Source organism: Phyllobates terribilis, unplaced genomic scaffold (assembly GCF_046119375.1).
Source record: "Phyllobates terribilis strain yellow unplaced genomic scaffold, ASM4611937v1 Scaffold_3__8_contigs__length_932513732, whole genome shotgun sequence".
NCBI classification, from domain to species: Eukaryota; Metazoa; Chordata; class Amphibia; order Anura; family Dendrobatidae; genus Phyllobates; species Phyllobates terribilis.
In genome coordinates this window covers 295,520,700-295,809,057 of record NW_027362763.1, presented here as the reverse complement: position 1 = coordinate 295,809,057, position 288,358 = coordinate 295,520,700, and the positions used below count along the sequence as shown (strand labels likewise).

Here is a 288,358-nt window from a genome sequence, read left to right as displayed (position 1 = left end):
CACGCTTGCTTCTCTCTCCATTCCTCCAAAATGCAGAAAATCTGAGACCAGCAAATCATCTCGCTGCTCTCTCAGCTCATCTGTGCTACAATATTCCCAGTTCTATTTAACATCTCCTAGGACAGACGAAAAATACAGAATTCTTCATTTATCGACGAGCAACCAGAATTAGTATCTAACATTCTATGGGGCAACTTACAATAGGGAAAGATACATTTTCATTTATGGCCACGCATTAGAATCAAGTGAGATTTTCTCAACACTTTCAGCACATCATTTGGTAAAATACCATCTTCAATAATATCCTACAGCCCAGTGGTTAGAGCCAAAGGCAACAGGCCTATAAACAGTAAGGGGTAAACGATGGATTGATGTTCTGTTCTACACAAGGAGATGCCCAGTGAGGAGACATAGTTGACTCCATCAACTTCTTCAAACATGACTGATGTTCACAAATTGGACGTCAAATAAAATAAGGAGAGATGACAAATGAGAAAGCATCAGATTTGGCCTTTCTGAGAGAAGAACGAGGCAACGCTTTCATAAACTGATGTGTGGTGAAGGGAGGAAAGGTCAAACCACAAGCAATCCTAAGGAGTTTTATGACTATGTATCCATTAAAGCATCATCACATTTTATTATCATGTTCATAGTCACTTGATAAATAGTACTGATTAAAAATTATTAGTGATGGGCCATTGCTCTACTTTTGCAACAGTTTGGGGACCAAAATACTTTGATAAATGAGTCTGCAAGCTGCAGGATCAGCTTCCCAAACAGCTGCATCCTGTTGGATGTAAGCAAGAGAATGTGAAAAGATGATCTGTACTGAGAAGGGGAATTCTCCAGGCCCAGTCATAGCGACTCTGCTGTTTTAATTAGTAAAATGAACATTATAAGTAAGTAATACCTTACATCTAATTCTAAAAAACACAAGGATTTTACAGAATTTCAGATAAGGTAAGAGCTTGAAAAGCAGCAGGAGGTTCATAGATTCTTCTACATTCCCCACCTTGATTGGCAAAGCTCCCAACTCACATCTTTTTGGGCAATATTTTTTTTATTTATAACATGTTTGCAATACAGTATCACTGATTCTTCAACAGAACAAGGGAGAGATTATTTTTATGCAATGAGACTTTTTTTATCATTCTCAGAACATGATAGGATACGCTAATAATGGCTTAATGCATGTATGATAACCTTCACACACTGACTAAGGGTATTGTCCAGCCATCTCCCACCTGTCTGTGTCCATTTACACTTTTCTGTAATATTGAATAAGTAATAACATATATGACATTGTAATATTTTATGACAACTATGTTATCAATTTGTACATTTGTATGATAGATAGATAGATAGATAGATAGATAGATAGATAGATAGGTAGATAGAGAAGCTTTGTGTGAACATTTCTGAGCAGTAATGATATAATAATGCAGTAATCTGCAGATTTCTCCTGCGTAAAATTAATATTAAGAAAGGCATTTACATGGTTTAATAGCCACACATAACGGACACCTCTTCCTGGCAGATGGCAGTAATAGGAGTCTTGCAATAATTACAGTTTCATATACTACCCATGGTTGCAGATGCAAAGTCATCATTCAAGCAGACAACATGCCACTTCTAATGGGTAACAGGTTGGAAAATCAAGTGACTAGTCCAATCTAAAAGCAAATCATGTTTGTCCAGTGAGATCTATATTATTGCCCATATGGTAATCCCCACTATTTTGCAATGGCAAAGCAAATGATTGCAACTGTTCCCTGGAAGTTGAAGAATTGGAAATGGAATTGTTTAAAACATGGAATGAAATAAAAAAATAAAAAATCCACACTTCATGGATAATCCCAACCCTCCTTTTTAACCCCTCCATTGCCAGAGTTAAGGATCTCAAGGAAGATTCTGTAGCTGTAGTGTCTTATTTCATATTCCCATGTGCTTGACTGCATTTCTTCATTTGACCTAAAGTATTTGAGTCGCCACGTAACCGAAACACATGACAGTAAGTGTATACAGTCATATCCGCCAGCTTATTAAAGACAATAGCGGACAGTATATACCATGCCATTTGGCTTATGACCATAAACTACATTAGGCTTCTACTCATGCTGGTCACTAGAGAAAAGCTATAGATAAGCTCATCTTTTCACAAGACTTAGCCTTTAATTTAACAAAATATCACATCTGCATGAATGATGGGTATACTGCATCCTCCCTTAGTATAGAGCTCGTGGTTTTTAACCAGACTACTTTATTGTTCAATGTAAAGTGCTGAATGAAAAAAAAGCAAATGGATCTGAATATTAGCAGTTAATATGAGCAAGACAGATACGCATGGACGACTTCTATTTAAGTTCCTTTCATGTATCTCTTTTCTATGCTTTTTAGTGCAAATGGAAGATATAAGTGAATCAGCTCTTGCTTTTAGTTCAGCAAAAAAGGCTTGTCTACCTGTATGTTCAATCATCTACGTAGACTGCTTCATATTAGGTATTGTTAAAATATTCAATATTGTTCTTCCAATGATTCATTAAAGGCAAGTCTCTTGACAGTTGTTAAAATTAATGAAACAAATAGGCAGGGAATAGAGCGAAAAGTTATTTATAGCTTTGTCAATTAGGCTGCATAGGAATTCTGCACAGCACCTTCCATCTCTTACCTTGTACATGTGTCCAGGATCAGCAATCATATATACAGGCGTTAGCCTAATAAAAGGATGGAGGGATGCTGAACTGAAGCATTTTGCAGTACCTTCACTTAATGAATAAATGCTTTGTTGTTAAGGAAGCCTGGGTGGGCAGCAGCTCCGGCAAGACTCCGAATTTACAATCACAGCCAAAAAATAAAGAAGATACATCCAGAAAGCAATCTAAAAAAATCAGAAAACAACTTAACGTGTCAAAAGCCAAAATCCACACATTCCAAGACAGCTTAATAAGACAGAAATCCCAGTGAAAGGAAAGTGGGGAGGGGGCTGATGGGGGAGAAGCTTTGAATAGATGCCTAGAAGGAGCAATCAGAATGAACAGGTCTTCCACTGGCTCTTGTCTGTACATCCAGGAGAAGCCGCTAACACCTCCTGTGCCCATATATGGTTTCTGCAGCAGTTTACTTGGCTTTGTGCGGTACGTGGACCATGTACCAGACAACACTTGCTTTGGTCCAGCAACACAGCATCCTCTGTGATGGATGCTGCTGCTACAAGCAATGACTGAAGCTCCTGCTCTGTGCACTCAGAACAGGACCAATACTGTGTAACATTCCTGTTCTGTATCTAGGAAATGGATAGACGCTCCAAAGCTACTGTGTCGTGCCTTTGTTTCACCCTGAAATATGTCACTTACTCTGCCAAGTGAAAGGGGCGATAACAGTTCCTGCACCCAAACCTTGCAAATTCCTTCTAAATTGCTTATTTTAGCTTCAGGAAGAGGTTAAATACTCCCTCACAGACATAATTTGTCTATGTCACTACTTTAAAAGGATTAACCACATTTTTTTTGGCATGCAGCATTGTAAATCATGGTGTAAGCACCAGTCCCATCACTTATAAGGACTGGAACAGTGCCTCTCATATTTATTCAGGCTGTAAAAACTGTTAAATGTTATTCTTCAAGTCATCTAAAGTAAGTGATTTAAAGAGACTCTCACTTTAGCTAGACCCATCAGCCTAAAATCTGTCTATTGCAGAATCAAGGTACCCACTTTTATCATGACATTGCTAAGTTCCCCTTTTAAGACTCATGTAAATTTACTCAGGTGGGGCACCTTGACAAAATAGATCTATTTGCACAAAACTTCTAAAGTCAGTTGTTAACAAAGTAATTTGCCGGAACATCATGTGCATCTACTTATCTTGGATTTACTCTGCGCAGCAGTAATTTTTAATATGTGAAGAAAGTTTTACTTTCACTAAAAGTTTTGCTTACTGCCCTTATGGATTATAACTGTGTGACAGTTATCGGATCCACTGAGACAAGCTACTGAAATCTATGGGTGCGTCAGTTAAATAAAATCAAGTATTCAAACAAAAGTGCTGATTAGTGTTGAGCGAGCACTAAAATGCTCGGGTGCTCGAAGCTCAGGCCGAGCTCACCGTGATACTCGGGTGCTCGACCCGAGCAACGAGCCCAATGTTAATCTATGGGAGACACAAGCATTTTTGCAGCGGCACCCCCGGCAGTCTGTAGAAAGCCTAAAAAGTGCCCAAAACGATAGTGATATTGCTCAAATGACATGGGGACAGCATTGGGATCGCCCCAGGAAGCATTTCTGACCCCCAAGTCACTGCTGTCAACAACGTTGTCGGAGGTATTAAGCCACTTTTACGAGCTCACAATAAAACATTCAAAAAAGAAACTGAAACAGTTTTCCTGTGAAATATGATAAGGGACTTCCTTTCCAGAGTAAAGACTTGTGTATAAGGTAAAATAAATTACCAAAACAAAAATACTCCTCCACACCTTGGGCTATGTTCACAAGTAGCATTTTTTATGCGCTTTTGCACTTTTGTATTGCTTTCAACCGTGACAAATGCATTCACCAGGAAATGTCATTTTAACATTTTACAAACTTATCTGGCCATGTGCTGTGTGACACATGCATACAGTGCTGAAAAGACAAGGGAACAGCATGGGGAAGACCCCTGGAAGCATCTCTGACACCCAGGTCACTGCCTAAAAGTGTGCCCATCAGAAGTGATCCTTGCCGCATCAGAAGATGCAGACTTGCAACTATCCCCGTGCAAGTCCTTGTCCCAGGGGAGTGTTCAATTGTACCTCCCCCATTCCTTCCTATGCAAGCGCAAGTATGCAGCCTGCCACCCACCCACCCCCAGGAAGCAATACCATAATGCTTGCTTGCTTGCACTTGAAATTGGGCCTTTTAGGCATGTGGAGACGGAATCTGGCCACCAAGTCATGGCTGCGTCGGCATCCTGGTATCCATACTCAGTCCCCAGACGCCCGGCGGCCGGGTGTCCACACTTGGTCCCCAGCCACCAGGGGGCGGCCGGGTGTCCATACTCGGTCCCCAGCCGCCCCGCGGCCGGGTGCCTACCCACGGTCCACAGCCGCCTAGGGGCGTCCGGATGTCCATAAATGGTCCCCAGCCACCCCTATTTGTCCCGGTGCGCCTTATACACAAGCACTCATACCAAAACATTACCTTTGCCCTCCCCAGTGTATTTAGTGGGAAGGACAGCTTAACCACAAACACGTGGACAAGTGAATGTGGCCAGGGATGGTCCATCTCACTGACGCCTTCACACTGGGTTAATATTGTGGAAGCCGGGACACAGTTGGACACTGGGATGCAACACATCCTCTAGACATAGAGGATTGCGGGTCCTGGGTCAATCAGGCCTCAACACAAAGTTCAGAAGTTAGAAAGCAGCAGTGGTTGGCCTCCTACACAATAAGTAAATTATTCATGATCATGAGGCCATCCATCTCCTTAGCTTTCTGTTCCTTGGAATGCAAGCGCATGTATGTAGTAGCGGTTAGGCCTGAGGTGGTCAGCGTTTTGGCGCATATCCTACCTCCTCTGAGGATTGCTGGATGTTTTCCTGCTACTATCCCAGTTCTATGACTCCCATTAAAACAAAGCTTCAGGTGATGAATGGTGGATGAGGTGGTGGCAAAGTAGAAAGAGCAGGGGGAACAGGGACCATTCACATCAATATCAGGCCAGTCAACCACACATGTCTTGTGGGGTATGTTTCTGTACATAAAGGAGCGGTTCGGCTACACAGTTATAGGGCATACAGAGAATGTGATGTCTACCAAAAATTTTGAGCCACTCCAATGCCCCTTGGAAGTGACATGGAGGTCAGAGGGCCTTAAATAAACCATTTTTTCCATTTATAGCAACTAGGTCTCCTGTACACTGTAGGCCTAAGCAATGAATGGAAGGCTATCCAAAAATTATGAGGAACTGCAATGCCGCATGAAATAGACGTGGATAACAGCGTACTAAAAACCTTTTACCCATTATGGGGGAGTGGGTCTGACTTAGTGTTTGCCTATGCATTGAAAAGCAAAAGCTGACTAAAATTAGGAGGAAATGCAATGCCCATTGGAAGAGTCGTGGAGGTTAGAGTAAATTAAAAACAACATTTCAATGCCCCTTGGAAGAGCTGTGGAGTTCAGAGTGGTTTAACAAGATGGTTTAAATGCCCCTTGGAAGAGACGTGGAGGTCAGAGTGGTTTAACAAGATGGTTTTAATGCCTCTTGGAAGAGACATGGAGTTCAGAGTGGTTTAACAAGATGGTTTTAATGTCCCTTGGAACAGACGTGGAGGTCACAGTAGCTTATCAAGATGGTTTTAATGCCCCTTGGAAGAGATGTGGAGGTCACAGTAGCTTAAAAAGACAGTTTTAATGCCCCTTGGAAGAGACATGGAGTTCAGAGTGGTTTAACAAGATGGTTTTAATGCCCCTTGGAAGAGATGTGGAGTGCACAGTAGCTTAACAAGACGGTTTAAATTCCCCTTAGAAGAGACGTGGAGTTCAGAGTGGTTTAACAAGACAGTTTTAGTGCCCTGTGGAAGAGACGTGGAGGTCACAGTAGCTTAACAAGATGGTTTTAATGCCCCTTGGAAGAGACGTGGAGTTCAGAGTGGTGTAACAAGACTGTTTTTATGCCCCTTGGAAGAGACATGGAGTTCAGAGAGGTTTAACAAGACGGTTTTAATGCCCCTTGGAAGAGACGTGGAGGTCACAGTAGCTTAACAAGATGGTTTTAATGCCCCTTGGAAGAGATGTGGAGGTCACAGTAGCTTAATAAGATGGTTTTAATGCCCCTAGGAAAAGACATGGAGTTCAGAGTGGTTTAACAAGATGGTTTTAATGCCCCTTGGAAGAGACGTGGAGGTCACAGTAGCTTAACAAGACGATTTTAATGCCCCTTAGAAGAGACGTGGAGTTCAGAGTGGTTTAACAAGACGGTTTTAGTGCCCAATGGAAGAGACGTGGAGGTCACAGTAGCTTAACAAGACGGTTTTAATGCCCCTTGGAAGAGACGTGGAGTTCAGAGTGGTTTAACAAAATGGTTTTAATGCCCCTTGGAAGAGACATGGAGTTCAGACTGGTTTAAAAAGAGGGTTTTAATGCCCCTTGGAAGAGACTTGGAGGTCACAGTGGTTTAACAAGATGGTTTTTATGCCCCTTGGAGGAGACGTGGAGTTCAGAGTTGTTTAACAAGACGGTTTTAATGCCCCTTGGATGAGACGTGGAGGTCACTGTAGCTTAACGAGACGGTTTTAATGCCCCTTGAAAGAGACATGTAGTTCAGAGTGGTTTACCAAGAAGGTTTTAATGCCCATTGGAAGAGACGTGGAGGTCACAGTAGCTTAACAAGATAGTTTTAATGCCCCTTGGAAGAGAAGTGGAGGGCACAGTAGCTTAACAAGACGGTTTTAATGCTCCTTTGAAGAGACGTGGAGTTCAGAGTGATTTAACAAGACAGTTTTAATGCCCCTTGGAAGAGACATGGAGGTCACAGTAGCTTAACAAGACTGTTTTAATGCCCCTTGGTAGAGACGTGGAGATCAGAGTGGTTTAACAAGCCAGTTTTATTGCCCCGTGGAAGGGACGTGGAGGTCAAAGTAGTTTAATAAGACGGTTTTAATGCCCCTTGAAAGAGATGTGGAGCGCACAGTAGCTTAACAAGATGGTTTTAATGCCCCTTGGAAGAGACGTGGAGTTCAGAGTGGTTTAACAAAACGGTTTTAATGCCCCTAGGAAGAAACGTGGAGTTCAGAGAGGTTTAACAAGACGGTTTTACTGCACCTTGGAAGAAACGTGGAGGTAACAGTAGCTAAACAAGACGGTTTTAATGCCCCTTGGAAGAGACGTGGAAATCAGAGAGGTTTAACAAGACGGTTTTAATGCCCCTTGGAAAAGACGTGGAGTTCAAAGTGGTTTAACAAGACGCTTTTAATGCCCCTTCGAAGAGACGTGGAGGTCACAGTAGCTTGACAAGACGGTTTTAATGCCCTTTGGAAGAGACGTGGATGTCAGAGTGGTTTAACAAGACGGTTTTAATGCCCCTTGGAAGAGACATGGAGTTCAGAGTGGTTTAACAAGATGGTTTTAATGCCCCTTAGAAGAAATGTGGAAGACACAGTAGCTTAACAAGACGATTTTAAAGCCCTTTGGAAGAGACGTGGAGTTCAGAGTGGTTTAACAACATAGTTTTAATGCCCCTTGCAAGAGACGTGGAGGTCACAGTAGCTTAAAAAGACGGTTTTCGTGCCTCTTGGAAAAGACGTGGAGTTCAGAGTGGTTTAACAAAACGGTTTTAATGTCCCTTGGAAGAGACATGGAGGTCCCAGTAGCTTAACAAGACGGTTTTTATGCCCCTTGGAGGAGACGTGGAGTTCAGAGTTGTTTAACAAGACGGTTTTAATGCCCCTTGGATGAGACGTGGAGGTCACTGTAGCTTAACGAGACGGTTTTAATGCCCCTTGAAAGAGACATGTAGTTCAGAGTGGTTTACCAAGAAGGTTTTAATGCCCATTGGAAGAGACGTGGAGGTCACAGTAGCTTAACAAGATAGTTTTAATGCCCCTTGGAAGAGAAGTGGAGGGCACAGTAGCTTAACAAGACGGTTTTAATGCTCCTTTGAAGAGACGTGGAGTTCAGAGTGATTTAACAAGACAGTTTTAATGCCCCTTGGAAGAGACATGGAGGTCACAGTAGCTTAACAAGACTGTTTTAATGCCACTTGGTAGAGACGTGGAGATCAGAGTGGTTTAACAAGCCAGTTTTATTGCCCCGTGGAAGGGACGTGGAGGTCAAAGTAGTTTAATAAGACGGTTTTAATGCCCCTTGAAAGAGATGTGGAGCGCACAGTAGCTTAACAAGATGGTTTTAATGCCCCTTGGAAGAGACGTGGAGTTCAGAGTGGTTTAACAAAACGGTTTTAATGCCCCTAGGAAGAAACGTGGAGTTCAGAGAGGCTTAACAAGACGGTTTTACTGCACCTTGGAAGAAACGTGGAGGTAACAGTAGCTAAACAAGACGGTTTTAATGCCCCTTGGAAGAGACGTGGAAATCAGAGAGGTTTAACAAGACGGTTTTAATGCCCCTTGGAAAAGACGTGGAGTTCAAAGTGGTTTAACAAGACGCTTTTAATGCCCCTTCGAAGAGACGTGGAGGTCACAGTATCTTGACAAGACGGTTTTAATGCCCTTTGGAAGAGACGTGGATGTCAGAGTGGTTTAACAAGATGCTTTTAATGCCCCTTGGAAGAGACATGGAGTTCAGAGTGGTTTAACAAGATGGTTTTAATGCCCCTTAGAAGAAATGTGGAAGACACAGTAGCTTAACAAGACGGTTTTAAAGCCCTTTGGAAGAGACGTGGAGTTCAGAGTGGTTTAACAACATAGTTTTAATGCCCCTTGCAAGAGACGTGGAGGTCACAGTAGCTTAAAAAGACGGTTTTCGTGCCTCTTGGAAAAGACGTGGAGTTCAGAGTGGTTTAACAAAACGGTTTTAATGTCCCTTGGAAGAGACATGGAGGTCCCAGTAGCTTAACAAGACGGTTTTAATGCCCCTTGGAAGAGACGTGGAGTTCAGAGTGGTTTAACAAGACGCTTTTAATGCCCCTTACGGAGCGACGTGGATGTCACAGTAGCTTGACAAGACGGTTTTAATGCCCTTTGGAAGAGACGTGGAGGTCAGAGTGGTTTAACAAGACGGTTTTAATGCCCCTTGGAAGAGACATGGAGTTCAGAGTGGTTTAATAAGATGGTTTTAATGCCCCTTAGAAGAAATGTGGAAGTCACAGTAGCTTAACAGGACGGTTTTAAAGCCCCTTGGAAGAGACGTGGAGTTCAGAGTTGTTTAACAAGATAGTTTTAATGCCCCTTGGAAGAGACGTGGAGGTCACAGTAGCATAACAAGACGATTTTAATGCCCCTTGGAAGAGACGTGGAGTTCAGGGTGTTTTAACAAGATGGTTTTAATGCCCCTTGGAAGAGACGTGGAGGTCAAAGTAGCTTAACAAGACAGTTTTAATGCCCATTGGAAGAGACGTGGAGTTCAGAATGGTTTAACAAAACGGTTTTAATTCCCCTTGGAAGAGACGTGGAGTTCAGAGTGGTATAAAAAGAGGGGTTTTATGCGCCTTGGAAGAGACGTGGTGGTCGCAGTGGTATAACAAGATGGTTTTTAGGCCCCTTGGAAGAGAAGTGGAGGTTAGAGTGGTTTAACAAAATGGTTTTAATGCACCTTGCAAGAGACGTGGAGTTCAGGGTGTTTTAACAAGACGATTTTCATGCCTCTTGGAAAAGACATGGAGTTCAGAGTGGTTTAACAAAACGGTTTTAATGTCCCTTGGAAGAGACATGGATGTCAGAGTGGTTTAACAAGACGGTTTTAATGCCCCTTAGAAGAGACATGGAGTTCAGAGTGGTTTAGCAAGATGGTTTTAATGCCCCTTAGAAGAAATGTGGAAGACACAGTAGCTTTACAAGACGGTTTTAAAGCCCTTTGGAAGAGACGTGGAGTTCAGAGTGGTTTAACAACATAGTTTTAATGAACCTTGCAAGAGACGTGGAGGTCACAGTAGCTTAAAAAGACGGTTTTCGTGCCTCTTGGAAAAGACGTGGAGTTCAGAGTGGTTTAACAAAACGGTTTTAATGTCCCTTGGAAGAGACATGGAGGTCCCAGTAGCTTAACAAGACGGTTTTAATGCCCCTTGGAAGAGACGTGGAGTTCAGAGTGGTTTAACAAGACGCTTTTAATGCCCCTTACGAAGCGACGTGGATGTCACAGTAGCTTGACAAGAATGTTTTAATGCCCTTTGGAAGAGACGTGGAGGTCAGAGTGGTTTAACAAGACGGTTTTAATGCCCCTTGGAAGAGACATGGAGTTCAGAGTGGTTTAATAAGATGGTTTTAATGCCCCTTAGAAGAAATGTGGAAGTCACAGTAGCTTAACAGCACGGTTTTAAAGCCCCTTGGAAGAGACGTGGAGTTCAGAGTTGTTTAACAAGATAGTTTTAATGCCCCTTGGAAGAGACGTGGAGGTCACAGTAGCATAACAAGACGATTTTAATGCCCCTTGGAAGAGTCGTGGAGTTCAGGGTGTTTTTACAAGATGGTTTTAATGCCCCTTGGAAAAGACGTGGAGGTCAAAGTAGCTTAACAAGACAGTTTTAATGCCCATTGGAAGAGACGTGGAGTTCAGAATGGTTTAACAAAACGGTTTTAATTCCCCTTGGAAGAGACGTGGAGTTCAGAGTGGTATAAAAATAGGGGTTTTATGCGCCTTGGAAGAGACGTGGTGGTCGCAGTGGTATAACAAGATGGTTTTTATGCCCCTTGGAAGAGAATTGGAGGTTAGAGTGGTTTAACAAGATGGTTTTAATGCACCTTGCAAGAGACGTGGAGTTCAGGGTGTTTTAACAAGACGATTTTCGTGCCTCTTGGAAAAGACATGGAGTTCAAAGTGGTTTAACAAAACGGTTTTAATGTCCCTTGGAAGAGACATGGAGGTCACAGTAGCTTAACAAGACGGTTTTAATGCCCCTTGGAAGAGACGTGGAGTTCAGAGTGGTTAAACAAAATGGTTTTAATGCCCCTTAGAAGAGATGTGGAGTTCAGAGTGGTTTAAAAAGAGGGTTTTAATGCCCCTTGGAATAGACATGGAGTTCAGAGTGGATTACCAAGACAGTTTTAATGCCCCTTTGAAGAGTCGTGGAGGTCACAGTAGCTTAACAAGACGGTTTTAATGAACCTTGGAAGAAACGTGGACTTCAGAGTGGTTTAACAAGACAGTTTTAATGCCCCTTGGAGGAGACGAGGAGGTCAGAGTGGTTTAATATGACGGTTTTAATGCCTCTTGGAAGAGACGTGGAGGTCAGAATGGTTTAACAAGATGGTTTTAATGCCCATTGGAAGAGACGTGGAGGTCAGAGTGGTTTAACAAGACAATTTTAATGCCACTTGGAAGAGACGTGGAGTTCTGAGTGGTTTAACAACACGGTTTTAATGCCCCTTGGAAGAGTCGTGGAGGTCACAGTAGCTTGACAAGATGGTTTTAATGCCCCTTGGAAGAGACGTGGAGTCCAAAGTGGTTTAGCAAGATGCTTTTAATGCCCCTTGGAAGAGACGTGGAGGTCACAGTAGCTTAACAAGACGGTTTTAATGCCCCTTGGAAGAGAGGTGAAGTTCAGAGTGGTTTAACAAGACGATTTTAATGTTCCTTGGAAGAGACGTGGAGTTCAGGGTGTTTTAACAAGACGGTTTTAATGCCACTTGGAAGAGACATGGAGGTCACAGTAACTTAACAAGACTGTTTTAATGCCCCTTGGAAGAGACTTGGAGTTCAGAGTGGTTTAATAAGACAGTTTTAATGCTTCTTGGAGGAGACGTGGAGGTCAGAGTGGTTTAATACGACGGTTTTAATACCCCTTTGAAGAGACGTGGAGGGCACAGTAGCTTAACAAGACGGTTTTATTGCCCCTTTGAAGAGACTTGGAGGTCAGAGTGGTTTAACAAGATGGTTTTAATGCCCATTGGAAGAGACGTGGAGGTCAGAGTGGTTTAACAAGACGGTTTTAATGCCACTTGGAAGAGACGTGGAGGTCACAGTAGCTTAACAAGACGGTTTTAATGCCCCTTGGAAGAGACGTGGCGTTCAGAGGGGTTTAACAAGATGGTTTTAATGCCCCTTGGAAGAGTCTTGGAGGTCACAGTAGCTTGACAAAATGGATTTAATGCCCCTTAGAAGAGACGTGGAGTTCAGAGTGGTTTAACAAGACGGTTTTAATGCTCCTTGGAAGAGACGTGGAGTTCAGGGTGTTTTAACAAGATGGTTTTAATGCCACTTGGAAGAGACGTGGAGGTCAGAGTGGTTTAATATGACGGTTTTAATGCCCCTTGGAAGACACGTGAAGGGCACAGTAGCTTCACAAGACTGTTTTAGTGTCCCTTGGAAGAGACGTGGAGGTCAGAGTGGTTTAGCAAGTTGGTTTCAATGCCCATTGGAAGAGACGTGGAGGTCAGAGTGGTTTAACAAGACGGTTTTAATGCCCCTTGGAAGAGACGTGGCGGTCACATTAGCTCAACAAGACGGTTTTAATGCCCCTTGGAAGAGACGTGGAGGTCAGAGTGGTTTAATATGACGGTTTTAATGCCCCTTGGAAGAGACGTGGAGGGCACAGTAGCTTAAAAGGATTGTTTTAGTGTCCCTTGGAAGAGACGTGGAGGTCAGAGTGTTTTAGCAAGTTGGTTTCAATGCCCATTGGAAGAGACGTGGAGGTCAGAGTGGTTTAACAAGTCGGTTTTAATGCCCCTTGGAAGAGACATGCAGGTCACAGTAGCTTAACAAGATGGTTTTAATGCTCCTTGGAAGAAACGTGGAGTTCAGAGTGGTTTAACAAGTCGGTTTTAATGCCCCTTGGAAGAGACGTGGAGGTCACAGTAGCTTAACAAGACGGTTTTAATGCCCCTTAGAAGAGACGTGGAGTTCAGCGTAGATTAACAAGACAGTTTTAGTGCCCCTTGGAAGAGATGTGGAAGTCAGAGTAGTTTAACAAGACTTTTTTAATGCCCCTTGGAAGAGACGTGGAGTTCACAGTGGTTTAACAAGATGTTTTTAATGCCCCTCGGAAGGGACGTGGAGGTCCCAGTGGAATAAAAAGACAATATCAATGCCCCTTGGAAGAGACGTGGAGGTCACAGTAGCTTAACAAGATGGTTTTAATGCCCCTGGATTAGACGTGGAGGTCAGAGTGGTCTAACAAGATGGTTTTTATGCCCCTTGGAAGAGACGTGGAGGTCACAGTAGCTTAACAAGACAGTTTTAATGCCCCTTCCAAGAGACGTGGAGGTCACAGTAGCTTAAAAGAATGGTTTAATGCCCTTTGGAATAGACGTGGAGGTCACAGTAGCTTAACAAGACGCTTTTAATGCCCCTAGGAAGAGACTTGGAGTACAGAGTGGTTTAACAAGATGGTTTTAGTGCCCCTTGGAAGAGATGTGGCATTCAGAGTGGTTTAACAAGACGGTTTTAATTCCCCTTTGACGTGACGTAAAGGTCACAGTAGCTTAACAAGACGGTTTTAATGCCCCTTGAAAGAGACATGGAGGTCACAGTAGCTTAACAAGATGGTTTTAATGCCCCTTGGACGAGACGTGGAGTTCAGAGTGGTTTAACAAGATGGTTTTAATGCCCGTTGGAAGAGACGTAGAGGTCACAGTAGCTTAACAAGACGGTTTTAATGCCCCTTGGAAGAGACGTGGAGTACAGAATGATTTAACAAGATGGTTTTAATGCCCCTTGGAAGAGACGTGGAGGTCACAGTAGCTTAACAAGACGGTTTTAATGCCCCTTGGAAGAGAAGTGTAGTTCAGAGTGGTTTAACAATACGGTTTTAATACCCCTTGGAAGAGACGTGGAGGTCAGAATGGTTGTACGAGACGGTTTTAATGTCCCTTGGAAGAGTGGTGGAGGTCTCAGTAGCTTAACAAGACGGTTTTAAAGCCCCTTGGAAAAGACGTGGAGGTCACAGTAGCTTAACATGATGGTTTTAATGCCCCTTGTAAGAGACGTGGTGTTCAGAGTGGTTTAACAATATGGTTTTAATGCCCCTTGGAAGAGACGTGGAGGTCACAGTACCTTAACAAGATGGTTTTAATGCCCATTGGAAGAGACGTGGAGGTCCCAGTGGAATAAAAAGACAATATCAATGACCCTTGGAAGAGATGTGGAGGTCACAGTAGCTTAACAAGACGGTTTTAATGCCCCTTACAAGAGCCATGCATTACAGCATATTAAAAACATTATTCCCTTCATTGGGGAGTCGGTCTCCCATAGTCTTTGCCTATGCCTTCCAAGCAAAAGCTGCCAAAAATGAGGACGGAGGAATTTGAAATGCCCTTTACAAGAGCAATGCAGTACAGCATATTAAAAACATTATTCCCATTATTGGGGAGTGGCTCTCCCATAGTCTATGCTTATGCCTTCCAAGCAAAAGCTGCCTAAAATCAGGATGGAGGAACTTGAAATGCTGACAACACGGACCACATTCACCCTGGTGGTATAGTGGTGGTGGAGGCTGAGGATAAGGAGAAGAGCAAAATACAGCCGAAATGAGGAAGGTATACCCATGTGTGGGTGTGAAGCGGTGCATGGGAATACACCTCCCGAAATAAGACAGTGGATTTGACTCTATGTTACTCTGCTGTCATTTGGTGGTGATGAGTAGTGTTGAGCGATAGCTTCCGAAATCGGGAAATATCGGATTGGATTGGATCGGACCGATACCCAAAATATATCGGATATCGCCGACCAATACAAGTCAATGGAACACAAATATCGGAATGAAAATAAACCCTTTTTTTCCTTGTAGGTTAATTTTACATGAAGGAAAACTACTAAGAATAATGTAGAATGTATTGGGGGAGGTGGGGTAGACAATCAAGGCATAGAGGTTTAGCCCAATCAAATGGAATAGCAGGAATTAATATTTTTTAAGACGTTCTGAGTTACAAAAATATTGACTATGTTAAGTTTTTTTATATTTTGTCAGATATTTCACTACTTCCATGCTCTTCACCTTCTTTTTTACTTCTCCCACACTTTCTCCTTCATCATCCTCAGCATCTTTTTCATCAACTACTTCTTCACCTTCTTCATCTTCTTCTTCTTCACCTTCTTCGTATTAATCTTTTTTTTTACATTCTTCATGTTCTTCTTATTCAACTATTATTCTTCTTCATATTCTACTTCTTCATCTTCTTCATATTCTTCTTCTTCATCATATTCTAATTTGTGTCAGGCATTCCTGTAGTTGTTATCTATAAAAGTTTGAAGATTACACCTTTCGTTCTGCCTGTAACAAAAGATTTACAACAGGATTTGTCCGCGTTCGGTTTGGCCTACAGCAGCAGGTCTTTTCCAGGGGCACCACGAGGAGGAACGGACTCACCCCCATACACTGCTTAGTCTTCTTCTGCTTATAATTTAGATAATATCTTTTGCTCTGATTTTTAGTCTTATGCTTAATGTTCTTCTGCTTTTAGTTCTGCAGCTTCTTGTTCTGTTGCTTCTTGGTTTTCTGTCTCTTGTTCTTCTGTATCTTGGTGGTTGTCTTCTTGTTCTTTGTCCTCTTGGTCATCTTCTTCAGGGTCATCTTCTTGGTCTTTTTCGGGGTGGTCTTCAGGTTCGTCGTCTTCAGGGTCGTCGTCTTCCGGGTCTTCATCTTCTTCGGGGTGGACTTCAGGGTCCTCGTCTTCAGGGTCGTTGTCTTCTTCGGGGTGGTCTTCAGGGTCGTCGTCTTCAGGGTCGTCGTCTTCGGGGTCCTTTCCTTCTTCGGGGTGGTCTTCAGGGTCCTCGTCTTCAGGGTCGTCTTCTTCTGGGTGGTCTTCAGGGTCCTCGTCTTCAGGGTTTTCCTCTTCGGGGTCCTCATCTTCTTCGGGGTGGTCTTCAGGGTCCTCATCTTCAGGGTCGTCGTCTTCGGGGTCCTCGTCTTCTTCGGGGTGGTCTTCAGGGTCCTCATCTTCATGGTCGTCGTCAGGGAGATCCAGAGTGATTACCAAAAACTTTTTCAAAAAGCTTTAACTTGGAAATGTAGCAGAAGGTACAAGAAGGCTGAGGAACTGCCGAGAACCAGCTGATGGTACTGGAACCCGGATGGGTAGCAGAAGGTACAAGAGCCAATGGAACTACCGAGGATCAGCTGACGGTACTGGAAACTGGTTACTAAGCAGGAGATACCTGTGCCAGAAAGCACTACCAAGGACCAGCAGACGTTGGTGGAACTTGGATACCGTGAATGAGGCACCTAAGCTAAAGGCACTGCCGAGAACCAGTTGACGGTACTGGAACCCGGATGGGTAGCAGAAGGTACAAATGAAAAAAAAAGTTGCAAGGCCGTGAGCCGGCCTGAGTTACCAAAACCCACAGTCCTACAGGGGGTGCTTGTCCTATTGGCATTATGGAACCAGCCTTCATTGCCAGATCCCGCAGCCCACATAGGAATCACCTAAACTGCAGGCACCATAGAGTCGGCTAACCCGACGCAACACGACAGGACAACGTATTGGAGGCAAAGTGACGTTAACACTACCCGGAGACAGCTGGCGTGCTGGAACCAAGCTGGGCAGAAGGGAGTACCCATGCCAAAGACACTGCCGAGAACCAGCTGAAGGTACTGGAACCCGGATGGGTAGCAGAAGGTACTAGAGCCAATGGAACTACCGAGGACCAGCTGACTGTACTGGAACCCGGTTACTAAGCAGGAGGTACCAGGGCCAGAAAGCACTACCAAGGACGAGCAGACGTTGGTGGAACTTGGATACCGAGAAGGAGGCACCTAAGCCAAAGGCACTGCTGAGAACCAGCTGACTGTGCTGGAACCCGGATGGGTGGCAGAAGGTACAAGAGCCAATGGAACTACCGAGGATCAGCTGACGGTACTGGAAACCGGTTACTAAGCAGGAGGTACCTGTGCCAGAAAGCACTACCAAGGACCAGCACACGTTGGTGGAACTTGGATATCGAGAAGGAGGCAACTAAGCCAAAGGCACTGCCAAGAACCAGCTGACGGTACTGGAACCCGGATGGGTAGAAGAAGGTACACATGAAAAAAAAAGTTGTAAGGCCGCAAGCTGGCCTGAGTTACCGAAACCCACAGTCCTACAGGGGGTGCTTGTCCTATTGGCACTATGGAATCAGCCTTCATTGCCAGATCCCACAGCTCACATAGGAGTCACCTAAACTGCAAGCACCATAGAGTCGGCTAACCCGACCACAACACGACAGGACAACATATTGGAGGCAAAGTGACGTTGACACTACCCGGAAACAGCTGGCATGCTGGAACCAGGCAGGCAGGAGGGAGTACCCGTGCCAAAGACACTGCCGGGAAACAGCTGGCGGGGCTGTAACCCAGGGTAAATACTGAAAACAGAGAAGAGCCAGAGGTGTAAATGGAGCAAGTTTTAAATTACTAGTAGAGTGGATGTAGACAGAGAAGGAGAATTTGCTGGACACACAGCAGGGGATCAGCTGACGTTACTGAACCCCAATAACACTGAACCAAGTGTTGACTGCAGACAGCACTTCTGAGCAGCAAATGGCGGTGTTGGAGCACAGGGATAATACTGAAAACATAGAGGAGCAAGAGGTGTAATTGGAGCAAGTTTTAAATCTGTAGTAGAGTGGATGTGGACAGAGCAGGAGATATTGCCGGACACACAGCAGGTGATCAGCTGACGTTACTGAACCCCAATAACACTGGACCAAGTGTTCACTGTGCAGACAGCACTTCTGAGCAGCAACTGGCGTTGTTGGAGCTCAGGGATAATAGTGAAAACAGAGCGGAGCCAGAGGTGTAATTGGAGCAAGTTTTAAATTAGTAGTAGAGTGGATGCGGACAGAGCAGGAGATATTGCCGGACACACAGCTGGGGATCAGCTGACGTTACTGAACCCCAATAACACTGGAGCAAGCGTTGACTGTGCAGATGGCACTTCTGAGCGGCAAATGGTGGTGTTGTAGCTCAGGGATAAAACTGAAAACAGAGAGGAGCCAGAGGTGTAATTGGAGCAAGTTTTAAATCTGTAGTAGAGTGGATGTGGACAGAGCAAGAGAATTTGCCGGACACACAGCTGGGGATCATCTGACGTTACTGAACCCCAATAACACTGGAGCAAGCGTTGACAGTGCAGACAGCAGTTCTGAGCAGCAACTGGCGGTGTTGGAGCTCAGGGATAATACTGAAAACAGAGAAGAACCAGAGGTGTAATTGGAGCAAGTTTTAAATTAGTAGTAGAGTGGATGTGGACAGAGCTGGAGAATTTGCCGGACACACAGCTGGGGATAAGCTGACGTTACTGAACCCCAATAACACTGGACCAAGTGTTGACTGTGCAGACAGCACTTCTGAGCAGCAACTGGCGGTGTTGGAGCTCAGGGATAATACTGAAAACAGAGAAGAGCCAGAGGGGTAATTGTAGCAAGTTTTAAATTAGTAGTAGAGTGGATGTGGACAGAGCAGTTAGATTTGCCGGATACACAGCAGAGGATCAGCTGATGTTACTGAACCCCAATAACACTGAACCAAGTGTTGACTGTGCAGATGGCATTTCTGAGCAGCAACTGGTGGTGTTGGAGCTCAGGGATAATTCTGAAAACAGAGAGGAGCCAGAGGTGTAATTGGAGCAAGTTTTAAATCTGTAGTAGAGTGGATGCGGACAGAGCAGGAGCTATTGCCGGACACACAGCTGGGGATCAGCTGACGTTACTGAACCCCAATAACACTGGAGCAAGCATTGACTGTGCAGACGGCACTTCTGAGCGGCAACTGGCGATGTTGTAGCTCAGGGATAATACTGAAAACAGAGAGGAGCCAGAGGTGTAATTGGACAAGTTTTAAATTAGTAGTAGAGTGGATGTGGACAGAGCAGGAGAATTTGCCGGACACAAAGCTGGGGATCAGCTGACGTTACTGAACCCCAATAACACGGAAGCAAGTGTTGCCCGAGCAGACAGCACTTCTGAGCAGCAACTGGCGGTGTTGGAGCTCAGGGATAATACTGAAAACAGAGAGGAGCCAGAGGTGTAATTGGAGCAAGTTTTAAATCTGTAGTAGAGTGGATGTGGACAGAGCAGGAGATAATGCCGAACACACAGCTGGGGATCAGCTGACGTTACTGAACCCCAATAACACTGGACCAAGCATTGACTGTGCAGACGGCACTTCTGAGCAGCAACTGGCAGTGTTGGAGCCCAGGGATTACAGTTCAGGTGGTAGAAACATGAACACAACAGGAGACCTGGATACTCTTGCCAACCAATTATTTATTCTGGAAGAGGACTGGCAAATTCATGCGAGATCCAGGCCTTGCTCATTTTCAGAAAAGTAAGCTGGTCAATGTTATAGGAGGATAGTCGCATGCGACGGTCTGTTAGTACACCACCTACGGCACTAAAGAAGCGTTCCGATAATACACTAGCAGCAGGGCAAGCCAGCATCTCCAATGCATACTGGCTAAGCTCTGGCCATGTATCCAGCTTAGAGACCCAAAACTTGAAAGGGGAAGAGCCGTCTGGGAGTACACTGAGAGGACAAGACATGTAGTCTGTCACCATCTGACGGAAACATTGCCTCCTGCTGACTGGAGCCATCTGTGATGGTGTAGACATTTGTGGTGGGGACACAAAACTTTGCCACATTTGGGCCATACTGGTCTTGCCTTGTGCTGAGGCCATGCTTCTGCTCCCTCTTTGTGCAGAGCTTCCTCCACGGCCTCAATGCACTGAGATGCTTTTTAAAGCACTAGCAGCACTGCTCTCGGGTGGAATGGAGAACATGATGGAATGCTCCAGTGCGTCTTGGTACTCCCACATTTTACGCTCCCGGTTCAACGGTGTTATGAGGCTTTGAAAGTTGTCCCGGTAGCAAGGATCTAGGAGGGTGGACACCCAATAATCAGCCATGTTGAGAATGTGGGCGATGCGGCGGTCATTTCTCAGGCACTGCAACATGAAATCAACCATGTGCTGCAGACTGCCAACTGGCAAAGGAACGCTGTCCCCTGCTTGAGGCTTGATCTCTGCCTGCTCTGCATCACCCCACCCTCACTCTAGATACTGACTACTAGAGCATTGTGTACCTCCCTCCTCTGGACAGATGTCTTCCTCCTCCATTGACTCCTCCTCATACTCCTCACAAAGTGTCCCCTGCCTAGGCCTTTATGAGGAACCATGTTGCGCAGACTGTACAGAAGCAGATGGCATTTGTGACTCCTCATCCTCCACCTCTTCCAAAACCTCCTCCCTTAGTGCTTGCAGTGTTTTTTCAAGCAGGCAGATAAGGGGGATAGTCATGCTGACTGGTGCATCATCTGCACTCGCCATCCACGTGGAATAATCGAAGGCAAGCAAAACATGGCAAATGTCCTTTAGAGAGGCCCACTCAGTGGTGGTGAAGTGTGAACGGCGCGCACTGCGACTTGTTTGCGCCTGCTGCAGCTGGTACTCCATTACTGCTGCCTACTGCTCACACAACCTCTCCAACATATGTAACTTTGAATTCCACCTGGTGGGTAGGACACATATGATGCGATATTCCGGAAGATGTAATCAGCGCTGCAGAGCTGCAATGCGCAATCTTGCGTTGCTGGAACACCGCAAGTGAGTGCACTCTATGCGGACCTTGTGCAGCAGTGCATCAAGATCCGGATAGTCCCTCAAAAAACTCTGCACAACCAAGTTGAGCACATGTGCCAGACATGGGATGTGAGTGAGGTTGCCTAGGCCCAGAGCTGCCACCAGATTTCGGCTATTGTCACACACTACCATGCCTGGCTGGAGATTCGCTGGCACAAACCACACGTCGCTCTACTGCTTGATGGCATTCCTGATCTCCTGCGCTGTGTGGCTTCGATTCCCCAAAGAAATTAATTTTAATACGGCCTGTTGACGTTTGGCCACGGCTGTGCTCATATCGGTCGTAACAGGTAACCGTTCATGGGTCGATGTGAAGGTAGACCGTGACTGCTCCTGCAGCGCTGATTCAGAGGAACTGGAGTATGAGGAGGAGTCAATGTGTACAGAGTGGATTCCTGCAATCCTTTGAGTTGGCAAAACACGTACAGCGCCACTCTCAAGATCTGTACCCGGCTCCACAACATTTACCCAATGGGCAGTGAGGGAAAGGTATCGTCCCTGTCCATGCTTACTGGTCCATGCATCGGTGGTCAGGTGGACCTTGCTACTGACGGCGTTTTGTAGCGCATGTTTAATTTTTCCCTCCACATACTGTTGCAGGGCAGGGACGGCTTGCCTGCTGAAATAAAAGCGGCTGGGCACGTTGTATTGTGGGACTGCCAATGCCATCAAGTTACGGAAGGTGTCAGTCTCCACCAGCCTGAATGATAGCATTTCAAGGGCCAGTAGTTTTGCAAAGCCAGCATTCAGAGCCTGTGCTCGGGGGTGGTTTGCCGAGTATGGGCACCTTTTCTCCCATGCCTGTGCTAACGATGGCTGTAGACTGGCCTGGGAGTATGAGGATGACAGGGAACGTGGTGCTGTGGGTGGAATGACACTGTGTCTCTGTACAACAGTGCCAGAGGTTCTTCCATGGCGATCCTGTGAGGAAGCCGAACCAGCTGTGTGTGAGCTGGAGGAAGAGGCTACAACACGACCTGAAGAGGTGGTAGGTGGTGCTCTTGGTTGGCCTAGGTCTTCATTGTGTTTTTGTAACTCCACCACGTGCTTGGTCCACACATGTTTCCACATATTTGTGGTATTGAGGTTGCTGACACTTTTCCCTCTTTTCACTTTCTGATTACACAGCTTGCATTTGACAAAGCAAATGTCATCTGCAACTGTGTCAAAAAGGACCAGGCACTGCAAGTCTTGGAAGCGCCCGCTTTGGGTTTTGGAAGAGCCATGCTCCTAATGGGTGCCGAAGTGGAGGCTACAGGCAACCAAGTCTGCCCTCTCCCTCCTTTTTGGGCCATTCGGGGAATCTCTTCCTCAGAGCTGCACCCACCACCTTCCTGTCCCTCACGCCATGATGGGTCAAGGACCTCATCATTTACACCACCCTCTTCAAACAACTGGGTAGTCTCGACAGCACAGTACGCACCAGAAAGTGGCACCTGAGTCTCATCATCAAATGCGTACTGAGGTGTGCTGCTGACCATAGGCACTGTCCTCCCGCCTCTTCAGATTCAGAGAGACAAAACGGTTGCGCATCACTGCATACTACCTCTTCTTCAAATTCTAGAATTCTGCTTGGCTGGCCCCCTCTTTCCAAGCCAAGAGATTCAGAGAACAGAAGTAGAGATGGCTCCTGTCCAGGGCTCTCTGACTGCCTGGGCAATTTGGCAGGTTTTGAAGAGACAGATGGGTGCTCTTCAGTGCTCAGGACCTGAGAGGATCTGGAACTAATTGAAGTCGATGAGTTAGCTGCCATCCATCCGACAACAGCTTCAATTTGGTCCTCCCGCAGCAGTGGGGTACGGCTAGCTCCTACAAAGCTGCGCATAAAGGACTGTTCCCTGGTAAAACTGGGGGATGCTGAGTCACTGGTACCCGCAGCAGGCACAGAATCCCCATGTCCTCTCCCTGCAGAAACTCGATGCCCACGACCACGACCACATGCCTTACTCCCTGCCTTCTTCATCTTGGTAGACTGATAAAGATAGGCAGAAAAGTACTAAGGGCTTAGAGTGCTTATTCCTGAACAGCTGCTAACAGGTATAAGAAACACTAATTTTATAAAGTGTGGACTAGACTTTAATATGAGCTAATGTGGCCTACACAACTGTAAAGTGGAGTGTTAGGTGAACTTTAGTAAGGTTTTTTTTGTCACAAAAAGACACTGGATGTGCCCAAAGATGTAATACCGATAGTATCACAAACTTTTTGTAGCTATTACAATGCAGGAAGGTAACCTTCAATGCAATAGATGAGGCTACAAAAAATAGGCTAATACTAATCTGGCTGGGGCTGCAGGGCACAAGGCTGCAGAAAGGCTCCTCTGTCTACTCCTATATAGTGTGTTTGGAACCAATGTAGCTGAGTACGGATGGAACCACCACACTAATAGGAGAAATGAGGAAAAATGATCAATTAGCAAAAAAGGACAATGTATGAGGCAGTGACGCACGCTGAGCGCACTACAACCAGACATGGCTGAAGCACACACTACAGCGTGAGCTGCACTCACACACAGAGACCTTGCAGACAGGCGTGAACAGTGCAGATGCAGAGCACTGTGCACTAGCGCTGCAAGGCAAAATAAAGCTTCTCTATCTACTCCTATATAGTGTGTTTGGAACCAATCTAGCTGGATACGGATGGAACCACCACACTAATAGGAGAAATCAGGAAAAATGATCAATTAGCAAAAAAGGACAATGCATGAGGCAGTGACGCACGCTGAGCGCACTACAACCAGACGTGGCTGAAGCACACACTACAGCATGAGCTGCACTCACACACAGAGACCTTGCAGACAGCCGTGAACAGCACAGAGAAGTGTGCACTAGCGCTGCAAGGCACAGCGGTTTATAAAGTAGCTTGGGTAAAGCAGAATAGAGCAAATAGGTAGCTAAAACTGTCCCTCAGAACACAAGCGTCCTATCCCTAACTGAATTCACAGCAGAGTGAGCTCAAAATGGCGGCGGCGGCTTTTATAGTGCATCATGACATCATTTCAGCCGCCAATCACATCCATGCCATTAGTTAACATGCCTACATGCCTAACAGGATGTGCCAATACTTCTTAGGATCCTCATTGGCTGAATAAAATGAAACTGGCTCATTGCATTATGGGAACTTCCGATTCCGGTATCCGATATTCTAAAAGTATCGGAACTAAGAATCGGAATTCCGATACCGCGAAAATCGGCCGATACCCTATATTTCAGTATCGGAATGCTCAACACTAGTGATGAGAAGTCTGGCCCAATCCAGCCCTTGTTCATTTTATAAGGGTCAGCTTGTCAGCATTGTCAGCTGACAGGTGAGTGCACTTATCAATTATAATTCCCCCACCGGCACTAAAAACACGATCCGATAACATGCTAGCGGCAGGGCAGGCCAGGACCTCCAAGGCAAACAGAGCAAGTTCATTGCAAGTGTCCTGCTTGGATACCCAATAATTAAAAGGCACAGAGTAATCACGGAGGATGCTGGTACGGTCGGCAAGATACTCCCTCACCATCTTTTGAAACTTTCCACTCCTTGTGAGAGTACCCTGCGCATCAGGGCCTGTAAGCTGGGTGAGTACAAGAAAACTGTCCCAGAATGTTGACAGTGTTCCCCTGCCTCTGCTGGATTGGAGTTGCGTCTCTCTCGCCTGTACGCCTTGGTTGTACAACGAACTGTGACCTCTTCTGCTAGCGTGTTCAGATGGGAATTTTTTTAACAGTTCTGCAGCAAGGGCCTTCTGGTACTGCCCCATTTTTGTAGACCTCTCCACCTCAGGAATAAGAGAGTGAAAGTTCTCCTTGTAGCGGGAGTCTAAAAGTGTCATCAACCAGTAATGACTGTCACCGAACATTTTGACAAGGCGAGGGTCACGGTTAAGGCAGCGTAACATAAAGTCAGCCATGCGTGCCAAACTGGTAACGGGCAAGACGTCCGTGTCCTCACCACCAGTCGGTGTGTCGGAAGCTGCAAACGCTGCTGTAACACAGCAAGGGCGGCGGAAGCTGTAGCCAACTTCCGAAAATGAGCTGATAGGCGGCGTACTTTGACGAGCAGATCTGGCAACTCGGGGTACGATTTAAGAAACTACTGAACCACGAGGTTAAGCACATGAGCCAGGCATGGTACGTGTGTGATCTCGCCTCGCCTCAGAGCCACCACCAGGTTACGGCCATTGTCACACATGACAATGCCTGGATGTAGGTTCAGCGGTCTCAGCCACAGATTTGCCTGCTCTTACACAGCTGTCCACAACTCACAAGCAGTGTGAGGTTTATCACTAGGGTTGAGCGAGTATGTTCTGTTCGAGTATGCTCGGGCCGAGCTTCGAGTATTTACAGCTGCTCCGTGATATGTTTGAATCGCTCCCGTGTGCATGATTTACAACTGTTTGACAGCTTTATTACATGTGAGGAATGTGCAAGAAAAAGACATTCCTCACATGTAATAAAACTGTCAAACAGTCGCAAATCATGCACACGGGAGCGATTCAAACACATTACCGAGCAGCTATAAATACTCGGAGCTCGGGCCATGCATACTCGTCGAAAGGGTTAATAGAACATACTCGCTCAACACTATTTATCACCTAACCTTATGAGTTTCAGCACAGCCTGTTGACGCTTGGCTAACGCAGTACTTCAGTGCTTCCAGCTTGTAACTGATGTTGTGATATCTGAGATGGAGGCTGAATATGAGGAGGAGGAGGAGGATGATGCGCAGGAGCTGTGTTCCGTCCCAAGGTCCGACTGGATACCGGCTTCCACTATGTTTACCCAGTGTGCCGTCAGGGAGATGTACCGTCCCTGGCCACAAGCACTTGTCTACGTGTCCGTTGTCAGGTGGACTCTCCCAGTAACTGCGTTGTTGAGGGCACGGCAGATGCTTTGGGACACGTGCTTGTGTAGTGCGGGGATGGCCCACTGGGCAAAATAGTGTCGGCTGGGGACCGAGTACCAAGGGATGGCCACCGCCATAAGGTTGCGGAAGGATTCCGCCTCCACGAGCCTAAAAGGCAGCATTTCCAACGCAAGCAGTCGTGAAATGTGCGAATTTAGGATTGTGGCCTGTGGGGCATTGGCTGCGAATTTGTGCTTTCGTTCAAAGGTCTGGGATATGGACAATTGAACGCTGCAGTGGGACGTGGATGTGGACGTTGATGCTGTTTCTTGAGAAACTGCCATAACAAGTGAAGACTGAAAGGAGGGGCCATCTTTGCATGCAATATGGACAGGGGATTGTCTTGCACGCACAACAGGGGGTTCTCCTACATGCACAACACGGGAAGAAGCAGTGGTGACACCCGTTGACACTGGTCGTGGACCCTGGTGTTCGCCCCACAAAGTCGGATGCTTTGCTGACATGTGCCTGATCATGCAGGTGGTGGTCAGGCTGGTAATTTTGTCACCCCTTCTGATGCTGGCCTGGCAGGTGGTACAAATGGCCTTTTTGGGGTTATCAGCAGAGTCTTTAATAAAATTCCAGACTCTGGAAGACCTACCGGTGGTACTGGCAACGTCCCTCGTGTTGGTGTCACGGGGAACCGTTGCCCTCTTTCTGTCTGCGGCCACCACACTGCTTCTTACTGCCTGTTGTGGTACTCTGCCTCCCTCCCCCTGTGTGCTGCTGGCCTCGCTCTGCGTGTCCTCCTGCCACGTTGGGTCAGTTACTAGATCATCCACCACCTCTTCCTCTTCCACTTCTGCACCACGGTCCTCCTCCTCACTTTGTGGCAATTGTGTCTCGTCATTGTCCACCTCTTGTGACAAATTGCCAGTGTCGCTTTCCTGTGACCGTGGCTGTTAGAATATTTGGCCATCGCTAGATGGGATCTCCTCTTCCACCACTTCAAGCGGAGCAGGCGAGGGGCCCAAATATGGAAATGGACCAGTGAACAGCTCTTCAGAGTGTCCAACTGTGGGATCAGTTGCTGTCTGACGACACTCAGAATGGTGGGAGGAAGGAGCATCAGGGTGAGGAGGAGTATGAAGTCGAGACTCACGGCTACTAACACTTGACCGTGTGGAAGACAGACCGGAGGTGGTGGTGCCCAGGTGAGTGGAAGTATTATCTGCTATACAATTAATAACCTGCTCACACTGATCAGTTCGCAATAGTGGTGCTGTTGTGTGCTTCCAAAGTAATTCGGTCAAGAACTGGGAGCGAGAAGATGTGTCTGTTGGTTGTGCCACATTTTCACCTTGGCCACGGCCCCATCCTCTGCACGCACCATAACGTCCAGTTCCACGTCCTTGCCACGCGCCTTGCCCATTGTAAATGAAGTAAAATAGCTTACACTCGCACAATCAATGGCAAAAGGGTAATAAAAAGGAGATTTGAACCGTGGAAGAGGAAAACCACAGTTCTAGTTATCTCGCCTACACCAGAATCTTTTAAAAAGATATATTTGTGTCTGAAAATTCAGCGAGACACTCAAACTGTTTTTTTTTATGTAAAAAAGGCAAAAAAGAGGATAATACAGAGATCTGAACCATGGAACTGCAAAACCACAGTCCTAGTAATCTGGCCTACACCAGAATCTTTTAAACAGATATATTTGTGTCTGAACAGTCAACGAGACAGTGAAACTGTTTTTTTAATGCAAAAAGGTGGATTACAACCTGATTTGAACCGTGGAAGAGGAAAACCACAGTTCTTATTTCTCTGGCCAACACTAGAATCTTTTAAACAGATATATTTGTGTCTGAACAGTCAGCGAGACACTCAAACTTTTTTTTTTATGCAAAATGGTGGTTACGCCCAGACTTAGACCGTGGAAGAGGAAAACCACAGGTCTATTTCTCTGGCCTACACCAGAATCTTTTAAACAGATATATTTGTGTCTGAACAGTCAGCGAGACACTCAAACTGTTTATTTTTATGTAAAAAAGGCAAAAAGGTGGATTACACCCAGATTTGAACCATGGAAGAGGAAAACCACAGTTCTAGTTCTCCGGCCTACACCAGAATCTTTTAACAGATATATTTGTGTCTGAACAGTCAGCGAGATACTCAAACTGTTTTTTTTTTATGCAAAAACGTGGATTACACCCAGATTTGAACTGTGGAAGGGGAAAACCACAGTTCTATTTTCCTGTCGTATACCATACTTTTTTAAATAGATATATTTGTGTCTGAACAGTCAGTGAGACACTCAAACTGTTTTTTTTTTATGGAAAAAAGGCAGAAAAGTGGATAATACAGAGATTTGAACCGTGGAACTGCAAAACCACAGTTCTAGTTATCTGGCCGAAACCAGACTCTTTTAAACAGATATATTTGTGTCTGAACACTCACAGACACACTCAATTTTTTTTTGGGGGGGAGGAAATACCAAAAGGTTAATAAGACGGGTATTTGTACAGTCTGACTGAGGAAAAAAAAAAAAAAAGGATTTAGATTTAGCCCCTGAGACGTGGGGCTAAGTCTAGCAATTTGAGCAGTGGCAGCACACAGGATTGTAACGCAGTGTTTGTTGGTATAACCACTGCGTCTCCTATGCAGCCTGCCTGCCTGATATCTGGGATGGAAATTAGTCCTGAGAAGGACTGTTTGTTTGATTTTGCAGGCTTACACTACCTATTTTGCAGTATAAATCTCTCCCTAGCTCAGCAGCACTCTCCCTACATTGTTTGATCCGTAGCGACTGTGTCCAAGATGGCAGCGCCCGGTTTTAAATACTCAAGGTGACGCTGTGCGGCCAGCCAATCACTGTAATGCCCACAACCAACATGGCTGCGGCATTACAGTGACTGGCTGGCAATCCTTGCATGTTCATTGACTCTGTAAAACGTGCCAAACTTGCAGGGCGGAGACCTGAGCTCCCGCCCAAGTAACCCGGAAATGCTCGGAGCTCGCCGAACATCTCAAGTAGTGAGATGCTCGGGTGAGTACCGAGCAGTTTCGAGCATGCTCGCTCTACACTAGTGATTAATCTTTCACGTATTGTGGAAGTATGATGCCCTAGAGCTGGTGGTGCACGGCTGAGAGTAAGATAGCGGTTGGATTTCTTTTGTGTTATAATAGCCAGACCTATTAGCTCCAAGAACCCTCCCCTCTTAATTTATCTGGTATTATTATTATTGTTAATATGTTAATGTGTGTTTGTTAATAAAATGGCCGCTGTGACCAAATTTATCCAAAGAATCCTGTATTGAAGTGTTTTTATTCGTGGGGTGGTAAGGTTTAGCGTTGGAGAAGGTGGAAACAGGTAAATACGGTAAGAAAGCCATTCTGGCCTTACCCGGTCACATGTTTTCAGTCAAAATGTGTTTTAAAGTAAGCATAAAAGAGCAATAAGTGGTTTCATTTAGTTACACATGATTAATTCTCTAGCATTTCTCCAAAGGTCCCCTTAGGACTCAACCGCTCAAATAAAATACTCTGAGCAATTTTACCAAAAATCTGAACCCAATAAAAGGATATCTTTTAACATCAAAACAATAAAACTGTAAGTGCTTTGCAAGTGTCTCATTGCATTTCTTCTTACCTTATATAATTTGTGATCTTTACTACTATTTAAAGAGAAGTTGCTGCAAGAAAAGTTCTTTGCAATATTAAAAAGGTGTAACATGCATTCAAAGAGTTCCCAAACCTAGAACTAATGCTTTATAGTCTAGCATAGGTTTTAGAAAACTGTATAGAAAATAATGCTAGTCTGGAAGGTAATAAAATTGATCAGCATTCTGGGTATCATTTTTGTATTGTGCTTCTGCACAGATTCAGCTCGCCACCAGTTTGCTGAACCTTATGGGGCCATCAAAAGATTTAAAAATAATACTTATACTCACGTTACTGTTAACCTTTCCAGCACCTCAACTCCTCACTCAAAGCCATCGTTGTGGCATATTCCGAGCACTGACTCCCTGAACCCTTCACACATCCCTGGTTCTGTACATGCACTTAAAAAGTTTATTCCAGATGTCATGATGTCACCTTATGCACACTTACACATAACCTTCCTGGGTCTCATCAAAGCTGAAAGTCATTGCCTAGTATGAGAGGCCTGAGGATTCAGCTGATACAATGAGGACCGGAGAGGTGTCGGTAAGGAAACAAGGGCGCAGAGTGATGAGTGGTAAGGTGACTATGAATATATATTTATTTTTTTAATCTTATGTTTATTATTCACTGGGGGCTGTAGAGACTTCAAAACATAATAAGGAACTTTCAATTCGAGGAGAATATCTTTTCTTTTCTACTAATCGAATTTCCAAGGAAAATCTGTATGAACAGACTAATTCGAATTTTGCCTGATCCGCTCATCTCTATGCTTAAGATTTTGTTGTGTTTTAGAATTTGTACACAATAATACATTTTATGGAAAAAAAGGTAATTTTTTTGGTAGCCGTATCCCAAGAGCATTAACCTTGTATTGATTTTTTGAGTTTTATCTTTTGTTGTTTACCATCCTGTAAAAATGAAAAGAATTATATGACATTTCAAAGTGTTTTCATCTGTCAGTCAGGCAAACTATTAGGCCATGTGTCAGGTGCTTTCAAGAGGTCTCAGCCGTCATAGTAAAGCATCCTCAGTTTCACCGATGCTTGAAGAGGGGAGGTAAATCGATGAGTTGAAAGAGGAAGACCATTACTACACTTTAAATATTGTGGTTGCTGTGGACAGTGCCATCTAAAAAGGTTGAAAATGATTGATATCTGATCAGAGCTATGTCCAAAGGTATTCATAATAGGAATTGTTCAGTACATTATGCTGTAATTTTTTGTGGTAAGCCACACCATAAAATTCAGTACATCAGCACTGCCTGAGTACTATACACTATACACTATACAGCAATCATTAAGGAGATAATAAAGTAAAATATTAAAATGTATACTTTTTATGGACATAATATATATGGAACTTAACACATTTTTTCAATTTTAGCTTTGGTATGGATATGTTTGTATATTTTTAACTTACTACTTGCTTTATATATTTCACACTTTTTTGCAAACAATTTATAATATTTATTATACTACATCATATGCCATAACACTCTGTTTACTATATTCAGTGCAGAGGATTGTTTAATTTGGCTTCTACAACCCCCATTCCAAAAAAGTTGTATAAAATGTAAAGAAAGCAAGAATTCAATGAATCGGAAATACAAGAGTTTTTTGTAACTGAAGGTCATTTTGCACGAGGTCCATATACTATGTATTCTGCTAAACAGCGAGGGCATCTCATCTGAAGATCTTATCAGACTGAGATTATGGAGCTTTTATCAACTAGTGAAAATTGGCATTTTCTCCTGGAAATGAAGGGATAATTGGACTTCCATACCCTCTAAGTTGCTCTGAATATTGGAAAGTTTGTTTTCATTAAAAAAAAAGAATTAACAAACAATAAAAGACTTTTTCCAGTTGTCTCAACAATGAACATATTTACATTACAACATGTTCATATGACTCATACGACCTTATTTACCTGATTTTTATCTTACCAGTATGTTTTTTTTTCTGAAAGCTTAAGTTCTGTAGAACATATAATTTAACAAGTCATAGACTTTAACCATATTTTTCTATAAAATCCCTATTCAAATTATTCTGCATAAAAAAGAAAGAAGTGGAAAATATTACCGTCAATAAGAATTGAATGGAACTTGTCAGTGAGAATCTAAGAAAGGCATTCATTCTGTTTTTTGAAATCTTTAGTACTTCATATTATTCACAGGCTATGAGTCCTCTGGAGACATCCAGTCAGCTAACAATATAAAGCCTCTGAATCAGTTTGTCCAAACAAAAATATTTAGGATGGACAGATTCAAAGGAACCTAAAGGTCACTTTACACAAGGGATACTATCACGTACAGATTTGAAAAGCCACCGCTTAGCAAACTACATGGTATTTTTAACTTTTCTCTGTGAGCCATCCATGAGTTTTTGGTTATTTTATTGGAGAAATATATAGAGATAAGCAAAATGGATAAATGTATAGCTATATGCATTTCCACAATATTATGATACCACAATCAAAAAATTAAATTTTCATCTGACTGGTATAGATACATCTTTTTTAAAAAATATATTTGAATTTGTTTTTTCCCCAACATATTAGTACATAAAAGCAGGGGTGGGATTCAGACAGTTCTCGTCCATTTGGTGCCACCGATTGTTCAAATTGCAGCCCGTTCTCCGAAGAGGCGCCCCGATCCGGTTCCGTGTGCCTGTTGTTGTAAACTAAATGTGCATCTTCATACGGACATTCAGTTGAACTGTATTGCAAGAAGGAGGTAACACAGGTGCAGAATGCTGATGAACAATCACTCTCATCCCCTCTCACTGGAGGAGCGACTGCCTAGCACTAAAACTGCACACAGATGAAACTTGCAATAGGGTGCAATTCACACACTCGCGGCACCGTGCCTAGCCAGCATCCTATTAAACACCCCTACTATTCGATTAGGCGGGATGCCCTGCACCCTATCCGTGCATCGTAGAGGTGCAAAGCTCCTAATTCACAAGGTCTCCATTAATGGGCCTGGCTGCACCTTGGAAGATAAACAAGTGCAAAAAAATCATATGAGGTATTAGTTAATATTTTGGCCAAAATACGTAAGCTCGCAGCCCAAACGTCAAGGGTCCTCACGATTTTGCGAGTCCCTACTCTATCATTAAAAACAAACAGCATAGCCAGAACAATAAATAGAATTTTTAAAAAAAAATCCAAAGTCAAATTAGAAAACAGCAAACAGGCTATGGTACTCACCAGCCAAGATGTCAAGAAAAATGCACACCAGGACGCAGCCGGCCCCCTTTTGTAAGAAGGAGGTAACACAGGTGCAGAATGCTGATGAACAATCACTCTCATCCCCTCTCACTGGAGGAGCGACTGCCTAGCACTAAAACTGCACACAGATGAAACATGCAATAGGGTGCAATTCACACACTCGCGGCACTGTGCCTAGCCAGCATCTTACTAAACGCCCCTACTATTCGATTAGGCGGGATGCCCGGCACCTAATCTGTGCATCATAGAGGTGCAAAGCCCCTAATTCACAAGGTCACCATTAATGGGCCTGGCTGCGCCCTGGCAGATAAACAAGTACAAAAAAATCATATGAGATATTAGTTAATATTTTGGCCAAAATACGTAAGCTCGCAACCCAAGCGTCAAGGGTCCTCACGATTTTGCGAGTCCCTTCTCTATCATTAAAAACAAACAGCATAGCCAGAACAATAAACAGAATTTTTTTTAAAAAATACCAAAGTCAAATTAGAAAACAGCAAATGTTTTTGAGGTTCGCCTGCACAAGTTATAGCACACCCTTCAGCTCCCCCTGAGCATAAGCTTTCCAGTCTGGAGACTTGCCTCTCCAGACACACAACCACATAAAAAAAATAGTGACTGAGCATTTAACCTTGCTCAGCCACACCCTGAGGTGGAGGTAGGGTGAATGACTTCCCATCCATCTCTATGTCATTCTCACAAAACTACTCCCTTTAGGTGATTTATCCCCCCAACATATAACATGCTGGAGGAAAGTTGTAGGTTCAGTTAGGTAAGGCAAGCAGCCATGGCGAAACATACCTCCCCTCACCTATAACACCAGTGACTCTGTCACACTATATACAGAGCTCCTGCGTATAGTGCACAGTGGAAATACATAAACAATTTTTCCAGGAAGCTGCACTTTTTTGCAGCGATATGCATAGGGTTCCCCCATTTGTCCCTCTCTAGCACCATGGATCCTGGAATCTGTATACTTTTTATTGATTATCCGCTATGGGACTTAGGCACAAATTCTTATTTGTGTCATCCCTTGTTTATGTATTTCCATGGTTGCACACATGTATACTTACTGATTGATACTATTACTAGCACTTTTCTGGTGCTCTTTTTATCTGTCTAAAGCTGCATGCTGGATCAGTGCTGTTTAAATTGCATGTGGTATTATTTGGTCACTATGTGGTGGCAATATGTGGTCTAGTCATGGTGTGGCAGTATTTATCCCCTGTATGTGATATTATTTGTTCAGTAGGGGGTGATAATACTGTATGTGGTCCGGTCGTGGTGTGGTGATATTTTTCCTTTGTATAGGGTATTATTCTGTCACTATGTGGTGGTAACATGTGATGTGATCACGGTACGGTGGTATTTTTCACTTGTATGTGATATTGTTCAGTCAGTGTATAGTGGCAATATGTCATCTGGTCATGTTGTGATCGTATTTGTCCCTTGTATGTGGTATTATTTGGTCACTATGTGGTGGTAATATGTGGTTTGATCATGGTGTGACAGTATTTTATGCATATTTGGCCTGTGGCTGCTGAGGCCAGAGATTAGGTGCAGCAGACAATTTTGGTAACAGATGGACAAGAGATCGTACTTTCCAATTTGAGCAGGGTTCCTTTAGTACTAATTTTCAAAACTTGTAGAAAACCCCTTTAATACCTTATATTATACTAAAAATTGACGGACAGTGTGACTGGAACAATGTGGATTGGACATCGAACAGCAAATATTCTAGAATGTTAGGCTCACTCAAATTATCATTAATATAGCAAGTACATGAGAATTTATAAAAATCTAATTTTATTAGTAATCTATGAAAATATCACAGACAGACAAAAAGACAAGGGGTAGGTACTAAAAACAACCTGCACCATCCGTTATAGGTCAACATTATATGGTACCATTAACCTATATGTACAGTAAAAAGACACCAATGGGGTATATACTCTGTATATCAGAATGAAATTATAATTTCTAAATACCCTCAATTTTTTGTCAAACACGTATATTCAAATTTTGTGGAGTTCTATCAGTAACAAACCAAAGGTAAGTATCAAAAAAGTGTGCATATGTCAACAGCTGTTTACCTGTGTTAGCTCATTGTCTTTAAATGACGTTACCAGTCAGAATGAGGTTGGCCCTGGGTTCCTCCTAATGCAGGACAACGCCAGACCTCATGTGGCTGGAGTGTGTCAGCAGTTCCTGCAAGATGAAGGCATTGAAGCTATGGACTGGCCCGCCCATTCCCCAGACCTGAATCCGATTGAGCACATCTTGGACATCATGTCTCGCTTCATCCACCAACGTCACATTGCACCACAGACTGTCCAGGAGTTGGCGGATGCTTTAGTCCAGGTCTGGGAGGAGATCCCACAGGAGACCATCCGCAACCTCATCAGGAGCATGCCCAGGCATTGTAGGGAGGTCAAACAGGCATGTGGAGGCCACGCACAATACTGAGCCTCATTTTGACTTGTTTTAAGGACATTACATCAAAGATGGATCAGCCTGTAGTGTGTTTTTCCACTTTAATTTTGGGGGTGACTCCAAATCCAGGCCTCCATTGGTTAATAAATTTGATTTCCATTGATGATTTTTGTTTGATTTTGTTGTCAGCACATTCAACTCCGTACTGAACAAAGTATTCAATAAGAATATTTAATTCATTCAGATCTAGGATGTGTTATTTGAGTGTTCCCTTTATTTTTTTGAGCAGTATATATATATATATATATATATATATATATATATATATATATATATATATATATACACATATACATATGTATTTCTCATAACATACATATTATACCGTGAGATCAAAAATAATGTTTTAGCTTCAACCAATTTTTCATTATAAACATAAATCAAAAGGAACTTGGAACGATCTCACCTTATTTTTGTGGTACTCTTATAGCTGTAGTGGCTGGGAGTTGCTTGCATCTGGCATCAGACAGGAAATACTTGCATACTTCTGACCGTAGATACCCCAAACTCCAGCCCTTATAAGCATGGGCATACCCAGGATCAAAACTAGAGGGGGGCAAGCCATGGTCGTTCAGGTTGTAAAATTTTAAAACGAAAAAGGTGAATGAAATGAAAATTTTAAGAAATTTATATGTAATTATAGAAGTGCTTTAGTAGTTATTACAATTATTTGCTTGCAAAAAAATTAGATTTTTATTCTAATTACATGTCTTATACTAATATCATTTTTCTTGGGTTTGAAGAAAACTTGTTCAAAACTTTAGTTTCAATCCAGTCCTGATTTTCCTTGAAGAATTTCCGATGGACGCCCATCAAACACAATCCAGTCAGTCTGTCCTCTCCCATTGTACTTCTGAGCCAGGTCTTTACCCTTCGAAGTGTACTGAAAGATCATTCAACAGTAGCTGTGGTGGACGGGAAAGCACTTAAAATGAAGAGTGCGTGCCTTGCTGCAGGGAAAAAAATATTAGCCCCCTCAAAAAGTGCAGCCACTTCAACGTCTTTAACCACCTGTCCTTTCTCCAGGTCCAGACCGGTTCCTACTCCCAAGGCCCAGGCCCTTCCAAATTTCAATAATTACACAGTGAGTGAGTGTATTGTGTAATTTACACTGCCTGGCTGCCACAGTCACTGGCAGCTGGCCCACAGTAACAGGACAAGCGCTCCGCTCCGGCGGGATTCTCAGAGACAGGAAACAGGAGAGGCAGGCAGCATGCTACGTCTGCACGCCTCAGGAGTCCGGACCCTGATCAGGTGACATGTGGTGTGCTGTGTCACTCAGCATGCGTTAAAGGTAATCCCAGCCGGACCCCTTGCAGTGACACTGCGCAGTTCCGGCTGCTGGGTGCAGAGCAGAGCAGTCACCTGCAGCCGGCCGCAGAGGGATCTAAGTGTGTGTGCGGCAGGGCCGGCTCCAGGTTTTTGTGGGCCCCGGGCGAAAGAGTCTCAGTGGGCCCCTTTAACACATACCACGATTCATGATGCACAGATACCGAAGAGAAATATATATATAGTACAATGCAAAGATTTCACTTCTTACATTACATGAGTGATATCTATTGGAAATTCCACAATAGCTCAGAAACCAGCGAATCGCTCCACACAGTATACTGGCCCCCATAAAATGCTCCATACAGGAGACTGGCCCCCATAAAATGCTCCATACAGAATACTGGCCCCCATATAACGCTCCATGCAGGCTGTTCCCCACACATAATGCCCCATGCAGGCTGTTCCCCCCACATAATGCCCCACGCAGGCTGTTCCCCCCACATAATGCCCCATATAGGCTGTTTCCCCCCATATAGGATGTCACCCCTCTTATAATGACCCATGCAGGATGACACCCCCCCTTCTTTATAATGCCCCATGCAGGATGTCACCCCCCTCCCTTTTAATGCCCCATGCAGGATGTCACACACACCGCCCTCCCTTATAATGCCCCATGCAGGATGTCACACACACCCCCTCTCTTATAATGCCCCATGCAGGATGTCACACACTCACCCCTCCTTTATAATGCCCCATGCAGGATGTCACACACTCACACCTCCTTTATAATGCCCCATGCAGGATGTCAAACACACCCCCCTCCCTTATAATGCCCCATGCAGGATGTCACACACACCCCCCTCCCTTATAATGCCCCATACAGAATGTCACACATCCCCCTCCCTTATACTGCCCCATGCAGGATGTCACCCCCCCTTATAATGCCCCATGCAGGATGTCACACACCCCGACCTCAGACCCCTCCCTTATACTGCCACAGGGCTCCATACAATAAAAAAAATCAAATACTCACCTCACGTCTCACCTGCTGCTGCTGCTCCGGACTCCAGCGTCACCGGCCTCATCCCGCTCTGCGCTGTGACTGCTCAGGAGAGAGCACGGTGTAAAGACTTCATCGCACCCTCTGACCTGAGACGTCACAGTGCAGCAGCCGCGGAGGATGCAGGAGCTGCTGCGGAGGCATGGGGAGGGGTAAGTATTGTGCCGGGTGCCGGGGTCCTGAGCAAGCGGGGGGGAGCGGGTGCTGACACCGCTCTCCTCCGCTCACGGGTCCCATAGCGCATGGGGTGCCCGACGGTGAGGGCCCACCCGCCTGCTGAGGGCCCCGGCATTGGCCCGGGTGCACCGGGTGCTGGTGTGCGGCGTGCATCCCTGCTTCTAGGGGGGGGCAGCTGCCCCCTACTGCCCCACGGTGGGTACGCTCATGCTTACAAGGGCAGTCCACAGCTGTCCCTATAGTACTGCTTCAATTCTTTAGATTCCCTATGTGCCTCCTAAGGTGTTTCATCCATCATAGATACCATAAGGGGAATAGCTTGTATGACTAGATTAGTCCATAGGGGATAACGAGACGAAGTCTCTCTTTCAGCAGTCCAAACTCTGTATCAATAGCTCTGTAAAAAAAACTCTGAATGAAGCTCTTAAATGCCTATTAATCACCTTACCCCCAGGTGCATTCAATGTTTATTGATCAAGGTTCTGACAGGAGAGAGAGAGATGTGCCACGATTACAGAGGATGCACAGCATTAGGCCACGGCCCCACTATCAGTATTTAGTCAATATTCGATCAGTATTTTATCTCAGGAGTGGGATCCAAAACCATGTGAGGAACAATCAGAGAAAACGTATAATAGAAACAAGTCACCAATTCTGCATTTATCACCCACTCCTGGTTTTGGCTCCTAATCCTGAGAAAAATTACAGTTTTTTTGCCATGGCCTTACACACTGTAAGTAATGCTGTACACCTCTGTGCACTTCATGGGTGGGGGGGTTGTAGAAGCAGGGGACACCTTTTGTGAATGGGGGAACTGGGCAATTGCCCAAAAGTTTTCCCGCTAACTTCACCTTGCCCTGCCTAAATATGCTGCAACATAACACATTATAGCTAGGTTGTGTACTGTTGCCAAAATGGAATATGGAAATAGTAGGGCACAGAGTATCCATGTTTTTTTATTATTATTTTTTGATCATTTTTATTTTTTTTAATGACTCTTTCAACCAAACTGAAATGTAATTTAAAGAAACCAAAAATGCTAGGTTATGAAGTTTCAACACATAGGTTTGTGGTTGAAAGAAAACATGTGGCAACAGGGAGCATTATGGTATTATGGTTGGAATCACATTTTCAGTGAAGCACAAGCTTTGAATTCAAAATTTGGTTTTAGTTCCACAATTAGCAATGAAAAGTTTAATAGTGACCATCCTTGCACTGTGTGAAAAAAAATAATGCTATTATGGTGCTGTGACTGCAGTATATCACAGATCAATCAATTCACAGTAACACTGAGTGACTATACTGCTACAGCAGTTCCCTGCACATCATTTGAATCTTTAGATTATTATTTACAGATTGAGACTTTCACTCCTAGTTCCAATCTGATGCATCAGCACTGAAGTAGTACACCACAATCAAATTAGACCTTTATCTACCCATATCCTGGGTGCTCTGAGCTCCTATCTGTTACGGATCCAGGTGGTGGATACTCTGAGCTGTGATACAAGGAGGGACCAGAAGGGCATAACTAAGTGCCTACTCGGACCGACCATGGCCACACGGCGGCTTAGTCGACTCTGTGAACCAAGGAGGGACCGGAAGGTGAACCAGGTGCCACTCTTGGACCGACCTTGTGTGAGAGCAGGCGACTCCCATGGGACTGATGGCCGAGGCCGACAGGCACAGCCGATGAGCACGGCTGGTAGACTGGCAGGTGATGCGGGTAGGCAAGCAGGCGGGCACTGCAGATAACCAGGCTGGCGGACACGACTGCTAGACAGGCAGGTCGACACAACTGCTAGACAGGCAGGTGGACACGGCTGCTAGACAGGCAGGTGGGCACGGCTGATAGACAAGCTGGCGGGCACGGCTGATAGACAAGCTGGTGGGCACTGGAACATGAGGGCTGAGGAGAGTGTTAGCACACAAACAACAACCTTGCACAGGTACCTCCATTTTGGAGGAGGTGCCTTATATAAGGGTAGTCCTGCTGCCATTGGCCGGGGACTCTTTAGGACGGTGCACACGGCCCCTTTAAGAGAGAGGGAGCGCACATGCGTGCGCACCCTAAGTACAGTGCCCGGGGAACTGCGCGCGGTGCGCGCACCCCGGGCAGGCGCAGCAGGGGAGCCAGAGGTCGCCGGACCGGGACCGCGGTGGTGAGGGGATCGGAGTCTCTGTCTGGCAGGAGGCAGAGACGCCGACGCTACAGTACCACCCCTTTACGCCCCCTCTTCTTTAGGCCCACAAGAAATTTTTCTAAAAGACGAGGAGCATGAATGTTCTCCCTGGGCTCTCAAGACCTCTCCTCAGGACCAAACCCCTTCCAATCCACAAGAAAGAAAGTCTTTCCTCTTACCCTCTTGATGGCGAAAATATTCTCTACCTCAAAGATGTCCTCAGCGGAGACTGGAGCTGGAGTGGTACATGGATGGTCAGAGAAAGAATTAAGGACAACAGGCTTGAGGAGAGACACATGAAAGGAATTGGGAATCCATAAGGAGGCAGGGAGTTTCAGCTTATACGCCGCTGGATTTATTTGGTTCCGAATCTTGAAAGGACCAATGAACCGTGTGCCCAACTTGTATGATGGAATCTTGAGACAAACATATTTGGAGGAAAGCCAGACCTTGTCACCTGGATAAAAGATAGGCGGATCCAGATTTGTCTTACCAGCATGCTTCTTCATCCGCCCGGAGGACTGAAGAAGCGCAGATCTAGTGTCTTCCCAAATCACCGAAAAGTCACTGACGAGAGACTCCGCGGCAGGATTGTCCACTGAAGAAGAGTCAGGAAACGGAATTCGGGGGTATCGACCGTAAACCACAAAAAATGGAGACTTAGCAGAGGACTCACTGACATGACTGTTGTAAGAAAACTTGGCCCAAGGCAGAAGTTCTACCCAATCGCTATGGTGAGCATTGACAAAGTGCTGAAGAAAACTGGTAAGGATCTGATTAATACTTTCCACCTGACCATTGGACTGAGGATGATAGGCTGAAAAAAAGTCCAAAGTGACATCCAGCAGCTTTCATGTGGCTCTCCAGAAGCCAGAAGTGAACTGAACTCCTCTATCAGTGACAATGTGGAGGGGTAAGCCGTGGAGAAGAAAGATGTGACGGATGAAGTCCTTAGCCAGCACAGGTGCGGACGGAAGACGAGGCAAAGGAATGAAATGAGCCATCTTGGAGAAGCGGTCAGCGACCACCCATATGACGGTAGAACTGGCAGATACCGGAAGATCAGTGACGAAGTCCATAGCAATGTATTGCCAAGGAGCAGAAGGCACGGGGAGAGGAAGAAGACGACCAGCTGGGAGGTGCCTAGGTATCTTGTTACGGGCACAGGAGGAACAAGCCGCAACAAAATCCGCAACATCCTTGCGCAGGGTGGGTCACCAATAATGTCGAGCAATGAGCAGAAGCGTCTTCCTCTTGCAGGCATGACCAGCCAGTTTGGACGAATGACCACAGAGTAAGACCCTCTTCCGATCCTGAGGCACTACAAAGGTCTTACCCGGAGGTAGATGAAACAGGTCAAGTGGAGCAACAGTCATTATTCTGGAAGGGTCAATGATGTGTAGAGACTCCTCCTCTTGGTCGGTAGACAGGAAAGAGTGAGATAGAGCATCAGATTTAATATTCTTGTCTGCTGGGTGGTAATGGAGAGTGAAACTGAAACGAGCAAAGAACAAAGACCATATGGCCTGACGCGGATTTAGTCTTTAGGCGGTCTGCAGGTAAGTGAGGTTTTTATTGTCAGTGTAGATGACCACCGAGTGCAGAGCTCCCTCAAGCAAGTAGCACCACTCCTCCAGCGCTAATTTGATGGCCTTCAGTTCTCAATCTCCTATGGAGTAATTGTGCTCGGACGGAGAAAAGTGTTTGGAGAAGAAGCCGCAGGTCACCATTCGCCCGGACGAGGATTTCTGGGTGAGCATTGCTCCGGCCCCGGAGGAAGAGGCATCAACCTCCAGGAAGAACTGTTTATTGCAATCAGGACGATGTAGCACTGGAGCGGAGGAGAAGGCTTGTTTAAGAGAGACAAAGGCACTTTCTGCCTCGGAAGTCCATTCCCTGGGATTTGCTCCTTTACGGGTGAGAGCAGAGATGGGAGCAGTCCAGGAGGAGAAATGAGGAATGAAGAGGCGGTAATAGTTAGCGAATCCCAGAAACCGCTGTATAGCCTTCAACCCCTCAGGTCGGGGCCACTTTAAGAAGGCAGACATCTTCTCGGGATTCATCCGCAGTCCGGTCTCAGAGATGATATACCCCAAAAATGGTAGGGAGGTCTGCTCAAGGAGGCATTTCTCATACTTTGCATACAGGCAATTCTTCCGGAGCCTCAGCAGAACCGGACGAACATCCCTCCGGTGAGAGGGCAGATCAGGGGAGAACATCAAGGTATCGTCCAGGTACACCACCACACAGGAATACAGGAAATCTCGGAAGATGTCGATCACTAACTCCTGGAAGACTGCTGGAGCATTACAGAGACCGAAGGGCATCATGCGGTACTCATAGTGACCATCCCGAGTTTTGAATGCCGTCTTCCACTCGTCTCCCTGGCGAATCCAGACCAGATTGCATGCCCCACGAAGATCGAGCTTAGTGAAGATCTTCGAGCCTTTTAGGCGCTCAAACTGTTCCGAGATGAGAGGCAGGGGGTACTTATTTTTGATGGCAATCTGGTTTAGGCCCCTATAGTCGATACATGGACGAAGAGAGCCATCTTTCTTTTTGACAAAGAAGAATCCAGCTCCAGCAGGAGAGGTGGATTTCTGGATAAATCCCCTAGCAAGATTCTCTTCAATGCACTCTGACATAGCACGGGTCTCAGCCAGCGACAAGGGGTAGATTCACCCACGAGGAGGTGAAGCACCAGGTATTAGGTCGATGGGGCAATCATACGGCCTATGAGGTGGTAGTGTCTCTGCCTCATTTTTATCAAAGACGTCTGCAAATGACCAATAGGGTGCTGACAGGCCAGGTAGGTTAGCTGGAGTAGACGGAGGTCAAGCAGGATGAACCGGAACCAGACAGGACTTATGACATTCCTGACCCCAACGGAGCACCTCACCCGAGCTCCAATTCAGGACTGGCTCATGTCTCTGTAACCAAGGCAGGCCAAGCAAAAGGGGATGAGAGAGACCAGACAGCACGAAAAACGAGATCCTCTCCGAATGCAGCATTCCCACCTGAAGAGTTACAGGCTCAGTGACAAACAAGATGGTCTCAGAGAGAAGCTTTACATGCACAGAGGAAACCGCTAAAGGATCAGCCAGACGTATGGTAGGAATCTGATATCGCTCCACAACGGCCTGTTGAATGAGGTTCCGGAATCCAGATAGGCAGTCTCGAAGAAGCAGGTCTCAATACTGGTAACCAAAACGGACAGAGTCAAGGGCGGAGAGGAAGAACTTTTGCCTAGGACGACCTCTCCGAGCGGTCCTAGACACTGGAGTTTCCTGGTCTCACCGGACAGGAGTGGATAAGATGCTCTATACTGCCACAGTAGAAGCAACTCCCCTCGGCGGACCTACTGGCGAGACTTGACCACCTTAACTTTGTCTATTTGCATAGACTCTGGAGAAGACACCGGAGGGGATGCTGGTTGTGAGACTGGCCTTTGGAAGGTTGGTGTGAGATGCAGGTATCTCCTCTCACGGGTCGCTTCCTTAGAACGCTCCTGAAAATTGATGTCGATCCTTGTAGCTAATGACACCAGGTCGTCCAGAGAGGGAGATATGTCATGACCGGCTAGCTCATCATTGATCCGTCCGGAAAGGCCCTCCCAAAAGGTGGACACCAGAGACTCATTGTTCCAGGCAAGTTCAGATGCGAGGGTGCGGAAACGCATGGCATACTGTCCCACAGAGAGACTCCCTTGGTGGAGTCGGAGAAGAGAGGAGGCAGTCGAAGATTTTCATCCGGGCTCATCGAACAGCCACAAGGAAGGCCTGGAGGTCGGACACCAGAGGATCCCCTCCCTCCCACAGAGGGTTAAGCTACGCCAACGCCTCTCTGGTGAGGTGAGACATGATGAATGCCACCTTGGCCCAGTCGGAGGCGAACTGGTGTGCCAGGAAGCTCAAAGTGCTGCGTGCACTGATTTATGAAGCTCCAACATAGGGCAGGGTCACCACCAAAATGTGGAGGCGCAGATAGCCGGGGTCCTAAGCCGGATTCCACAGTGCCACTGGGTTGAGGTGCCGCCAGCGCAGGTACCCCTTGGTTAGAGGCAGACACAGTCGGGGTGGACAGCGCGTCCAAGCGGGAGTTGACTGTCCGCAGATAGGACAGAATAGTATCCTGTTGGGATCTCTGGCGAGAGACCTCTTGGTACAAGTCTGAGAGCAAAGGAGCCTGGGAGCCACCAGATTCCATGGCCTGTGCAAACTGTTACGGATCCGGGTGGTGGAACCTCTGTGCTGTGATACACGGAGGGACCAGAGGGGCGTACCTAAGTGCCTACCCGGTCCGACTCTGGCAACACGGTGGCTTAGTCAACTCCGTGAAGCAAGGAGGGACTGGAAGGTGTACCATATGCCACTCTGGGACCGACCTTGTGTGAGAGCAGGCGGCTCCCACGGGACTGATGGCCAAGGCCAACAGGCACAACAGATGAGCATGGCTGGTAGACTGGCAGGAAATGCGGGTAAACAAGCAGGCGGGCACGGCAGAAAGACAGGCAGGTGGGAATGGCAGATAGGCAGGCGGGCACGGCTGATAGACAGGCAGGTGGACACGGTTGATAGACAGGCAGGCGGACACGGCTGATAGACATGCAAGCGGGCACGGCTGATAGACAGGTTGGTAGGCATGGCTGATAGACAAGCTGGCAGGCACTGGAACCTGAGGGCTGAGGAGAGTGTTAGCACACAAACAACAACCTTGCACAGGCACCTACATGCCAATGCTACAGTATCCATACACAGCACAAGAACAAAATGGTTTGTTGTTTCTTGACTAACACTTAGATTTTATACTGGCTATGGTAGCCCCCCTGATTGCCTATGTTAGATCATTTGAACTGATTGCTGCAGGGTATTATGGCTAAGCCTGCAAGGCCATGCCTGGAGGCATTAGTATACTCACTGAGTCTTCAGCCATGTGTGAAATGGCACCAGACATACTGTATATAATTTTTTTTTTACGATCTTCGCAAATCAAATCACAAAGTGAATTGCGTGGGAGAATTTGAGAATTTACATGGAACTGCAAATTTCAGGTAATTTGACTTGAACTCCACAGATCAATCCGCTCATCTCTAGTGTTTACGATAATTAACTTTATTTTGATAGATCTGACTTTTACAGACGCGGTAATGCCAAATATGTTTATATTTTTTTCCTTTTTTATAATTAACAGGTGACTTGTATTTTTTTTAAACATTTATACATTATTTTTTAGCCACTTAGGGGATTTGAACCTGCTTTTGTTTGATCACTTGAACTATAAAGTGCAATCATGGTCTCATGTGAGGCGCTGTGTTTGGAGGACCTTCAGCTGCCATGATAATCCACCGCTCCATTTAAAGTAAATTGAGAAAATATACTGTATTTTGTTATTAGTGTTTTACTCAGTGTGCTCCAATATTTGTATGTACGTACGTTTATATGCTGTTGCTATTGTTTCTGTATTCATTAGCTAGAATGGCTGCCACGATGGTGAGAAGCTAATCCTTGTTGTTGGACTTTTTCATTTCTTCTAAGCTTGTCCCTGGGCCATTATATCAGCCATATTTTGGACACATAAATACCATTATACTTAGGTGTGGGTTTCTCTAAATTTATTTTCTACTTGACGCAGTTACAATTAATATTGTGGAATCACAGGTAGATGAATCAATCCTTGCAAAAAGCAAGTCAGGCATGGTGTGGTTATTAGTATTAGAATTTATAGCAGCTTCTTTGTTGTCAATATTTCTGCCACAATTTATTATTATTATTTATTTATATAGCGCCATTAATTCCATGGTGCTGTACAAAAGGAGGGGTTACATACCAGATACAGACGTCACTTACAGTAAACAAAAATAACAATGACAGACTAATACAGGGGGAAGAGGACCCTGCCCTTGAAGGAGACAGTAGGTTGGGGGGTTGCAGTAGCTCCGGTGTTGAGGTGGCAGCAAGCAAGGTTATGGCAGGCTGTAGGCTTGTTTGAAGAGATGGGTTTTCAGGTTCCGTCTGAAGGATCCAAATGTGGCGGATAATCGGATGTGTTGAGGCACAGAATTCCATAGGATGGGGGATATTCGGGAGAAGTCTTGGAGGCGATTGGGTGAGGAGCGAATAAGTGTAGAGGAGGGAAGGAGGTCTTGGGAGGACCGGAGATTACCTGAGGGAATATATCAGGAGATTAGTTCAGAAATGTACGGAGGAGAAAGGTTATGGATGGCTTTGTAGGTCAGAGTTAGTAGTTTGAACTGGATATGCTGGGCAATTGGGAGCCAGTGAAGGGATTTGCAAAGGGGGGTAGCGGAGGAGTAGCGAGGCGAGAGATGAACCAGTCATGCAGCAGAGTTAAGGATCGACTGGAGGGGTGTGAGAGTGTTAGCAGGTAGGCCACAAAGGAGGATGTTGCAGTAGTCGAGGTGGGAGATGATGAGGGCATGCACAAGCAGTTAAGTAGATTGAGGGTTGAGGAAAGGACGGATTCTGGAAATATTTTTGAATTGGAGGTGACAGGAGGTAGCGAAAGCTTGGATGTGGGGTTTAAACGACAGGGCAGAGTCAAGGGTTACTCCAACGCAGCGGATTTCCACTACTGGGGAAAGTGTGGTGTCATTTATTGTGATAGATGTAATGCACACGCCCGGACTGACTGGCGTGTGCGTGTTTATGTAGTGATTCCACTGTGCAATGAACCGGAGAGTGCCTGGAGGGGCGTAACTAAGTATCTGCCCGATCCGACCAAGGTCGCACGACGGCATACGACGCCAGTGCACCAGGGAGGAACCGAGCAGAGGAACCAGGGTCTACTCCAGGTCAGACTCCGGACACGGCTGTTGACCCACACCGGGGAATACAGGAACAGGCAGACTTGAGCGCAGGCTGGGTAGGGTCCAGTACAGACTGGGAGACAAATTCGAAACCGCAGACGCGGTGGACAGGGCAGAGCAAAGCAAAAACCGCAGACGCGGTGGACAGAGCTGAGCAAAGCGAAAACCGCAGACGCGGTGGACAGAGCTGAGCTAAGCGAAAACCGCAGACGCGGTGGACAGAGCTGAGCAAAGCGAAAACCGCAGACGCGGTGGACAGAGCTGAGCAAAGCGAAAACCGCAGACTCGGTGGGGACAGGGCTCTGTACACACGGAACAGACTAGAAGGGAAAGGCAGAACCAGATACCCACAGGGTACTTGCAGAGAAGTAGCGAGTGGACCACAAACTCAGAAACGGAAGTACAGTGACAACGAGCAGGAGTTAGGTACGAGTTCAGACTCTGCAGAAAAAGGGAAAGTACGAACATAGAGAAAAACAAAACAGGCTAGGAGAGTATTCAGACAAGAACAGACACAGCAGCAAGATACAGAAGCGGGTTCACACAGGCCTGGAAATACAGCCTCCTGGATAGGCAGAAGACAACAGGCTAGAAGATAATACAGACAGGACACAGTTCAGACAGGGGAACTGATACCGAAGGCAGGAAACATAAACGGGACCTGGCATATCAGTGACCAAAGGCCAACTGACAGAACACAATGCTCAGGCAGGGATTCATTGGAGCAGCTTCGTTAAAGACCAGATGCCAGACAGCAATAGGCTGAGGACGAACAAGGGGTGTGTCTGCAGCAGGTACAAAAAGCAGGAAGTGATCGGGCGCCGCCCTTAAGCAGCAGACACAGAGGCAAACAGACAGCATGGAGGGAAGCCAGGCTAGCAAACTGGACTGGAGATCAAGTACGCGCTCTTGCACAGTGGGAGATGGACCACTATGCAAGGACGCCGCCATGTATGTTACAGTACCCCCCCCTTACGCCCCCTCTTCTTCAGGCCTGCCAGAATGTTCCGCAGGGAATTCGAGGGCCAATCCTTTACTTCAAGGAGATCACTTCCACTGTCCACCGGAAAAACTGGTCTCCTCTGGGTAGCTAGGATGCTACCTCCTATCCAGCCATCCTCAGCAACAGACGAAACGGGTGGAGTACCAGGAATAGCACACATCGAAGTCTCTCTCCACTTATTATCAGGTAGCACCCCAGAGGGTTCAGGAGACAACTGGAAGCCCTCCGACGGGTTGGAGGGCTGCAGAGACTCGGGGGTAACCTCTGCTTCGGGGTACATCTTGTCAAGCTCACAGGATGAAATGGGCGAGGTATCTGGTACAAGGTGTAGAAAAGTCACTGTCTCTTTGTTATCAGGTGGTACCCCGGAGGATACAGGAAACAATTGGGGGTCCTCCGCCGGGTCGGAAGAGTGCAGAGACTCGGGGGTAACCTCTGCTTCGGAGTACACTAGGTCGGACTCACTGGAAGAAGCAGGCGAGGTATCAGGTACCGAGTATAGGAGAGTCTCTGTCCATTCGCTATCAGGCAGCATCCCGAAGGGTTCAGGAGACAACTGGAGGTCCTCCGCCTGGTCGGAGGGGTGTAGAGACTCGGGGATAATCTCTGCTTCAGAGTACACTTGTTCAGACTCACTGGATGAAGCAGCCGAGGTATTAGGTACCGAGTATAGGAGAGTCTCTGTCCATTCGCTATCAGGTAGCACCCCGAAGGGTTCAGGAGACAACTGGAGGTCCTCTGCCTGGTCGGAAGGGTGTAGAGACTCGGGGGTAACCTCTGCTTTGGAGTACACTAGGTCGGACTCACTGGACGAAGCAGGCGAGGTATCAGGTACCGAGTATAGGAGAGTCTCTGTCCATTCGCTATCAGTTAGCACCCCGAAGGGTTCAGGAGACAACTGGAGGTCCTCCGCCTGGTCGGAGGGGTGTAGAGACTCGGGGATAACCTCTGCTTCGGAGTACACTAGGTCGGACTCACTGGAAGAAGCGGGCGAGGTATCAGGTACCGAGTATAGGAGAGTCTCTGTCCATTCGCTCTCAGGTAGCACCCCGAAGGGTTCAGGAGACAACTGGAGGTCCTCCGCCTGGTCGGAGGGGTGTAGAGACTCGGGGATGACCTCTGCTTCGGAGTACACTTGTTCAGACTCACTGGATGAAGCAGCCGAGGTATTAGGTACCGAGTATAGGAGAGTCTCTGTCCATTCGCTATCAGGTAGCACCCCGAAGGGTTCAGGAGACAACTGGAGGTCCTCCGCCTGGTCGGAGGGGTGTAGAGACTCGGGGATAATCTCTGCTTCAGAGTACACTTGTTCAGACTCACTGGATGAAGCAGCCGAGGTATTAGGTACCGAGTATAGGAGAGTCTCTGTCCATTCGCTATCAGGTAGCACCCCGAAGGGTTCAGGAGACAACTGGAGGTCCTCTGCCTGGTCGGAAGGGTGTAGAGACTCGGGGGTAACCTCTGCTTTGGAGTACACTAGGTCGGACTCACTGGACGAAGCAGGCGAGGTATCAGGTACCGAGTATAGGAGAGTCTCTGTCCATTCGCTATCAGTTAGCACCCCGAAGGGTTCAGGAGACAACTGGAGGTCCTCCGCCTGGTCGGAGGGGTGTAGAGACTCGGGGATAACCTCTGCTTCGGAGTACACTAGGTCGGACTCACTGGAAGAAGCGGGCGAGGTATCAGGTACCGAGTATAGGAGAGTCTCTGTCCATTCGCTATCAGGTAGCACCCCGAAGGGTTCAGGAGACAACTGGAGGTCCTCTGCCTGGTCGGAGGGGTGTAGAGACTCGGGGATGACCTCTGCTTCGGAGTACACTTGTTCAGACTCACTGGATGAAGCAGCCGAGGTATTAGGTACCGAGTATAGGAGAGTCTCTGTCCATTCGCTATCAGGTAGCACCCCGAAGGGTTCAGGAGACAACTGGAGGTCCTCCGCCTGGTCGGAGGGGTGTAGAGACTCGGGGGTAACCTCTGCTTCGGAGTACACTAGGTCGGACTCACTGAATGAAGCGGGCGAGGTATCAGATCCAGGAAAGTCTCTGTCCAATAGTCATCAAGTGATATCCCGGGGGATTCAGGAGGCAACAGGGGGTCCTCCGGTGTGGATACTGGGTGGGCAGCAGTCTCTTCGGGCAGGAGAACTGGTGCACTACCCACGCACATTACCCGTTGGGGTTTCTCCGCGATACAGGGAGATGAAGCTTCAGTAGGGACTTCAAGGTTAGGATCAGGAGGTCTCAGGGAGGACAGACCCTGGCGTGACGGCTTGCCTCTACGTCTAGCACGTCTGGACTGCCTCTTGAGGTTGGGAGAAGTATTCCGGAGAGTGTAGTCACCCTGTGAGGATTCTGGGTGGGCAGTAGTCTCATTGGGCTGGAGGACTATGGCGCTACCCATACACATTACCCATCGGGGCTGCTCCGGGATATTGGGAAGTGAAGCTTCAACAGGAGACTCCGGGTTAGGATCATCGAAGACCATTAGAAAGGCCACCAGGAAGGCCATTATGTTCAGGACGATAGGATCCTGTGCGTCCCATAGGGGGGTGATCCAATTCAAGGCATCACCCGCTAGGTAAGACATCATGAATCCCACCTTAGCCGATCTGTGGGAAAACATAGAGGGTAGAACTTGAAGTGTAGCATGCATTGCTCCACAAATGCACGACTCTGTCTTGGATCCCCATAGTAACATGGTGGATCCACAGGAACGAGTGCAGAAAGATCCATCTGGACGGGTGTGTAATTCGCCTGGAACTCAGCTAAGGAAAAAAAAAAATATATATTTATTTATTTTTAATGCACGTATTCGCTGGAAAACGTCTCAGAGAATGAAGGCCGTGGGGCTCAACGGGAACCATGGCCTGAGCATGCTGTAATGCACACGCCCGGACTGACTGGCGTGTGCGTGTTTATGTAGTGATTCCACTGTGCAATGAACCGGAGAGAGCCTGGAGGGGCGTAACTAAGTATCTGCCCGATCCGACCAAGGTCGCACGACGGCATACGATGCCAGTGCACCAGGGAGGAACCGAGCAGAGGAACCAGGGTCTACTCCAGGTCAGACTCCGGACACGGCTGTTGACCCACACCGGGGAATACAGGAACAGGCAGACTAGAGCGCAGGCTGGGTAGGGTCCAGTACAGACTGGGAGACAAATTCGAAACCGCAGACGCGGTGGACAGAGCTGAGCAAAGCGAAAACCGCAGACACGGTGGACAGAGCTGAGGAAAGAGAAAACTGCAGACGCGGTGGACAGAGCAGAGCAAAGCGAAAACCGCAGATGCGGTGGACAGAGCTGAGCAAAGCAAAAACTGCAGACGCGGTGGACAGAGCTGAGCAAAGCGAAAACCGCAGACGCGGTGGACAGAGCTGAGCAAAGCGAAAACCGCAGACGCAGTGGACAGAGCTGAGCAAAGCGAAAACCGCAGACGCGGTGGACAGAGCTGAGCAAAGCGAAAACCGCAGACGCGGTGGGGACAGGGCTCTGTACACACGGAACAGACTAGAAGGGAAAGGCAGAACCAGATACCCTCAGGGTACTTGCAGAGAAGTAGCGAGTGGACCACAAACTCAGAAACGGAAGTACAGTGACAACGAGCAGGAGTTAGGTACGAGTTCAGACTCTGCAGAAAAAGGGAAAGTACAAACATAGAGAAAAACAAAACAGGCTAGGAGAGTATTCAGACAAGAACAGACACAGCAGCAAGATACAGAATCGGGTTCACACAGGCCTGGAAATACAGCCTCCAGGATAGGCAGAAGACAACAGGCTAGAAGATAATACAGACAGGACACAGTTCAGTCACGGGAACTGATACCGAAGGCAGGAAACATAAACGGGACCTGGCATATCAGTGACCAAAGGCCAACTGACAGAACACAATGCTCAGGCAGGGATTCATTGGAGCAGCTGGGTTAAATACCAGATGGCAGACAGCAATAGGCTGAGGACGAACAAGGGGTGTGTCTGCAGCAGGTACAAAAAGCAGGAAGTGATCGGGCGCCGCCCTTAAGCAGCAGACACAGAGGCAAACAGACAGCATGGAGGGAAGCCAGGCTAGCAAACTGGACTGGAGATCAAGTGCGCGCTCTTGCACAGTGGGAGATGGACCACTATGCAAGGACGCCGCCAGGTATGTTACAATAGAAATATTAGGTGGGGAAGATACGAGAGATGGGAGAAAGATGATGAGTTCAGTTTTGTCCACATCGAGCTTGAGGAAGCGAGAGGAGAAGAAGGAGGATATGGCTGATAGACATGCTGGAATTTTGGACAGCAGAGAGGTGACATCTAGGCCAGAGAGGTAGATCTGGGTGTCATCATCGCACAGATGGTATTGGAAGCCATGGGATTTTATGAGCTGTCTCAGGCCAAGGGTATAGATTGAGAAGAGTAGGGGTCCTAGGACAGAACCTTGAATGACTCCAACAGAGAATGAGGAGGTAGCATGGGAGTAGGAGATGCTAAATGTGCTGTTGGAAAGGTATGAGGAGATCCAAGATAAGGCAAGGTCTTTGATGCCAAAGGAAGAGAGGATCTGTAGTAGGAGGCAGTGGTCAACTGTGTCAAAGGCAGAGGACAGATCATGAAGAAGGAGTACAGAGAATTGTCTGTTAGCTTTCGCTATAAGTGAGTCATTAGTAATTTTGGTAAGGGCAGTCTCGGTGGAATGGTGGGGGCGGAAGCCAGATTGTCAGTTGTCAAAGAGAGAGTTAGATGAGAAGTGAGAGGAAATTTCAGCATGAACATGTTGCTCAAGGAGTTTGGAGGCAAATGGGAGCAGCGATATGGGGCGGTAGCTGGACATGGCAGTTGGGTCGAGGGATGGCTTTTTGAGGATGGGAGTGATTGTAGCATGTTTGAAGGCAGCGGGGAAGGTACCAGAAGTTAGTGATAAGTTGAATGGATGGGTTAGGGATGGGATGAGTGTGGGGGTGAGGTTGGGGAGCAGGTGGGATGGGATGGGATCGAGTACACAAGTGGTGAGGTGTGGTTTGGAGAGGAGATGAGTGAGGTCTCCTTCCGTGGTGTTGGAAAGGGAGGTTATGGGGGAAGGGCAATGGTCTGGGAAACAAAGGGGTTGTGGTGGACGGACAGTAAAGACTTGCCGTGTTTGGTCTGTCTTGTTTTTGAAGTGTGTGGCAAACTCCTCAGCAGAGATGACGGAGGTTGGAGGGTGCAGTGGAGGGTGGAGGAGAGAGTTGAAAGTGTTGAATAACGGTTTGGGGTTGTAGGATAAGGAAGATATGAGGGTTGTGAAGTAGGCCTTTTTAACAGAGGTGAGGGTTGATTTGAATGCGACTGTTGCTTGTTTGAATGCAGTAAAGTCATCTTGGGAATGTGTTTTCTTCCAACACTGCTCCGCAACTTTGGTCGCTTTCCAAAGCTTATTGAACATTAAAAACACTTTATGTGCTGCTGTCATCTGGTGGTGTGAAAAAGTCGGGTCTAATCCAAGCTTTGTTCATTCCTGTCAGAGTGAGCCTGACAGCATTTTCTATTGACAGATGAAAGTGCCTGTCTGTTATGATCCCCACCGGTGGCACTAAAAACCCACTAATGCTAATGGCAGGGCAGCACAATACCTCCAAGGCATAGAGGGACAGCTCATGCCAGGTGTCCAGCTTTGAGACCCAATAGCTGAAGGTCGCAGACTAATTAGGGAGAATGCTGGTTTTATCGGCCAGGTATTGCTTGACCAACTTAAAAAACTTTTCCCTTTTTGTCAAAAATACCCGGTCATCATGGCATGGATGCTGGGAGAGTGTCATGAAATTGGCCCAGGCCTTTGACAGTGTACCCCTGCCTCTGATGTGTGTCTCCAATGCCTCTCCTCTTTAATTGGGCAAGGAAGCTTTGTCTGATGGAAATTTTTTCCACATATTTTCCACAATAACCTTCTAGTATTGCACCATTTTAGAAAACCTCTTCCTCAGGAAGAAAAGATGTAAAATTCTGCTTGTAGCATGGGTCTAGCAGGGTGAACAACCAGTACTCTTTTTTTTATTTGAGATGAATGTAACATGAGGGTCACGGGAAAGGCAGCGATACATAAAGTCTGCCATATGTGCCAAGTTCCCTACAGCCAACACTTCCCAGTCTCCATCATGATGACTACTCTCCATCTCCTCCTCCTCCATCTCTTCCTCCTCATTCCCCTTCTCAGCCCATACACGTAGGAAAGACAGGATGAAGGTTGTGTGGGTACTAGCGCAAAAGAGGCTGTCAGCCAGCTCCTGTTCCTCTTCCTCAGCATCCATCTCTTCATTGTTATCCAATCTGCGCTGAACACACGAGATGAGGCTGGGCTGGGTAGTATCTCCCAGTCTTATGTCTTCCTCTGTCTATACCTGATCCACATGCAAAGCTTCATGTTTCATTTTCAGCAGTGACTGTTTTAGTAGGGACAGAAGTGGGATCGTTGCCCTGATGATGGCGTCATTGCCACTCACCATCTTTGTGGAGTCCTCAAAGTCTGGGAGAACCACACAAATGTCAGACATACATGACCACTTTTCAGTTGTTATGTGCGGAGGCTGACCAGAATACTGATGGGCATTTTGGAACTGGTACTCATTCACTGGCCTCTGCTGCTCACAAAGCACTGCCACCATGTGCAGTGTGGAGTTACAGCACGTGGTCACGTTGCACACCAACAGGAGAGCTGCCTTTTGCATGCGCTGCTGCAGTACTGCCAGAGCGGTGGCAGCTGTAGCCGACATGCGGAAATGGGTGCTGACACGGCGTACCTTGACCAGAAGCTCAAAAAATCTGGATATATTTTCAGAAACCGCTCAACTACCAAGTTGGTTGCCAAGCATGGTACGTGTGTGAGCGTGCCAAGCTTCACAGACACCACCAGGTTATGCCCACTATCACACGCCACCATGCCTGGTTGTAGGTTCAGCAGCAAAAACCACAGATCTTACAGCAAGGAAAATGAAAAACCTGCACCAACAGCAAGCAGCTGCAAAAGTCAGTGCAAAGCTGAACATGTACAATGCAGACACTTAAATAGGACTTGGTAACATTTCAGGTGCAAAAGCTCATAGAAAAGTTTAAACAGTCCAAAATAACCATAAGAAAGAAAAATGAGCTGCACTCACCAGTCCTTAAAAACAGTATCTTTATTCCATGAGGATAAAAAGTCCAGCAAGCAGGGAGAGCGAGGAAGAAAAAAGCAGACAACAGCTGTTTCGCGTGAAGACGCTTCTACAGGTCTGTGTTACACACAAAACACGACATCACATCCTTTATATGCAAATTAAACAAGAACACATGATCACAAAAATAAAAAAACACAAATCAGAACAGAATCAAAATACATAGAAAAATCCAGACGATCATTTAAGCCCAATGGACCATTAGCATTCAGGCGAATGATCCATTTAGTTTCGATTTGAAGCAGCAGCTTATTCAGATTGCCGCCTCTACTGGGAAAATGAAGCTGTTCTAAGCCAGCAAATCGCAATGATTTAGGATTAGCATTATGAAATTCAGTAACATGCTTAATAACATTTTTGGAGCCCTTTTGGGTTTCTAGGGAATGTAAATGCTCCCTGATCCTAATAAATAAAGAACTTATAATCTTCCCTATGTAAAAAAAATTACAAGGACAAAAAATTACATAAACAATATTCTTGGACCTACAGGTAATGAAATCCTTAACAAAATGTGTAATCGGGCCCATACGCAAGGGATTAGTCGTGAGGTGCAGATTACAAAAAGAACAAGAACCGCATCTAAAATTCCCAGAGGGAATGTTTTTCTGCAACCAATTTTTAGATTCCATTGGAAGTCTGTGTTTACTGACTAAGTCTCCTATATTCTGACTACGCATGTAGGATACTAAAGGTTTGTATTTGGCCACTGATAATAAATCAGGATCAGTCTCCAAAAGATGCCAATTGTTCAAAATGGCTTTTTTAATCGTGTCATTAATGGGACTATGTTTGAAATGAAAAACAAACCTTTTAGTAGCCGTTTGTGCATGATGGGAGGGTGACTTATAGCGTTTTAATAAAAGACTATCTCGTGTAAATTTTTGTGCTTTCTCAAGTGCGGTATTTAGTTCATGTCTAGGATAACCACGAGCAAGAAAGTTGTTTTTCAACTCTGAAGCCTGATCAAGAAAGGTTTGATCAGAAGTATTCAATTTGCACAGACGGAGAAATTGGCTATATGGAACCCCAGATTTAGTATGCACTGGATGAGCCCTATTATAATGTAACAAAGTGTTACCAGCTGAAGGTTTTTTAAATAATTTTGTGTGAATGGTATTATTTTCAATAGAAATGGAAACGTCCAGAAAATCAAGAAAAAGTCCTCCAAAATTTTCAGTAAAATTCATTTTAGCTGTATTTGTGGTGTTCAAAAACTGAACAAAAGCCGTAAAATCTTCTGCGTTACCCGACCAAACGATGAAAATATCATCAATATATCTTAAAAAAGATCTAATATACATAAACAGATTTTTGCTGGAAATGATAAAATTGCGTTTCAAAAAAAGATAAAAAATTATTTGCATAGACACACACTGCGGGTGTGCCCATCGCAGTCCCAATATTCAGGCGGTACCATTGGTTCTGGTACTGAAAACAGTTATTTGAGAGCACAAAATCAAGGCTTTCTAAAATAAAGGAGGAAAATTCCTCACTTTTATTAAACTGCATCAGGAATTTTTTTACTGCCTCCAACCCTAGTGCTTTGGGGATGCGAGTGTATAAACTGGTAACATCTATAGAACATAGAGAAAAATCAGGTTGTCAGTTTACCTCCTTTAGAGCAACCAGAAAACTATCAGTGTCCATTATGAACGAAGGTATTTTTTGTAGAAACGGTTTTAAAAGCCAATCTATATATCTTGAGAGAGGCTCCAAAAGGGAGCCCACCCCGACTCAATAGGGCGGCCTGGGGGCATTTTGGTACACTTATGAATTTTTGGTATAGTATACCAATAAGTTCTCAATGGGAATTCTGGCAGAAGCTTTTCAGCAGTAGATTTAGATAGAACACCTTTCTCTACGTATTTTCTTAATAAATGTAACGGGTCTGGGAGGCGGAACCTCTGAGCTACTATACAAGGGGGCGGTCCTTGTAAGGGAGCGGGTGGCGACCAGGGAAGACGGGCAGGCAGTCACAGCAGGTGACCGGGACAGTCTCTGAGTGAACAGGCTGGAGGTCACGGCAAGTGACCGGGGCAGTCTCTGGATGAACGGGCAGGAGATCACGGCAAGTGACCGGGGCAGTCTCTGGATGAACGGGCAGGAGGTCACGGCAAGTGACCGGGGCAGTCTCTGGATGAACGGGCAGGAGGTCACGGCAAGTGACCGGGGCAGTCTCTGGGTAAAGGGTAGGTACGACCTGTGATGGCAGAGCCTCCAGGTAGGCTAGCAGGCAGATGGTTGATGTGTGCTCCCAGGTGAGCAAGCGAGAGTCTCGGGAATGGCAGGTGGTCACAGCACGTGACGGCGGAGCCTCCAGGTAGGCTAGCAGGCAGGTAACAGGTGTGCGCTCCCAGGTGAGCGGGCAGGCTGGTCCATAGACAGACTGACAGGAGTTGGAGGGCAGACCGTCAGACCTCAGGCTAGCAGGCAGGTAGCAGAGGAGCGCTCCCAGGTGAGCGGGCAAGCTGGTCCTTAGACAGACTGACAGGAGTCGGTAGGCAGACCATCGGACCTCAGGCTATCAGGCAGGTAAGCAGAATATCAGGCAGGAATCAGACAGCAAACTGGCAGGAATCTGGCAGGTAACTGGCAACGGGACCTGAGGGCTGAAGCAGAGTAGTGAACAGTGCAACAACATTGCTCATGCACCACCATTTTGGAGGAGGTGCCTTATATATGGTGAAGTCCTCCGGCCATTGGCCGGGGACTCCTTAGGACGGCGCGCGCGGCCCCTTTAAGAGGGAGGGAGCGCGCGCGCGCCCTAAGCACAGTGGCCGGGAAGGACCGCGCGCTGCCAGCAGAGCGGGAGGAGGACGCCGGGCTCGGAGCAGAGGGGTGAGGGGAACAGCGTCCCTGCCTAGCAGAGGGCAGGGACGCCGGCGCTACAGTACCCCCCCCTTTAGGCCCCCCCTTTTTTAGGCCAGAGAGAAATTTAGCTAGGATGAGAGGGGCATGGATGTTCTCCCGGGGCTCCCACGTTCTCTCTTCAGGACCAAACCCCTTCCAATCTACTAGAAAAAAGGTCTTTCCTCTTACCCTTTTGGTGGCCAGAATGTTCTCTACCTCAAATTTGTTTTCAGCGGAAACCGGAGCAGGAGGCGTACCTGTAGACTTGGAAAAAGAGTTAAGTGCTACAGGTTTGAGGAGAGATACATGGAAGGAGTTAGGGATCCGCAAGTTGGCCGGGAGTTTCAATTTATAGGCCACCGGGTTGATCTGACTGATGACCTCCAGAGGACCGATGAACCGAGGCCCTAACTTATAGGAAGGAACCTTGAGCCGGACATACTTGGACGAGAGCCAGACCTTATCCCCTGGACGGAATTGAGGAGGATCCAGACATTTTTTGTCAGCATGTCTTTTCATACGCTCGGATGACAGAAGGAGTGCGGACCGGGTGCTCTCCCATATGGAGGAAAATTTGTTAACAAGAGATTCCGCAGCCGGATTGTCCACCGAGGTGGAGACGGGAAATGGGATCCGAGGATGCTGACCGAAGACAACAAAAAACGGAGATTTGGAGGAAGATTCGCTCTCGTGACTGTTGTAAGAAAATTCGGCCCATGGCAGGAGATCCACCCAGTCTGAATGGTGGGCATTAACGAAGTGCCGGAGGTAACTGGTCAGGTTCTGATTGATCCGCTCCACTTGACCATTAGACTGTGGGTGGTAAGCGGAGGAGAAGTCCAGGGTGACGTCTAGCAATTTACAAGTGGCTCTCCAGAAGCGTGAGGTGAACTGTACCCCACGATCAGACACTATGTGGAGGGGCAGTCCATGAAGACGGAACATGTGGCGGATAAAGTCTTTAGCCAGCTCGGGTGCAGACGGGAGGCCTGGCAGGGGAACGAAATGAGCCATCTTGGAAAAGCGGTCAGCGACCACCCAAATGACCGTACAACCAGCAGAGACGTGGAGATCAGTTATAAAGTCCATTGCTATATGCTGCCAGGGGGCAGCAGGTACTGGGAGCGGAAGGAGGCGACCGGCTGGCAGATGTCTCGGAACCTTGTTGCGGGCGCAGGACACACAGGCAGAAACAAAGTCTATTACGTCCTTGTGCAGGGTAGGCCACCAGTAGTGCCGGGTAATAAGCTGGAGGGTCTTTTTCTGACCGGCGTGGCCAGCTAGTTTAGACGAGTGACCCCAGTGTAGGATCTTCTCCCGATCAGGTACTGATATGAACGTCTTACCGGGAGGGAGACGATTTAGACTCACGGGAGCCACCTGCATTACTCTGGCGGGATCGATGATGTGTTTCGGTTCCTCCTCGAGATCAGACACCAGAAAGGATCGGGACAAGGCGTCCGCCTTGATGTTTTTGTCAGCCGGGCGAAAATGAAGAATAAATTCAAAGCGAGCAGAAAACAAGGACCACCGAGCTTGGCGCGGGTTAAGTCTCTGGGCATGCTGGAGGTAAGCCAAGTTCTTGTGGTCAATGTAAATTATTACCGGGTGAAGAGCCCCTTCGAGCAGGTAACGCCACTCCTCCAATGCCAGCTTGATGGCCAATAACTCTCGATCTCCTATGGAATAGTTGCGCTCAGAAGAGGAGAAGAGTTTAGAGAAGAACCCACAAGTTACCATTCTCCCGGAAGATGATTTTTGGTTAAGTACCGCTCCGGCTCCAGAGGAGGAGGCGTCAACCTCCAGAAAGAACTGCTTGTTGCCATCTGGGCGATGCAGCACCGGGGCGGAAGAGAAGGCCTGTTTTAAGGAAAGAAAGGCCTCCTCTGCTTCGGGCGGCCACTCTCTGGGATTAGTGCCCTTACGGGTGAGCGCGGAAATTGGGGCAGTCCGGGAAGAGAAGTGCGGTATGAAGAGGCGGTAGTAGTTGGCGAAGCCCACGAACCGCTGAATGGCCTTTAACCCCTCCGGTCGGGGCCATTTCTAGATGGCAGACAGTTTCTCTGGGTCCATTCGTAGGCCGGTCTGAGAAATAATGTAGCCCAAAAATGGAAGCGAGGTCTGCTTAAAGAGGCACTTCTCATATTTAGCGAAGAGGTGATTCTGCCTGAGCCTGAGCAGGACCTGACGAACATCCCTCAGGTGAGTCTGGAGATCCGGAGAGAAGACCAAGATGTCGTCCAGGTACACCACTACGCAGGAGTAGAGAAGGTCCCGGAAGATGTCATTGACCAACTCTTGAAATACGGCAGGAGCGTTACAGAGACCAAAGGGCATTACCAGATATTCATAGTGGCCGTCCCGGGTGTTGAATGCAGTCTTCCATTCATCCCCTTGACGGATACGGACCATTTTGTACGCCCCACGGAGGTCCAGTTTGGTGAAGATTCTAGCCCCCCTCAGACGATCAAATAATTCTGTAATGAGCGGAAGGGGGTACTTATTCTTCACCGTGATCTGGTTAAGGCCTCTATAGTCTATACAGGGACGGAGAGAGCCGTCCTTCTTTTTTACGAAAAAGAAGCCTGCTCCCGCCGGGGAGGTAGATTTCCGGATGAATCCCCTGGCCAAATTCTCCTCAATATATTCGGACATCGAACGGGTCTCAGCAGCGGACAATGGGTAAATACGCCCACGGGGAGGCGTAGTACCAGGTAACAGGTCGATAGGACAGTCGTATGGTCTATGAGGGGTTAATGTCTCTGCCTCCTTTTTATTAAAGACATCAGCAAATGACCAATAGGGAATCGGAAGTCCAGGTAGATTAGTTGGGATAGGAGAAGGACGGGCGGGATGAACAGAAATCAAACAAGTCTTATGACAGTCCTGTCCCCAACGAAGGACTTCTCCGGTCTGCCAGTAAAGCACGGGTGCATGTCTCTGGAGCCAAGGTAGACCTAGTAAACGGGCGTGAGAGAGTCCAGGCAGAACATGAAAAGAGATCCTCTCAGAATGCAGCATTCCCACCTGCAGAGTTACGGATTCGGTGATGAGTTGGATGGGACGTGGTAAGAGGCCCCCATCCACAGCAGTGACAGATAATGGTATAGCCAGAGGTTTGGTGGGAATGGGGTATTTTTCTACCAGGGCCTGTGAAATAAGATTCCCAGCCGCTACAGAGTCAAGTTGGGCTAGTTCGAAATAACGATTCTCCCCGCAGATAATTGAGACTGACAGCAGCAGAGATGGAGAGGATTTATTCTTGTCTAGGTCGACCTCTCTGAGCGAACCTAGACACAGGCGTTTCCCGACCTCTCCGGGCAGGTACGGATCCGGTGCTCCTTACTGCCACAGTAGAAGCAGCTCCCCTCGGCACGGCGTAAGTCCTGCCGGGTTTTGACCATCTTGGTCTGGTCGACCTGCATAGGCTCAGGAGAGTGTACCTGGGGAGAAACGGAGGGAGTGACGGGTTTCTGAAAAGTAGGAGCTAGACGTGGAAACCTCCTCTCACGGGTGACTTCTTTGGCACGCTCCTGGAACCGTAGGTCAATCCGGGTGGCAAGAGTTATTAGGTCATCGAGAATGGTAGGAATGTCTCGACCGGCGAGTTCATCTTTAATACGGCCGGACAGACCCTCCCAGAAGACAGACACCAGAGCGTCGTTATCCCAGGCCAGCTCCGAGGCAAGGGTACGGAACCGTATGGCATATTGGCCCACGGTGAGACTTCCCTGACGGAGGCGTAGCAGAGATGATGCGGATGAGGTCTTCCGTCCGGGTTCGTCGAAGACTTTCCGGAAAGCCGTGAGAAAGGCAGGCAAGTCGGACACCAGGGGGTCTCCTCTCTCCCATAGAGGATTTAGCCAGGCCAGGGCCTCCCCGGTGAGATGGGACATGATGAAGGCAATTTTGGCCCGGTCGGAGTTAAACTGGTGGGACAGGAGTTCAAAGTGCAGGGTGCACTGATTTATAAAGCCCCGAGCCGAGCGGAGTCGCCTCCGAAGCGAGGAGGTGCAGAAAGCCGGGGTCCGGGGTAGGATACCATAGTATTGGTGGGCAGCGGAGCTGCCGGATTGCGAGTCATGGCACGGGCGGTGGTTGCTGGTGGAGCAGTCAGAGTGTCCAGGCGAGAATTGACATTCCGCAGGTGACCCAGGATGGACTCCTGTTGGGACCTCTGACGGGACAGTTCATGACACAGGTCCGAGAGTGAGGGAGCTTGGGTGCCACCGGAAACCATGGCCCGAGCAAACTGTAACGGGTTTGGGAGGCGGAACCTCTGAGCTACTATACAAGGGGGCGGTCCTTGTAAGGGAGCGGGTGGTGACCAGGGAAGACGGGCAGGCAGTCACAGCAGGTGACCGGGACAGTCTCTGAGTGAACGGGCTGGAGGTCACGGCAAGTGACCGGGGCAGTCTCTGGATGAACGGGCAGGAGATCATGGCAAGTGACCGGGGCAGTCTCTGGATGAACGGGCAGGAGGTCACGGCAAGTGACCGGGGCAGTCTCTGGATGAACGGGCAGGAGGTCACGGCAAGTGACCGGGGCAGTCTCTGGGTAAAGAGTAGGTACGACCTGTGATGGCAGAGCCTCCAGGTAGGCTAGCAGGCAGATGGTTGATGTGTGCTCCCAGGTGAGCAAGCGAGAGTCTCGGGAATGGCAGGTGGTCACAGCACGTGACGGCGGAGCCTCCAGGTAGGCTAGCAGGCAGGTAACAGGTGTGCGCTCCCAGGTGAGCGGGCAGGAGTCTCTGGAATGGCAGGTGGTCACAGCACGTGATGGCGGAGCCTCTAGGTAGGCTAGCAGGCAGGTAACAGGTGTGCGCTCCCAGGTGAGCGGGCAGGAGTCTCTGGAATGGCAGGTGGTCACAGCACGTGACGGCGGAGCCTCCAGGTAGGCTAGCAGGCAGGTAGCAGATGTGCGCTCCCAGGTGAGCGGGCAGGCTGGTCCATAGACAGACTGACAGGAGTTGGAGGGCAGACCGTCGGACCACAGGCTAGCAGGCAGGTAGCAGAGGAGCGCTCCCAGGTGAGCGGGCAAGCTGGTCCTTAGACAGACTGACAGGAGTCGGTAGGCAGACCGTCGGACCTCAGGCTAGCAGGCAGGTAAGCAGAATATCAGGCAGGAATCAGACAGCAAACTGGCAGGAATCTGGCAGGTAACTGGCAACGGGACCTGAGGGCTGAAGCAGAGTAGTGAACAGTGCAACAACATTGCTCAGGCACCTCCATTTTGGAGGAGGTGCCTTATATATGGTGAAGTCCTCCGGCCATTGGCCGGGGACTCCTTAGGACGGCGCGCGCGGCCCCTTTAAGAGGGAGGGAGCGCGCGCGCGCCCTAAGCACAGTGGCCGGGAAGGAGCGCGCGCTGCCAGCAGAGCGGGAGGAGGACGCCGGGCTCGGAGCAGAGGGGTGAGGGGAACAGCGTCCCTGCCTAGCAGAGGGCAGGGACGCCGGCGCTACAATAAAGATCTCAATAAATTTTTATTTTTAAATGTGGGGTCACTAGTAGTGTTGAGCATTCCGATACTGAAATATCGGGTATCGGCCGATATTCACTGTATCGGAATTCCGATACTTAATTCCGATACTTTTATAATATCGAATACCGGAATCGGAAGTTCCCATAATGCCTGCGCTCTGCAGTGTCTCTGAAGGATGACAAGCTGGATGGCAGCGCTCAGCTGCGATCCAGCTTGTCATCAGAATGCCATCCCAGCGTGGGAGAATTCTCCTGATTGTTTAAAAGCCGGCGCGCGGTAAAAAGCCGCCGGCTTTTAAACAATCACACAGCCCCATACTGCTTCCCCGCAGCCTCCCACCCCGATCCTCCGCTCCCCTCGCCACCTCCAATCCCAATCGTAAATTAGGACCGGGCGGGGAGCGCAGCACCAAGGAGCGAAGGACCCGGGCGGGGAAGCCGGCAGTGAAAAGACTTCACCGCCGGCTTTCCCGTTCTGTGCTGCGCTTTCCCGCCGGTTATTTCAAATGAACAGCTGAGGTATCAGGTGATGCCGATCAGCTGTTCATTTGAAGTAGCCGCGGTGCCCTCAGAGGGTTCATGTGAGTTCATGCTTGACTGCATGAACTCACATGAACTTTCCCACGGCCGCACAGGTCAGCCTCACCTCCCAGACCCGTCATGATTAGTGTGTGCGGGGTGTGTGTGTGTGCGGGGTGTGTGTGCGGGTGTGTGTGTGCGGGTGTGTGTGTGCGGGTGTGTGTGTGCGGGTGTGTGTGTGCGGGTGTGTGTGCGGGTGTGTGTGCGGGCAGACATAGGCCGATGTGACACTACTACTCCCATCGGCCTATGTCTGTCCCCCGTCCACTCCTGCCAGCAGGATCAGCTCGATGGGAGCAGTAGTTCCCATCAGCCTGATCCTGCTATTTAAATTGCCCTACTGTGTCCCCAATAAATTTTAAATACATGTCATTGGTGGCCAGTGGTTACCTAAAAGAAATTAGTTCATACATTACCTGTCCCCGCCGATCGCCACCTAAAATAAAGTAAAAAATAAAAAACTACACCTATACTCACCAAGACACCTAATTCCCCGAAGCCATCGATCTCCTGTAATAAAATATAAAATAATAAACCACAACCTTATCCTTACCCCTCCGTAGTAGTCCACGAGTGTCCCACGAAGATCTCCAGTTCAGAGCAGCCACATAGAATGTGACCGCTCTGAACCGCTGCCGCCGCTAGAATGACGGGGCCGTAAGGGTTCACCGGAGTTCAGGCAGCGCTGCTCCGGTTAGCTCCTTTACGGCACTGCTGTATCGTGAGAAATTCCCACGGTACAGCACTGCCGTAAAGGAGGTCTCCGGAGCTGCGCTGCCTGAATGCACTCCGGTGACCTCAGTCAGTGGCTCCCGCTGCCGGGAGCGGACGTGTTCCCGGCAGCGTGAGCTTACAGCAGCCATGCACAGCTGTCACCATCTCCAGATGTGACAGCTGTGCATGGGAGATCAGCGCAGGAACGTGGACAGGTAACTATTTTTTTTTTAGTAAACTAAGAATTAAATAAAATGGTGTTTTATTTCAAATAAATTATTTTTTTCTGGGTGTAGTGTGTTTTTTCTTTTTAACACTTTGTAGGTTAGTAATGGGGGTGTCATATAGACGGCCATCATTACTAACCTGGGCTTCATGGCAGCTGGCGCTGACATGAACCCCACCACTATTACCCCCTGCCACCGCACCAGGGCAGCGTGGAAGAGCGAGGCTAAGTGCCAGAATTGGCGCATCCTATGGATGCGCCATTTCTGGGGCGGCTGACGGCTGGTGTTTCTAGCCTGGGAGGGGGCCAATATTCATGGCACCCTTCCTGAGCTATTAATATCAGCCCCCAGCTGTCTGCCTAGCCTTTGCTAGCTATTAAAATAGAGGGGACCCCACGTCATTTTTTTTTGGGGGGTCCCCCATTTTAATAGCTAGTAAAGGCTAGGTATTCAGCTGGGGGCTGATATTAGTAGCCTGGGAAGCTCCGTGGGTTTTACCCCCTTCCCAGGCTTCAAACATCTGCCCCAGCCGTCTGCTTAACCTCCGCTAGAGACTAAAATTATGGGGGATCCCACGCCATTTTTTTTTTAAATAAATCCTTTATTTTAACACTAAATGACATTTGAGGACTTAATAAAGATGCAGTCCCTAAATTATTATTTATTTTTTAATAAATTTTTCCCAAAACTTTTGACGTGGGCTTCGCCATATTTTTGTATGCCAGCCAGGTACAGCATCCAGCTTCTATGAACGCGCCATTTTCCGGGGCGGCCGCGGACTGCAATTTTCAGCGGGGGGGGGGAGGGCAAAAAGCTTGGGCCTCCCTGCGCTGCAGATTCCATCCCCCAGCTGCCTAGTTGTACCTGGCTGGACACAAAAATAGGGAGAAGCTCCACGTTTTTTTTTTTTTAATTATTTCATGAAATTCATGGAATAATTAAGAAAAAAAGGGCTTCCCTATATTGTTGTGTCCGGCTAGGTACAAATAGGCAGCTGGTGGTTGGGGGCAGCCCGTTCCTGCCTGCTGTACCTGGCTGGACACAAATATAGTGTGAAGCCCCACGTCAATTTTTTTTTAATTATTTCAGGAAATTCATGAAATAATTAAAAAAAAATTATGTGGGGCTTCGCCCTATAATTGTGTCCAGCCAGGTACAGCAGGCAGGAACGGGCTGCCCCCAACCACCAGCTGCCTATTTGTACCTAGCCGGACACAACAATATAGGGAAGCCCTTTTTTTCTTAATTATTCCATGAATTTCATGAAATAATTAAAAAAAAAAATGTGTGGCGCTTCGCCCTATTTTTGTGTCCAGCCAGGTACAACTAGGCAGCTGGGGGCTGGAATCTGCAGCGCAGGGAGACCCAAGCTTTCTGGGTCCCACCCGCTGCAAATTGCAGTCCGCAGCCGCCCCGGAAAATGGCGCGTTCATAGAAGCGCCATCTTCTGGCGCTGTACCCAACTCATCCAGGGCCCTGGTGCGGTGGCTCACTGGGTAATAAAGGGGTTAAGGCCAGCTTGGCATTATCCGCTGGCCCTAAGTCCGAAATTCATGGGGTCACGCCAATATTAGACATGACCGCCATGAATTTCTAGTAAAGTATTTAAAAAAAACACAAACACCCAGAAAAAAGTCCTTTAATTGAAATAAAGACACAATTCTTTATTGTTCTAAATTAAACCATACTTACCGCCACACCCATTCCAGCTGAAGCCAACGATCTCCTGCAATAAAAGTAAAATAATAAAGCAACCTCATCCTTACCTTTCCATGGTTCCCAGGACAGCTTCAGCTCTGCTACATCGAGATGACAGGCTGGACCGCAGCAGAACGCTGCCATCCAGCCTGTCATCCCGCGGACACTGAGAAGCGCAGGCATGCTTGCGCTCCTCAGTGTCTTTCTGTGACGTCATCCAGATGAGCCGAGGTCATGTCCAATGAACTCAGCTCACCTCATGCACGTCACTGACAGCGTGGGAAAATTCTCCTGCACTCAGCGCTTCAGCGTGAGAATTCTCCCACGCTGTCAGTGACGTGCATGAGGTGCGCCGAGTTCATGGGACATGACCTCACCTCATGCACGTCACTGACAGCGTGGGAAAATTCTCACGCTGAAGCGCTGAGTGCAGGAGAATTCTCCCACGCTGTCAGTGACGTACATGAGGTGAGCCGAGTTCATTGTCGGCTCATCTGGATGCCGTCACAGCCAGACACTGAGGAGTGGAAGTATGCCTGCGCTTCTCAGTGTCTGCGGGATGACAGGCTGGATGGCAGCGTTCTGCTGCGGTCCAGCCTGTCATCTCGATGTAGCAGAGCTGGAGCCGTCGTGGGAGCCATGGAAAGGTAAGGATGAGGTTGCTTTATTATTTTTCTTTTATTGCAGGAGATCGTTGGCTTCAGCTGGAATGGGCGTGATGGTAAGTATGGTTTAATTTAGAACAATAAAGAATTGTGTGTTTATTTCAATTAAAGGACTTTTTTCTGGGTGTTTGTGTTTTTTTTAAATACTTTACTAGAAATTCATGGTGGTCATGTCTAATATTGGCGTGACCCCATGAATTTCGGGCTTAGGGCCAGCTGATAATGCCAAGCTGGCCTTAACCCCTTTATTACCCAGTGAGCCACCGCATCAGGGCCCTGGATGAGTTGGGTACAGCGCCAGAAGATGGCGCTTCTATGAACGCGCCATTTTCCGGGGCGGCTGCGGACTGCAATTTGCAGCGGGTGGGGCCCAGAAAGCTTGGGCCTCCCTGCGCTGCAGATTCCAGCCCCCAGCTGCCTAGTTGTACCTGGCTGGACACAAAAATAGGGCGAAGCTCCACGTTTTTTTTTTTTTAAATTCATGAAATTCATGGAATAATTCAGAAAAAAAGGGCTTCCCTATATTGTTGTGTCCGGCTAGGTACAAATAGGCTGCTGGTGGTTGGGGGCAGCCCGTTCCTGCCTGCTGTACCTGACTGGACACAAATATAGGGCGAAGCCCCACATCAATTTTTTTAAATTATTTCATGAATTTCCTGAAATGATTTAAAAAAAATTGACGTGGGGCTTCGCACTATATTTGTGTCCAGCCAGGTACAGCAGGCAGGAACGGGCTGCCCCCAACCACCAGCTGCCTATTTGTACCTGGTTGGACACAACAATATAGGGAAGCCCTTTTTTTCTTAATTATTTCATGAATTTCATGAAATAATTAAAAAAAAAAAATACGTGAAGCTTCTCCCTATTTTTGTGTCCAGCCAGGTACAACTAGGCAGCTGGGGGATGGAATCTGCAGCGCAGGGAGGCCCAAGCTTTCTGCCCCCCCCCCTCCCCCCGCTGAAAATTGCAGTGCGCAGCCACCCCGGAAAATGGCGCGTTCATAGAAGCTGGATGCTGTACCTGGCTGGCATACAAAAATATGGCGAAGCCCACGTCAAAAGTTTTGGGAAAAATTAATTAAAAAATAAATAATAATTTAGGGACTGCATCTTTATTAACTCCTCAAATGTCATTTAGTGTTAAAATAAAGGACTTATTTTAAAAAAAATTGACGTGGGGCTTCGCCCTATATTTGTGTCCAGCCAGGTACAGCAGGCAGGAACAGGCTGCCCCCAACCACCAGCTGCCTATTTGTACCTGGCCGGACACAACAATATAGGGAAGCCCTTTTTTAAAAAAATTATTTCATGAAATAATTAAAAAAAAATTGACGTGGGGCTTCGCACTATATTTGTGTCCAGCCAGGTACAGCAGGCAGGAATGGGCTGCCCCCAACCACCAGCTGCCTATTTGTACCTGGTTGGACACAACAATATAGGGAAGCCCTTTTTTTCTTAATTATTCCATGAATTTCATGAAATAATTTTAAAAAAAAATGCGTGGGGCTTCGCCCTATTTTTGTGCCCAGCCAGATACAACTAGGCAGCTGGGGGCTGGAATCCGCAGCGCAGGGAGACCCAAGCTTTCTGGGCCACCCCCGCTGCAAATTGCAGTCCGCAGCCGCCCCAGAAAATGGCGCGTTCATAGAAGCGCCATCTTCTGGCGCTGTACCCAACTCATCCAGGGCCCTGGTGCGGTGGCTCACTGGGTAATAAAGGGGTTAAGGCCAGCTTGGCATTATCAGCTGGCCCTAAGCCCAAAATTCATGGGGTCACGCCAATATTAGACATGACCACCATGAATTTCTAGTAAAGTATTTAAAAAAACACAACACCCAGAAAAAAGTCCTTTAATTGAAATAAACACACAATTCTTTATTGTTCTAAATTAAACCATACTTACCACCACGCCCATTCCAGCTGAAGCCAACGATCTCCTGCAATAAAAGTAAAATAATAAAGCAACCTCATCCTTACCTTTCCATGGCTCCCACGACAGCTTCAGCTCTGCTACATCGAGATGACAGGCTGGACCGCAGCAGAACGCTGCCATCCATCCTGTCATCCCGCAGACACTGAGAAGCGCAGGCATACTTCCACTCCTCAGTGTCTGGCTGTGACGGCATCCAGATGAGCCGAGGTCATGTCCAATGAACTCCGCTCACTTCATGTACGTCACTGACAGCGTGGGAAAATTCTCCTGCACTCAGCACTTCAGCGTGAGAATTTTCCCACGCTGTCAGTGACGTGCATGAGGTGAGCTGAGTTCATTGGACATGACCTCACCTCATGTATGTCACTGACAGCGTGGGAGAATTCTCACGCTGAAGCGCTGAGTGCAGGAGAATTTTCCCACGCTGTCAGTGACGTGCATGAGGTGAGCTGAGTTCATTGGACATGAACTCGGCTCATCTGGATGACGTCACAGAGAGACACTGAGGAGCGCAAGCATGCCTGCGCTTCTCAGTGTCTGCGGGATGACAGGCTGGATGGCAGCTTTCTGCTGCGGTCCAGCCTGTCATCTCGATGTAGCAGAGCTGGAGCTGTCCTGGGAACCATCGAAAGGTAAGGATGAGGTTGCTTTATTATTTTTCTTTTATTGCAGGAGATCGTTGGCTTCAGCTGGAATGGGCGTGATGGTAAGTATGGTTTAATTTAGAACAATAAAGAATTGTGTCTTTATTTCAATTAAAGGACTTTACTCTGGGTGTTTGTGTTTTCTTTTAACTTTGACTATGGGGTTAGTAATGGGGGTGTCTTATAGACGCCTCTCCATTACTAACCTGGGCTTGATGTCAGCTGGCATTATAAGCTGACATCAACCCCAACCCTATTACCCCCTGCCACCGCACCAGGGCAGCGTGGAAGAGCGAGGCTAAGTGCCAGAATTGGCGCATCCTATGGATGCGCCATTTCTGGGGCGGCTGACGGCTGGTGTTTCTAGCCTGGGAGGGGGCCAATATTCATGGCTCCCTTCCTGGGCTATTAATATCAGCCCCCAGCTGTCTGCCTAGCCTGTGCTAGCTATTAAATTAGGGGGGACCCCACGTCATTTTTTTGGGGGGGTCCCCCATTTTAATAGCTAGTAAAGGCTAGGTATTCAGCTGGGGGCTGATATTAGTAGCCTGGGAAGCTCCGTGGGTATTACCCCCTTCCCAGGCTTCAAACATTTGCCCCAGCTGTCTGCTTAACCTCCGCTAGAGCCTAAAATTAAGGGGAACCCCACGCCAATTTTTTTTTAAATAAATCCTTTATTTTAACACTAAATGACAAGTACAGTAATCAACACTGTCACTGTACTTCATATATATGTGACTGACATGTTTCTATCTATCTAATCTATGTGTGATTCTCTATTCCTTCTATTCTAAATTGTCGGGTACAGATGCTGAATTGCCGGCCGGCTTTCTTAAAGAGACGGTGCATGAAAACACTATTATTTTTTTAAATAAATCCTTTACACTAAATGACAAGTTCTGTAAGCAACACGGTCACTGTACTTCATATATATGTGGCTGACATGTTTCTATCTATCTAATCTATGTGTGAAGCTCTATTCTGTCTGTTATAAATTGTCGGGTACAGATGCTGAATTGCCGGCCGGCTTTTTTAAAGAGACGGTGCACGAAAACACTAATATTTTTTTTAATAAATCCTTTACACTAAATGACAAGTACAGTAAGCAACACTGTCACTGTACTTCATATATATGTGACTGACATGTTTCTATCTATCTAATCTATGTGTGAAGCTCTATTCTTTCTGTTGTAAATTGTCGGGTACCGGTGAATGCCGCTGATGAATTGCCGGCTTTTCATGTCATTCTACATTATTCTTAGTTGTTTTACTTCATGTAGAATTAACCTACAAGGAAAGAAAGGGTTTATTTTCATTCCGATATTTGTGTCCCATTGACTTGCATTGGTTTCCGGTATCGGAATCGGCGATATCCGATACTTTTTGGGTATCGGCCCGATCCAATCCGATACGATATTTCCTGATATCGGAAGGTATCGCTCAACACTAGTCACTAGGTAAAGGTGTATAAGTATTGGAATCTGCCAATTGGCGACAATGACTCTGCCACATAGAAATCTCTATTAAGTAATACTATTTTACCACCTTTATCTGCTTTACGTACAACAACATCCTTCCAATATTTAATTTCATTCAAAGTGATTTCTCATTTTGTGACAAATTAGAAAGCGGGGGTACATAAATCAATAATTCAACCTCCCGGATAACATGACCCTGAAAGGTGTCAATAATATTACCAGGACTAATGGGAGGTAGAAAAGAAAACAAGATGCCACCAGTGAAGGCTGCATTCTCATTACCGGCAGGTAAGTCAGACAAAACATCATAATCAGCATCAAAATCAGCATCGAAATCAGCAGGTGGAATGGTATTCAAATTAGCCAAAACAAGCGCATCATCCATAATATGCTGGTCTGCAGGATCATTGACATAAAAGCCAAGGATGTCAGAACTGCAAGGAGTCTGTAATGCACACGCCCGGACTGACTGGCGTGTGCGTGTTTAGTGGTTCCACTGTGCCATGAACCGGAGAGTGCCTGGAGGGGCGTAACTATGTATCTGCCCGATCCGACCAAGGTCGCATGATGGCATACGATGCCAGTGCACCAGGGAGGAACCGAGCAGAGGGACCAGGGTCTACTCCAGGTCAGACTCCGGACACGGCTGTTGACCCACACCGGGGAATACAGGAACAGGCAGACTAGAGCGCAGGCTGGGTAGGGTCCAGTACAGACTGGGAGACAAATTCAGAGCCGCAGATGCGGTAAACAGAGTAAAGCGAAACCGCAGGTGCGGTAGACAAGGTTGAGCAGAGCAGAACCGCAGACGCGGTGGACAGGGCTGAGCAAAGCGAAACCGCAGACGCGGGGGACAGGGCTGAGCAAAGCGAAACCGCCGACGCGGTGGACAGGGCTGAGCAAAGCGAAACCGCAGACGCGGTGGACAGGGCTGAGCAAAGCGAAACCGCAGACGCGGTGGACAGGGCTGAGCAAAGCGAAACCGCAGACGCGGTGGACAGGGCTGAGCAAAGCGAAACCGCAGACGTGGTGGACAGGGCTGAGCAAAGCGAAACCGCAGACGCGGTGGACAGGGCTGAGCAAAGCGAAACCGCGGACGCGGTGGACAGAGCTGAGCAAAGCGAAACCGCAGATGCGGTGGACAGGGCTGAGCAAAGCGAAACCGCAGACGAGGTGGACAGGGCTGAGCAAAGCGAAACCACAAACGCGGTGGACAGGACTGAGCAAAGCGAAACCGCAGACGCGGTGGACAGGGCAGAGCGGGCAAGAACCGCCGGAGCGGTAAGCAAGGCAGAGCAGAGGGGACAGGGCTCTGTTCACATGGAACAGACTGGAAGGGAAAGGCAGAACCAGGTACACACAGGATACTTGCAATGAAGTAGCGAGTGGACTCTAAACTCACAAACGGGAGTACAGAGACAATGAGCAGGAGATAGGTACGGGATCAGATTCTGCAGGAATAGGGAAGGTACGGACATAGAGAAAAACAGGAAAAAGGCTAAGAGAGTATTCAGACAAGAACAGACACAGCAGCAAGATACAGGAGCGGGTCTAGGTATGCGGCCCCTGGAAGGCGGAATGAACAGGCTAGGAGCGTGTATACACAGGCCTAGAAATACAGCCTCCAGGATAGGCAGAAGACAACAGGCTAGAAGATAATACAGACAGGACACAGTTCAGACACGGGAACTGATACCGAAGGCAGGAAACATAAACGGACCTGGCATATCAGTGACCAGAAGCCAACTGACAGAACACAATGCTCAGGCAGGGTTTCTTAGGAGGAGCTGGGTTAAATACCAGGTGACAGACAGCAATAGGCTGAGGACACGCAAGGGGTGTGTCTGCAGCAGGTACAAGAAACAGGAAGTGATCGGGCGCCGCTCTTAAGCAGCAAAAACAGAGGCAAGCAGACAGCATGGAGGGAAGCCAGGCTAGCAGACTGGACTGGAGATCAAGTGCGCGCTCTTGCACAGTGGGAGATGGACCACTATGCAAGGACGCCGCCATGTATGTTACAGAGTCTCACACTCAAGAGGTGCATAAACACGGGTATCACTTTTTCTGTTATAAAAAAATGTGTGCAGATGTATCTTTCTGATGGCTTTAAACAAATTGACTCTGAAATCCACTGGATCAAAAGCTTCAGGTAAACAAAAATTTAGTCCCTTGGACAGCACAGACAGATGAATCTGAGGTAGCGCATGATCCGTAAGATTAAGGACACAGTCAGTGGGAACTAGTTCTTCCAGGAAACTTGCTTTCTCTTGCGGTTTGGATATCTTTTTCTTTTTCTTTCCACCCCTCCTGATCTTTCTTCTAAAGGGAGGGAGCACAAAGCAGTTTGAGAAGCCACAATTTCAGACTCAGAAAGATCATTAGATTCATTGTTGATACTAGAGTCTGAATCCGTGGTCCAGAACTCTTGTGGTGTTCTTTTGCTGTTATAAAACTGATTCCTCTTATTGGCAGCGTGTCTGTTATTGAAACGGGACTGTTTATGACCCAAATTTTTATTTTTATTCCATGAAAACACATTGATTGTTTCAAAGTCGACTTTGTCTCGGATAAATTTGTCCTTCTTTCTGGACTTAATATCCACTTGGATCGGCAACAATTTCTTATTCAATCGACTAAAAAAAGAAGACACCTGTATTGTTGAGAGCCTGGAATGAATTTGTGTTTCGGCAGCTTCCAACTCATTTTTAATAGCCGCATGTGCTCCGTTTAAGAACTAGATGCATCAAGTCCATGGAGCATTTCAAATGAATGGCTTCCCATTCCTTCTGGAAATTAGGGTCCTCTCGAAATTAAGATATTTCTTTAAACACTCATAGACCTCTTGGTAGCCGACCACAGTCACTGTACGATTTCAGAGAGTGAGTGGTCCAAAACAGCCTTATTTCTCTTTCACACAGGGAAGACACCTTCCATTCAAGTGTTTTAAGACCCAGGGCCTGAATTTCGTTTTGAGAATTACAAGCAGAAAAAAATTCCTTCGCATTTTCTCGACCTGCACTAAGACCGGTTTGTAGAGTCAAAATATTACATAAACAATATTATTGGACCTACAGGTAATGAAATCCTTAACAAAATGTGTAATCGTGCCAATACGCAACGGATTAGTCGTGAGGTGCATATTACAAAAAGAACAAGAACCGCATCTAAAATTCCCAGAGGGAATGTTTTTCTGCAACACTTTGTTACATTATAATAGTGCTCATCCAATGCATACTAAATCTGGGGTTCCATACAGCCAATTTCTCCATCTGCGCAAATTGAATGCTTCTGATCAAACCTTTCTTGATCAGGCTTCAGAGTTGAAAAACATCTTTCTTGCTCGTGGTTATCCTAGACATGAACTAAATACCGCACTTGAGAAAGCACAAAAATTTACGCGAGATAGTCTTTTATTAAAACGCTATAAGTCACCCTCCCATCATGCACAAACGGCTACTAAAAGGTTTTTTTTCATTTTAAACATAGTCCCATTAATGACACGATTAAAAAAGCCATTTTGAACAATTGGCATCTTTTGGAGTCTGATCCAGATTTATTATCAGTGGCCAAAAACAAACCTATAGTATCCTACATGCGTAGTCAGAATATAGGAGACTTAGTCAGTAAACACAGACTCCCAGTGGAATCTAAAAATTGGTTGCAGAAAAGCATTCCCTCTGGGAATTTTAGATGTGGTTCTTGTTCTTTTTGTAATCTGCACCTCACGACTAATCCCTTGCGTATTTGCCCGATTACGCATTTTGTTAAGGATTTCATTACCTGTAGGTCCAATATTGTTTATGTAATTTTTTGTCCTTGTAATTTTTTTTAGATAGGGAAGACTATACGTTCTTTATTTATTAGAATCAGGGAGCATTTACATTCCCTAGAAACCCAAAAGGGCTCCAAAAGATTTATTAAGCATGTTACTGAATTTCATAATGCTAACCCTAAATCATTGAGATTTGCTGGCTTAGAACAGCTTCATTTTCCCAGTAGAGGCTGCAATCTGAATATGCTGCTGCTTCAAATCGAAACTAAATGGATCATTCGCCTGAATGCTAATGGTCCATTGGGCTTAAATGATCGTCTGGATTTTTCTATGATTTTATGATTCTGTTCTGATTTGTGTTTTTTTATTTTTGTGATCATGTGTTTTTGTTTAATTTGCATATAAAGGATGTGATGTCATGTTTTGTGTGTAACACAGACCTGTAGAAGCGTCTTCACCCGAAACAGCTGTTGTCTGCTTTTTTCTTCCCCGCTCTCTCTGCTTGCCGGACTTTTTATCCTCATGGAATAAGGGTATGTGCCCACGTAGCGTTTTTCAAGCGGATATGCTGCGGAATTTCCGCAGCGTAAACGCTTGTGAAACGCTATGTTATCCGCCCCCCATGGTCCCCAATGTGATTACGCAAGTTCAATGCCGATGCTGTGGATTTTTCCGCAGCGTTTTTGCTGCGGGGAAAAATCCGCAGCATGTTCATTAATTCTGCGTTTCCACAAGCGGAATTGCCTATGCCGTGCAATAAAAAACGCAAGGCAATTCCGCATGTGGAAATCGCGCGATAAACGCACGACAAACGCGTGCGGAATTCCGCATGCGTTATCCGGGAGAGGACATGCAGAAAATTTCTGCCTCATTTCCGCAGCGTGGGCACATAGCCTAAAGATACTGCTTTTAAGGACTGGTGAGTGCAGGATGATGTAGTCTGAGAAAGCACATCGGAGATGGAGGATGACGAGGAGCAGGAGGATGTACAGGAATTGATGTAGGAGGTGGAGGAAACCCTGATAGATCTAGGGCCAGCAATCCTTGGCGTCGGGAGCATATGTTCCATGTCAGGATTAGACTCGGTCCCAGCCTCCACAATGTTCACCCAGTGTGCCATCAGGGAAGTGTATCATCACTGCCCACAAGCGCTTCTCCACGTGTCAGTCGTTATGTGGACAATCTCAGCAAGTGCATTGGTAAAGGCACTGGTGATGTTCCTGGAAACGTGCTGGTACTAGGCGGGGATGCCACATCGGGAGAAAAAGTGCCAGCTTGGGACCCAGTACCCAGCTTCCATGTCAACAATCCTAAACATCAACATTCCGTGGGAAGCAGCCTGGAAATGTGCCCATTTAACATTTGAGCCTGTGGGTGTGTGGTTGGAATCTTTCTCTTTCGGTCCAAGGCCTGGGGTGAGGACAGCTGAATGATGTGCTGGGAAAATGATTTGAACGTGCCTGATAATGGTGCGTCAGAATGTGCAAGGACAGGTCAGGGTGGGAGGCATCTGCTCCAGTGTCATGGTCAGGGGATTTGGAGGCACCTAGCACAGTGGAAGAGGCAGTGCTGTCACCCACTGGCACCAATCTTGGACCCAGGCATTTGGCCCACCAAGTCAGGTTCTTAGATGATATGTGCCTGATCATGCTGGTGGTGTTTACGCTCTTAGTGGTCAAGCCCCTGCTGATCTTGACATGGCATAGTTTGCAAATCACCATTTTGTTTGTCTCAGAACTCTCTTTAAAAAAGTCCCAGACTGGGGAACAGCTAACTCTTTGACAGAGAAATTCACGAGTGTCGGTACTGTGTGGAACAGTTGCCTGCTTTCTCCCTCTGGTCACCCCACTGCCTCTTCCTGCTTGTTTCAGTGCTTCTGATCCCTCCCCCTCAGTGCTGCTGGCCTTCCTCTGCATGTCAGATTCCCAGGTTGGGAAGGTGACTATGTCATCCATCACCTTGTTTTCCACCTTCACACCCTGGTCCACCTGACTTTATGACTTAACAACAATAAGACGTAATGGCAACTGTGTCTCATCATCATCTTCCTCCTTAGACAAAATTTGCCGTTCCCCATCATCATCTTCTTTTATTTGTGGCTGCTCTAAGTTTTGTGCATCACTAAACAGCATGTCTTCCTGTACCTCTTGGAGCATGCAGGCTGAGAGGCCACCATCAAGAAATGGTGTTGTATAAAGCTTCTTGGAGTGTCCTAGTGTGGGATTACTAGTCTCCTGTGAGTCAACATGGTGGGAGAAAGGAGGATCAGGGTGAGGATTAAGTGATCCAGACTGTAGGTGTCACAATACTGTTGTCTGATAACCCAGGACCAGGGGTTCCTACCCTATCCCTAACGCTAGGGGTTCCCCAGCTATCCCTGAGACCCACTTAATTTCTGATGGTGAAGATGCTGTGGCCACCTACCCTGCTGTTCTCATAAATCAACCCTTATCTGTCCCCTCTCCCACCCATGGAAGTGGGGAGGAATAGTGTATGTAAATACACAAACCAGACAAAGAAGGAAAGGAAGTACAGGGATGAATGAAAATACCAAACATTCAAATTATACACTCACAGACAACAGAAGAAAAATAACAAAGGGATTAGGAAGATAAACAAAAATAGAAGAGGAAAGGACTATGCACACAGCCAAAACACCAAGCAACAGTCACAGAACAACTCTTCTTCAACGCCTCTACCAAACATCAAATTCTCCACTCCTCACCAGGCAGTGCAAGACTTATCACTGGCAATCCAAATTGCCAAAGCAGAGACTATATAGAGAGGGGAGTTGTTGATACTGCACAGCTGAGAACTTCCAAGAAGGAAGCTACAGAGACTCAAGGCTGAGCATTTTAACTCCTGCACTGCTAAAAGAAACAAGTACCATTTAATAAGAGGGAGAAGTGCTTCTATTCAATGCAAGAGAATGTGAAATCTGATGCTGTGACCCTTAACCTGTGACAGTAGGCTGGTGAGACTGGACCATGTGGAAGAATGGGTGGTGCTGCCAAGCATGATGGAAACATTATCTGCTACCGACCACCACACTGCTCTGGCTTCATAAGTAGTGTACCGTACCTCCCTGCAAAGTGGGACAGGAACTTATGTGTCATGGATGGGCGTGCTTCTTGTGCTCCAGCAGGAGGCGTAGTCATACCTGCTCCACGTCAGCATGCACCAATATCAGCCCTTCCACTTACCCATCCCTAACTGCACGCCTTACTTATTTTTTAATTGTTAGGTCTCTTGAAACCAAGTATATTCTTAATAAGATAAAAAAATTGGTCAAAGAGTTTTTTTGAGATTAATACCACTGTAATGTAACAGAAAGCATGCAAAAGTGTATGGATAACAAATTTAATCCAGTAAAATGTTTCAATGCATTTTTGGAGTGTTTTATATCACAGAAATGTACACAGATCACAGAATACTGTATGGCTGAGTAATTTAATCCAGAAAAATTTTTAGCACTTTTTTGGAGTGTGATATAACACCAAAATGTACCACCAAGCATGTAATGCTTGATGGATCACAATATATTAAACTTTTTCACAAAAAAAAAGCAACTGCCGCAGCTGTATATTTAGCAAAAGACTGTATTCAGCCATTCTCCCTGCTCCTGCACCTCTCTCTGCCTCCCTAGACTAAATGTAGAATGTATGTGATACAAACAGCAAAGCAAAACGATGGTTTAGCGTCAACACCAGTATCAACACTACAGGACTTTGATTCGTTATACTGTACATACACATACTTGGACAAACATATTCTCTCTCCAATAACAACTGTCACAGAGCTGTGCAATGGCGTCAGTGTGCGGAGCCTGGCGGTGCCAGTCCTTTAATAATCCCTGATGATGTAATTAGGCCAGCCAATCATAGTAATGCCACTACCAATATGGCTATGGCATTACTGTGACTCGCAGGCAATCCCCACATGCTTATTGGCTGTGTAACAGGCGCTAAACATGCGGGTGGGGATTCGAGTTTGAAATCAAGCATCACCCAAAGCTCACCGAAGAATGAGAATTTCTCAGCACCAAGATATTGGAGTCATATCCGAGTATCACTGAGCACATTCACTTATCCCTAGTTATGAGTAAATATGTGAACTTCAAAATCAGGGTATATGATCTAACCAAGAAAGATTATAGTCAAGATTATTTTTCTGGAGTGCAGTAGTTTACAATTTGCATCAAGAAATTGAAACGTTACATCTGAAGCAGATAAATAAAAAAATCTGTTAAAACTAAGTTTACGTTTAGTGCATTTTATGCCAATACAATAATCTTCTTAAAACAAATCTGTCCTATCATCTCATGTAAAATAGAATTATGTTTGGATTTCTTTGCCTAAAAATCCCCAAAGTGTAGTAAAGACTAAGATTGCCTCTTGTCTATTGATCTATTATTGCTGGTTAATAGGATTTGTTTTGGGCTGCTTCCCAGATGAATATTCTTACACTGATAATTGGAGGCTGTTTTGTTGATACAAAGTTTCAATTTAGCCTTTATGAACTGTGTTACAATATTCTACCTTAAGTTACATTAAGTGTGATGTCAGTTTTTTTCTTGGACAGCAAACTGACAAAAAGAGACTCACTGATCCAAACACAAATCCATTTTACAAATCCATATGTGTATCCCGTCTGTGAAATTCAGAACATGTCCTATTCTCATCCATTTTGTGATTCGGCAAAAAAAGACTATGGGAATTTGTTAAATACAGATGAAGAATGAAAGATACTCTTTGTACATCAGAGTTCTATCTGTGTTACATCCATATTTCATTGATTTATTGCTAAGAATCAATAAATAAGTTCAGACTATATATTTTTCAATTTTTAAAAACAGATAAAGGATGGAACATGGATGTAAAATGGAGCTAACACAGAAGACACTGAGAAAAAAAGTAAGATTTACATGAAAGTAAAAATAGACATGGATGTGTGATTATAACCTTAAAGAGAAGCTATGACATATTGCTTAAAGGGGTTGTCCGGTCAAAAGTCTATGTGACTTCAGACTTATAAATCCCCCCAGAGCATGCACTGCGATCTGCAGGGATTCACCAATTTCATATTCGGGACCGGAGGGTATGTACAAGTTATACATACCCCCAGCCAGTGGGCGAGGCCTCTCCATACTCTTGTATTGAGTGAGGCAGCGCCTTCTAGCTGGCCAGGCTCACTGGCCATCCATGACACTAGATGGGGCGTGTCCTCTCTCAATACAAGTGTTTGGAGCGAGGCGGTGCCGACTGGCTGGAGGTATGTATGACTTATACATACCCTCCGTTACAGTCTGAAACCGTCAAACCCCTGCAGCTCAGTGCGTGCGCTGGGGTGATTCATAAGTCTGAAGAGTGACTGCAGATTTATCACTTTTGACTGGACAACCCCTTTAAATCAGGTTTTGTGTTACATGTATTTAAAATTAATGGCAATGCTTTTTTCATCTCATGATCTTTATTAAAAAAATTTAAAAATAACAATAATAGTAATCTTGCTGTTTTTACACTGGCCACTTGGGCATTTTTAGACTCATACTTTCTGTCGTTTCAAGAAGATTTTACATAAGTTTTTTTTATCAGAAGGTAACTTTTCTAAACACAGTTTATAGTACAGGTTGCACCATTCAGAAAAAAATATTTTAATAGGACATTTTCTGATGACAGATTCCATTCAATGTATCCACACACATAGGACGAACATCAGTCAAATTCGCTAATATCGACAGGTTCGGCTGGCAGTCTAACTTACACGGGGGCCACCGATCAATGATTGCTCTGGGAGATAAGGATCCCACATGTCCAAGTTTTGACTGCCAATCCATTTTTTTCTCGAAGGCATGAGCTGCCGGCATCATTCTTGCACAGCTATCTAAAGAGTAATGGGGGTGTTAGTCATACTCTTTATGCATATCTATTAGATGCAAAGTGTAAAACAATAATAAAATGAGTTGGCAAAAATGTTTAGTGATGTTGTGCATTTGAAAACATTAATTATTTTATAGATTGCATCTGCAAAAAAAATAGAATCCCTAACGGGGAAAATGCATATCTCTCTCTGGGCAGATACAGTAGGCTAACATGCCTTTACTTTGTGCACTAACGCATATAAACACAAGGAACACAGGGACTCAGGACTGACTATCAATGAGACACTGTTAGAAATGTATGGAAAAATGGAAACCTTTTTTCCATTTAATGATCCACTTATTGTGCTATTTCTGTACTAACATCTGTGAGGACTATAGTAATGTTTTTCCACTACTAAAACAGGGCAATATGTGCTAATTGATAGACTGAGCGTTGGTAATTCACATTAAAGAAGGGAAAGATCGCAAGCATCTAGTAAAGAGGGTAGGATGTAATAATAGTTAAGATCCAGGAGCTTAAAGGGAATCTGTCACCAGATTTTATGCTATTCTCAGATGTGGTAGCAAATGTAGGGGAAGAGACCATGATTCCAGTAATGTGTCATTTACTGAGATGCTTACTGTAAGTTTGATTAAATCAGTTTTCTCTGCCGCAGTTCTAGCATTTCTCTGAATGTTGAGCTTTTTATAACTCCACCCACACCACTGATTGGCAGCTTTCTGAACATGAACAGTTTACACAGAAAACTGTCAATCAGTGGAGCGAAGCTATGCAGAGCTCATAACGCTTGACTACCTGGCAATAGGCTTACTAGTCCTCTAGTGATAATCTCCTGCTGATAAAACTACACTAAGCTGCCCAGTAAGTGATGCACAACTGAAATCAGGGTCTCTTTACCCTAAATTATGCTGTTCTCAGATTAGGTAGCAAAAACCTGGTAACAGATTTCCCATTAAAGTGAAACTCTTTTAAGCCCTGTCACCTATTTACCATTAAACAAAAAAAAACACTTTAGAAATGTCACCTATCAGACAAATTTTGTACATTGAATCCTTTTGGTGCAATAATTCCACAATCTCACTCTCTGCCACTATGGATCCTTGAAGTGTTTGGCCTCATCATAACTATTTAGACTTTTTTAAAGACAAGCATTCAATCTAGTTACTAATATAATGTTATTACCAGATCTGTGCTAATATCCTCTTTTGTAAAGTGCATTACCATTGTTTACTACAGTCCATTTTACTGTACAGTGCTCAAGACTAAAATATGGCTAGAACTGTCCATTTGAACCTTCCAATAACACAGAAAAACAGTAGTACCACAATTATAAATAAATATACTACTTAAATCTTTAAAGGGAATCTGACAGGAGGATATTACTACTGAAACTAGTAGTACGACTGTATAGGTCCAAGTACAGCAATATAAATAATTCCCATTTGTAGAAGTCAAATATGCCACTGCTGATAAATCAAGCTTGAAGGCAATTGCAAATTAGTCTGGAAGTACATTCTGGTCATGTCATTGCTTGCATGTGGACAATTTGCATGTGGCTTCAAAGTTTGATTTTTCAGGACTGCCACTAGATTACTATAAAACACGTAGTATTTTTATTGGTGGACCATGATATATACAGCTATATCACTAGTTTCAGAGAAAAATTATCCCAACAGGTTTCCTCTAAAGCTTTCAAGTGTATAAGGTATAACAAATGCAGATTTTTGAAATGAAGACACTTTAAACCGTAGTTTGGTCCCTAAGGGCTGACTGAGAACTGCGGTTACAGTGACTACTATTTTGTGTAAATGAGTTTGGCATTGTGTATGCATTTGTCTATTAAATATGCTCTTTAATTAGAGAAGCACTCCCTTCAAAGTTTTTATATATTGCAATCATCATATTATATAGCACTGTGCACTTACAGTTGCTTATTTTGCCCTTCTACCCAGTTAATGCTTCCCTTTTCTCTTCTCTCTGTAGAAGCAGAGAATCTATTTTCCCTACATAAGTCATCCCCTTCTTCAACCCCTGACTCGGCTATTCCACTCCTCTCCCCTTACAATGACTTTTGCAGTGATGACTCATGCAGGGAAAATGGACCTCCTGTTTCTACATACACTCTGTGCAGAATTATTAGGCAAAAGAGTATTTTGATCACATGATACTTTTTATACATGTTGTCCTACTCCAAGCTGCATAGACTTGAGAGCCAACTACCAATTAAGTAAATCTGGTCATGTGCATCTCTGTAATGAGGAGGGGTGTTGACTAATGACATCAACACCCTTTATAAGGTGTGCATAATTATTAGGCAACTTCCTTTCCTTTGGCAAAATGGGTCAGAAGAGAGATTTGACGGGCTCTGAAAAGTCCAAAATTGTGAGATGTCTTGCAGAGGGATGCAGCAGTCTTGAAATTTCCAAACTTTTGAAGCATGATCACCAAACACTCGAGCGTTTCATTGCAAATAGCCAACAGGGTCGCAAGAAGCATGTTGGCCAAAAAAGGCGCAAAATAGCTGCCCATGAATTGAGGAAAATCAAGCGTGAAGCTGCCAAGATGCCATTCGCCACCAGTTTTGCCATATTTCAGAGCTGCAACATTACTGGAGTATCAAAAAGCACGAGGTGTGCGATACTCAGGGACATGGCTAAGGTAAGGAAGGCTGAAAAATGACCACCTTTGAACAAGAAGAATAAGATATGGTCAAGAATGGGCCCAGAAATATCTTAAGACTGATTTTTCAAAGGTTTTATTGACTGATGAAATGAGAGTGACTCTTGATGGGCCAGACGGATGGGCCAGAGGCTGGATCAGTAAAGGGCAGAGAGCTCCACTCCGACTCAGACGCCAGCAAGGTGGAGGTGGGGTACTGATATGGGCTGGTATCATCAAAGATGAACTTGTGGGACCTTTTCGGATTGAGGATGGAGTGAAGCTCAACTCCCAGACCTACTGCCAGTTTCTGGAAGACAACTTCTTCAAGTAGTGGTAAAGGAAGAAGTTGGTATCGTTCAAGAAAAACATGATTTTCATGCAGGACAATGCTCCATCACATGCATCCAACTACTCCACAGCGTGGCTGGCCAGTAAAGGTCTAAAGAAGAAAAAATAATGACATGGCCCCCTTGTTCACCTGATCTGAACCCCATAGAGAACCTGTGGTCCATCATAAAATGTGAGATCTACAGGGAGGAAAAACAGTACACCTCTCGGAACAGTGTCTGGGAGGCTGTGGTGGCTGCTGCACGCAATGTTGATCGAAAACAGATCAAGCAACTGATAGAATCTATAGATGGAAGGCTGTTGATTGTCATCATAAAGAAACGTGGCTATATTCATCACTAATTTTTTGGGATTTTGTTTTTGCATGTCAGAAATGTTTATTTCTAAATTTTGTGCACTGATATTGGTTTACCTGGGATTATATTTGGTTTTTATTAAGTTGCCTAATAATTCTGCACAGTAATAGTTACCTGCACAAACAGATAGCCTACTAAGATAGCCAAATCTAAAAAAAAACACTCCAACTTCCAAAAATATTATGCTTAGATATTTATGAGTCTTTTGGGTTCATTGAGAACATAGTTGTTGATTAATAATAAAAATAATCCTTTAAAATACAACTTGCCTAATAATTCTGCACACAGTGTAGAGCTTAAAATGATTCAGCTAGTCTGTTTTTACTTACATGATGTCACAGACCTAATGGAAAAGAGAAGAATTAACTGGGTAGAAGGGCAAAATGAGCAATTGTAAGTGCACAGTGTCATATTATATGATCACTGCAATATATTAAGAGGTTAAAAATTTTGATTAAGGTGCTTCTGTAACTCATTAACTCAGTGGATCCTTTTCAGTTTTGTGCTTTTAATTTTTTCTCCCCTTCTTCTAAGAGTCATGAATTTTTTTTTATTTTTCTGTCAATGTAGTTTTAATAAATATGCGTTGCAAAGTATATATAGCACAGATTCATAACTGTTTCAGACAGGATGAGGTCATGCAAATTTGTTGATTTGACGTAGCCACATGTCATTGATGTGAGTTGTGCCGTATGCGGTAAAATAGAGAGTAGGACTCATCATTGATGCGAGTCATGCTCCAAATGACAGGCAGGGTTGTACTGAAAATAAAATGTCCCAAAGAAGAAAAAAGAAAGATCGGATGACCAGTGGCAGCACAACAGGTACGATGAGGGTTGAGAAGTGAAGAGTATAAAATTGTACATTTTAATCCCCTTCCTCTATAATTCAACCATATGGTGGCAAAGAAAGAAAATAAGATTCTGATTAATCAAAATTTTTTTAAAAAAAAAATTCAAGGTGAATTCAATTTGCTTTAAATTGATTTGTTAAGTACTATTCTATGGGCGTATTATGATTAATTTAGTTTTTTATGAAATTTGTTTTACAGTTATTACATTTTAATGCAAATTGTAAACATTTGCCAACCAGGGGTTAATCTCTTATGAAACGGTAAGTTTTTTGTAACTTAATTGCACAAAGCCCAAACAATAGTTGAATGAATTAGAACATAATTAATGAGTGGCTATGTGACATAATCCATCTAGATACATTTTAGAGGCACTTAAAAAATAAAATGCCTTAGGAATGTAAACAACCCATATGTCTGTCAAGCTTGTCATTTTGTTAAAGCGTGTAATAGAAAGGAAACTTAATTTACCAAGAAGCCTCTCCAGCCTCAGAGCAGAATTCTCCCAATGTTCTTTATCACGCAGATATCTAAATTACACAATTTGATGCCTAAAGGTTTGCTCACAATTTCCCCTAAAACATGCTCAATATTCAATCTACATAATAGAAACATTTGTCACTACAAATTATGATGTCATACTTCCAAACTTAATTGTCTAATGTCTTACTATTGTATTATAAATACAAACCTACTTTGTCTTAAATGGTTTCATTTCATCCCCTATTTAGCCCACAATTTAGCTCTCATTGTTTTAAGAAAAACATTGCCTTTATACTGAACCTGTGTAAACAGCTTTAATTAGATATGTGCTTTAGCTTCAGATAAAACAAAGGAAAAGTGAGTTTGCTACTTCAAAACAAAGTAAATTGAATTCAAATTGCTTAGTGTGGTGGCACATACAATTAGATTGTGTATGTTAATTGTTACATGCAGATGCAAATTAAGCATCTTATTCCATGCAATGCATTCTAAACAAATTAGCCAAATGTATCATACTTTAATTGAAGTCTATGTATTAGTTGATTTTAGGTGAGATCACATATGCATCGTTTCTGGAGCTTTTATTTCTTGCATTAACATGAAAAAAATACACAGGAAAATTGCTTACAATAAGAACAACACAGCAAAAGCAGCTCATTCAATTGTTATTATTAAAGTGGTTTTCCAGTACATTTTTAAAATGGGTCAATAGCGGTACTAGAATAAAAAAAAACATCTACTCATATAGGGGATCACTTTTTCTCCTCAGTAGTGATGAGCGAGTATGTTCTGTTAAGCCTTTCAGCGAGCATGCTCGGGTGCTCATTGAGTATCTTCAGAGTGCTCGAGTGTTTTGTTTTAGTCGAGCTGTGTGAATGATTTGCGACTGTTTGACAGCTTTAATACATGTGAGGAATGCCTAAGAAACAGCCATTCCTCACACGTATTAAAGCTGTCTAACCGTTGCAAATCATGCAAACAGTCCAACTCAAACAAAACACTCGAGCACGCTGAAGATACTCGGGAAACACCCGAGCATGCTCGTAAATCTCGATTAACGAGCATGCTCGCTCATCACTACTCCTCAGTACTGCTGTAGGTTTCCCACACCATTCTCTAGGTTTCCACTTCTAGCAAGGGGCAACAGGTGACGGCTTCAGCAAATCAGCATCCACTTACTGGCCACTGTGGTTACCTAATGCACCGAGTTGCAGTGAGAGTCTGAGATCAGAGGACTCACTCAGTTTGAAGAGAATTACCAAATTGGAAGCAAGTACATGTGGGTTAGAAACTAAAGCATGGTATCTGAGTGATTATGTTACAATGTAAGCTGCACGTAAGTTGTCAGATGAGCTAATGCAGAGTATTGATGCAAGAGAGGTGACTGGCTTGAGGCTGTGGTCACAACAAAATAGATGTATGCTACACTGCATTTCGAAGAAGACAAAAATATTACATCCCTTTGAAGGAAGTGCTGCTGAGATGATTGCCAGCGGACCGTTGTAATTCCAATAGGCATCAGTTTTAGCTTATTGTTTCACACAGAATCTATTGTATCTCTGTTCAAGTCTATTACCTCTTAACAAGATTTTGAAACCAGCAATCCAGTGTGAGAAATGCACTTGAGCTGTTTTGCCTTCATTAATTTTACCATCCACTCTCCATTAAGGTTCAGTGTGCACATACTAATTCAAGGGGCATACCCCACCACCCAGTGCAATCCTTACATGCTAGACACTCTCATTCACATTTTTTGTTCAGAAATAACCACTAGTTCTCATTTTGGCAGCCAGGTTCACTATTTGTTACTGTTGATAAATGATATGTATGTTTTTAGCAGGGATCTACCCATTTGTTTTTAGAAATGTGCACTAGATGACTTTGTATATAGTAATTATAAGACGGTTCTGCAAATGGTGATAGTGAAAAAAAAACAAAGTTAAGAACTCTTTAAGTACAGTGGTTTAAAAAGTTCGTAAACCCTTCAGAATTTTCCATATTTCTGCATAAATGGGTCCTAAAACTCCAACAGATTTTCAAATAAGACCTACAAGTAGATAAAGAGAACCAATAAAGCAAATGGATTAAAAATATTTCCCTTTGTAATTTTTTTTCTGAGGGAAATGAACTTTAGAATTAGAAGGTAATTTGAAGGTGAAAGTAGAATCTGCAGCTTTCTATCAATGGGATGGCACAACAAATTGATTTCTTGTGTTCTGGCACAAGCAAATTTAATTCTGAGGACCTTATGATAAAAGTTGTTGATGTTCATCATGAAGGAAAAGGTTACAAAATCAGCTATAAAGAGGTTGGACTCCACCTATCCACAGTCAAACTAATTGTATACAAATGGATGAATTCAAGACTATTATTACCAGAGCCCAAGGTGACCATTATTACCCAAACCCAACTAAAGGCCTCTGTCACATTAGATAATGTAAAATGTTCATAATCATAAGTTAACCAACAGGACAATAAAAATCAATAGTGCAGAATTTAAAGGAGAATACCAATGCTATAAAAATGAACATTGCGGCACATCTGAAGTTTTCTAAAGATAATAGGGACATGCCACAAAGCTATTGGAACAATGTTTTGTGGAGATTTTTGGTTTAAATATAAAGTATTACTTTAGGATAAAAAAAACTGCTTTCCAGCATAAAAAAGTTATAACATCTGCGAAATACTGTGGCGGTAGTATAATGGTTTTGGCCTCATGTGCTACATCTGATCTAGGACTGCTTACAATCATTGATGGCACAATGAATTCTGAATTTTATCAGCTGTGCAATGCTCCTCTGGGAAATTTAATATGCAAATTGCCTCTTCAGAGAAAAAGAGGACTTGGACTCTATAGCGCCACCTATTGGAAGCAGCAATCTTACTAAAGAGTGGGTTTCCTATACTGTTATTGCGTATGCAGTGAGTGGCAGGGCTGCCCAAAATTTGGACGCACCCCAATACCCTTTTTGAAAATTTGGACACACTCCAATACCCCTTTGAAGAGACTCAGAGGAGGGACTCCTGAAAACAATTTTCCCATTATTAGGAAGTGGGTCTCCCATGCTGTTTGCCTATGCAAGAGACGTAGAAGTCAGAGGGCCTCCTGAAAGCAATGCTCCCATTATTAGGAAGTGGGTCTCCCATACTGTTAGCCTAAGCAGCTGCCAAAAATTTGGAGGAACTCCAATGTGCCGTGCAAGAGACGTAGATATGTTGACATGGTAGATATGATGGTGATATGGTGATGGAGGATGAGAAGGAGGAGGACAAGATCAAATAGACAAAATCAGAAAGTGTATATCCATGTCTGAGTGTGAAGACAGAGGTGCATGGGAGCAGAGTTAGACCTCCCAAAAAAGAGACACTGCATATGAGTTTATGTTACACTGCTAACATTCGGTGGTGTTGAGAAGTCTGGCACAATCCAGTCCTTGTTCATTTTTTTAAGAGTCAGCCTGTCAGAATTTCTAGTTGACATGGGGTTATAATGCCTATCGGTTATAATTCCACCAGAGGCACTAAAAACCTGCTCTGACAAAATGCTAGCGGCAGGACAGGCCAGGACCTCCAAGGCGTTGGGAGCCAGTTCATGCCACGCACCCAGCTTGGATACCCAATAATTATAAGGCACAGAGGAATCATGGAGGATGTTGGTAGGCAAGGTACTCCATCACCATCTACCGAAACTTTTCCCTCCTTGGGAGAATACCCCGCGCATCAGGGCTTGTGCGATGGGAGAGGCTGAGAGAGCTCTCCCAGAACTTTGACAGTGTTCCCCTGCCTCTCCTGGATTGCATTTGTGTCTCTCTTGCCTGTACTCCTTGGCTATCCAACGAGCTGTGACCTCTGCCGCCAGCGTTTTCAGATGGGAGTTTTTTTAAATAATTCTGCAACAAGGGCCTTCTCGTACTGCCCCATTTTATTAGGCCTGTCCTGCACAGGAATAAGAGACAAAAGTTCTAGAATGGGTCTAAAAATGTCACCAACTAGTAATGACTGTCTCTCAAAATTGGAACAACGCGAGGATCACGGGAAAGGCAGCGTAACATAAACTCAGCCGTGTGTGCCAGACTGCAAAGTGGCAAGACTTCTGGGTCCTCACCAAGAGGACAACTGGCCATGCTCTCCTCCCTGTCCTCAGCCCATCCACGCTGAACAGACGGTATGACAGTTGTGCAGGAAGTACCTTCTATAGTGCTGGAAACTAGCTCCGTTCTTTTCTCCTCTTCCTCATTGTCACCCAATCCACGTTGGAATGAGATGAGGCTGGGCCGTGTGTAATCACCCTGTATGGTTCCTTGATCCATCTCATCGTGCTCCGCCTGCAATGCATCCTCTTAAATTGTAAGCAGAGAGCATTTCAGAAGACAGAGAAGCGGGATGGTGATGCTAATTATGGCGACATCGCCGCTCACCATCTTGGTGGCGTCCTCAAAGTTTTGGAGGATGGTACATATGTCTGAAATCCATGTCCACTCCTGAGGTCTTATGTGTGGAGTCTGAACTGAATATGGATGGCCTTTATGATGCTGGTACTCAAAAACTGCCCTCTTCTGCTCACAAATCCTTCCCAACATGTGCAATGTAGAGTTCCAATGCCTGGGGACATCACACACCATTCGGTGAGCTGTAAGCTGCAAACGCTGCTGAAGCATGGCAAGGGAGACGGAAGATGTAGCTGACTTTCTAAAATGGGCACACATGCAAAGTACTTTGACAAGCAGATCCGGAAAATCCGGGTAGGTTTTGAGAAACTGCTGAACCACGAGGTTAAGCACATGGTCCAGACATGGTACGTGTGTGAGCTCACCTCACTTCTGAGCCGCCACCAGGTTCCTGCCATTGTCACACACGACCATGCTTGGCTGTAGGGTTAGCGGTGTCAGCCACAGATCTGTCTCTGTTTCAGAGCTGTCCACAACTCTTCAGCATTGTGCAGTTTGTCACCTATGCATATTAGCTTCAGCACAGCCTGTTGCCGCTTGTTCGAGGCAGTGCTGCAGTGCTTTCAACTTGTGACTGATGTGGTTATTTCGGAGATGAATTCTGAAGACGAAGAGGAGGAGGAAGAGGTGCAGGAGCTGTAGAATGTGGGGGCAACCCTGATTGACCCAGGGCCCGCAATCCTCGGTGTCAGGAGGATGTATTCTGTACCAAAGTCTGACTGAGTCCCGGCTTCCACTATATTAACCCCGTGTGCCATCAGCGAGATGTACCATCCCTGCCCACAAGCACTTGTCCACGTGTCCGTGGTTAGGTGGACATTCCCAGTAACTGTGTTGTTGAGGGCACGACTAATGTTGTGGGACACGTGCTCATGTAATGTGGGGATGGCACACAGGGAGAAATAGTGGCAGCGGGAGACCGAGTACTGAGGGACGGCCTCCGCCATCAGGTTGCGGAAAGCTTCCGTCTCCACGAGCCTAAAAAGCAACACTTCGAGCACAAGCATTCGAGAAAAGTGTGAATTTAGTACTGTGGCTTGTGGGGCGTTGGCTGCGTATTTGTGCTTGCATTCCAAGGACTGGGGTAAGGACAATTGAATGCTGCCCTGGGACAAGGACGTAGACGTGCTTGCTGATGGGGCTAGTTGAGAGCGTGCAACGACACGTGCAGGGTGAGAGGCATCTTCGCATGCAACATGGACAGGGGCTTGGCATGCAAGCACAACAGCGGAAGAAGCAGTGGTGTCACCCACAGACACTGTTTCTGGACTCTGGGGTTCAGCCCACTTAGTCAGGTGCTTTGCTGCCATGTGCCTGACCATGGTGGTGGTGATTAGGCTGCTAGTTTTGCTACCCCTGCTGATGCTGGCCTGGCAGGTGGTGCAAATGGCCTTTTTGGGTTATCTGCAGAGTCTTTAGAAAACAATCAGACTCGGGAAGACCTAACAGTTGTACTAGCAACTTCCGTCATGTTGGCGTTACGGGGAACGCTTTCCCGCCTTGTCTGTGCGGCCACCACACTGCTTCTTCCTGCCTGTTGTGGTGCTGTGCCTCCCTGCCTCTGCATGTCCCCCTGCCAGGTTTGGTCAGTTACTATATCATCCACCACCTCGTCTTCCACTTCCGCACTCTGGTTCTCCTCCTGACTTTCAGGCAATTGTGTCTCATCATCATCATCCACCTCTTGCGGCAGTAATTTCACTTTCCCTCTGTTGCCTTTGTGTGACCGTGGCTGCTCAAATATTTGGGCATCGCTACATGTGTTCTTGCCTCGCTTGAAGCTGGCCGGGCGAGAGGCCCGGATCTACAAATGGAAAAGTGAGGACTTCTGAGTGTCCAAGTGTAGGATCAGTTGTCTCGGGGCACTCAGCTTGGTTGGAGGAAGGAGGATCAGGGTGTGAAATATGCAGTCAAGACTCATGGCTACTGAGACTTGACTGTGTGGAAGACAGGGTGGTAGCAAAGTGACTGGAAGCATTATCTGCTATCCAAATAACAACCTTTTGACACTGCTCTGGGTTCAATAGTGGTGTGCTGCGGTACCCTATTAATTAGGACAGGATGGTCGAGCGACAAGATGTGGGTGTTTGTTGTGGCACAATTTCAGCTTGCCCACGGCCACGTCCTCCGTTTCTGTATGCACCATCACAATCAGGTCCCTTGCCACGCACCTTTTCTATTTTAAATGAAGGACAATATTTTCCACGTTCATGAGAAATGGCTGATTTTTGAACGCTGTTAAATATGATACGTCTGATAGAGAACCACGGTTTTAAATAGCAGGCCTGTAGTTTACTAATACTATTCTTCACAGAGACCCAATGTGAATAGCTTGACTGACACACTGCAACAAAATGGAAGGCAGAAATGGCTGATTTTGGAACACTGTTATATTTGATAAGTCCGATAGAGAACCACAATATTAAATAGCAGGCCTGTAGTTTACTAATACTATTCTTCACGGAAATCTAGTGTGAATAGCTTGACCGACACACTGCAATGAAATGGAAGACAGAAATGGCTGATTTTGGAACGCTGTTATATGTGATACGTCTGACACAGAACCACGGTTTTAAATAGCAGGCCTGTAGTTTATTAATACTATTCTTCACAGACACCTAGTGTGAAGGCTTGTTAAAGGATTCACTATTGACTTTTAGGATTGCTACTTCCTGTAGGTGGCACTAGAGTTCTAGTCCTCTTCCTTTCTGAAAAGACAATTTGCATATTTCCAGAGGAGCATTGCGGCTTTAAAAGTCTCCTCACCTGACATGCTTAACATGTCACTCTCCACAAGGAGAATTATTATCCCTAGATACCGATCTGACTCCTCTCACCCAGCCAAACCAGAACTCACACTTTGCACTGATGAGGGGCAGTACCCCAAAACACAGTGTCTGCAAATTGAGTTTCTGGTTCTGGCTTATATCCTTAGTCATGTGAAAAGGCTTGCTTAAGGGTCACTATTGTCTTTTAGGATTGCTATTTCCTGTAGGTGGAACTCGAGTTCTAGTCCTCTTCCTTTCTGAAGAGACAATTTGCATAGCTTGACCGACACACTGCAATGAAATGGAAGGCAGAAATGGCTGATTTTGGTACATTGTTATGTGATACATCTGACAGAGAATCACGGTTTTAAATAGCAGGCCAGTAGTTTACTAATACTATTCTTCAGACACCTAGTGTGAATAACTTGACCGACACACTTCGATGAAATAGAAGGCAGAAATGGCAGATTTTTCAACACTGTTATATGTGATACGTCTGAAAGAGAACCATGGTTTTAAATATCAGGCCTGGAGTTTACTAATACTATTCTTCACAGAGACCAAGTGTGAAAAGCTTGACCAACACATGGCAATGAAATGGAAGGCAGAAATGGCTGATTTTTCAACGCTGGTATATGTGATACATCTGAAAGAGAACCACGGTTTTAAATAACAGGCCTGCAGTTTACTAATCCTATTCTTCAAAGAAACCTAGTGTGAATAGCTTGACTGACACACTGCAAGAAAATGAAAAAGGAGGCCAATATTTTCCACATTCAGTTAAAATTTCTGGATTTTGATCGCTGTAATATGGAAAAGATCTGGCTGTATTCTGCAGTGCTAGCAAGGAAATGGAACAGAAAATGGTGTACTCTGGATTGTTTTTTTAACAAATAACCAGGATTAAAAAAAAAAAAAATTGCCCTGTCCCCTGATACCTGGGGCTATTTCTACAAATATCTGTAAGAACAGCAGCAGCAGACAGAGCGTTCAATGGACCCTCTTTTGCTGTATCATGCACTGCAGTCTGCCACATATATTGCCTGCCTGCCTAACTTCTGCTATCACCACTGAATATATGCAGCTGGATTAGTCCTCAGAAGGACTGTTAACTCAGATGAATATGTATGTTGTGGATACCTATACTAACTATAAGCAAGTAAATCTCTCCCTGACTCAAAAGCGACTCTCCCTACTCTGCCTGTTTCCGGTGTAGACTGTGATGAGCATATCGGCATCAAGTTTTATATATACCAGATGACGCTGTGTGGCCAGCCAATCACTGTATTGCCCACAACAAACATGGCTATGGCATTACAGTGCATGGCAAGCAATCACTGCATGCTCATTGGCTTTCTAAAGAGCGTCAATCATGGAGGATGGGGACCTGATTTCCCACCCGAGCAACTCGGAAATAGTCACCGAGCGCCGAGCTTGTCAAGCACCGTGATGCTCGGGTGAGTACCGAGCAGTGGCGAGCTTGTTCGCTCATCACTAATCGTTATCCATTTTTAGAAGTCATCCTCCCTTCAACTTCAGCTTTTATACAGATATTGTTATGTTTGCATCAAGAATTTGCTGAAACTTCATTGATTCCATTCTTTCCTCTACCCAAGAAATGTTCCCCGTACCATTGACTGCAACAAAACCATAAAGCATGATTGATCCAACCCCATGCTTAATGCTTGGCGAGATGTTATTTTCCTAAAATTCTGTGCCCTTTTTTCTTCACACATACCTTTGATCATTGTGGCCAAAGAGTTCTATTTTAACCTCATCAGTCCACAGGACTTGTTTCCAAAATGCATCAGGCTTGTTTAGATTTTTTTTGCACATCTCGGACGCTGAATTTTATGGTGAGGATGCAGGAGAGGTTTAGAGGTTTTCTTCTGATGACTCTTTCATGAAGGCCATATTTGTGCAGGTGTCTGTGAACAGTAGAACAATATACCACAACTCCAGAGTCTGAAGAACTTTCTGAAGGTCTTTTGCAGCCAAGCTGGGGTAATTATTTGCCTCTCTAGCAACCCTACAAGCAGCTCTCACTGAAATTTTGCTTGGTCTTCGAGACCTTATCTTGACCTCTACTGTTCCTGTTCACTGCCATTTCTTAATTACATTTCGAACTGAGGAAAGGGCAACTTGAAAACGCTTTGCTATCTTCTTTAGCCTGCTCATGATTTGTGGGTTCTCTACCATTATCATTTTCAAAGTGCCAGGCAGCTGCTCAGAAGATCCCATGGCTGCTGTTTTTTGGCACAAGGTTAGAGGAGACTGGGCTTTTATAAAGCTGGGAAATTTGCATCTCCTGGACTTTCCTAATGCTGATAGTGAAGAAGCCATAACCCTAACAGGATAATAAAGGTCTGAAACCTTGGTCAAAGTTATATGAGAGCACAAATCTTCAAGAGTGCCCAATCTTTTACATTGGCCCATTTTCAATTTTTTCCATTTTTGAAATGTAAAAAATGACAATAATATATATATATACATTCACACTGAAGGCATCAAAACTATGAATTAACACATGTGGAATTATATACTTAACAAAAAAGTGTGAAGCAACTGAAAATATGTCTTATATTCTAGGTTCTTCAAAGTAGCCACCTTTTTTGCTTTGATGACTGCTTTGCACACTCTTGGCATTCTTTTGATGAGCTTCAAGAGGTAGTCACCGGAAATGGTTTTCTCTTCACAGGTGTGCCCTGTCAGGTTTAATAAGTGGGGTTTCTTTCCTTATAAATGGGGTTGGGACCATCAGTTGTGGTGTGCAGATGTCAGGTGGATACACAGCTGATAGTCCTACTGAATAGACTGTTAAAATTTGTATTATGGCTAGAAAAAAGCAGCTAAGTAAAGAAAAACAAGTGGCCATCATTACTTTAAGAAATTAAGGTCAGTCAGTGCGAAAAATTGGGTAAACTTTGAATGTGTCCCCAAGTGCAGTTGCAAAAACCATCAAGCTATACAAAGAAACTGGCTCACATGAGGACCGCCCCAGGAAAGGAAGACCAAGAGTCACCTCTGCTTCTGAGGATAAGTTTATCTGAGTCACCAGCCTCAGAAATCGCAGGTTAACAGCAGCTCAGATTAAAGACCAGGTCAATGCCACACAGAGTTCTAGCAGCAGTCACCAGTGTTAATCTGTGCTTTGGTCTGATGAGTCCAAATTTGAGATCTTTGGTTCCAACCACCGTGTCTTTGTGCGACGCAGAAAAGGTGAACGGATGGACTCTACATGCCTGGTTCCCACCGTGAAGCATGGAAGAGGAGGTGTGATGGTGTGGGGGTGCTTTGCTGGTTTCACTGTTGGAGATTTCTTCAAAATTGAAGGCATACTGAGCCAGCATGGCTACCACAGCATCTTGCAGCGGCATGCTATTCCATCCGGTTTGCGTTTAGTTGGACCATCATTTATTTGCTAAAATACAAAGGAAATGTGTCATCTTTAACTTGAGGCGTTTTATAGATCATTTCATCTTCAACTTGCTTAACTGTTCAAAATAACAATAAGTTTGATCAAGGGTGTCCAAACTTTTACATGCCACTTTAAAGCAAAGAATACTTTTTCACTCACAGATTTGTCATGTTGGAACATTTTGCCTCAATAAAAATGATACAGTTTCATGTTTTTGACTCATTTGTTTGCTTTGTTTTTCATTACCCACATTTAGGTCTTGTGAGAAAAGTTGATGTAGTTTTAGGTCAAATCTAATATATAAAGCTGAATGTGTGTATGTGTATGTATGTATGTATGTATGTGTGCATGTCCGGGATTGGCATCTGCAACGTCGCAGCTACAGCCACAAAATTTTGATCAGTCACACGTCTGGACCCCAAGAGCGTCATAGGCTGTGTTGTGAGGCAAAATTTTAACCCTGCGTGTTTCAATTCACCAAACAATTTTGCCCCTATCTACATAATGGGGAAAAAGTGAAAGGAAAAGTGTTGGAGGCAAATTGACAGCTGCCACATGTGAACAAGGGAAAATTAAAGAATGAGAGCGATGGTGCCAAAGATTATATACCGTACAGTTGCTACGGTGTGGCCCCGACATGGGATACTCATATTCACCACACACAGGGATATGAACACACACACAAAATGCGCCACACACTACCATTTGCTTGAACACATATACCATCCTCAGCACACACAAAACTCATCTCACAAAGATTTATCAGGCTGCCAATAGCAACCAATCACAGCTCAGCTTCTATTTTGCTACAGTTAATTAATCTGAGCTGTGATTGGTTAATATAGGCAACAAAGGAAATTCTCAGTATAACAAAGCTTGTGTAAGGTAATAAGATGTCAGTTAGGGTGTTTTTGTGGAAAGGTTGATGTCAGTCACATTACTTCTATGTGAGAGGATAGAGAAACTGCCAGTTACAGGCTATTTTTACCACAATAATGCCTCATAAGAAAAGGAATTTCATTGCCCGAATGTCAGCTGATGCGAAAAGAAAAGCTGCATTATGGGCCAATGAAAAATGTGAAGACCGAGAAACAAGGCTGACACACATGAGAACAGCAGCTGCTTCCTCAAGAACCAATGAACTTTCTGAGGAGAGGGAAGCAAGGCTTGCAGACATGAAAACAAGAGCTGCTTCCTCAAGAGCAAATGAACTTTCTGAGGAGAGGGAAGCGAGGCTTGCAGACATGAAAACAAGAGCTGCTTCCTCAAGAGCCAATGAACTTTCTGAGGAGGGGGAAGCGAGGCTTGCAGACATGAAAACAAGAGCTGCTTCCTCAAGAGCCAATGAACTTTCTGAGGAGAGGGAAGCGAGGCTTGCAGACATGAAAACAAGAGCTGCTTCCTCAAGAGCCAATGAACTTTCTGAGGAGAGGGAAGCGAGGCTTGCAGACATGAAAACAAGAGCTGCTTCCTCAAGAGCCAATGAACTTTCTGAGGAGAGGGAAGCGAGGCTTGCAGACATGAAAACAAGAGCTGCTTCCTCAAGAGCCAATGAACTTTCTGAGGAGAGGGAAGCGAGGCTTGCAGACATTAAAAGAAGAGCTGCTTCCTCAAGAGCAAATTAACTTTCTGAGGAGAGGGAAGCGAGGCTTGCAGACATGAAAACAAGAGCTGCTTCCTCAAGAGCCAATGAACTTTCTGAGGAGAGGGAAGCGAGGCTTGCAGACATGAAAACAAGAGCTGCTTCCTCAAGAGCCAATGAACTTTCTGAGGAGAGGGAAGCGAGGCTTGCAGACATGAAAACAAGAGCTGCTTCCTCAAGAGCCAATGAACTTTCTGAGGAGAGGGAAGCGAGGCTTGCAGACATTAAAACAAGAGCTGCTTCCTCAAGAGCAAATGAACTTTCTGAGGAGAGGGAAGCGAGGCTTGCAGACATGAAAACAAGAGCTGCTTCCTCAAGAGCCAATGAACTTTCTGAGGAGAGGGAAGCGAGGCTTGCAGACATGAAAACAAGAGCTGCTTCCTCAAGAGCCAATGAACTTTCTGAGAAGAGGGAAGCGAGGCTTGCAGACATGAAAACAAGAGCTGCTTCCTCAAGGGCCAGTGAACTTTCTGAGGAGAGGGAAGCGAGGCTTGCAGACATTAAAACAAGAGCTGCTTCCTCAAGAGCCAATGAACTTTCTGAGGAGAGGGAAGCGAGGCTTGCAGACAAGAGAAGAAGAGCTGCTTCCTCAAGGGCCAATGAGTCATCTCAGCAGAGAGAAGGCCGACTTGCCACTAAGAGAATTGATATTTCTTCCACCAGGGCACAGGAAATGGTTGGAGATTTGAAACATGCTGCCTTTTGTTATCAGTCAGACATAAACTATCAGGATAATCCTAAAGTTCAGATAGGAAAAATGGATGTGGTCTGTATGTACTGCCGTGCCCTAAAATGGAAAGATGAACCACCAGGTTTATGCTGTGCAAATGGCAAGATAAAACTTCCACCTCTCCTGTCACCACTAAATCCCCTAAAGTCTCTGATGACAGGTACCAGTACAATATCAAAGCATTTCTTGGACAACATTAGGAAGTACAACTCCTGTTTCCAAATGACATCATTTGGTGCAACAAAAGAAATGTTTACAACAGGATTTATGCCGACATTTAAAGTTCAAGGACTTGTTTACCACTCAATTGGCTCACTGCTTCCATTACAAGGAGAAGAACCACAATTTCTTCAACTCTTCTTTATGGGAAATGCAGAAGCAGAGGCTCAGCGGAGATGCTCTTTAATTCCTAACACTCGCCTTGATATTGTCACTATTTTGCAGCAGTTCCTTCACTCCAACAATCTATATGTTCAACTTTTCAAGACTGCACTTGAATGCATGCCAAATGACGATTACAAGGTTGTCATTCGAGCTGACAAAGCACCACAAGGTGAACATCAGCGATGTTTCAATGGTCCCGCATTTGATGAGGTAGCCATCTTGATTGTAGGTAATGATTTTCAAAGCCGTGACATTGTGCTTCAGAAAAGGAACAGTAGTTTGCAATGAGTAGCAGAAACTCACAGGTCTTATGATGCTCTGCAATATCCAATCAGATTTTGGCAGGGACACTTTGGCTATCACTTTGGAATACCTCAGACAGATTCTACAACAGGCAACCCTTCAGGAAAAAAAGTGTCTGCCATGGACTTCTATGCATATAGGATCATGACAAGATTTGCAGAGGAAAATCGCATTTTGAAATGCAAACACCTCTTCCACCAATTTATTGTTTACATGTACTGTATGCAAAAATTGAGAGTGAACGTCTTTTATATATCCGACTAAATCAAAAGAAGCTCAGGGAAGAGGAATATATTTACCTTAGAGATGCTGTTGCAAATGATGCTGATCCAAAAGAGTTGGGGAAAATGGTTATTCTTCCATCAACTGTCACTGGAAGCCCACGACACATGCATGAATACACACAGGATGTAATGACTTATGTGAGAAAGTATGGCCGTCCAGATCTTTTCATCACCTTCACTTGCAATCTTGCCTGGGAGGAAATTGGAGGGCACCTGTTGTCGGGCCAAAAAACAGTGAATCGCCATGACCTTATTGATCGGGTTTTCATACAGAAACTTTCAAAAATGACTAATCTCATCACAAAATCACATATTTATTGTGAGACACAGTGCTGGATGTATTCAGTTGAATGGCAAAAAGAGGCCCTCCTCACGCCCACATCTTGATTTGGCTAAAGAAAAAAATACCGAAAATGACAATATCATCAGTGCCGAATTGCCAGACATGATCCATGGTCCGTCTGGGAGTCTGAGCAAAAATTCTCCCTGTATGATTGATGGCAGGTGTTCAAAGCATTACCCACGATCCCTGGTCAAAGAAACCCAAACGGGACAAGATGGATATCCAGTCTACCGAAGAAGAAAGCCAGGGGATGGTGGTTTTATAGCAAAGCTCAAAATGCGTGTTGGATCATCACTCCAAGAGATAGAAATTGACAACAGGTGGGTAATGCCTTACAACCCTTTGCTCTCAAAAATCTTCCAGGCCTACATAAATGTCGAATCTTGCCACTCTGTGAAATCAATCAAGTATATCTGCAAATATGTCCACAAAGGAAGTGATCAAGCAGTTTTTGAACTCCAGAAAAATGGACCTATTATTGATGAAGTGGAGGCATTCCATATGGGCAGGTACATAAGTAGCAATGAAGCTGTTTGGAGAATACTAGGATTCTCCATTCATGAGCGCTACCCACCAGTTGTGCATCTGAGTGTGCACTTGGAAAATGGACAGAGAATTTACTTTAACCCAGCAAACTTGCAGCAGCAGCTCCTAACACCACCTAAGACCACCCTCTTGGCATTTCTTGAGCTGTGTCAAAAGACCCTTTTGCAAAAACAATTCTCTACTGTGATTTACCAAAGTACTACACTTGGAATGCCTCCAGAAAAACACTAGAACGGAGGAAATAGGGGCTTGATATTGAAGGCTATCCAGGGGTGAAAGCAACTGATACTCTTGGTCGCGTCTACACTGTTCATCTGTCAAATGCAGAGTGCTTCTACCTGCGCATGTTACTTCATGTTCTCAAAGGCCCTACATCATTTTCTGACCTGAAGACCGTTGGAGGCCATGTGTGTGAAACATTCTGGGAAGCTTTCCAAAGAAAAGGACTTTTGGAAAATGATGGACACTGAGACATGACCCTCAGTGAAGCAGCAGCCACACAAACCCCAAAGCGACTAAGACACCTCTTTGCTATTATTCTAACAACCTGTAGCATTTCAAATTCTCTTGAGATTTAGACAAAGTACAAAACTGATCTCAGTGAGGACATCCTCATGCAAATTAGAAGCGAAAATCCTCAGCAACTCATCAACTTCACTGAGGAAATGTTCAATGAAACTTTAATACTCCTTGAAGATCAGTGCATAGCAATGTCAGGAAAAGCCTTACAGTTGCTTGGTTTGCCTGCTCCAATAAGAAATCCTGAAGGCATCCAAATGTGTAGGGAGATTTTCCTAGAAACAAACTACAATATTAATGAACTGACAGCATTTGTGTCTCAGAACGAGCCAATATTGGTACCAGATCAAAGGGACACCTACAACTACATTTTAAGTTTCAGTGAAACCAACAAAGGTGGTATTGTCTTCCTTAATTGTCCAGTTGGAACAGGAAAGACATTTGTAATCAACTTGCTCCTGGCAAAATTTCGACAGCAAAAAAAAATTGCACTTGCAGTGGCATCTTCTGGAATTGCAGCTATGCTTTTAAAAGGTGGCAGGACAGCACATTCGATATTCAAACTACCACTTAACCTGTCTCATAGTGACAGCCCCATGTGAAATATTGTCGAGGGATCAGGACTGGCCAAATTGCTTCAAAAATGCAGTGCCATCATTTGGGATGAATGCACCATGTCACACAAAAGGGCTCTGGAAGCAGTGGACAGACTGCTGCAAGACCTGCGTAGCAACAAATATAACATGGAAGGAGTAGTTGTTGTTTTGGCAGGTGACTTCCGTCAAACACTACCTGTTATTCCAAGATCAACCCCTGCAGACGAACTGAATGCCTGTCTCAAAGCATCGTACCTTTGGAGAAAAGTAAAGAAAATGTCACTGAACACAAACATGAGGGTCTACATGACAGGCGATGTTTTTGCTGGACTGTTTTTGAGCCAGCTGTTGACTATTGGAGATGGCAAGGAACCAGTAAACTCAACCACTGGACAGATCACCTTCCGAAGCAACTTTTGTTGCATTGTGACTTCCATTGAGGAGTTGAAAGCAAAGGTTTTTCCAAACATTCAACTCCACTTCAAAAATTATGGCTGGCTGTGTGAAAGGGCTATTCTAGCTCCCAAAAATTACAGTGTCAACAAGATCAATCTTCAAATTCTAAATCTCCTTCCAGGTGTGTGCACCACCTAAAAGTCAGTGGATACAGTAATAGACCCTGCTCAAGCATTATTTTATCCAACTGAGTTCCTCAATTCCTTGGAGACACAAGGACTTCCTCCTCACAACCTCTTTCTAAAACCTGGAGCACCTATTCTGCTATTGAGAAATTTGAATCCACCAAAGATGTGTAATGGAACAAGACTCTTGATTAAGAACCTGTTTCCACATGTAATTGAGGCAACCATTTTGACAGGATGTGCCACAGGAGAAGATGTTTTCATTCCAACAATTTCTCTCATTCCATCTGATTTGCCTTTTTGATTTTAAACGCCTCCAGTTTCCTGTTCGACTGGCATTTGCTATGTCCATCAACAAGGCTCAGGGACAGTCCTTGAAAGTAGTTGGAATCGATTTACAATCTCCATGCTTTTCTCATGGTCAAATTTACGTGGCTTGTTCAAGAGTTGGAACAGCCAAAAATCTGTTCGTGTTTGCACCTGAAGGAAGAACTAAGAATGTCGTTTATCAAAAGGCCCTCGAATAAGGAGTAGAAGATTACTTCATGTTACTTGGCCAATTTAGTTAAATCTGTGTGGAATATCTCTGTTGTTGAAATATATGTTGTGAAATGCTTCTATTAGCTTAGTTTTTGCCTTTTAATAATTACATTTCTATCTATTTGTTTTGTGCTTTTGTGTGGAGAATACATTTTTGTTAACACATTCTATTTTGCTAACAGCATTTATTAACCCGGGCGAAGCCGGGTAGTACAGCTAGTTTATATATAAATGCGAAAACTTTCAATCACCAATGTACATTCATTTTTTCCAATTACAGCATTATTTTTACTCAAACTGGGAATTACTTCATAAAAAAGAGAAGAAAGCTTTCTTTTATACTTTCTCACTTTGAGATATCCGCCAAACTTTAGTTATCAAATATGCACAAAATAAGTTTACCAAGTTTTCTTTGTTTGACCCAAGGCTAAACAGAAATAACAAAAGCCTTGTAAATGTATTGTATTTAAATTATGTTATACTCATTACAATTAATGTAGAAATATTTTATAACATCTTCTTTATTGTTCCCTTTATACATTATAAAGTAGGCCAATGTTCTAAACCAACCTTTAAATACTTTATATATCTTTCATGAAGAGTGATATATTCACGGCATTCATTCTTCCATACTGATACGCTCTATTTTCATTTAGTGAGCTCAGACCCAAAATAGAAGCTAGAACAAAAATCTTGGATGAAGATTTATGTAGTGAGTGCCATGAATATACCTCTCTTTATGTAGGATTTTGTTGTATCTTTCTGATTTACACAGAGTACCACCCATTTTTAATGCGGAGACCTGTGGATTTTGCCATTTATATCCGACATAGTAGTGCCACTCTCTTGTGGTGGACAATCTTTAAATTTAATTTCCCAGTATGGACTCGTGCATTTTGATGCTAAAGCTAGTACTACACTCGTGTATTTAAAATAGTAGAAGCATCAGTTACTAAGCTTTGCATTGATACAAGTCTAGTGCTGAAATCAATTAGTTTGGTTGTGAAACTAAATATATGATTTGAAACCAAACAGCCATAGCAACTATAAGAACATTGAATTCTTTATTCCAAGAAAAATACAATAAAGTAACAAAACAAACAGTAGATGGTAAAAAAGCATCTCACACTGTGAGGGGCATCAAGTCAAAATATTTAACCATCTAGATAGTGTATAATCTGTATCCTCTGACAAAAAAGTCTGACAACTTATATCAATATGTAGTCTGTTTAGTAATATGTATTAGCTTGCATATGCAAACAGATAGCAGTTGAATAGGGGGCACATAGTAAAACAAAAAATAATAAACACAAAGCATATACCTCTTACTATATAAAGGGCAATGTGCATAAGGTCTGTGTCAATAAGATAGTCTTGTATACAAGTGTGTCCTAATTCACTGTAGCTTAGAAAAAACTGCCAACTTGCACATGCGGCCAGAGTCAGATGTCCCTCCACCCCAACGAATATTTTGTGTGTAACTTGCTCACGGGGCGGGAAGGAAGTTGCTGTGGCTGTTTGGTTTCGAATAATATATTTAGTTTCACAACAAAACTAATTGATTTTCGCATGTTCATATACACAGCAATAACTAGTATGTTATATAAGGACAATTGATTATAAGGCTAGTGCTGGAAAGAAAATTTGAATATTTGCCTGGTTATACCATCAATGATACAATATCATACCTTACTGGGGGCATCTAATGTAACTAGGTAGAGGTGAATTTATTCAAGTGTAATCAAATTTTACAAAAATCTGTATGCTTCAGTACATGGCTTTTTGTAATTCAATCGGCATGAATTAAGTAAAATGTCAGTAAGAGGTCTGCCATTTTGCAGTACCGTAAAGGGACAGAAAAGGGGTTAAAAATCAAAAAAAAAATATTCACCTCAGCGCTCACCTTTACGGTTGCCCCCGGTGCTCACTGTCCCCCGTCTTGTCCTCAGTGGCTCTACTTACCACCGCTGCACACAGAATCTCTAAGCCTCATCATGTTAGACCTTGTTGACACCTGAGATATTCATGTGCAGGATTGTTCTGGATCTGGTCCCGACTGTAAGTCCTGGGCTACCATAAAAAGGCCTAGGATTTCAGTGCCTGTTAAGAAGAGATGCCAAGAATTAGATGGGGGATTGTGAGAAAAGAGGGTGGGCAGAAAGCAGGGTTGTCAAATTTACTTCTTATTTTTTCTGGACAGCTTATCAAAAAATCACAAACAATATTTTTTATGGACACATTTGTAAAACCATAAAAAATCATTATGATTATAAGTGCTACATGTCTACAGCTCATAACTCTGATAAGAAGACATCAGCTGCATTCACCGTAAATTGTAAAATGATGATAATTACAGTCAAAATAATTTGTAGAAGTTTCTTCAGCTACAGAAAAATCACAGATCATAATATGGGACATTCAATTCGTGGAGAATAAATTTGAATTGTATTTCTAGGTAAAATCCTCACAATTTAGCAAATTCGAATCTTGACAGAGGTGGCAGGCATTATTTTACCCTAATGTTCTATCATGTACAAATTCTTTGCAATTGCATATTTTAATGACATGTGTAGACTGATGTTGTGTAGGGCACTCTTTAAACATCTGTATAAGCACAGTATAATATACAGTATAAGCACAGTATAATATATGTAGAAATAATTCACTTAATGAGTTCCAGAAGGAGATTTTCTATCTGTCTCTCATAACGAGTAAAGGCTTTCAAGAGGAACCAAAAATTAGCTGTCAGTAAGCATCACATTTCTCTAAGTTAAAGACAACAGTCTAATTACAGAGGCTGCAAGCTGCAAATGACCCTCAACATCCTTATAAAAACAACAGTATTCCTGCCAAATTCTACCCAAGGCCCTAATACTATTCTAAGTCTAGACTAAAATGTCTTATTATGTGTAAACTAAATGTATCAAGGGGGCAAATAAGCCCCAAAATATATGAGCTAATTTCAAAATCAGTGACCCCTAATTTCAAGCTCAAGTAATAAAAACTTTTTTCTTCTTAGAAATACTTTCACAAAAACATTGGGGAATTGCTTGAATAGCAAACTATTTAATATGCGATTATTAATATGCTATTATTTCCTATTTGGTGGTATTGTAAACTAACACTAATATTACATTTAACTTAAAAAATCTAATTGACTCCTTAGGGAGCTGTAGATATCTACTAGACTACAGTCACACATATGCATGAGTATTAACATCGGAAAGAAACTGAACAATTTTTTCTCAGATATCATCCTTGTGGCATTATAGGTGCTTCAGTTTTTTACTCATCCCTTTTTTTTCACTGATGCAGCTAAACTAAACTAAAAAATAAAGTTGCACTCTGTAACGCTATAGCATGCAAACATGAAATATATGAAATTGTTATTGCATTACTGCTTTAGAAAATAGGAAAAAACGAAGATACTTGGTTCATAAATTGGCCAATTAATGTATGCCTAGGTGATCTTCTTTGCTCGGAACCTAATCTAATGTGACTCCTCTCATGCGCTGATAGCCTACATTTTACATGGGTATATAGGATCCTGCTGTGATTAAAACTGCCATAGGCTGAAGGTTGGAGTGCTCGGTCAGTGGGTCTATGTATAGGTATCAAAGACGGACTGTCACTTTGAAACAGAATTCTGTTCTGAACAGGCGCTGTTACTGGTATACATAGGCCATCTAACTGAGCACTCTTTATAGAAACCATGGAAGCTGTGTCCTGCAGACTAGAGATGAGCGTTGTTCTACTCGAACTGTTCGCCAATCTCAAATTCGAGCTGTTTTGGGCGGTGTTCGAGCCGTTCGGCGAACACGAACAATTTGAGAAAAATTCGGCTGTTCGAGGTTATGTTCGATAACTGTTCGTGCACCAAAATCATAACTGGATTTTTTCTCAGTAATGATGAAAAATAATGTTAATACGCAGTTTGAGTGTACAGCGGGGTGGGGGGAGGGGCAGGGGATGGATCTCTGCAGGAACAATGAAGATCTCCATTTTTTTTTCTCTTTCCCGCATTTGCAGTGGGGAGGTGCAATCTGTCAGCCTATCAGCAGCGCACACACGGAGCGAAGTGCTTTTTTTCACACAAGCAAGGGCATGTGTCATTGGCAGTGTATGTCACATGTCCTTGCCCTATAAGACCAAGCCATTTTCCCCGTCGCCACCATTTTCTCACTGCTGCAGCTGCGTGTTAGACGGCACCACTGTTGCTGTGTGCGCTATACCTTGTTAATTTCAAGCCAATTTTCGCACAAATCTACAGATAGCTTGGGAGTAGGGAATAGTTGTGATTGCAGTCCTTTTAAGGACTAGGTTAGAGCATTTCCTACGACTTTTATCAGGCAGGTCTGTGCTCTTAAATAGATAGATTGTGGGAGTAAAGACTAATTGTAATTGGAGTCCTTTTCAGGACTAGGTTACATCAGTTCCTATCAGTTTTTGCCAGGCAGGTCTGTGCCAGTGCTGTGCAAGTTTTTTTCACAGCATTTGGCTGAATCTAGCAAAGCTAATCCTTTTTGGCCTATTGCAGAGTGTGTTAGTCAGTGGAGTAGCCTATCTGTGTTGCAAGATATACCACCTGTGTATAGAATACCAATTTTTTTACTGCACCTAGTGAAGTAAAATCTTTTGGGCATAGCATCATTCTATTAGTCCATCTATACTGACCTCCATCAGGTTGCAAATTGAATATATTTTTTTCTGCATCTACCTCTGAAAAATATTGGGCTTCTAGCTGTGTGTGGGACTTGTTCTATTAATCCATCTATACAGACCTCCATCAGGTTGCAAACTGAATATATTTTTTTCTGCATCTACCTCTGAAAAAATATTGGGCTTCTAGCTGTGTGTGGGACTTGTTCTATTAATCCATCTATACAGACCTCCATCAGGTTGCAAACTGAATATATTTTTTTCTGCATCTACCTCTGAAAAAATATTGGGCTTCTAGCTGTGTGTGGGACTTGTTCTATTAATCCATCTATACAGACCTCCATCAGGTTGCAAACTGAATATATTTTTTTCTGCATCTACCTCTGAAAAAATATTGGGCTTCTAGCTGTGTGTGGGACTTGTTCTATTAATCCATCTATACAGACCTCCATCAGGTTGCAAACTGAATATATTTTTTTCTGCATCTACCTCTGAAAAAATATTGGGCTTCTAGCTGTGTGTGGGACTTGTTCTATTAATCCATCTATACAGACCTCCATCAGGTTGCAAACTGAATATATTTTTTTCTGCATCTACCTCTGAAAAAATATTGGGCTTCTAGCTGTGTGTGGGACTTGTTCTATTAATCCATCTATACAGACCTCCATCAGGTTGCAAACTGAATATAATTTTTTTCTGCATCTACCTCTGAAAAAATATTTGGGCTTCTAGCTGTGTGTGGGACTTGTTCTATTAGTCCATCTATACTGACCTCCATAAGGTTGCAAACTGATTATAATTTTTTTCTGCATCTACCTCTGAAAAAATATTTGGGCTTCTAGCTGTGTGTGGGACTTGTTCTATTAATCCATCTATACAGACCTCCATCAGGTTGCAAACTGAATATAATTTTTTTCTGCATCTACCTCTGAAAAAATATTGGGCTTCTAGCTGTGTGTGGGACTTGTTCCATTAATCCATCTATACAGACCTCCATCAGGTTGCAAACTGAATATAATTTTTTTCTGCATCTACCTCTGAAAAAATATTTGGCCTTCTAGCAGTGTGTGGGACTTGTTCTATTGGTCATCTATACTGACCTCCATCAGGTTGCAAATTCAAAATAATTTTTTGTCTGCATCTACCTCTGAAAAAATATTTGGCCTTCTAGCAGTGTGTGGGACTTGTTCTATTAGGCCATCTATACTGACCTCCATCAGGTTGCAAACTGAATATAATTTTTTTCTGCATCTAACTCTGAAAAAATATTTGGCCTTCTAGCAGTGTGTGGGTCTCATTGTATTAGGCCATCTATACCAAGCTCCACCAGCTTTTCAATTAATAATAATTTTTCGCTGCATCTAGCCCTGAAAATAATTTTTCTTCCCAATAGTGGTAGCAATAGAAATATGGGGCGCGCTCCTGGCTTACAAAAATATACGCTTCATAACAAAAAACACCAGCTTAGCGCACTGCATTAATAAGATGGCATCATCGTCTCTCCCAGTGCTAGGCCTACTACCCAGGCTAGCATTCCTGTGCCTAAAACACAATGTATGGGTCCGCGCTAGCCACTATGCTGAGGGGTCTAAAGCTGCTGCTAACGCTTTATAACAATTCAATTGGCAGATTTTCACAGAGCTCTTCCACAATGCCCACCCATCGGGACAACAGTTGCCCACCTTCCCTATGGGATCTAGTGGCGAATAGTTGATGCCATTAATCAGAGCGTCAGTTGCCCCATCGACGTGGCAAGCATACGGTAAGGCATGGGAAGAGTGGACACGACTAGTAGCAGGCAGACGGGTTGACCAATGTGAACAAGCCAGATCACAAGTCACCATAGAATTTCTCCACCAGCTAATGATGAGGGGCATATCAGGGGCGTCAGCGCAGCGGTGTCTGACCGGAGTAGCATTTCACTTCCAACTACTGAATTGGGGAGATGTGACAAAGATTCATCATCAGACAATCCATAAAAGGGTGGAAAAGGGGTCAGCCAAGTCAAGAGTGTAGACGTCCCGTCCCGTGTCACTAAAACTGATTTCTCACATCATATCCCTAACACCATTAACATGACACTCACAATTTGAAGCCACGCTACTGTCTACTGCATTTGTGATCGCCTTCTTCGGGGCGCTATGCATAAGCGAATTAGTCCCTCAATCCAAAATTAGCACCAGTGGAGGCTTATTACACCAGGACGTAGTCATAGGCAATAATGCAATACGTCTACGCATACACAAATCGAAAATGGTTCCAGCGGGCAGGGGCACTTGGGTACTTCTACAACCCACAAACGGTACACTGAGTCGGGTAACAATAGTAAAACCATATCTAACCATCAGATCACAAAGTAATTTGTTCCTATCACACATTGATGGGACGCCATTATCAAGATACCAGTTCCAAGCTATATTTAATAAATGCATAACATCGGCAGGGAACCACCCCAAAGATTACGGGACACACTCATTCCGCATAGGCGCAGCCACAGAAGCAGCAAGAGCAGGACTGTCAGAAACGGAAGTTCAGAGGATAGAGAGATGGTGATCCACGTGTTTGGCAAGATACATAAGACCGGACTTGTTATCCTAACGTGGTTTGTTTCTTTTACAGGTGACGCTAAGCCAACAGTGTGGGTGATAGGCCACTCGTATATATATTGGGCAGATTAAAGGGCGAAAGTCCGCCCAGGCGGGAGGAAATTAGAGTTTCATAACACATATTTCAACTGGAGAGGTATTAGAGGCCTGCTATGGCCACAGGTACTAATGGAGGTAATCAAGGTAGGGAGAGAGGCAAGATGTCTGGTCATCTTAGTTATACAGGCCGGGGGAAACAACCTAGGTCATCATAAGAGCGCATAACTAATGGCAATAATGAAACTAGACACTGAGCGCTTCAGAGAATTTTTCACAAAACTAGCTATAGTATGGTCAGAGATTGTGCCGATAGCGGTATGGCAAGGTGCGCGAGACATCACGGCCATCGAACGGACAAGGCGGGTAATAAATATTCGGATGGCAAAATTTAGAAGAGACAGAGGCGGTGTAGTGGTACGACACCGACAACTGGAAGGAGATAAAGCAGGCCTCATACGGCCCGACGGTGTTCACTTAATGGATATTGGACTGGACATATTCCTGTCAGGACTCCAGGACGGAGTGGAACAAGCGTTAAGAGTGATTGGTGGGGGTCAGAGTCCTGCATACGAGTACGCAGGATCCTCCGTGGCCTGGAAATAGAAAGGACATGTTGGAGAGTTACACTTGTTGGCCTAGTTGCCGGAGTGGAGACCCAGGGCATGCTGCAACAAGCTGAATTATTTTAGAAATAAAATGTCTTTCTAATGGAATGAGTATAAAGAGTTAATAAAGCTGTGACCGATCCTCACCCATCCAGTTGTAAGAGTTACCTTATTGTATTGTCAAGGAAAGGGGGGCGGTAGGGGGGCTGAGCGTCTGGGTTTGGTTGGGGGTCCCCACAGTCTGCCTAGGCTAGATGCATTTAAAAATTCTTATTAGATACACAGGCGGTGCAGCTTGCTTCGCAGCTGGGCTACTACGCCCAAAGTATTGCCTAGGCTAGATGCAGTTAAAAATTCTACGCTGACTAGCAGACACTGAAGATTTGGAGCAGACCTCTGAGTAAACAGCTCTTCAGACTCAATCATCTGTGTTACCCCAAGCCATAGTGTATGTAGTTTCTTACAGTTAACACTAGGACTACTGGACTCGTGACCCCGCCTAGAACTACTGAAAGGAGTCATTTTGACTCCTTGCTTGTTTTCGTTTATTTTTAGAGTTTCATTTGTGGTTATTTATTAATAATTATATTTTTTGTAATGTATTATTATTGTGAGATCCAACAGTAATGCTTTTGATTGTTTTTTTTCTGCTTTTCTTATTTTTCTACAGAAAATAACAATAATTATAATAGACGTTTTTCAAACATTTTTTTTTATTCAAGTGCACACATATAAACAACAACTGAAGAACAAAAAGCAGAGAAAATGTAGGTGGAGGAGCATAAAAATGAAAATATGGCGCAGAATTCACCTTCTAAACATTTGGTGTTTCGCATTTTAGGCATTGCCTTTGATTTATGGCAGTACATTGCCCACACAAAGACTTACCACAAGTCTTACAATTTCCGACAGATCTATTTTTCTTGCACTTTTCTTTGATCTGGCAAAATTTTGTTTGAACCATCACTTCTGAGCATGTAGAAACTTGGGACGTGGAACCCTTTTCCCTTTCTGTGACATAAGGACCACTCAACTCTCTCACAAGCGTTTGCAAAAATGCCTTGCGTGACATTTTTTGGTGGGTCATCTCCTTGAATATTATCCATGCATTTATACCCGCAAAGTCTAAGGCATTTTCAAATGCATGAACAGGCCATCTCCTTGTGCATGTTCGTGTGGTATATTTTCGTGCCATCTGATCCACTACATCTACTCCATATTTTGTTTCATTGTAAAACTTTACCGTTTCTGGAGTTTTTTTAGCGGAATCAGACGCAACAACAACATCTGGATGGACGGAACTCAAAATGACAACATTTTTGTTGGGCTTTCCTTGATATACTGTAAGTGTAAAATTGTCTTCATTTCTAAACACTTTAGTGTTGTACAATTCCTCTTTCATGGATTTTATTTCTTTAGGCACTTCTCGCCTTATCTTGTTCAGTGTTCCCACGATGGTTGTTCCTTTGCTTTTTAGCTGTTTAGCTAATTTTACTGAAGTAAAATAATTATCGGTTGTAACATTGCGACCTTTTTTCAAAAACGGGTCCAATAACTTCATTACCACATGGTCAGCTAAACGGTCCTCAGCACGGCGTGTGTCATCTTTGCCTAGATAAGGGAAGCCATTTGCCAGATATTTGCTCCTCTTATCAACAGCTAGCCAATATTTGTGGCCATATTTATCTGGTTTGGAAGGCATGTACTGCGTGAATGGACACCTAGTTTTGCTTGGGAAAAGTTGCTCAACCACCGTTATGTATGGGCCAGGTTTGTAACACGCAATACAATTTTCAATAAACCTGTCCCACACAGTAGAAAATAGAGCAAACTTGTCCGTTTGCAGTCTCTCCGATCGAGTAGATTTCTCATCAAATCTGAGAAACCTCATAATTTCAACAAAGCGGTCCCTAGATATTGTCGCTTTGCAAAACGGTATTCCCCAGTCATTGCACCAAATACTGCTAATCGAGTGACGGTTTGTGCCAGATATTCCACGAGCATAGAATATCGCAATGAATGCATCTAGCTCCTCATCAGATAGAGTAAACTGTAAATTATTGTTCCTGCATGCTTCTGCAAGCGTACAGTTCTTTATATGTGTCAATATATATGAATCAAAAAATAAACGCCATGCGCTCAAAGGACTATCGATAGTGATATTTCTTCTGGCGTATCCTGTAGGGCCAGGTGCTTCTCGAAGAATATTTTTCCTGTCACGCCTACCAGGCAAGTGTTCTCCAATTTCAACAGGTTTCCATTGAATACCATCCGCTGAAACTAGTATTCCTTCCGATTCGCCTTCTCTGGTGTTTGTTGTTGCATTACCTTCGCCGCCATCGTTATCTGTTGTTCTTTCATTTCTGGAACGTTTTGCTGATTTTTTCTGTCCACGACCAGGAGGATGGTCACGAGGCAACATAACTGCATGAGCCCGATCCCGAGTTGATGTGCTTGGAATATCTGTAAAAAAGTTGATGAATATTTAGAATTTTTGTTTTGTAAGGGTCCGTGCACACTGGCTGGATTAGCGGCGGAATAACCGACCGGATATTCTCACCACAATCCGGCCCGTACCTGCCCGCTCAGGTACAGAGCGGAGTTTCATACCTGAAGCTCCGCTCCGAACCCCGGGCTGGAGCCGCTGTCTGGGACGGAGCCGTGCTCGTGCGTAAGCAAGCGCTGCTCTGTCCCTGACAGCGGCTCCAGCCCGGGGTTCGGAGCGGAGCTTCAGGCATGAGCGGGCAGGTACGGCCTGTATTGCAGCAAGAATATCCAGATGGCTATTCAGCCAGAATTCTGCTAGTGTGCACAGGCCCTAACTCAGTGTGTGGCAGAACAAATAAATACACATAACTACTTACCTTCTGGATTTGTTCCTTCTGAGTCTTCAGATTCACTTGATATGTTCTGAGGAATGAAATCTTCATCACTGTCAGAATCAAATACATGTTCCTGCAATTCGGATTCCGATTCATCCTCCGGTATGGATTGCAAAGTCGCCAGAATATCCTGAGGCTTTATCAAACGTCTTCTCTCCATATTCCTCACAAATTCCATAATTCTATATAGTTCCCTGCTGAAAAATAGAAATGAAATGAAAACTAAAAGAAATAATAACTGTTCTGCCACCTTCAAAAGTAGGTGGGCTGAATCAGTTGACAGACAGCTAAACTATTTCATAACAATTCATACCTGTATGAGTCTTCAGAGCTCGTATGTCTGCGTCTGTTCTCTTTGTCTCTTCAGCTGAACTGAAAGTAAAGTTACTATCCAGAATACTGTCTCCTGCTAGGACCTTAGAAAAACACCACCCTTCATTAGCATAAGATAAGAGCCTAGAGTAAACAAGCTATTTTGTTCAGCATTACACAGTAATACAAGCAGGTAAAACACAAGGAAAATGTGAAAAGTTGACATGTAAATTGAACTACATCTATATGAACATCAGGGTAAATAAGACAGAGTGAAAAAATTATGCACAAAACTTTATAGCAACATTTAGTGACAAAAGGACCTCCAAATATAGTAGGGAGTCAAAATGACTCCCTTCAGTAGTTCTTGGTAAATTTTGAAAAAAACGCGCAAATTTTTCACCAAAATTATTTATTCTCACAAAATCTTTTTTCACATCATATTTGAGGAAAAGTCACCGAGTTTCAAGCCGGAATTCTGAAAAATGTAGTCACAGAAGAGAAATAAAAACGAAAGGAGTCAAAATGACTCCATCAGTAGTTCTAGTGTTAAAAGGGGGGGGGGAGCGACCCAACCCACCTGGAATTGACGATGCCAACGTCACGTAAGACACAGCAAGGGGACTCCAAAAAGAGTTTCCATTTTTTCCCAAAATTGTGGCACAGACACCACTTAACCCTAGAACGCATACCTGGGGCCTCGCAGTCCCGCCCTGTTAATTGTTTTCTATTTTCTGCAAGATTACTTTAGTTAGAATTTTGAAACTCTAGGTATTCTTCATGTATATAGTTGTTTGTCATTTGAGTTTGAGTTATTCAATGTTATTTGCACACGGGCCTAAAAGGCCAAAGGTATATGAAAGTGTAGATTTTTATGGTCATGCGTTCTAGGGTTAAGTGGCATCAATTGCCCCACAGTTGCTTAAAACGGTTGGTGAGGTGATATTACCAAATCCTCAAGCTTTTAGCCTCCCAAGGATAACACAGGATTAGAAAAGTCCTTGCGAATCCATGATTTGTTCATCTTTATGAACGTGAGTCTGTCTACATTCTCAGTGGACAGCCGCGTGCGCTTATCTGTCAGCACACCATCAGCAGCGCTGAACACACGTTCAGAGAGAACACTGGCTGCAGGGCATGACAAGATCTCCAAGGCGTGAGTGGCGAGCTCCGGCCATTTTTCCAGATTGGAATACCAAAATGAGCAAGGGTCCAGTGACACAGTCATGGCTTCGATGTTCACTTGGAGATACTCCTGCACCATCCTCTCTAGGCATTGACTATGTGTCAGACTTCTTGTCTCCTGTGGCCTTGCAAAGGATGGTCTAAAAAAGTGGTGAAACGATTTCACAAAATTGCTGTTACCAGCAGATACTGTGTTACTGTTACGGTTTGAGTGATGAAGACTCGACAGTCCCGCGGTTGGCAAGTTAGAACTGTGAGATTCACTTCGTGCACCACTGGTGTTTTGTGGAAAAGCACATGTAAGATTCTGCAACAGCGTCTGCAGATACTCCTGCATGCGTCAATCCCTTTCTATGGCAGGAATTATTTCGGCAAATTTACTTTTGTACCGGGGATCTAAGAGTGTGGCAACCCAGTAGTCGAGATTACTTCGAATTCTGCAATCTGAGGGTCATGTTGCAGGTAGTACAGCAAGAAGGCACTCATGTGTCTTGCGCATCCAGGAGGACCAAGTCCTTGTTGTGTTGGTAGCGAGGTAAGAATCATGCTTCTTTCCTCTGCCCTCTCCCCCCAACCTCGCACAACAGAAATGTGATCAAGGTCTCCCTCATCTGATGAGTCTTCCATGCCCATCGCCAGTTCATCCTCCACTTCTTCCTCGGCTCCTGCACCTTCCTCAACAGTTTGGCTGCTACCATGCGCCCTGTTTAATCCCTCTCCCCCACCCTCCCATGCCTGCCTCCTTGGTGCTGCCAACCGTCTGGACCTTGGAGATGTTATCCCTTCCGCATATGACTCCTCCTCTACTTCCTCCACCTCCTCTTGTCCGACCACCTGACTCTGAATTCTGTTTAATGTGTGCTCTAGCATGTAAATCACCGGAATAGTTATGCTGATAATGGCATCGTCGTCAGCACTAAACATCTTCGTCGCAATTTCAAAACTGTGCAGAAAGGTGTGTGGCGCCCCTGAGGGTGCAGTCACCACAGAGTTACTGCATCTCACCCAGAGTTGTGGTATCTCACCCTCAGGTAAGGAAGGCATATGGCTCGGGACCCTAACACCTGCATCCAACACATACCCGCAGTGGGGTTAGGGCGAGATTGCTCCTAAGGGAGAGCACAGTCCCAGGTCCATAGCTGGTGGGAGGATCCTATGTAGTGGGTGCTTAGGGGAGCAGCTTAGGGGAGCACATGACAGGGAGAGTATAAATAGGAAGCCATCTTAGAAAGAGCAAGCCAGTCAGAGGAGGAAAAGTGACAGGAGCAGAGGCTCGGCATGAGCTCTGCTCCGGAGGCGGGCCTAGCCTGGGAGGCCCAGGACTGAAGGAGAGAAGAGAGGAGTGGGAGCAGGAAGGCTCCAGGAACCGAAGGGACCCTAGGGCTACGGGCCGTGCAGAAGGCCACCTGTACTCCCGCTGCTACCAGGAGGTAGAGGGGTCAGGCCAGATAAGGGGAACCGGTCCCTAAACTAGAGGAGAAACAGCAAGGCTCAACTAGAAACCGGAGGCTGCAGCATTTCATGTACTGCAGGCAAAAGTCCACACCAGTCTCACTAAGAAGGTAGCCACATAGGACCCAGGGGACGGAACACAAGTCGCCCGCCAAGGCCCGAGGATACCTGATAGAAGTGTCACTGGGTGTGAGGTGCAGGGAGAAGACCAGAGAAAGGACACACAGAAGGGGGTCCTGCTAAGTACTCCGGAGCTATCTGGGGGTGGACTGAGCCCCTCACTGAGTACGCACAGCACGACGGGTGAGATAGCTCTGGTACCTGTAATCTGGACTGCAACAACTGTGAGTAAAGATCTTGGGACTGCATCACACGGACTCTGTGTTCATTAATGACTCCCTGCACTACAACCACCATCATCCACCCACACTGCCCTGAAGCTACACTCTTCCTGTGGTGAGTAATAATACCATTGCAGCAAAACAACCAGCTTCAGAGGACTGTTCCGCAGCGGCGGCCCCTTTGGCCGCACTCCACAGGTGGCGTAGTCGGACATTATAAATCCATATATACAAATTACCGTTGGATTGACCGCCCTGGGTCACGGACCGGGTCACCGCCACAGTGACTACAACCCCCAGCGTCTACCGGCCCGGCTCCGGGTACCCCACGGCCCAGGGGGCGCGTCAACTTCATAGGTCCCTGATCTGAGACCAATCCTGCTGTGTGATTTGCCCCACCTCTGGATCTCGTTGGCCCAGGCTATACGTCAGAAACTATTGCACCAGGGCTTGTCGGTGCTGCCACAGTCGCTGCAACATGTGCAGAGTTGAATTCCACCGTGTCGGCACATCGCATTTCAGCCGGTGAACTGGCAGGCCCAACAACTTCTGTAGAGATGTAAGTCGTTGAGCTGCGGGATGCGAACGGCGGAAGTGAGCACACAGCGACCGTGCCCTCTGCAGAAGGCCATCTAGTCCGGGATAGTGGGCTAAAAATTTATGGACAACCAGGTTCAACACGTGAGCCATACAAGGCACGTGTGTAACATTGCCCCGGCGAAGGGCCGCACCCAGGTTTGCAGCATTGTCGCACACGGCCTTCCCTGGTTGCAGGTCCAGTGGAGACAACCATTCATGAAACTGGGTCTCCAGAGCTGACCACAAGTCCTCAGCTGTGTGACTCACATTTCCCAGACATTTCAAAGTAAATACTGATGCCGTTGAGCCCTGCTGCCAGCATAGTAAGGAGGTGCGCAGTTAGAAAGCAGGTGGCATTACCAGACAGGCTTTGGGTGCAGGTGGAGGACCGAGAGGAGGTTGAGGAGGCAGAAGCAGTGGAGGAACCTCTAGATAAAGAGGATTGACGTACAACTCGCGGGGACGGCAAGACTTGGACAGCAGCCCCTTGTCCTGCTGTCACCATAGTTACCCAGTGCCCTGTCAGCGACATGTAACGCCCCTGTCCATGCCTACTCGTCCAAGTGTCTGTGGTGAAATGCACCCTGTCACACACAGAGTTTCTCAAAGAAGCGGTGATGTTGTGTGCGACATGCTGGTGGAGCGCAGGCACACCTTTCTTTGAGAAGTAGTGCCGACTGGGCATCTGGTACTGGGGCACTGCGACGGACATAAGGTCTCAAAAATCCACTGTGTCCTCCAGGCGGAAAGTCAGCATTTCTGTAGCCAACAGCTTGCAGATGGTGTGACGCGCCCCCTGGGCCATATTCTTTAGGGGAATACCCGGAGCCGGATCAGATGGGGGTTGTAGTCTTCCGAGTGGCTGTGACCCGGTCCGTGCCCAGGGTGTCAAGCTCAGTTGTATGTGGCAGTCCTACAGATGTTATTAAGTTCTTAATGTCGACTACGCCACCCGTTGTATTGCGGTCACTACGGCCGCCGCTGCAGCAGGGTCCGCTGAGGCTGATGGTGTTGGTGCAGCTTTTGGTAGTATAACCCCCAACGGGTGGGGTATAGCCTCAGGGGGTCAGGTGCAGAGGATGGGGGTTGTGGTGGTGCAGCGTAGATGTTAAATGATGACAGAGTCGGGTTGTGCAGTTTAGGGTATTTACTCACTGCTGATGTTCCGGTCACTCCAGCTTCAAGTGACCACCCGAGCCGTGCTGCGTCCACCAGGTCCTGGATCCAGCCAACCCCCAAGCAAGTCCGGAGCGTGGCCCTGAGCTCTCCTTCTGTCCTTTCCTCTGGCCGTCCCCACTAGTGATCCACCTAGGTCCAGCTCCCTCGGGCCTTCTGTTGGGAAACCCTTGGCCTTGGGTTCCCTGACCCTCCACGTGGTCTGCCTTCGGGGTGGATGTGGTGGGTGGCCGTGGCAGACGCTGCCCACGGCCTCCGGTCTCTGGCTAGGGTGTGCTTTTGCCCCCACCAGTTTGGGCTCCGGTACCCTATTGCCGACTCTTCACCCGGGGATTGAATTTGGGTTCTTAGAGTCCTTTCTTTTTACCCCCTCTGGGTCTCTCTTTCTTCTCCTCTCTCACTCTGGCTCAGGCCGCTCTGCTCCTCTGCTCTCTTTCACTCCTCTGCAAAGGCTGACTGACTCCACTCAGACAGACTGACTGACTGACCCTGATCTTTGATGGTGCCCACCTTAAATACTCCCTCTATGTGTGAGCTCAGGTGACCAGCACCCAATGAGCTCCTAACTTTACCCAGGCTGCTCCCCCTATCTGCCCCTACACTACTTGGGATGTACCACCCCCCTCCCACTCCAGCCAGGAACAGACTCGGTCGTACCTGCACATTTCTAAGTGGGAGTACCGTTGGTCTGTTCCCCGGAAATGGGATGTGTGTAGTGCATGCAGCCTACCGAGCTCAGTTCCACTCTCCATCCTTATCCGGGAGTGGAATATCACACCTCTGGGTTGAGGTGCAATACCCCTGCAGCAGCCGAATCCTCAGGGTGCTACAGGTGCAATTCAACCTCTTAGCTTTCTCATGGCTAGGAGGAAATGGTCTTTTACTTGTCCACATCTGAGGGACCGAGGGCTGGCTGTTGTGCTTTGACGGGGTTGAGTAGGGTGTCCCTGGCAAACTGCCGGTCTGTGAGGAAGATGCAGGCGGACATGTTAGGTTGCCTTGATCCAAAGGTGGTGCTCTCGATGTCAGAGAGCTCTCAACACCAGCAGGTGTTTCCACTTCCCAATGAACTGACGACTTGCCAATCACACTGGCTGTTGCAGGTAAAGAGGTGGCAGGTCTGCATCCAAAAACATGTGTGACTGCTGTCCCCCCAGTCACAGAGGATGAAGAGGCCGCGGATGCACAAGATGGGGCAGACGGTGGTTGGCCCAGCCTGCTAGGCCGCATTGTAGCACAGTGAGCTTCCCACTGCAACTTATGCTTCATATCCATGTGACGGTACATGCATGTTCCTATCTTCAAAAAGGGGAAGAAGGTGGACCCAGGGAACTATAGGCCGGTGAGTCTGACTTCTATACCAGGAAAGATCTTTGAACAAATTATTAAACAACATGTATGTAAGTACATGGATAAGAATGAAGTGATTAACCAGAGTCAGCATGGGTTTGTAACTAACAAGTCATGTCAGACTAACTTAATTTCCTTCTATGACAGAATCACTGACTGGGTGGATCAGGGAAATGCTGTAGATATAGTATATCTTGACTTCAGCAAAGCATTTGACAGAGTATCTCACACCATCCTTATTGAAAAAATGACCAAGTATGCAATGGACCAGGCAACTGTTAGGTGGATTCATAACTAGCTTAGTGATCGGACTCAAAGGGTGGTTGTAAATGGCTTCACATCCAGCTGGATGAATGTCTCAAGTGGGGTACCACAGGGCTCCGTCCTGGGACCTGTATTGTTCAACATCTTTATCAATGATTTAGATGAAGGAATTGAGGGTAAACTGATTAAATTTGCTGATGACACAAAGCTAGGAGGGATAGCTAATACTAGAGAAGAGAGAGAGAGGATTCAAAAAGACCTAAATAAACTGGAGCAGTGGGCAGCAACCAACAGAATGGTTTTTAACAGGGAAAAATGCAAAGTACTACATCTGGGCAATAAAAATGAAAAAAGCATATACAGAATGGGAGGAATAGAGCTAAGCAACAGTACATGTGAAAAAGACTTAGGTATACTAATAGATCATAGACTGAAGATGAGTCAACAGTGTGATGCAGCAGCAAAAAAGGCAAATACAATTCTGGGATGTATTAACAGAAGCATACAGTCTAGATCACGTGAAGTCATTATCGGTCTTTACTCCTCTTTGGTCAGACCTCATCTGGAATACTGTGTACAGTTTTGGGCACCACATTTTAAAAAAGACATAGACAAACTGGAGCAAGTTCAGAGAAGAGCGACCAGAATGGTGACTGGTCTGCAAACCATGTCCTATGAGGAACGGTTGCACGATTTGGGAATGTTTAGCTTGCAAAAAAGAAGACTGAGAGGAGACTTAATAGCTGTCTACAAATATGTCAAGGGCTGTCACATTGTAGAAGGATCATCTTTATTCTCATTTGCACAAGGAAAGACTAGAAGCAATGGGATGAAACTAAATGGGAGGAGACACAGATTAGATATTAGAAAAAGCTTTTTGACAGTTAGGGTGATTAATGAGTGGAACAGACTGCCACGAGAGGTGGTGAGTTCCCCTTCAATGGACGTCTTCAAACAGAGGCTGGACAGACATCTGTCTGAGATGATCTAGTGAATCCTGCTTTGAGCAGGGGGTTGGACCAGATGACCCAGGAGGTCCCTTCCAACTCTACCATTCTATGATTCTATGATTCTATGATTCTATGAAGTACTCAAACTATGGATTTTTTGGCCTCTACTTAGCTTTAGGTGACAAATATTACAGATAACACGAGTTGGGTCATCCTTATGGATCTGTATAAATGCCCAGGCTATGCAAGGCTTAGAGCCCATGCGACCTGAAGAGCCACTACGACTTGTGGTCAGAGGCGGAGTTGTGGTTGAGGATGCAGTTGTTGACGTGCTTCCAGTACTCCGTCTCTGTCCAGGAAGGCGCAACCTAACCTCGTCGTCAATAGCATCTGTGACGCCCCGCTGCGCTTGGTATCACAGATCCTAGAAGAGTGTATTGATGGAATCCTCCACAAGAGGCCCCCATAAACATTCACACATCTCCACCTTCCACCTCAGACCAGCAGAGGGAGCCCGTTAGGGATATAAATAGGGAAGGTGGAGCTAGGCAGTTCAGTTCCTCTGAAGAGTTCCTGCAGTAGAGAAGCCTAAGAGAGGTCAGTCTGCAGTGTAGCTCAATCTAGTCTAGAGAACTCAGTTAATAGTTCAGCAGTGGAGCACGAGGCTCCTGCTAGCTAGATTCAGGGAGCCCAGATAGAGCTTAAGGTGTGCCGGCGTCATAAGATCGGTGAAGCGCGGCAAGCTGCCGTTAGTGTGTATAGCCTATTGAGGGCCCGAGTAGGCCGAAGGCGAGTGGCGAGTTAGTACATAAGGGGCAGAGGAGCTTAACCAGCTCACCCCGAAGCATTTACCGGACACCGGATCCGAGCTTACCGGGATCTCTATGACCCAGTAAGGCATAACCGGAATCCCTGGAGAACTACAAGTCCCAGGATCGCTAAGGTGCTGATACGTAACAGAGCCAGGAGACGCTTAGGCCCCGCATACTGGGAGCGTGAACTTCAAGAGAAGGCCCTACCACAAGGTCAGCCAGCGCAGGACAGAGACAAAGTTAGGCCTAGCTCCAGGCAGGTCAGAAACTTACTGCGCAGAGGCAAGAAACAGGAGGCCCTACACCCGCTCATTGGGGAGGATCCTGATATGCACCCTTCACCCTACAGTGCTCCAGGATGTGCCTGAATTTCCTCCAGTAAAAGGTACTGAAGTGACTACCGTGTCCGTTTCCGTTCTTGCTCTGACCCAGCTGGGTCTCTCCTGTCCTGCATTCCCCCTGCATACGCTGCCCTGAGACCTAGCTCCACCTGTGGGGAGCTATACCATCGAGCTGCCTTATCACGGGCCTCAGTGGACTGCTGCAGCGCTGGTGCTTCTCACCAGATACCACAGGTGGTGTCACAAACTCTTATAAAATTAACAATTATCCACCCTTTTAAAGAGTGACCCCAGGGTACGGGCCAGGGAGCCGACCACCGCGACATCCCAAAGGCCAGGCAAAGGCCCGGGTGACCTCATCGACTGGCTGACTGTGGGTTGACAGTAAGTGGGATCTCCAACCTTGTCATCATCACCCTGTGTGTTATCACACCCGTCGTCCTCAAAGCCAACCTCTTCCTGCCCTGACCGAAAAGTCAAGTTGTCGCTCCAATCAGGTATTTGAGTCTCATCATCGTCTTCATCATTGTCTCCACCAACAGGAGTTACAGTTTGGGAACGAGGGTCTACATTATGCTCAGAACCTTCTTCATCTGGTCCTGGATCCGACTTATAAAGATTCTGGGCATCAGTGCAGATCATTTCCTCGTCTGGATTAACAGAAGCTCTGGAGCAGACCTCCGTTTCCCAGGCTATAGTATGAGTAAACAGCTGTGCAGACTCAACCATCTGTGTTACCCCATACTCAGACGAGCAGCTGGAGACTTGGGAGCTGTGAGGAAGCAAGTGCGATTGGGGTGACACCTCTGAGGACTGGAGTATTTGTGATGTTGAAGTTGAGGTGGAGGAGAGCCCACTTGAAGGAGCACTTGATATCCGCTGAAGCACCTGCTGTTTTTGTGCCTCATCTGGAATTTGTAACGATGGGCGTGTCCGTAACAAAGGGATCGTATCACATTGTCCACGAAAAGAAGTCGACATGTTAGTTTGGCTGGAAGATGGTCTTTCTTCTGAAGATGTTACCCCCCCCACCGCGGGGGGCTCGACCCACCAGCGGACAGGCACCAGTATTAGGAGAGGGGGGCTGGCCGTCAGGGTCCACCGCGGCTCTGGCACAAACCCGGCGACACGGAGGTGGCACGGGCAGGAACGGACTGGCCGTGTCGGCTTCTCACTTTTTGGATTTTAGAAGGGCATGACATGCCTATATCTGTGTCTCCCCCTCCTTTTACTCCTCCACCTCTTTTATTTTCGCATGACTATATGTACTTGTCACTTTTCCATGTGTTAGTTATGTCTTCTGAGCAGTTTGTCAGCTTTTGGACACATTTGAAGGTGTTTTCTATGTGTTTCTATGTGTTTTTGTTTGCCTGCCATTGGTTTTAACGGTGTTCGAAGGTGTTCGACGAACAGTTCGACGAACAGTTCGGCGAACACACGGGTGTTCGACGAACCGAACCGAACTCGAACACTACGGGGGTGGCTCAACACTACTGCAGACTCAAGAGGAGAGGGACCATCTAGTTTATCATCCGCGCACAGTTCATAAGCCTGCATTTCTGATGGTATGGAGCTGTATTAGTGCCTATGGCATGGGTAGCTTACATATCCTGAAATGCACTATCAATGCTGGGCATTATATAGAGGTTTAGAGCAACATCCAGACAATTTGTATTTCTGGGAAGGACTTGCAATTTTTTAGCAAGACCATGCTAAACCACATAATGCATCCATCACTACAGCATGGTTTACAGAAGAAGAAATCGGTTGGTGAACCAGCTGCCTGCAGTCCAAACCTTTCACCAACAGAAAACATTTGGCTCATTATGAAACACAAAATCTGCCAAAGAAGACCGATTACTATTAAACAGCTAGAATCCCACATCAGACAAGAATGGCACAACATTCCTCTCCCAAAACCCCAGCAATTGGTCTCCTCTCTTCGCAGACATTTCAAGACTGTTGTAAAAGGAAGAGGGGATGTTAAAATGTTAATTAATGTCTAACTTTCACCTTATGATATGTGTGATATGTTCTGTTATAAATAAAATATGACTTTTTTTTAAATCAATGCTGTGTGTATGTATATATATATATATATATATATATATATATATATATATATATAATATAATATATATATATTATATAGTACAGACCAAAAGTTTGGACACACCTTCTCATTTAAAGATTTTTTGTGTTGCGCAGAAGTCTGGTGTATACACAGCTGATAGTCCTACTGAATAGACTGTTAGAATTTGTATTATGGCAAGAAAAAAGCAGCTAAGTAAAGAAAAACGAATGGCCGTCATTACTTTAAGAAATGAAGGTCAGTCAGTGCGAAAAATTGGGAAAACTTTGAAAGTGTCCCCAAGTGCAGTTGCAAAAACCATCAAGCGCTACAAAGAAACTGGCTCACATGAGGACCGCCCCAGGAAAGGAAGACCAAGAGTCACCTCTGCTTCTGAGGATAAGTTTATCCGAGTCACCAGCCTCAGAAATTGCAGGTTAACAGCAGCTCAGATTAGAGACCAGGTCAATGCCACACAGAGTTCTAGCAGCAGACACATCTCTTCAACAACTGTTAAGAGGAGACTTTGTGCAGCAGGCCTTCATGATAAAATAGCTGCTAGGAAACCACTGCTAAGGACAGGCAACAAGCAGAAGAGACTTGTTTGGGCTAAAAAACACAAGGAATGGACATTAGACCAGTGTTAATCTGTGTTTTGGTCTGATGAGTCCAAATTTGAGATCTTTGGTTCCAACCACCGCGTCTTTGTGCGACGCAGAAAAGGTGAACGGATGTACTCTACATGCCTGGTTCCCACCGTGAAGCATGGAGGAGGAGGTGTGATGGTGTGGGAGTGCTTTGCTGGTGACACTGTTGGAGATTTATTTAAAATTGAAGGCATACTGAACCAGCATGGCTACCACAGCATCTTGCAGCGGCATGCTATTTCATTCAGTTTGCGTTTAGTTGGACCATCATTTATTTTTCAATAGAACTATGACCCCAAACACACCTCCAGGCTGTGTAAGGGCTGTTTGACCAAGAAGGAGAGTGATGTGGTGCTGCGCCAGATGACTTGGCCTCCACAGTCACCAGACCTGATCCCAATCGAGATGGTTTGAAGTGATCTGGACCGCAGAGTGAAGGCAAAAGGGCCAACAAGTGCTAAGCATCTCTGGGAACTCCTTCAAGATTGTTGGAAGACCATTTCCGGTGACTACCTCTTGAAGCTCATCAAGAGAATGCCAAGAGTGTGCAAAGCAGTCATCGAAGCAAAAGGTGGCTACTTTGAAGAACCTAAAATATAAGATATATTTTCAGTTGTTTCACACTTTTTTGTTAAGTATATAATTCCACATGTGTTAATTCATAGTTTTGATGCCTTCAGTGTGAATGTACAATTTTCATAGTCATGAAAATACAGAAAAATCTTTAAATGAGAAGGTGTGTCCAAACTTTTGGTTTGTACTGTATATATATATATGGATTTACATGTTTGTGTGTATACAGTCACACATTTCCCACCTATCATCTTATGCACAATACAAAGAACATGTGCAGCATTTTTTTTTCTTTTTCCTTTTTGAACATACCAACAATGATAAATAATGATTAAGGCAATACATCATTTAAACTGACCAGATGAACCTTCTGAGAATATGTTATTACCTTTTTGTTCTTGATTTAATATGCAGAAATGATCTTGCATGAAAAGATATCTTTGTACTCAAATGACCATATCTCTTTTAGGAGACTTTGCATTTGTCCTATTTGTCTGCACTAGAGAGCATTGAGTAATTACCCTTCATTGTGAGTATGTGAGAAATCTGACTTATATCAGTGGAACAGCTGCAAAATTATGTGATTATTTATTCAATATAAGCAGTTACAAAGTTTCCTTCCAGTTATATATGTCGAGGGTTATGCTATTCTTATTTTCTCATTTTCCAGATCCCAAATATATGCCCAATCAAAGTATGTAATCAGCAGCATTTAATATTGTAAAATATGCAGAGGATGCCCTATATATGAATGAATCACTCAATAAAATATGCCCATTTAAATGTAACTAGTAGTATTGATTAAATGAACTATGACAGGTACTAGAGGTGTTTATTTGTATGTGTAATATACAATGTTATTTAATATTTTCGTAGGGTATAGCTGTCATTTTTTTATTTTTTTTCATAACTAACTTGTTTTACATTTATGTTTCTGTTAGAGTTTCACTCCCCAAAAAGCTAGATACTCCAAATGGAGCACAGGGGAATCTATAACAATATAGGAATCATATACACTAGAGATGAGCAGATCTTTCAAGATTCTAATTAATTGGCTTCTCCAAATTTTCACCAAAAATGTGTTTTGTGCCAGATAAATTTGCATGGACCTCAATATTGGAGAGCAGGGGAGGAGTGGGGGAAAGCAAAGAGAGAAAGCAATAGAAAGAGAGAGAGAAAGAGATTCCAACAATAATACATTTAATTTCAGTATGAACTGTCTAATTCACTTACCCAGTAAATCTGGAGATGGTATCCAATCCACTAGTCTTGTGCCTGACCATGCTCCACTGGGAACTACTGATCTCTGATGACCCAGTGATGTACCGGCACCACTATACAAGGTATATGCAAAACAAGATTAGCCCACTCTCTGATGCTGCACCAGTGTGGGAAATGGAGCCAGGTAAGTTTATTTTTTGAAAATTATAAATAAATCTCACATTGTTCATTATAAAGCAGTACTTATCAATATTGCTGTAAATCCAACTCTGGAGTCAAAGTAAAACACTTACTAGAAAGCAGTGGCACCGTGTAGCATCGGCGTCTCTGCCTCCTGCCGGGCAAAGACGCCGTTCCCTTCACCGACGCGGTCCAGGTCCGGCGTCTTCCTGCTCCCCTGCTGCTGTGGCGCACACTGGGCGCTGCTTCCTGTGCACTGTGCTTAGGGCGCAGGTGGGCACGCTCCCTCCCTCTTAAAGGGGCGGCATGCGCTGTCCTAAAAAGTCCCCGGCCAATGGCCGGAGGACTTCTCCTATATAAGGCACCTCCTCCAAAGTGGAGGTGCCTGTGCAATGTTGTTGTTCCGTGTGTTAACATTTGCTTCAGCGCTCAGGTCCCGCTGCCTGCTAGTTCTGCCTGCCAGTCTGCCAGTTACCTGCCGTGCATGCCAGCCTGCCTACCTGGAGTACCTGCCAGTTACCTGCAGTGCCCGCCTGCCTGTCTACCTGGAGTACCTGCCAGTTACCTGCCGTGCCCGCCAGCCTGCCAACCCAGAGCACCTGCCAGTTACCTGCCGTGCCCACAGGCCTGCCAACCCAGAGCACCTGCCAAGTAACCTGTCCTGCCTGCCTGCTTGCCTACCCAGAGCGCCTGTCGGGCTATTTGCCATACCTGCTTGCTTATCTACCTGGACCACCCACCAGCCTGCCTGCCGTGCTCATCCGCGCTCATCCGCTGTACCGGTCAGCTTCTGTCATCTAACCCGTATGAGTCGCCTGCTCTCACACAAGGTCGGTCCCAGAGTGGCACCTGGTTCACCTGCCCAGTCCCTCCCTGGTTCACGGAGTCGGCTAAGCCGCCGTGTGACCTGGGTCGGGCCGAGTAGGCACTTAGTCACGCCCCTCTGGTCCCTCCTTGCACCGAAGCACAGATTTTCCACCACTCGGACCCGTAATAGTTTGCTCAGGCCATAAAACCCAGTGGCCCCCAGGCTCCTTTGCTCTCTGACCTGTACCAGGAGGTCTCACGTCAGAGATCCCAACAGAAAACTATCCTGTCCTATCTGCGGACTGTCAACTCCCGCCTGGACACGCTGTCTACCCCGTCTGTGTCTGTCTCTAGCCGAGCGGCACCTTCTCTGGCGGCACCTCCATCCACTAACGCTGTGGCACCCGGCTTTGGACCCCGGCCCTCTGCGCCTCCACGTTTTGGTGGTGACCCCGCCTTATGACAGGACTTCATAAATCGGTGCACGCTGAACTTTGAACTCCTGGCACACCAGTTCACCTCCGACCAGGCCAAAGTGGCGATCATCATGTCTCACCTCACCGGGGAAGCATTGGCATGGCTAAACCCTCTGTGGGAAAGAGGGGATCCCCTGGTGTCCGATCTTCTGGCTTTCCACGCTGCCTTCCGGAAGGTCTTCGATGAAAATATTCTACATCCTCCTCACTTCTCCGTCTCCATCAAGGGAGTCTCAATGTGGGCCAGTATGCCATACTTTTCCGAACCCTCGCATCTGAACTTGCCTGGAACAATGAGGTCCTGGTGTCCGCCTTTTGGGAGGGTCTTTCCAGATGGATCAAGGATGAGCTAGCCGGTCGTGACATCCCTTCCATTTTGAACAACCTGGTGTCATTAGCTACCCGGATTGACATCCGTTTTCTGGAACGTGCTAAGGAGACTACCCGGGAGAGAAGATTTTCGCGTCTCGCTCCACCATTCCAAAGGCCAGCCTCGCGACCAGCAATTCCCCGGGCATGTTCGCCTGATCTAATGCAAATTGACCAAACCAAGATGGTCAAGTCTCGCCTGGAGACGCACCGAGCCGAGGGGAGTTGCTTCTACTGTGGCAGTATATAGCATCTGATCCTTTCCTGCCCAGTGAGGTCGGGCAACTCCAGTGTCTAGGACCGCTTGGAGAGGTCGTCCTAGGCAAGAGTAAATCCTCTCCATCCTTGACTCTGTCTGTTTCTATTTCCAGTGGTGAGATCCGCTTCTTCGAGACTGCCATCTGGATTCCGGAGCCACTGGGAATCTCATTCAACAGGCTGTTGTGGAGCGGTATCAGATTCCTACCATACGTCTGGCTGAACCATTGGCAGTTACCTCCGTGGATGGGAGGCTTCTTCCGGAGACCATCTTGCTTGTCACTGAGCCTGTAAGCCTTCAGGTTAGAATGCTGCACTCGGAGAAGATCTCCTTTCATGTGCTGTCCAGTCTCTCTCACCCCCTCTTGCTTGGTCTACCCTGGTTACAAAGACATGAGCCCATACTAAATTTGAGATCTGGTGAAGTGCTCCATTGGAGTCAGGAAAGCCATGAGTACTGCCTGGTTCCGGTTAGTCCTGCTCGACCTCCGTCTACTCCGGCTAATCTACCTGGTTTGCCGGCACCCTACTGGTCCTATGCGGACGTCTTTGACAAAAAGGAAGCGAAGACACTACCACTTCATAGGCCTTTTGATTGCCCTATCGACCTGGTACCTGGTGCCTCCCTGCTGGTGAATCTACCCCTTGTCGCTGACTGAGACCCGGGCCATGAGTACATAGAAGAAAATCTCGCTAGGGGATTTATCCAGAAATCCACCTCTCCGGCTGGAGCAGGATTCTTCTTCGTCAAGAAGAAAGACGGCTCTCTTAATTAGATTACCATCAAAATAAGTACCCCCTGCCTCTCAACTCGGAGCTGTTTGACCACCTTAAAGGTGCGAAGATCTTCACCAAGCTTGATCTTCATGGGGCATACAATGTGGTCCAGATCCGCCAGGGAAACGAGTGGAAGACGGCATTCAACACCCGGGAAGGTCACTACTAGTGTTGAGCGAGCACTAAAATGCTCGGGTGCTCGAAGCTCTGGCTGAGCTCACCGTGATACTCAGATGTTCGACCCGAGCAACGAGCCCAATGTTAGTCTATGGGAGACGCGAGCATTTTTGCGGCGGCACCCCCAGCAGTCTGTAGAAAGCCTAAAAAGTGCCCAAAACGATAGTGACAGTGTTCAAATGATATGGGGACAGCATGGGGATCGCCACAGGAAGCATTTCTGACCCCCAGGTCACTGCTGTCAACAACGTGGTCAGAGGTATTAAGCCACTTTTACGGGTTCACAATAAAACGTTCAAAAACGAAACTGAAACTGTTTTCCTGTGAACTATGTTAAGGAACATCCTTTCCAGGTTAAATACTTTTAAATAAGGTAAAATAAATAACCAAAAACAAAATTACTCATCCACACCTGGGGCTATGTTCACAAGTAGCATTTTTTATGCATTTTTGGCACTTTTGTATTGCTTTCAACCGTAACAAATGCATTCACCGGGAAATGTCATTTTAACATTTTACAACCTTATCTGGCCATGTGCTGTGTGACACATGCATACAGTGCTGAAAAGACATGGGAACAGCATGAGGAAGACCCCTGAGAGCATCTCTGACTCCCAGGTCACTGCCTAAAAGTGTACCCATCAGAAGTGATCCTTGCCGCATCAGAATATGCAGACTTGCAACTATCCCCGTGCAAGTCCTTGTCCCAGGGCAGTGTTCAATTGTACCTCCCCAATTCCTTGCAATGCAAGCGCAAGTATACAGCCTGCCACTCACCCACCCCGAGGCTGCAATACCATACTGCTTGCTTGCTTGCATTTGAAATTGGGCCTTTTAGGCATGTGGAGGCGGAATCTGGCCACCACTTCATGGCTGCGTCGGCGGCCTGGTATCCATACTCATTCCCCAGGCGCCCGGCGGCCGGGTGTCCACGCTTGGTCCCCAACCGCCAGGGGGCGGTCGGGTGACCATAAACGGTCCCCAGCCGCCACTATTTCTCCTGGGAACTTCCTACACACTTTTCTTAGCCTGGCCTGCTTTAGGACAGCATTGGAAGAGCCCACTAGAGAACCAGATGATGATAGAAGTTAGCATCTGCTTTGTTTCCTTGGAATGCAAGCGTAAGTGTGCAACCTGCCACCCACCCACCCCCAGGCTGCAATACTTTACTGTTAGCTTGCTTGCACTTGAAATTGGGCCTTTTAGGCATGTGGAGGCAGACGCCGGCACCATGTCATGGCTGCGTCTGCGGCCTGGCATCCATAATCAGTCCCCAGCCGCCCGGCGGCCGGGTGTCCACGCTCGGTCCCCAGCCGCCAGGGGGCAGCTGGGTGTCCATACTCGGTCCCCAGCCGCCCTGTGGCCGGGTGCCCACACATGGTCCCCAGCCTCCTGGGGGCGGCCAGGTGTCCATAAACGGTCCCTAGCCGCCCCTATATGAAGGAATGCCTAACCAAAAACATGTGGACAAGTGAATGTGGCCAGGGATAGTCCATCTGACTGACGCCTTCACACTGGGTTAATATTGTGGAAGCCGGGACACAGTTGGACACTGAGATGCAACACGTCCTCAAGACATACAGGATTGCGGGTCTTGGGTCAATCAGGCTTCAACATAAAGTTCAGAAGGTAGACAGGAGCAGTGGTCGGCCTCCTACACAACGAGTAAATTATTCATGATCATGAGGCCATCCATCTCCTTAGCTTTCTCTTCATTGGAATGCAAGCGCATATATGTAGTAGCGGCTAGGCCTGAGGTGGTCAGCTTTTTGGTGCATATCCTACCTCCTCCGAGGATTGCTGGATGATTTCCTGCTACTATCCCAGTTCTATGACTCCCGTTAAAACAAAGCTTCAGGTGATGAATGATGGATGAGGTGGTGGCAAAGGAGAAAGAGCAGGAGGAACAAGGACCATTCACATCAATATCAGGCCAGTCAACCACACATGTCTTGTAGGATATGTTTCTGTACCAAAAGGAGTGGTTCGGCTACACAGTTATAGGGCATACAGTGAGTGCAATGCCTACCAAACATTTCGAGGCACTCCAATGCCCCTTGGCAGTGACATGGAGGTCAGAGGGCCTTAACTAAACTGTTTTTTCCCTTTATAGCAACTGGGTCTCCTGTATACTGTTGGCCTAAGCAGTGAATGGAAGGCTTTCCAAAAGTTAAGAGGAACTGCATTTCCCCTTGAAACAGACGTGGATTACAGCGTACGAAAAACCTTCTACCCATTATTGGAGAGTTGTTCTACCTTAGTGTTCACCAATGCATTGAAAAGCAAAAGCTGACTAAAATTACGAGAAATGCAATGCCCGTTGGAAGAGTCATGGAGGTTAGAGGTAATTAAAAACAACATTTCAATACCCCTTGGAAGAGCTGTGGAGTTCAGCGTGGCTTAACAAGACGGTTTTAATGCCCCTTGGAAGAGAAGTGGAGGTCACAGTGGAATAAAAAGACAATATCAATGCCCCTTGGAAGAGCTGTGGAGTTCAGAGTGGTTTAACAAAATGGTTTTAATGCCCCTTGGAAAAGCGGTGGAGGTTGCAGTAGCTTAACAAGATGGTTTTAATGCCCCTTGGAAAAGTGGTGGAGGTCGCAGTAGCTTAACAAGATGGTTTTAATGTCCCTTGGAAGAGGGGTGGAGGTCGCAGTAGCTTAACAAGATGGTTTTAATGCCCCTTGGAAAAGCGGTGGAGGTCGCAGTAGCTTAACAAGATGGTTTTAATGCCCCTTGGAAGAATGGTGGAGGTCGCAGTGGAATAAAAAGACAATATCAAATCCCCTTGGAAAAGTGGTGGAGGTCGCAGTAGCTTAACAAGACTGTTTAAATGCCCCTAGGAAGAGACGTGGAGGTTGCAGTAGCTTAACAAGATGGTTTTAATGCCCCTAGGAAGAGACGTGGAGGTTGCAGTAGCTTAACAAGATGGTTTTAATGCCTCTTGGAAAAGTGGTGAAGGTCGCAGTAGCTTAACAAGACAGTTTTAATGCCCCTTGTAAGAATGGTGGAGGTTGCAGTGGAATAAAAAGACAATATCAATGGCCCTTGGAAGAGTGGTTGAGGTCACAATAGCTTAACAAGATAGTTTTAATGCCCCTTGGAAGAGTGGTGGAGGTCGCAGTAGCTCAATAAGACGGTTTTAATGCCCCTAGGTAGAGACGTGGAGGTCGCAGTAGCTTAACAAGACGGTTTCAATGCCCCTTGGAAGAATGGTGGAGGTTGCAGTGGAATAAAAAGACAATATCAATGGCCCTTGGAAGAGTGGTTGAGGTCACAATAGCTTAACAAGTTTGTTTTAATGCTCCTTGGAAGAGTGGTGGAGGTCGCAGTAGCTTAACAACACGGTGTTAATGCCCCTTGCAAGAGACGTGGAGGTCGCAGTAGCTTAACAAGACGGTTTTAATGCCCCTTGGAAGAGACTTGGAGGTCGCAGTAGCTAAAAAGGACTCTTTGAATGCCCCTTGGAAAAGTGGTGGAGGTCGCAGTAGCTTAACAAGACTGTTTGAATGCCCCTTGGAAAAGTATTGGAGGTCGCATTAGCTTAACAAGACGGTTTTAATCCCCCTTGGAAGAGACGTTGAGGTCACAGCAGCTTAACAAGACTGTTTTAATGCCCCTTGGAAAAGTGGTGGAGGTCGCAGTAGCTTAACAAGACAGCTTTCATGCCCCTTGGAAGAGACGTGGAGGTCGCAGTAGCTTAACAAGACGATTTTAATGCCCCTTGGAAGAGCCATGCAATACAGCATATTAAAAACATTATTCCCATTATTAGGGAGTGGGTCTCCCATAGTCTTTGCCTATGCCTTCCAAGCAAAAAGTGCCAAATATTAGGACGGAGGAACTTGCAATGCTGGCAACACGGACCATGGTCACCCTGGTGGTATAGTGGTGGTGGAGGCTCAGGATAAGGAGAAGAGAAAAAAACAGCCGAAATGAGGAAGCGTATACACATGTGTTGGTGTGAAGCGGTGCATGGGAACACACCTCCCGAAATAACACAGTGGATTTGAATTAATGTTACTCTGCTGTCATTTGGTGGTGATGAGAAGTCTGGCCAAATCCAGCCCTGGTTCATTTTGATAAGGGTCAGCTTGTCAGCATTGTCAGTTGACAGGCGAGTGCGCTTATCCATTATAATTCCCCCAGCGGCACTAAAAACACGCTCCAATAACATGCTAGCGGCACGGCAGGCCAGGACCTCCATGGTGTACAGAGTGAGTTCATTCCAAGTGTCCAGCTTGGATACCCAATAATTAAAAGGCACAGAGGAATCTGCAGCAAGGGCCTTCTGGTACTGCCACATTTTTGTAGACCTCTCCACCTCAGGAATAAGAGAGTGAAAGTTCTCCTTGTAGCAGGGGTCTAAAAGTGTCACCAAACAGTAATGACTGTCACCCAACATTTTGACAACGCGAGAGTCACGGTTAAGGCAGCGTAACATAAAGTCAGCCATGCGTGCAAGACTGGTAATGGGCAAGACTTCCGTGTCCTCACCAAGATGACAACTGACCATGCTCTCCTCCTCCTCCTCCTCCTCCCCCCCTGTCTTCAGGCCACCCACACTGAACCGACTGTATAAGAGTTGTACAGGTACTACCGTCTACAGCGCATGATACCAGCTCCTGTTCTTCCTCCTCCTTCTCCTCATCTCCCTCATTTTCCCCCAATGCATGTTGGGATGAGATGAGTCTGGGCTCTGTGTAATCGCCCATTAGTACGGCTTCTTGATCCATCTCATCATACTCTGGCTGCAATGCCTCCTCTTTAATTCTCTGCAGAGAGCGTTGCAAAAGACAGACAAGTGGGATGCTGACGCTAATGATGGCGTCATCACCACTCACCATCTTGGTGGACTCCTCAAAGTTTGTCAGGATGGTACATATGTCAGATATCCAGGACCACTCCTGACGTCTTTTGTGTGGAGTCTGACCTGAATATCGACGGCCTTGTTGCAGCTGGTACTCCACAACTGCTCTCTTCTGCTCACAAATCCTTTGCAACATGTGGAGCGTAGAGTTCCAACGTGTGGGGACATCACACACCAGTCGGTGTGCCGGAAGCTGCAAACGCTGCTGCAACACAGCAAGGGCGGCGGAAGCTGTAGCCGACTTGCGAAATTGAGCTGACAGACGGCGAACTTTGATGAGCAGATCTGGCAACTCGGGGTATGATTTAAGAAACTGCTGAATCACGAGGTTTAGCACATGAGCCAGGCATGGTACGTGTGTGATCTCGCCTCGCCTTAGAGCCGCCACCAGGTTACGGCCATTATCACACAATACCATGCCTGGATGTAGGTTCAGCGGTCTCAGCCACAGATCTGCCTGCTATTTCACAGCTGTCCACAACTCACAAGCAGTGTGAGGTTTATCACCTAAGCTTATGAGTTTCAGCACAGCCTGATGCCTGTTGGCTGAGGCAGTACTGCAGTGCTTCCAGCTTGTAACCGATGTGGTGATATCCGAGAAGGAGGCTGAACATGAGGAGGAGGAGGAGGAGGAGGATGCGCAGCAGCTGTACACTGTGGGGGTAACTCTGGCTGACATAGGGCCCGCAATCCTCGGTGTGGGGAGGATATGTTCTGTCCCAATGTCCGACTGGGTCCCGGCTTCCACTATGTTTACCCAGTGTGCCGTCAGGGAGATGTACCGTCCCTTGCCACAAGCACTTGTCCACGTGTCCATTGTCAGGTGGACTCTCCCAGTAACTGCGTTGTTGAGGGCACGGCAGATGTTTTGGGACATGTGCTTGTGTAGTGCAGGGATGGCACACCAGGCAAAATAGTGTCGGATGGGGACCTAGAACCGAGGGATGGTCACCGCCATAAGGTTGCGGAAGAATTCCGTCTCCACCAGTCTAAAAGGCAGCATTTCCAATGCAAGCAGTCGTGAAATGTGCGAATTTTGGACTGTGGCCTGTGGGGCGTTGGCTGCGAATTTGCGTTTTCGTTCAAAGCTCTAGGATATGGACAATTGAACGCTGCCATGGGACGTGGATGTGGACATTGATGCTGTTTCTTGAGAAACTGCCATAACAAGTGAAGAATGAGAGGAGGGGCCATCTTTGCATGCAGTATGGACAGGGGATTGCCTTGCACGCACAACAGGGGGTTCTCTTACACGCATAACAGTGGAAGAAGCAGTGGTGACACCCGCTGACACTGGTCGTGGACCCTAAGGTTCGCCCCACAAAGTCAGGTGCTTTGCTGCCTTGTGCCTGTTCATGCTGGTGGTGGTCAGGCTGTTAGTTTTGGCAGCCCTGCTGATGCTGGCTTGGCAGGTGGTACAAATGGCCTTTTTGGGGTTATCAGCAGAGTCTTTAAAAAAATTCCAGACTCTGGAAGACCTACCGGTTGTACTGGCAACGTCCCTCGTGTTGGTGTTACTGGGAACGGTTGCCCTCCTTCTGTCTGCGGCCACCACACTGCTTCTTCCTGCCTGTTGGGGTACTCTGCCTCCCTCCCCCTGTGTGCTGCTGGCCTTGCTCTGCGTGTCCTATTTCCACGTTGGGTCAGTTACTAGATCATCCACCACCTCCTCCTCTTCCACTTCCGCACCATGGTCCTCCTCCTCACTTCGTGGCAATTGTGTCTCGTCATTATTGTGGCCGTGGCTTTTCAAATATTTGGCCATCTCTACATGGGATCTCCTCTTCCACAACTTCAAGTGGAGCAGGTGAGGGGCCCAAATATTGAAATGGACCAGTAAACAGGTCTTCACAGTGTCCAACTGTGGGATCAGTTGCTGTCTGACGACACTCGGCATGGTGGGAGGAAGGAGCATCAGGGTGAGGAGGAGTATACGGTCAAGACTCACGGCTACAAACACTTGACCGTGTGGAAGCCCAGGTGACTGGAAGTATTTTCTGCTATCCAATTAATAACCTGTTCACACTGATCAGTTCGCAATACTGGTGTTGTTGTGTGCTTCCATAGTAATTCGGTCAAGTACTGGGAGCGAGAAGATGTGGCTGTTGGTTGTGGCATATTTTCACCTAAATCGTACCCTGAGTTGCCAGATCTGCTCGTCAAAGTACGCCTCCTGTCAGCTCACTTTTGGAAGTCTGCTACAGCTTCCACTGCCCTTGCTGTGTTGCAGCAGCGTTTGCAGCTTCCGGCACTCCAACTGGTGTGTGATGTCCCCACACATTGGAACTCTACTTTCCACATGTTGCAAAGGATTTGTGAGCAGAAGAGAGCAGTTGTGGAGTACCAGCTGCAACAAGGCCATCGCTATTCAGGTCAGACTCCACACAAAAGACCTCAGGAGTGGACCTGGATGTCTGACATATGTACCATCCTGACAAACTTTGAGGAGTCCACCAAGATGGTGAGTGGCGATGACGCCATTATTAGCATCAGCATCCCACTTGTCTGTCTTTTGCAATGCTCTCTGCAGAGAATTAAAGAGGAGGCATTGCAGCCAGAGTATGATGAGATGGATCAAGAAGCCATAGCGGGCCATTACACACAGCCCAGCCTCATCTCATCCCAACATGCATTGGGGGACAATGAGGGAGAGGAGGAGGAGGAGGAGGAAGAACAGGAGCTGGTATCATGCGCTGTAGATGGTAGTACCTGTACAACTGTCATACCGTCTGATCAGTGTGGGTGGCCTGAGGACAGGGGGGAGGAGGAGGAGAGCATGGTCAGTCGTCATCTTGGTGAGGACACGGAAGTCTTGCCCGTTACCAATCTGGCACGCATGGCTGGCTGACTTTATGTTACGCTGCATTAACCGTGACCCTTGCGTTGTCAAAATGTTGGGTGACAGTCATTACTGGTTGGTGACACTTTTAGACCCCCGCTACAAGGAGAACTTTCACTCTCTTATTCCTGAGGTGGAGAGGTGTATAAAAATTGGGCTGTAACAGAAGGCCCTTGCTGCAGAACTGTTAAAAAAATTGCTATCTGAACATGCTAGCGGCAGAGGTCACAGTTCGTTGCCCAACCAAGGCGTACAGGCGAGAGAGACGCAACTCCAATCCAGCAGAGGCAGGGGATCACTGTCAACGTTCTGGGACAGTTTTCTGAGACCCGCCCAGCTTACAGGCCCTGAGGCGCGGGGTACTCTCACTAGCAGTGGAAAGTTTCAAAATAAGGTGAGGGAGTACCTTGCTGACCGTACCAGCGTCCTCCGTGATTCCTCTATGCCTTTTAATTATTGGGTATCCAAGCTGGACACTTGGAATGAACTCGCTCTGAATGCGTTGGAGGTCCTGGCCTGCCCTGCCGCTAGCGTGTTATCGGAGCGTGTTTTTAGTGCCCCTGAGGGAATTATAACTGATAAGCGCACTCGCCTGTCAATTATTTCGGGAGGTGTATTCTCATGCACCGCTTCACACCCACACGTACGCTTCCTCATTTCGGCTGTTTTTTGCTCTTCTCCTTCTCCTCAGCCTCCACCACCACTATGCCACCAGGGTGACCGTGGTCCGTTTTGCCAGCATTGCAAGTTCCTCCATCCTAATTTTTGGCAGCTTTTGCTTGGAAGGCACAGGTAAAGACTATGGGAGACCCACTCCCCAATAATGGGAATATTGTTTTCAACCCTAGAACGCATACCTGGAGCCTCACAGGCCTGCTAGGTTACTTGTTTTCTATTTTCTGCCAGATTACTTTTGTTAGAATTTTTAAACTCTAGGTATTCCTCAGGTATATAGTTGTTAGTAATTTCCAGTTGTTCATATATTTTTATGTTCTAGGCATTTCGGTAAAACAACTCTTTTTTGGGACTACCCCATATTCACATACCTGGGGCCTTTTAGGCCTGTACTTGGTTTACATGTGATCCTCCGTCTTTTTGTCTGTACTATAACTTAGAAGGAAAACATATCTCTTCAGGAAGAAAAAAAACATGGAAAAATATAACAAAAGAGGAACTATATGGTTATATTGCCCTTACTCTTCAGGCAGGGTGTACAAAATCGTATGATGTTCCAATCAGAGAATTATTTCTGAACCCTTTTTCAGATCCACACTACAAAGCTACAATGTCAGTCAATAGATAAGGGAATATTCGGAGAAGCCTTTGTTTTGATGATAAGAGAACTCATCCTGTGAGGTTGGAAACAGATAAATTAGCCCCTATTAGCTACATCTGGAATCTTTTCATCAAAAACTGTACAAAGCTTTACCATTCTAATGACAATGTGACAGTGGATGAGCAACTTCTTGCCTTTAGGGGACATTGCAAATTCATTCAGTATATGCCCAGTAAACCTGCCAAGTATGGCATAAAAAAATTTTGGATGTGTGATTCTACAAGCTATTATAACTTGAATGGTCTGATTTATTGTGGCAAAGAAGCTGATGCTCCAGTCCAGAAAGACTTATGTTCTGACATAATAAAAAAACTTGCAGTGCCAATTTTCAATTCTGGAAAAAATATAACAATGGACAACTACTTTACCAATCTGGAACTGGGCAATTTTTTGCTTCAGAAAAAACTCACATTTGTTGGTGCTATGAGGCCAAACCGCCGCGAAATTCCTTCAATCATGAAGCACAATCCCAAGCGACCACTTTATGAGAGTGTCTTTGGTTTCTGCAATCAAGCGACAATGGTATCTTATAAAGCAAAGAAAGAAAAATCCTTGATATTACTGAGTACAATGCATCATGATGGAAGTATTGACACCGATGACAGGAAACAGAAACCTGAAATCATACTGCATTATAATAAAACAAAAGGAGGTGTGGACAAGATGGATGAAATGATTGTAGAGTATTCATGCAAGAGGCAGGCAAAACGTTGGCCTGTAGTCATTTTTTATAATATCCTAGATGTATCAGCCCTCAATAGCTATATTGTTTATAGTGAAACTCATCCAGAATTCCATACCAACAGGAAAGACAAGAGACGTCTATTCTTGACGGAACTTTGCTATGAACTTTTGATGCCTACCATGATGGAGCGAAGCAACACAAAATGCTTGCCAAGGCAAATTACGCAAGCTATGATCCGATGTGGTATACATTTTCAGGAACATCCAGAGCCAAGAGGAAAAAAAAGAAAGCGCTGTTATATTTGTCCAGCAAAGAAGGAAAGGAAATCTAAGCGTTTCTGTACTACTTGTGGACAAAATGTCTGCAAGGAACATTCTTCCGAAAAAATAATATGTGAAAATTGTTGGGGTAATCAGTAAAGTTGAAAAGGAAAGTTTTTGAAAATAAATATTCCTGCACCATGTTTACTACAACTTTTATAAAAAAAACTTTTAGACAAAAAAATCGTTATATATATATATATGCATAAAGAATTATATAGAATGCATATATTGGGCGTTTTAAACCGGTGTAATTACTGTTTTTTGTTTTATGCACATAATTATAATGTTTTAAAATATTCACATCTCAAATAAACTTTGAAAAGTATTTCTATTTGAGTTACTCCATGTTATTTGCACACAGGCCTAAAAGGCCCCAGGTTTGTGAAAGTGTAGATTTCTATGGTTGCGCGTTCTAGGGTTAATATGCTGTACTGCATGGCTCTTGTAAGGGGCATTGCAAGTTCCTCCATCCTAATTTTTGGCAGCTTTTGCTTGGAAGGCATAGGCAAAGACTATGGGAGACCCACTCCCCAATAATGGGAATAAAGTTTTTAATATGCTGTACTGCATTGCTCTAGTAAGGGGCATTGCAAGTTCCTCCGTCCTAATTTTTGGCAGCTTTTGCTTGGAAGGCATAGGCAAAGACTATGGGAGACCCAATCCCCAATAGTGGGAATAATTTTTTTAATGTTTTTAGGCATTAAAACCATCTTGTTAAACCACTCTGAACTCCACGACTCTTCCAACGGGCATTGCATTTCCTCCTAACTTTAGTCAGCTTTTGCTTTTCAATGCATAGGCGAACACTAAGCGAGACCCACTCCCCAATAATGGGTAGAAAGTTTTTAGTACGCTGTAATCCACGTCTGTTTCAAGGGGCATTGCAGTTCCTCATAATTTTTGGAAAGTTTTCCATTCACTGCTTAGTCCAACAGTGTACAGGTGACCTAGTTGCTATAAATGGAAAATACAGTTTAGTTAAGGCCCTCTGATCTCCTTGTCACTTCCAAGGGGCATTGGAGTGCCACAAAATTTTTGGTAGGCATTTCACTCACTGTATGCCCTATAACTGTGTAGCCGAACCACTCCTTTTGGTTCAGAAACATATCCTACAAGACATGTGTGGTTGACTGGCCTGATATTGATGTGAATGGTCCCTGTTCCTCCTGCTCTTACTCCTTTGCCACCACTTCATACATCATTCATCACCTGAAGCTTTGTTTTAACGGGAGTCATAGAACTGGGATAGTAGCAGGAAAACATCCAGCAATCCTCGGAGGAGGTAGGATATGCGCCAAAACGCTGACCACTTCAGGCCTAGTCGCTACTACATACAAGCACTTGCAGTCCAAGGAACAGAAAGCTAAGGAGATGGATGGCCTCATGATCATGGATAATTTACTCGTTGTGTAGGAGGCCAACCGCTGCTGCTGTCTACCTTCTGAACTTTGTGTTGAAGCCTGATTGACCCAAGACCCGCAATCCTCTAGGTCTGGAGGACGTGTTGCATCCCAGTGTCCAACTGTGTCCCGGCTTCCACAATATTAACCCAGTGTGAAGGCATCAGTGAGATGGACCATCCCTGGCCACATTCACTTGTCCACGTGTTTGTGGTTAGGCTGTCCTTCCCACTACATGCACTGGGGAGGGCAGAGGTAATGTTTTGGTATGTGCCCTTGTGTATAAGGCACACCAGGACAAATAGGAGCGGCTGGGGACTGTTTATGGACATCCGGCCGTCCCCAGCCGGCTGGGGACCGTGAGTGGGCACCCGACCGGGGGGCGGCTGGGGACCGAGTATGGACACCCCTCCGCCCCCTGGTGGCTGGGGACCAAGCGTGGGCACCCGGCCGCCAGGCGACTGGGGACTGAGTATGGATACCAGGCCGCCGACGCAGCCATGACGTGGTGGCTAGATTCCGCCTCCACATGCCTAAAAGGCCCAATTTAAAGTGCAAGCAAGCAGTATAGTATTGCAGCCTCGGGGTGGGTTGGTGGTAGGCTGCATACTTGCGCTTGCATTGCAAGGAATGGGGGAGGTACAATTGAACACTTCCCTGGTACAAGGACTTGAACGGGGATAAGTCTGCAACGACAGATGCAGAGCGGGAGGAATCATCGCATGTGCCATGAACAGGGGGTTGGCGTGCACACACTACAACGGAATATGCTGTCCTTCCCACTAAATGCACTTGGGAGGGCACAGGTAATGTTTTGGTATACGCGTTTGTGTATAAGGCGCATGGGACAAATAGGGGCGGCTGGGGACCGAGTTTGGACACCCGGCCGCCCCCTGGCGGCTGGGGACCGAGTGTGGACATACGGCCGCCGGGCGGCTGTGGACTGAGATTGGATACCAGGCCGCCGACTCAGCCATGACATGGTGGCCGGCGTCTGCCTCCATAAGCCTAAAAGGCCTCAATTCAAGTGCAAGCAAGCTAGCAGTATGTTATTGCAGCCTGGGGGTGGGTGGGTTGCAGGCTGCACACTTACGCTTGCATTCCAAGAAAACAAAGCAGATGCTAACTTCTATCATCATCATCATGCTCCTCACATTGGCACTCTCAACTCCCCTGATGGAGAAGCCAGGGCCCACCAGAGGAGTCTGGTTGACTGGTGGGCTTGTCCAATGCTGCCCTAAAGCAGGCCAGGCTAAGAAAAGTATGGGGAAAGTTACCGGGACAAATAGTGGCAGCTGGGGACTGAGTATGGAGACCTCGCTGCCGAAGCAGCCATGAGTTAGTGGCCAGCTTCGGCCTCTTCCAAACTAAAAGGCCCCATTTCAAGTGCAAGCTAGCAGTATAGTATTGCAGCCTGCGGGTGGGTGGGTGGTTGGCTGCATATTTACGCTTGCATTGCAAGAAATGGGGAAGGTACAATTGAACACTGCCCTGGGACAAGGACTTGCATGGGGATAGTTGCAAGTCTGCATCTAGGGGTCTTCCCCATGCTGTCCCCATGTCTTTTCAGCACTGTATGCATGTGCCACACAGCTCATTGCCAGATAAGGTTGTAAAATGTTAAAGTGACATTTCCCGGTAAATGCATTTGTCACGGTTGAAAGCAATGCAAAAGTGCAAAAATGCATAAAAAATGTTACTTGTGAACATAGCCCAAGGTGTGGAGGTGTATTTTTGTTTTTGGTTATTTATTTTACCTTATACACAAGTCTTTACCCTGGAAAGGATGCTCTTTAACATATTTCACAGTTTCAGTTTCATTTTTGAACTTTTTATTGTGAGCCCGTAAAAGTGGCTTAATATCTCTGACCATGTTGTTGACAGCAGTGACCTGGGGGTCAGAAATGCTTCCTGGGGCGATCCCCATGCTGTCTCCATGTCATTTAAGCACTGTCACTATCGTTTTGAGCACTTGTTAGGCTTTCTACAGACTGCCGGGGGTTCCACCTCAAAAATGCTTGGGTCTCCCATAGACTATCATTGGGCTCGTTGCTCAGGTCGAGCACCCGAGTATCACGGCGAGCTCGGCCCGAGCTTCAAGCACCCGAACATTTTAGTGCTCGCTCAACACTAGAAGACACTAGATCTGCACTTCTTCAGTCCTCCAAGCGGATGAAGAGACATGCTGATAAGAGACGTCTGGATCCGCCGTCCGGGAGACAAGGTCTGGCTTTTCTCCAAATATGTTAATGTCAAGATACCTTCTTATAAGTTGGGTCCATGGTTCATTGGTCCGTTCGAGGTGCTGAACCAAATTAATCCGGTGGCTTACAAGCTGAAACTCCCGGTCACCTTACGGATTCAAAACTCCTTTCATGTATCTCTCCTCAAACCAGTTGTACTTAATTCTTTCTCTGATGATCCAGGTACCACCCCAGCTCCAGTCTCCGCTGAGGATGTCTTTGAGGTAGAGAACATTTTGGCCACCAAGAGGGTAAGACGAAAGACTTTCTTGTGGATTGGAAGGGGTTTGGCCTGGAGGAGAGGTCTTGGGAACCCAGGAAGAACATTCATGCCCCTCATCTTCTTAAAAAATTTCATACGGCCTAAAGAAGAGGAGGGCGTAAAGGGGGGGTACTGTAGCATTCCCCTCACCTCACCACCGCGATCCAGATCCAGCGTCTTCCTGCTCCCATGCTGCTGTGGCGCGCACCGGGCGCAGCTTCTCGGGTACTGTGCTTAGCGCGGGCGCGCTCTCCCTCCCTCTTAAATGGGCCGCGCGCGCCATCCTAAAACGTCCCAGGCCAATGGCCGGAGAACTTCTGCTATATAAGGCACCTCCTCCAAAATGGAGGTGCCTGTGCAACGTTGTTGTTCCGTGTGTTAACACTTGCTTCAGCCCTCAGGTCCCGCTGCCTGTTAGTTCTGCCTGCCAGTCTGCCAGTTACCTGCAGTGCCTGTCTACCTGGAGCACCTGCTAGTTACCTGCCGTGCCCGCCTGCCTGCCAACCCGGAGCACCTGCCAGTTACCCGCCGTGCTCGCCAGCCCGCCAACCCAGAGCACCTGCCAAGTAACCTGTCGTACCTGCCTGCTTGCATACCCGGAGCGCCTGTCTGGCTATTTTCCGTACCTGCCTGCTTATCTATCTGGAAAACCAGCCTGCCTGCCGTGCTCATCTGCTGTACTGGTCAGCTCCTGTCATCTGACCCGTGGGAGTCGCATGCTCTCACACAAGGTCGGTCCCAGAGTGGCACCTGATTCACCTGCCCGGTCCCTCCCTGGTTCACCGAGTTAACTAAGCTGCCGTGTGACCTGGGTCGGGCCGAGTTGGCACTTAGTCACGCCCCTCTGGTCCCTCCTTGCTCCGAAGCACAGAGGTTCCACCACCCGGACCCGTAACACACCGCATTGTTTGTTTTTGTCTCCATTTTCTTTTTCTCTTCTCTCCATAGGCTTCAAAAGGTAGCTGTATTCTGATACCTCAGTGGCTGTTCATCTTATTATGACCAGATAGATTTTTGCTGTTTTTCAGAGTGAATGATGAGTTCAAAAGGTGGAAAGGGGAGAAGAAATGACTCATTACTTGAGAAAGCATCATACTTAACTGTTAAGATTTATTATTATTTTTATTATTATTATCATTTATTATTATAGCACCATTTATTCCATGGTGCTTTACATGTGAAAAGGGGTATACATAATAAAAAACAAGTACAATTATCTTGAACAAAACAAGTCACTGACTGGTACAGAAGGAGAAAGGACCGTGCCCATGAGGGCTCACAGTTTACAAGGGATGAGTGATGAAACAGTAGGTCAGTGTACAGCTGGTCATGCAGAGGTATGGTAGAACAAGGGTTGCTGCAAGTTGTAGGCTTATCGGAAGAGGTGAGTCTTCAGGTTCCTTTTGAAGGTTTCCACGGTGAAAGTCTGATATGTTGAGGTAAAGAGTTCCAGAGTAGGGGGATGCATGGGAGAAATGTATGCAACTGTGGGAACAGGAGATAAGAGGCGAGTATAGAAGGAGATCTTGTGAGGATCAGAGGTTGCATGCAGGTAAGTAACAGGAGACTAGGTCACAGATGTATGGAGGAGACAGGTTGCTGATGCCTTTGTATGCCATGGTTAGAGTTTTGAACTGGAGTCTCTGTGCAATGGGGTGCCAATGAAGGGATTTACAGAGGGGGGGGACAGGTGAATTAGTCGGGAAGGATAGATTTCAGGGGTGCAAGAGTGTTAGAAGGGAGACCACAGAGAAGAAGGTTGCAGTAGTCAAGACAGGAGATGATGAGCGCATGCACTATTGTTTTTGCAGGTTCTTGATTAAGAAATGCTCGAATCCAGGAAATATTTTTAAGTTTGAGGCTGCAGGAAGTGGAAAGGGCTTGGATATGTGGTTTGAAGGAGAGATCAGAGTCCAGGGTTACCACGAGGCAGTGCGCTTGCAGGACCGGGGAGAGTGAGCAGCCATTAAATTTGATTGATAGGTCTGTTGAGAGGGTTGAGTGAGATGGGGGAAAGATGATGAATTCTGTTTTATCCATGTTAAGTTTTAGAGATCTAGCAGAGAAGAAAAATGAAATAGCATCCAGACATTGTGGGATTCTGGTTAGTAAAGAGGTGATATCTGGTTCAGAGAGGTTGATCTGTGTATCATCAGAATAGAGATGACACTGAAAGCCGTGGGACTCTATGAGCTGTCCCAGGGTGAAGGTGTCGATGAAGAAGAGCAGGGGTCCTAGAACTGAACTTTGGGGAACATCGACTTGTAGGGGGCGAGATGTGGCGCTGGAGTATGAGTGGGAGACGCTGACTGTTCGGTCTTTTAGGTATGAAGCAATTCAAGATAGAGCCAAAACAACAACGCAGTTACTGGGAGAGTCCACCTGACAGCGGACACGTGGACAAGTGCTTGTGGCCAGGGATGGTACATCTCCCTGACGGCACACTGGGTAAACATAGTGAAAGCCTGGACCCAGTTGGACCTTGGGACAGAACACATCCTCCCTACACCGAGGACTGCGGGCCCTATGTCAGTCTGAGTTGCCCTCACAGTGTACAGTTCCTGCGAATCATCCTCCTCCTCCTCATGTTCAGCCTCCATCTCAGATATCACCACATCAGTTACAAGCTGGAAGCATTGCAGTACTGCCTCAGCCAAGAGGCAACAGGCTGTGCTGAAACTCATAAGCTTAGGTGATAAACCTCACACTGCTTGTGAGTTGTGGACAGCTGTGAAAGAGCAGGCAGATCTGTGGCTGAGACCGCTGAACCTACATCCAGGCATGGTCATGTGTGACAATGGCCATAACCTGGTGGCGGCTCTGAGGCAAGGCAAGATCACACACGTACCATGCCTGGCTCATGTGCTTAACCTCGTGGTTCAGCGGTTTCTTAAATCGTACCCCGAGTTGCCAGATCTGCTCGTCAAAGTACGCCACCTGTCAGCTCATTTTTGGAAGTCTGCTACAGCTTCCACTGCCCTTTCTGTGTTGCAGCAGCGTTTGCAGCTTCCGGCACTCCGACTGGTGTGTGATGTCCCCACACATTGGAACTCTACTTTCCACATGTTGCAAAGGATTTGTGAGCAGAAGAGAGCAGTTGTGGAGTACCAGCTGCAACAAGGCCATCGCTATTCAGGTCAGACTCCACACAAAAGACCTCAGGAGTGGACCTGGATGTCTGACATATGTACCATCCTGACAAACTTTGAGGAGTCCACCAAGATGGTGAGTGGCGATGACGCCATTATTAGCGTCAGCATCCCACTTGTCTGTCTTTTGCAATGCTCTCTGCAGAGAATTAAAGAGGAGGTATTGCAGCCAGAGTATGATGAGATGGATCAAGAAGCCGTAGGGGGCCATTACACACAGCCCAGCCTCATCTCATCCCAACATGCATTGGGGGACAATGAGGGAGAGGAGGAGGAGGAGGAGGAAGAACAGGAGCTGGTATCATGCGCTGTAGACGGTAGTACCTGTACAACTGTCATACCGTCTGATCAGCGTGGGTGGCCTGAGGACAGGGGGGAGGAGGAGGAGGAGAGCATGGTCAGTCGTCATCTTGGTGAGGACACGGAAGTCTTGCCCATTACCAATCTGGCACGCATGGCTGACTTTATGTTACGCTGCATTAACCGTGACCCTTGCGTTGTCAAAATGTTGGGTGACAGTCATTACTGGTTGGTGACACTTTTAGACCCCCGCTACAAGGAGAACTTTCACTCTCTTATTCCTGAGGTGGAGAGGTCTATAAAAATTGGGCTGTAACAGAAGGCCCTTGCTGCAGAACTGTTAAAAAAATTGCTATCTGAACATGCTAGCGGCAGAGGTCACAGTTCGTTGCCCAGCCAAGGCGTACAGGTGAGAGAGATGCAACTCCAATCCAGCAGAGGCAGGGGATCACTGTCAACGTTCTGGGACAGTTTTCTGAGACCCGCCCAGCTTACAGGCCCTGAGGCGCGGGGTACTCTCACTAGCAGTGGAAAGTTTCAAAAGAAGGTGAGGGAGTACCTTGCCGACCGTACCAGCGTCCTCCATGATTCCTCTATGCCTTTTAATTATTGGGTATCCAAGCTGGACACTTGGAATGAACTCGCTCTGAATGCGTTGGAGGTCCTGGCCTGCCCTGCCGCTAGCGTGTTATCGGAGCGTGTTTTTAGTGCCGCTGAGGGAATTATAACTGATAATCGCACTCGCCTGTCAATTATTTCGGGAGGTGTGTTCTCATGCACCGCTTCACACCCACACATACGCTTCCTCATTTCGGCTGTTTTTTACTCTTCTCCTTCTCCTCAGCCTCCACCACCACTATACCACCAGGGTGACCGTGGTCCGTTTTGCCAGCATTGCAAGTTCCTCCGTTCTAATTTTTGGCAGGTTTTGCTTGGAAGGCACAGGTAAAGACTATGGGAGACCCACTCCCCAATAATGGGAATATTGTTTTCAACCCTAGAACGCATACCTGGGGCCTCGCAGGCCTGCTAGGTTACTTGTTTTCTATTTTCTGCCAGATTACTTTAGTTAGAATTTTTAAACTCTAGGTATTCCTCAGGTATATAGTTGTTAGTAATTTCCAGTTGTTCATATATTTTTATGTTCTAGGCATTTCGGTAAAACAACTCTTTTTTGGGACTACCCCATATTCACATACCTGGGGCCTTTTAGGCCTGTACTTGGTTTACATGTGATCCTCAGTCTTTTTGTCTGTACTATAACTTAGAAGGAAAACATATCTCTTCAGGAAGAAAAAAAACATGGAAAAATATAACAAAAGAGGAACTATATGGTTATATTGCCCTTACTCTTCAGGCAGGGTGTACAAAATCGTACGATGTTCCAATCAGAGAATTATTTCTGAACCCTTTTTCACATCCAAACTACTAAGCTACAATGTCAGTCAATAGATAAGGGAATATTCGGAGAAGCCTTTGTTTTGATGATAAGAGAACTCATCCTGGTTGGAAACAGATAAATTAGCCCCTATTAGCTACATCTGGAATCTTTTCATCAAAAACTGTACAAAGCTTTACCATTCTAATGACAATGTGACAGTGGATGAGCAACTTCTTGCCTTTAGGGGACATTGCAAATTCATTCAGTATATGCCCAGTAAACCTGCCAAGTATGGCATAAAAAAATTCTGGATGTGTGATTCTAAAAGCTATTATAACTTGAATGGTCTGATTTATTGTGGCAAAGAAGCTGATGCTCCAGTCCAGAAAGACGTATGTTCTGACATAATAAACAAACTTGCAGTGCCAATTTTCAATTCTGGAAAAAATATAACAATGGACAACTACTTTACCAATCTGGAACTGGGCAATTTTTTGCTTCAGAAAAAACTCACACTTGTTGGTGCTATGAGGCCAAACCGCCGCGAAATTCCTCCAATCATGAAGCACAATCCCAAGCGACCACTTTATGAGAGTGTCTTTGGTTTCTGCAATCAAGCGACAATGGTATCTTATAAAGCAAAGAAAGAAAAATCCATGATATTACTGAGTACAATGCATCATGATGGAAGTATTGACACCGATGACAGGAAACAGAAACCTGAAATCATACTGCATTATAATAAAACAAAAGGAGGTGTGGACAAGATGGATGAAATGATTGTAGAGTGTTCGTGCAAGAGGCAGACAAAATGTTGGCCTGTAGTCATTTTTTATAATATCCTAGATGTATCAGCCCTCAATAGCTATATTGTTTATAGTGAAACTCATCCAGAATTCCATACCAACAGGAAAGACAAGAGACGTCTATTCTTGACGGAACTTTGCTATGAACTTTTGATGCCTACCATGATGGAGCGAAGCAACACGAAATGCTTGCCAAGGCAAATTACGCAAGCTATGATCCGATGTGGTATACATTTTCAGGAACATCCAGAGCCAAGAGGAAAAAAAAGAAAGCGCTGTTATATTTGTCCAGCAAAGAAGGAAAGGAAATCTGAGCGTTTCTGTACTACTTGTGGACAAAATGTCTGCAAGGAACATTCTTCCGAAAAAATAATATGTGAAAATTGTTGGGGTAATCAGTAAAGTTGAAAAGGAAAGTTTTTGAAAATAAATATTCCTGCACCATGTTTACTACAACTTTTATATAAAAAACTTTTAGACAAAAAAATCGTTATATATATGCATAAAGAATTATATAGAATGCATATATTGGTCGTTTTAAACCGGTGTAATTACTTTTTTTTGTTTTATGCACATAATTATAATGTTTTAAATTATTCACATCTCAAATAAACTTTGAAAAGTATTTCTATTTGAGTTACTCCATGTTATTTGCACACAGGCCTAAAAGGCCCCAGGTTTGTGAAAGTGTAGATTTCTATGGTTGAGCGTTCTTGGGTTAATATGCTGTACTGCATGGCTCTTGTAAGGGGCATTGCAAGTTCCTCCATCCTAATTTTTGGCAGCTTTTGCTTGGAAGGCATAGGCAAAGACTATGGGAGACCCACTCCCCAATAATGGGAATAAAGTTTTTAATATGCTGTACTGCATTGCTCTAGTAAGGGGCATTGCAAGTTCCTCCGTCCTAATTTTTGGCAGCTTTTGCTTGGAAGGCATAGGCAAAGACTATGGGAGACCCAATCCCCAATAGTGGGAATAATGTTTTTAATGTTTTTAGGCATTAAAACCATCTTGTTAAACCACTCTGAACTCCACGACTCTTCCAACGGGCGTTGCATTTCCTCCTAATTTTAGTCAGCTTTTGCTTTTCAATGCATAGGTGAACACTAAGCGAGACCCACTCCCTAATAATGGGTAGAAGGTTTTTAGTACGCTGTAATCCACGTCTGTTTCAAGGGGCATTGCAGTTCCTCATAATTTTTGGAAAGTTTTCCATTCACTGCTTAGTCCAACAGTGTACAGGCGACCCAGTTGCTATAAATGGAAAAAACGGTTTATTTAAGGCCCTCTGATCTCCTTGTCACTTCCAAGGGGCATTGGAGTGCCACAAAATTTTTGGTAGGCATTTCACTCACTCTATGCCCTATAACTGTGTAGCCGAACCACTCCTTTTGGTTCAGAAACATATCCTACAAGACATGTGTGGTTGACTGGCCTGATATTGATGTGAATGGTCCCTGTTCCTCCTGCTCTTACTCCTTTGCCACCACTTCATCCATCATTCATCACCTGAAGCTTTGTTTTAATGGGAGTCATAGAACTGGGATAGTAGCAGGAAAACATCCAGCAATCCTCGGAGGAGGTAGGATATGCGCCAAAACGCTGACCACTTCAGGCCTAGTCGCTACTACATACAAGCACTTGCATTCCAAGGAACAGAAAGCTAAGGAGATGGATGGCCTCATGATCATGGATAATTTGCTCGTTGTGTAGGAGGCCAACCGCTGCTGCTGTCTACCTTCTGAACTTTGTGTTGAAGCCTGATTGACCCAGGACCCGCAATCCTCTAGGTCTGGAGGACGTGTTGCATCCCAGTGTCCAACTGTGTCCCGGCTTCCACAATATTAACCCAGTGTGAAGGCATCAGTGAGATGGACCATCCCTGGCCACATTCACTTGTCCACGTGTTTGTGGTTAGGCTGTCCTTCTCACTAAATGCACTGGGGAGGGCAGAGGTAATGTTTTGGTATGTGCCTTTGTGTATAAGGCGCACCAGGACAAATAGAAGCGGCTGGGGACTGTTTATGGACACCCGGCCGCCCCCAGGTGGCTGGGGACTGTGAGTGGGCACCTGACCGGGGGGCAGCTGGGGACCGAGTATGGACACCCGGCCGCCCCCTGGTGGCTGGGGACCAAGCGTGGGCACCCGGCCGCCAGGCGACTGGGGACTAAGTATGGATACCAGGCCGCCGACGCAGCCATGAAGTGGTGGCTAGATTCCGCCTCCACATGCCTAAAAGGCCCAATTTAAAGTGCAAGCAAGCAGTATAGTATTGCAGCCTCGGGGTGGGTGGGTGGTAGGCTGCATACTTGCGCTTGCATTGCAAGGAATGGGGGAGGTACAATTGAACACTTCCCTGGTACAAGGACTTGAACGGGGATAAGTCTGCAACGACAGGTGTAGGGCAGGAGGCATCTTCGTATGTGCCATGAACAGGGGGTTGGCGTGCACACACTATAGCGGAGTATGCTGTCCTTCCCACTAAATGCACTTGGGAGGGCACAGGTAATGTTTTGGTATACGCGCTTGTGTATAAGGCGCATCGGGACAAACAGGGGCGGCTGGGGACCGAGTTTGGACACCCGGCCGCCCCCTGGTGGCTGGGACCGAGTGTGGACACACGGCCGCCGGGTGGCTGTGGACTGAGATTGGATAACAGGCCGCCGACTCAGCCATGACATGGTGGCCAGCGTCTGCCTCCATAAGCCTAAAAGGACTCAATTCAAGTGCAAGCAAGCTAGCAGTATGTTATTGCAGCCTGGGGGTGGGTGGGTGGCAGGCTGCACACTTACGCTTGCATTCCAAGAAAACAAAGCAGATGCTAACTTCTATCATCATCATCATGCTCCTCACCTTGGCACTCTCAACTCCCCTGATGGAGAAGCCGGGGCCCACCAGAGGAGTCTGGTTGTCTGGTGGGCTCGTCCAAAGCTGCCCTAAAGCAGGCCAGACTAAGAAAAGTGTGGGGAAAGTTACCGGGACAAATAGTGGCGGCTGGGGACTGAGTATGGAGACCTCGCTGCAGAAGCAGCCATGAGCTAGTGGCCAGCTTCGGCCTCCTCCAAACTAAAAGGCCCCATTTCAAGTGCAAGCTAGCAGTATAGTATTGCAGCCTGCGGGTGGGTGGGTGGTTGGCTGCATATTTACGCTTGCATTGCAAGGAATGGGGAAGGTACAATTGAACACTGCCCTGGAACAAGGACTTGCATGGGGATAGTTGCAAGTCTGCATCTAGGGGTCTTCCCCATGCTGTCCCCATGTCTTTTCAGCACTGTATGCATGTGTCACACAGCCCATTGCCAGATAAGGTTGTAAAATGTTAAAATGACATTTCCCGGTGAATGCATTTGTCACGGTTGAAAGCAATGCAAAAGTGCAAAAACGCATAAAAAATGTTACTTGTGAACATAGCCCAAGGTGTGTTTTGGTTATTTATTTTACCTTATACACAAGTCTTTACCCTGGAAAGGATGTTCCTTAACATATTTCACAGTTTCAGTTTCATTTTTGAACGTTTTATTGTGAGCCCGTAAAAGTGGCTTAATACCTCTGACCATGTTGTTGACAGCAGTGACCTGGGGGTCAGAAATGCTTCCTGGGGCGATCCCCATGCTGTCCCCATGTCATTTAAGCACTGTCACTATCGCTTTGGGCACTTGTTAGGCTTTCTACAGACTGCCGGGGGTGCCACCTCAAAAATGCTTGGGTCTCCCATAGACTATCATTGGGCTCGTTGCTCGGGTCGAGCACCCGAGTATCACGGCGAGCTCGGCCCGAGCTTCAAGCACCCGAACATTTTAGTGCTCGCTCAACACTAGAAGACACTAGATCTGCACTTCTTCAGTCCTCCGAGCGGATGAAGAGACATGCTGATAAGAGACGTCTGGATCCGCCGTCCGGGAGACAAGGTCTGGCTTTTCTCCAAATATGTCCGTCTCAAGATACCTTCTTATAAGTTGGGTTCGCGGTTCATTGGTCCGTTCAAGGTGCTGAACCAAATTAATCCGGTGGCTTACAAGCTGAAACTCCGGGTCACCTTACGGATTCCCAACTCCTTTCATGTATCTCTCCTCAAACCATTTGTACTTAATTCTTTCTCTGATGATCCAGGTACCACCCCAGCTCCAGTCTCTGCTGAGGACGTCTTTGAGGTAGAGAACATTTTGGCCACCAAGAGGGTAAGAGGAAAGACTTTCTTGTGGATTGGAAGGGGTTTGGCCTGGAGGAGAGGTCTTGGGAACCCAGGAAGAACATTCATGCCCCTCATCTTCTTAAAAAATTTCATACGGCCTAAAGAAGAGGAGGGCGTAAAGGGGGGGGTACTGTAGCATTCCCCTCACCTCACCACCGCGGTCCAGATCCGGCGTCTTCCTGCTCCCATGCTGCTGTGGCGCGCACCGGGCGCAGCTTCTCGGGTACTGTGCTTAGCGCGGGCGCGCTCTCCCTCCCTCTTAAATGGGCCGAGCGCGCCATCCTAAAACGTCCCAGGCCAATGGCCGGAGAACTTCTGCTATATAAGGCACCGCCTCCAAAATGGAGGTGCCTGTGCAACGTTGTTGTTCCGTGTGTTAACACTTGCTTCAGCCCTCAGGTCCCGCTGCCTGTTAGTTCTGCCTGCCAGTCTGCCAGTTACCTGCAGTGCCTGTCTACCTGGAGCACCTGCTAGTTACCTGCCGTGCCCGCCTGCCAGCCAACCCGGAGCACCTGCCAGTTACCCGCCGTGCTCGCCAGCCCGCCAACCCGGAGCACCTGCCAAGTAACCTGTCGTGCCTGCCTGTTTGCCTACCCGGAGCGCCTGTCTGGCTATTTTCCGTACCTGCCTCCTTATCTATCTGGAAAACCAGCCTTCCTGCTGTGCTCATCTGCTGTACTGGTCAGCTCCTGTCATCTGACCCGTGGGAGTCGCCTGCTCTCACACAAGGTCGGTCCCAGAGTGGCACCTGATTCACCTGCCCGGTACCTCCCTGGTTCACGGAGTCAACTAAGCTGCTGTGTGACCTGGGTCGGGCCGAGTAGGCACTTAGTCACGCCCCTCTGGTCCCTCCTTGCTCCGAAGCACAGAGGTTCCACCACCCGGACCCGTAACACACCGCATTGTTTGTTTTTGTCTCCATTTTCTTTTTCTCTTCTCTCCATAGGCTTCAAAAGGTAGCTGTATTCTGATACCTCAGTGGCTGTTCATCTTATTATGACCAGATAGATTTTTGCTGTTTTTCAGAGTGAATGATGAGTTCAAAAGGTGGAAAGGGGAGAAGAAATGACTCATTACTTGAGAAAGCATCATACTTAACTGTTAAGATTTATTATTATTTTTATTATTATTATCATTTATTATTATAGCACCATTTATTCCATGGTGCTTTACATGTGAAAAGGGGTATACATAATAAAAAACAAGTACAATTATCTTGAACAAAACAAGTCACTGACTGGTACGGAAGGAGAAAGGACCGTGCCCATGAGGGCTCACAGTTTACAAGGGATGAGTGATGAAACAGTAGGTCAGTGTACAGCTGGTCATGCAGAGGTATGGTGGAACAAGGGTTGCTGCAAGTTGTAGGCTTATCGGAAGAGGTGAGTCTTCAGGTTCCTTTTGAAGGTTTCCACGGTGAAAGTCTGATATGTTGAGGTAAAGAGTTCCAGAGTAGGGGGATGCATGGGAGAAATGTATGCAACTGTGGGAACAGGAGATAAGAGGCGAGTATAGAAGGAGATCTTGTGAGGATCAGAGGTTGCATGCAGGTAAGTACCAGGATACTAGGTCACAGATGTATGGAGGAGACAGGTTGCTGATGCCTTTGTATGCCATGGTTAGAGTTTTGAACTGGAGTCTCTGTGCAATGGGGTGCCAATGAAGGGATTTACAGAGTGGGGGGACAGGTGAATTAGTCGGGAAGGATAAATTTCAGGGGTGCAAGAGTGTTAGAAGGGAGACCACAGAGTAGAAGGTTGCAGTAGTCAAGACAGGAGATGATGAGCGCATGCACTAGTGTTTTTGCAGGTTCTTGATTAAGAAATGCTCGAATCCAGGAAATATTTTTAAGTTTGAGGCTGCAGGAAGTGGAAAGGGCTTGGATATGTGGTTTGAAGGAGAGATCAGAGTCCAGGGTTACCACGAGGCAGTGCGCTTGCAGGACCGGGGAGAGTGAGCAGCCATTAAATTTGATTGATAGGTCTGTAGAGAGGGTTGAGTGAGATGGGGGAAAGATGATGAATTCTGTTTTATCCATGTTAAGTTTTAGAGATCTAGCAGAGAAGAAAGATGAAATAGCATCCAGACATTGTGGGATTCTGGTTAGTAAAGAGGTGATATCTGGTTCAGAGAGGTTGATCTGTGTATCATCAGAATAGAGATGACACTGAAAGCCGTGGGACTCTATGAGCTGTCCCAGGGTGAAGGTGTCGATGGAGAAGAGCAGGGGTCCTAGAACTGAACTTTGGGGAACACCGACATGTAGGAGGCAAGATGTGGCGCTGGAGTATGAGTGGGAGACGCTGACTGTTCGGTCTTTTAGGTATGAAGCAATTCAAGATAGGGCCAAGGTTGTGATGCCAAGAGATGAGAGAATCTGTAGTAAGAGGGAATGGTCTACTGTGTTTAAGGCAAAGGAGAGTTCCTGGAGGAGGAGAACAGAGTAATATCGCTTGGATTTGGCTCTTAGTAGGTTATTGGTTTCTTAACTACTTACGGACCGCCCATAGACAATGAACATTCGGTCAGTCTGCATTGACATTACAAAACATCTGTTAATAGTAGAGAAGCTGCATGTAGTCAGTCAGCTGTAGGCATGGGGAGGCAGTCAGACATAGCTGGATTCCCCATAGAGAAATTATGGCTTATTTCCATTTCTGCCTTCCTTATGAAACTAGACAAGTGCTGTGTAAACACCACATAGGAAGCCCCGACAGTGCTTCCACCTCCAAGCATTCTTGTGATCATTGGAAGTAAAGCAGGAGCTGATGAGTCCTAGGAGACACAGTCAACTGTGCTATGCAGTCTGGAGGCTGAATATCTCCTGAAACTAGGGCTAACATACTAGACCACGTTACACGGAAAATGATGTAAAAATAAAATGATTTAAATGTTACAGCGCCCCCAAAGATCTTTAATGGGGGGTACACTATGTGAAATAAATGAAAAATAAATAAATAAATAGGCAGGAAAAATACTGCTGCCAATCCAAATCACTGTTGCTAGCCGTACCCCCATGAAAATGTCATGATATAAAAAAAGAATTGCTATGTACAGGTTAACAGTGGTCCTTTTAATTGATACATTATTTTTTAAATGTGAAAAACATTTCCTGTACGTTCTCCTTTTTTTTAAATGGCCTTTGGCTTGATCTTGAGCTGTTACAACTTGATGGGTGAACAATCTGCAGGAAGATCGATCTTGTGCAAGCCTAGATAGGTCCACCTGTGTCTTCTCCGCCATTACCTTGATAGTATATCAATCCATCGGGTTGCTAGTCTTCTTCTTCTCCTTGTTCCTTCTATTCTTCCAACCTTGATGTCCTTCTTCAGTGATTGCTGTCTTCATGTGATGTGTCCAAAGTAGGCTCTTATATCACAATATTTTCTCACGGTGACTTAAGGAAATGGCCAGATTTGACATTTTTCAGGCGCTGTGATGAGGGCATTACATGACCAAGAACCACAGTGACCCAGTACCACAAGTGTTTTCAAATTGCTTATTAGACATTTCTTTGATTTTTGAGTGGAAAATAGTTGTTTCTCCAACAAAACTATATCAATTGTTGTTGCCTTGTTTTTTTCAATTTTAAATGTCTTTAGAATAAAAATAAAAAATCCTGTTGCTGTTTTGTTTGTACATATATTTGCACAAATACTAATTTATGTCATCACTTTAGTATATTCATGCAGATAAGTCTAACCATCCCTAACTCTGACCAAATGCTTAATGTCTCCTTGCTGCCTAATATTATGCTAATATGCCATGGATTTATGTATTTTGTAATGATATCATTTTATTGATTACAACCATTCTGAAACAGGAGCAGAACAGAACTGGATGACTTACATTTTGTTTTTCTTGATTACCACAATTTAAATGTATTACCACAGACACACATCTTTATCATTGTCCAGTTACACATAATAACGCTGCTGAAATTCAATCTTCTCTTGGTTGTTCATAATCTTGTTGCTTACCTTAACATTGTTGGGTTTTTCAGTAAAATATCATTATGATGACATCTGGAGGTTACTGGAAATGATGTGCTAAGGATTAATTATTCTTTGACACGTATCTATATGGAAAGATGTTGCTCACTACAAGAGATGAGATTCTTTTCTCCTGAATGTCCTTTGTTAAACTTATAGTTTTATCTCATGGAAAGAGCAAGATTGTTTCTATGATTTTCTTAATAAATGTTCCCTGTTTTTCTACTAAATCTATTAACATAACACAATTTTTATAATTTTATTTTTTGAAATATTAATTTTGAATAAACTAAAGGGCACAGTTTTAGGCCCCCGTCACACGTCCGTTTTTTGTGTCCATTTTCTAAGGACCGCAAATACGGACACACACACACCCAACATGTCAGTTTTTTACAAGCACAACAGAAAAAATGCTTGTTGCACAAGTGTACACTGATGACACACGGATGACATCCGTGTGTCTTCAGTGTGACATACAGTGGGGAAAAAAAGTATTTAGTCAGTCACCAATTGTGCAAGTTCTCCCACTTAAAACGATGAGAGAGGCCTGTAATTGACATCATAGGTAGACCTCAACTATGAGATACAAAAGGAGAAAACAAACCTTGAAAATCACATTTGGAAAAAAAAAATTTTTAAATTTTGGTGTAAAATAAGTATTTGGTCAAACATTTTCTGTAACTCTTCACAAGGTTGGCACACACTGTTGCTGATATGTTGGCCCATTTCTCCATGCAGATCTCTTCTAGAGAAGTGATGCTTTGGGGCTGTCGCTGGGCAACACAGACTTGATCTGGAGACTGGCTAGGTCACTCCAGGACCTTGAAATGCACTCCTTTGTTGCCCTGGCTGTGTGCTTGGGATCATTGTCATGCTGAAAGACCCAGCCATGTTTCATCTTTAATGCCCTTGCTGATGGAAGGAGGTTTGCACTCAAAATCTCACGATACATGGCCCCATTCATTCTTTCATGTATAACAGATCAATCGTCCTGGTCCCTTGGTAGAGAAACAGACCTAAACCATGATGTTGCCACCCCCATGCTTCACAGTAGGTATGGTGTTCTTTGGATGCAACTCAGCATTCTTTCTCCTCCAAACATGCCGAGTTGTGTTTCTACAAACAGTTCTACTTTGGTTTCATCTGACCATATGACATTCTCCCAATACTCTTCTGGATAATCCAAATGCTCTTTAGCAAACTTCAGATGGGCCTGAACATGTAATGGCTTAAGCAGGGGGACACGTCTGGCACTGCAGGATCTGAGTCCCTGGCGGCGTGGTGCATTACTGATGTTAGCCTGTTTAACGTTGGTCTCAGCTCTCTGCAGGTCATTCACTAGGCCCCCCCGTGTGGTTCTGGTATTTTTTCTCACCTTTCTTGAGATCATTTTGACCCCACAGGGTGAGATCTTGTGTGGAGCCCCAGATCCAGGGAGATTATCAGTGGTCTTGTATGTCTTCCATTTTCTAATTATTGCTCCCACGGTTGATTTCTTCACACCAAGCTGCTTGCCTATTGTAGATTCAGTCTTCCCAGCCTGGTGCAGGGCTTCAATTTTGTTTATGGTTTCCTTCGACAGCTCTTTGGTCTTTATCATAGTGGAGTTTGGAGTGTGACTTTTTGAGGTTGCGGGCAGGTGTCTTTTATGCTGATAACAAGTTCTAAAAGCTGCCAGTAATACAGGTGGAGGACAAAGGAGACTCTTAAAGAAGAAGTTACAGGTCTGTGAGAGCCATAAATCTTGTTTGTTTGTTTTTGATCAAATACTTATTTTCCACCAAAATTTGAAAAAAAATTCTTTCCAAATCAGACAATGTGATTTTCAGGATTTGTTTTCTCATTTTGTATCTCTTAGTTGAGGTCTACCTATGATGCCAATTAGAAGCCTCTCTCATCTTTTTAAGTGGGAGAACTTGCACAATTGGTGACTGACTAAATACTTTTTTTCCCCACTCTATACCGGTGCCTGAGTAAAGCCATAGAGTTCCCAGGCGTTGGGTGCTGAAGGCAGCTCTCATCATTGTTGCCTGGTCTCCCAGAAATCAACGTGACCAGGCGACAATAATGGGAAGTTTGATTATGTCCTGAAGACGAAGTTAGTTAATTTCGAAACATGTCGACTGTACAACCATTTAATAAAAATCCTTTTCTGGATTTCTTCATCTCGTGAGTTAATCCTTGGATGTGGGTTTGCCAGCAGCGCAGAGAAAACCACTTTGAATCCACACAGCTATATACAATGGCAATGATAGCACAGAGGAATTATTTATTGCTTTGCTGATTGTTTTTAACTGTGTATGATTCTCATATGTTGACAAGAAATCTTTCCATTAATGAAAATATGTGTATTAAGTAATACAAAGTAAGGAAGGATGCATTATAAAACAAGTCTGGGAAAATAGTGACGATCTTGAACTAAAGTACTATTAGAAAGGTAGCAAGGTATATGCTAATCCACCTATATAATAAAGTGAAATTTTTTTTTTATACATAATTGTGTGACCTATTTTATGTATGTGCCTTTTCTCTTTCAATTATCGCTGTGTTATTATTCATAAACATTGACATGCACTCCAAATGGTATAATGTGGTGCTCTCTCATTTGAAGCTATAGTTAGCTTATTGTTCTCATAACTTGTCAGAAGATATCCATGAACATATACTGTATGCTAGATCCTTCACATGGATGCAATCATTTTATTGAATTCAATTAAAATGAATAAATTGGAAAAATTAATGAAATGGCTAGCATAATAAAAATCTGGTTGATTAAGGAATATTATTGGATAATAATGTATCATGCACTGGCTGTATAATTTCAGCCAGGTATGTTAATTGCTGCAGCATGTCAGAGTCAAAGAGAAACACATAGGTTAAAAGCCACCGGAAACCAAGCAGCACGGGAGAATAGGGGAAAATTTGAGTCCCGGTGGCTTCCCACTGCCCTGGAGTAAAGGGAATCTCCCTATACGCACATGTAAGGAAAGATCTGTCAATCTAGGGCAGCGGGTGGGGAGAAGACAACTAGTCTCCAGTGGAACTTGGTCCCCGGCTGCATGTAAAGTATGTTTTTCTCTGAAACGCTGCTTTGTTTCATAGTTAAACATTAGTGATGAGCGAGAACTAAAATGCTCGGGTACTCGATGTTCGAGTCGAGCAAATTGGAATGCTTGAGTGCTCGAACTGAGTAAAGAGTAGTGATGAGCGAGCATGCTCGCCACTGCTCGGTACTTGCCCGAGCATCTCAGCACCCGAGATGCTCGGAGCTCGCCGAGTATTTGCGCGATGCTCGGGCGGGAGCTCGGGTCCCCTTCTGCATGTTTGGCGCTATTTAGAGCACCAATTATGCAGGGATTGTCTGCACTCACTGTAATGCCACAGCCATGGTGGTTGTGGCATTACAGTGATTGCCCAAATGGATGGGAACAGTGCTCACAGTGAAACATGAAAAGCCGGCAATTCATTAGCGGCATACATAGGTACCCGACAATTTAGAACAGAAAGAATAGAGCATCAAACATTAATTAGATAGATAGAAACATGTCAGTCACATATATAATAAGAACAGTGACAGTGTTGCTACTGTACTTGTCATTTAGTAAAATAAAGGATTTATTAAAATAAAATAATAGTGTTTTCATGCCCCTGTCTCTTTAAAAAAGCCAGCCGGCAATTCATCAGCGGCATACATCGGTACCTGACAATTTAGAACAGAAAGAATAGAGCATCACACATAGATTAGATAGATAGAAACATGTCATTCACATATATAATAAGTACAGTGACAGTGTTGGTTACTGTACTTGTCATTTAGTGTTAAAATAAAGGATTTATTTAAAAAAAATTGGCGTGCGGTTCCCCGTAATTTTAGTCTCTAGCGGAGGTTAAGCAGATGGCTGGGGCAGATGTTTGAAGCCTGGGAAGGGGGTAATACCCACGAAGGTTCCCAGGCTACTAATATCAGCCCCCAGCTGAATACCTAGCATTTACTAGCTATTAAAATTGGGAACCCCCCAAAAAAATGACGTGGGGCCCCCCTATTTTAATAGCTAGCTAAGGCTAGGCAGACAGCTGGGGGCTGATATTAATAGCCAAGGAAGGGTGCATGAATATTGGCCCCCTCCCAGGCTAGAAACACCAGCTGTCAGCCACCCCAGAAATGGCGCATCCATAGGATGCGCCAATTCTGGCACTTAATCTCGCTCTTCCCACTGCTCTGTAGCGGTGGCAGTGGGGTAATAGGGTTGGGGTTGATGTCAGCTTATAATGCCAGCTGACATCAAGCCCAGGTTAGTAATGGAGAGGCGTCTATAAGACGCCCCCATTACTAAACCCATAGTGAAAGTTAAAAAAAACACCAACACCTAGAATAAAATCCTTTAATTGAAATAAAGACACAACACTTTAATGTTCTAAATTAAACTCTACTTACCGTATTACCCATTCCAGCTGAAGCGAATGATGTCCTGCAGTAAAAGTAAAATAATTAACCAACCTCATCCTTACCTTTCCATGGTTCCCAATATGGCTCCAGCACTGCTACATTGACATGACAGGCTGGATCGCAGCAGAACGCTGCCATCCAGCTTGTCATGCCGCAGACACTGAGAAGTTCCTCAGTGAAGCTCCTCAGTGTCTGGCTGTGACGGCATCCAGATGAGCCGAGTTCATGTCCCACTGATTCTTTGTAATGTTCATATTCTTCAAATTAGCCACCTTTTGCTTTGATGACTGCTTTGCACACTCTTGGCATTCTCTTGATGAGCTTCAAGAGGTAGTTACCCGAAATGGTCTTCCAACAATCTTGAAGGAGTTCCCAGAGATGCTTAGCACTTGTTGGCCCTTTTGCCTTCACTCTGCGTTCCAGCTCACCCCAAACCATATCGATTGGGTTCTGGCTGGTGATTGTGGAGGTCAGGTCATCTGGCGTAGCACCCCATCACTCTCCTTCTTGGTCATATAGCCCTTACACATCAAGGAGGTGTGTTTGGGGTCATTGTCCTGTTGAAAAATAAATGATGGTCCAACTAAGCGCAAAAAGGATGGAATAGCATGCCGCTGCAAGATGCTGTGGTAGCCATGCTGGTTCAGTATGCCTTCAATTTTGAATAAATTCCCAACAGTGTCAACAGCAAAGCACCCCCACACCATCACACCTCCTCCTTTATGCTTCACGGTGGGAACCAGGCATGTAGAGTCCATCCGTTCATCTTTTCTGCGTCACACAAAGACACGGTGGTTGGAACCAAAGATCTCAAATTTGGACTCATCAGACCAAAGCACAGATTTACACTGGTCTAATGTCCATTCCTTGTGTTCTTTAGCCCAAACAAGTCTCTTATGCTTGTTGCCTGTCCTTAGCAGTGGTTTCCCAGCAGCTATTTTACCATGAAGACCTGCTGCACAAAGTCTCCTCTTAACAGTTGTTGTAGAGATGTGTCTGCTGCTAGAACTCTGTCTGGCATTGACCTGGTCTCTAATCTTAGCAGCTGTTAACCTGCGATTTCTGAGGCTGGTGACTTGGATAAACTTATCCTCAGAAACAGAGGTGACTCTTGGTCTTCCTTTCCTTGGGCAGTCCTCATGTGAGCCAGTTTCTTTGTAGTGCTTAATGGTTTTTGCAACTGCACTTGGGGACACTTTCAATGTTTTCCCAATTTTTCACACTGACTGACCTTCATTTCTTAAAGTAATGATGGCCACTCGTTTTTCTTTACTTAGCTGCTTTTTTCTTGCCTTAATACAAATTCTAACAGTCTATTCAGTAGGACTATCAGCTGTGTATCCACCAGACTTCTGCACAACACAACTGATGGTCCCAAACCCATTTATAAGGCAAGAAATCCCACTTATTAAACCTGACAGGGCACACCTATGAAGTGAAAACCATTTCCAGTGACTACCTTTTGAAGCTCATCAAGAGAATGCCAAGAGTGTGCAAAGCAGTCATCAAAGCAAAAGGTGGCTACTTTGAATAACCTAGAATATAAGACATATTTTCAGTTGCTTCACACTTTTTTGTTAAGTATATAATTCCACATGTGTTAATTCATAGTTTTGATGCCTTCAGTGTGAATGTACAAATTTCATAGTCATGAAAATACAGAAAATCTTTAAATGAGAAGGTGTGTCCAAACTTTTGTTCTGTACTGTATGTGAGGTCAAATTTAGAGGACAAAGTGAGAGCTGATATTAAGTTGATATTAAATATATCTCACCCAATGACATGCTATAACCTCCTAAAATAAATTTACATAATACTTATAATTGTGATGGAGCCACTACAGGAGCTTTTCCAGTGCCATCACTTGTGTTGCAAAATACCGCTGACTCACAACTCCAGTGGTCACAATTAGAGATGAGCGTTGTTCTACTCGAACTGTTCGCCAATCTCAAATTCGAGCTGTTTTGGGCGGTGTTCGAGCCGGTCGGCGAACACGAACAATTTGAGAAAAATTCGGCTGTTCGAGGTTATGTTCGATAACTGTTCGTGCACCAAAATCATAACTGGATTTTTTCTCAGTAATGATGAAAATTAATGTTAATACGCAGTTTGAGTGTACAGCGGGGCGGGGGGAGGGGCAGGGGATGGATCTCTGCAGGAACAATGAAGATCTCCATTTTTTTTTCTCTTTCCCGCATTTGCAGTGGGGAGGTGCAATCTGTCAGCCTATCAGCAGCGCACACACGGAGCGAAGTGCTTTTTTTCACACAAGCAAGGGCATGTGTGATTGGCAGTGTATGTCACATGTCCTTGCCCTATAAGACCAAGCCATTTTCCCCGTCGCCACCATTTTCTCACTACTGCAGCTGCGTGTTAGACGGCACCGCTGTTGCTGTGTGCGCTATACCTTGTTAATTTCAAGCCAATTTTCGCAAAAATCTACAGATAGCTTGGGAGTAGGGAATAGTTGTGATTGCAGTCCTTTTAAGGACTAGGTTACAGCATTTCCTACGACTTTTAGAAAGCAGGTCTGTGTTCTTAAATAGATAGATTGTGGGAGTAAAGACTAATTGTAATTGGAGTCCTTTTCAGGACTAGGTTACATCAGTTCCTATCAGTTTTTGCCAGGCAGGTCTGTGCCAGTGCTGTGCAAGTTTTTTTCACAGCATTTGGCTGAATCTAGCAAAGCTAATCCTTTTTGGCCTATTGCAGAGTGTGTTAGTCAGTGGAGTAGCCTATCTGTGTTGCAAGATATACCACCTGTGTATAGAATACCAATTTTTTTACTGCACCTAGTGAAGTAAATTTTTTTGGGCATAGCATCATTCTATTAGTCCATCTATACTGACCTCCATCAGGTTGCAAACTGAATATAATTTTTTTCTGCATCTAGCTCTGAAAAAATATTTGGGCTTCTAGCAGTGTGTGGGACTTGGTCTATTAGTCCATCTATACTGACCTCCATCAGGTTGCAAATTAAAAATAATTTTTTTCTTCATTTAGCTCTGAAAAAATATTTGGGCTTCTAGCAGTGTGTGGGACTTGTTCTATTAGTCCTTCTATACTGACCTCCAGCAGGTTGCAAATTGAATATAATTTTTTTCTGCATCTAGCTCTGAAAAAATATTTGGGCTTCTAGCGGTGTGTGGGACATGGTCTAGTAGTCCATCTATACTGACCTCCATCAGGTTGCAAATTAAAAATAATTTTTTTCTGCATCTAGCTCTGAAAAAATATTTGGGCTTCTAGCAGTGTGTGGGACTTGGTCTATTAGTCCATCTATACTGACCTCCATCAGGTTGCAAATTAAAAATAATTTTTTTCTTCATTTATCTCTGAAAAAATATTTGGGCTTCTAGCAGCGTGTGGGACTTGTTCTATTAGTCCATCTATACTGACCTCCATCAGGTTGCAAATAAAAATAATTTTTTCCTGCATCTAGCTCTGAAAAAATATTTGGGCTTCTAGCAGTGTGTGGGACTTGGTCTATTAGTCCATCTATACTGACCTCCATCAGGTTGCAAATTAAAAATAATTTTTTTCTGCATCTAGCTCTGAAAAAATATTTGGGCTTCTAGCAGTGTGTGGGACTTGGTCTATTAGTCCATCTATACTGACCTCCATCAGGTTGCAAATTGAATAAAAATTTTTTTTTCATTTAGCTCTGAAAAAATATTTGGGCTTCTAGCAGTGTGTGGGACTTGTTCTATTAGTCCTTCTATACTGACCTCCAGCAGGTTGCAAATTGAATATAATTTTTTTCTGCATCTAGCTCTGAAAAAATATTTGGGCTTCTAGCGGTGTGTGGGACTTGGTCTATTAGTCCATCTATACTGACCTCCATCAGGTTGCAAATTAAAAATAATTTTTTTCTGCATCTAGCTCTGAAAAAATATTTGGGCTTCTAGCAGTGTGTGGGACTTGGTCTATTAGTCCATCTATACTGACCTCCATCAGGTTGCAAATTAAAAATAATTTTTTTCTGCATCTAGCTCTGAAAAAATATTTGGGCTTCTAGCAGTGTGTGGGACTTGGTCTATTAGTCCATCTATACTGACCTCCATCAGGTTGCAAATTGAATAAAAAAATTTTCTGCATCTAGCTCTGAAAAAATATTTGGGCTTCTAGCGGTGTGTGGGACTTGGTCTATTAGTCCATCTATACTGACCTCCATCAGGTTGCAAATTAAAAATAATTTTTTTCTGCATCTAGCTCTGAAAAAATATTTGGGCTTCTAGCAGTGTGTGGGACTTGGTCTATTAGTCCATCTATACTGACCTCCATCAGGTTGCAAATTAAAAATAATTTTTTTCTTCATTTAGCTCTGAAAAAATATTTGGGCTTCTAGCAGTGTGTGGGACTTGTTCTATTAGTCCTTCTATACTGACCTCCAGCAGGTTGCAAATTGAATATAATTTTTTTCTGCATCTAGCTCTGAAAAAATATTTGGGCTTCTAGCGGTGTGTGGGACTTGGTCTATTAGTCCATCTATACTGACCTCCATCAGGTTGCAAATTAAAAATAATTTTTTTCTGCATCTAGCTCTGAAAAAATATTTGGGCTTCTAGCAGTGTGTGGGACTTGGTCTATTAGTCCATCTATACTGACCTCCATCAGGTTGCAAATTAAAAATAATTTTTTTCTGCATCTAGCTCTGAAAAAATATTTGGGCTTCTAGCAGTGTGTGGGACTTGGTCTATTAGTCCATCTATACTGACCTCCATCAGGTTGCAAATTGAATAAAAAAAATTTCTGCATCTAGCTCTGAAAAAATATTTGGGCTTCTAGCGGTGTGTGGGACTTGGTCTATTAGTCCATCTATACTAACCTCCATCAGGTTGCAAATTAAAAATAATTTTTTTCTGCATCTAGCTCTGATAAAATATTTGGGCATCTAGCAGTGTGTGGGACTTGGTCTATTAGTCCATCTATACTGACCTCCATCAGGTTGCAAATTAAAAATAATTTTTTTCTTCATTTAGCTCTGAAAAAATATTTGGGCTTCTAGCAGTGTGTGGGACTTGTTCTATTAGTCCTTCTATACTGACCTCCAGCAGGTTGCAAATTGAATATAATTTTTTTCTGCATCTAGCTCTGAAAAAATATTTGGGCTTCTAGCGGTGTGTGGGACTTGGTCTATTAGTCCATCTATACTGACCTTCATCAGGTTGCAAATTAAAAATAATTTTTTTCTGCATCTAGCTCTGAAAAAATATTTGGGCTTCTAGCAGTGTGTGGGACTTGGTCTATTAGTCCATCTATACTGACCTCCATCAGGTTGCAAATTAAAAATAATTTTTTTCTTCATTTATCTCTGAAAAAATATTTGGGCTTCTAGCAGCGTGTGGGACTTGTTCTATTAGTCCATCTATACTGACCTCCATCAGGTTGCAAATTAAAAATAATTTTTTTCTGCATCTAGCTCTGAAAAAATATTTGGGCTTCTAGCAGTGTGTGGGACTTGGTCTATTAGTCCATCTATACTGACCTCCATCAGGTTGCAAATTAAAAATAATTTTTTTCTTCATTTAGCTCTGAAAAAATATTTGGGCTTCTAGCAGTGTGTGGGACTTGTTCTATTAGTCCTTCTATACTGACCTCCAGCAGGTTGCAAATTGAATATAATTTTTTTCTGCATCTAGCTCTGAAAAAATATTTGGGCTTCTAGCGGTGTGTGGGACTTGGTCTATTAGTCCATCTATACTGACCTCCATCAGGTTGCAAATTAAAAATAATTTTTTTCTGCATCTAGCTCTGAAAAAATATTTGGGCTTCTAGCAGTGTGTGGGACTTGGTCTATTAGTCCATCTATACTGACCTCCATCAGGTTGCAAATTGAATAAAAAAAATTTCTGCATCTAGCTCTGAAAAAATATTTGGGCTTCTAGCGGTGTGTGGGACTTGGTCTATTAGTCCATCTATACTGACCTCCATCAGGTTGCAAATTAAAAATAATTTTTTTCTGCATCTAACCCAGCCAATAGTTTTGGCCTAATACCACAGTTTGGCCACTCAGCTCTGCTCGGTTACCATCCATTGTTTTTTTGTGCAAACAACTCCAGAGTTGTGAATTAGTTAACCACCAAAATGAGTGGAAAAAGGCCTGCTGCTGGTGGAAAGGGGAATAGGCGTGTTGGGAAGGGGAAAAAAGGTTGTGTCCGTGGGGTAGGTGCAGAAGAAAGACCATCTTCCAGCCAAACTAAAATGTCTACTTCTTTTAGCGGACAATGTGATAAGATCCCTTTCTTACGGCCACGCCAATCGCTACAAATTCCAGATGAGGCACAAAAACAGCAGGTGCTTCAACGGATATCAAGTGCTCCTTTAAGTGGGCTCTCCTCCACATCAACTTCAACATCACAAATACTCCAGTCCTCAAAGGTGTCACCCAAATCGCACTTGCTTCCTCACAGCTCCCAAATCTCCAGCTGCCCGTCTGAGTATGAGGTAGAACAGATGGTTGAGTCTGCAGAGCTGTTTACTCATACTATAGCCTGGGAATCAGAGGTCGACTCCAGCGCTTCTGTGAATCCAGACGAGGAAATGATCTGCACTGATGCCCAGAATCTTTATGAGTCGGATCCAGGACCAGACGCAGAAGGTTCTGACCATAATGTAGACCCTCATTCCCAAACTGTAACTCCTGTTGGTGGAGACAATGAGGAAGACGATGATAAGACTCAAATACCTGATTGGAGCGACAACTTTAGTTTTTTGTCAGGGCAGGAACAGGTTGGCTCTGAGGACGACGGGTGTGATAACGCACAGGGTGATGATGATGAGGTCGGAGATCCCACTTACTGTCAACCCACAGTCAGCCAAGAGATGAGGTCAGCAGAGGAGGTGGAGGAAGATGCTAGTGACGATGAGGTCAGGTTGCGCCTTCCTGGACAGAGACGTAGTACTGGAAGCACGTCAACAACTGCATCCTCAAACACAACTCTGCCTCTCACCACAAGTCGTGGTGGCTCTTCAGGTCGCATGGGTGCTAAGCCTTGCATAGCCTGGGCATTTTTTCAGATCGATAAAGATGACCCAACTCGTGTTATCTGTAACATTTGTCAGCAAAAGCTAAGTAGAGGCCAAAAAATACATAGTTTGAGTACTTCATGCATGAACCGGCACATGGACATGAAGCATAAGTTGCAGTGGGAAGCTCAGTGTGCTACAATGCGGCCTAGCCGGCCAGGCCAACCACCGTCTGCCATATCTTGTGCATCCGCGGCCTCTTCATCCTCTGTGACTGGGGGGACAGCAGTCACACCTGTTTTGGGGCGCAGACCTGCCACCTCTTTACCCGCAACAGCCAGCGTGATTGGCAGGTCATCATTTTCTTTGGAGGTGGTAACACCAGCTGGTCTTGAGCGCTGTCCGACATCGATAGCACCACCTTTGGATCAAGGCAACCTAACATGTCCGCCTGCATCTTCCTCACAGACCGGCAGTTTGCCGGGGACACCTTTATCAACCCCGTCTAAGCACAATAGCCAGCCCTCGGTCCCTCAGATGTGGACAAGTAAAAGACCATTTCCTCCTAGCCATGAGAAAGCTAAGAGGTTGAATTTCACCATCTGCAAGCTCTTGGCTACAGAAATGCTGCCTTTCCGCCTGGTGGACACAGAGGATTTTCGAGACCTTATGTCCGTCGCAGTGCCCCAGTACCAGATGCCCAGTCGGCACTACTTCTCAAAGAAAGGTGTGCCTGCGCTCCACCAGCATGTCGCACACAACATCACCGCTTCTTTGAGAAACTCTGTGTGTGACAGGGTGCATTTCACCACAGACACTTGGACGAGTAGGCATGGACAGGGGCGTTACATGTCGCTGATTAGGCACTGGGTAACTATGGTAACAGCAGGACAAGGGGCTGCTGTCCAAGTCTTGCCGTCCCCACGAGTTGTGCGTCAATCCTCTTTATGTCAAAGTTCCTCCACTGCTTCTGCCTCCTCAACCTCCTCTCGGTCTTCCACCTGCACCCAAAGCCTGTCTGGTCATGCCACAAGCTTTCTAACTGCGCAGAAGGGATCCTGCACACCTCCTTACTATGCTGGCAGTAGGGCTCAACGTCATCAGGCGGTTTTTACATTGAAATGTCTGGGAAATGTGAGTCACACAGCTGAGGAGTTGTGGTCAGCTCTGGAGAACCAATTTCATGAATGGTTGTCTCCACTGGACCTGAAACCAGGGAAGGCCATGTGCGACAATGCTGCAAACCTGGGTGCGGCCCTTCGCCGGGGCAATGTCACACACGTGCCTTGTATGGCTCACGTGTTGAACCTGGTTGTCCAGCAATTTTTAGCCCACTATCCCAGACTAGATGGCCTTCTGCAGAGGGCACGGTCGCTGTGTGCTCACTTCCGCCGTTCGCATCCCGCAGCTCAGCGACTTACATCTCTACAGAAGTCGTTGGGCCTGCCACTTCACCGGCTAAAATGCGATGTGCCTACCCGGTGGAATTCAACTCTGCACATGTTGCAGCGATTGTGGCAGCACCGACAAGCCCTGGTGCAATACGTTCTGACGTATAGCTTGGGCCAACGAGATTCAGAGGTGGGGCAAATCACGCTGGAGGAGTGGTCTCAGATCAGGGACCTATGCACCCTTCTGCACAGTTTTGAAATGGCGACGAAGATGTTTAGTGCTGACGATGCCATTATCAGCATGACTATTCCGGTGATTTACATGCTGGAGCACATGTTAAACAGAATTCGGAGTCAGGTGGTGGCACAAGAGGAGGTGGAGGAAGTAGAGGAGGAGGAGTTGTATGCGGAAGGGCTAACATCTGCAAGGTCCAGACGGTCGGCAGCACCAAGGCGGCAGGCATGTGAGGGTGGGGGAGATGATTTTGCCAGGGCGCATGGTAGCAGCCAAACTAGTGAGGAAGCTGCAGGAGCCCAGGAAGAAGTGGAGGACGAACTGATGGAAGACTCATCAGATGAGGGAGACCTTGATCACATTTCTGTTGTGCGAGGTTGGGGGGAGAGGACAGAGGAAGGAAGCATGATTGTTACCTCGCCACCAACACAACAGGGACTTGGTGCTCCTGGATGCGCAACACACATGAGTGCCTTCTTGCTGCACTACCTGCAACATGACCCTCGAATTGTGAGAATTAGAAATAATCCTGACTACTGGGTTGCCACACTGTTAGATCCCCGGTACAAAAGTAAATTTGCAGAAATTATTCCTGCCATAGAAATGGATGCACGCATGCAGGAGTATCAGCAGAGACTGTTGCAGAATCTTACATGTGCTTTTCCACAAAATACCAGTGGTGCACGTAGTGAATCTCACAGTTCCAACTTGCCAACCGTGGGACCGTCAAGTGTTCAGCACTCAAACCGTAACAGAACCACAGTATCTGCTGGTAACATCAATTTTGCGGAATCATTTCACCACTTTTTTAGCCCATCCTTTGCAAGGCCACAGGAGACAAGAAGTCTGACACATAGTCAACGCCTAGAGACGATGGTACAGGAGTATCTCCAAGTAAACATTGAAGCCACGACTGTGTCACTGGACCCTTGCTCTTTTTGGGCTTCCAATCTGGATAAATGGCCGGAGCTAGCCACTTACGCCTTGGAGATCTTGTCATGCCCCGCAGCCAGCGTTCTGTCTGAACGTGTGTTCAGCGCTGCTGGTGGTGTGCTGACAGATAAGCGCACGCGGCTCTCCACTGATAATGTAGACAGACTCACGTTCATAAAGATGAACAAATCATGGATCCGAAACGACTTTTCTACCCCTGTGTCATCCTGGGGAGAGTAAAAGCTTGATGATTGGTTAAAATCACCCTACCAACCGTTTTAAGCTTTCAAATTACTAATCATGTTTATCTGTATCTTGACTGGAAAATAATTTGGGCTTTGTAGCAGTGTGCAGCACTGATCCTATTAGGCCATCTATAATAAGCTTCACCAGATTTAAAATTAAAAATAATTTTTAGCTGCATCTAGCCCGGAAAATAATTTTGGGGCTCCGAGATGCGCAAGACACATAAGTGCCTTCTTGCTGCACTACCTGCAGCATGACCCTCATATTGTCAGAATTCGAAGTAATCATGACTACTGGGTTGCCACACTCTTAGATCCCCCAAACTTTTCGATCAACCTTTTCATTTTAATAAAGACCAAAAAAATGGTCATTTTTGAAATTATAAGCATTAGCAGGTTGTTAGAAACTGAAATCAAACAGTTTTCAACTCAAAACTTTATTCTAGGTGATGTTACATTTTCACATAGGACCCCTTGTTCGAAAGGAGCTTCTGAACTCTCTCGTCCATTGAATTTGTCAGGTTTTGGATGGTTTCTGCTTCAATTGTTTTGCATGAGGACAGAATACCCTCCCAGAGCTGTTGCTTAGATGTGAACTGCCTCCCGCCATCATAGACACTCCTTTTAATGATGCTCCAAAGGTTCTGAATGGGGTAGAGGTCAGGGGAGCATGGGGGTCACACCATAAGTTTGTCCCCTTTTATGCCCATATCAGCCAGAGATGCAGATGTTTTATGTGCAGCATGAGATGGTGCATTATCATGCAGAAAAATGATCTTGCTGTGAAATACACGGTTCTTCTTCTTGAACCATGGCAGGAAGTGCTGTTTGAGAAAATCCACATACATTATGGAGTTCATCTTTAGCGCCTTCAGGGATCCTAAAGGGGCCGACAATCTCTCTCCCCATGATTCCAGCCCAAAACATTACTCCACCTCCTCCTTGTTGGCGCTGTAGCCGTGTTTGCGTGGGGTGTCCATCAACCAGCCATCCTCCACTCCATTCATCTGGACCATCGAGCGCTGCACGGCACTCATCCGTGAACAAAACAGTTTTGAAATCAGTCTTCATGTAATGTTTGGCCCACTGGAGCCGTTTCTGCTTGTGTGAAGTGGATAGAGGAGGTCGACAGGATGGCGTATGCACAGCTGCAAACCTCTGAAGGACCCTGCATCTTTATGTTCGGGGGACGTTGGAGGCACAAGCAGCTTCAAAAACTTGTCTGCTGCTATGACAAGGCTTTTTTGCCGCTGCTCTTTCAACCTGACGTAATTGCCTGTAGGAAAGAGTCCTCAATTTGCCCTTATCAGCACGCACACGTGTGTACTGTGAATCAGCTACATACTTCTTGATTGCCAAGACACTTCATCCTGATCATCGCACAATGTTGATTGTAGTCATGCCTTGACCTAAACACTCCACAATTTGTTGCTACTCAGCAGCCGACACATCCTTTTTCTTTCCCATTTTGGCAGAAAATGTAGGCTGCTTAATAATGTGAGAGAGCCTTCTTAAGTAGTCTTGCCTTTCATTGGACACACCTGCCAAACTAATTAGCACAGGTGTCTGCAATTGCTTACAGTGATATAAAGAGCCCTGACACACATCACCATCAATGAGTTTAACTGACAAACAAACAAATTCTTCCCTTATCACTCCTAAACACTTTTTGCATAATAATTTGGAACGCGGTGTACATGTGCTTTTCCACAAAACACCAGTGGTTCACGTAGTGAATCTTACAGTTCTAACTTGCCAACCGTGGTCTGTATGGAATTGTTCAATAAAGGGCCCAAAATTAAGATAACATAGATGGGAGAGGTCTCTATGAATAGGAATTCCTAAGTATTTGATACCCTGTGAGGGCCAGGCAAAGGGAAAGTTGGACTGGATGGAATCCTATATGGATTTAGGGAGGGAGACATCGAGGGCCTCAGACTTCGCTGCATTGATTTTAAAATTTTACCATGTAACAAAGTGATCTATTTCAGCCATAACAGCAGGGATGGATATATGTGATTGAGTGATATATACTAGGACATCATCAGCAAATAGAGAGCACTTGTACTCGGTGCCTCCCACCTCAATCCACCTAATATTGGGGTTATGGCGAATTGATGAGAGCAGGTGCTCCGTCACTAGGATGTATAAGAGAGGGGACAGAGGACATCCCTGCCTTGTCCCATTGGTGATTGTGAAAGGTGATGAAAATGTTCTGACGCACCCCCTGGGCCTTGGGACACCCGGAGCCGGACCCTTTTTGGTGGATGCTGGTGGTTGTAGTCTTCGTGGCGGCGATCCGGTTCCGTGGCTCAGGGCGGTCAAACCAGTGGCGGAACTATTTATGTGGTTTTGATGTTTAAATGTCCGACTACGCCACCCGTGGATTGCGGTCAGAGTGAACCGCCGCTACAGGGCAGACCGCTAAGGCTGGTGTTGTGGGTGCAGCAGAGCGTAGCATAACTCCCCACGGGAGGAGTATAGCCTCAGGGCAGTGTATGCGGAGGATGGGGGTGATGGTGCAGGGCAGCAGCAGTAACGACACGGAGTCAGTGATGCAGTTCAGGGCCTTTACTCACAGTTCTTATTATGCAGACCACGTCTGCAGGTAACGGCTGCCCACGTCGTACTGTGCTCACCAGGTGAGGGGCTCAGACAACTCCCAGATAACTTTGGAGCGCTTCACAGGACCCCCTTTGTGTGTCCTTTGTCTGGCCTTTCTTACCAACACTTCTGTCCGGCTGCCTCGGGCCTCCTCTTGGTAAACTTGGCGCCAGTTTCCCTGACCCTATGTGGTGCCTTCCTAGCGGGTGGAGCAAGGGGCTGCGCCACATAAAATGTCAGAGCCTCCGGTTTCTAGCTGAGGGTCGTTTCCTGCCTCCACTAGTTCGGGGACCGGTCTCCCCCTTTGGCCTGACCCCTCCACGCAGGTGGATTCGGGCGTGCGGTGGCGACTCGCCCGTCCGCACCCCTGGGATCCCTTCATTCCTCGTTCCTGGAGCCTTCTCCGCTCCTCTTCCTTCCTTCTCCCTCTTGCAGGCCTGGGCCTCTGTTACTAGGCCCGCCTCCGGAGCAGAGCTCATGCAGAGCCCCTGCTCCCTGCCACTTCTGCTCAGACTTCTCTGCACTGAACTAAGATGGTGCCCACCTTTTATACTCCCTTCTCAATGCACCCAGGAACTGCTTCCTCCCTGCTCCTGCACTGCAGGGTTCCCCTTCCTCAGTGTTCCCTCCCCCCACTCCAGCCAGGGACAGGGACTGTCGTGCCCATCTCAGGGGCATATTGGTCGCCCTGCCCCACGGCAATGTGGTGTAATGCATGCAGGTGTCGGGTCCTGATCCACACTCCATCCTTATCTGAGAGTGAGATATCACACCTCTGGGTGAGGTGCAATACGTCTGTAGCAACCGAGCCCTCGGTGCTACAGTTCCATTTATCTTCAGCCTAGGTGACGTATTGTGATACAGGGCCGTGATTTTGGCTATAAAAGGGTCCCCTAGACCCCTACCCCAAGCTTTTTAAGAGAATCATATATGGCGTGCCAGGAGACTCTATGGAATGCTTTCTCAGCATCCAACGAGAGTATCTACTTACAAATTTTTAACTGCATCTAGCCCAGGAAATACTTTGTGCCTAGTAGCAGTGTCTGCTAGTCAGCGGATTATCCCGGCTGTTAAGCAAGCTACACCACCTGTAGTTTGGACACTTAATTTTTTCAAAGGAAATGCTTCGGGACCACGGGATACTCAGTGAAGAGCATCAGGAGGCACCCCAAGGCATAGGGGCTGGGACTGGCACTAGGATGCCTTGCGGTGGACAGCCGAGCTCGATCCTTATAAAAGCTTTTTAACTGCAGCAGCTTTAGTGGACGCTACTGGAGCTGGAATTACGCGGCTGCTGGCATGAGACTTGCCCTCCAATAGATCCTTGTAAATGGATTTAAAGTGTATTCATTCAAATTAGAGGGACAATTTAAATTAAAAAGCTTAGAGCTGCCTCCACCACAGGGGGGCTCTCTCGACCCACCAGCGGACAGGCACCAGTATTGGGAGAGGGGGGCTGGCCGTCAGGGTTCACCGCGGCTCTGGCACAAACCCGGCGACACGGAGGTGGCACGGGCAGGAGCGGACTGGCCGTCTCGGCTTCTCACTTTTTGGATTTTAGAAGGGCATGACATGCCTATATCTGTGTCTCCCCCTCCTTTTACTCCTCCACCTCTTTTCTTTTCGCATCACTATATGTACTTGTCACTTTTCCATGTGTTAGTTGTGTCTTCTGAGCAGTTTGTCAGCTTTTGGACACCTTTGAGGGTGTTTTCTATGTGTTTCTATGTGTTTTTGTTTGCCTGCCATTGGTTTTAACGGTGTTCGAAGGTGTTCGACGAACAGTTCGACGAACAGTTCGGCGAACACACGGGTGTTCGACGAACCGAACCGAACTCGAACACTACGGGGGTGGCTCAACACTAGTCACAATCAGAAATTACTCTGATTGACATTTAAATCCTTAGATGTTGCATTGAATACTATCCATGGCATCTAAGTGATTTCGCAGAGGGAGAGGCTCCATCAATCACCTTAGTGGCTTCTTCACTCAATCATTTTTATCTATCTGTCGTTCTTTTCTTTTTTTTTCAATAGAGTCAGATATATGCTGAGTAGTGATGGGCGAACCCGTAGACGTTCGGGTCCGGTGGGTCCGGCCGAACATTTAAAAATGTTTGATTTGGGTACCAAAATGATACCCAAACTCAAACCTGAACCCGGACCCCATTTAGATGAGTCGGAGACCTGAAAATCCTGTACTGTAATCTGCGTGACAGAGCGGGAAACACGGGCTCTGATAGGCAGTTAGATCCCCACACTGGCAGATGGCAGCAAAGGCATTTGCTGATGGGAGTACTACTCTCATTATCCTATATCTGCTCTTTCTGATAGCAGCGAGAGCAGGTGTGGCTGATGGGAGTATTCATCAGCCTGCGCCTGTGCAATAAATAAATGAAAAAAAAAAAATGTTCCCCTCTATTTTTGATAACCAGCGCAGGTAAAGCTGACAGCTGCGGGCTCCAACCCCCTGCTGGCAGCTTTATATTGTCTGATTATCAAAAATAGAGGGGTCCCATGCCGTATTTTTTAATTATTTAAATAAATAATTTTAAAAACAACATGGGGTCTCTCTTATTTTTGACAACCAGTCATGCTAAGTGTTAGAACCTTGCTGTTAGGTTTTTTTTCCTTTGCTGGTCACATGACCTTGTTGGCCTATTTAATCCTGCTCCGCCCTTCTGGCTTTGCTGGACTTCATTGTATATCTACTTTCTAGCTAGCCTGTGCTCTGTATCTAGCTCTGTTAGTTTGCTTGGTCTACGGACCTCTATGTTCTATCTATTTTGTTTGTTCGTCTGTCTGCTACTATTTCTGTTAGGAGGTGTCCCATATTCCTCCCAGTCCTTAGTACTTGTAGGGATTCCCTCCCCACATCTATAGGTCTCCGTACAGACCAGATTAGGACTTTAGCAGGTCTGATCGCAGGATCAGGTTCCCTGTTACATCGTAGGGATTCAGCTGAGTCCTATAGTAGGGACAGATCTCCTCTCTTTCCTTAGCTCTGGTAGCAGAACATAACAGTAAGTCCAGCCCGCAAATTCTCTAAGGAAAGATTTTTTTTTTTTTTTTGTTCCATCATGGTGTCGGTTCAGGATTTGGCTAAACACCTGCAGGGACTCTCTCTGGAAGTGGCCGAGCTCCGTCAGCACGTGAGTAACTGTCCTGAAGCATATTTCTTGGAGCCTAAGGTATGTTTGCCGGATTTATTTTTTGGTGAACATCGAGAATTTTTTTCATTTAAAAATGCTTGCTTATTGTATTTTTGTTTGAGACCCAAGTCCTCTGGGGATGAATCCCAGCGCGTAGGGTTCATAATGTCACTTTTGCGCAAAGAGCCTCAGGAGTGGGCCTTTTCTTTGCAACCTAGTGATACATGCTTCAGATCAGTGGATAGTTTTTTTTCTGCTTTAGGACTATTATATGATGATCCTGACCGTGTGGCATCAGCTGAGACTGAGTTGAGACGTTTAAAACAAGGATCAGGTAATGTAGAAAAATATTGTACTCATTTTCGTCGTTGGTCCACTCAAACAGGGTGGAACGATTCTGCTCTGAAAAGTCTATTTCTTGCTGGGCTCAGTGAAAGGGTTAAAGACCTGCTAATTGCTTATCCTACACCTGAGGATTTGCAACAGGCTATGCAATTAGCTATACGGGTGGATAGAAGACTGCGTGCTAGGGTTAATGAGAGCAAATCCTCTGCTATGTCAGTTTCTGGTTATGATAATGTGTGTACTAACAGTGGTGAACCGATGGAGATTGGATCGGTGGCACCTCGCTCTCAAGAAAAAGACTGTCGTTTTTCGGAAGGCTTGTGTTTCTATTGCGGAAAATCTGATCATTTGATTAAAGGCTGTGAGCTTCGTATGAAGAAAGAAAAAAAAATGGTCAGTCACGCCCGTATTGCCTGTTTAAATTCCAAGGGTATATTTTTAGCTGCTTCCACGATTGCTCAGGAAAAATTAATGGAATTTCGGGTGTTTGTTGATTGCGGGTCTACACTGAATGTAATTGATGGGGGATTCGTGGAAAAACTCAATTTAAAACCTGAACCTTTATCATCCCCCATTGCTGTGGTTTCTGTGGATGGCTCCCCTTTGAAGAATATTACTCTCAAGGTCAGTGAATTTCCTCTCACTATTAATGGTGTTCACCATGAGAAATTGGATTTGGTAGTGTTGAATAACTTGCCTTCTCCAGTAATATTGGGTTTGCCCTGGTTAAAATTTCACAATCCTGTACTGGATTGGTCTACCAGTGAAATTAAATCCTGGAGCCATAAATGTTATGACAAGTGTTGTAACGGGCGTATTGCAGCTTTGGATAGGGGAGAATTGCCTGTTCCTATTCAGGATTTTTGGAGAGTTTGTTCTGAGAAGGAATCGCAGGTTTTGCCTCCCCATAGAGACTATGATTGTTCTATTGAATTTTTCCCTGGAGCGACTCTTCCTAAAAGTCGTTTATTTAACCTTACTATTCCTGAGAGGAAGGCTTTGGAGGAATACATACAGACAAGTTTGGCCGCCGGTCACATTAGGCCCTCTAAGTCTCCTGTGGCGGTTGGATTTTTTTTTGTAAAAAAAAAGGACGGCGGTTTACGTCCTTGTCTGGATTTTCGTGAGATTAACAAAATTACGGTACGCAATCCTTACCCACTGCCATTGATTCCTGATCTATGGCAGTTAAGGAAGTTAAGGTCTTTTAATGTGTGTGGCAAAATGCTTGAGGTGTTCTACCAATCCATTGTGGCTAGTGCCACCTTTGCGGCAATAATTTGCTGGGGTAACAGTGTGCGTGTTGCTGACGCCAACAAGCTCAACAAACTTATAAAGAAGGCTAGCGCGACGGTGGGCCTACAGCTTGGGACTTTTGAAGAGGTGGTAGAGGATAGGATTAAGAAGAAGTGCAGAGCTATAATGGGCAACAACACACACCCGCTTTATGAACTGTTTGTGAAACAGAAGAGCACATTCAGCAATCGCCTAATACAACTAAGGTGTAAAAAGGAAAAATACAGGAGATCGTTTGTTCCAACAGCTATGGGGGTGTTTAACAAATGTCTGAAAAGCAATGTCTAAAGCATTCCAAATGTTTTGTTATCATATGTGTCATGTTCGAGATCTGTGTTCTGCTGCTGTGATACCGCAATTTCCTCCGGGATAAATAAAGTATATCTTATCTTATCTTATCTTATCTTATCTGTTTAACCAGTTATTGGGGGCCAAGTGGTTCTCTAAAATTGACCTTAAGGGGGCATACAATCTGTTGCGCATGAAGGAGGGTGATGAATGGAAGACTGCTTTTAACACTCCTGTGGGTCATTTTGAGAATCTGGTTATGCCTTTTGGTCTTACTAATGCTCCTGCATTTTTTCAGAATCTGATTAATGACATCCTTAGACCTTTGATTGGTAAAAATGTGGTTGTGTATTTGGATGACATTTTGATTTATTCGCCAGATCTGGAGTCTCATTGGCGGAGCGTGCGTGAGGTATTACAGTTATTAATGGACAATTCGCTTTTTGCTAAGCTGGAGAAATGTGAGTTCGCTGTACAGAGAATTAGTTTTTTGGGCTACATTATCTCCAGCAAAGGTTTTGAGATGGATCCGGCTAAGGTTCAGGCTGTGCAGGAATGGCCTAGGCCTATTGGTTTGAAATCGATACAGAGGTTTTTGGGTTTCGCCAATTACTATAGAAAATTCATAAAAAATTTTTCTAGTATTGTCAAACCTCTGACTGATCTCACCAGGAAAGGTGCTGATGCGGTTCAGTGGTCTTCTGAGGCCATTGAAGCTTTTGTGTATCTCAAGGAGAGGTTCACCTCTGCTCCCATCCTTATGCAGCCTGATGTTACTAGGCCGTTTTTGGTTGAGGTTGATGCTTCCTCTGTGGGGGTTGGCGCAGTATTGTCTCAGGATAACGGGGATGGATTACATCCCTGTGCCTTTTTTTCAAAAAATTTTTCGGAGACTGAATTGAATTACGATATTGGTAATCGGGAATTATTGGCTATTAAACTCGCATTTGAACACTGGCGCCACTTCTTGGAAGGTGCGGAATTTCCCGTTCAGGTTCTTACGGATCATAAAAATCTGATATATCTTGATGCTGCCAAGCGCCTGAATTCCCATCAGGCTAGGTGGGCACTGTTTTTCTCGCGGTTTAATTTCTCCGTTACTTACATCCCTGGTACTAAGAATGTTAAGGCGGATGCCTTGTCTCGCAGTTTTTCTCCCATAGTCGGTGCTGAGAAAGAGGAAAACATTTTACAAGAAGGTGTTGTGATAGCTGCTTTAGACTCCGTTTTGGAAGATGAGATTCTTAAAGCTCAGGAGAATGCCCCATCTAACACTCCTCATGGGAGGTTGTTTGTGCCTGGGACCTTTAGGAGAGATTTGTTTGTTGAGTGTCACGAATCTCGGTTGGCAGGTCATCCCGGAATCTCTGAGACCAAGAGACTGGTGGGTCGCAGTTTTTGGTGGCCTGGATGGCAGAAGGAAGTCATTAAGTGGGTGCGCCAATGTACTATATGTGCTAGATCTAAGTCCTCACATACTCCTGCTGCGGGGTTGCTTTGTCCTTTGGAGGTCCCCAGTGCTCCTTGGACACATTTGGCTATGGACTTTATAACTGACCTTCCCCCCTCTGAGGGTTTTACTGTCATCTGGGTGGTCGTGGACCGTTTTAGCAAGATGTGTCACTTGGTTCCCTTCGTCAAACTGCCCTGCGCTAAAACTCTCGCTAAGGCCTTTGTCAAGGAAATTGTCAGACTTCATGGCGTTCCTACTGACATTGTTTCTGATAGGGGTCCTCAGTTCGTGGCTCGTTTTTGGCGTGCCTTTTGTGACAGGTTGGGAATTCATTTGTTGTTTTCGTCCGGATATCATCCTGAATCTAATGGCCAGACAGAAAGGAAAAACCAGGATGTTGAGCAGTTCTTGCGTTGTTTTGTGGCAGACAATCAAGAGGGGTGGTCTGAGTTTCTGCCACTTGCCGAATTTGCTCTGAACAATCATACATCTTCTTCTGCTGGTTGTTCGCCTTTTTTTTGTTGTTCTGGGAGACATCCGTCGTTTGGGTCGTTCTCCATGTTGGGATCTGCCGTGCCTGAGGAGGAGAATTTTTCCGGTGATTTGGAAAGAGTTTGGACGGATGTGCGTGGTAATCTTCAGGAGGCCAACAGAAAATCTAAAGACTACTTTGATAGGAAACGACAGGAGGTTTTGTTCGCTGTTGGTGACATGGTTTGGTTGTCCTCTAGGAATCTGCAGTTGAGGATTCCTTCTAAGAAATTGGGTCCCAAGTTTGTAGGGCCCTTTAAGGTGCTTCAGGTTGTCAACCAATCTGCTGTTAGGTTGGAGGTTCCTACCTCCTGGAGAATTAATCCGGTCTTTCATGTCTCTCTGTTAAAAAAAGCTGTTGTGTCGGATGGTGACGCCTCTGCCTCTGTTCCTCCGGTGGTGGAGGACGGGGAATATGAAATTTCTCGCATCCTTGACTCTAGACGGTATAGAGGTAGTTTGCAGTATCTTGTGGCCTGGAAAGGTTTCGGACCCGAGGATAACTCTTGGGTGAGGTCAGATGATGTTTCCGCGTCCAGACTTATCAGAGCGTTTCACAGGAGATTTCCTGATAAGCCTGGTCCTAGGGGATCCGGAGGATCCTCTTAGAAGGGGGGGTACTGTTAGAACCTTGCTGTTAGGTTTTTTTTCCTTTGCTGGTCACATGACCTTGTTGGCCTATTTAATCCTGCTCCGCCCTTCTGGCTTTGCTGGACTTCATTGTATATCTACTTTCTAGCTAGCCTGTGCTCTGTATCTAGCTCTGTTAGTTTGCTTGGTCTACGGACCTCTATGTTCTATCTATTTTGTTTGTTCGTCTGTCTGCTACTATTTCTGTTAGGAGGTGTCCCATATTCCTCCCAGTCCTTAGTACTTGTAGGGATTCCCTCCCCACATCTATAGGTCTCCGTACAGACTAGATTAGGACTTTAGCAGGTCTGATCGCAGGATCAGGTTCCCTGTTACATCGTAGGGATTCAGCTGAGTCCTATAGTAGGGACAGATTTCCTCTCTTTACTTAGCTCTGGTAGCAGAACATAACACTAAGGCAGACAGCTTAAGCCTGGTATTCTAAGACTGGGAAGAAGCGATGGATATTGACCTTCCCTATCCTAAAAAGAGTAGCCTGCAGCCGCACGAGAAAATGCGTATTTATTAGATATTTATTGATATTCACCACTTATCACTTTTATTATATTACAACCATATAGTTGTGTGCACTACCAATACAGTGCTTGAGCAGTGACTGTCCTATATATGCTGCATACTATTTTTTTTTACTATTTTTAAAGTATACTATTTGTTTACATAGTACTTTCTTTTCCAGTACACATTTGACAGGTTTCTGCATACCCACATTTTACTTTTATTTCTTGAGGCTTTTTACAATCGTTTCCTGTTGTTTTTTGCTATAGGTGTGGGTGTTAACCATTATATACCTCTACCCATAAGTTAACCTGTCTGTTGCAACTAACAGAACCTCAGGGAATCGTTTATAAATTAATCAGTATTGAGTATCATTTGGAACTTTTTGAAAATAACTGTCATAGATGTTGTGGCAGTGTTATGAATCATAGCCTCCCAGGGTATCTACTTTAAATGGCAAAGTGATTGAGCATGCACACTTTGATGGCGCAGTGGTCAAGCATGCTGAGCATAGTACTCAGTTATTCACAATAGTCCATGTAATAGTCCATGTGACGTGAACAGGGTGACAAGGTCCAACAACTGCTCTATGCAAAAGAGTAACTTGGGACCAGAATTCTTCTGTGAAATTATTACAATATTACTCAACTTAAATAATTCTTAGTTACAATTTCTAATGGATAAGTGTGAAGACCCGGGGTCTTCTGTGGGTGTAATACTACTCAGACAACAAAGGCTGATGGTAAAACAGTGTGGCAATACTTTTTTCAACCACAAAATGGACAATAAACACATATAACAGTCCCTACAAATACTCAAGATGGTACAACATTACACAGTCCTCACTCTTCTGCTGGGCCGCCTGGGGTAAAACAGCTGCGACTTTGGGACTTCCAGGGCCAACTACCTCAACCAGTGGCCCCCTTCTTCTGGCGGGCCCTCACAGAGAGGAGGTAGTGGCAAGCTTAGGAAGCTAGCATTCCATCGAGGTACAAGGCAAGGAGACCCGATGGTCCCACCCTGGCCTCTCCGAGAGTTTCCATGGGGCCAGATGACTGGCTGGTCCAAATCTGGCTACTCCGAAAGTATCCACAGGCTCTCTCATGGCCTATGGAGCAGATCCGTATCTTTCCAGTCAGGGCCATATACCCTTAGGCTAGAATCATGTAGAATCCAAATCTGTGTCTCTTTGGATGGAGCCACCATGCTATCCATTTACTGTCCTGAAGGATGTCTCATTCTTCTTGTAAAGTCTTTCTGATTCTCTTTGATTCTGCTTTTCAGCAGGATAGAAAAATCCTTTTTATATTTACATATGTGGCTAAGGTCATCAGTCACAGGTTGGGGGAAAGTGCAGCGCTCAGGTCTCATTGTTTGAGCATTTAATGATTTTGCATAGTTTGTCCTCCTGCCTTGTGATTCAACAAGCCACAGGGTCCACACAAAGGTAAATCAACATAATTAGCAAACATTCATTGTTCCACAGACCAATAAAAGTCAACATTCAGGGTTATACAAATACTGGTCTGTCCTTCCTGACCAGCCACAGAAATACACATACATTTACAAGTCAACATGAACACAATAGTGTATTTGTATAGGCTTAACTAATGTAATTGTCTGGCTGATTGAGATTATAACCTGTATCGTCACAATAAGCTTGACTAAAATACCATTATAAATCTATTATGAAGTTCATATGGAATACTGAATTATCTAATTATTCATATGTGCACGAGAACCATAACTAATCCCAACTTCCTATCATATGCTTTTAACACCAATGTTCTCTCATTTTGCTAAAGGCTACAAGAATGGATGTTGTCATGACCACTGCAGCTCTTATTACTACATGTTGGCTTGGAACAAATAATGGTTCACAAAAAAACAAAACTAAAATGATGGCATATTTATTTTTAAATAAACAAATAGGTAAAACTGGCAAAGTTGCTAAAAAATATTATAATTTTAATGCACTTTACAAAGGTAGTAATTTAAAAAATCACAACCTTTTCTAACTACTGCACTCAAGATTAAGAAAATTGCTGAAATGCAAAAAGTTTTTGAAACATTTATTTGCCACACATATTAAACTAATGTGTGGAGAAGCTTGGGTGTAATTTACTAGAAAAGCCATAGTTATTATAATAACAACTTTATTTGTATGTACTTTTTCACCAAAATAATTTAAAGTGTTTTCTCAATGGTTTTATTTGATAAGGCTAAAGACCAGAAAACAAAACATTATTATACATTCTTTTATTCATTTCTAACCAGCTTATTTTAGAATATTTTAAGTTTAGTTGTTTGGAATATGGAGAACACAATGTATCGGAAATTTAACGTGCTTATTCACAAATCCAGGATGTGCAGTTAATTTATTTTGTGATTCGCTTAAAGTGAAATTCTCATGTTATAAAATTGGTATAGTTAATTAGCATGAAAATAGGAAAGTTTGCAATTGACTAACTATTTCTGTTTGCTGTCATTCTCCTGCTATAAGAGCTTTTATCTTACAAACTTACTTTCCAGGCTGAGGAGTTAACTCCTGAGATACTAGCCAACTCTCTTCAGTCCATTGATTTCTATACAGCAGTTAACTACTCACCTTCTACCCTATATCCACCCCCGCCCCTCTCTTTCAGTTCCTGAATTGTTATCAGCCCTGCTAAATCACAATCTCTCAGCTCCCACCATTGGCAGGTTGTTCAAAGGCACTTATATCTCTAAGTGTAAATACAGTGATAACAGTTTATATTTCAGAATAAGCATTGACAAACTGTGTTACAGTAGCATACGCTCAGGAGTAGGGTGAAGCTACTGAACCAAAACTGTCACTCAATGAGAGTGCTGGCTCACCCAGCAACAAGGAAGTAAGGAGATTGAAACATGGGCAGCAAAAGCCATGCAGCAGATGAGTAGCTGCTATCCATCAAACAGCAAATCTCATGCTGGCTCCCTGTCAAATGCAGCTGGGAAGTGTCTGAAAATTCCCAGAACTCTCTGGCTGCTTCCCAGTTAGGCAAAACAACTCACATGTCCTGGCATTTAATTGATTAACATTTCTTTCAGAAATATAGCCACAAACTTCCTCAATTGGCTGAGGCCAGGAAAGTGTTTGCTCATTTCAACCCTTTTTACGTGGCTAAGTTTGCCTGTATTGGCTTATAATTGCCATCTCTGGGCATACATCCTTTTAAAGTGATCCCACCAACAGTTCACAAAAGAAAGTAGAATATAGTTGTGCTCAAAAGTTTACATATCCCGGCAGAATTTTTGCTTTCTTGCCCTTGTTTCAGAGAATATGAATGATAACAAAAACACTTTTTCTCCACTTATGGCTATTGGTTGGGTGAAGCCATTTATTGTCAAACCACTGTGTTTTTTCTTTTTAAATCTTAATGACAACCAAAACATCCAAATGACTCTGATCAAAAGTTCACATACCCTGATGATTTTGGCCTGATAACATGCACAGAATTTTACACAAATGGGTTTAAATTGCTACTAAAGGTAACATCCTCACCTGTGACCTGTTTGCTTGTAATCAGTGTGTGTGCATAAAAGCTGAGTGAGATTCTGGGATGCAGACAGACTCTTGCATCTTTCATCCAGCCACTGGTGTTTCTGGATTGTGATTAATGGGGAAAGCAAAAGAATTGTCAACTGATCTATGGGAAAAGGTAGTTGAACTGTCTAACACAGGAAAGGGATACTAAAAGATATCCAAGGAATTGATAATGCCAGTAAGCAGCATTCAAACTGTGATTAACAAATGGAAAATCTGGAGCTCTGTAAAATCCAAATCACGGTCAGGTAGACCAACAAAAATTTCGGCAACAACTGCCAGGAAAATTGTTTGGAATGCAAAGAAAAACACACAAATAACATCAGCTGAAATTCAGGACTCTCTGAAAGCTAGCAATGTGTCTGTTTCAAGATGCACAATAAGGAGGCACTTGAATAAAAATGGACTGCATGGTCGAGTCGCCAGAAGAAAGTCATTACTGCACAAATGCCACAAAGTATCTCGCCTACAATATGCCAAACAGCACAGAGACAAGCCTCAAAACTTTTGGAACAAGGTAATTTGGAGTTTTGGAGTGATGAGACCAAATTTGAACTTTTTGGCCACAACCATAAATGTTACACTTGGAGAGAGGTCAACAAGGCCTATGATGAAAGGAACACCATTCCTATTGTAACGCACAGAGGTGGATCGTTGATGTTTTGGGTATGTGTGAGCTACAAAGGCACAGGAAACTGGGTAAAAGTTGAAGGAAAGATGAATGCAGCACGTTATCAGCAAATACTGGAGGCAAATTTGCACTCATCATCCCGGAAGTTGCGCATGGGACATACTTGGATGTTCCAACATGACAATGATCCAAAACACAAGGCCAAGTCGACCTGTCATTGACTACAGCAGAACAAAGTGAAGGTTCTGGAGAGGCCATCTCAGTCTCCTGACCTCAATTTATACCACTCAGGGGAATTCTCAAGAGCGCAATTCATTCTAGACAGCCCAGGAATCTACAGGAACTGGAGGCTTTTTGCGAAGAAGAATGGGCAGCTTTACCATCTGAAAAAATAAAAAACTTCATCCACAACTACCACAAAAGACTTCAAGCTGTCATTGATGTTAAAGGGGGCAATACAGGGTATTAAGAACTAAGGTATGTGAACTTTTGATCAGGGTCATTTGGATGCCATGGGTTGTCATTAAGATTTAAAAAGAGAAAACACAGTAGTTTGACAATAAATGGCTTTACCCAACCAATAATCATAAGTGGAGAAAAAGTTTTTGTTATCTTTCATATTCCCTGAAACAAGGCCAAGTAAACAAAAATTCTGCTAGGGTATGTAAACTTTTGAGCACAACTGTAGATCAAATTGCATGGTAAGACTATATCCCTACAGAATAACTTGGTCTAGAAAAATATTTTTATCTGAACAACTTACCAAACATCAATTGTCTTGACCTCTAGAATAATCACATGGCATTTATATCAGCAGATTACAAAATACTGCAAAAAAACATATTTAGATCTCTCTACAGAATTAAAGAAGTTAGAAATATACCAAAAGCAATCAACAGAAACTACACACCAAAAACTGAATGAAGTTAAATTTACCTTTGCAAACAACTCAAACAAACATAAACAATACCTGCAGAAATTGAAAAGGAAGTCGTACCACCTTAGTAAGAAAGTCTCCAAATTAATGGTAAACATGTAAAACTCAAAATAATCAAATAACTTATCAATAAGCAAAAAGTCGCTGATCTTTGAGCTATTATTACTCTCACATAAAATAGACACGCTGCAGTCTTTCCAAGAAGAAATAAATACATTTCTACTTGGGTAAACTCTTCCAACTTTAAACCTTAATCAGCTTATTTAAAAAAAATAAAAGTCTTACAGATAAAAGAAGCCATTAATATAATGACTATACATTAAACACTGGCTTTCTGGTGAATATTGCCAGTGAAAGATATATGCATCCACAATGATTGTAATAACTTCAATGTAGCAATGTTAGCCTCCTGTACTTACTATAGATGAGTGGATTAAACAAAATTCTAATTTGATTGTTTCTGTGGATTTTCACTGGAAATTTGATTTGTGGAGGAGATATTTTCCGCAAATGTATTGTCCCTTTTTATGCTTTGGGGTTTCTCCAGACCCCAGAACATGGTAAATGTAACATGTAAAAAATAAAGGAATCCACATACTTACCTAACACTCACCTTTTTGCCCCCTCCGCTACTCACCACCACCCATATGGTCCCATTCACCAGCCATCTGATCCTCCACAGCTTACATTGGAAGCTGACACTGTGCTGGACTTCTCACTGTCATGGTGCCTGGAAGGGTTCTACTAAAGAACACTGGAGTTCAAAGGTGACATGATCTCACGGCATGCACGATCACCTTCCGTAAGCACATGCAAAACTCTGCTGGGAACCATGACTGCCAGAAGTCTGGCACAATGCGGGAGGCCCAAAAATTTAAACATTAACTGTGGTGGATCAGAAAATGTGGCAAAGACCGGAAGGGTGGCGATAAGTAGTGGGATGGGCTGTAAGTATAAGGATTTTTTTATTTTTTAAACTTTTTAATAACCAGTTATGGTTCAGAAAAATATCGACCAGTGGCTGACATTTTGATGAATCTGCATGGAAGACAATTACAAAAAAAATCTGTATTCTGATTAATGCACATTTTTGTAAAAAATTAAATAAGATTCAATTCCACATTAATTTATTCGCTTATCTCTAGCACTTACCCTCTTAGATGATCAGATGGGTTTATTAGGGCAACAGGATGGCACCAGATTGTTACTTAACCTTATTAAAATTATAGAGATATGACCTTTTTTGCTTCTATTTGAGATATAGAGAAGACTTTTGATAGCGTCCATTGGCAATATGCATTTGTAATTAGAAAAAATAGTGTTTTGAAGTGTCCTAAACACAACAAAGGTCCTGTGTGCCTCCGTTTAAGCCTTGGTATTTACCAATAGCTTTTTATCTGTCCATTTTCCTTAACTAACTAGAACAGGCAGGGATTTTCACTTATATAGTAACATAGGTTTAATAAATACCTAGGTCCATCAAGTTCAACCTTCCTCCCCCAATTGTACTCCCTATACTAACACTCCACTAACTTATAAATTAACTCAGACTAGGCCTCACCAATGTATTATTATTACCATTTTTATTATTGCTTCTATTTTACAATTAAAAATGAACCCGTTTATAATTTTTTAATTAGTTTATATTTTGTATTACTCTAGTGATTCTAACAAAGGTATTACTAAAATCCCTATGCCTAAATCTATTGATCCAGAAGAAGCCAAAAACCCCAGGACACTTTCAGCCAATTTGCGTTACAGGGAAAAATTCCTTCTTGACCCTGAGAAAAGGCAATCAGTCCTAGAACCCTGGATCAAACCTAATTATGATACCAGTTATGTAATTACTATTACCATACAAAATGTAATACTATAGGTATAATATTTTGTCTAACTTAACTGTAACCCACTCCAAAGACATACTGATAGGGAATTTAGATTGTGAGCCTCAATGGGGACAGTGCCCAGAATGTCTGTAAAGCGCTGTGGAATTAATGGCGCTATATAAGTGAGTAAAATAAATAAATAAATTAACCCACTATGTTATGTTTATCGAGCAAATTGTCTAGCCCTTTTTTGAAAGCTGTTATAGTGTCTGCCATCACTACCTCTTGTGGTAGGGCATTGCACAGTCTGACTGCTTTGACTGTAAAGAACCTTTTCCTATTTCGGTGACGGAATCGTCTTTATTCTACCCATAATGAGTGTCCACTGGTCTTTAGTATGGTCTTTGGAAGGAATAAGTCATGTGCCAGTCCTTTGTACTGACTGTACATATATTTATATATGTAAATAAGATCCCCTCTGAGGCGTCGTTTTTCTAAGCTAAAAAAAATCAACTTTTTCAACCTCTCATAATGTGAGTGGCCTCCCATCCCTTTTAATAATCTAGTTGCCCACCTTTGAACTGACTCTAACTTCTGAATATCCCTTTTAAAATGTGGAGCCCAAAACTGGATCCCATATTCCTGATGTGGCCTCACCAGTGTTTAATAAAGGAGCAACAGTACGTCGGGATCGCAGGATTTTATTTCTCTTCTTATACATCCTAAAATTTTGTTTGCTCTTGTGGCTGCTGCTTGACATTGAGTACTGATGCTCAGCTTACTTGAAACCAGAATACCCAAGTCCTTCTCCTGTTCTGTTGTCTCAAGTATACTCCCATTTAATGTACAAGTTCATCTCACTAAATGAGAATATCATCAAAAAGTTAATTTATTTCAGTTCTTCAATACAAAAAGTGAAAGTCATATATTATATAGAGTCATTACAATCAGAGTGATCTATTTCAAGTGTTTATTTCTGTTAATGTTGATGATTATGGCTTACAGCCAATGAAAACACAAAAGTCATTATCTCAGTAAATTGAAATAATTAACAAAAAACACCTGCAAAGGCTTCCAAAGCATTTAAAAAAAGTTCCCTTAGTCTGTTTCAGTAGGCTCCACAATCATGGGGAAGACTGCTGACTTGACAGATGTCCAGAAGGCAGTCATAGACACATTTCACAAGTCTCTCATTTTCATTTGGAAATCAAGGTCCCAGAGTCTGGAGGAAGAGTGGAGAGGCACACAATCCAAGCTGCTTGAGGTCTAGTGTGAAGTTTCCACAATCAGTGATGGTTTGGGGAGCCATGTCATCTGCTGGTGTAGGTCCACTGTGTTTTATCAAGACCAAAGTCAGCGCAACCATCTACCAGGAAATTTTAGACCACTTCATGCTTCCCTCTGCCACCAAGGTTTTTGGAGATGGAAATTTCATTCTCCAGCAGGTCTTGGCACCTGTCCACACTGCCAAAAGTACCAATAACTGGTTTAAAAACAACAGTATCACTGTGCTTGATTGGCCAGCAAACTCGTCTGACCTTAACCCCATAGAGAATCTATTATAGAGAATCTATGGGGTATTGTCAAGAGGAAGATGAGAGACCCCAGACCCAACAATGCAGACGAGCTGAAGGCGGCTATCAAAGCAAACTGGGCTTCCATAACACCTCAGCAGTGCCACAGGTTGATCACATTCATGCCACGCCATATTGTTGCAATAATTGATGCAAAAGGAGCCCCGACCAAGTATTGAGTGCATTTACTGAACATACAAATCAGTAGGCCAACATTTCATATTTTAAAAACATTTTTCAAGCTGTTGTTATAAAGTATTCTAATTTACTGAGATAATGACTTTTGAGTTTTCATTGGCTGCAAGCCATAATCATCAAGATTAATAGAAATAAACACTTGAAATAGATCACTCTGTTTGTAATGACTCTATATAACATGAGTTTCACATTTTGTATTGAAGAAAATAAATTAACTTTTTGATGATATTCTAATTTAGTGAAATGCACCTTTATATGCAGAAATAGGATTACTTCGTCCTAGGTTCATTACTCTACATTTATATACATTAAACCTCATCTGCCAAGTGTTTGCCCATTCAGTCATCTTATCCAGATCATTCTGCAATATCGTAATGTCAAGATCAGATTTCAACCCCTTTAGCCCGAGGGTGGTTAATGACCAATTTTTACAATTCTGACCACTGTCACTTTATGAGGTAATTATTCTGGAACGCATCAGCAGATCCCTCTGATTCTGAGATTGTTTTTTCGCGACATATTGTACTTCATGATAGTGGTAAAATTTCTTCAATATCACTTGTGTTTATTTGTAAAAAAAAAATGAAATTTGGTGAAAATTTTTAAGCTTTCGCAATTTTCAAACTTTGAATTTCCATTCCCTTAAATCAGAGAGATATGTCACACAAAATAGTTAATAAATAACATTTCCCACATGTCCACTTCACATCAGCACAATTTTGGAACAAAATTTTTTTTTGTTAAGAAGTTATAAGGGTTAAAAGTTGACCAGCGATTTCTCATTTTTCCAACAAAATTTACAAAACCATTTTTTAGGGACCACATCATATTTGAAGCGACTTTGAGGGGCCTTTATGGCAGAAAATACCCAAAAGTGACACCATTCTGAAAACTGCACCCCTCAAGGTGCTCAAAACTATATTCAAGAAGTTTACACTGTGTTCCAAATTATTATGCAAATAATATTTTCTCAGATTTTCCCAAATTACCTATATGAATTGCAGTCATTGTAATTTTCCAGTCAAATAAATATTAGAGTACAATTGAAAGGTTTTTGTACAAACTGCCTATGATAACAGTATATTTTTAAAAAAATAAAACACTCAAACTGCACTCAAAATGCATGTTCCAAATTATTATGCACAGCAGAGTTTTCAACCTTTTAATTTTAATAAAGAACAAAAAAATGGTTATTTTTGAAATTATAAGCATTAGCAGGTTATTACAATCTGAAATCAAACAGTTTTCAACACAAAACTTTATTTGAGGTGATGTAACATTTGCACATAGGACCCCTTGTTCAAAAGGAGCTTCTGAACTCTCTCATTCATTGAATTTGTCAGGTTTTGGATGGTTTCTGCTTCAATTGTTTTGCATGAGGACAGAATACCCTCCCAGAGCTGTTGCTTAGATTTGAACTGCCTCCCGCCATCATAGACACTCCTTTTGATGATGCTCCAGAGGTTCTCAATGGGGTTGAGGTCAGGGGAGCATGGGGGCCACACCATAAGTTTGTCCCCTTTTATGCTCACAGCAGCCAGAGATGCAGATGTGTTATGTGCAGCATGATATGAGGCATTATCATGCATGAAAGGATCTCGATGGTCCAGATGGATGGAGTGGAGGATGGCTGGTTGATGGACACCCCATGCAAACACGGCTACGGTGCCAACAAGGAGGAGGTGGAGTAATGTTTTGGGCTGGAATCATGGGAGAGAGATTGTCGGCCCTTTTAGGATCCCTGAAGGGGTAAAGATGAACTCCATAATTTATGTTGAGTTTCTCAAACAGCACTTCCTTCCATGATTCAAGAAGAAGAACCATGCATTCCGCAGCAAGATCATTTTCATGCATGATAATGCCCCGTATCATGTTGCACATAACACATCTGAATCTCTGGCTGCTGTGGGCATAAAAGGGGACAAACTTATGGTGTGGCCCCCATGCTCCCCTGACCTCAACCCCATTGAGAACCTCTGGAACATCATCAAAAGGAGTGTCTATGATGGCGGGAGGCAGTTCACATCTAAGCAACAGCTCTGGGAGGGTATTCTGTCCTCATGCAAAACAATTGAAGCAGAAACCATCCAAAACCTGACAAATTCAATGAATGAGAGAGTTCGGAAGCTCCTTTCAAACAAGGGGTCCTATGTGCAAATGTTACATCACCTAGAATAAAGTTTTGAGTTGAAAACTGTTTGATTTCAGTTTGTAATAACCTGCTAATGCTTATAATTTCAAAAATGACCATTTTTTTGTTCTTTATTAAAATGAAAAGGTTGAAAACTCTGCTGTGCATAATAATTTGGAACATGCATTTTGAGTGCAGTTTGAGTGTTTTATTTTTTAAAAAATATACAGTTATCATAGGCAGTTTGTACAAAAACCTTTCAATTGTACTCTAATTGTTATTTGACTGGAAAATTACAATTACTGCAATTCATATAGGTAATTTGGGAAAATCTGAGAAAATATTATTTGCATAATAATTTGGAACACAGTGTGTTAACCCTTTAGGTGCTTCACAGGAATTTTTGGAATGTGTTAGAAAAAATGTACATTTAAATTTTTTCACAAAAATTTTACTTTAGTCCCCAATTTTTTTTTTTTTCAAGGATAGCAAGAAAAAATGAACCACAAAATTTGTTGTGCAATTCCTCATGAGCACACTGATACCCTATATGTTGGGAAAAAACCCTCTTTGGGTGCACAGCAGGGTTCGGAAGGGAAGGTGCGCCATTTGACTTTTTGAATGTAAAATTTGCTTGAATTATTAGAGGACGCCATGTTGCATTTGAAGAGCACCTGATGTGCCTAAGCAGTGGAAACCCCCCACAATTTACACCATTTTGGAAACTAGACCCCTAGGGAACTTATCTAGATGTGTGATGAACACCTTGAACCCCCAGGTACTTCACAGAAGTTTATAACATTGAGCCGTAAAAATAGAATTTTCAAATTTTTCCCACAAAAATGTTTTTCAGCCCCCAATTTTGCATTTTCATAAGGGTAACAGGAGAAATTGCCCCATGCCATTTATTGTACAAGTATTCCTGAGTAAGCTGATATCCCATATGTGGGGGAAAACCACTGTTTGGGAGCACAGCAGGGTTCAGAAGGAAAGGTGCGCCATTTGAATGTAAAATTTGCTTGAATAATTAGCGAACGCCATGTTGCATTTGGAGAGCCCCTGATATGCCTAACCAGTGGAAACCCACACAAGTGAAACTATTTTGAAAACTAAACCCCTCAGGGAACTTATCTAGATGTGTGTTGAGCACCCTGAACCCCTAGGTGCTTCACAGAAGTTTATAACATGGAGCTGTGAAAATAAAAAATCCAACTTTCTCCATAAAAATTATATTTTAGCCCCAATTTTTTTATTTTCACAACAGTAAGGTGAGAAAATGGACCCCAAAAACTTTTGTGCAATTTCTTCTGAGTACGCCGATATCCCATATGTTGGGAAAATACACTGTTTGGGCGAACGGCAGGGTTCAGAAAGGAAGGAGCACTGTGTAACTTTTTGAACGCAAAATCGTCTGAAATTGAGAGCAAACGCCATGTCGCATTTGGAGAGCCCCCTGATGTGCTTAAATATTGGAAACCCCCCACAAGTGACCCCATTTTGGAAACTAGACTCTTCAAGGATTTTATCAAGGGGAATAGTGAACATTTTGAACCCTGAGGTACGACACAGAAATTTATAACATTAAGTCATCATATTGAATAAGTTGTCATTAGTCTTGAGCGCAAGTGCTAACTACTTGAGTTTGCATCGGGTACTCGGATATGCACCATGTATCGCGGGTGCTCGAGTGACATGCTCGAGTCCCCACCCTGCATGTTTCACGTTAGTTAGACACCCAAAATAAAACATGCTGGGATCACTCGTGCATAGCAGGCAATCACCGCAAGTTTTTTTTGGCCATGTAGCTTATGGGGCGGAGACTTGAGCATGTCACTCCAGCACTCGCGATACTCGGTGCATACCTGAGCACCCAATGCAAACTCGAGTAGTGAGCACTTCTGATCAACACTAGTCCCCATATTGTCATCATTTTTTTTTTTTAAGTTTTGAAAAAATCCCAACCCCAACACAACCCTAACCCTAACACAACCTTAGTACAACCCTAACACATCCCTAATCCTAGCACAACTTTAACCCTAGTACAACCCTAACCCTAACCCTAGCACAACTCTAGCCCTAACCCTAGCACAACCTTAACCGTAGCACAACCCTAACTCTAACACCACTCTAGCACAACCCTAATCCTAGCACAACCCTAACCCTAGCATAAACCTAACCCTAGAGGGTTTTTTTTACGCTTTTCCTCATGCGGTATAAGTGATTAGATGACTTTATTCTTCGGGTCAGTGCAATTACAGAGATACCAGATTCATATTGGGTTTTTGGTTGACAACTGTCACACACTAAAAGTCGCTTTTATTGCAAAGACTAGTTGTTGCATCACCATATTTTGGAAGCTATACTTTTTCCATATTTCGGCTGACAGAGCAATGTGACAGCTTGTTTTTTGCGGGACGAGTTGATGTTTTTATTGGTACCATTTTCAGGCATGTGACATTTTTTGATTGCTTTCTTTTCCGATTTTTGGGAGGCAGAATAAACAAAAACCAACAATTCAGGAATTGTTTTTTGGGGTTTTTTTTATGCCATTTTGCGTGAGGTGAAATTGATAAGGCAGCTTTATTCTTTGGGTAAGTTTACAGCGGTGCCACATTTATATATATTTTTTATGTTTTGGCGCTTTTACACAATAAAAACTATTTTATGGAAAAACTTATTTTTTTGCATCGCTTTATTCTGAGAGCTATAGCTTTTTTATTTTTTGGCTGATGGAGCTGTATGGCAGCTTGTTTATTGCAGGACAAGATGACGTTTTCAGAGGTATCATTTTAATTTACTTTTGTCTTCTTTGTCGCGTTTTATTCCATTTTCTGTTGGGTGGTATGATGATAAAGCATAGTTTTTTGCTTCGTTTTTTTTTTTTTTTTTTACCGTGTTCACTAAAGGGGTTAACTAGTGGGATAATTTTATAGGTCAGGTCGGTCCAGACGTGACGATACCAAATATGGTACTTTTTTTTATGGCTACATTATATTTTTAATTTTTGGGATTATTTTTTTTATTTATTTTTTTATATTTTTTCAATTTTTTTTCCACTTTTTGACAGTTTTCCTACTTTTAAACTTTGTCCCACTATGTGACTTTCATTTTTTACAGTCTGATCGGCTGTATACCATAGGAATGCAGCAGCATCCCTATGCTGTATGCAGCCTGTCTGCGCTGCAAGCAGAAGATACTTTGATCGTGCACTGAGCATGATCAAAGTATCTTCCTGCTGTCTGGTGACCTGGATGTTGTCATGATGACTTCCGGGTCACCATGACAATCACGAGACCTGGCCTCAGACAACACAGGACTAGTGTTGAGCGAGCATGCTCGACACTGCTCGGTACTCGCCCGAGCATCTCACTACTCGGGATGTTTGGCAAGCACCGATCATTTCGCGATTACTTGGGCGGGAGCTCGGGTCTCTGCCCTGCATGTTTGGCGCTTTTTACAGAGCCAATGAACATGCAGGGATTGCCAGCCAGTCACTGTAATGCCGCAGCCATGTTGGTTGTGGGCATTACAGTGATTGGCTGGCCGCACAGCGTCACCTCGAGTATTTAAAATTGGGCACCCCCATCTTGGACACAGTCGCTCCAGATCAGAAAGTGTAGGGAGAGTGCTGCTGAGCTTAGGAGAGATTTATACTTCAAAATAGGTAGTGTAGGGTCTCTAAAGCCTGCAAAATCAAACAAACAGTCCTTCTTAGGACTAATATCCATTCCAGATATCAGGCAGGCAGGCAGGCTGTATAGGAGATGCAGTGGTTATACCAACAAACACTGCATTACAGTCCTGTGTGCTACCGCTGCTCAAATTGCTAGACTTAGCCCCAGGTCTCAGGGGCCAGGAAAAATCCTTTTTTTCCATCTAAATCCACCTTTTTGCATAAAAAAACAGTTTCAGTGTCTTGCTGACTGTTCAGACACAAATATATCTGTTTAAAATATTCTGGTGTAGGCTAGAAAACAAGAACTGTTGTTTTCCTCTTCCACGGTTCAAATCTGGGTGTAATCCACCTTCTTGACTTTTTTACATAAAAAAAATAAACGTTTCTGTGTCTTGCTGACTGTTCAGACACAAATATATCTGTTTACAAGATTCTAATGTAGGTCAGAGATCTAAAACTGTGGTTTTCCTCTTCCACGGTTCAAATCTGGGTGTAATCCACCTTTTTGCCTTTTTACATAAAAAAAACAGTTTGAGTGTCTCGCTGACTGTTAAGACACAAATATATCTGTTTAAAAGATTCTGGTGTAGGCCAGAGAAATAGAACTGTGGTTTTCCTCTTCCACGGTTCAAATCTGGGTGTAATCCACCTTTTTGCCTTTTTTACATAAAAAAAACAGTTTGAGTGTCTTGCTGACTGTTCAGACACAAATATATCCAGGGGAGGAGTCCTGAGGAGACAATTTGCATATTCTCACAGCATTTTGGGATAAGTGAAGAGTCTCCGCAAGCTCAAAGAACACTGGATTTTGGCCGTTGAAGCTGAAAGGAGGACATCGGTGAACCAGGGGAGTTGTCCTGAGAAGACAATTTGCCTGTTCTCACTGCATTTTAGGATAAGTGAAGAGTCTCCGCAAGCTCAAAGAACACTGGATTTTGGCCGTTGGAGCTGAAAGGAGGACATCGGTGAACCAGGAGAGGAGTCCTGAGGAGACAATTTGCATATTCTCACTGCATTTTAGGATAAGTGAAGAGTCTCCGCAAGCTCAAAGAACACTGGATTTTGGCCGTTGGAGCTGAAAGGAGGACATCTGTGAACCAGGGGAGGAGTCCTGAGGAGACAATTTGCATATTCTCACTGCATTTTAGGATAAGTGAAGAGTCTCCGCAAGCTCAAAGAACACTGGATTTTGGCCGTTGGAGCTGAAAGGAGGACATCTGTGAACCAGGGGAGGAGTCCTGAGGTGACAATTTGCATGTTCTCACTGCATTTTAGGATAACTGAAGAGTCTCCGCAAGCTCAAAGAACACTGGATTTTGGCCGTTGGAGCTGAAAGGAGGACATCGGTGAAGCAGGGGAGGAGTCCTGAGGAGACAATTTGCATATTCTCACTGCATTTTGGGATAAGTGAAGAGTCTCCGCAAGCTCAAAGAACACTCCAAATAATATGACATAGTGGTAATGGGAGATTTCAACTATCCAGATATTTGTTGGGAATTTCTCTCAAGTAAAGCTAACAGGTCAAGCAAATTCTTATCCTCTCTTGCTGGCAACTTTATCTTCCAAAAGGTAGGGGAGAAAACAAGGGGATCTGCTACTTTGTATCTAATCCTTATAATAGCAATCATGCTATTATAGAATTTTGGATAACTAGAGGAGGAAGACATGTGAAGACTCAAACTTCAAGGTTAGATTTCAGAAAGGCAGATTTTAAGCGACTCAAAAAGAGAATAGGAGGGATCCAATGGCTTGATGTCCTTAAGGACAAAAATGTCCAGGATTGATGGGAAATTATTAAAAATGAGATTCTCAAAGCACAATTGTTAACAATCCCGAAAAGTAGGAAGAATGGGAAGCATTTAAGGAAACCAGGATGGATGAACACAGAACTTAAAGACATGCTAAAAAGAAAGAAAGAAATGTTTATCAAATGGAAAGAGGGAGGCATATCTAAAGAAGATTATAATGCAATCTGCAGAACCTGTAGGGCACGTATCAGGTTAGCTACAGCTGACAATGAATTAAGGCTTGCAAGAGATGTCAAAAGCAATAAAAAAAGATTTTGCAGGTATGTGAAAAGTGAAAGAAAAGCCAAAGATGCTATAGGATTTTTACAGGATGAAAATGGTGAAATGGTAAGAAAGGATGTTGAGAAGGCCGAACTTTTTAATTCCTATTTTGCATTTGTTTTCTCTCAGAAAGAAAATGTAACATCAACTGATCTTCACTGTCCCATTAAAGCAATAGAAGAATCCAAGTTATCTGTAAACAGAGAGATTCTGAGGGAATATTTAGCTAACATAAATGAGTTCAAGTCTTCAGGTCCAGATGAATTACACCCCAGAGTACTGAAGGAGATCGTAGAAGAAATTTTAGAACCACTCTCCATAATCTTTGAAAATTCTTGGAGAACAGGAGAAGTCCCAGAAGACTGGAGAAGAGCAAATGTTGTTCCTATCTTCAAAAAGGGGAAGAAGGTAACCCAGGGAACTATAGGCCGGTGAGTCTGACTTCTATACCAGGAAAGATCTTTGAACAAATTATTAAACAACATGTATGTAAGTACCTGGATAAGAATGAAGTGATTAACCAGAGTCAGCATGGGTTTGTAACTAACAAGTCATGTCAGACTAACTTAATTTCCTTCTATGACAGAATCACTGACTGGGTGGATCAGGGAAATGCCGTAGATACAGTATACCTTGACTTCAGCAAAGAATTTGACAAAGTATCTCACACCATCCTTATTGAAAAAATTACCAAGTTAGGAATGGACAAGGCAACTGTAAGGTGGATTCATAACTGGCTTAGTGATCGGACTCAAAGAGTTGTAAATGGCTTCACATCCAGTTGGATGAATGTTTCAAGTGGGGTACCACAGGGCTCTGTCCTGGGACCTGTATTGTTCAACAACTTTATCAATGATTTAGATGAATGAATTGAGGGTAAACTGATTAAACTTGCTGATGACACAAAGCTAGGAGGGATAGCTAATACTAGAGAAGAGAGAGAGAGGATTCAAAAAGACATAAATAAACTGGAGCAGTGAGCAGTAACTAACAGAATAGTTTTTAACAGGGAAAAATGCAAAGTACTACATTTGGGCAATAAAAATGAAAAAAGCATATACAAAATGGGAGGAATAGAGCTAAGCAACAGTACATGTGAAAAAGACTTAGGTATACTAATAGATCATAGACTAAACATGAGTCAACAGTGTGATGCAGCAGCAAAAAAGGCAAATAAAATTCTGGGATGTATTAATAGTGTTGAGCCACCCCCGTAGTGTTCGAGTTCAGTTCGGTTCGTCGAACACCCGTGTGTTCGCCGAACTGTTCGTCGAACTGTTCGTCGAACACCTTCGAACACCGTTAAAACCAATGGCAGGCAAACAAAAACACATAGAAACACATAGAAAACACCTTCAAAGGTGTCCAAAAGCTGACAAACTGCTCAGAAGACACAACTAACACATGGAAAAGTGACAAGTACATATAGTCATGCGAAAAGAAAAGAGGTGGAGGAGTAAAAGGAGGGGGAGACACAGATATAGGCATGTCATGCCCTTCTAAAATCCAAAAAGTGAGAAGCCGACACGTTCAGTCCGCTCCTGCCCGTGCCACCTCCGTGTCGCCGGGTTTGTGCCAGAGCCGCGGTGAACCCTGACGGCCAGCCCCCCTCTCCCAATACTGGTGCCTGTCCGCTGGTGGGTCGAGCGAGCCCCCCTGTGGTGGAGGCAGCTCTAAGCTTTTTAATTTAAATTGTCTCTCTAATAGTGTTGAGCCACCCCCGTAGTGTTCGGGTTCGGTTCGGTTCGTCGAACACCGGGATGTTCGAGGAACTGTTGTTATGTTCTGCTACCAGAGCTAAGGAAAGAGAGGAGATCTGTCCCTACTATAGGACTCAGCTGAAGCCCTACGATGTAACAGGGAACCTGATCCTGCGATCAGACCTGCTAAAGTCCTAATCTAGTCTGTACGGAGACCTATAGATGTGGGGAGGGAATCCCTACAAGTACTAAGGACTGGGAGGAATATGGGACACCTCCTAACAGAAATAGTAGCAGACAGACGAACAAACAAAATAGATAGAACATAGAGGTCCGTAGACCAAGCAAACTAACAGAGCTAGATACAGAGCACAGGCTAGCTAGAAAGTAGATATACAATGAAGTCCAGCAAAGCCAGAAGGGTGGAGCAGGATTAAATAGGCCAACAAGGTCATGTGACCAGCAAAGGAAAAAAAAGCCTAACAGCAAGGTTCTAACAGTACCCCCCCTTCTAAGAGGATCCTCCGGATCCCCTAGGACCAGGCTTATCAGGAAATCTCCTGTGAAACGCTCTGATAAGTCTGGACGCGGAAACATCATCTGACCTCACCCAAGAGTTATCCTCGGGTCCGAAACCTTTCCAGGCCACAAGATACTGCAAACTACCTCTATACCGTCTAGAGTCAAGGATGCGAGAAATTTCATATTCCCCGTCCTCCACCACCGGAGGAACAGAGGCAGAGGCGTCACCATCCGACACAACAGCTTTTTTTAACAGAGAGACATGAAAGACCGGATTAATTCTCCAGGAGGTAGGAACCTCCAACCTAACAGCAGATTGGTTGACAACCTGAAGCACCTTAAAGGGCCCTACAAACTTGGGACCCAATTTCTTAGAAGGAATCCTCAACCGCAGATTCCTAGAGGACAACCAAACCATGTCACCAACAGCGAACAAAACCTCCTGTCGTTTCCTATCAAAGTAGTCTTTAGATTTTCTGTTGGCCTCCTGAAGATTACCACGCACATCCGTCCAAACTCTTTCCAAATCACCGGAAAAATTCTCCTCCTCAGGCACGGCAGATCCCAACTTGGAGAACGACCCAAACGACGGATGTCTCCCAGAACAACAAAAAAAAGGCGAACAACCAGCAGAAGAAGATGTATGATTGTTCAGAGCAAATTCGGCAAGTGGCAGAAACTCAGACCACCCCTCTTGATTGTCTGCCACAAAACAACGCAAGAACTGCTCAACATCCTGGTTTTTCCTTTCTGTCTGGCCATTAGATTCAGGATGATATCCGGACGAAAACGACAAATGAATTCCCAACCTGTCACAAAAGGCACGCCAAAAACGAGCCACGAACTGAGGACCCCTATCAGAAACAATGTCAGTAGGAACGCCATGAAGTCTGACAATTTCCTTGACAAAGGCCTTAGCGAGAGTTTTAGCGCAGGGCAGTTTGACGAAGGGAACCAAGTGACACATCTTGCTAAAACGGTCCACGACCACCCAGATGACAGTAAAACCCTCAGAGGGGGGAAGGTCAGTTATAAAGTCCATAGACAAATGTGTCCAAGGAGCACTGGGGACCTCCAAAGGACAAAGCAACCCCGCAGCAGGAGTATGTGAGGACTTAGATCTAGCACATATAGTACATTGGCGCACCCACTTAATGACTTCCTTCTGCCATCCAGGCCACCAAAAACTGCGACCCACCAGTCTCTTGGTCTCAGAGATTCCGGGATGACCTGCCAACCGAGATTCGTGACACTCAACAAACAAATCTCTCCTAAAGGTCCCAGGCACAAACAACCTCCCATGAGGAGTGTTAGATGGGGCATTCTCCTGAGCTTTAAGAATCTCATCTTCCAAAATGGAGTCTAAAGCAGCTATCACAACACCTTCTTGTAAAATGTTTTCCTCTTTCTCAGCACCGACTATGGGAGAAAAACTGCGAGACAAGGCATCCGCCTTAACATTCTTAGTACCAGGGATGTAAGTAACGGAGAAATTAAACCGCGAGAAAAACAGTGCCCACCTAGCCTGACGGGAATTCAGGCGCTTGGCAGCATCAAGATATATCAGATTTTTATGATCCGTAAGAACCTGAACGGGAAATTCCGCACCTTCCAAGAAGTGGCGCCAGTGTTCAAATGCGAGTTTAATAGCCAATAATTCCCGATTACCAATATCGTAATTCAATTCAGTCTCCGAAAATTTTTTTGAAAAAAAGGCACAGGGATGTAATTCATCCCCGTTATCCTGAGACAATACTGCGCCAACCCCCACAGAGGAAGCATCAACCTCAACCAAAAACTGCCTAGTAACATCAGGCTGCATAAGGATGGGAGCAGAGGTGAACCTCTCCTTGAGATACACAAAAGCTTCAATGGCCTCAGAAGACCACTGAACCGCATCAGCACCTTTCCTGGTGAGATCAGTCAGAGGTTTGACAATACTAGAAAAATTTTTTATGAATTTTCTATAGTAATTGGCGAAACCCAAAAACCTCTGTATCGATTTCAAACCAATAGGCCTAGGCCATTCCTGCACAGCCTGAACCTTAACCGGATCCATCTCAAAACCTTTGCTGGAGATAATGTAGCCCAAAAAACTAATTCTCTGTACAGCGAACTCACATTTCTCCAGCTTAGCAAAAAGCGAATTGTCCATTAATAACTGTAATACCTCACGCACGCTCCGCCAATGAGACTCCAGATCTGGCGAATAAATCAAAATGTCATCCAAATACACAACCACATTTTTACCAATCAAAGGTCTAAGGATGTCATTAATCAGATTCTGAAAAAATGCAGGAGCATTATTAAGACCAAAAGGCATAACCAGATTCTCAAAATGACCCACAGGAGTGTTAAAAGCAGTCTTCCATTCATCACCCTCCTTCATGCGCAACAGATTGTATGCCCCCTTAAGGTCAATTTTAGAGAACCACTTGGCCCCCAATAACTGGTTAAACAGATCAGGAATCAATGGCAGTGGGTAAGGATTGCGTACCGTAATTTTGTTAATCTCACGAAAATCCAGACAAGGACGTAAACCGCCGTCCTTTTTTTTTACAAAAAAAAATCCAACCGCCACAGGAGACTTAGAGGGCCTAATGTGACCGGCGGCCAAACTTGTCTGTATGTATTCCTCCAAAGCCTTCCTCTCAGGAATAGTAAGGTTAAATAAACGACTTTTAGGAAGAGTCGCTCCAGGGACAAATTCAATAGAACAATCATAGTCTCTATGGGGAGGCAAAACCTGCGATTCCTTCTCAGAAAAAACTCTCCAAAAATCCTGAATAGGAACAGGCAATTCTCCCCTATCCAAAGCTGCAATACGCCCGTTACAACACTTGTCATAACATTTATGGCTCCAGGATTTAATTTCACTGGTAGACCAATCCAGTACAGGATTGTGAAATTTTAACCAGGGCAAACCCAATATTACTGGAGAAGGCAAGTTATTCAACACTACCAAATCCAATTTCTCATGGTGAACACCATTAATAGTGAGAGGAAATTCACTGACCTTGAGAGTAATATTCTTCAAAGGGGAGCCATCCACAGAAACCACAGCAATGGGGGATGATAAAGGTTCAGTTTTTAAATTGAGTTTTTCCACGAATCCCCCATCAATTACATTCAGTGTAGACCCGCAATCAACAAACACCCGAAATTCCATTAATTTTTCCTGAGCAATCGTGGAAGCAGCTAAAAATATACCCTTGGAATTTAAACAGGCAATACGGGCGTGACTGACCATTTTTTTTTCTTTCTTCATACGAAGCTCACAGCCTTTAATCAAATGACCAGATTTTCCGCAATAGAAACACAAGCCTTCCGAAAAACGACGGTCTTTTTCTTGAGAGCGAGGTGCCACCGATCCAATTTCCATCGGTTCACCACTGTTAGTACACACATTATCATAACCAGAAACTGACATAGCAGAGGATTTGCTCTCATTAACCCTAGCACGCAGTCTTCTATCCACCCGTATAGCTAATTGCATAGCCTGTTGCAAATCCTCAGGTGTAGGATAAGCAATTAGCAGGTCTTTAACCCTTTCACTGAGCCCAGCAAGAAATAGACTTTTCAGAGCAGAATCGTTCCACCCTGTTTGAGTGGACCAACGACGAAAATGAGTACAATATTTTTCTACATTACCTGATCGTTGTTTTAAACGTCTCAACTCAGTCTCAGCTGATGCCACACGGTCAGGATCATCATATAATAGTCCTAAAGCAGAAAAAAAACTATCCACTGATCTGAAGCATGTATCACTAGGTTGCAAAGAAAAGGCCCACTCCTGAGGCTCTTTGCGCAAAAGTGACATTATGAACCCTACGCGCTGGGATTCATCCCCAGAGGACTTGGGTCTCAAACGAAAATACAATAAGCAAGCATTTTTAAATGAAAAAAATTCTCGATGTTCACCAAAAAATAAATCCGGCAAACATACCTTAGGCTCCAAGAAATATGCTCCAGGACAGTTACTCACGTGCTGACGGAGCTCGGCCACTTCCAGAGAGAGTCCCTGCAGGTGTTTAGCCAAATCCTGAACCGACACCATGATGGAACAAAAAAAAAAAAAATCTTTCCTTAGAGAATTTGCAGGCTGGACTTACTGTTATGTTCTGCTACCAGAGCTAAGGAAAGAGAGGAGATCTGTCCCTACTATAGGACTCAGCTGAATCCCTACGATGTAACAGGGAACCTGATCCTGCGATCAGACCTGCTAAAGTCCTAATCTAGTCTGTACGGAGACCTATAGATGTGGGGAGGGAATCCCTACAAGTACTAAGGACTGGGAGGAATATGGGACACCTCCTAACAGAAATAGTAGCAGACAGACGAACAAACAAAATAGATAGAACATAGAGGTCCGTAGACCAAGCAAACTAACAGAGCTAGATACAGAGCACAGGCTAGCTAGAAAGTAGATATACAATGAAGTCCAGCAAAGCCAGAAGGGCGGAGCAGGATTAAATAGGCCAACAAGGTCATGTGACCAACAAAGGAAAAAAAAAACCTAACAGCAAGGTTCTAACAACTGTTCGTCGAACACCTTAGAACACCGTTGAACACCGTTAAAACCAATGGCAGGCAAACAAAAACACATAGAAACACATAGAAAACACCTGCAAAGGTGTCCAAAAGCTGACAAACTGCTCAGAAGACACTCTCTTTAAAAAAGCCGGCCGGCAAATTCAGCAGCGGCATACACCGGTACCCGACAATTTAGACAAGAAGGAATAGAGCATCACACATAGATTAGATAGATAGAAACATGTCAGTCACACATATAAGAAGCACAGTGACAGTGTTGGTTACTGCACTTGTCATTTAGTGTAAAGGATTTATTAAAAAAAATATTAGTGTTTTCATGCACCGTCTCTTTAAAAAAGCCGGCCGGCAATTCAGCATCTGTACCCGACAATTTATAACAGAAAGAATAGAGCTTCACACATAGATTAGATAGATAGAAACATGTCAGTCACATATATAATAAGTACAGTGATAGTGTTGCTTACTGTACTTGTCATTTAGTGTAAAGGATTTATTTAAAAAAATAATAGTGTTTTCATGCACTGTCTCTTTAAAAAAGCCGGCCGGCAATTCAGCAGCGGTACCCGACAATTTAGAACAGAAAGATAGAGCATCACACACAGATTAGATAGATAGAAACATGTCAGTCACATATATATGAAGTACAGTGATAGTGTTGGTTACTGTACTTGTCATTTAGTATTAAAATAAAGGATTTATTATTAAAAAAAATTGGCGTAGGGCTCCCCTTAATTTTAGGCTCTAGCAGAGGTTAAGCAGACGGCTGGGGCAGATGTTTGAAGCCTGGGAAGGGGGTAATACCCACGGAGCTTCCCAGGCTACGAATATCAACCCCCAGCTGAATACATAGCCTTTACTAGCTATTAAAATGGGGGACCCCCCAAAAAAAATGACGTGGGGTCCCCCCTAATTTAATAGCTAGCAAAGGCTAGGCAGACAGCTGGGGGCTGATATTAATAGCCCAGGAAGGGAGCCATGAATATTGGCCCCCTCCCAGGCTAGAAACACCAGCCGTCAGCCGCCCCAGAAATGGCGCATTCATAGGATGCGCCAATTCTGGCACTTAGCCTCGCTCTTCCACGCTGCCCTGGTGCGGTGGCAGGGGGTAATAGGGTTGGGGTTGATGTCAGCTTATAATGCCAGCTGACATCAAGCACAGGTTAGTAATGGAGAGGCGTCTATAAGACACCCCCATTACTAACCCCATAGTCAAAGTTAAAAAAAACACAAACACCCAGAATAAAGTCCTTTAATTGAAATAAAGACACAATCCTTTATTGTTCTAAATTAAACCATACTTACCATCACGCCCATTCCAGCTGAAGCCAACGATCTCCTGCAATAAAAGAAAAATAATAAAGCAACCTCATCCTTACCTTTCCATGGTTCCCACGACAGCTTCAGCTCTGCTACATCGAGATGACAGGCTGGACCGCAGCAGAACGCTGCCATCCAGCCTGTCATCCCGCAGACACTGAGAAGCGCAGGCTTGCTTGCGCTGCTCAGCGACTCTCTGTGACGACATCCAGATGAGCCGAGTTCATGTCCAATGAACTCGGCTCACCTCATGCACGTCACTGACAGCGTGGGAAAATTCTCACGCTGAAGCGCTGATTGCAGGAGAATTTTCCCACGCTGTCAGTGACGTGCAGGAGGTGAGCTGAGTTCATTGGACATGAGCTCACCTCATGCACATCACTGACAGCGTGGGAGAATTCTCCTGCACTCAGCACTTCAGCGTGAGAATTTTCCCGCGCTGTCAGTGACGTGCATGAGGTGAGCCGAGTTCATTGGACATGACCTCGGCTCATCTGGATGCCGTCACAGCGAGACAGTGAGGAGCGCAAGCATGCCTGCGCTTCTCAGTGTCTGCGGGATGACAGACTGGATGGCAGCGTTCTGCTGCGGTCCAGCCAGTCATCTCGATGTAGCAGAGCTGAAGCTGTCGTGGGAACCATGGAAAGGTAAGTATGAGGTTGGTTTATTATTTTTCTTTTATTGCAGGAGATCGTTGGCTTCAGCTGGAATGGGTGTGATGGTAAGTATGGTTTAATTTAGAACAATAAAGAATTGTGTCTTTATTTCAATTAAAGGACTTTATTCTGGGTGTTGTGTTTTTTTTAAATACTTTACTAGAAATTCATGGCGGTCATGTCTAATACTGGCGTGACCCCATGAATTTTGGGCTTGGGGCCAGCTGATAATACCAAGCTGGCCCTAACCCCTTTATTACCCAGTAAGCCAACGCACCAGGGCCCTGGATGAGTTGGGTACAGCGCCAGAAGATGGCGCTTCTATGAACGCGCCATTTTCCGGGGTGGCTGCGGACTGCAATTTGTAGCGGGGGGGGGGCCCAGAAAGCTTGGGCCTCCCTGCGCTGCAGATTCCAGCCCCAGCTGCCTAGTTGTACCTGGCTGGACACAAAAATAGGGCGAAGCCCCACGTACTTTTTTTTTAATTATTTCATGAAATTCATGAAATAATTAAGAAAAAAAGGCCTTCCCTATATTGTTGTGTCCGGCCAGGTACAAATAGGCAGCTGGTGGATGGGGGCAGCCCGTTCCTGCCTGCTGTACCTGGCTGGACACAAATATAGTGCGAAGCCCCACTTCAATTTTTTTAAATTATTTCAGGAAATTCATGAAATAATTTAAAAAAAATTGACGTGGGGCTTCGCACTATATTTGTGTCCAGCCAGGTACAGCAGGCAGGAACGGGCTGCCGCCAACCACCAGCTGCCTATTTGTACCTGGCCGGACACAACAATATAGGGAAGCCCTTTTTTCCTTAATTATTTCATGAAATAATTTAAAGAAAATTGACGTGGGGCTTCGCCCTGTTTTTGTGTCCAGCCAGGTACAACTAGGCAGCTGGGGGCTGGAATCCGCAGCGCAGGGAGGCCCAAGCTTTCTGGGCCACCCCCGCTGCAAATTGCAGTCCGCAGCCACCCCGGAAAATGGCGCGTTCATAGAAGCGCCATCTTCTGGCGCTGTACCCAACTCATCCAGGGCCCTGATGCGGTGGCTCACTGGGTAATAAAGGGGTTAGGGCCAGCTTGGCATTATCAGCTGGCCCTAAGCCCGAAATTCATGGGGTCACGCCAATATTAGACATGACCACCATGAATTTCTAGTAAAGTATTTAAAAAAAACACAACACCCAGAAAAAAGTCCTTTAATTGAAATAAACACACAATTCTTTATTGTTCTAAATTAAACCATACTTACCATCACGCCCATTCCAGCTGAAGCCAACGATCTCCTGAAATAAAAGAAAAATAATAAAGCAACATCATCCTTACCTTTCCATGGTTCCCATGACAGCTTCAGCTCTGCTACATCGAGATGACAGGCTGGACCGCAGCAGAACGCTGCCATCCAGCCTGTCATCCCGCAGACACTGAGAAGCGCAGGCTTGCTTGCGCTCCACAGTGTCTCTCTGTGAGGGCATCCAGATGAGCCGAGTTAATGTCCAATGAACTCGGCTCACCTCATGCACGTCACTGACAGCGTGGGAAAATTCTCCTGCACTCAGCGCTTCAGCGTGGGAGAATTCTCACACTGAAGCGCTGAGTGCAGGAGAATTCTCCCACGCTGTCAGTGACGTGCAGGAGGTGAGCTGAGTTCATTGGACATGAGCTCACCTTATGCACGTCACTGACAGCGTGGGAGAATTCTCCTGCACTCACCGCTTCAGCGTGAGAATTTTCCCACGCTGTCAGTGACGTGCATGAGGTGAGCCGAGTTCATTGGACATGAACTCGGCTCATCTGGATGTCGTCACAGAGAGACGCTGAGCAGCGCAAGCAAGCCTGCGCTTCTCAGTGTCTGCGGGATGAGAGGCTGGATGGCAGCGTTCTGCTGCGGTCCAGCCTGTCATCTCGATGTAGCAGAGCTGAAGCTGTCGTGGGAACCATGGAAAGGTAAGGATGAGGTTGCTTTATTATTTTTCTTTTATTGCAGGAGATCGTTGGCTTCAGCTGGAATGGGCGTGACGGTAAGTATGGTTTAATTTAGAACAATAAAGGATTGTGTCTTTATTTCAATTAAAGGACTTTATTCTGGGTGTTTGTGTTTTTTTTAACTTTGACTATGGGGTTAGTAATGGGGGTGTCTTATAGACGCCTCTCCATTACTAACCTGGGCTTGATGTCAGCTGGCATTATAAGCTGACATCAACCCCAACCCTATTACCCCCTGCCACCGCACCAGGGCAGCGTGGAAGAGCGAGGCTAAGTGCCAGAATTGGCGCATCCTATGAATGCGCCATTTCTGGGGCGGCTGACGGCTGGTGTTTCTAGCCTGGGAGGGGGCCAATATTCATGGCTCCCTTCCTGGGCTATTAATATCAGCCCCCAGCTGTCTGCCTAGCCTTTGCTAGCTATTAAATTTGGGGGGACCCCACGTCATTTTTTTGGGGGGGTCCCCCATTTTAATAGCTAGTAAAGGCTATGTATTCAGCTGGGGGCTGATATTAGTAGCCTGGGAAGCTCCGTGGGTATTACCCCCTTCCCAGGCTTCAAACATCTGCCCCAGCTGTCTGCTTAACCTCCGCTAGAGCCTAAAATTAAGGGGAACCCCACGCCAATTTTTTTAATAATAAATCCTTTATTTTAATACTAAATGACAAGTACAGTAACCAACACTATCACTGTACTTCATATATATGTGACTGACATGTTTCTATCTATCTAATCTATGTGTGAAGCTCTATTCTGTCTGTTATAAATTGTCGGGTACCGCTGCTGAATTGCCGGCCGGCTTTTTTAAAGAGACGGTGCATGAAAACACTATTATTTTTTTTGATAAATCCTTTACGCTAAATGACAAGTACAGTAAGCAGCACTTTCACTGTACTTCGTATATATGTGGCTGACATGTTTATATCTATCTAATCTATGTGTGAAGCTCTATTCTTCGGTTCTAAATTGTCGGGTACAGGTGTATGCCGCTGCTGAATTGCCGGCTTTTCATGTTTCACTGTTGGCACTGTTCCCATCGATTTGGGCAATCACTGTAATGCCACAACCACCATGGCTGTGGCATTACAGTGAGTGGCAGACAATCCCTGCATGATTGGTGCTCTAAATAGCGCCAGACATGCAGGACACGCTTTTGGTGCACGAACAGTTATCGAACATAACCTCGAACAGCCGAATTTTTTGCAAATCGTTCGGGTTCATCGAACAACTCGAACACCGCCCAAAACAGCTCGAATTTGAGATTGGCGAACAGTTCTAGTCGAACACCGCTCATCTCTACTCTCTAATTTGAATGAATACACTTTAAATCTATTTACAAGGATCTATTGGAGGGCAAGTCTCATGCCAGCAGCCACGTAATTCCAGCTCCAGTAGCGTCCACTAAAGCTGCTGCAGTTAAAAAGCTTTTATAAGGATCGAGCTCGGCTGTCCACTGCAAGGCATCCTACTGCCAGTCCCAGCCCCTATGCCTTGGGGTGCCTCCTTATGCTCTTCACTGAGTATCCCGTGGTCCCGAAGCATTTCCTTTGAAAAAATTAAGTGTCCAAACTACAGGTGGTGTAGCTTGCTTAACAGCCGGGATAATCCGCTGACTAGCAGACACTGCTACTAGGCACAAAGTATTTCCTGGGCTAGATGCAGTTAAAAATTTGTAATTAGATACTCTTGTTGGATGCTGAGAAAGCATTCCATAGAGTCTCCTGGCACGCCATATATGATTCTCTTAAAAAGCTTGGGGTAGGGGTCTAGGGGACCCTTTTATAGCCAAAATCACAGCCCTGTATCACAATACGTCACCTAGGCTGAAGATAAATGGAACTGTAGCACCCTGAGGGCTCGGTTGCTACAGAGGTATTGCACCTCACCCAGAGGTGTGATATCTCACTCTCAGGTAAGGATGGAGTGTGGATCAGGACCCGACACCTGCATGCATTACACCACATTGCCGTGGGGCAGGGCGACCAATACGCCTCTGAGATGGGCACGACAGTCCCTGTCCCTGGCTGGAGTGGGGGGAGGGAACACTGAGGAAGGGGAACCCTGTAGTGCAGGAGCAGGGAGGAAGCAGTTCCTGGGTGCATTGAGAAGGGAGTATAAAAGGTGGGCACCATCTTAGTTCAGTGCAGAGAAGTCTGAGCAGAAGTGGCAGGGAGCAGGGGCTCTGCATGAGCTCTGCTCCGGAGGCGGGCCTAGTAACAGATGCCCAGGCCTGGAAGAGGGAGAAGGAAGGAAGAGGAGCGGAAAAGGCTCCAGGAACGAGGAATGAAGGGATCCCAGGGGTGCGGACGGGCGAGTCGCCACCGCACGACCGAATCCACCTGCGTGGAGGGGTCAGGCCAAAGGGGGAGACCGGTCCCCGAAACTAGTGGAGGCAGGAAACGACCCTCAGCTAGAAACTGGAGGCTGTGACATTTTATGTGGCGCAGCCCCTCGCTACACCTGCTAGGAAGGCACCACATAGGGTCAGGGAAACTGGCGCCAAGTTTACCAAGAGGAGGCCCGAGGCAGCCGGACAGAACGGTTGGTAAGAAAGGCCAGACAAAGGACACACAAAGGGGGTCCTGTGAAGCGCTCCAAAGTTATCTGGGAGTTGTCTGAGCCCCTCACCTGGTGAGCACAGTACGACGTGGGCAGCCGTTGCCTGCAGACGTGGTCTGGATAATAAGAGCTGTGAGTAAAGGCCCTGGACTGCATCACTGACTCCGTGTCGTTACTGCTGCTGCCCTGCACCATCACCCCCATCCTCCGCATACACTGCCCTGAGGCTATACTCCTCCCGTGGGGAGTTATGCTACGCTCTGCTGCACCCACAACACCAGCCTCAGCGGTCTGCCCTGCAGCGGCGGTTCACTCTGACCGCAATCCACGGGTGGCGTAGTCGGACATTTAAACATCAAAACCACATAAATAGTTCCGCCACTGGTTTGACCGCCCTGAGCCACGGAACCGGGTCGCCGCCACGAAGACTACAACCACCAGCATCCACCAAAAAGGGTCCGGCTCCGGGTGTCCCAAGGCCCAGGGGGTGCATCAGAACATTTTCATCACCTTTCACAATAACCAATGGGACAAGGCAGGGATGTCCTCTGTCCCCTCTCTTATACATCCTAGTGACGGAGCACCTGCTCTCATCAATTCGCCATAACCCCAATATTAGGTGGATTGAGGTGGGAGGTACCGAGTACAAGTGCTCTCTATTTGCTGATGATGTCCTAGTATATATCACTCAATCACATATATCCATCCATGCTGTTATGGCTGAAATAGATCACTTTGTTACATGGTCAAATTTTAAAATCAATGCAGCGAAGTCTGAGGCCCTCGATGTCTCCCTCCCTAAATCCATATAGGATTCCATCCAGTCCAACTTTCCCTTTGCCTGGCCCTCACAGGGTATCAAATACTTAGGAATTCCTATTCATAGAGACCTCTCCCATCTATGTTATCTTAATTTTGGGCCCTTTATTGAACAACTCCATACAGACAACGGTTGGCAAGTTAGAACTGTAAGATTCACTACGTGAACCACTGGTGTTTTGTGGAAAAGCACATGTACACTGTGTTCCAAATTATTATGCAAAAAGTGTTTAGGAGTGATAAGGGAAGAATTTGTTTGTTTGTCAGTTAAACTCATTGATGGTGATGTGTGTCAGGGCTCTTTATATCACTGTAAGCAATTGCAGACACCTGTGCTAATTAGTTTGGCAGGTGTGTCCAATGAAAGGCAAGACTACTTAAGAAGGCTGTCTCACATTATTAAGCAGCCTACATTTTCTGCCAAAATGGGAAAGAAAAAGGATGTGTCGGCTGCTGAGAAGCAACAAATTGTGGAGTGTTTAGGTCAAGGCATGACTACAATCAACATTGTTCGATGATCAGGATGAAGTGTCTTGGCAATCAAGAAGTATGTAGCTGATTCACAGTACACACGTGTGCGTGCTGATAAGGGCAAATTGAGGACTCTTTCCTACAGGCAATTACGTCAGGTTAAAAGAGCAGCGGCAAAAAAGCCTTGTCATAGCAGCAGACAAGTTTTTGAAGCTGCTGGTGCCTCCAATGTCCCCCGAACAACAAGATACAGGGTCCTTCAGAGGTTTGCAGCTGTGCATACGCCATCCTGTCGACCTCCTCTATCCACTTCACACAAGCAGAAACGGCTCCAGTGGGCCAAACATTACATGAAGACTGATTTCAAATCTGTTTTGTTCACGGATCAGTGCCGTGCAGCGCTCGATGGTCCAGATGGATGGAGTGGAGGATGGCTGGTTGATGGACACCCCAAGCAAACACGGCTACAGCGCCAACAAGGAGGAGGTGGGGTAATGTTTTGGGCTGGAATCATGGGGAGAGAGATTGTCGGCCCCTTTAGAATCCCTGAAGGCGCTAAAGATGAACTCCATAATGTATGTGGATTTTCTCAAACAGCACTTCCTGCCATGGTTCAAGAAGAAGAACCGTGTATTTCACAGCAAGATCATTTTTTTGCATGATAATGCACCATCTCATGCTGCACATAAAACATCTGCATCTCTGGCTGATATGGGCATAAAAGGGGACAAACTTATGGTGTGACCCTCATGCTCCCCTGACCTCTACCCTATTCAGAACCTCTGGAGCATCATCAAAAGGAGTGTCTATGATGGCGGGAGGCAGTTCACATCTAAGCAACAGCTCTGGGAGGGTATTCTGTCCTCATGCAAAACAATTGAAGCAGAAACCATCCAAAACCTGACAAATTCAATGGACGAGAGAGTTCAGAAGCTCCTTTTGAACAAGGGGTCCTATGTGAAAATGTAACATCACCTAGAATAAAGTTTTGAGTTGAAAACTGTTTGATTTCAGTTTCTAATAACCTGCTAATGCTTATAATTTCAAAAATGACCATTTTTTTGGTCTTTATTAAAATGAAAAGGTTGATCGAAAAGTTTGGGGGATCTAAGAGTGTGGCAACCCAGTAGTCATGATTACTTCGAATTCTGACAATATGAGGGTCATGTTGCAGGTAGTGCAGCAAGAAGGCACTTATGTGTCTTGCGCATCTCGGAGCCCCAAAATTATTTTCCGGGCTAGATGCAGCTAAAAATTATTATTAATTTTAAATCTGGTGGAGCTTAGTATAGATGGCCTAATAGGATCAGTGCTGCACACTGCTACAAAGCCCAAATTATTTTCCAGTCAAGATACAGATAAACATGATTAGTAATTTTAAATCTGGTGGAGCTTATTATAGATGGCCTAATAGAATCAGAGCTGCACACTGCTACAAAGCCCAAATTATTTTCCAGCCAAGATACAGATAAACATGATTAGTAATTTGAAAGCTTAAAACGGTTGGTAGGGTGATTATAACCAATCAACAAGCTTTTACTCTCCCCAGGATGACACAGGGGTAGAAAAGTCGTTTTGGATCCATGATTTGTTCATCTTTATGAACGTGAGTCTGTCTACATTATCAGAGGAGAGCCGCGTGCGCTTATCTGTCAGCACACCACCAGCAGCGCTGAACACACGTTCAGACAGAACGCTGGCTGCGGGGCATGACAAGATCTCCAAGGCGTAAGTGGCTAGCTCCGGCCATTTATCCAGATTGGAAGCCCAAAAAGAGCAAGGGTCCAGTGACACAGTCATGGCTTCAATGTTTACTTGGAGATACTCCTGTACCATCGTCTCTAGGCGTTGACTATGTGTCAGACTTCTTGTCTCCTGTGGCCTTGTAAAGGATGGGCTAAAAAAGTGGTGAAATGATTCCACAAAATTGATGTTACCAGCAGATACTGTGGTTCTGTTACGGTTTGAGTGCTGAACACATGACGGTCCCACGGTTGGCAAGTTGGAACTGTGAGATTCACTACGTGCACCACTGGTGTTTTGTGGAAAAGCACATGTAAGATTCTGCAACAGTCTCTGCTGATACTCCTGCATGCGTGCATCTCTTTCTATGGCAGGAATAATTTCGGCAAATTTACTTTTGTACCTGGGATCTAACAGTGTGGCAACCCAGTAGTCAGGATTATTTCTAATTCTCACAATTCGAGGGTCATGTTGCAGGTAGTGCAGCAAGAAGGCACTCATGTGTGTTGCGCATCCAGGAGCACCAAGTCCCTGTTGTGTTGGTGGCGAGGTAACAATCATGCTTCCTTCCTCTGTCCTCTCCCCCCAACCTCCCCCCAACCTTGCACAACAGAAATGTGATCAAGGTCTCCCTCATCTGATGAGTCTTCCATCAGTTCGTCCTCCACTTCTTCCTGGGCTCCTGCACCTTCCTCACTAGTTTGGCTGCTACCATGCGCCCTGGTAAAACCATCTTCCCCACCCTCACATGCCTGCCGCCTTGGTGCTGCCGACCGTCTGGACCTTGCAGATGTTAGCCCTTCCGCATACAACTCCTCCTCCTCTACTTCCTCCACCTCCTCTTGTGCCACCACCTGACTCCGAATTCTGTTTAACATGTGCTCCAGCATGTAATCACCGGAATAGTCATGCTGATAATGGCATCGTCAGCACTAAACATCTTCGTCGCCATTTCAAAACTGTGCAGAAGGGTGCATAGGTCCCTGATCTGAGACCACTCCTCCAGCGTGATTTGCCCCACCTCTGGATCTCGTTGGCCCAGGCTATACGTCAGAACGTATTGCACCAGGGCTTGTCGGTGCTGCCACAGTCGCTGCAACATGTGCAGAGTTGAATTCCACCGGGTAGGCACATCGCATTTTAGCCGTTGAAGTGGCAGGCCCAACGACTTCTGTAGAGATGTAAGTCGCTGAGCTGTGCGAACGGTGGAAGTGAGCACACAGCGACCGTGCCCTCTGCAGAAGGCCATCTAGTCTGGGATAGTGGGCTAAAAATTGCAGGACAACCAGGTTCAACACATGAGCCATACAAGGCACGTGTGTGACATTGCCCCGGCGAAGGGCCGCACCCAGGTTTGCAGCATTGTCGCACACGGCCTTCCCTGGTTTCAGGTCCAGTGGAGACAACCATTCATGAAATTGGTTCTCCAGAGCTGACCACAACTCCTCAGCTGTGTGACTCACATTTCCCAGACATTTCAAAGTAAAAACTGCCTGATGACGTTGAGCCCTACTGCCAGCATAGTAAGGAGGTGTGCAGGATCCCTTCTGCGCAGTTAGAAAGCTTGTGGCATGACCAGACAGGCTTTGGGTGCAGGTGGAAGACCGAGAGGAGGTTGAGGAGGCAGAAGCAGTGGAGGAACTTTGACATAAAGAGGATTGACGCACAACTCGTGGGGACGGCAAGACTTGGACAGCAGCCCCTTGTCCTGCTGTCACCATAGTTACCCAGTGCCCAGTCAGCGACATGTAACGCCCCTGTCCATGCCTACTCGTCCAAGTGTCTGTGGTGAAATGCACCCTGTCACACACAGAGTTTCTCAAAGAAGCGGTGATGTTGTGTGCGACATGCTGGTGGAGCGCAGGCACACCTTTCTTTGAGAAGTAGTGCCGACTGGGCATCTGGTACTGGGGCACTGCGACGGACATAAGGTCTCGAAAATCCTCTGTGTCCACCAGGCGGAAAGGCAGCATTTCTGTGGCCAAGAGCTTGCAGATGGTGAAATTCAACCTCTTAGCTTTCTCATGGCTAGGAGGAAATGGTCTTTTACTTGTCCACATCTGAGGGACCGAGGGCTGGCTATTGTGCTTAGACGGGGTTGATAAGGGTGTCCCCGGCAAACTGCCGGTCTGTGAGGAAGATGCAGGCGGACATGTTAGGTTGCCTTGATCCAAAGGTGGTGCTATCGATGTCAGACAGCGCTCAACACCAGCTTGTGTTACCACCTCCAAAGAAAATGATGACCTGCGCCCCAAAACAGGTGTGACTGCTGTCCCTCCAGTCACAGAGGATGAAGAGGCCGCGGATGCACAAGATATGGCAGACGGTGGTTGGCCCGGCCGGCTAGGCCGCATTGTAGCACACTGAGCTTCCCACTGCAACTTATGCTTCATGTCCATGTGCCGGTTCATGCATGAAGTACTCAAACTATGTATTTTTTGGCCTCTACTTAGCTTTTGCTGACAAATGTTACAGATAACACGAGTTGGGTCATCTTTATCGATCTGAAAAAATGCCCAGGCTATGCAAGGCTTAGCACCCATGCGACCTGAAGAGCCACCACGACTTGTGGTGAGAGGCAGAGTTGGGTTTGAGGATGCAGTTGTTGACGTGCTTCCAGTACTACGTCTCTGTCCAGGAAGGCGCAACCTGACCTCGTCGTCACTAGCATCTTCCTCCACCTCCTCTGCTGACCTCATCTCTTGGCTGACTGTGGGTTGACAGTAAGTGGGATCTCCAACCTCATCATCATCACCCTGTGCGTTATCACACCCGTCGTCCTCAGAGCCAACCTGTTCCTGCCCTGACAAAAAACTAAAGTTGTCGCTCCAATCAGGTATTTGAGTCTCATCATCGTCTTCCTCATTGTCTCCACCAACAGGAGTTACAGTTTGGGAATGAGGGTCTACATTATGGTCAGAACCTTCTGCGTCTGGTCCTGGATCCGACTCATAAAGATTCTGGGCATCAGTGCAGATCATTTCCTCGTCTGGATTCACAGAAGCGCAGGAGTCAACCTCTGATTCCCAGGCTATAGTATGAGTAAACAGCTCTGCAGACTCAACCATCTGTTCTACCTCATACTCAGACGGGCAGCTGGAGATTTGGGAGCTGTGAGGAAGCAAGTGCCATTGGGGTGACACCTTTGAGGACTGGAGTATTTGTGATGTTGAAGTTGATGTGGAGGAGAGCCCACTTAAAGGAGCACTTGATATCCGTTGAAGCACCTGCTGTTTTTGTGCCTCATCTGGAATTTGTAGCGATTGGCGTGGCCATAAGAAAGGGATCTTATCACATTGTCCGCTAAAAGAAGTAGACATTTTAGTTTGGCTGGAAGATGGTCTTTCTTCTGCAGATGCTACTGTTGCTTTAACACCTACCACACGGACACAACCTTTTTTCCCCTTCCCAACATGCCTATTCCCCTTTCCACCAGCAGCAGGCCTTTTTCCACTCATTTTGGTGGTTAACTAATTCACAACTCTGGAGTTGTTTGCACAAAAAAACAATGGATGGGAACCGAGCAGAGCTGAGTGGCCAAACTGTGGTATTAGGCCAAAACTATTGGCTGGGTTAGATGCAGAAAAAAATTATATTCAATTTGCAACCTGATGGAGGTCAGTATAGATGGACTAATAGAACAAGTCCCACACACAGCTAGAAGCCCAAATATTTTTTCAGAGGTAGATGCAGAAAAAAATTGTATTCAGTTTGCAACCTGATGGAGGTCAGTATAGATGGACTAATAGAACAAGTCCTACACACAGCTAGAAGCCCAAATATTTTTTCAGAGGTAGATGCAGAAAAAAAATATATTCAGTTTGCAACCTGATGGAGGTCAGTATAGATGGACTAATAGAGAAAGTCCCACACACTGCTAGAATTCCAAATATTTTTTCAGATCTAGATGCAGACAAAAAATTATTTTTAATTTGCAACCTGATGGAGGTCAGTATAGATGGACTAATAGAGAAAGTCCCTCACACTGCTAGTAGGCCAAATATTTTTTCAGAGCTAGATGCAGAAAAAAATTATATTCAGTTTGCAACCTGATGGAGGTCAGTATAGATGGACTAATAGAACAAGTCCCACACACAGCTAGAAGGCCAAATATTTTTTCAGAGCTAGATGCAGATAAAAATTATTTTTAATTTGCAACCTGATGGAGGTCAGTATAGATGGACTAATAGAGACAGTCTCACACACTGCTAGAAGGCCAAATATTTTTTCAGAGCTAGATGCAGAAAAAAATTATGTTCAGTTTGCAACCCGATGGAGGTCAGTATACATGGACTAATAGAACAAGTCCCACACACAGCTAGAAGCCCAAATATTTTTTCAGAGGTAGATGCAGAAAAAAATTATATTCAGTTTGCAACCTGATGGAGGTCTGTATAGATGGATTAATAGAACAAGTCCCACACACAGCTAGTAGCCCAAATATTTTTTCAGAGGTAGATGCAGAAAAAAATTATATTCAATTTGCAACCTGATGGAGGTCTGTATAGATGGATTAATAGAACAAGTCCCACACACATCTAGAAGCCCAATAGTTTTTCAGAGGTAGATGCAGAAAAAAAATATATTCAGTTTGCAACCTGATGGAGGTCAGTATAGATGGACTAATAGAGAAAGTCCCACACACTGCTAGAAGGCCAAATATTTTTTCAGAGCTAGATGCAGACAAAAAATCATTTTTAATGTGCAACCTGATGGAGGTCAGTATAGATGGACTAATAGAGAAAGTCCCACACACTGCTAGAAGGCCAAATATTTTTTCAGAGCTATATGCAGATATAAATTATTTTTAATTTGCAACCTGATGGAGGTCAGTATAGATGGACTAATAGAGAAAGTCCCACACACTGCTAGAAGGCCAAATATTTTTTCAGAGCTAGATGCAGAAAAAAATTATATTCAGTTTGCAACCTGATGGAGGTCAGTATAGATGGACTAATAGAACAAGTCCCACACACAGCTAGAAGCCCAAATATTTTTTCAGAGGTAGATGTAGATAAAAATTATTTTTAATTTGCAACCTGATGGAGGTCAGTATAGATGGACTAATAGAGAAAGTCCCACACACTGCTAGAAGGCCAAATATTTTTTCAGAGCTAGATGCAGACAAAAAATTATTTTGAATTTGCAGCGTGATGGAGGTCAGTATAGATGGACTAATAGAACAAGTCCCACACACTGCTAGAAGGCCAAATATTTTTTCAGAGCTAGATGCAGAAAAAATTTATATTCAGTTTGCAACCTGATGGAGGTCAGTATAGATGGACTAATAGAACAAGTCCCACACACTGCTAGAAGCCCAAATATTTTTTCAGAGCTAGATGCAGAAAAAAATTATATTCAATTTGCAACCTGATGGAGGTCAGTATAGATGGACTAATAGAATGATGCTATGCCCAAAAGATTTTACTTCACTAGGTGCAGTAAAAAAATTCGTATTCTATACACAGGTGGTATATCTTGCAACACAGATAGGCTACTCCACTGACTAACACACTCTGCAATAGGCCAAAAAGGATTAGCTTTGCTAGATTCAGCCAAATGCTGTGAAAAAAACTTGCACAGCACTGGCACAGACCTGCCTGGCAAAAACTGATAGGAACTGATGTAACCTAGTCCTGAAAAGGACTGCAATTACAATTAGTCTTTACTCCCACAATCTATCTATTTAAGAGCACAGACCTGCCTGATAAAAGTCGTAGGAAATGCTGTAACCTAGTCCTTAAAAGGACTGCAATCACAACTATTCCCTACTCCCAAGCTATCTGTAGATTTGTGCGAAAATTGGCTTGAAATTAACAAGGTATAGCGCACACAGCAACAGTGGTGCCGTCTAACACGCAGCTGCAGCAGTGAGAAAATGGTGGCGACGGGGAAAATGGCTTGGTCTTATAGGGTAAGGACATGTGACATACACTGCCAATGACACATGCCCTTGCTTGTGTGAAAAAAAGCACTTCGCTCCGTGTGTGCGCTGCTGATAGGCTGACAGATTGCACCTCCCCACTGTAAATGCGGAAAAGAGAAAAAAAAATGGAGATCTTCATTATTCCTGCAGAGATCCATCCCCTGCCCCTCCCCCCACCCCGCTGTACACTCAAACTGCGTATTAACATTAATTTTCATCATTACTGAGAAAAAATCCAGTTATGATTTTGGTGCACGAACAGTTATCGAACATAACCTCGAACAGCCGAATTTTTCTCAAATCGTTCGTGTTCGCCGAACGGCTCGAACACCGCCCAAAACAGCTCGAATTTGAGATTGGCGAACAGTTCGAGTCGAACAACGCTCATCTCTATGTATTAACAGAAGCATACAGTCTAGATCACGTGAAGTCATTATCGGACTTTACTACTCTTTGGTCAGACCTCATCTGGAATACTGCGTCCAGTTTTCGGCACCACTTTTTAAAAAAGACATTGACAAACTGGAGCAAGTTCAGAGAAGAGCGACCAGAATGGTGACCGGTCTGCAAACCATGTCCTATGGGGAACGGTTACAGGATTTGGGAACGTTTAGCTTGCAAAAAAGAAGACTGAGAGGAGACTTAATAGCTGTCTACAAATATCTTAAGGGCTGTCACATTGTAAAAGGATTATCTTTATTCTCATTTGCACGAGGAAAGACTAGAAGTAATGGGATGAAACTGAATGGGAAGAGACACAGATTAGATAATAGGAAAAAATTTTTGACAGTTAGGGTGATCAATGAGTGGAACAGGCTGCCACGAGAGATGAGTTCCCCTTCAATGGACGTCTTCAAACAGAGGCTGGACAGATATCTGTCTGAGATGATTTAGTGAATCCTGCTTTGAGCAGGGGGTTGGACCAGATGGTGCAGGAGGTCCCCTCCAACTCTACCATTCTATGATTCTATGATCTGTTTAAAAGATTCTGGTGTAGCCCAGAGAAAAAGAACTGTGGTTTTCCTCTTCCACGGTTCAAATCTGGGTGTAATCCACCTTTTTGCATAAAAAAAAAACAGTTTCAGTGTCTCGCTGACTGTTCAGACACAAATATATCTGTTTAAAAGATTCTGGTGTAGGCTAGAGAAATAGAACTGTGGTTTTCCTCTTCCACAGTTCTAATCTATTTATTACCCTTTTGCCATTGATAGTGCGAGTGTAAGCAATTTTACTTCATTTACAATGGGCAAGGCGCATGGCAAGGGACGTGGAACAGGACGTTCTGGTGATGGTGCGTGCAGAGGATGGGGCCGTGGCCAAGGTGAAAATGTGCCACAACCAACAGCCACATCTTCTCACTCCCAATTCTTGATCGAATTACTATGGAAGCACACAACAACACCACTATTGCGAACTGATCAGTGTGAACAGGATATTAATTGGATAGCAGATAATACTTCCAGTCACCTGGGCACCACCACCTCCGGTCTGTCTTCTACATTGTCAAGTGTTAGTAGCCGTGAGTCTCGACCGCATACTCCTCCTCACCCTTCCTTCCACCATGCCGAGTGTCGTCAGACAGCAACTGATCCCACAGTTGGACACTCTGAAGAGCTGTTCACTGGTCCATTTCCATATTTGGGCCCCTCGCCTGCTCCGCTTGAAGTGGTGGAAGAGGAGATCCCATGTAGCGATGACCAAATATTTGAACAGCCACGGCCAGAGGAAGGCGACACTGGCAATTTGTCACAAGAGATGGACGATGATGAGACACAATTGCCACGAAGTGAGGAGGAGGACCGTGGTGCGGAAATGGAAGAGGAGGAGGTGGTGGATGATCTAGTAACTAACCCAATGTGGCAGGAGGACATGCAGAGAGAGGCCAGCAGCACACAGGGGGAGGGAAGCAGAGTACCCCAACAGGCAGGAAGAAGCAGTGTGGTGGCCGCAGACAGAAGGCGGGCAACTGTTCCCCGTGACACCAACACGAGGGACGTTGCCAGTACAACCGGTAGATATTCTAGAGTCTGGAATTATTTTAAAGACTCTGCTGATAACCCCAAAAAGGCCATTTGTACCACCTGCCAGGCCAGCATCAGCAGGGGTGACAAAACTACCAGCCTGACCATCACCAGCATGATCAGACACATGTCAGCAAAGCACCCGACTTTGTGGGGTGAACCCCAGGGTCCACGACCAGTGTCAGCGGGTGTCACCACTGCTTCTTCCCCTGTTGTGTATGTAAGAGAACCCCCTGTTGTGCATGCAAGGCAATCCCCTGTCCATACTGCATGCAAAGATGCCCCCTCCTCTCAGTCTTCACTTGTTATGGCAGTTTCCCAAGAAACATCATGAATGTCCACGTCCCACCGCAGCGTTCAATTGTCCATATCCCAGACCTTTGAACGAAAGCGCAAATTCGCAGCCAACGCCCCACAGGCCACTGTCCTAAATTCGCACATTTCACGACTGTTTGCGTTGGAAATGCTGCCTTTTAGGCTGGTGGAGACGGAATCCTTCCACAACATTATGGCGGTGGCCATCCCTCGGTACTCAGTACCCAGCCGACACTATTTTGGCCGGTGTGCCATCCCCGCACTACACAAGCACGTGTCCCAAAACATCTGCTGTGCCCTCAACAATGCAGTTACTGGGAGAGTCCACCTGACAACGGACACGTGGACAAGTGCTTGTGGCCAGGGACGGTACATCTCCCTGACGGCACACAAGGTAAGCATAGTGGAAGCCGGGACCCAGTCGGACCTTGGGACGGAACACATCCTCCCCACACCGAGGATTGAGGGTCCTATGTCAGTCAAAGTTGCCCCCACAGTGTACAGCTCCTGTGCATCATCCTCCTCCTCCTCCTCATGTTCAGCCTCCATCTCAGATATCACCACATCAGTTACAAGCTGGAAGCACTGCAGTACTTAAATCGTACCCTGAGTTGCCAGATCTGCTCGTCAAAGTATGCCGCCTGTCAGCTCATTTTCGGAAGTCGGCTACAGTTTCCGCTGCCCTTGCTGTGTTGCAGCAGCGTTTGCAGCTTCCGGCACACCGACTGGTGTGTGATGTCCCCACATGTTGGAACTCAACCCTCCACATGTTGCAAAGGATTTGTGAGCAGAAGAGAGCAGTTGTGGAGTACCAGTTGCAACAAGGCCATCGATATTCAGGTCAGACTCCACACATAAGACCTCAGGAGTGGACCTGGTTGTCTGACCTATGTACCATCCTGACAAACTTTGAGGAGTCCACCAAGATGGTGAGTGGCGATGACATCATCATTATCGTCAGCATCCCACTTGTCTGTCTTTTGCAACGCTCTCTGCAGAGAATTAAAGAGGAGGCATTGCAGCCAGAGTATGATGAGATGGATAAAGAGGCAGTAGCGGGCGATTACACACAGCCCAGCCTCATCTCATCCCTACGTGCATTGGGGGACAATGAGGGAGAGGAGGAGGAGGAGGAGCAAGAACAGGAGCTTGTATCATGCGCTGTAGACGGTAGTACCTGTACAACTGTCATATTGTTGGTTCAGCATGGGTGGCCTGAGGACAGGGGGGAGGAGGAGGATGAGGAGGAGGAGGAGTGCATGGTCAGTCGTTATCTTAGCAAGGACACGGAAGTCTGGCCCGTTACCAGTCTTGCACGCATGGCTGACTTTATGTTACGCTGCCTTAACTGTGACCCTCGAGTTGTCAAAATGTTGGGTGACAGTCATTACTGGTTGGTGACACTTTTAGACCCCAGCTACATGGAGAACTTTCACTCTCTTATTCCTGAGGTGGAGAGGTCTACAAAAATGGGGCAGTACAAGAAGGCCCTTGCTGTAGAACTGTTAAAAAAATTCCCATCTGAACACGCTAGCGGCAGGGGTCACAGTTCGTTGCCCAACCAAGGCGTACAGGCGAGATAGATGCAACTCCAATCCAGCAGAAACAGGGGAGCACTGTCAAAGTTCTGGGACAGTTTTCTGAGACCCGTCCAGGTTACAGGCCCTGAGCCGCAGGGTACGCTCACAAGGAGTGGAAAGTTTCAAAAGATGGTGCGGGCGTACCTTGCCAGCCGTACCAGCGTCCTCTGTGATTCCTCTGTACCTTTTAATTATTGGGTATCCAAGTTGGACACTTGGAATGAACTCGATCTGTATGCCTTGGAGGTCCTGGCCTGCCCTGCCGCTAGCGTGTTATCGGAGCAAGTTTTTAGTGCAACTGGGGGAACTATAACTGATAAGCGCTCTAGCCTGTCAACTGACAATGCTGACAAGCTGACCCTTACCAAAATTAAGAAGGGCTGGATTGGGCAAGACTTCTCATCACCATCAAATGACAGCAGAGTAACATAAAGTCAAATCCACTGTGTTACTTCGGGAGGTGTATTCCCATGCACCGCTACATACCGACACATGGGTATACGCTTCCTAATTTCGGCTGTTTTTTGCTCTTATCCTTATCCTCAGCCTCCACCACCACTATACCACCAGGGGGACCGTGGTCCGTGTTGCCAGCATTTCAAGTTCCTCCGTCTTAATTTTTGGCAGCTTTTGCTTGGAAGGCATAGGCAAAAACTATGGCAGACCCACTACCCAATAATGGGAATAATGTTTTTAATATGCTGTACTGCATGGCTCTAGTAAGGGGCATTGCAAGTTCCTCTATCCTAATTTTTGGCAGCTTTTTCTTGGAAGGCATAGGCAAAGACTATGGGAGACCCACACCCAAATAATGGGAATGTTTTTAATATGCTGTACTGCATGGCTCTTGTAAGGGGCATTGCAAGTTCTGCCGTCCTAATTTTTGACTGCTTTTGCTTGGAAGGCATAAGCAAAGACTATGGGAGACCCACTCCTCAATAATGGGAAGAATATTTTTTATATGCTGTACTCCATGGTTCTTGTAAGGGGCATTGCAAGTTCCTCCGTCCTAATTTTTTGCAGCTTTTGCTTGGAAGGCTAGGCAAATACTATGGGAGACAAACTCCACAATAATGGGAATAATGTTTTTAATATGCTGTACTGCATGGCTCTTGTAAGGGGCATTGCAAGTTCCTCCGTCCTAATTTTTGGCAGTCTTTGCTTGGAAGGCATAGGCAAAGACTATGGGAGACCCACTCCCCAATAATGGGAATAATGTTTTTAATATGCTGTACTGCATGGCTCTTGTAAGGGGCATTGCAAGTTCCTCCGTCCTAATTTTTGGCAGTCTTTGCTTGGAAGGCATAGGCAAAGACTATGGGAGACCCACTCCCCAATAATTGGAATAATGTTTTTAATATGCTGTGCTGCATGGCTCTTATAAGGGGCATTGAAAGTTCCTCCATCCTAATTTTTGGCAGCTTTTGCTTGGAAGGCATAGGCAAAGACTATGGGAGACCCACTCCTCAAAAATGGGAATAATTTTTTTACTATACTGTACTGCATGGCCATAGTAAGGGGCATTGCAAGTTCCTCCATCCTAATTTTCGGCAGCTTTTGCTTAGAAGGCATAGGCAAAGACTATGGGAGACCCACTCCCCAATAAAGGGATTAATGTTTTTAATGTGCTGCACTGCATGGCTCTTGTAAGGGGCATTAAAATCATCTTGTTAAGCTACTGTGACCTCCATGTCTCTTCCAAGGGTCATTGATATAGTCTTTTTATTCCACTGGGACCTCCACCACTCTTCCAAGGGGCATTGATATTGTCTTCTTATTCCACTGCGACCTCCACCACTATTCCAAGGGGCATTGATATTGTCTTTTTATTCCACTGGGACCTCCACCACTCTTCCAAGGGGCATTAAAACCGTCTTGTTCAACCACTCTGAACTCCACGTCTCTTCCAAGGGGCATTAAAGTTGTCTTGTTAAGCTACTGTGACCTCCACGTCTCTTCCAAGGGTCATTGATATTGTCTTTTTATCCACTGGGACCTCCACCACTCTTCTAAGGGGCATTGATATTGTCTTTTTATTTCACTGGGACCTACACGTTTCTTCCAAGGGGCATTAAAACCGTCTTGTTAAACCACTCTGAACTCCACGTCTCTTACAAGGGGCATTAAAACCGTCTTGTTAAGCTACTGTGACCTCTACGTCTTTTCCAAGGGGCATTAAAACCGTCTTGATAAACCACTCTGAAATCCACGTCTCTTCAAAGGGGCATTAAAATCGTCTTGTTAAGCTACTTTGACCTCCACGTCTCTTACAAGGGTGATTGATATATTTTTTTATTCCACTGGGACCTCCACCACTCTTCCAAGGGGCATTGATATTGTTTTTTTATTCCACTGGCACCTCCACCACTCTTCCAAGGGGCATTGATATTGTCTTATTATTGCACTGGGACCTCCATGTCTCTTCCAAGGAGCATTAAACCGTCTTATTAAACCACTTTGAACTCCACGTCTCTTTCAAGGGGCATTAAAACCGTCTTGTTAATCTACTGTGACCTCCATGTCTCTTCCAAGGGGCATTAAAACCCTCTTGTTAAACCACTGTGAACTCCACGTCTCTTCCAATGAGCATTAAAAGCATCTTGTAAAGCTACTGTGACCTCCACGTCTCTTCCAAGGGTGTTTGATATTGTCTTTTCATTCCACTGGGACCTCCACCACTCTTCCAAGGGGCATTGATATTGTCTTTTTATTCCACTGGGACCTCCACCACTCTTCCAAGGGGCATTGATATTGTCTTTTTATTGCACTGTGACCTCCATGTCTCTTCCAAGGGGCAATAAAACCTTCTTGTTAAACCACTCTGAACTCCCCGTCTCTTCCAAGGGGCATTAAAACCGTCTTGTTAATCTTTTGTGACCTCCACTACTCTTCCAAGGGGCATTAAAACCGTATTATTAAACCACTCTGAACTCCACGTCTCTTCCAAGGGGCATTAAAATTGTCTTGTTAAGCTACTGTGACCTCCATGTCTCTTTCAAGGGGCATAAAAACTGTCTTGTTAAGCTGCTGAGACCTCCACGTCTCTTCCAAGGGGCATTAAAACCGTCTTTTTAAACCACTCTAAACTGCAGGTCTCTTCCAAGGGGCATTAAAATCGTCTTGTTAAGCTACTGTGACTTCCACGTCTCTTCAAAAGGTCATTGATATTGTCATTTTATTCCTATGGGACCTCTACCACTCTACCAAGGGGCATTGATATTGTCTTTTTATTCTACTGGGACCTTCACCACTCTTCCAAGGGGCAATGATATTGTCTTTTTATTCCACTGGGACCCCCTCGTCTCTTACAAGGGGCATTAAAACCGTCTTGTTAAACACTATGAACTCCACGTCTCTTCCAAGGGGCATTAAAACCGTCTTGTTAAACCACTCTGAACTCATCGTCTCTTCCAAGGGGCATGAAAACCGTCTTGTGAAGCTTCTGTGACCTCCACATCTCTTTAAAGGGTCATTGATATTGTCTTTTTATTCCACTGGGACCTCCACCACTCTTCGAAGGGCCATTGATATTGTCTTTTTATTTCACAGCGAACTCCACCACTCTTCAAAGGGGCATTGATATTGTCTTTTTATTCCACTGCGACCTCCATCACTCTTCAATGGGGCATTGAAATTGTCTTTTTATTCCACTGGGACCTCCAAGTCTCTTCCAAGGGCATTAAAACCATTCTGCTAAACCACTGTGAACTCCACGTCTCTTCCAAGGGGCATTAAAACCGTGTTGTTAAGCTGCTGTGACCTCCACGTCTCTTCCAAGGAGCATTAAAACCGTCTTTTGAAACCACTCTGAACTCCACGTCTCGTCCAAGGGGCATTAAAATCGTCTTGTTAAGCTACTGTGACCTCCCCTTCTCTTCCAAGGGGATTTAAAACCTTCTTGTTAAACAGCTCTGAACTCCACGTCTCTTCTAAGGGGCATTAAACTCGTCTTGTTAAGCTACTGTGACATCCACGTTTGTTCCAAAGGTCATTGATATTGTCTTTTTATTCCACTGTGACCTCCACGTCTCTTGCAAGTGGCATTAAAACCATCTTGTTAAACCACTATGAGCTCCACGTCTCTTTCAAGGGGTATAAAAATCGTCTTTTTAAGCTACTGTGACCTCCACGTCTCTACCAAGTGTCATTGATATGTTCTTTTTATTCCACTGGGACTTCCACCACTCTTCCAAGGGTCATTGATATTGTCTTTTTATTGCACTGGGACCTCCACTTCTCTTCCAAGGGGCATTAAAACCGTCTCGTTTAACCACTGTGAACTCCACGTCTCTTCCAAGGGGCATTAAAACTGTCCTGTTAAGTTACTGTGACCTTCACGTCTCTTCCAAGGGGCATTAAAATCGTATTTTTAAGCTACTGTGACCTCCACGTATCTTCCAAGGGTCATTGATATTGTCTTTTTATTCTACTGCGACCTCCACCACTCTTCCAAGTGGCATTGATATTGTCTTTTTATTCCACTGGGACCTCCACCACTCTTTCCAGGGGCATTGATATTGTCTTTTTATTCCATTGGGACCTCTACGTCTCTTCCATGGGGCATTAAAAACATCTTGTTAAACCACTGTGTACTCCACGTCTCTTCCAATGTGCATTAAGACCGTCTTGTTAAGCTACGGTGTCCTCCATGTCTCTTCCAATGGGCATTAAAACCATCTTGTTAAACCACTCTGAACTCCACGTCTCTACAAAGGGACATTAAAACCGTCTTATTAAACCACACTGAACTCCACGTCTCTTCCAAGGGGCATTAAAATCGTCCAGTTAAGCTACTGTAACCTCCATGTCTCTTCCAAGGGTAATTAATAATGTCTTTTTATTCCTCTGGGAACTCCACCACTCTTCCAAGAGTCATTGATATTGTCTTTTTATTCCACTAGGACCTCCACGTATATACCAAGGGGCATTAAAACCGTCTTGTTAAACCACTCTTAACTCCATGTCTCTACCAAGGGGCATTAAAACCATCTTGTAAAGCTACTGTGACCCCAACTTCTCTTCCAAGGGGCATTAAAACCATCTTGTTAAACCACTCTGTACTCCACGTCTCTTCCAAGGGGCATTAAAACCGTCTAGTTAAACTACTCTGAACTCCACGTCTCTTCCAAGGGGAATTAAAACCGTCTTGTTAAACGACTCTAAACTCCATGTCTCTACCAAGGGACATTAAAACCGTCTTGTTATGCTGCTGTAACCACCACTTCTCTTCCAAGGGGCATTAAAACTGTCTTGTTAAGCTACTGTAACCTCCACGTTTCTTCCAAGGGGCATTAAAACCGACTTGTTAAACCACTCTGTACTCCACGTCTCTTCCAAGGGGCATTAAAACCGTCTTGTTAAACTACTCTGAACTCCACGTCTCTTTCAAGGGGCATTAAAATCGTCTTTTTAAGCTACTGTGACCTCCACGTCTCACCAAGGGTCATTGATATTGTCTTTTTATTCCACTGCGACCTCCACCACTCTTCCAAGGGTCATTGATATTGTCTTTTTATTCCACTGGGACATCCAACAGTCTTCCAAGGTGCATTGATATTGTCTTTTTATAGCACTGGTACCTCCACGTATCTTCCAAGGGGCATGAAAATCGTCTTGTTAAGCTACTGTGACCTCCACGTCTCTTCCAAGGGTCATTCATATTGTATTTTTGCTCCACTGCGACCTCCACCACTCTTCCAAGGGGCATTGATATTGTCTTTTCAATCCACTGCGACCTCCACCACTCTTCCAACCGGCATTGATATTGTGTTTTTATTCCACTGCGACCTCCACCACTCTAACAAGGGGCATTGATATTGTCTTTTTATTCCGCTGGGAACTCCACCATTCTTCCAAGGGTTATTCATAATGTCTTTTTATTCCACTGGGACCTCCAGGTCTCTTCCAAGGGGCATCAAAACCATCTTGTTAAACCACTCTGAACTCCACGTCTCTTTCAAGGGGCATTAAAATCGTCTTGTTAAGCTACTGTGACCTCCATGTCTCTTCCAAGGGTCATTGATATTGTCTTTTTATCCAACTGGGACCTCAACCACTCTTCCAAGGGGCACCGATATTGTCTTTTTATTTCGCTGCGAACTCCACCACTCTTCCAAGGGTATTGATATTGTCTTTTCATTCCACTGCGACCTCCACCACTCTTCCAAGTGGCATTGATATTGTGTTTTTAATCAACTGCGACCTCCACCACTCTTACAAGGGGCATTGATATTGTCTTTTTAATCCACTGGGACCTCCACCACTCTTCCAAGGGGCATTGATATCGTCTTTTTATTCCACTGGGACCTCCACATCTCTTCCAAGGGGCATTAAAACGGTCTTGTTAAGTTACAGTGACCTCCACGTCTCTTCCAAGGGGCATTAAAACCTTCTTTTTAAACCACTCTGAACGGAAGGTCTCTTCAAAAGGGCATTAAGATCATCTTGTTAAGCTACTGTGACCTCCACGTCTCAACCAAGGGTCATTTATATTGTCTTTATATTAAAATGGGATCTCCACCACTCTTCCAAGTGACATTGATTTTGTCTTTTTATTCCACGGGGATCTCCACCACTCTTTCAAGGGGCATTGATATTGTCTTTTTATTTTACTGGGACCTCCACCTCTCTTCAAAGGTGCATTGATATTGTCTTTTTATTGCACTGAGACCTCCACATCTCTTCCAAGGGGAATTAAAACCATCTTGGTAAACCACTGTGAACTCCCCATCTCTTCCAAGGGGCATTAAAACCGTCTTGTTAAGCTACTGTGACCTCCATGTCTCTTCCAAGGGGCATTAATTCCGTCTTGTTAAACCACTCTGAGCTCCACGTCTCTTCCAAGGGGCATTTAATTCGTCTTGTTAAGCTACTGTGACCTCCACGTCTTTTCCAAGGGGCTTTAAAACCTTCTTGTTAAACGACTCTGAACTCCACGTCTCTTCCAAGGGGAATTAAAATCGTCTTGTCAAGCTGCTGTGACCTCCACGTCTCTCCAAGGGTCATTAATATTGTCTTTTTATTCCACTGCGACCTCCACCACTTTTCCAAGGATCATTGATATTGTCTTTTTATTCCACTGGGACGTCCACCACTCTTCCAAGGGGCATTGATATTGTCTTATTATTGCACTGTGACCTCCACGTCTCTTCCAAGGGGCAATAAAACCGTCTTGTTAAACCACTCTGAACTCCACGTCTCTTCCAAGGGGCAATAAAACCGTCTAGTTAAGCTACTGTGACCTTCACGTCTCTACCAAGGGTCATTGATGTTGTCTTTTTTTCCACTGGGCCATCCTCCACTCTTCCTAGGGGCATTGATATTGTCTTTTTATTGCACTGGGTTCTCCACGTCTCTACCAAGGGGCATTAAAACCGTCGTGTTAAACCACTCTGAACTCCACGTCTGTACCAAGGTGCATTAGAACCGTCTGGTTAAGTTACTGTGACCTCAACGTCGCTTCCAAGGGGCATTAAAACCGTCTTTTTAAACCACTCTGAACTCCACGTCTCTAACAAGGGGCATGAAAATCGTCTTGTTAAGCTACTGTGACCTCCACGTCTCTTCTAAGGGTCATTTATATTGTCTTTTTATTAAAATGGGACCTCCACCACTCTTCCAAGGGGCATTAATATTGTATTTTTATTCCACTGGGACCTCCACCACTCTTTCAAGGGGCATTGATATTGTATTTTTATTCCACTGCGACCTCTACCACTTTTCCAAGGGGCATTGATATTGTCTTTTAATTCAACAGGGACCTCCACCACTCTTCCAAGGGGCATTGATATTGTATTTTTATTCCACTGGGACCTCCACGACTCTTCCAAGGGGCATTAAAACCATCTTGTTAAACCACTCTGAACTTCACATATCTTACAAGGGGCATTGAAACCGTCTTTTTAAGCTACTGTGACCTTCACGTCTCTACCAAGGGGCATTAAAACCGTCTTGTTAAACCACTCTGAACTCTACGTCTCTTCCATGGGGCATTAAAATCCTCTTGTTAAGCTACTATGACCTCCACGTCTCTTCCAAGGCTGATTGATATTGTCTTTTTATTCCACTGGGACCTCCACCACTCTTTCAAGGGGCATGGATATTGTCTATTTATTCCGCTGGAAAATCCACCACTCTTCCAAAAGGCATTGATATTGTCTTTTTATTCCACTGGGACCTCCACGTCTCTACGAAGGGGCATAAAAAACGTCTTGTTAAACCACTCTGAACTCCACATCTCTTCCAAGGGGCATTAAAACCGTCTTGTTAAGTTACTGTGACCTCCACGTCTCTTCCAAGGGGCATTAAAACCGTCTTTTTAAACCCCTCTGAACGGAAGGTCTTTTCCAAGGGGCATTAAGATCGTCTTGTTAAGCTACTGTGACCTCCACTTTTCTTCCAAGAGTAATTTATATTGTCTTTTTATTAAAATGGGAACTCCACCACTCTTCAAAGGGGCATTGATATTGCCTTTTTATTCCACGGGGACCTCCACCACTCTTTCAAGGGGCATTGATATTGTCTTTTTATTCCACTGCGACCTCTACCACTCTTCCAAGGGGCATTGATATTGTCTTTTTATTCCACTGGGACCTCCACGTCTCTTCCAAGGGGAATTAAAATCGTTTTGTTAAACCACTGTGAACTCCGCGTCTCTTCCAAGGGGCATTAACACCGTCTTCTTAAGCTACTTTTACCTCCACGTCTCTTCCAAGGGGCATTAAAATCGTCTTGTTAAGCTACTGTGACCTCCACGTCTCTTCCAAGGGTCATTGATATTGTCTTTTTATTCCACTGGGACCTCCACCACTCTTCTAAGGGGCATTGATATAGTCTTTTTATTTCACTGCGACCTCCACGACTCTTCCAAGGGGCATTGATATTGTCTTTTTATTCCACTGGGACCTTCACCACTCTGCCAAGGGACATTGATATTGTCTTTTTATTTTACTGGTACCTCCACCTCTCTTCAAAGGTGCATTGATATTGTCTTTTTATTGCACTGAGACCTCCACATCTCTTCCAAGGGGAATTAAAACCATCTTGGTAAACCACTGTGAACTCCCCGTCTCTTCCAAGGGGCATTAAAACCGTCTTGTTAAACCACTCTGAACTCCACGTCTCTTCCAAGGGGCATTTAATTTGTCTTGTTAAGCTACTGTGACCTCCACGTCTTTTCCAAGGGGCTTTAAAACCTTCTTCTTAAACGACTCTGAACTCCACGTCTCTTCCAAGGGGAATTAAAATCGTCTTGTCAAGCTGCTGTGACCTCCACGTCTCTCCAAGGGTCATTAATATTGTCTTTTTATTGCACTGCAACCTCCACCACTTTTCCAAGGATCATTGAGATTGTCTTTTTATTCCACTGGGACGTCCACCACTCTTCCAAGGGGCATTGATATTGTCTTTTCATTCCACTGCGACCTCCACCATGCTTCCAAGGGGCATTGATATTGTCTATTTATTCCACTGGGACCTCCACCACTCTTCCAAGGGGCATTGATATTGTCTATTTATTCCACTGGGATCTCCACGTCTCTTCCAAGGGGCATTAAAACCGTCTTGTTAAACCACTCTGAACTCCACGTCTCTTCCAAGGGGTATTAACACAGTCTTGTTAAGCTACTGTGACCTCCACGTCTCTTCCAAGGGGCAATAAAATCGTCTTGTTAAACCACTCTGAACTCCACGTCTCTTCCAAGGGGCAATAAAACCGTCTAGTTAAGCTACTGTGACCTTCACGTCTCTACCAAGGGTCATTGATATTGTCTTTTTTTCCACTGGGCCCTCCTCCACTCTTTCAAGGGGCATTGATATTGTCTTTTTATTCCACTGCGACCTCTACCACTTTTCCAAGGGGCATTGATATTGTCTTTTAATTCCACAGGGACCTCCACCACTCTTCCAAGGGGCATTGATATTGTATTTTTATTCCACTGGGACCTCCACGACTCTTCCAAGGGGCATTAAAACCATCTCGTTAAACCACTCTGAACTTCACATCTCTTACAAGGGGCATTAAAACCGTCTTTTTAAGCTACTGTGACCTCCATGTCTGTTCAAAGGGGCATTAAAACCATCTTTTTAAACAACCCTGAGCTCCACGTCTCTTCCACGGGGCATTAAAATCGTCTTGTTAAGCTACTATGACCTCCACGTCTCTTCCAAGGCTGATTGATATTGTCTTTTTATTCCTCTGGGACATCCACCACTCTTTCAAGGGGCATGGATATTGTCTATTTATTCCGCTGGAAAATCCACCACTCTTCCAAGAGGCATTGATATTGTCTTTTTATTCCACTGGGACCTCCACGTCTATACCAAGGGGCATAAAAAACGTCTTGTTAAACCACTCTGAACTCCACATCTCTTCCAAGGGGCATTAAAATCGTCTTGTTAAGCTACTGTGACCTCCATGTCTCTTCTTAGGGTCATTGATATTGTCTTTTTATTCCACTGGCACCTCAACACTCTTCAAGGGGCACCAGTATTGTCTTTTTATTTCGCTGCGAACTCCACCACTCTTTCAAGGGTATTGATATTGTCTTTTCATTCCACTTCGACCTCTACCACTCTTCCAAGGGGCATTGATATTGTGTTTTTATTCCACTGCGACCTCCACCACTCTTACAAGGGGCATTGATATTGTCTTTTTAATCCGCTGTGACCTCCACCACTCTTCCAAGGGGCATTGATATCATCTTTTTATTCCACTGGGACCTCCACATCTCTTCCAAGGGGCATTAAAACGGTCTTGTTAAGTTACAGTGACCTCCACGTCTCTTCCAAGGGGCATTAAAACCGTCTTTTTAAACCACTCTGAACGGAAGGTCTCTTCCAAAGGGCATTAAGATCGTCTTGTTAAGCTACTGTGACCTCCACGTCTCAACCAAGGGTCATTTAAATTGTCTTTTTATTAAAATGGGACCTCCACCACTCTTCCAAGTGACATTGATTTTGTCTTTTTATTCCACGGGGATCTCCACCACTCTTTCAAGGTGCATTGATATTGTCTTTTTATTTTACTGGGACCTCCACCTCTCTTCAAAGGTGCATTGATATTGTCTTTTTATTGCACTGAGACCTCCACATCTCTTCCAAGGGGAATTAAAACCATCTTGGTAAACCACTGTGAACTCCCCGTCTCTTCCAAGGGGCATTAAAACCGTCTTGTTAAGCTACTGTGACCTCCATGTCTCTTCCAAGGGGCATTAATTCCGTCTTGTTAAACCACTCTGAACTCCACGTCTCTTCCAAGGGGCATTTAATTCGTCTTGTTAAGCTACTGTGACCTCCACGTCTTTTCCAAGGGGCTTTAAAACCTTCTTGTTAAACGACTCTGAACTCCACGTCTCTTCCAAGGGGAATTAAAATCGTCTTGTCAAGCTGCTGTGACCTCCACGTCTCTCCAAGGGTCATTAATATTGTCTTTTTATTCCACTGCGACCTCCACCACTTTTCCAAGGATCATTGATATTGTCTTTTTATTTCACTGGGACGTCCACCACTCTTCCAAGGGACATTGATATTGTCTTTTCATTCCACTGCGACCTCCACCATGCTTCCAAGGGGCATTGATATTGTCTATTTATTCCACTGGGACCTCCACCACTCTTCCAAGGGGCATTGATATTGTCTTTTTATTCCACTGGGATCTCCACGTCTCTTCCAAGGGGCATTAAAACCGTCTTGTTAAACCACTCTGAACTCCACGTCTCTTCCAAGGGGCATTAACACCGTCTTGTTAAGCCACTGTGACCTCCACGTCTCTTCCAAGGGGCAATAAAACCGTCTTGTTAAACCACTCTGAACTCCACGTCTCTTCCAAGGGGCAATAAAACCATCTAGTTAAGCTACTGTGACCTTCACGTCTCTACCAAGGGTCATTGATATTGTCTTTTTTTCCACTGGGCCCTCCTCCACTCTTCCTAGGGGCATTGATATTGTCTTTTTATTGCACTGGGTTCTCCACGTCTCTACCAAGGGGCATTAAAACCGTCGTGTTAAACCACTCTGAACTCCACGTCTGTACCAAGGTGCATTAGAACGTCTGGTTAAGTTACTGTGACCTCAACGTCGCTTCCAAGGGGCATTAAAACCGTCTTTTTAAACCACTCTGAACTCCACGTCTCTAACAAGGGGCTTGAAAATCGTCTTGTTAAGCTACTGTGACCTCCACGTCACTTCTAAGGGTCATTTATATTGTCTTTTTATTAAAATGGGACCTCCTCCACTCTTCCAAGGGGCATTAATATTGTCTTTTTATTCCACTGGGACCTCCACCACTTTTCCAAGGGGCATTGATATTGTCTTTTAATTCCACAGGGACCTCCACCACTCTTCCAAGGGGCATTGATATTGTATTTTTATTCCACTGGGACCTCCACGACTCTTCCAAGGGGCATAAAAACCATCTCGTTAAACCACTCTGAACTTCACATCTCTTACAAGGGGCATTGAAACCGTCTTTTTAAGCTACTGTGACATCCATGTCTCTTCCAAGGGGCATTAAAACCATCTTTTTAAACAACCCTGAGCTCCACGTCTCTTCCACGGGGCATTAAAATCATCTTGTTAAGCTACTGTGACCTTCACTTCTCTACCAAGGGGCATTAAAACCGTCTTGTTAAACCACTCTGAACTCTACGTCTCTTCCATGGGGCATTAAAATCGTCTTGTTAAGCTACTATGACCTCCACGTCTCTTCCAAGGCTGATTGATATTGTCTTTTTATTCCACTGGGACCTCCACCACTCTTTCAAGGGGCATGGATATTGTCTATTTATTCCGCTGGAAAATCCACCACTCTTCCAAAAGGCATTGATATTGTCTTTTTATTCCACTGGGACCTCCACTTCTCTACCAAGGGGCATTAAAAACGTCCTGTTAAACCACTCTGAACTCCACATCTCTTCCAAGGGGCATTAAAACCGTCTTGTTAAGTTACTGTGACCTCCACGTCTCTTCCAAGGGGCATTAAAACCGTCTTTTTAAACCACTCTGAACGGAAGGTCTTTTCCAAGGGGCATTAAGATCGTCTTGTTAAGCTACTGTGACCTCCACTTTTCTTCCAAGAGTAATTTATATTGTCTTTTTATTAAAATGGGAACTCCACCACTCTTCCAAGGGGCATTGATATTGCCTTTTTATTCCACGGGGACCTCCACCACTCTTTCAAGGGGCATTGATATTGACTTTTTATTCCACTGGGACCTCCACGTCTCTTCCAAGGGGAATTAAAATCGTCTTGTTAAACCACTGTGAACTCCGCGTCTCTTCCAAGGGGCATTAACACCGTCTTCTTAAGCTACTTTGACCTCCACGTCTCTTCCAAGGGGCATTAAAATCGTCTTGTTAAGCTACTGTGACCTCCACGTCTCTTCCAAGGGTCATTCATATTGTCTTTTTATTCCACTGGGACCTCCACCACTCTTCCAAGGGGCATTGATATAGTCTTTTTATTTCACTGCGACCTCCACGACTCTTCCAAGAGGCATTGATATTGTCTTTTTAGTCCACTGGGACCTTCACCACTCTGCCAAGGGACATTGATATTGCCTTTTTATTCCACTGCGACCTCCACCACTCTTCCAAGGGGAATTGATATTGTTTTTTTATTCCACTGGGACCTCAACGTCTCTTCTAAGGGGCATTAAAAAACGTCTTGTTAAACCACTGTGAACTCCACGTCTCTTCCAAGGGGCATTAAAACCGTCTTGTTAAGCTACTGTGACCTCCACATCTCTTCCAAGGGGCATTAAAACCGTCTTGTTAAACCACTCTGAACTCCACGTGTCTTCCAAGGGGCATTAAACCCGTCTTTTTAAACCACTCTGAACGGATGTTCTCTTCCAAGGGGCATTAAGATCGTCTTTTTATTAAAATAGGTACTACACCACTCTTCCAAGGGGCATTGATATTGTCTTTTTATTCCATAGGGACCTCCACCACTCTTTCAAGGGGCATTGATATTGTCTTTTTATTCCACTGCGACCTCTACCACTCTTCCAAGGGGCATTGATATTGTCTTTTTATTCCTCTGGGACCTCCACCACTCTTCCAAGGGGCATTGATATTGTCTTTTTATTCCACTGGGTCCTCCATGTCTCTTCCAAGGGGCATAAAACCATCTTGTTAAACCACTCTGAACTCCACATCTCTTACAAGGGGCATTAAAACCATCTTGTTAAACTATCCTGAACTCCATGTCTCTTCCAAGGGGAATTAAAATCATCTTGTTAAGGTACTGTGACCTTCACGTCTCTTCCAAGGGGCATTAAAACCATCTTGTAAAGCTACTGTGACCTCCACGACTCTTCCAAGGCTGTTTGATATTGTCTTTTTATTCCACTGGGACCTCCACCACTCTTTGAAGGGGCATTGATATTGTCTTTTTATTCCACTGGGACCTCCACCACTCTTTCAAGGGGCATTGATATTGTCTTTTTATTCCACTGGGACCTCCACAACTCTTCCAAAGGGCATTGATATTGTCATTGTATTCCACTGAGTCCTCCATGTCTCTACCAAGGGGCATTAAAACCGTCTTGTTAAACCACTCTGAACTCCATGTCTCTTCCAAGGGGTATTAAAACCATCCTGTTAAGCTACTGTGACCTCCACGTCTCTTCCAAGGGGCATTAAAACCGTCTTGTTAAACCACTCTGAACTCTACGTCTCTTCCAAGAGGCATTAAAAAGGTCTTGTTAAGCTACTGTGACCTCCACGTCTCTTCCAAGGGTCATTGATATTGTCTTTTTATTTAACTGGGACCTGCACCACTCTTTCAACGGGCATTCATATTGTCTTTTTCTTCCACTGGGACCTCCACAACTCTTACAAGGGGCATTGATATTGTATTTTTATTCCACTGGGACCTCCACCTCTCTTCCTAGGGGCATTGATATTGTCTTTTTATTGCACTGGGACCTCCACGTCTCTTCCAAGGGGCATTAAAACTGTCTTGTTAAACCACTGTGACCTCCACGTCTCTTCCAAGGGTGATTGATATTGTCTTTTCATTCCACTGGAACCTACACCACTCTTCCAAGGGGTATTAATATTGTCTTTTTATTCCACTGGGACCTCCACCAATCTTTCAAGGGTCATTGATATTGTTTTTTTATTCCACTGGGACCTCCACATCTCTTCCAAGGGGCATTAAAACCATCTTGTTAAGCAACTCTTAACTCCACGTATCTTCCAATGGGCATTAAAATTGTCTTGTTAAGCTACTGTGACCTCCACGTCTCTACCAAGGGGCATTAAATCCGTCTTGTTAAACCACTCTGAACTTCACGTCTCTTCCAAGGGGCATTAAAATCGTCTTGTCAAGCTGCTGTGACCTCCACGTCTCTCCAAGGGTCATTGATATTGTCTTTTTAATCCACTGGGACCTCCACCACTCTTCCAAGGGGCATTGATATTGACTTTTTATTACACTGGGATGTCTAACACACTTCCAAGGGGCATTGATATTGTCTTTTTATTCCACTGCGACCTCCACCACTCTTCCAAGGGGCTTTGATATTGTCTTTCTATTCCACTGGGACCTCCACCACTCTTCCAAGGGGCAATGATATTGTCTTTTTATTCCACTGGGACCTCCACGTCTCTTCCAAGTGGCATTAAAACCATCTTGATAAACCACTCTGTACTCCACATCTCTTCCAAGGGGCATTAAAACCGTCTTGTTAAGCTACTGTGACCTCCAAGTCTCTACCAAGGGGTATTTAAACAATCTTGCTAAAACACTCTGAACTCCACGTCTTTTCAAAGGGGCAATAAAATTGTCTTTTTAAGCTACTGTGACCTCCACGTCATTACCAAGGGTCATTAAAACCGTCTTGTTAAACCTCTCTGAACTCCACGTCTCTTCCAAGGGGCATTAAAATAGTCTTGTTAAGCTACTGTGACTTCCACATCTCTTTCAAGGGTGACTGATATTGTCTTTTTAAACCACAGGGACCTCCACCACTCTTTCAAGGTGCATTGATATTGTTTTTTATTGCACTGGGACCTCCACAACTCTTCCAAGGGGCATTGATATTGTCTTTTTATTCCACTGGCAACTGCACGTCTCTACCAGGGGGCATTAAAACTGTCTGGTTAAACAACTCTGAACTCCACATCTCTTCCAAGGGGCATTAACACCATCTTGTTAAGCTACTGTGAACTCCACGTCTCTTCCAAGGGGCATTAAAACCGTCTTGATAAACCACTGTGAACTCCACGTCTCTTCCAAGGGGCATTAAAACCATCTAGTTAAGCTATTGTGACCAACACGTCTCTTCCAAGGGTCATTGATATTGTACTTATATTCCACAGGGACCTCCACCTCTCTTCCTAGGGGCATTGATATTGTCTTTTTATTGCACTGGGACCTCCACGTCTCTTCCAAGGGGCATTAAAACTGTCTTGTTAAACCACTGTAAACTCCATGTCTCTTCCAAGGGTGATTGATATTGTCTTGTTAAGCTACTTTGAACTCCACGTCTCTTCCGAGGTTCATTGATTTTGCATTTTTATTCCCCTGGGACCTTCACCACTCTTCCAAGGAGCATTGATATTGTCTTTTTATTCCACTGCGACCTCCAACACTCTTCCAAGGGGCATTGATATTGTCTTTTTATTCCACTGGGACCTCCACCACTCTTCCAAGGCTGTTTGAGATTGTCTTTTTATTCCACTGGGACCTCCACCACTCTTCCAAGTGGCATTGATATTGTCTTTTTATTCCACTGGAACTCCACCACTCTTCCAAGAGGCATTGATATTGTCATTTTATTCCACTGGGACCTCCACGTCTCTTCCAAGGGGCATTAAAACCGTCTTGTTAAACCACTCTGAACTTCACGTCAATTCCAAGGGGCATTAACATCGTCTTGTTAAGCTAATGTGACCTCCACGTCTCTTCCAAGGGTGATTGATATTGTCTTTTTATTCCACTGGAACCTACACCACTCTTCCAAGGGGTATTAATATTGTCTTTTTATTCCACTGGGACCTCCACCAATCTTTCAAGGGTCATTGATATTGTTTTTTTATTCCACTGGGACCTCCACATCTCTTCCAAGGGGCATTAAAACCATCTTGTTAAGCAACTCTTAACTCCACGTATCTTCCAATGGGCATTAAAATTGTCTTGTTAAGCTACTGTGACCTCCACATCTCTACCAAGGGGCATTAAATCCGTCTTGTTAAACCACTCTGAACTCCACGTCTCTTCCAAGGGGCATTAAAATCGTCTTGTCAAGCTGCTGTGACCTCCACGTCTCTCCAAGGGTCATTGATATTGTCTTTTTAATCCACTGGGACCTCCACCACTCTTCCAAGGGGCATTGATATTGACTTTTTATTACACTGGGATGTCTAACACACTTCCAAGGGGCATTGATATTGTCTTTTTATTCCACTGCGACCTCCACCATTCTTCCAAGGGGCTTTGATATTGTCTTTCTATTCCACTGGGACCTCCACCACTCTTCCAAGGGGCAATGATATTGTCTTTTTATTCCACTGGGACCTCCACGTCTCTTCCAAGTGGCATTAAAACCATCTTGATAAACCACTCTGTACTCCACATCTCTTCCAAGGGGCATTAAAACCGTCTTGTTAAGCTACTGTGACCTCCAAGTCTCTACCAAGGGGTATTTAAACAATCTTGCTAAAACACTCTGAACTCCACGTCTTTTCAAATTGGCATTAAAATTGTCTTTTTAAGCTACTGTGACCTCCACGTCATTACCAAGGGTCATTAAAACCGTCTTGTTAAACCTCTCTGAACTCCACGTCTCTTCCAAGGGGCATTAAAATTGTCTTGTTAAGCTACTGTGACTTCCACATCTCTTTCAAGGGTGATTGATATTGTCTTTTTAAACCACAGGGACCTCCACCACTCTTTCAAGGTGCATTGATATTGTTTTTTATTGCACTGGGACCTCCACAACTCTTCCAAGGGGCATTGATATTGTCTTTTTATTCCACTGGCAACTGCACGTCTCTACCAGGGGGCATTAAAACTGTCTGGTTAAACCACTCTGAACTCCACATCTCTTCCAAGGGGCATTAAGACCATCTTGTTAAGCTACTGTGACCTCCACGTCTCTTCCAAGGGGCATTAAAACCGTCTTGATAAACCACTGTGAACTCCACGTCTCTTCCAAGGGGCATTAAAACCATCTAGTTAAGCTACTGTGACCAACACGTCTCTTCCAAGGGTCATTGATATTGTACTTATATTCCACAGGGACCTCCACCTCTCTTCCTAGGGGCATTGATTTTGTCTTTTTATTGCACTGGGACCTCCACGTCTCTTCCAAGGGGCATTAAAACTGTCTTGTTAAACCACTTTGAACTCCACGTCTCTACCAAGGTGCATTAAAACCATCTTGTTAAGTTACTGTGACCTCCACGTCTCTTCCAAGGAGCATTAAAATTGTCTCGTTAAGCTTCTGTAACCTCTACTTCTCTTCCATGGGTCATTGATATTGTCTTTTTATTCCACAGGGAACTCAACCACTCTTCCAAGGAACATTGATATTGTCTTTTTATTCCACTGCGACCTCCACCACTCTTCAAAGGGGCATTGATATTGTCTTTTTACTCCACTGGGACCACCACCACTCTTCCAAGGGGCATTGATTTTGTCTTCTTATTCCACAGGCATCTCCACCACTGTTCCTAGGGGCATTGATACTGTTTTTTTATTCCGCTGGGACCTCCGCGTCTCTTCCAAGGGGCATTAAAATCGTCTTTTTAAACCACTATGAACTCCACGTCTCTTCCAAGGGGCATTAAAACTGTCTTCTTAAGCTACTGTGACCCCCACGTCTCTTCCAAGGAGCATTAAAATCATCTTGTTAAGCTACTGTGACCTCCACTTCTCTTCCAAGGGTCATTGATATTGTTTTTTTATTCCACTATGACCTCCACCACTCTTCCAAGGGGAATTGATATTGTCTTTTTATTCCAATGCGACCTCCACCACTCTTCCAATGGGCATTGATATTGTCTTTTTATTCCACTGCGACCTCCATCTCTCTTCAAAGCGGCATTGATATTGTCTTTTTATTCCACTGGGACCTAAAAGTCTCTTCCAAGGGGCATTAAAACCATCTTGTTAGAACACTCTGAACTCCACGTCTCTTCCAAGGGGCATTAAAACCATCTTTTTAAACCACTCTGAACTCCACATCTCTTACAAGCGGCATTAAAACCGTCTTGTTAAGCTACTGTCACCTCCACGTCTCTTCCAAGGGGCATTAAAACTGTCTTGTTAAACCTCTCTGAACTCCACGTCTCTTCCAAGGGGCATTAAAATAGTCTTGTTAAGCTACTGTGACTTCCACGTCTTTTTCAAGGCGGATTGATATTGTCTTTTTAAACCACTGGGACCTCCACCACTCTTCCAAGGTGCATTGATATTGTTTTTTATTGCACTGGGACCTCCACCACTCTTCCAATGGGCATTGATATTGTCTGTTTATTCCACTGGGAAATGCATGTCTCTACCAAGGGGCATTAAAATCGTCTTGTTAAACCACTCTGAACTCCCCGTCTCTTCCAAGGGGCATTGAAACCATCTTATTAAGCTACTGTGACCTCCACGTCTCTTCAAAGGGGCATTAAAACTGTCTTGTTAAACCACTGTGAAATCCGCGTCTCTTCCAAGGGGCATTAAAACCATCTAGTTAAGCTACTGTGACCACCACGTTTCTTCCAAGGGTCATTGATATTGTCCTTTTATTCCACAGGAACCTCCACCACTCTTCCTAGGGGTTTTGATATTGTCTTTTTATTGCACTGGGACCTCCACGTCTCTTCCAAGGGGCATTAAAACTGTCTTGTTAAACCACTCTGAACTCCACGTCTCCACCAAGGTGCATTAAAACCATCTTGTTAAGTTACTGTGACCTCCACGTCTCTTCCAAAGGGCATTAAATCCGTCTTTTAAAACCACTCTGAACTCCACGTCTTTTCCAAGGGGCATTAAAATCGCCTTGTTAAGCTACTGTAACCTCCACGTCTCTTCTAAGGGTCATTTATATTGTCTTTTTATTAAAATGGGACCTCCACCACTCTCCCAAGGGGCATTGATATTGTCTTTTTATTCCTCTGGGACCTCCACAACTCTCCCAAGGTGCATTGATATTGTTTTTTATTGCACTGGGACCTCCACCCCTCTTCCAAGGGGCATTGATATTGTCTTTTTATTCCACTGGTAACTGCACGTCTCTACCAAGGGGCATTAAATCAATCTTGTTAAACCATTCTGAACTCCACGTCTCTTCCAAGGGGCATTGAAACCATCTTATTAAGCTACTGTGACCTCCACGTCTCTTCCAAGGGGCATTAAAACCGTCTTGTTAAACCACTGTGAACTCCACGTCTCTTCCAAGGGACATTAAAACCGTCTAGTTAAGCTACTGTGACCACCACGTCTCTTCCAAAGGTCATTGATATTGTCCTTTTATTCCTCAGGGACCTCCACCACTCTTCCTAGGGGCATTGATATTGTCTTTGTTTTGCACTGGGACCTCCATGTCTCTTCCAAGGGGCATTAAAACCGTCTTGTTAAATCACTCTCAACTCCACGTCTCTTCCAAGGTGCATTAAAACCATCTTGTTAAGTTACTGTGACCTCCACGTTTCTTCCAAGGGGCATTAAAACCGTCTTTCTAAACCACTCTGAACTCCACGTCTTTTCCAATGGGCATTAAAATCGTCTTGTTAAGCTACTGTAACCTCCACGTCTCTTCTAAGGGTCATTAATATTGTCTTTTTATTAAAATGGGACCTCCAACACTCTTCCAAGGGGCATAGATATTGTCTTTTTATTCCACTCGGACCTCCACCACTCTTTCAAGGGGCATTGATATTGTCTTTTTATTCCACTGCGACCTATACCACTCTTCCAAGGGGCATTGATATTGTCTTTTTATTCCACTGCGACCTCCATCACTCTTCAAAGGGGCATTTATATTGTCTTTTTATTCCACTGGGACCTCCACGTCTCATCCAAGGGGCATTAAAACCATCTTGTTAGACCACTCTGAACTCCACGTCTCTTCCAAGGGGCATTAAAACCAGCTTTTTAAACCACTCTGAACTCCACATCTCTTACAAGGGGCATTAAAACCGTCTTGTTAAGCTACTGTGACTTCCACATCTCTTCCAAGGGGCATTAAAACCGTCTTGTTAAGCTACTGTGACCTCCACGTCTCTACCAAAGGGCATTAAAACCGTCTTGTTAAACCACTCTGAACTTCACGTCTCTTCCAAGGGGCATTAAAATCGTCTCGTTAAGCTAATGTGACCTCCACGTCTCTTTCAAGGGTGATTAATATTGTCTTTTTATTCCACTGGACATCCACCACTCTTCCAAGGGGCATTGATATTACATTTTTATTCCACTGGGAAATCCACCACTCATCCAAGGGGCATTGATATTGTCTTTTTATTCCACTGGGACCTCCATGTCTCTTCCAAGGGGCATTAAAACCATCTCTTAAACCACTGTGACCTCCACGTCTCTTCCAAGGGTCATTGATATTGTCTTTTTATTCCACTGAGACCTCCACCTCTCTTCCAAGGGGAATTGATATTGTCTTTTTATTCCAGTGCAACCTCCACTACTCCTCCAAGGGGCATTGATATTGTCTTTTTATTCCACTGGGACCTCTACCACTCTTCCATAGGGAGTTAATATTGTCTTTTTATTCCACTGGGACCTACACTTCTCTTCCAAGGGGCATTAAAACCATCTTGTTAAACCACTCTGAACTCCACGTCTCTTCCAAGGGGCAATAAAACCATCTTGTTAAACCACTCTGAACTCCACGTCTCTTCAAAGGGGCATTAAAACCATCTTGTTAAGCTACTGTGACTTCCACGTCTCTTCCAAGGGTGATTGATATTGTCTTATAAAACCACTGGGACCTCCACCACTCTTCCAAGAAGCATTGATATTGTTTTTTATTGCACTGGGACCTCCACCACTCTTCCAAGGGGCATTGATATTGTCTTTTTATTCCACTGGGAACTGCACGTCTCTACCAAGGGGCATTAAAACCTTCTTGTTAAACCACTATGAAATCCACGTCTCTTCCAAGGGGCATTAAAACCATCTTGCTAAACCACTGTGATATCCATGTCTCTTCCAAAGGGCATTAAAACCATCTAGTTAAGCTACTGTGACCTCCACGTCTCTTCCAAGGGTCATTGATGTTGTCTTTTTATTCCACAGGGACCTCCACCACTCTTCGTAGGGGCATTGATATTGTCTTTTTATTGAACTGGGACCTCCACGTCTCTTCCAAGGGGCATTAAAATCGTCGTGTTAAACCATTCTGAAGTCCACATCTCTACCAAGGTGCATTAAAACCGTCTTTTTAAGATACTGTGACCTCCACGTCTTTTCCAAGGGATATTAAAACCATCTTCTTCAACCACTCTGAACTCCACGTCTTTTCCAAGGGGCATTAAAATCGTCTTGTTAAGCTACTGTGACCTCCACTTCTCTTCTAAGGGTCATTTATATTGTCTTTTTATTAAAATGGGATCTCCACCACTCTTCCAAGGGGCATAGATATTGTCTTTTTATTCCACTCGGACCTCAACCACTCTTTCAAGGGGCATTGGTATTGTCTTTTCATTCCACTGCGACCTCTACCACTCTTCCAAGGGGCATTGATAATGTCTTTTAATTCCACTGGGACCTCCACCACTCTTCCAAGGGGCATTGATATTGTCTTTTTATTCCACTGCGACCTCCATCACTCTTCAAAGGGGCATTTATATTGTCTTTTTATTCCACTGGGACCTCCACGTCTCTTCCAAGGGGCATTAAAACCATCTTGTTAGACCACTCTGAACTCCACGTCTCTTCCAAGGGGCATTAAAACCAGCTTTTTAAACCACTCTGAACTCCACATCTCTTACAAGGGGCATTAAAACCGTCTTGTTAAGCTACTGTGACTTCCACATCTCTTCCAAGGGGCATTAAAACCGTCTTGTTAAGCTACTGTGACCTCCACGTCTCTACCAAGGGGCATTAAAACCGTCTTGTTAAACCACTCTGAACTTCACGTCTCTTCCAAGGGGCATTAAAATCGTCTCGTTAAGCTAATGTGACCTCCACGTCTCTTTCAAGGGTGATTAATATTGTCTTTTTATTCCACTGGACATCCACCACTCTTCCAAGGGGCATTGATATTACATTTTTATTCCACTAGGACCTCCACCACTCATCCAAGGGGCATTGATATTGTCTTTTTATTCCACTGGGACCTCCATGTCTCTTTCAAGGGGCATTAAAACCATCTCTTAAACCACTGTGACCTCCACGTCTCTTCCAAGGGTCATTGATATTGTCTTTTTATTCCACTGAGACCTCCACCACTCTTCCAAGGGGAATTGATATTGTCTTTTTATTCCAGTGCAACCTCCACTACTCCTCCAAGGGGCATTGATATTGTCTTTTTATTCCACTGGGACCTCTACCACTCTTCCATAGGGAGTTAATATTGTCTTTTTATTCCACTGGGACCTACACTTCTCTTCCAAGGGGCATTAAAACCATCTTGTTAAACCACTCTGAACTCCACGTCTCTTCCAAGGGGCAATAAAACCATCTTGTTAAACCACTCTGAACTCCACGTCTCTTCAAAGGGGCATTAAAACCATCTTGTTAAGCTACTGTGACTTCCACGTCTCTTCCAAGGGTGATTGATATTGTCTTATAAAACCACTGGGACCTCCACCACTCTTCCAAGAAGCATTGATATTGTTTTTTATTGCACTGGGACCTCCACCACTCTTCCAAGGGGCATTGATATTGTCTTTTTATTCCACTGGGAACTGCACGTCTCTACCAAGGGGCATTAAAACCTTCTTGTTAAACCACTATGAAATCCACGTCTCTTCCAAGGGGCATTAAAACCATCTTGCTAAACCACTGTGATCTCCACGTCTCTTCCAAAGGGCATTAAAACCATCTAGTTAAGCTACTGTGACCTCCACGTCTCTTCCAAGGGTCATTGATGTTGTCTTTTTATTCCACAGGGACCTCCACCACTCTTCGTAGGGGCATTGATATTGTCTTTTTATTGAACTGGGACCTCCACGTCTCTTCCAAGGGGCATTAAAATCGTCGTGTTAAACCATTCTGAAGTCCACATCTCTACCAAGGTGCATTAAAACCGTCTTTTTAAGATACTGTGACCTCCACGTCTTTTCCAAGGGATATTAAAACCATCTTCTTAAACCACTCTGAACTCCACGTCTTTTCCAAGGGGCATTAAAATCGTCTTGTTAAGCTACTGTGACCTCCACTTCTCTTCTAAGGGTCATTTATATTGTCTTTTTATTAAAATGGGATCTCCACCACTCTTCCAAGGGGCATAGATATTGTCTTTTTATTCCACTCGGACCTCAACCACTCTTTCAAGGGGCATTGGTATTGTCTTTTCATTCCACTGCGACCTCTACCACTCTTCCAAGGGGCATTGATAATGTCTTTTAATTCCACTGGGACCTCCACCACTCTTCCAAGGGGAAATTGATATTGTCTTTTCATTCCACTGCGACCTCCACGTCTCTTCCAAGGGGCATTAAAACCATATTGTTAAACCACTCTGAATTGCACATCTCTTACAAGGGGCATTAAAACCGTCTTGTTAAGCTACTGTGACATCCACGTCTCTTCTAAGGGGCATTAAAAGCGTCTTGTTAAAACACCCTGAACTCCACGTCTCTTCCAAGGGGCATTAAAATAATCTTCTTAAGCTACTGTGACCTTCACATCTCTTCCAAGGGGCATTAAAACCATCTTGTTAAACCACTCTGAACTCTACGTCTCTTCCAAGGGGCATTAAAATCGTCTTGTTAAGCTACTGTGACCTCCACGACTCTTCCAAGGCTGATTGGTATTGTCTTTTTATTCCACTTTGACCTCCACCATACTTCCAAGGGGCATTGATACCGTCTTTTTATTCCACTGGGACCTCCACGTCTCTTCCAAGGGGCATGAAAACCATCTTGTTAAACCACTGTGAACTCCACGTCTTTTCCAAGGGGCATTAAAACCATCTTGTTAAGCTACTGTGACCTCCACGTCTCTTCCAAGGGGCATTAAAATCGTCTTGTTAAGCTACTGTGACCTCCACGTCTCTTCCAAGGGTCATTGATAATGTCTTTTTATTCCACCGGGACCTCCACCACTCTTCCAAGGGGCATTGATAATGTCTTTTAATTCCACTGGGACCTCCACCACTCTTCCAAGGGGAAATTGATTTTGTCTTTTCATTCCACTGCGACCTCCACATCTCTTCCAAGGGGCATTAAAACCATATTGTTAAACCACTCTGAACTTCACATCTCTTACAAGGGGCATTAAAACCATCTTTTTAAGCTACTGTGACATCAATGTCTCTTCTAAGGGGCATTAAAAGCGTCTTGTTAAAACACCCTGAACTCCACGTCTCTTCCAAGGGGCATTAAAATCATTTTCTTAAGCTACTGTGACCTTCACATCTCTTACAAGGGGCATTAATACCATCTTGATAAACCACCCTGAACTCTGCGTCTCTTCCAAGGGGCATTAAAATCGTGTTGTTAAGCTACTATGACCTCCACGACTCTTCCAAGGCTGATTGGTATTGTCTTTTTATTCCACTGGGACCTCCACCACTCTTCCAAGGGGCATTGATACCATCTTTTTATTCCACTGGGACCTCCACGTCTCTTCCAAGAGGCATTTAAACCATTTGTTAAACCACTGTGAACTCCACGTCTCTTCCAAGGGGCATGAAAACGGTCTTGTTAAGCTACTGTGACCACCACGTCTCTTCCAAGGGGCATTAAAATTGTCTTGTTAAGCTACTGTGACCTCCACATCTCTTCCAAGGGGCATTAAAACTGTCTTGTTAAGCTACTGTGACCTCCACGTCTCTACCAAGGGGCATTAAAACAGTCTCGTTAAACCACTCTGAACTTCACATCTCTTCCAAGGGGCATTAAAATCGTCTCGTTAAGCTAATGTGACCTCCACGTCTCTTTCAAGGGTGACTGATATTGTCTTTTTATTCCACTGGAACATCCACCACTCTTCCAAGGGGAATTGATATTACATTTTTATTCCACTGGGACCTCCACCACTCTTCCAAGGGGCATTGATATTGTCTTTTTATTCCACTGGGACCTCCACCACTCTTCCAAGGGGCATTGATATTGTCTTTTTATTCCAGTGCAACCTCCACTACTCCTCCAAGGGACATTGATATTGTCTTTTTATTCCACTGCGACCTCCACCACTCTTCCAAGGGGCATTGATATTGTCTTTTTATTCCACTGCGACCTCCAACACTCTTCCAAGGGACATTGATATTGTCTTTTTATTCCACTGGGACCTCTACCACTCTTCCATAGGGAGTTAATATTGTCTTTTTATTCCTCTGAGACCTACACTTCTCTTCCAAGGGGCATTAAAACCATCTTGTTAAACAACTCTGAACTCCACGTCTCTTCCAAGGGGCAATAAAACCATCTTGTTAAACCACTCTGAACTCCACGTCTCTTCAAAGGGGCATTAAAACCATCTTGTAAAGCTACTGTGACTTCCACATCTCTTCCAAGGGTGATTGATATTGTCTTATTAAACCACTGGGACCTCCACCACTCTTCCAAGAGGCATTGATATTGTTTTTTATTGCACTGGGACCTCCACCACTCTTCCATGGGGCATTGATATTGTCTTTTTATTCCACTGGGAACTGCACGTCTCTACCAAGGGGAATTAAAACCGTCTTGTTAAACCACTGTGAAATCCACGTCTCTTCCAAGGGGCATTAAAACCATTTTGTTAAGCTACTGTGACTTCCACGTCTCTTCCAAGTGGCATTAAAACCGTCTTGCTAAACCACTGTGATCTCCACGTCTCTTCCAAAGGGCATTAAAACAGTCTAGTTAAGCTACTGTGACCTCCACGTCTCTTCCAAGGGTAATTGATATTGTCTTTTTATTCCACAGGGAGCTCCACCACTCTTCCTAGGGGCATTGATATTGTCTTTTTATTGCAATGGGACCTCCACGTCTCTTCCAAGGGGCATTAAAATCGTCGTGCTAAACCACTGTGAACTCCACGTCTCTTCCAAGGGGCATTAAAACCATCTTGTTAAACCACTCTGAACTCTACGTTTCTTCCAAGGGGCATTAAAATAGTCTTGTTAATCTACTGTGACCTCCACGACTCTTCCAAGGCTGATTGGTATTGTCTTTTTATTCAACTGGGACCTCCACCACTCTTACAAGGGGCATTGATACCGTCTTTGTATTCCACTGGGACCTCCACGTCTCTTCCAAGGGGCATTAGAACCATTTTGTTAAACCACTGTGAACTCCACGTCTCTTCCAAGGGGCATTAAAACCGTCTTGTTAAGCTACTGTGACCTCCACGTCTCTTCCAAGGGTCATTGATATTGTCTTTTTATTCCACCGGGACCTCCACCACTTTTCCAAGGGGCATTGATAATATCTTTTAATTCCACTGGGACCTCCACCACTCTTCCAAGGGGAAATTGAAATTGTCTTTTCATTCCACTGCGACCTCCACATCTCTTACAAGGGGCATTAAAACCGTCTTTTAAGCTACTGTGACATCCATGTCTCTTCTAAGGGGCATTAAAAGCGTCTTGTTAAAACACCCTGAACTCCACGTCTCTTCCAAGGGGCATTAAAATCATCTTCTTAAGCTACTGTGACATTCACATCTCTTCCAAGGGGCATTAAAACCATCTTGATAAACCACTCTGAACTCTACGTCTCTTCTAAGGGGCATTAAAATCGTCTTGTTAAGCTACTGTGACCTCCACGACTCTTCCAAGGCTGATTGGTATTGTCTTTTTATTCCACTGGGACCTCCACCACTCTTCCAAGGGGCATTGATACCGTCATTTTATTCCACTGGGACCTCCACGTCTCTTCCAAGGGGCATTTAAACCATTTGTTAAACCACTGTGAACTCCACGTCTCTTCCAAGGGGCATTAAAACCGTCTTGTTAAGCTACTGTGACCACAACATCTCTTCCAAGGGGCATTAAAATCGTCTTGTTAAGCTACTGTGACCTCCACGTCTCTTCCAAGGCTGATTGATATTGTCTTTTTATTTCACTAGGACCTCTACCACTCTTCCAAGGGGCACTGATATTGTCTTTTTATTCCACTGAGACCTCCACGTCACTTCCAAGGGGCATTAAAACCGTCTTGTTAAACCACTCTGAAATCCATGTCTCTTCCAAGGGTCATTAAAATCGTCTTGTTAAGCTACTGTGACCTCCACTTCTCTTCCAAGGGGAATTACAACTGTCTTGTTAAACCTCTACGACCTCCTCGTCTCTTCCAAGGTTCATTATTCCACTGGGACATCCACCACTCTACCAAGGGGCATTGATATTGTCTTTTTATTCCGCTGGGACCTCCACCACTCTTCCAAGGTGCTTTAATATTGCATTTTTATTCCACTGGGACCTCCATCACTGTTCTAAGGGGCATTGATATTGTCTTTTTATTGCAATGGGACCTCCATGTCTCTTCCAAGGGGCATTAAAACGCCTTGTTAAACCACTCTTAACTACCTGTCTCTTCCAAGGGGCATTAAAACCATCTTTTTAATTCACTCTGAACTGCACGTCTCTTTCAAGGGGCATTAAAATCGTCTTGTTAAGCTACTGTGACCTCCACGTCTCTTCCAAGGGTCATTGATATTGTATTTTTATTCCAATGGGACCTCCACCACTCTTCCAAAGGGCATTGATATTGTCTTTTTACTCCACTGGGACCTCCACCACTCTTCCAAGGGGTCATTGATATTGTCTTTTTATTCCACTGTGACGTCCACGTCCCTTCCAAGAGGGAATTAAAAGCATCTTGTTATACCACTGTGAACACCACGTCTCTTCCAAGGGGCATTAAAACCGTCTTGTTAAGCTTCTGTAACCTCTACGTGTCTTCCAAGGGGCATCAAAACCATCTTTTTAAACCACTCTGAACTCCATGTCTCTTCTAAGGGGCATTAAAATCGTCTTGTTAAGCTACTGTGATCTCCACGTCTCTTCCAAGGGTCATTGATTTTGTATTTTTATTCCACGGGGACCTCCACCACTTTTCCAAGGGGCATTGATTTTGTCTTTTTATTCCACTGTGACCTCAACCACTCTTCCAACGGGCATTGATATTGTCTTTTTATTCCACTGCGACCTCCACCACTCTTCCAAGGGGCATTGATTTTGTCTTTTTATTCCACTGCGACCTCCACCACTCTTCCAAGGGGCATTGATATTGTATTTTTATTCCCTGGGACCTCCACGTCTCTATCAAGGGGAATTAAAACCATCTTGTTAAACCATCTGAACTCCACGTCTCTTCCAAGGGGCATTGAAATCTGTAACGGGTCTGGGAGGCGGAACCTCTGGGCTACTATACAAGGGAGCGGTCCTTGTAAGGGAGCGGGTGGCGACAAGGCAGGCAGTCAGAGCAGGTGACCGGGACAGTCTCTGGGTGTACGGGCAGGAGGACACGGCAAGTGACCGGGGCAGTCTCTGGAAGAACGGGCTGGAGGTCAAGGCAAGTGACCGGGGCAGTCTCTAGGTAAAGGGTAGGTACGACCTGTGATGGCTGAACCTCCAGGTAGGCTAGCAAGGCAGATGGAGGATGTGTGCTCCCAGGTGAGCAAGCGAGAGTCTCTGGAATAGCAGGTGGTCACAGCACGTGACGGCGGAGCCTCCAGGTAGGCAAGCAGGCAGGTAGCGGAGAAGCGCTCCCAGGTGAGCGGGCAAGAGTCTCTGGAATAGCTGGTGGTCCCAGCACGTGACAGCGGAACCCCCGGGCAGGCAAGCAGGCAGGTAGTGGAGAAGCGCTCCCAGGTGAGCGGGCAAGAGTCTGGAATAGCTGGTGGTCACAGCACGTGACAGCGGAGCCTCCGGGCAGGCAAGCAGGCAGGTAGCGGAGAAGCGCTCCCAGGTGAGCGGGCAAGCTGGTCCATAGACAGACTGACCGGAGTTGTAAGGCAGACCGTCGGACCTCAGGCAAGCAGGCAGGTAGCTGATGTGCGCTCCCAGGTGAGCGGGCAAGTTGGTCCTTAGACAGACTGACCGGAGTTGTAAGGCAGACCGTCGGACCTCAGGCAGGCAGGCAGGTAACAGGAAATCAGGCAGGATTAGGACAGCAAGCTGGCAGGAATCTGGCAGGTAACTGGCAGGTAACTGGCAACGGGACCTGAGGGCTGAAGCAGAGTAGAACGGTGCAACAACATTGCTCGGGCACCTCCATTTTGGAGGAGGTGCCTTATATATGGTAAAGTCCTCCGGCCATTGGCCGGGGACTCCTTAGGACGGCGCGCGCGGCCCCTTTAAGAGGGAGGGAGGGCGCACGTGCGCGCCCTAAGCACAGTGGCCGGGAAGGGGCGCGCGCTGCAGCAGAGCGGGAGAGGGACGCCGGGCACGGAGCAGAGCGGTGAGGGGAACAGCGTCCCTGCCTAGCAGAGGGCAGGGACGCCGGCACTACAGTACTCCCCCCTTTAGGCCCCCCCTTTTTTAGGCCAGATAGAAAATTAACTAGGATGAGAGGGGCATGGATGTTCTCCCGGGGCTCCCACGTTCTCTCCCATATGGAGGAAAATTTGCTAACGAGAGATTCCGCAGCCGGGTTGTCCACAGAGGTGGAGACAGGAAAAGGAATCCGAGGATGCTGACCAAAGACTACAAAAAACGGGGATTTGGAGGAGGATTCGCTCTCGTGATTATTATAAGAGAACTCGGCCCATGGTAGGAGATCCACCCAGTCAGAATGGTGGGCATTAACGAAGTGCCGGAGGTAACTGGTCAGGTTCTGATTGATCCGCTCCACTTGACCATTGGACTGTGGGTAGTAAGCGGAAGAGAAGTCCAGGGTGACGTCTAGTAGTTTACAAGTGGCTCTCCAGAAACGTGAGGTGAACTGTACCCCACGATCCGACACGATGTGGAGGGGCAGGCCATGAAGACGGAAGATGTGGCGGATAAAGTCTTTAGCCAGCTCGGGTGCAGACGGAAGGCCTGGCAGGGGAATAAAGTGAGCCATCTTGGAAAAGCGGTCAGCGACCACCCAAATGACCGTACAACCGGCAGAGACGGGGAGATCAGTTATAAAGTCCATTGCTATATGCTGCCAGGGGGCAGCAGGTACAGGAAGCGGAAGGAGGCGTCCGGCTGGCAGATGTCTCGCGACTTTGTTGCGGGCGCAGGACACACAGGCAGAAACAAAGTCTATTATGTCCTTGTGCAGGGTAGGCCACCAATAGTGCCGGGCAATAAGCTGGAGGGTCTTTTTCTGACCGGCGTGGCCAGCTAGTTTAGACGAATGGCCCCAGTGTAGGATCTTCTCCCGATCAGGTACTGAAACAAACGTCTTACCGGGAGGGAGACGATTTAGACTCACGGGAGCCACCTGCATTACTCTGGCGGAATCGATGATATGTTTAGGTTCTTCCTCGAGATCGGACACCAGAAAGGATCGGGACAAGGCGTCTGCTTTGACGTTTTTGTCAGCCGGGCGAAAATGAAGAACAAAATCAAAGCGAGCAAAAAACAAGGACCACCGGGCTTGGCGCGGGTTAAGTCTCTGGGCATGCTGGAGGTAAGCCAAGTTCTTGTGGTCAGTGTAAATTATTACCGGATGAAGAGCCCCCTCGAGTAGGTAACGCCACTCCTCCAACGCCAGCTCGATGGCCAATAACTCTCGGTCTCCTATGGAATAGTTGCGCTCAGAAGAGGAGAAGAGTTTGGAGAAGAAGCCACAAGTTACCATTCTCCCGGAAGATGATTTTTGAGTAAGTACTGCTCCGGCTCCAGAGGAGGAGGCGTCAACTTCCAGGAAGAACTGCTTGTTGCCGTCCGGGCGATGCAGCACCGGGGCGGAAGAGAAGGCCTGTTTTAGGGAAAGAAAGGCCTCCTCTGCTTCGGGCGGCCACTCTTTGGGATTAATACCCTTACGGGTGAGCGCGGAAATTGGGGCAGTCCGGGAAGAGAAGTGCGGGATGAAGAGGCGGTAATAGTTGGTGAAGCCCAGGAACCGTTGAATAGCCTTCAACCCCTCTGGTCGGGGCCATTTCTCGATGGCAGACAGTTTCTCAGGATCCATTTGTAGGCCGGTCTGAGAGATAATGTAGCCCAGAAACGGAAGCGAGGTCTGCTCAAAGAGGCACTTCTCATATTTAGCGTAGAGATGGTTCTGCCTAAGCCTGAGCAGGACCTGACAAACATCCCTCCGGTGAGTCTGGAGATCCGGAGAGAAGACCAAGATGTCGTCCAGGTACACCACTACGCAGGAGTAGAGAAGGTCCCGGAAGATGTCATTGACCAACTCTTGAAAGACGGCAGGAGCGTTACAGAGGCCAAAGGGCATTACCAGATATTCATAGTGGCCGTCCCGGGTGTTGAATGCCGTCTTCCATTCATCCCCCTGACGGATACGAACCAGGTTGTACGCCCCACGGAGGTCCAGTTTGGTGAAGATTCTAGCCCCCCTCAGACGATCAAATAACTCCGGAATGAGCGGAAGGGGGTACTTATTCTTCACCGTGATCTGGTTAAGGCCTCTATAGTCTATACAGGGACGGAGAGAGCCGTCCTTCTTTTTGACGAAAAAGAAGCCTGCTCCCGCCGGGGAGGTAGATTTCCGGATGAATCCCCTGGCCAGATTCTCCTCAATATATTCGGACATCGACTGGGTCTCAGCAGCGGATAATGGATAAATACGCCCACGGGGAGGAGAAGTACCAGGTAACAGGTCGATAGGGCAGTCGTATGGTCTATGAGGGGGTAGTGTCTCTGCCTCCTTTTTATTAAAGACATCAGCATAAGACCAATAAGGAATCGGAAGTCCAGGTAGATTAGCTGGGGTAGGAGAAGGACGGACGGGATGAACGGGAACCAGACAGGTCTTATGGCAGCCCTGTCCCCAGCGAAGGACTTCTCCGGTCTGCCAGTCAAGAACGGGTGCATGTTTCTGGAGCCAAGGTAGGCCTAGCAAGAGGGCGTGAGAGAGTCCAGGCAGAACATGGAAGGAGATACTTTCAGAATGCAGCATTCCCACCTGCAGAGTAATGGATTCGGTGATGAGTTGGATGGGGCGTGGTAAGAGCCCCCCATCCACGGCAGCAACAGACAAGGGTACAGCCAGAGGTTTGGTGGGGATACGGTATTTCTCTACCAGGGACTGTGAAATAAGATTCCCGGCTGCTCCAGAGTCCAGTTGGGCTAGTTCGAAATAACGGTTCTCCCCGTAGACGATTGAAACTGACAACAGCAGGGATGGAGAGGATTTATTCTTGTCTAGGTGGACCTCTCTGAGCGAACCTAGACACAGGCGTTTCCCGACCTCTCCGGGCAGGCACGGATCCGGTGCTCCTTACTGCCACAGTAGAAGCAGGTCCCCTCGGCACGGCGTAAGTCCTGACGGGTCTTGACCATCTTGGTCTGGTCGACCTGCATAGGCTCAGGAGGGTGTACCTGGTTAGAGACAGAAGGAGTGACGGGTTTCTGAAAAGTAGGAGCTAGACGTGGTAACCTCCTCTCACGGGTGACCTCTCTGGCACGCTCCTGGAACCGTAGGTCAATCCGGGTGGCAAGAGTTATTAAGTCATCGAGAGTGGTAGGAATGTCCCGACCGGCAAGTTCATCTTTAATACGGCCGGACAGACCCTCCCAGAAGACGGAAACCAGAGCGTCGTTATCCCAGGCCAGCTCCGAGGCAAGGGTACGAAACCGTATGGCATATTGGCCCACGGTGAGACTTTCCTGACGGAGGCGTAGCAACGATGATGCGGATGAGGTCTTCCCTCCGGGTTCGTCGAAGACTTTCCGGAAGGCCGTGAGAAAAGCAGGCAAGTTGGACACCAGGGGGTCTCCTCTCTCCCATAGAGGATTTAGCCAGGCCAGGGCCTCCCCGGTGAGATGGGACATGATGAATGCAATTTTGGCTCGGTCGGAGTTAAACTGGTGGGACAATAGTTCAAAGTGCAGGGTGCACTGATTTATGAAGCCCCGAGCCTGGGCTGAGTCGCCTCCGAAGCGAGGAGGTGCAGAAAGCCGAGGTCCGGGGTAGGATATCATGGTGTTAGTGGACAGCGGAGCTGCCGGATTGCGAGACATGGCACTGGCGGAGGTTTTTGGTGGAACAGTCAGAGTGTCCAGGCGAGTATTGACATTCCGCAGGTGACCCAGGATGGACTCCTGTTGGGACCTTTGACGGGACAGTTCATGACACAGGTCCGAGAGCGAGGGTGCTTGGGTGCCACCGGGTTCCATGGCCCGAGCAAACTGTAACGGGTCTGGGAGGCGGAACCTCTGGGCTACTATACAAGGGAGCGGTCCTTGTAAGGGAGCGGGTGGCGACCAGGCAGGCAGTCACAGCAGGTGACCGGGACAGTCTCTGGGTGTACGGGCAGGAGGACACGGCAAGTGACCGGGGCAGTCTCTGGAAGAACGGGCTGGAGGTCACGGCAAGTGACCGGGGCAGTCTCTAGGTAAAGGGTAGGTACGACCTGTGATGGCTGAACCTCCAGGTAGGCTAGCAAGGCAGATGGAGGATGTGTGCTCCCAGGTGAGCAAGCGAGAGTCTCTGGAATAGCAGGTGGTCACAGCACGTGACGGCGGAGCCTCCAGGTAGGCAAGCAGGCAGGTAGCGGAGAAGCGCTCCCAGGTGAGCGGGCAAGAGTCTCTGGAATAGCTGGTTGTCCCAGCACGTGACAGCGGAACCCCCGGGCAGGCAAGCAGGCAGGTAGTGGAGAAGCGCTCCCAGGTGAGCGGGCAAGAGTCTGGAATAGCTGGTGGTCACAGCACGTGACAGCGGAGCCTCCGGGCAGGCAAGCAGGCAGGTAGCGGAGAAGCGCTCCCAGGTGAGCGGGCAAGCTGGTCCATAGACAGACTGACCGGAGTTGTAAGGCAGACCGTCGGACCTCAGGCAAGCAGGCAGGTAGCTGATGTGCGCTCCCAGGTGAACAGGCAAGTTGGTCCTTAGACAGACTGACCGGAGTTGTAAGGCAGACCGTCGGACCTCAGGCAGGCAGGCAGGTAACAGGAAATCAGGCAGGATTAGGACAGCAAGCTGGCAGGAATCTGGCAGGTAACTGGCAGGTAACTGGCAACGGGACCTGAGGGCTGAAGCAGAGTAGAACGGTGCAACAACATTGCTCGGGCACCTCCATTTTGGAGGAGGTGCCTTATATATGGTAAAGTCCTCCGGCCATTGGCCGGGGACTCCTTAGGACGGCGCGCGCGGCCCCTTTAAGAGGGAGGGAGGGCGCGCGCGCGCCCTAAGCACAGTGGCCGGGAAGGGGCGCGCGCTGCCAGCAGAGCGGGAGAGGGACGCCGGGCACGGAGCAGAGCGGTGAGGGGAACAGCGTCCCTGCCTAGCAGAGGGCAGGGACGCCGGCACTACAAAATCATCTTGTTAAGCTACTGTGACCTCCACGTCTCTTCCAAGGGGAATTAAAACTGTCTTGTTAAACCACTCTGAACTCCACGTCTCTTCCAAGTTGCTTTAAAATCATTTTGTTAAGCTACTGTGACCTCCACGTTGCTTCCAAGGGGCATTAAAACCGTTTTGTTAAACCACTCTGACCTCCACGTCTCTTCCAAGGGTCATTGATATTGTCTTTTTATTCCACTGGGACATCAACCACTCTTCTCAGAGGCATTGATATTGTCTTTTTATTCCACTGGGACCTCCACCACTCTTCCAAGGGGCATTGATATTGTCTTTTTATTCCACTGGGACCTCCACGTCTCTTCCAAGGGGTATTAAAACTGTCTTGTTAAACCAATGCCAAGGGGCATTGAAATGTTGTTTTTAATTAATGATAACCTCCACGACTCTTCCAATGGGCATTGCATTTCCTCCTAATTTTAATCAGGTTTTGCTTTTTAATGCATAGGCATACACTAAGGGAGACCACTCCCCAATAATGGGTTGAAGGTTTTCAGTACACTGTAATCCACGTCTGTTTCAAGGGGCATTGCAGTTCCACATAATTTTTGGAGAGCCTTCCATTCACTGCTTAGGCCAACAGTGTACAGGAGACCCAGTTGATATAAATGGAAAAAACGGTTTAGTTAAGGCCCTCTGACCTCCATGTCACTTCCAAGGGGCATTGGAGTGCCTCGAAATTTTTGGTAGGCATTGCACTCACTGTATGCCCTATAACTGTGTAGCCGAAACGCTCCTTTTGGTACAGAAACATATCCTACAAGACATGTGTGGTTGACTGGCCTGATATTGATGTGAATGGTCCCTGTTCCTCCTGCTGTTTTTCCTTTACCACCACCTCATCCATCATTCATCACCTGAAGCTTTGTTTTAACGGAAGTCATAGAACTGGGATAGTAGCAGGAAAAAATCCAGCAATCCTCGGAGGAGGTAGGATATGCCCCAAAACGCTGACCACCTCAGGCCTAGCTGCTACTACATACATGTGCTTGCATTCCAAGGAACAGAAAGCAAAGGAGATGGATGGCCTCATGATCATAAATAATTTACTCATTGTGTAGGAGGCCGACCACTGCTGCTGTCTACCTTCTGAACTTTGTGTTGAAGCCTGATTGACCCAGGACCTGCAATTCTCTATGTCTGGAGGACATTGCAATGCACACGCCCGGACTGACTGGCTTGTGCGTGATTAGTGATTCCACTGTGCCATGAACCGGAGAGTGCCTGGAGGGGCGTAACTAAGTATCTGGCCGATCCGACCAAGGTCGCACGACGGCATACGACGCCAGTGCACCAGGGAGGAACCGAGCAGAGGGACATGGTGCCACTCCAGGTCAGACCCTGGACACGGCTGTTGACACACACCGGGGAATACTGGAACAGGCTGGCTAGAGTGCAGGCAGGGTAGGGTCCAAGGCTGTAGACAAGGCTGAGCAGAGCGAAACCGCAGACGCGGTAGACAAGGCTGAGCAGAGCGAAACCACAGACGCGGTGGACAAAGCTGAGCAGAGCAAAACCGCAGACGTGGTAGACAAGGTTGAGCAGAGCGAAACCGCAGACGCGGTAGACAAGGCTGAGCCGAGCGAAACCACAGATGCGGTAGACAAGGCTGAGCAGAGCGAAACCGCAGACGCGGTAGACAAGGCTGAGCAGAGTGAAACCGCAGACGCGGTAGACAAGGCTGAGCAGAGCAAAACCACAGATGCGGTGGACAAAGCTGAGCAGAGCAAAACCACAGACGCGGTGGACAAGGCCGAGCAGAGCAAAACCGCAGATGCGGTGGACAGGGCTGAGCAGAGCAAAACCGCAAGTGCAGTGGACAAGACTGAGCGGACAGGAACCACCGAAGCGGTAAGTAAGACAGGACAGAGATAAATCGCCGATGCGGTAAACAAAGATAAAGCAAAGGGGACAGGGCTCTGTTCACATGGAACAGACTGGAACAGAAAGGCAGAACCAGAAACACACAAGGTACTTGCAAAGAAGTAGCGAAAGGACTCCAACTCACAAACGGAAGTACAATGACAACGAGTAGAAGTTAGGTGCAGGTTCAGACTGTACAGAAAAAGGGAGCAAATGGACATAAAGACAAAACAGGTAAGAAGCTAGGAGACAGTTCAGACAAGAACAGTAACTGCAACAAAATGCAGGAACGAGCCTAGGTAAAGCCAAGTGCTGGTTCAGGCACTGCAGAAAAAGGGAACAAACGGACATAAAGACAAAACAGGTAGGAAGCTAGGAGACAGTTCAGACAGGAACTGTACTGCAACAAATACAGGAGCGAGTCTGGGTATGCGGCCCCCAGAGGGCGAGACGAACAGGCTAGGAGCGTGTTCTGACATGCCTGGAAATATGGCCTCCAGGGAGGCAGACAGACAGCTGGCTAGAGCACACAGACAGGACACAGTTCAGACATGGGATCTGATACCGCAAGGCAGAAAACATAGACAGGACCTGACACATCAGGGACAAAAAGCCAACAGACAGAACAAGATGCTCAGGCATGGATTCCAAGGAGGAGCTGGTTTAAATACCAGGTGACAGACAGCAATAGGCTGAGGACGCATTAGGGGTGTGTCTGCAGCAGCTACAAGAAACAGGAAGTTCAGCGGGCGTCGCCCTAAGCAGCCAGAGCAGAGCAAAGCAGACAGTATGGAAAGAAGCCAAAGTGGCAGTCTGGACTGGAAATCAAGTGCGCGCTCTTGCACAGTGGGAGATGGACCACTATGCAAGGACGCCGCCAGGTATGTTACAGACGTGTTGCATCCCAGTGTCCAACTGTGTCCCGGCTTCCACAATATTAACCCAGTGTGAAGGCGTCAGTGAGATGGAACATCCCTGGCCACATTCACTTTTCCATGTGTTTGTGGTTAGGCTGTCCTTTCCACTAAATGCACCGGGGAGGGAACAGGTAATGTTTTGGTATGCGCGCTTGTGTATAAGGTGCACCGGGACACCCGGCCACCCCCAGGCGGCTGTGGACCGTGTGTAGGCACCCGGCCGCGGCGTGTCTGGGGACCGAGCGTGGACACCCGACCGCCCCCTGGCGGCTGGGGACCAAGGGTGGACACCCGGCAAACGGGCGGCTGGGGACTGAGTATGGATACCAGGCCGCCGACTCAGCCATGACGTGGTGGCCAGATTCTGCCTCCACATGCCTAAAAGGCCCCATTTCAAGTGCAAGCAAGCAGTATGGTATTGCAGCCTGGGGGTGGGTGGGTGGCAGGCTGCATACTAGCGCTTGCATTGCAAGGAATGGGGGAGGTACAATTGAACACTGCCCTGGGACAAGGACTTGCATGGGGATAGTTGCAAGTCAGCATCTTCTGATGCGGCAAGGATCACTTCTGATGGGCACACTTTTAAGCAGTGACCTGGGTGTCAGATATGCTTCCAGGGGTCTTCCTCATGCTGTTCCCGTGTCTTTTCAGCACTGTATGCATGTGCCACACAGCACATGGCCAAATAAGGTTGTAAAATGTTAAAATGACATTTCCCGGTGAATGCATTGATCACGGTTGAAAGCAATACAAAAGTGCAAATACGCATAAAAAATGCTACTTGTGAACATAGTCCAAGGTGTGGAGGAGTATTTTTGTGTGTGGTTATTTATTTTACCTTATACACAAGTCTTTACCCTGGAAAGGATGTTCCTTAACATATATCACAGGAAAATAGTTTCAGTTTCGTTTTTGAATGTTTTATTGTGAGCCCGTAAAAAGTGGCTTAACACCTCTGACCACGTTGTTGACAGCAGGGACCTGGGGGTCAGAAATGCTTCCTGGGGCGATCCCCATGCTGTCCCCATGTCATTTGAGCACTGTCACAATCTTTTTGGGCACTTTTTAGGCTTTCTACACACTGCCGGGGTGCCGCCGCAAAAATGCTCGGGTCTCCCCTAGACTAACATTGGGCTCGTTGCTCGGGTCAAGCACCTGAGTATCACAGTGAGCTCGGCCCGAGCTTCAAGCATCCGAGCATTTTAGTGCTCGCTCAACACTACACAGGACACCGACTTTGATCGCAGCATTTCGGGGGTTAATGTGCAGGGAGCAGTGCGGGACCGCTCCTTGCACATAGTACTGGGTGTCAGCTGTGACGATCAGCTGATACCCAGTGGCGATCATGCACGCATAGCCTGTGTGTGGGCGATATCGCCAGGACGTACTATTCCGTATCTGGCTCTTAAGTCTCAGGGCGCAGGTACAGAATAGTATGTCATGGGCTAGAAAGGGGTTAATATCCTACATAGGTTGGTGTCGTCAGCAAAGACTGACACTTTACAATCAATCCCATTCCCAAGGTCATTAATAAAAAGGTTAAAAAGAATCGGTCCTAGCACAGATCCTTGTGGCAGGCCACTGCTGACTATATCCCATTTAGAGAATGTACCATTATGACGATTATTTGCTTCCTATCATTTAGCCAGTTCCTTACCCATCTACATATAGAGTTGAAACCCGAAGTTTATATACACTATAAAAAGACACATATGCATGTTTTTCTCAATATCTGACATGAAATCAGAATAAACCTTTCCTGTTTCAGGTCAATTAGGATTACCATAATTTTTAATATTTGTCAAATGCCAGAATAATGAGAGAGAGAGAGAGAATGTTTTAAGGCATTTTTATGACTTACTGCAAAGTCAAAAGTTTACATACATTAAGATTTCGATGCCTTTAAACAATTCTGGACTGCCCATATGATGATGTCATGTGTTTGGAAGATTCTTGGCAACATGTGAGTTCATTAGCGACACACCTGTAGATATATTTAATGCACACCTGAAACACACTGCTTCTTTGTGTAGCATAATGGGAAAGTCTAAAGAAATCAGCCAAGATGTCAGGAAGAGAATTGTGGACTTGCACAAGTCTGGCTTATCCTTGGGTACAATTTCAAGATACCTGAAGGTGCCTCGTTCATCTGTACAAACAATTATATGCAAGTACAAATAAGATGGGAATGTCCAGCCATCATACTGCTCAGGAAGGAGACGGGTTCTGTGTCCCAGAAATAAACGAGGTTTGTTCTGACATGTGCATATCAACCCAAAGACAAAAGCAAAAGACCTTGTGAAGATGATGGCGGAAGCTGGAAAGATTTTGTCAATAACCACAGTGAAATGAGTACTGTATCAACATGGACTCAAAGGCCACTCTGCCAGGAAGAAGCCATTACTCCAAAAGAAACATAACAGTGTTTCCCAATCTGAGTTATTATTTTTAGATTTTTTATTTTTTAAATTTCTTTATTATCTCTCTTTTTAATGAGGGGAAATAGGGGGTGATTGAAACTTTAAAGATTTATATTTTTCGCATTTTTTTTAAACGTTTACTTTTACTGTATTTATTAGTCCCCTTAGGGGACTAGAACCTGCGATCGTTTGATCGCTTGTGCTATGTGCAGAAATAACACAGTATTGTGTTGCATGTAGTAAAAATCAGTCTCCTCAACAGACAAGAACAGTTGTCATACCAACCCATCGGCGCCCCATGTTTGTATCACGGGGCACCGATGAGCACAAAGAATGACGTGCTCTCATGCTGTTGTGCTGTTATTGCTACTGTCAGAATTTGACAGTGGCATTTAACAGGTTAATAGTCATGGGCGGAGCTCAACCTGTGGTAGTAATATGTCACAGCCATTATTTACCAAGAATGGATTGAGCTCACCTAGTGTGCCTGCTCCATACACTCAGAACTAACTTATGCCATACATGTACAGCAGAAGGCAGTAAGGAGTTAAATCCCTTAGCCAAGATCCTAGTTATTTTGAAAACATTTGGCTTCATACTATACTGTAAAGTAAATTACACAGTCCTTAGTGTAAGTAGTCCACATTGATGTATTCTCTAATCCTAAACTTAAATCTGATTTTCCCTTTGTATGGAACAAAAATCTATCCCTTTTTTTAGATATGTCCTTTACATACATCTTCTTGGTCTTAATTGAGAGAAACCATGGCCCAACCATATTTTTGAAAACTAAGAAAGTGCTAGATTGACTGGCTCACTTTGAACTTTAATGGATAGGAAGAACAGCAATTAATAAAATGCTTATCCACCCAAAAATGTTAAATAATTTAGTAGATCCTTTTTGGTTTTCATCTCAGACCATATTCTCTCCTACTCTACAAATAGCTCATACTTTTTGACAGGAAAAAAAACATGCACATTAACCTTTTTCTTACTCTCCTGATCCAAGGAGATTATTATTATTACTATTTATTTTTAAAGCAACATTGATTCCATGCAGCTGTACATGTAAAAAGGGGTTTGCATGCAAAACACAAATATAAGATACAATGAACAAATTAACAATAACTGGAATAGTTATCAGCTGCCAAAAGTGAATTTCAAAGTAGAGTAAGTTTCAGTTTGCCTGCTACATGGTATAAGTCAATGCTTTATGCTTTTTTATTGCATTCTATCATCTTGCAGCATCACCAGTCAGACAGCATTCAAGTAAACTGTTTGGCTTTTGCCTGTAGGGTGGGCTTTACCATATGAAGACTGCTGAAATGCCCAGACACTGTTCTGGCCATGGCCACCACCTTTTTCAAACTGGTATATTTATTTAATACATGTTTGTGCCATTTTATTGAGGACATGCGTGAAGCAAGGAGTATAAGTTACTTTGCTCAAATGTAATGCAGCTAGAATGTTCCAGACATTGTGGCTCATGAAAATGCCCAGTTTCAGTTAACGAGGAGCCATCATGGGTTTTACTGCTTCCACTCCTTTCCACTGATTGTCTTTTGTAGGTAGATGTTCAAAAAACCTACTGGAACAAAAGGTCACAGTGTTTGTGCGACGTGTACATGTTTAAAATTGGACTAATAAACAGGTATATAAAAACTGACATGCACAATTAAGGCTAAGTTCCCACGATAAGTATTTGGTGCCTTTTTATACGCTGTGTCTTTTTGATGCGCTGCAAACGCAGCATATACTGTTCCTGCAAAGTGTATGGGATTTCTTTAAATTTCATGCCCTCTGTGGAGTTTTTATGCAACCTAAACGGACCTGCATTGCATTTTTGAAATCTGCAACATTTAATTTCTTCTAGTAGTAAATAGACATATTATTTGTGTATTATCCCAGAGGACTTGAATGAAATGAAGAAAACTGTCAGGTAAATAATTCAAATGCATTTTTTATGTATTTCCACAACAGAAGTTCAGTAAAATCGCATATATGTAATTCGCACTTTGAATTTGTTGATAAAGTTTTATCAAAGCTAAGTAAGATATAAAGAAAGTAGTTTCATTTAAATTTTGAAACACCAACATGAGACAAATACCTAAGTTTCAAAAAAGCAATAAAGATTCATAAAAAAGGAATGCACTAAAAATGCAATAAAAAAACACAAATATTCTAATTTAGCAAATCGGTCTAGAAATGCTGCAAAAAATCTGCAACATCAAAAACGCACCAAATACTGATTGTGAGAACTTAGGAGAAGTTAGTCTGTGTTTCTTTTTTCTGTTTTTTTGTTAACAAAATTGCCTCTTTCTTACTAAAAAGAAGTAATAATAAATTCTATGCAAGTACAGTACAGCCCAAAAGTTTGGACACACCTTCTCATTTAAAGATTTTTCTGTATTTTCATGACTATGAAAATTGTACATTCACACTGAAGGCATCAAAACTATGAATTAACACATGTGGAATTATACACATAACAAAAAAGTGTGAAACAACTGAAAATATGTCTTATATTCTAGGTTCTTCAAAGTAGCCACCTTTTGCTTTGATGACTGCTTTGCACACTCTTGGCATTCTCTTGATGAGCTTCAAGAGGTAGTTAATTCATAGTTTTGATGCCTTCAGTGTGAATGTACAATTTTCATAGTCATGAAAATACAGAAAAATCTTTAAATGAGAAGGTGTGTCCAAACTTTTGGTCTGTACTGTAGGTAAGCCCTTGTCCAAAAAGACTGCAATTGAATAAACCACTGTATTGGTGTGGCATGTATGGATGTCAATTTGACTAATAAAACAGGTGTGACACATAATTTATGAGGGAGATTATAGGATATTTTCTTTAGTCTTTAAAAACATACACACATATATATATATATATATATAAATATATATATATATATATATATACACACAGTATACATATGTATCTATTATTCCCACTGTCACAAAAAGGAGTGCACAAGAAATGCAAAGACAGTACAGTTGCTTGTTTTTGACAAGCACACTTTCTGTCTGATACTGAGTTCAGATATATATTTTTTTAAATAATTGTTGCTGCTTCTAGTGTATGAAGAATTAAGAAAACATATGTGTAATTCTAAAGCAGCAGGACAAGCTGCCAGACCACATAAATTATACTATATATCAATCATACTGGGTATGGCGTTCCTGCTGGCACCTATCCCATCTCTTTCTTATGCTATCAAATGAATCTCAGAGACTGATACAGTTATATTCTTCAGTTCTGCAGTTGTGCAATGTCTATGCAATTTCTATGCCTCGTAAGAAGTAAGTCAAGACAAATTATAAACATTTGTTCAGAAGTATAAATTAAAGACTTTGAGTCTTGGGAGGATTTCTTTAATAAAAATACATTTTTATTAAATAAAACCTCCCAAGACTCGCAAAGTATTTAATATACGCTTCTAAACAAATGTTTAAAATTGGTGCAAAGACTCTTGGGCAGAGTGTGACCAAATGTCAGGAATTGATAGTTATTCATAGAATAAGAGAAGAAATAGAATGCATATACTCAGTGCAATCTGTTATTCCTCCACATACTAAAGATCATCTTAAGATTTAACATTAAAATGCTGGGCTCTGCTTAGATTTTTACTTTGTTGCTTTAAAAACTTGACTTTTTATTTGTTATTTATGAGCACGGAAAACAATTCTTCTGAAAAAACACAGTAAATAAACACATTCTAACTAAATGAAAGAGCATCACTGACCTAGAAACTTTTCCAGTTTTCCTTTGCTGTTTACTGATAAACAAAAAGAAACATTTCTACAAAATGAGATTAAAATGAATAATACTCCTATAACTCAGGACTATGTGAGGATTTTTGTCTTCTTACTTTCATATTGCTTTAGAAGACAAAGAGCAAGGCAGATCTTATGTGTAGAAACAAAGAATATTGCTTTAAATATTCTATTTTTAAATTCTTTAATATGCTCGAACATTCCCTGCAGGTTTAAAGTATAATGATGTATGAAATGTTCCCAGAAAACTACTCCTCTTACCTATTTCTCATTAGAAAAAGGCTTAGCTGAGACATTAATGTCAAGGACAGTCTACTGAGACTCGTGACATGACATAAAGGTTCTATCAAGAGATTATCTTCCTGGACATAAAATGTATAATCAAAATGCACATTAATCAGGTATATACAACCATGATAATCTTCTTATTTACTATTTTTCTATTACTTGCTATACTTCTGAGATCATTCTTACAAAGCAACTACCATTGTGGGATGTTTAGACAAAGTTGCACACGATGAATACATCTATTATTTGGTTAGCAGGACATTAGAAGAGCAAATAGATTTGCTTGTAACAAATCACTTATCAATATGATTGATCGTTACATCATAATCTAGGCAATTTATGAGAATTTTCAGGAAATCATTGCTATATTTCAAAAGGCAGCAAATCGTGACATGCAATCTTTGTAACAGGCAGAATTGATATAAAACTCTTCCCATCTTATGCTAAGTACATTAATCCATACATAATATCCTTCTGTGAGATGCAGATGTTTCATATTATTATAGAATCATTCTCAGATGTAATTGTGTGATTTGTTTTCTGTAATATTTCCTTGGCTATTCTAGATATTTGACATGTTTCTTGCATGGGGGATATTTGTTATAGCTATGTATGCTTGATTTAATTTAAAATCAATGAGAAATGTACTTTAAAATCTGTACATTTCCTGGTCCCTTAGATGGTTGATGAACACTGTAAAGTTCATTTTCACACAATCTATACTTACAATATTCTACTTCTGAACAGTGGTTTAGTTGAGGCTGATTTTACCAATACGAGGAACCACTGTACCAGAGAGGAAAGGATGCAAATGTATATCTTTACACCAGGCCAAAGCAGCACAAAAACGTACTCAATAAATCATGTTAAAAACAATAAGCAGACTATGTCCTTGTGCACTATTATACAAATGTATTAAGAGACAAGCTAACTGCCACAAGGAGCTACAGCTCTAGTTTACCTTGGTTTTATGGTTGTATTATACAACTGCCTATGCATTATGCAATAAAACATAGTGCCACCTGTAGCATACAGAGATGGTCATCCTGTTGATTATGTATCATTGTAATATGTAACACCAATGCTGTTTACTCTGGATATGTAAAAAATCAAAAATATAAAGCGACAGGTAGAGGTGAGTGGACAGACAAAATTCAAATTTGTCTGTTCCCAGAGATTTTTGCAAGAAATTCTTTTTGTTGAGACATTTTCCTACACAAATATAAAGGGGATATCTAGGACTTTCTGAAAAATAAAAAATGTGCCTAAGCACTAACAGGCAAGTAGTTACTACTTACCTGCCTGTTGTGCACACCGCCATTCTTCTTGGGTTCAGAGCGGTCATAGACCGCTCCAGCCTGCAATTCAGCTTCCTCTGCTGTCATCACATTTACAGAGCAGCGGCTTCTTTCCACCCTACCTGAGGTGGGGCATGAATTCAGACTCAATTCAGATTGACAGCTTGCTCCCCCAGTTAGGCAGCGGGAATCCAGCTGTCAATCAGAATGACGTTGTAAGTCCCACCCTGTCAACAGAGAAGTACGGAAAAGAATCCGCCTCTCTGTCAATATGACGACAGCAGAGGCAGCTGTGTCACTGGCAGGAGTGGTCTGTGACTGCAGTGTGCCAAGGAAGAACGACGCATGCACAACAGGCAAGTAAAAAGCAACTACCTGCCTATTTGTGCTTAGGCACATTTTTTGTTTTCAGAAAGTCTCGGATATCCAATGTCCTTGATTATGCTGTGGGGTCTCTCCAGATCTGGGAGTATAAAAAATGTAACATGTAAAATAAAAAAAAAAACTTATTCTCACCACTCAACTCACCTCTCCAACCAATCCGACTAATCCCTGCTTGCTTTTCTATCCTTCGTTCCTGTATTGTGTTATATTCCAGTTGCGGTGATCACTTTTGGCAGGGGTTTCTGCTCGAAGAAAGGTCCTGAAGCCTCCAGCTCTGCAGCTTGCAAACACAAAACTGACACACCCAAACCTTTTCTGCAGGGTTTTAAATGAAAAGTACGGACATGAGCCACATGCAAGACCTGGGCTGGAGGGAGTGGACCGCCCCACTGCCATCCTGTAGTCCACTCCAAGAATAAAAGACCATTCCGGGTTTTACTAAATGTGCCTTGGTTAAATAGCTTGACCAAGTCCATCTTACTTCTATGCACATTCTGGGGGGATACATACCGTCTCTCGCTTATAATTCCCCTCACTGACTCACAGTACCCAAAAAACTGCTGGTCAGGAAATTACAATGAGTATATGATAAAAGGATGTGTACATTTACAATCAAAAAAATGGGTAGGGAGGCTACCAGACTTCTTGTTGCTGAGGGCTAGTTGAAAATAGATTTCTCTTATGCTATATTATGGAGCCTAAAGTATTGATTTTTAAGTCAAAAGGTGACCAATGAGATTTTAATAAAAATGTTTTACTTTGAAGGAGACAAGAAATATTCTCTTCCAGGTATCTACTAATGGCTAGAAATTATGAATAGATTAATTGAGAACTTTCCATAAATCTTCAGCTTTAGAATTTTTCCAAATTATACAAATTAGAACTGTATCCATAATCTGTACATTTTTTTACAATGTCACAATGAGTTAAGCCAATCTATATACCATCATTATTCCTGTACTGATGGTGGCTCTGTTCATGTATTCCTGTTCTGATAACAGTTCTGGTGATGTATTCATGTAGTCATGATGGTTCTTGTGATGGTTCTTGTATTAATCACTAGAACCATCATCAATACATGAATATGAAACCAGAACCATCAATATTATGTGATTATGACACCAGAGCCATCTTTCTGTAAATTAATATGTCCCTAGAACTACCACCAGTACATGAATATGTCACATCTATCAGTACATGAATACAGCACCAGAACATCATCAGTAAATAAATATGACAACAAACCCATCATTGCCAGAACTACAATAAATTCTTGGATACAAGAACCAAGCTTAGTACAGCAATCAATTGTAATGTCAAGTCAGCCCCATATGAATTTGGATCATATGAATCTACAACTGTATAGTATGTCCTTAACAATGATAATGAGATACTGGGAGTTGCTGTTAACAGCCACTATCAAACTATCGATCATACAGGAACCATAGTAATGATGGCACTCAGGCAATATCACAAATAAACATTTACATCCAGGTACCTTATAGGTGACCTCTTCTCTGATTGAGTGGCTTTCTTTCTTTTCAATTCCATCTTGTCTTCGGTCTTCTGCAACACATCCTGACGCATTGCCCTTAAAAATAAGAATGTTATTAAAATGCCATGTGCATAAAAATATTTGTCCATACTATGCCCTAAATTAGCCTCCTATGTTTTTTGCCTCCACCCTGTCTACCTTAATGAGCTATAACCAGCACTCTGTCTGCCATTATCAACTATAATTTCCACATTGTCTGTCCTTGTAAACCACGACCTATACCATGGCCGTTCTCTCGTCACTGTTTTCTGTTACTCTCTATAGCTCCACTGTCCCCCCCGCAATCAAAACCTACTTCCATACTGTGCCCTCATTTCATGCTATCCCCTCTCCATATCCATTCTGTGCCCCTCTTCACACTATTCCTTTACACAATATGATGGTCACCACAGTGGCCAATACAGTATGGTAATCACAGTCCTTTACAAAGTATAGTGTCACCCTCAGCTACCTATATGTCTGATGTCCCCCACAGCCCCTTATACTACATAGTGTTCTTCATAGCCAACTATACAGTATTATGTTCCCACAACCAAGATATAATGTTACCCACAGTACCCATATAATACGTAGCGATGGGCGAGCACTAAAATGCTCGGGTGATCGATGCTCGGGTCGAGCAAATTGGAATGCTCGGGTGCTCGGGTGCTCAACCCGAGCAATGACCCCAATGTAAGTCTATGGGAAATTCAAGCATTTTTCAGGCAGCTCACCCCGGCGGTCTGCAGAGGGCCTAAAAATTGCTCAAATCGATGGGAACAGAGCTCAAATGACATGGGAACAGCATAGGGAAGACCCATGGAAACATTTCGGACTCCCAGGTCACTGCTGTCATCAACATTGTCAGAGGTATTACGCCACTTTTACGGACTCTCAATAAAACATACAAAAACGAAACCAAAATGAATTCACTGGGAAATGTCATTTTAACATTTTTTCAACCTTATCTGGCCATGTGGTGTGTAACACATCATCAAACAAATCCTGTTTAATTTATCATGGAGGGACTCTGAAAGTCACAAAGCCTATTTTTATAGGGCCATCAGGTGGCCCTTACTATTCTTAAAGGGCCAGCAGTCGGCCCTCGCTATTGTTAGAGAGCCATCAGCCGGCTATGCTTTGTTGCTCCCATTATTAACGAGTGGGACTCCTATACTGTTATTGCATATGCAGTGACTGAAACGGCTGTCAAAAATTTGGATGCACTCCAATGCCCCTTGGAAGAGACGTAGAGGTCGGAGAACCTCCTAAAAACAATGTTGCCATTATTAGGAAGTGGTTTCTCCATAATATTTGCCTATGCAGTGAATGCAGTGAATGCAAAAGCTGCCAAAAATTTGGAGGCACTCCAATGCTCCTTGGAAAAGACGTAGCAGTTGGAGAGCCTCCTAAAAACAATGTTCCCATTATTAGAAAGTGGGTCTCCCATAGTGTTTGCCTATGCAGTGAATGCAAAGCTGCCAAAAATTTGGAGGAACTCTAATGACCCTTGCAAGACACGTAGAGGAGGTGATATGGTAGATATGGTGGTGAATGATATGGTGATGGAGGATGAGGAGAAGGAGGAGGACAAGAGCAAATAGACAAAATCAGGAAGCATATACCCATGTCTGGATGTGAACACAGAGGTGCATGGGAATAGAATTAGACCTCCCAAAAAAAGACACTGCTAGGATAGGTTACGCTGCTATCAATCGGTGATGTTGAGAAGTCTGGCCCAATCCAGCCGTTGTTCATTTTTAGAAGAGTCAGCCTGCTGGCATTTTCAGTTGACATGCGGATGCACCTATCGAATATAATTAGACCAGAGGCACTATAAACCTGCTCTGATAAAACGCTAGGAGCAGGGCAGGCCAGGACCTCCAAGGCGTAGAGAGCCAGTTCATTACACGTGTCCAACTTGGATACCCAGTACTTATAAGGCACAGAGGAATCATGAAGGACGTTGGTACGGTCGGCAAGCTACTCCCTCACCATCTTCCCAAACTTTGCACTGTGAGAGTATCCCGCAGCTCAGGGCCTTTAAGATGGGAGAGTCTGAGAAAACAGTCCCAGAACTTTGACAGTGTTCCCCTGCCTCTGCAGGATTGCAGTTGTGTCTCTTTCGCCTGCATTTATTTTTTTAATAATTCCGCAACAAGGGCCTTCTGGTACTGCCCATTTTAATAGACCTGTCCTCATTGGGAATAAGAGATAGAAAGTTCTCCTTGTAGCGTGGGTCTAGAAGTGTAACCAACCAGTAATGACTGTCACCCAAAATTTGGACAACACGAGGGTCATGGGAAAGGCAGCGTAACATAAACTCAGCCATGCGCGCCAGACTGCTAACAGGCAAGACTTCCCTGTCCTCATCAAGAGGATGACTGACCATGCTCTCCTCCTCCTCCTCCTCCCTGTCCTCAGGCCATCCACGCTGAACAGACGGTATGACAGTTCTACACATAGCACCATCTACAACGCATGAAACTAGCTTCTCCGCCTCTTCCTCATTGTCACCCAATCCACATTGGGATGAGATGAGGCTGGACTGTGTGTAATCACCCTGTATGGTTCCTTGCTCCATCTCATCGTGCTTCGCCTGCAATGCATCATCTTTGATTGTGAGCAAACGGCGTTTCAGAAGACAGAAAAGCAGGACGGTGACACTAATTATGGCATCTTTGTTGCATACCATCTTGGTGGAGTCCTCAAAGTTTTAGAGGATGGTACATATGTCTGACATCCATGTCCACTCCTGAGGTCTTATGTGTGGAGTCTGTACTGAATACCGACGGCCTTGTTGATTCTGGTACTCAACAACTGCCCTCTTCTGCTCACAAATCCTTCCGAACATCTGCAATGTAGAGTTCCAACGCTTGGGGACATCAAACACCAGTCAGTGAGTCGGAAACTGCAAATGCTGCTAAAACACGGCAAGGGCAGTGAAATCTGTAGCTGACTTTCTAAAATGGGCACACAGGCGGCGTACTTTGACAAGCAGATCCAGCAGCTCCAGGAAGGTTTTCAGAAACCACTGAACTACGAGGTTAAGCACATGGGCCAGGCATGGTACGTGTGTGAGCTCGCCTCACCTCAGAGCCGCCACCAGGTTGGGGCCATTGTCACACACGACAATGCCTGGCTGTAGGTTCAGCGGTGTGAGCCACAGATCTGCCTGCTATTTCAGAGCTGTCTACAACTCTTCAGCATTGTGTGATTTGTTGCCCCTTGGCCGAGGCAGTGCTGCAGTGCTTCCAGCTTGCGACTGATGTGGTCATTTCAGAGATGGAGGCTGAAGAGGAGGAGGAGTTGCAGGAGCTGTAGAATGTGGGGGCACCCCAATTGACCCACAGCCCGGAATCCTCGATGTCGGGAGGACGTGTTCCATTCCAAGGTCCAACTGGGTCCCTGCTTCCACTATGTTAACCCAGTGTGCCGTCAGTGAGATGTACCATCCCTGCCCACAAGCACTTGTCAACATGTCCGTGGTTAGGTGGACTTTCCCAACAACTGCGTTGTTGAGGGCACGGCTAATGTTGTGGGACACGCTCTCGTGTAATGCTGGGACGGCACACCGGGAGAAATAGTGGCGGCTGGGGACCGAGTACCGAGGGACGGCAGCCACCATCAGGTTGGGGAAAGCTTCCGTCTCCAAGAGCCTGAAAAGCAACATTTCGAGCGCAAGCAGTCCCGAAATATGTGAATTTAGTAGTGTGGCCTGTGGGGCGTTGGCTGTGTATTTCGTAAGGACTGGGGTAGGGACAACTGAACGCTGCACTGGGACAAGGACGTGGACATGCTTGCTGATGGTGCTAGTTGATAGTGTGCAACGACAGGTTCAGGGTAGGTGGCATCTTCGCATGCGCCATGGACAGAGGATTGGCTTGCATGCACAACAGCGGAAGAAGCAGTGGTGCCACTCGCAGACACTATTCCTGGACCCTGGGGTTCGGCTCACTTAGTTAGGTGCTTTGCTGCCATGTGCCTGATCATGATGGTGGTGGTGATCAGGCTTGTAGTTTTTCCACCCCTGCTGATGCTGGCCTGGCAGGTAGTGCAAATGGCCTTTTTGGGGTTATCAGCAGAGTCTATAAAAAACAACCAGACTCGGGAAGACCTAACAGTTGTACTGACAACTTCCGTCGTGTTTATGTTATGGGAATGGTTGCCCGCCTTCTGTCTGCGGCTACCACACTGCTTCTTCCTGCCTGTTGTGGTGCTACGCCTCCCTCCCCCTGTGTGCTGCTGTCCTCGCTCTGTATGTCCCCCTGGTTGGGTCAGTTACTATACCATCCACTACCTCGTCTTCCACTTCTGCACCCTGGTCCTCCTTTTGACTTTCTGGCAATTGTCTCTCATCATCGTCCACCTCTTGTGACAGTCTCCCACTGTCACCTTCGTGTGACCATGGCTTCTCCAATATTTAGTCATCGCTACTTGCGATCTCCTCTTGCCCCGCTTCAAGTGGAATGGGCGAGAGGCCCAAATCTATAAATGGAAAAGTGAACAGCTCTTCGGAGTGTCCAAGTGTGGGATCAGTTGTCTCCGGGCACTCAGCATGGTGGGAGGAAGGAGGATCAGAGTGAGGAATATGCAGTCCAGACTCATGGCTACTGAGACTTGACCGTGTGGAAGACAATGTGGTGGTGATAGTGACTAAGGGACTGGAAGCATTATCTGCTATCCAACCAATAACCTTTTCACACTGCTTTGTGTTCAATAGTGGTGTTCTGCGGTCCCCTATTAATTGGGACAGGAAGGTCAAGAGAGAAGATGTGGGTGTTTGTTGTGGCACAATTTCAGATAGCCCACTACTTCGCCCTCGTCCTATGCATGCACCATCAACACTATCACGTCCACTTTCCCGTCCCTTGCCATGCGCCTTGCCCATTTTAAATGGAGGACAATATTTTCCAGATTCACTACAAATGGCTGGATTTTAACCGCAGTGAAATGTGATGTGTGATGAAAAACCACAGTTTTAAATAGCTGGCCTGTAGGTAACTATTTTTAACAGCGACTTCTTGTCAATAACTTCACTGACACAATGCAACAAAATTTCCATGGAGGCCAGATATGGCAGAATTTTCAGCGCACTTATATGTGATCCGTGTGATGGACAAACCACAGCTTTAAATAGCTGGCCTGTAGGTAACTATTTTTAACACCCACCTCGTGTCAATAACTTCATAGACACACTGCAACAAAATTTCAATGGAGGCCTGAAATGGCAGAATTTTCAGCGCACTTATATGTGATCCGTGTGATGGACAAACCACAGTTTTAAATAGCTGGCCTGTAGGTAATTATTTTTAACAGCGAACTGCTGTCAATAACTTCTATAACACACTGCAACAAATTTTCAATGGATGCCAGAAATGACAGAATTTTCAGCGCACTTATATGTGATCTGTGTGACGGGCAAACCACAGTTTTAAATAGATGGATTTTTAGCGCTGTAATATGGAAAGGATCTGGCTGTATTCTGCAGTGCAAACAAGGAAATGGAGCAGAAAAACTGTATTCTCTGGATTGCTTTTTAAGCAAATAATCAGGATTAAGATCCAGAAAAAAATTGTTCCTGGCCCCTGATACCTGGGGCTATTTCTAGAAATATCTGTAAAAGCACCAGCAGCAGACAGAACTGGAATGGACCTCTTGCTATGTGCACTGCAGTCTGCCACAAACACTGCCTGCCTGCCTAGCACTAATATCTATGCAGCTGGATTAGTTCTCAGAAGGACTGTTAGTTGAGTTGGATATGTGAATAATATATGCTGGTATACCTACACTAAGTAAGAAACAAACAAATCTCTCCTTAGCTCAGCAGCATCTCTCCCTACACTGCCTGATTCCGGAGTAGACTGTGACGAGCATGGCGGCGCCAGGCCTGATATAGACCTGATGACGATGTGCGGCCAGCCAATCACTGTAAGGCCACAACCAACATGGCTGCGGCATTACAGTGTGTAGCAGACAATCCCTACATGTTCACTGGCACTTTAGAGATCTCTTATGAACGCCGGCCACAAGCTGACATTCACAGGATTATCGCAATGACAGACACAGTTGTCTTCAGCAGACTCCCGGCTATCATAAAAACCAATCGGTGCCCTGTGATCAAGTATTGGGAGCCGATGGTTGGGATGCACTTCTTGTCGGCACGTATTAAATCCATCTATCAATAAATGACAGATCGACTTGACTAGTTAACAGCTGCAGGCAGAGCACCGCTCCAGCCGTGGATGTTAAAGGCATATGATGTCTGATTAAATCAGTCATCATCTGCGGGAAAAAAAGTAGGTTCAGCATGCATGCCCACATCAAAGATACGGACACGAACTTTGAAGTAAATAAACGTCAAAGGTTGTGATGGGGTTATATTGCATGCATTTTTATCTATAGATGTGTATACATGGTTGCTCAGTCCCATTCCTCTTTCCCTTGAACTGCATTTCAAATTTGAGCACAATAAAATTTAACTCAAATGAAACTTTAAAAATACATCACAGACCCTTGTGAGAATGTAAAGAGTCTTAACAAAAGGCTTGAAGGCACGGAGCATGAAAAAATGATGAAAAATGATACAAAAAAATGCACTTAAGGTTGTGTTTACATTTTTACAGTGTTTTCACATTTTGATCAGCCCAGAGGATTCTCTAAGAATTTAATGATACATTTTATGATGCAAGATGCAGTTCATTCGACAATATCACCAACACTCCTTGTACCATAACTAACTTCATATCTGTGTATACACAGATACCGGCAGTATATTTAGGGTGTTGCTAGTGTAAGGGGGATTTCAACCAAACACCTTACAAAGGGGTCCCTGGGTGAGTGCATGCAGTTACAGTTCGATTATGGACACCTTCAGGTTGCGTTCTGGCATGATTTGTGTGACACCAGACCCCTTTAACTTTGCGATGAAGAAACCAGATGGCTTTTCAAAAATAAAGTCCATTTTACTGACAGCAAAACTTATGTACAGGGGGTATCAGGAAAAATGTTAAGCTTTTTCTTCAGCATAATAAAGAGGAATATTCTTAGTGGATGGCAGCACAATGCTTGTGATAAATGTTGCTGAGAAACAACAGGACAAACTGGGTAATGGAATATCATCTTCTTGGTACTGGGCCACATGGGTCATTGTGTTTCATGGTTACCACTGCACCCTAACTGCACTTTTGTAAACGGTGTAGAGGAGCTCTCACTAGCTACCACTTTAATTACATATTAATGTAAATTCAAGCTCACCATTGATGTTTTCTTCTCTTATCCCTTTAATTACATGTCTCTGTCTTGCTGGCCCTGTACTCCTTCATGGCTGATCTCCAGGTATAGCTAACACCCCTGCTTTCTTTAACTTTTCTGTCCCAAGTGCCCCAACTGGCAGCTATGAATAACTGCCGCCACTGTAGAATTCTTGCTGAGTCTTGCTCCTTTTCCCTGTCTTTTTCTCCCACATACACACTCGGTGATGTTAATCTTCATCTGAGGATGTCCTTTTTTGTCTCTTGCACTAACAATTAACTATAAGGCTATGGTCACACATCATGTTTTTTTGGCATTAATTTTCCGCAGCAAAACATGATCTTCAAGGGAATTTTGTTCAGGATTTTTCTTGCAGTTTTGGTGCTTTTTTTATGGTTTTTTTCAGCGTTTTTTTCAATGTCTCTCTGTATCTTTTTATGCATGAACATAAAGTTCTGAGAAAGAAAAGAACCCAATTCTATTTTGGCATCAAAAACACTGAAAAAACGCTGAAACACATTTTGGTGCGTTTTTTCAGCGTTTTTTTACCACCCATTATTTCCTTTGGGTCAAAAAACGCTGAAAGAAGTGACATGCTCTATTTTCCAAAAGAACATGCAAGGCACAAAATCCTGAACAGAAAAAAACATGATGTGTGAACAGAGAATTCTGTTTTCTCATCGACTTTGCTGGTACTGCAAAAAGCAGCTGGTAATTTGCAAAAAAAACTGCATCAAAAAATGCTGAAAAAAACATGATGTGTGAACATAGTCTAAAACTAGAAACTGGCACACTGTTCCCTATTACTTATCCTCAACTATAGGCCGGCCCTACAGTTAACCATGTCACCTCTGACTAACAGGAGCTGAAGCCTCCAGGAAGATATTACATGTCATACAATACATTTTGCACACATTAAAACAACAGTGATCTTCAGAGGGGTGTTACATCATTTTCTCTACCTCTACACTAGGAAGGCTCTTATGTCAATTAGTTTGTTAATCGACTTATTTATCTTAAAGAGGTTCTCCGAAATTTTAATAAAATAAATAATTTAAATAAATTATACACATTTAAATATTAAACATTTTTCTAAATACCTTTATTTAGCAAAAAAGTATGCGTTATCTAGTGCATGCTGTCAGGATTTGAAAGATGGCAACTATCATCTATATCAGTGTTTCCCAAACCCCATCCTCACTGCCCCCCACAGGTCATGTTTTCAGGATCTCCTTAGTATTACACAGGTGATTGAAGTATCACCAAGGCATCAGGAATTCTCTCAGCTGTGCAATACTAAGGAGATCCTGAAAACATGACCTGTGGGGGGGCATGGGGATGGGGTTTGGGAAACACTGATCTATATCATTGTGCAGCATGTGCTAGATTTTAGAGGACATGCATTAGGACAGGCTTCGTAAAGAACTTCAGCTCGAGACAGCGGTCATGCCAAAGCAGCGTCTGATCAGGCATTGTGAATGCACATTCCTCTGCTCAATCCATCTGATAGGACACATAGTAGAGCCGGACTAAAGGATAAGATGAATATCTCTTTTAAGCTGACTGAAAAAGAACATTCAACTCAGTCAGCCTTACAGTCTTTGTGCATCTGTCTTGTGCTTCATGCAGTCCGTCCTACTGCAAGTGTTAATAATAAAAATAATAATAATTTTTATTTATATAGCACCAACAAATTCCTCAGCACTTTTACAATTAAGCGGGGACAAGTACAGACAATAAATTCAATACAAGGTAAGACAGTTTAAACAGTTACATTAGGAGTGAGGGTCCTGCTCGCAAGCTTACATTCTACAAGGAAATGGGGGGACACAATAGGTGAATAGTGCTTGTTATTTCAGGTCTGGCAATTATAATAAATAGGGATTTTCATATAAAGCTGTATGATCCTGTCATCAGCCTGTATGTTTAAATGCAATACTCAAGTACCGAGTGCAGTTATCTTGTGCATGGAGGGTGTGGAGACAGATGAAGAGTAGGGAACAGATTCTGAATAATATTTAGAAGGAGGGAACAGAGGAAAGTTAATTTACTGAGTAGTTAAGGTGGTAGGCTTGTTTAAAGAGATGGGTTTTTAAAGCGCACTTGAAGACATGGGGGCTAGGCATCAGTCAGATCACCTGGAGTAGTGCATTCCAGAGAACTGGCACAGCACGAGAGAAGTCTCGGAGACAGAGGTGCGAGGTTTGGATTATGGGAGATGTTAGTCTTAGGTCATTTGTAGAATGGAGGGCACGTGTAGGGCGACAGACAGAGATGAGAGAGGAGATATAAGGCGGTGCAGAACTGTGGAGAACTTGTGGCTGAGAGCGATGAGTTTATATTGGACCCTGTAGCGGGTGGACAACCAGTGTAATGACAATAATGGCACAAGATGGAGGCATCGGCACCTTTCTCAAAGGTGAGAAAAGGTCGGATTCTGCCGATGTTTTTAAGATGCACGTGACAGGAGCGAGTGAGTGATCGGATATAGGGGGTAAAGGAAAGGTTAGTGTCGAATATGACCCGAAGGCAGCTGGTGTGCTGCTTGGGAGTTATGGTTGAACCCTCCAAGGTAATTTCGATCTTAGGTAGAGTTGGGTTAGTAGAGGGGAGAAACACAGTTCAGTTTTAGTGAGATTCAGTTTAAGAAAAAGGGAGGACATGATATTAGAGACAGCAGACAAACAATCCTTGGTATTTTGTATTAGGGTAGGGGTGATGTCAGGTAAAGAGGTGTATAGTTGGGTGCTGTCAGCATAGAGATGATACTGGAACCCAAATCTTCTGATTGTTTGTCCAATAGGGGCTGTGTATAGAGAGAAGAGGAGGGGGCCTAGGACTGAGCCCTGCGGGACCCCGATAGTAAGGGGATGAGGAGAGGAAGAGAAGCCGGCAAAAGAAACAGTGAAGGAGCGATCAGAGAGGTAGGAAGAGAACCAGAAGAGAAAAGTTTCCTTGAGGCCTATAGAGCGGAGCAGAGTGAGGAGGAGCTGGTCATCCACAGTGTCAAATGGAGCGGAGAGATCAAGTAGAATCAGCAGGGAGCAGTGACCTTTGGATTTGGCTGTTAGTAGATCATTAGAGACTTTAGTGAGGGCAGTTTCAGTGGAGTGTAAGGAGCGGAAACCAGATTGTAGAGGGTCGAGGAGAGAGTTGTCTGAGAGATAGCGGATCAGACTGGAGTAGACCCGCTGTCTCTGGGGGGGTGCAGTGCGGACTCCCGCTGTCTCTGGGGGAGCGCTGTGCGGCCTCCTGCTGTCTCTGGGGGGGCGCCGTGCGGCCTTCCGCTGTATCTGTGGGGCACCGTGCGGTCTCCTGCTGTGTATAGTTGGCGCCGTGCGGCCTCCCGCTGTGTATAGATGACACTGTGTGGCCTCCTGCTGTGTATAGATGGCGCCGTGCGGCCCCCTGCTGTGTATAGATGGCGCCGTGCGGCCTCCCGCTGTGTATGGATGGCTATGTGCAGCCACCCGCTGTGTATAGATGGCTACGTGCGGCCTCCCCCTGTGTATAGATGGCTATGTGTGGCCTCCCGCTGTGTATAGATGGCACCGTGCGGCCTCCCGCTGTGTATAGATGGCTACGTGCGGCCTCCCGCTGTGTATAGATGGCTACGTGCGGCCTCCCGGTGTGTATAGATGGCTACGTGCGGCCTCTCGCTGTGTATAGATGGCTACGTGCGGCCTCCCGCTGTATATAGATGGCGCCGTGCGGCCTTCCGTTGTGTATAGATGGCTACGTGCAGCCTCCCGCAGTGTATAGATGGCTACGTGCGGCATCTTGCTGTGTATAGATGGCACCGTGCGGCTTCCCACTGTTTATAGATGGCGCTGTGCGGCCTCCCGCTCTGTATAGATGGCTACGTGCAGCCTCCCGCAGTGTATAGATGGCTACGTGCGGCCTCCCCCTCTGTATGGATGGCTACGTGCGGCCTCTCGCTGTGTATAGATGGCTACGTGCGGCCTTCCGCTGTTTATAGATTGCGCCGTGTGGCATCCCGCTGTGTATAGATGGCTACGTGGAGCCTCCCGCAGTGTATAGATGGCTACGTGCGGCCTCTCGCTGTGTATAGATGGCTACGTGCGGCCTCCCGCTGTTTATAGATGGCGCCGTGCGGCCTCCCGCTGTGTATAGATGGCAACGTGCAGCCTCCCGCAGTGTATATATGGCTATGTGCGGCCTCTCGCTGTGTATAGATGGCACCATGCGGCCTCTCGCAGTGTATAGATGGCACCGTAAGGCCTCCCGCTGTGTATGGATGGCACCGTGCGACCTCCCGCTGTGTATAGATGGCTACGTGCGGCCTCCTGCTGTGTATAGATGGCTACGTGCGGCCTCCTGCTGTGTATAGGTGGCTACGTGCGGCCTCCTGCTGTGTATAGATGGTTACGTGCGGCCTCCTGCTGCGTATAGATGGCTCCGTGCGGCTTCCCACTGTTTATAGATGGCGCTGTGCGGCCTCCCGCTGTGTATAGATGGCTACGTGCAGCCTCCCGCAGTGTATAGATGGCTACGTGCGGACTCTCGCTGTGTATAGATGGCTGCGTGCAGCCTCCCGCAGTGTATAGATGGCTACGTGCGGCCTCTCTCTGTGTATAGATGGCACCGTGCGGCCTCCCGCTGTTTATAGATGGCGCCGTGCGGCCTCCCCCTCTGTATGGATGGCTTCGTGCGGCCTCCCGCTGTTTATAGATTGCACCATGCGGCCTCCCGCTGTGTATAGATGGCTACGTGCAGCCTCCCACAGTGTATACATGGCTACGTGCGGACTCTCGCTGTGTATAGATGGCTACGTGCGGCCTCCCGCTGTTTATAGATGGCGCCGTGCGGCTTCCCGCTGTGCATAGATGGCTACGTGCAGCCTCCCGCAGTGTATAGATGGCTACGTGCGGCCTCTCGCTGTGTATAGATGGCACCATGCGGCCTCTCGCAGTGTATAGATGGCACCGTACGGCCTCCCGCTGTGTATGGATGGCATCGTGGGACCTCCCGCTGTGTATAGATGGCTGCGTGCGGCCTCCTGCTGTGTATAGATGGCTACGTGCGGACTCCTGCTGTGTATAGATGGCTACGTGCGGCCTCCTGCTGTGTATAGATGGCTACGTGCGGCCTCCCGCTGTGTATATAAATGGCTACGTGCGGCCTCCTGCTGTGTACAGATGGCTACGTGCGGCCTCCTGCTGTGTATGGATGGATTGTGGCAGCTCATATTGTGTGTAGGGTCTCATACTGTATATAGCGGATGTCAGCATACTTAATTGAGCTCAATATTAAGTCATACATTTATTGTAAAAAAAAATATTATAACTAATATATTAATATTGTGCAAATTAATTTCACGTGAACTATCACATGATCTATCAAAGGGCATCATGTGACATGTCACGTGATACATCAGGTGTGTGTGGGGGGGGGACCCGCGCATTCTAAACCGCCCGGGGCCCTTGCTACTCTTAATCCACCCCTGGTTATGATGGCATGTTTAAATGAGGAGGGAAAGATGCCTGAAGACAGAGAGAGGTTAAATATTTTAGTCAGGTGAGTGGTGACCACAGGTGAGAGAGACTGCAAGTGTTCTTAAATCTAGGACGAGCTGCACAATGATATATATGGCAGTTGCCATCTTTGAAATCTTGACAGAGTGCACTAGATAAAGAATACCTTTTTGCTAAATAAAGATACTTAGAAAAATGTTTCATATTTAAATATCTACTATTCATTTTATTTATTTTTTACATTTCTTGGAGAACTCCTTAAATTAGACTGTACACATTAGATTGCTGTCAGTCAGCTGAATGATGCTTTGGCTGATCATTCACAGGAGTGCTCACTTGGCCCAATGCTAATGTGTTCTCTATCAGAAAGCTACAGACAAACATCTCTGTTGGTGGTTTATTTCATAGAACAAAGCAATCGGCAATCTGATGATCCCCCAATGATCATTTGGCTGGTACATCCATACACATTAGAGGGCTACTAAACCTATTGATATTGGTGAGTTCAGTCTACATTAGTGTAATTTGTATGTTGGATTTATACTTTTATACTATAAAGTGTAAAGTGCTGCTAAATATTTTGGCACTATGTACAGGGCCGTATTTATAACTAGGCACAGGAGGGGCCCTGCCTAGGGTGGCAGGGAGGAGTTGGCGGCACTTCATAGGTAATATATTATTTATTTTCCTTTTGACACATAAGCTCTGCCAACAGATAACTGCTTTAGGATCTGGCAGCAGAGGGGGAGGTAGGGGGCAGGACCTTAGCAGAGCCTGTCACCCAGAAGAAAGTATGAGTGTAGGTCAGCGCAAAGGAATGTCAGCACCCAGTCTGGCTGTGAGCAGTAGAGGGAACGACCTGTAAATCAGCAGGGAGCAGACAACTAGTGTCCTACATAATCTGTGGTCACAGAGGAGGAGATAATGTCTACAGAGATCTGCACCACACAATGTGTGCCCATCCTAAAAGAGCTACAGCAACCCCCACCCCCTCATCCTCCTCCAGTGAAGTCTTTCTACTACAGTCTACAGATATCCAGACCTCAGAAAACATCAGATATATTGTGTAAATGTAAAGTAGGTAAATGTATGGGTGCATTATATACATGTTAGGAGTAGTGGGATTTCAGTGGAGGAGGAGTGGGTCCTGCAAGACGGACATTCATTGAGTGGAGCAGACCTGTACATAGGGTATCACCTCTTCTGTGAAGCAGAAGCAAAGACACTGCTGAAGTAAGGTGCACTATTAGACAGCATAGTGTCAAGAGAGCCTCCAGCCTCTGGACACTACACTGACAGACATGGCAAACCTTCTTGCCACAGCTCGCATTTATGTGCCATCCTGGATGAGCTGCACTACCTGAGCAAATTCTGTGGGTTGTAGAGTCCGTCTCATGCTACCACGAGTGTGAAAGCGCAACCAACATTCAAAAGTGACTAAAACATCAGCCAGAAAGCATTGGTACTGAGATGTGGTCTGTGGTCCCCACCTGCAGAATGACTCCTTTATTGAGTGTGTCTTGATTAGAGATGAGCGTTGTTCTACTCGAACTGTTCGCCAATCTCAAATTCAAGCTGTTTTGGGCGGTGTTCGAGCCGTTCGGCGAACACGAACAATTTGAGAAAAATTCGGCTGTTCGAGGTTATGTTCGATAACTGTTTGTGCACCAAAATCATAACTGGATTTTTTCTCAGTAATGATGAAAATTAATGTTAATACGCAGTTTGAGTGTACAGCGGGGTGGGGGGAGGGGCAGGGGATGGATCTCTGCAGGAACAATGAAGATCTCCATTTTTTTTTTTCTCTTTCCCGCATTTACAGTGGGGAGGTGCAATCTGTCAGCCTATCAGCAGCGCACACACGGAGCGAAGTGCTTTTTTTCACACAAGCAAGGGCATGTGTCATTGGCAGTGTATGTCACATGTCCTTGCCCTATAAGACCAAGCCATTTTCCCCGTCGCCACCATTTTCTCACTGCTGCAGCTGCGTGTTAGACGGCACCGCTGTTGCTGTGTGCGCTATACCTTGTTAATTTCAAGCCAATTTTCGCACAAATCTACAGATAGCTTGGGAGTAGGGAATAGT

General features: G+C 45.1%; 1 protein-coding gene across 1 annotated transcript in view; it reads right to left on the bottom strand.

Moving 5' to 3' along the window:
* The window catches only part of NLGN1 (neuroligin 1), a 1,206,163-nt gene extending 1,202,905 nt beyond the window's left edge, over window positions 1-3,258 (bottom strand). Inside the window, exon 1 of the mRNA XM_073674916.1 lies at window positions 2,669-3,258. The gene's annotated coding sequence lies outside the window, so the exon portion shown is untranslated. The remainder of the gene's footprint in view (window positions 1-2,668) is intronic.
* Window positions 3,259-288,358: the final 285,100 nt, after the last annotated feature.